Here is a 215048-nt window from a genome sequence, read left to right on the forward strand (position 1 = left end):
CATCAGGCTCATGTCTGGCCCTGGAATTTTCTGGAACATTCAGAGTCTCTTGGCCCTAAGTGAAGGTCTCTTAACCTTCACTTAGTTATGAAGGTTAAAAATTCTCTCCCTCTGTCTGGATGTAGATCCAGGGGCACATGCTGGAGCGGAGTCCTTCTCTGAGGGCTGCTCGTCGGAGCAGAAGTCTACGGCTGCGACCGTTTTGTTTCTCGGCGGCGCGGGGGCCAGTCTGCCGCTGCCTTCCTGGGAAGCTAACATAAATGTTTATTGACAGCACAGTCATCGGGAAAATAAAGTTGCTGATTCATTGCCTTACCCCGAAACCCTTTGTTTTGCCCTCCTCTTCCTTCCTCTTTATAAGGAGACACTCTGAGAAAGAGCACATTTGGGGGACCCGCTTGGTGTGATGTTTTCGTGGTGGCCTATTCCTTCGTCTACCTGCAGATCACCCTTGCCGTGACAGCGGTGGGCTCAGCCTCCCTCCTTCAGCTGGACGAGCCCCGCTCTGGGGCTTCAGAGGAACAATGGAAGCCTTGGGGTCTCTGAAATTGGAAACCAGTGTCCCCATGGTGACAGTGGCCCTGTCCCTGATGCTCTTGGCCCTCCTGAAATGGTGAGTGCAGCCAGGCCTGGGACTGTGACACTGTCGGCAGTGGCAGCCCTGGATGGAGCCTTGCTGGTGCCAGGGTGGGGTATGTGGGCGTGTGTTTTTCTTCTTTTCCAATCTAGAGGGAGTTGAGTATTAACACAGCTTCGGAATTAAAAGCAAACAGCCAGGTTAATCTTTTGCTAAAATGCATGAGATTGAAGTGTCAGGAAAGGCTGGTGATTCAGTGACTGAGAACGCTACACATAATTAAGTTTGAAAGAGATGGAAAAAGAAACAAATTGGAAAGGCATTAGGTTTGGGTAGAAGTATTTCCTCATACCCCGTCATATCTTCTCACCTCGTTTTTCTAAAATCCTCTCCCTTTGTTGGATTTACAGCGAACTCAGCCTCTTGGTTCGTATTACATTAAAAACCACATGAGACGTAGGCGCTGCTTGGCAAACGTGGGCTACTTTGCCAGAAGTCCTTGACACGGATTTCTGTGGGTTTAAGGACAAAGTGGGAGACCTGATTTCCTAATTTTCTAATATTTGACAAAGGGGAACGGATTCTGATGAATGGAGTGCTTGCAGCTCCCATAAAGTTTGAGACCCTAAAAGAGCCTCAGATTTGAACTCCGAGTCGCTCCACTGTGGTTTAGTTAATTCAACAGCAGATTTTCCTAAGCCTGACTCTGTGGCGTCTATAGACCGGAGGCCTCACACTATGTTACGTCTGTGCGCATTCACCCTGCGGGTCAGAGTTATTAGAGTTGCCCACTCAATCAAAAGCACCTGGGTTTAGATGGCTCTGGTTTTTGAGGGCAAAGTGGGAAAAAATAATGCAGAACTAGAGTTGGAACGGGAATTTTAATTTATGTTTTCAGTGGTAATAAAGCCTCCTCTAGATTAATAACTGGGAAAGCACTTTGAAAAGCATCAAGCATTATGCAAATGTGAGGTATTATTCTTTTGGAATTTGCATAGCTGAAAGTGGAATTCACGTTTGATGTTCTATGATGATGAAATTACTCCTTGGAAATTGGCTCTGAAGCCCAGCCTCAGTCCCAGTACTGTTTTGCTTTTAACTGGTTTAATTATGTTTTGGACTTTTCTCAGTGTAGCTTACCTTGCCTTGAAACCAGGCACGTGCACAACCAGGAGCAAATGGTAGCCCCCTGCCCCCTAGCCCCAACAATCCATCTCAACGTGTTTCTCTGCTCAGTGAAGCCCAAAGCACAGTGTCAGACATGTAGATAGTGCTTAATAGATGTTGGCTGCTATAATTAACTACCATCCATGTAACCTAAAAGAAGAAGAAAATAAGTTTTTAGTGGTTAAGGTTTATTTTTAATTTCTTACTAATATGCATATTAATATTAATGTCATCAGTAGCTATGCTCTGCGGTTCTCAAAGTATATGCTTTCGTAGACTTTTGTTGCTGTCTTTATTGTGTCTTTGTCGTGTCTGAACCCCCAGCACAGTGCCTGACACAGCGTGGGCTCAATTACTGTTTGATGAACGAATGGGCAGCAACGTGGCGCCATTCAGCAAGGTGTTTGCCATCTATTCTGGGGACTTATTAATAACCTGGTTCAAAGATTAAGGCAGAGGCGTGGAGCAGAGCGGGTAAATAGGAAGTGAGAGCTGACTTCCACTTGCTATTGCAAAACTATGTATTGCCCCGTTGACGTGTGCCTGGCTGGGCGGGCGGCCCTGGTGCAAGGCCAGGGAGCAGGAGGTGGGGATCGGGAGCCCAGGCAGGGCAGAGGTTCTGGGGGTGAGCTCAGTGACTGCAGGGGGTGATGTGGGAGGGGAAGAGGCAGCGGGAGAGGGTGGCCGTGGCCGTGGCTCTGGTGCTTGTGGGTCCTCGGGTTCAAGACCCTCCTCTTCCAGGCGAGGTTCCAGGCAGCCTCGGGATCGAGGCGAGGCCTCCCTCCCGCTCCACTGTCCTGAGAGGACACATGCGGGGGAGAGAGGGCTGCCTTTCCTCCGGTGACAGGACACGCAGCAAGGAGAGCCAGAGGTGTGGAGATGCTCGGGGCCCTCTGGCCCCTGAGGAAACGTGTGGCGAGTGGGTGGTCTAAACACTGGGGCACATCCGTCCTTCAAGACTCACACCTGCTGTTGGGCCAGGAGCGCTGGCAGTGGGGAGCCTAACTCTGAGGAGGCGCAATCGTGGGGGACATCAAAGTTGCTTCTTGTCCCCTTGACCAGCCTGTGCGTGCTGCAGGAGCAAGGGCAAGGTTGCCTATGTTGTGACATTCCGGAAAATTCTGTCCATGGCACGGATGCTCTACTAGCCTTTGGTTGAAGGGGGTCGAGTTAAGAAGTCCTCACCCGCCAGCCCTGCACCGAGGCCTCTCCGTCTGGCTCCTACTCCTTCAGGGGCCCCACTGCCCCTCTGTCCCCACTTCCTGCGCTGGGTCGTACTGAACCGTCCGCAGTGCTGCGGATGGTCACCCTGCTGCCTGCATGTGGCCGCCGCCTCCCCCAGCGCCCAGCGCAGGGGCAAGTGTCTGTCTCTGTCTCTGTCTCTGCGGGCGCTGACAGGCCCTTCGCAGTGACGCTTTTCCTGCAGAACTCTCGCCCCGTCTTTTTTCTCCCAATGCCTGGCACACAGTTGGCATCTAATAAATGCTGGCTAATTCCATCCTCCAGTCTCTGCCTGGTGTTTTCTTCCTCTGGTCCTTCTCTCGGCCTTCCCAGTCCCACACAAACCGTAGTTCTCTCGCCCACATGCCTCGCCCCTTCCCGGAAAGCCTGTCGTGCTTTCGGGCTGTGCCAACTTGCCACCACTTTCTGAATTGTTGCAGAGGTCCCCCGCCCCCCCACCCCGGTTTCATGTCCCCTGGTAGAGCAGAGACCACGGCACCTACCTAATAAACACTTCTTAATTATTAAATGTATGCATGAATGTGGAAAGAAGATCAAAAAGTTAATTTCATTTAAAAAGAGACTCTTTTAAACTAGGAGTATATTTTGATAGTTTTCCCGAAACTGCACTTGACACCATTTTCCAAGGATGACGATCAGGTTGACGGGTCTGTGGCGGAGCAGCGTGCACCGGGCTTCAGGGGCAGGGCTGTCCCCCGGGGCGGGAGACGGAGCCAGGCGTGGACTGTGCTGGCTAGAAGTACATGGAGCACGTGCCAAGGCGATTAACACGCAAGATAAAACATCTTAAAAACTCATTTTCCTATATGAAATGGTTTGAAATTCTTACTTCTGGAAGAGATCTGACGTACACGAAATAAGTTGTACCAGCGGAATGTTGCTTGAGGCGACCTTAAGTACTCGCGTATTTAATCTTTCAAGCGACACCTGAGAACCGGCAGAGCTGACTGCGGGGAGGAGACAGTTTCCTCCTTCTTTAAGAAAGAGTGTAAGGAAATAGCCCAAACACTAATAGTGGGTTTCTTTCTGACGTGGGGTTACGGGTGATTTTTGTTTTTTCTTCAATTTTTAGTCTTTCTGCATTTTCATATGTCTTTAGTGATTGTGAATACTTAGCCAAAAAAAGAGACATTTTACTAAAAAGAATGGGAAATTGCTCCTTTCTAGCAGTGAAGAGGAAAGCAGTTTGGGGCTCAGGCATGGAGGTCTCAGGACCGTAGTGGAGGCGGATGCGGGGGGCGTGGAGTGACAGGGCGCCCCTTGGCTGCGGACGGGCGTGGTGAGGACGGGGCTGGGGGGGGAGCAGGTGCACGTGTGGACGCGGCGGAGGCTGCACCGTCTTGGGCAGGAGGAAGCGCTTTTCCTGTCGAGCTGCATTTAAGGCTCGGCACCAAGACCCAGGGGTCTGAATCGATTCCACGTTGGAAACAGGAATTCGGAGTTAGCAGTGTGCTAAGTCTCCTTTCAACAGCGGTTTCAATGAAAATGTGATTGGTGATTATTGAGACTTAAGACTATCACGGATTGTTGAGATTTGAGTCCACCAGCATACCTAGAAGTTTCGTTCTCAGGGAGCTTGCTTTAAAGGTGGGGAAGAACTGGATTCTAGTTGTAGACCCACATCTACTCCCAGACCATATCTATTTATCTATTGTTTTTGTTTTTTGTTTTCTTGAGATGAGGTCTTGCTGTGTTGCCCAGGCTGGTCTCGAACATCTGGGCTCAAGTGATCCTCTTGCTCCCGCCTCCCAAGCAGCTGGAACTACAGGCGCATACCACTGTGCCTGGCTCCAGACCATATTTATTTATTTATTTTTTATTTTTTTATTTTTATTTTTTGAGATAGAGTCTCGCTTTGTTGCCCAGGCTAGAGTGAGTGCCGTGGCATCAGCCTAGCTCACAGCAACCTCAGACTCCTGGGCTCAAGCAATCCTACTGCCTCAGCCTCCCGAGTAGCTGGGACTACAGGCATGCGCCACCATGCCCGGCTAGTTTTTTCTATATATATATTAATTGGTCAATTAATTTCTATTTATAGTAGAGACGGGGTCTCACTCTTGCTCAGGCTGGTTTTGAACTCCTGACCTCGAGCAATCTGCCCGCCTCGGCCTCCCAGAGTGACCAGACCATATTTAAAAGGAAGCGTTGGGATGGAATATGGGGGCCAAGATGGGAGACTTCGAGCTTGTCAGAGCGAGAAGCCATTTAGTCAGGCTCGGGAAAAGGCCTCCAGGCTCCATGATGAGGGTATTGCAGAAAGAAGATCAATGTGCCCACCATTTCCCAAGTATGTTCCTAAAAGTGTTTGGGAAATTAAGTGTAAGTGGGGCCCCTCTTGGAGATTTATAGCATATTAGGAGCCTAGAAGGGTTCTTCGGTAAAGAAACCTGTTTCACTTTCTTTTCCCCAGTGTCTCTCAAGCGCATTTGACACAGTCCCACTGTGCATGGCTGTAGAGGGAAGGGCAACCAAGACCCGCTGGAAGAGTCCCCTGGAGAGGGTGGTCGGGCAGGGCACAGCCTGGTGGACGTGGAGGGGTTGCTAAGCAGAGAAACAAAACGTCCCAATCACCCCTTGGCAACTCCGAGGTTGCAGGGCTTGATGTCTGGCTTACTGCAGGGCAGAGGAGGTATGGGGTCTAGAGGACAAAAGTAGGGCCAATGTGTAGGGCTGGCTCCAGTTCAACATCGGAGAAAATGAATAACCACAGCTGTCCGGCCAGGTGGCAGGGATGCTGCCTTGGGCGGTTATGAGTGTCCCTCACTATCCATCAGTGATGTTACAAAAGCACTTGCCGTGTGGCGTGGGCAGTTGGCAGTTGGCACTTGAGTGCCTTTGAGGTCTGGACTTGACGATGTCTATGTTTGCTGATGCTCCCACAGGGGCAGGTCTGTGCTGACCGACTGGGTCTCGCTCTGTCACCCAGGCTGGAGTGCAGTGGTGTCATCATAGCTCACAGCAACCTCAAACTCCTGGACTCAAGTGGATCCTCCTGCCTCAGCCTCCTGGGTAGCTGTGACTATAGGCATATGCCCAACTAATTGGGGGTATTTACCAACTATTGGGCGCCCAACTAATTACCCCCAACTAATCTTTGTTAGTTTTTGCAGAGATGGGTCTCACTATTGCCCATGCTACTCCTGGCCTCAAATGATCCTCCCACATGGGAGTAGAGGTGTGAACCACCATACCCAGACTTTTTTTTTTTAAAGACAAGGTCTCACTCTGTCACCCAGGCTGGATGGCTGCAGTGGCCCAATCGTGCCACTCCTCCTTTTGCTGGGCCACCCAACCGTCCTTGGTGGCAGCTCCTAGGGACGAGAGGGTGTCTGAGGAGCCTGGAAATACTCGCAGGAAGAAGCTTCTAGGGGCCTCGTTGTAGCTTCGCGCATGACTAGTTTCTCCCCTTCCAGCCCCAGCTCTGTGGCCTTTCTGGGCCGCCAGCTGGTCAGACTTGACTTTGGGAAGCAAGACCTGGGCTGGGTCTTGAAATGCAGGGCAGAATTGATCTGGCGGAGGAGAGGAGGGAGAAAATTTCTGAAACATCAAAGGCAACACTGAGAGTTTGCAACATTTGGTGGAACAAAACATGAAAAGTGTGGATAATGGACACAGTTTAGAAATACATTTTAGAGGCCGTGGATCATTTCCAGTGCCCCCGAGCATCCAGAGGAGGATGCACGCTATTTCCCTTTCTTTGATTTTTGTATTTTTGTCTAGGATATGATGGGTACTTCGATTTAATAACTCAGTGATGAGCTTGGAGATAAAAATTGAGGCTGCTTATGAAAACTAGGTCTGCGCTTCCTCGAGGACCATTTCCACGGAATATTATTTTTTTTGTTTTCTCTCTTTTAAATAGTTATACACAATCTCCCTATCCTTCTCCTCACTTTATTGATTTTCCAGAACGAGAGTACGAGGTGTGACTGTAAAGTAACGTGACTGATTATTTCAGCATACACACCAGAACTTATACAGCCAAATGAATTTTATGACCTTCAAAGGCATTTTCCTGATAGGCTGCACCCTTATTGCAGATACGCTGCTATCAGAAAACACATTCTTAGCACTTTTCTGCGGGAATGGCGCCCAGTGCCTAGATGCAGCCTTTCGTGAGCCCCCTCAAGGCAACAAATCTTTGTGGAGGATAGATTAATTTTTTAAAAAACAGCCCCAATTTTGCCAAATAGGTGATTAAACTGGGTAATATTATTTGCAATCCGAAACAAAATGTGATTATAAAACAATAAGACTTGCAGTTGTTGTGATTCCCTCAGGAGGTGTATGAGCCAGTTCTGGAAGCCTGGGCATTGTGTGCAAGGGCCATGCTCTTTGGGCATAGCAGTTGGTTTTGGTTTTTGTTTTATTAAAGAAAACAATAGCAATCATCTTAATACTTATCGTCATATCTTCTCTTATCTAGTAAGGAATTCAGGCTTCTAGTAGCTTCTATTTTTTTGGGCAGAATGAAAGAAGATTCTCCTCTATTGTCTAAACAAAGCAAACCATCAGATTTATGTTTGTGCAGGATGGAGCTGCTTGCATGCACGCTCGGCGCCACTTTTCCTGGGAGGAAGTGGCTCTCTCAGAAATAAAGCTACTGAATAAGCCCTACCCCTGCCCCTAAATGCCGTAATAACAACAAACCTAGTAGGCTGTCATTTGCCATTGAAGGTAAGTGCCCCATCTTTAGGAACCCCAGTAGCCTAATAGGGACTTGTTTCTGTTTGCAGGAATAATGTGCATCTGGACATGGGGACAGGACTTTGGGGAGAAAGGGACAGGGGGCATATGATAACAGTGTTGTTGCTTGGTGTTTCAATTATTAAGAGCCACTTTCTTCATGGTTTTCCAGACACAGGTGATGCAGCACAGCTTCCCGGTGGGTGGGGTAGGGAGGCAGCGTCAACCGATCGGGGACTTTGCCTGGAGCCCTGGGCTTTCTCCGTTGTCCTCAGCCCCAGCCCTCAGCGCAGAATCTGGGGCTGGGCCCCACTGTGGGGCTGTCCCAAACCTCCCACTTGTCCTTGAAAAGGTATATTTCTTAGGTTTTGCCTCAGCAGACAGTTAGTTGTTCGGCACAGTCCCAGTAAGAGGGCAGCCTTTTTTTCTCCCATGAAAGTATCTAGAAAAATGGTGTCAGAGATGGTCTGAAAACCAGGCCTTATAGATAGTGGCTTCCCCCAAAGCCCTGTTTCTATGCACTGCACACAGTTTCTGTGCACTGCACAGAAGAGCTGGGAAGAGCCAGTGCCGCGCACCAAAACCAGCAACTGCCTCCAATTCTGATAGGAAAGGTGCCCTGATCCTCCCACGCGCCCCCCTCCTGCCTGCACACGACATGAATGTTCCCTCCACGCCATGCAGCACAGTCCCTGCTGCCTGAATGTCCTCTCTGTTTAACTAAATCCTACCCATCCTGCAAAATCCTGCCCAAATGTCACTGTTCCGTGAAGGTCCCCTCAACCTGGCCAGCCTTCCATGAGCTCTGCCTCCCTGGGGCTCTCTTCCTGTCTCTGTGGTTATCTTGGCACTTACTACAGTATTTTGCTGCTTATGCATGTGTCTTGTTTTCCTGACCTGACTATGAGCTCCTGAGGGCAGGGCCTGAATCCTAAGCCAGTGAGTGCCTTATACATAGTAGCTGCTCAATAAATGTTAATGGTCATGAGTGTGCCTTTGGTAATTGAGATAGCAGCAATGTTTCTAAATGATCACTGTCATGATGTGTGTGTGTGTGTTTGCACGCAGGAGAGGGTAGTATGAGTCTCCTTCCGACTTGCTCACTAGTGGTACCGTTTTCTTGGGACCTGGCAGAATGTCTTGCACGTGGCTTATTGCAAGAGTAAATAAATTACTTCTTAGTTCATGCACCCATCAAATGTGGAAGATTTTCTAGGCTATGTTCTGGTTCCTGCTCATTGATGTGCTGTGGATAACAATCCCATGAATTCAGACGGATCAAGTAATTGTCACACTTTAGAAATTGGAAGCAAGACTGCAGAAGAAGGGGATGGGATGGAATGTAGGACCCAGCCCTTTAGAAGATGTGGAGTATTGGGGATGCACAGAGCACTTGGGGGATGAGGGGGTGTCCTGACACCAGTGTGGGGGAGTAGGAAGTGTCTAACCCCCGCAGAGTGGCATCAGAGAACAGACACTTCCTCCTGCACTGTTCTATCGAGCACAAATCCCCACAGTTTAAAGCAATGGTATCTAAACCCTTCCCCAGCACCTACTGTTTGTGTTATTTTCCCCAGAGGCCCCATGTTCTCTTGTCCCAACAACAATGTATATTTAAGTGATGATTGATTGATTTTCCTGTTTTAATTATTCAAAGACAGGCTGATTGGGAAGCTCTGCCAATGAGAGAGGCTGATCAATGAGATAAGCATTAGTGTATCAAGTTATAATTCTACTCCAAAGCAAAGAAACTTGACATTTTAGTTAACCTGCACCACCACCTTATTGTCAATAAACACACAATTTACATTAGGCTCTTCAAAACATTGAAAATATCTCATGGACTCTCTCCCTACCTGCACAAATCAATAGGCACCTGGGGACCTCCGGTACAAAGCATTGAGAAGGGAGTGTAGTCGGTTATACATGTAGGGGTTTTTAACTCTCTCTGTTCACAAAGAGCAACCAAAATTGGCAGCAGCATCTCGTGACTCAGGGGCTGCCGAGGAGGTCATTGGGAAGTTCTCAGGAGAGAACTTACAGTTAGGGGCAGACACGCTATTCCCCTGGGTGACCTTGGGCGGGTCACATACAGCTTGCTTTCCACCTAGCCATGCGGGCCAGCTCTCTGGGAATCTCTTTTCTCGCCTCACGCCCTGACAGTCGACCAATCTCTGACAGTCTGGCGGGGCTTGTCTCTCAGGTGTTCCCTGAATTGTCCCTCCCTCTCTCTCTCTGCGCTGCTCCTGCTGCAGTTGAGGACTTCCAAGCACCTGGGCTGCAAGTAGCCTCCCCACTGGTCTCGCTGCCTCCTGTCTCGTGCTCTTCAAATTCGTCCTGCAACTGCAGCCGGAGTGACCCACCAGATGCTCGCTGCTCCAATGGACAAACCCCCTCCCTGCTGCTCCCCCCGGAAGGAGTCTTCCTGCCCTGGCTCCCGAGGTGCTCCCCGACCTGGTCCCGTCCCCTCTGCGGGTTCAGCTCCCCTGGCCTGCCAGGCTCTCCACCACCCGTTTCCTGCCCCCATTCAGGTGAGAACTTCTCTAGGAGACTTTTCTGTGTGCCCTGGGACCTTGCCCCATTGCACCTGGCATCTTCTATCCCTCTTGCCACTTACCTGGCTCCCTAAGAGCAGCCCTGGCTCTGACTCAGCCTGAATCCTAGCCTTGTGCCTGGGGCACTCAGTACACTTCCATCGGGTGATGGGCACTCCATTAGTTGTCGAACCAAATTGAATTAAAAGAGATTGTCTATAGGATTCTGTGTGGCGTGCGCTTGGCATGTATAGACACCCAGGACACGACAGTTGTTCTTTGCTGCTAAGAGCATTATCACGGAGAATTTCCATCCCTTCCTGGCTGCAACCAGCTTCCACCTCCACTTATTAAGTGACAAAATTTCATTGAATTGAACTCGGGATCTTAATTAAAGATGTTGTCTCTATACTTCAGGCTAGACTGGGCTGCGGGTTGAAGTTCATCTCTGCGCTATTTATGAGGGAAAGGATTGCTGCACAAAAAATTAGAGTGCAAAGGTGACAGCTCAACCCATTTAGGGAAATAAGCCACTGTCCAGCACGTCAGGCAGCTCACCGTTTCATCAGCGCTGCCCTTAGAGACCCACTAGGAACACTCCGCTCCTGGCCACCTTGCCGTGCTTTCGGTAATGGCCCAGAGCTTGTGCTGTGGAATCAGATCTGGATTCAAACTCTGGCTGGCCTTGTGACCTTATGCAACCTATGTCAGGTGTCCATGTCTCAGTTTCCCGGCGGGTAAAAGAGGGGTGACAATAGCACCTGCCTCGCAGCGTGGCGGGAGGGTGACTGAGAAGGGACAGGGCGCAGGCACCGTCCGTGCTCAACAGATGTCAGCTCTCAGTGCCGTCCGACACCTGCAGGCCTAGACGCAACAGTGACCGTGCAGGTGCTGGGCAGAGGAAGCTCGGTGTTTTTTATTTCCTTATTAAACATCATGCGATTGCTCCCAAGACCCCCTGGACTGCTGTGGAGTAAGAATGAGGAGAGACGTTCTTCAAACAAGGGTCTCGTTGGGAATGATCCTGGGCTTGTCCCACTAGGCAGCTTTTGACCCCGAACCGCTCAGATGTGAGGTTTTAAAAATGCCTATTGGATTTAGCCACTAAGGAGCCTTAGGGGATGCCGGAGATGGTCACTGATGGCGTGGTGGGGACAGACAGCAGAATGCAGCAGGTTTAGACGTGACGGGGAAGGAAGGCAGTTGAGAGGACTGTGGGTTTTTCTTTCCCGAGGGTCAGAGGTGTTGCCTGCTCTCTGAGCCTCTCCACTTTTTGGTAAAGTGGGGATGGCCCCCCTTTTCCTGTCTCCTTGAAAGAGAGGGTGAGCGCTTTGTGAACGGTAAACCTTGCACCAGCATACGTTGGTATTAGGCTATTGATGGCAACTGTTTACCTCTTAGTTGTAGGTGTTTAAAAATTAAAGAAAATCTATTTCTTGAAAAGTGCTCTATAAATCAGGCTTTAAACTCAATTTGCTTTCCAGAAATTTTTCAAATTTTCCTATGACAGAATTTACGTTCATTCCCCCCGATTGGAACAGTAAGAGCACGATCCTGTTTTTCACTTGGTCTTCCTTTAGTTGCTTGACACTTGCCTTGCCCTTGGGCTTGAGAACTTGAAGTGTAAATGATGCATAGCGACTCAGTAAATAAATCCTGCTAAGCTTTGCTCTACTCCCTCTCACAGACCAGATATTCTGTTTCTTGCTCACTCTAGTCCAAGCCCTTACCCTCGTCATCTTTAGTGAGCTCACTGGAAACGTTTCTTTGCAGTTTCGATTCTCTCCCATTATAAAACAAGCAAGACAGTCAACCAACCAGCCAACCAACGAACCAATTAAGTCACCAACCTCCTCTCCTTTGACTTTGCATTCTGCCCCAGCCACCACTCCCCCATCCTTCCCTTCCCAGCCAAGTGGCTTGAAAGAGAACCCCACTTTCTCATCTCCCATTTGCCCTCAGCCCTGCGATGGGCTTCTGCCCCGTTCTCCACTGACACAACTCTCCCCAAGGCTCCCAGCAAGCCCCTAGTTCCTAAACCGAACGAACGGTTTCCAATTCCTCTCTTACTTGGTGCTTTGCAATATCTGACTCTGTTAATGTTTTGTATATGTCATGGCCCTCAGTTGTGTAGGTGTGGAAAAAAGATTAAGTGTCATTGATTACAATCCAATGGCCCCATTTTACAGATGCAGATATAAAGGTCTGGAGAAGTCAAATGAATTGGCCTGTATTAGTCAGATCTTGCTGCAATAAGGCTGTGTAACAAACCACCCCGGATTCATTGACAAACAACGATGTATATTTTTCTCATGGTGGTCTGCAGGTTCAGGCTGAGGGCGGAGTTCAGATCTGCTCCACATGTTTGTAATGGGGCCCAGGCTGAAGGGGAAGTTGGGGGAAGCTCTACTCCTGACAGATCACGGGAATATAAGAAATGCAAGAAGAAACAGCAATGTCTCTTGAGGGCTGTGCCTGCAAATGGCTTAAGGCCACTTCTGCCCACGATCCATTGGCTAAGTAAGCCCCATGCCCAAGCCTAATGCTAACGGGGTGGGGAAGAAGACTCCATGCACTGCAGTGGGAGGCACTGCAAAGTCACGTGGCAAAGGGCACTGATGTAGAATTTTGGTACAGGTCTGGCATGAAGAATCAGGAGCAATGATTCAATCTACCACACACTTGAAGATCACACATCTGGATTCTGATCTTTGGCAAAGCACAAGGGGGCCATGAGCAACAGGATAAAATAAAACCATAACAAAAAATAAAAACAAACAAATGAACAAAGAATGTAAAGCTGATGGACATTTGGATTTTTTTCCCCAAGAGACAGGGTCTTTCTCTGTTGCCCCAGCTGGAGTTCAGTGGCATGATCCTGGCTCACTGCGGCCTTGGACTCCTGGGCTCAAGCGATCCTGCCACAGCCTCTCAAGCAGCTGACATCACAGGCACAAGCTACCACCCTCGGCTAGCATTTGGATTTTTATTATAAATGAAAACACTGATGGAGAATTCGCCAGCCAAGGCACTGACATGGCAGGTCACAGCGGGACATGGCAGGTCACAGCGGGGCTTGGCTGTGGAGTGCTGACCCAGCACCGAGAGTGCTGAAGCAGAGTCCGGAGCTTAGTGTAGAGGCTCAGGTTGGACCTGGACTGAGCCTGGGCACAAATCTAGGCAAACAGGGGTTAGGGCCTGGCTGATGATGCAGCCAGAGCACAGTTTAGGAAGAGCAAATAATTGATTCAGGGGATGGGATGGAGAAGGGTCGTAAGATTTCAACTCCAGCCTGGAAAAGCAGGACTTGGGAAGGCATGTCTGACGTCCAGAACACCAAAGGAAACCTGACTGCAGAAAGCACCAAGTGTTCTCTGTGCCCTGAAATACAGCAACCAGGGGACACCCCTGCAGATTGTGAGCTGTATTGCTCGGGACAAATTCATTGTTCTGCACTGGGCAGTAAATTTACAGATGTTGTTATCCAAGAAAGGGCTATGCTGAAAACATAAATAGCTCCAGAATGGTTTTAAATATTCTCATGGGTGCTAGAGCCCTTCTGGGTTAGTAAGTGAAAAAATGTTTATCTCTTGCCCTTCCGGAAGCCACTCCTTGGGCTGGCCAGTGGCTGTCAGAAGCAGGGGTGTGGCCCAGCACCACGGGGCCTATTGCACGTGGTGAATTTAACTTGGGCTTTCAGAGATGAAAGGAACTCTTGTCTCACGTCCGCGCCTCTCCTTGTCGTTCTCGCTCACGCTCCTCTAGGAAGTTGCTGAGGACGCTGAGCAGGGAGGTGCTCCTGCAATCTGCTGTCAGCCGCGGAGCTTCACTTCCTTTTCTTCCCGTAAAAAGGATGTGCCGACTGAAAGGACTAAAACATAGATTCGTACAATAACAATAAACAGCAAAAACAAAACAGAAAAAGCACAACATTCAGAGTGAGCCAGGGGAAAAAATGTTTTTTTGAATTAGTATCTTCTTTTATTAGGGTCGGTTTCTTTCCGTCTCACGTGCTCTGTGTCCCTGGGGTGGTGAGGGGGACCCCTTTCCACTGACACACGCATGCAGATTGTTTCCTTTGGGTCTTTCTCAGGGGCGGCTGCCGGGTCTCAGGGTCTTCGCGCTGGGTTGCGTGGTGTCCTCCCCAAATCCGTGCCCACCGGAACCTCGGAATGGGACCTTATGTGGAAGCAGGGTCTTTGCAGATGTAATCAAGTGAAGATGAGGGTGGGCCAGATGGATTAGGTGGTTGCTAATCCGAGGACTGGTGTCCTTACGCAAAGAGGGAAGGTCGGACACAGAGATGCAGGGAGGGAAGACGGCATGACGGTGCAGTCAGACGGGAGAGCACCGAGTGACAATGGAGGCAGAGCCCAGCGATGCGTCTGCAAGCCAGCAACGGCCCGAGGCTGGCATGAGCGAGGAGGGGTCCTCCCTTAGCATCCTCAGCGTCCTCAGAGGGAGCATGTCCCTGCCGGCACCTTTATTTCAGACTTCTGCCCCCTAGAATTGGGAGAGAATGAGTTTCTGTTGTGGGCGTTTGTTAGAGGAGCCCTAGGAGGCGAGTCCAGTTTCTTTGCCCTCTTTGTTCTTGCTGGGTCAGGACAGAGGAGGCTGAGGCCCCTGTGGCCAGTCTGTATGTCTCAGTTTCCCCATCTGTATAATGGATAGAACAAGGATGCTGGTGGACATCGCAGGGCATGGTGTTTATCGTATGCTTTGCAATTCTGTTTTATGGGTCAGCAAAATGCCTGACCCTCAGCAAGTGCTTAGGAAATGTTAGCTACTATTAACCATAACATTTTCTGAAGTCTTTAAATACAATTTTTATCCATTCCAGCTTGAAGTTTTCCTGATTTTCCTTTCCCAGTGAAAGCAAATTTTATCCTACTTACTCTCCCAGAGATGTACAAATGGCATCGGGGACAGTGCCTGACACAGAGTGGCACTAACTCCATCTTTATGGGATGAAGAATGGGAGAACTATGTGTTGTTTCAGTATGTCATGAAAGGAGGAAATAACTTACGGATGTCACAAGCCTTAGTAAACCAGGTTGGAAAATCCAAGGTGAAACTTTGGAAGAAGGATGTGATTCCATGAAATTTGTTCACACTGGGGCATAGGTAATCACCCTCCAAGACGGCCCCAAACGCTCCCTGCCCTGGTGTGCCCACCCTGCCTTGTTCCCTCTCCCGCTGTACCAGGGGCAGTTGGTGTGACCAGCAGAATACAGCAGAGGTGACGGGCATCACTTCCAAGATCAGGTTGTTAGCAACTGAGGCTTCCATCCTGGGCTCCCACGCTCTCTGCATTGCTGCCTGGGGGGGGGGTCAGCTGCCAGCTGAGCAGCCCTTTGGAGACGCCCACGTGGCAGAGCCTGCCCACAGTGACATGAGCAAGCGTGGAAGCGGTTCTCCAACTTGACTGTAACTTTCTGGAAGACCCTGAGCCAAAACCACCCAGCTAATCTGGCCCCAGATTCCTGACCCCCAGAAACCGTGATATGATAAATGTTTGTGGTTTTAAGTCACTTAGGTTTGGGGGTGATTTGTTACACAGCAGTGGGCCATTAATACAGCTGAAGAGCCAGGACTAGGACGAGGGACTGTAATAACAGGTTACAAGGTGCAGGGCAGGCAAGGGGCCAAACTCAGCAGGGTGGGTCCTGGGGAGGGGGCAGAAGAAGGGTTCTGTGGGTCCGAGCCTGTGGCTCTGGTCTGGAGCCCCGAGGGGTGAGAGCAGGAATCACCTGCATGGCTGAGTACTGAGCACCCAGCCTCGGTGACCTCAGACTGGAGCTACGGCCTTTTTTTAAAATTTAATTTAATTTTTATTTTTTGAGACAGTCTTGCTTTGTTGCCCAGGCTAGAGTGAGTGCCGTGGCGTCAGCCTAGCTCACAGCAACCTCAAACTCCTGGGCTCAAGCGATCCTCCTGCCTCAGCCTCCCGAGTAGCTGGGACTACAGGCATGCGCCACCATGCCTGGCTAATTATATATATATATATTAGTTGGCCAATGAATTTCTTTCTATTTATAGTAGAGACAGGGTCTCACTCTTGCTCAGGCTGGTTTTGAACTCCTGACCTCGAGCAATCCGCCCGCCTCGGCCTCCCAGAGTGCTAGGATTACAGGCGTGAGCCACCGCGCCTGGCCAGAGCTATGGCCTTTTGACCTTGTTTTATACAATTTCCAGTCGGACCCACATTTGATCATCGTAGCTAAGAGATGATCAAAGACAAATGGGTAAACTTGCTAAGAATTAAGTCAAGGCAAATATCTGGATTACAAACATGATGTCATGGGATTATAAATACTGTTTGAAACACAATATTCTTTTGTTACTTTGAGTTGCCCGAGCTCTTCAGCTGCCTGTCAAGCTGGGAGTCAGAATTGGGTTTCCCAGGCCTTTCCCAGGCTGTTGGGCAGGTCACAGTGCAATAGAAAGACAGAAATATTGGCTGGGTTTATGAAGACATAACTTCAAATCCAATTGGCAACTATTCTTTGAATACCTACTCAGCCAGATACAAAAGGACTTAGAATCATTTCATGCATTTGCTACAAGAACCCAGCGCCCCGTGCACCAGCCTTGGCTACTCAGAGATATCTAAATTCAATTGGCCAAAGAAACCCTCTACTCTGCCCCGGCCAGATCTTCACATTTATCTGACCTTATTTGGAGTCTTGGATCCCTGCTGACTTAGTGGCTAATCTGATCAATTGATTTGAACCCTGGGGATAATGGAGTCCTGTAAATGCCATCTGCCTCTTCACAGGGCCCTTAGAATCCTTAACCCATAGAGGTGAATAAAATGGGGGCTTTCCACGTCCCTGTCTTACAGTCAGGTTGGATTCCAGCCAGTTTGCTGCTCTGCAAACGCAAAATGAAAGACAATAGGGAGTGAAGAGCAGGGTCTCTAGAGGCAGCGCTCCCGAGTTCAAGTCTCAGCTCTGCTACTTACTAGCTGTGTGACGCTGGGCCAGTTACTTAACCTCTCTGCGTCTTAGTTTTCCCATCCACAACATGAAGATGATAATAACAGCACATCCCTCACGGAGCATGGGGAGGAATAAATGAGTTCATCTGTGGGAAGCACTGAGAATAGCTCGTGGCCCACGGGAAACATTCTGTAACTGTTCCCTTTCGTTACACAGGACACAGAGGCAGGAGCAGCCAGGGCTGCCCCCTCTGGGCTCTAATTCAATTGTGTGTTGGGGTTCACCCGAGGCAGATGCCCCTCTTTCACAAAAATGTCTCAAGGGTTCTTTAAGGGCTTCATAAAAACAAAGGATTAACTGCAGATGACTAAGCCCACACGATGGAAACAGAATCAGGTCCAGTAAATAATGAGCTTGGGCAGGATTATGTCCCTACAAACAGCGCCCTGTGCTGTCCCGCTGGAAGCCCTGCTTGGCAGGGGAGTGAGGGACGCTCCGAGTGGCCGAGGAAAGCATGTCTGTGTGCCCGGGGCAGTCCGAGTGGGCTCTTAGAGGGGGCAGCCCTTGAGCAAGAGCTGAAGAGTGACCAGGACTGTCAGGGGGAGAAAGAGGGTGGAGACACCAAAGCGAGGAGAGCGGGCTGGGACCTGGTGAGGGAAGCAGGGACCTGGGGTGCGACATTTAAGGGAGCCCTTGTTCTTGGGGTTGTGTAGGAGCAGGGCTGGCACTTGCACAGTCCCAAGAGTGAGGGGTTCCTTAAATCTTGTGTCCTACATGCCTCACTTGCCTCACCTGAGTCCTGGCCCGGGAGAAGAGTCTGGACAAAAGCCCCAAGAGTGAAGCAATGTGGCATAACTAGGAACATGCAGGTCACGCAAGATTGCCAGAGCCTAAATCAGGGCAGAGACCACTTACAGCATGGCTGGGAATCATGTTGGGGCCAGATCATCAAAGGTCCCATGTGCCAAATAAAGGAGGTTAGTGCTTGGTCTGAAAGTGACAAGGAGCCAGTAAAGAATTCTGAACAGGGCACAACATGGTCAGATTTGCACACTAGCAAGATTCTTCTGGCACTAGTTGAGGGGCTGAGTGGCAGATGAGGGGAGACACTGGAGGCTGGGAGGTCCATTCAGGACTCCATTGAAGGGTCCATGCCCAAGGGACAGACAATGATGGCCTGGAATGGGGCCGTGTCAGTCAGGGGCAAGGGCGAAGAACTCACTCAAGAGAAGTTTGAGAGGCAGAACTGATGGTACTTGGTGATTGATTGCATGATGATTAAAGGAAAAAGCCAAAGATGGCACTGAGGTTTCTAATTGGTGACCGATTTAGAAGCCATGGGGTTACTAGACAAGATAAGAAGTACTCGGAAGGCAGTTAGCTATCTCGGCTGCCCCAAGTCCATGGGAAAGCCTGGTTGCCACATGTGTTTTCACAGGATAAGCTCTCTGAGGCTGGGTGTATCTTATTCAGACATCCTTTGTGTGGTGTCCACACTCCGTAAGTGTCGCTGAGCTGAATTAAGCAGCTGTCACCCCTCCCCATTCTGCTCATTAGCTCCTAAGTGGCCTTGGGGTGCTGCTACGATATGAAGTTTTGTCCCCTCCAAAACTCATGTTGAAATTTCATCCCCAATGTGGCTGTGTTGAGAGTTGGGGCCTTTAAGAGATGACGAGGTCCTGAGGGCTCTGTCCCTCTGTCCTGGGGAATGGCCTCTGCAGAGAGTCCCCGCCCGCAAGAAGGCACTTACCAGATGTCGCCCCTCGACCTTGGGCAACTCAGCCTCCGTAACAGAAAGAAATTCCTTTCCTTCATAATTTACCCAGTTTCAGGCATTCTGTCATAAGCAACCGAAAAAGAACTAGGACAGGTGTCAATGTCCTTGTAAAGATGGCTGTGCAGCCAGGCTCAGACCAGCGCAGCAACGTGGTCAACCTTCCCCCCGTGGACACGCAGGACCCGGCCGGCCTCCGGCGTGGCCAGACGGTCTTGCACTGCGGCCTGCGGTGTGACTGGGTGCCAGGCAGGGGGCACGGGCTGGCCTGTGGCTCTGGGAGGTGGAGGTAGGGGTGAGGAGAAAGGCAAGAGGGGGCTTGAGCTGCCTAGTGACGGGGGCTTCATGAGGACAATTTGGCATCAGAAAGCCAGCTGGGGAGAGGCTGGAGGGTGGCAGCTTCTGAGCTGCTTCCCAGAAAGGCTAACTCAGTAGTGCTGGGGGCAACGCAGGGTGCCCAGAAGACAATCGGGAACAGGGGAAGTGCTAAGGCCACAGGGTGGCATTTGGCGCTATACCCTGGGACTAAGGTCCTCTGACCCAGGCAACAACATGCTGACCTTGTGGTCAACTAAAGCCCCCAGATCCTTTTCTATAAACTGTAGTGAAGCCAGGTCTTGCCCTGCCTGAACTTGAAAAGGCTGGAAAATACCTGCTCTGCTTTGCATTTCTCCCCATTTTCATAAAAATGAAGCAAGTAAAAAAGGGAGTCTGAGCTCTTTGAAGCATTAATTAAAGGCACCACAGTTTCCTTATTTAACTGAGAGTTGCTACCTCATCTGGGATTATTAGCAAAGCAAGAGAGCCTTTGTTGTGCTTGATAAAGTGGTTAATTCAGACTCCAGGTGAATTTTGGCTTTCTCAACATCGTTTGATGTGCTAAGATCCCCCAGTGAGGACAACACCATCAATTACTTAAACAAACCATTACCCCGAGAGCACAGTTATCAGCGAGGCCCAGTCTGCCAACTGGCAGGCAGAGAAACAAATGAACTCGGGGTTGTGGCTTCAACCTCTACTTGTTCTACCAGCTGAGGCACAGGAGTCCTTTCAAATGTTTTGTGGCAATGCTCCTGATGAGCTGGGGTGACAGTTATTTTTCCACCTCTACAGAATGCAGCCGGGGTGACTTGTGTCACCAAGAACCTGCCAGTGACTGTTGACGTGGCACTCTCGTGGGCAGGCCACAGAACTCAGCGTTGGGGGAACATGAGTTCATGGTAGCAAACGTCCTCCTTCAGGGCCAAATGCCTCAGCTCCAGGAGCAAGCAGCATGAGGCGGAGGCTGTTCTGTGGTCCCGTGGGGCACTCCATCTGGGCTCACTGTCCCCTGACACAGAAGGAGCTCAAGGCCAGATACCAGAGGCAGCGTTTGATATTTGAAAATATACAAACATACAAGCTTACCTTTAAATATATTTTTATTTAGACATATCATTAAGCCATTACTCTTTTTTTTTCCTCTCCACACTAGGGGAAGGTTTTATGCTGTGTGTATATATGCCATTGGCTTTTCTGCTGGAAGATGGAGGGACTCAGTCTAGTTGAATTCAAATAGCCAATACTTAAAGCAGACAAAACCACCACCGAAGTATTTCATACGTGTCAGCCACTCCAGTGATCTTATGACATAATTCCATTGCTTTGTTCCATTTTTACGATAGAAACCTAGGTTGCATGTGCATTCGTATTGTGAGACCACTGTTTGCTGTGCTGTCATCATTCTTCTCCTTTCTTTCTTGCTGGGACAGAAGGGCAAGACACTCTCCACGGATACTGGGAGAGGCTGGGCTGGATTTTCTTGGAGCGAGATGGGCATTTGACAGCACAGCTGAGATAGTGGAGCACACTCCATTTTAAGGCAGTTTCTGTGCAGCGCTTCCTCCCACATGTGAACCCCCAATGCCCTCTCTTCCCTGTGGCCCCCAGGTAAGCCATCCCTTTCTTCGCCATGGTGTGGCTCTTGTTTATTGTGACACCCTGTTTTCAGTTTAATGATTTTCTGGGGATTGGTCCTTCTTGGAGGGCCCTGGTTTTCTTTGTTTGTCTTTATTTTTAACTAGCTTTGGGTGGAAATAATAAGCATGGCGACCAGTTAGCACCTTTTTTAGGCTCAATAAATATCCAAGAGTTAGACAGAAGAGTGGTCAAAATACGAAGCATATATTAATATTTCACGAGCCTCTGGCAGGTGATGCTTCCCGGCTGCAAGGGTCATAACGTAAATGCTTAATTAACTGTTTGTCGTTAGCCCAGGGATGTCTGTATGGTCCATGAGGCTGTAAGTTCAGTGCTGTGGAGTGGGGGCGTGTCAGTCGTGGTCCCTGCAGCATCCGGGCACCCAGCACCGCGCTTGGCGTGTAGGAGACGTGCAGTGAACACCTGCCCACCCAGTGATCCTCTTCATTTACGTTATGCTGCTTAACATTAGCCTCAAAAGTGATAAAGGACTTATTTCTAGGATGCTTCCCCTTCCAGAAGGTAAACTACTGTCACAGTTGGGGATAAATCCAATGTCAAATGCCGACCAGCTCTCTTTAGTGCTAAGAAACGAAATAAAGGACAGTAAGACTCATTTGTTCTAATTCTCCACTTGTACTCTGAGAAAGGACTGGGATTTCCTTCCTCACTCTCTGGCCATGGTATTAAACAGTCAGCTGAGCCAGAGCAACCTAGACCAACCACATTTCAATGGTGGCCTTGCGTGGGTCACCCTGTGAGTCTTGTCTTCCCAGCAGTGGCCCTTGGACCGTGGATGATGGGTGAGATCATTTTGGGGGGGGGGGGTACACAGACTTAAAAATCTTTTGTTAGAAAGTGTTATTTTTACTATTAGCTTTTAATTTATGGACATGATACTACTGATTTTCACTTATGGTCGTGACATAAAGAGCGCTTTTAAAGGGAATACATTTCAGTTTACTTAAAAGAAATTGGGACATAAGTAATAATACAGGGGATTTGCCAACGAGGCAAAAATTCTACATGTGCTATACAAATAACTGAATTTAGAAGATTAAAGTCTCAATGCTGATTGACACTTACTGACTCAATTGACTTTTCTGCCTTGAAAAGTTAGGATAAAAGTTAACTCTGCACTACAATGACCATCAACTACATGACTTATTTTTTAAAATTGCAATATTTTCTTTGCAATACTTACCTCCTTGGCTGTTCAGGTGGCAGGGCTGCCCCGGCCTGCACTGCCCGCAGCAGGGGCCGAGTGCCCTGTGAGCGCCAGGCTGGCCTCCTCCCCGGCAGCGACACCGTCCAGTTCTGTCCACACAGGAAGCCCAAGCCAACTCACAGTGCCTGCCCTGGACACTGCTCCTTTCCAGGCACGCTCCAAAATAAAATCAGGATCTATGCGCAACAGAAGTTGATGCGGTAGCTGAATAATGGCCCGCAAAGATGCCCGCGTGCTAATCCCTGGAGCCCGTGAATGCCACTTCATAGGACAAAATCGAGTTAGAAGATGTGATTGATCTAAGGAACTTGAGAAAGGGAGAGCGTTCTGGATTATTTGGGTGGGCCCTAAATGTGATTGTGAGGGTCTTTATAAAAGAAACGCAGGAGCAGTGGGAGTGTGAAAAGATGACTGGAAGCAGAGGTTCGACCGTTGTGGCCATAAGCCAACGAGAAAAGGAATGGACACTACCCCGGGGCCTCCGGAAGGAAGCAACCCTGCCAACACCCTGACTCTAGACCAGTGAGACCGATTTTGAACTTCTGGCTTCCAGAACTGTAGAGACAACAAATTTGGGTTGTTTCAAACCACTAAGTTTGTGGGTATTTATTACAGCAGCAATAGGAAACTCATACTAGTGGGAAAGATGAGTTTACTTAAAAAAATACCTTCAACTTCTGGCCAGATTCACTATGCTGATCTTGTATGTAAGGCACACACTGTACATTTAAAACAATTCTGATGACAAAGGATTCCATTAACACGTTTCAAAATCCATTTGTTTTTGAATAGGCTTCATGTGGCTGAAGTGTCACACATAAGTTTAACATCTTACACTGGTGACACCTATCATTGTATCATTATCAACTCATGGACTCACCTATATTTGATGTGTTTTGATCCATTGCAATTATTACTTGATTGATCAAATTGTCCAGGTATCAATCTCACTGATCTAAAGTTAAGGTGTTGGCAGGGCTGGTTCCCTCTGGAGCCTCCAGGCGAGTGTCTGTTCCTTGCCTCCTGGGTTTCAGGCCGTGCCACTCCAGTCTCTGCTTCCGGTCATCACACTGCGAGGGGCAGTCATGTCCTAAACAATTGCATCGTCTACTGCGTCTCAGAGGTTTCTGGCTCAAGCAGTTGGTGGATTGTGGCTGCAACGATGACCTACAGGTGACTGAGGGGCAACCGATTTAGAGGGAAAATCGAAGTCAGATTTAGATATGTTAAGTTTAAAACGCCCAATAGACTTTCAAAGAGTGCGTGCGACCAATTTGGAAGTCAGATGATGACTGGAGCTCAGTGGAGAGAAGGGAGCTAGAGATAAAAATGTAGAATTATTGACTCATGGATGGCATTCACAGCGCTGGGACAGAGAGAAGGAAAGGAACCAGCAAAGACACACGGGAGTGGTCCCTTAGGTAGGAGGAGTGGTGATGTTATGGAAACAAAGAGAAGAGGGTGTTTGGGGAAGGAGGAAGCATTCATTTAAATCAAAATGCTACTGAGAGGTCAAGTAAAAAGGCTGGCAAGAAATCATGGTATTGACAAGGTCAAAATCACCGAGGATCTTGAACAAGGGCAGTCCCAGTGAAGCTGTGGGTGCGGAAGCTTAGTTGGAATGGGTGCAGAGGGGAGAGAACAAGTCTAGGTAATGCTTTCAAGGAATCTTATTGGGAAGGACAGAGGGCAAATAAAGCAATGGCTGGAATCAAAGGAGTTTGTTTTTTTCCTTTAAGATGGAAGACACTAGAATATATTTCTATACCGATAGGAATCATCCAGCAGAAAGGGGGAAATCAATGCACCAGAAAGAAAGAAATAACTGAGGCTAGTGAGAGGTGAACAAGGGACTGGCTTTAGATGGGTAAGGACTCCCTCCCCTCTCCCTGTCTCTCATCACGATCATCAGTTCATTACGATCTCTTATTATTATACCTGTGGTTTCTAAGCAACCTGCCTGTGTGCTCAGATATTCTCTGCATGTTCTCGGGTGGTGGCTTATCCTCAGTGTCCTGGCCTAGAGGGCAGGGAGGGACAGGTTAGTGGAGTGAGTGAATAGCCGGTCCGAAATGTGGCTGACCTGGCTTCAACTCTCACTCAATCACTCGGCGGCACTGTCGCCGTGGGCACACTGTTTAACCTCTTGAAGCTTTGATTTACTAATCAGTAATAGGAGAATAATATTCATTTCTACCTTCGTATGATTGTTGGAGGGTTCATACAAGGCAGTGTATAAAAAGCACTTAGCATAGTGCCTGGCATGTGGAAAACACTAGAAACTATTACAAATTACAATAATAGTAATGATTGTCATATGCCTGTATAAATGTATAATGAATTTTTTCTTGTGTTTTGACAAAGTTGGTGTCTGGCTAATGACTACAATGACTGTGTCTTCGGGGAAAAAACCTCACATCACCCAGATATTTATGTATGTATTCAGTGGTCCTCTATTTTTTTTTTTTTCTAAAGGAGTAAAGATTATAAGCAGTCCCTTTTTCTGGGCCTTTGGTGACAAATCATAATGACTGTTACTCATTAAATATTATGTATAAGATCTTGCAACCCCCAAATATCTGTCCTTCTGATGACATATTTATTAGCATCCTCAGTAGCATTTTGAGGTAAATGAATGCTTCCTCCTTCCCCAAACACCCTCTTCTCTTTGTTTCCAGAACATCACTCCTCCTACCTAAGTGACCACTCCCGTGTGTCTTGTTTGTATGCATATTGTGACACATTTATATTCAGAAGTTTCCTTATTAGGGCTGGGAGCGATGGCTCACGCCTATAATCCTAGCACTCTAGGAGGCAGAGGTGGGTGGATTGTTTGAGCTCAGGAGTTTGAGACCAGCCTGATCAAGAGCAAGACTCTGTCTCTACTAAAAAAATAGAAAGAAATTAGCTGGACAACTAAAAATATATAGAAAAAATTAGCCGGGCATGGTAGCACATGACTGTAGTCCCAGCTACTCGGGAGGCTGAGGCAGGAGGATTTCTTGAGCCCAGGAATCTGAGGTTGCTGTGAGCTAGGCTGATGCCATGACACTGTAGCCCGGGCAACAGAGCAAGACTCTGTCTCAAAAAAAAAAAAAAAAAAGAAGTTTCCTATTAGAATGTAACTATCAGGTGATGAAAATACTACATTTCAAATTGTGTGAGATACAGTTAAAGAAGTACTCAGAGGAAGATTTATAGCCTTAAATGCATTCATTAAAAATAAATGAGCTAAGTCATTAACTTAAGAAGCTGAAATAAAGCAACAAAGAACAAAGAGTAAAACTGAAGAAAACAGAAGGAAGACTGTAATCAACACATGAACATAAATTAATGAAACAGAGAACAGCAAAACATTAAAAATGATCAACAAAAGAAAAAGTTGGTGTTTTGAAAAGATTAATAAAATAGACAAATCTACAGCAGGACTAATCAAGAAAAACTTTTCCAAGCAAACTAGGAATAGAAGGAAATGTCCTTAACCCAATAAAGAATATTTATCAAAATGTACAGTAAAACCTCACACTTAATTTTAAAACATCAGATGTATTCCTGTAGAGTCAGGAATAGGAAAAGGATGCTCACTCTCACTGCTTCCTTTTGACATTGTATTAGAGCTCTCAGTCAATGTAATAAGAAAAGAAAATGAAAAGGGGGGCGAAAGGATTAGAAAGAAAGAGAACCAACTGACATTATTTGCATAAAATATAATTTTTAACACAGGAAACCAAAGAGATTCCATATGTAACCGGTAGAACTAATAAGAAAGTTTAGAAGGATCATTCATTACAAGGTTGGCATTAAGAAAAATGGTGCTCCTATACATGAGCAGTGCCCATAACAAATATGTGTAAATGGCAAAAGGATTCTCTTCTGTGCATAAAAGTGCGAAATGTTACTGCAGGACAGAGAGAATGGAATCAATGAAGAGATATAACACATTCATAGATGAGAAGAGTTAATGGTATCATAATGTTGATATGTTCTAAATTAAATTTATAATTAATGTAATTCCAAGAAAAATCCAATAGTATCTCTTCATCAAACTTGATTAATTCTAAAATTCATATGAGAAAGTAAGATATAAAAACATACTTTAGAGTTATGATGATTAAAATAGTGAGGCATTGGCAAAATCTAGACAAATGGGTGGGATTAGACCCAAGCACCTCTGCTAGCTACTAAGGTGTGTGACAGGTGTGATTATAGACCAGCAGGGAAGTGGGTGGCCCAAGCACACTGCCTCTTTGCCAACCCCTTAGAGGGATGTACCTGGCTGCAGGGCAGGCTAATTTGTCAGGGTCCCACTGAGACACCTATTCTGATGAGCCACCTCTCATTGCAGAATGGCTCCACATACCCTCTGATCATTGATCTGGCTTCTCCAGTACCTGCAAAGGAGATGCTCTGAGTAGGAGATGTCAGATTCTTATTCCTGGGAAAAAAATACCCACCATTATAAATTAGTAAATGAACGTTCTCGTTTGCAGGTTGTATCTTAGGAGATTGCCTAGCTACCACTGACACATGAGTAAGTGGGCACCAGGAGGTTTCCAGGCCCGAGGGCAAGCTGAGCGCGGGGTCTGAGGGCACGGAGAGGGCTGATGGTGAGCACGAGGGCGCCCAGACAGACACACGGTGCTAAAAGGGAAAGTGAGAAGCTGCCACATGTAGTAAACTCTGTATTTCACTATTTGCTCCAAGAAATACCTGGCTTGAGGCACGACTGGAGCAACCTCTGTCTTACGCTTTCTCTTGTAGGGGTGTGGGGGGGAATGGGGCAGGGATGGAGAAGGGAATGGAATTTAAAGCCAACTAACGAGGTTGCAGTTTGTTATTTTCTAAGTGAATGAAAACTGCTAGAATTCATCACCGATCTTCCTCTTCATGTTCAAATGTGTGCGTAAGTCAGCTCGCAGCTGCCTGTCAGTGCTTGCTCATTTTCCAACTAATTGTTTAATCAGTTGGTGTAGCACAACTCTGCCTGCCACCTAGATAAACCGGGGTGGGAATGAGAGGGAGAGAGAAAGAAAAAAGAAAGGAAGGAAGGAAGGACATAATTTCTAAATTGGGAAATATTTCTGAAATTGGAGAAGAAAGGATGACAAAAAGTGTTCTCTCTCTCTAGTAAGGAAAGAAAGGCAGACATCAAGATGCACTGATACCAAAGTAGGAAAAATATTTATTAGGGTATTTGGTGAAATGGATATACTGCCAGTGGGACTCGCTGGGACAAATTTTCTGGAAGGCAATTTGGCATTGTGTACCAATGTTTAAAACCACTGACTCGTGGATTTCAGGTCTAGAAAATCAGCACAAAGTTCTGGAAAACACTGATGCACAGAAATGTTTATTGTAGTAGCATAACTTAAATTTGTTAAAAAATTGAATATACTCCCAAATATTTGATAATATGAATAGTTTAGTAAATTGTGATGTGATAAGAGGAATATTATACAGCCATAAAATAATATTCATAGATAATAACATGGAGATATTTTCCTTATGTTAAATGAAAAAAGTAAAAATATGGAGAAATAGAAAAACAGAGAATGTGATCTCAAACATATAAAAAATACAAAAACATATAAAAAATACACAGAGGAGCTGGGCGTGGTGGCTCACACCTGTAATCCCAGCACTCTGGGAGGCTGAGGCAGGAGGATTACTTGAGGCCAGGAATTGCTTGAGCCTGAGCAAAAGTGAGACCCCATCTCTACTAAAAAAAAAAAAAATAGAAAAATTAGCCAGGTGTGGTGGCACATGCCTGTAGTCTCAGCTACTTGGGAGGCTCAGGCAGGAGGATCACTTGAGCCCAGGAGTTTGAGGTTGCTGTGAGTTATGATGACACCATTTTCTCTGATTTTTTTTTTTTAAAGTCTCCCTCTGTTGCCTGCGCTAGAAAAAAAGCTATAGAGAATTACAGTAGAAGAAAAGAGAATAGGCTTTCTCCCTCACAGTTCTAGCCTTTTAGCCCAAATTTCTGCTAAGCACTTCAAGATGTGTCTTCAGCAAACCTCATGTTCTGTTCCCGTTTCTTAACAAAACCTTTTGAAAAAGCAACAATTTAAGGCCTTGTTTCGAAGAAAGCTTCCAGCATGGCCACGACTTTTTATGAAATCGCTGGCAAAGCTGATGAGAGCCACGTGTGTTGAAAGCATGCAGTAACCATGACAAAAGACTTCTCTTCTCCAAAAAGCAGGACAGGTGGGTTACCTGGCACCCCTGGGCTTCACCTGTTCTTAGAGCATCACATTTTTTATCCAGGAGAAGTAAAGGAATCTTTTACCATTTCAAAGACATTAGCAGCCTCTGGAAATTTCCAAAAGCAGCTCACCAAGTAGGAGTTCTTTGACAGTGACAGTGAGGACGGAGGAATGAGCCATGGAGCTGGCTGCTATGCTACGCAGAGAGGGGCAGCCTGGAGGGCGGGCTATCATTTGACTATTTTCTTCTTTAGCTCCAAATCTCAATCTGTTTGACCATCTCTTTAACACATACTTCATCAAAATATCCCCCAAATGATCGTGATTTCTTCTTTGGCTAAACAATGGGCTAAACACCCATGTTGACTCCACCAAGAAAGGGCATTTGTCTTGAGGAAAATGAAATACTGGGAACTTTCTGGCCTTTAAAAATTGAACCTTATTTTGAAAATGATCCGTATGGTCCAATTTACTTTGAGAATGGACAGTGGAAGTTGTCCCACCGGCACTGCAGGATTCGTGTCCTGTAGCATGTAATGACTGCTTTACTTGTGAAAATAAAACTGAAGGACGCTATCTGAAACCATATATCCTTTCCGTTGGCATTTTCCAACTTGAGTATCCTTAATGTAAACAATGACAGATGTCCATAATCATAATTGTGGGATACATTTGCATTAATTCCCGTCAAAGGAAAGCTGTTCTAAATATCACAACATGGTGATTATGTGATGATTGCATATTAATATTACCTGCCTGACGCAGCCGCAGCGCAGGCCACCTGCACTTTTTTGGATGGCACAGGATTTAATGACACAATTGGACATAAAAGAGACATTTCTTTCACCATGACCATTTTTAAAGTAACAGGATTATTTAAAAAATTGAAACAATCTTTTCAGTGACTCTCTAATAGTCATAGGCATCCCTGAGGTATCACTTTCCTAGATCTGCCATATCAAAGAACCACAAACTGGGTGACTTAAGACACCAGAGGTTCATTGTCTCAGAGTTCTAGAAGTCAGAGGCCTACAGCTGAGGCGTGAGTGGACCACGCTCCCTCTGAAACCCGTGGGGGAGAGTCCTGCCTTGCCAATTCCAGCTTCTAGAGCCTTGCAGATGGTCTCGGACTTACCCTGGCTTGCAGCCACGTCACTCCAATCGCTGCCTTCACAGCCACTGGGCACCCTCCCCACGTGCCTCTGTCGTCTTATGAGGACACCTGTCATATCGAGTCAGGGGTCCACTCTACTTTGGTGTGACCTCATCTTAACTAACTACATTTGCAATGATCCTATTTCCAAATGTGGTCACATTCTGAAGTCCTGGAAATTAAGCCTTCAACTTCTCTTTTTTTGGGTGGCACAATTCAATCCATTATGCATGGGGGTCCGTGGGTTTTGGGTTAAGAGTCAATGGAGGCAGTCGGAGGGCGGCCTGGGGACGCTGGGACCAGAGAACGTGAAACAAGGGTGCAGAGAAGGTTGTGCGAGGGAGAAAAACGGAACCCACTTTGCAATTTTGCCCATACAGCTAGCGGTGGTGACCTCTCCCTGAAGACTTGGGCACAGTGACTCTAGTTACTGACGGCAATATCTGGCCAGTTTCTAGCTGAAGATGCTCAAGTTCTCTACTTGAGTCCAGGTGGCAAAGTGAAGTTTGTGGCGTGTCCAGGACACTCTCTGCTGGTGCCATATGCTTGAAAATGTCTGAATTTTGTGCAGAAACACACGAGCAGTATTTTCATAAGTGGAGTTACATAATTAGGGCATGGACTTGCATAATAATTAGCATGCGTAATTAGGCACAGACTTCTTGTCCTTTAGACAATCAAGACATCTAATTACAAAATTAAGATGCAATTACGTGGTCCAAGATCTACATATTTCTTTCTGCCCATTAGAGATTACATTTAGAAAATAATTCACAGAAACTGATGATGAAAGGAACACAGACACCCGATTCAAGGATGTTAAAGAAAGTGTTCAGTGGGCTGGTGGGTCTTTTTGGGTCTTTCCCCTTAGGTGTAAGGGGAATTATTTAAAACATCACAGTCTACTTGAAAGAATAAGTTTTGTAAACTGCTCTGTCAACCTTTGGGACACCCACTAATGAAGAGGAACGTTGGCATGACTAATCTGTGGCATTCACACACGGCTCTTGAGTGTGGTTGGTAATTACACTTGAATGTGGATGTAAATGCGATGTTCTGGGAATTCACGAAAACCTAATGATGCATCCACACGGTGGAAATCTTGGGAGAGCTGTGGGGAGAACCTACCTTCCTTTTCTTGCTTCTCCCTTGGGATCATTTTAAAAATAGACCCATTGCTCAGAATAATGCAAACCAGTAGTTAAATTGTGCTGTCTTTTCCCTGAATATCTGAGTATTTGCTACAATGTTCTTATTTTGAGTGCTTCTTATTGGACTTCAGGTGGGAAAGGGAATGGTTAAAGAATATAGCAAAACTCCATCTTTCTAATAAGCGAGTGCCTCTCACAGCAATGTTTTCCTGAGTTACCCTATTCCTAGGAAGCCAGATTGCAGTGACAGTCTCTGTGTTTTTCCTTGCCCCCAAATTGTGATCTGGCTGATCTCTGCGTGTTGCTAAACACCCAGTTTGACTCATTCATTTTTTTAAACTAACTGAACTTTTGACCTAATTGGCTGCTCATTGGGGATCAGAGCCATATGTCCGGGTTTTCCTAAGCCAGTTCTGACTTTAACTATGTTATCCCTCTGTTCCCATAAACTGCCGAAATACCCTAGTAATTCCACTGTTTTGACAGCCACACTGCACTTCGCAGACTGCCGGCTTTCTCCTGGAAAGTGGCATAGAAACCTGTCCGACCACGCTTCCTGATTTCTGGTTAAGAAAATATGCTTCCCGTATGGTTGCAGGCCGAGAAAACAAAGACTTACAGGCAGTAGGTGATAGGGTCTCCTCTACAGGGTGTGTTTCCTCCATCTCTGTGTTTTTATATTTCTCTACTTAAGCCATGGAATGTGACGAGGGACAAATTATGTGTGTGTTTGGGGGCGGGTCAGTGTTGACCAAGAAAATACACAGATTTGCACAGGGAGCAAACTGTCAGTTTTTGCCTTGCCTTCTGAGCAATGGCTCATGATCGATTTAGAGGCAAAGGAAGTGAACTGGAGAGAGATGCATTTTTGAAAACGATTTTTAACAGGAACTCTAGGCGGGGGAGGGGCAGTTAGGTGACACCATCCGTAAGGCATCTCCCGGACTCTGGGGTTTCAGGGTCCTTGATCTCTAGCCTGTCACTCGATCACGAGGCATTCGCTGAACTCCCATGCTAGTCACTCAGCTCTAGGCCTCTCTGCATTTTCAGTGCTCAGATGTGTTAACTGCAAACTGTCATTCTGCTTTTACTTCCAGAGAACTCAATAATTCAGATTCCTAGGAGCCAAAAGCAAGAACGCAGACGTTCATTTCTCCATTTATAAAATTTACTTTCCCCCCAGGTACTCCACGTCGGCATTCTCAAGACTGGAGAAGTTGGGCATCAGACATCCCAAGCCTTCTCCTTTTATTGGAAACCTGACCTTTTTCCGCCAGGTAAGGGCTACCTTCCCACCGACTTCCGCCATCAAATGTGCAGAGCCCGGTACAGGCTTCTTCGAGAAGCATTGCTCTCGTCCGGGTCGCCCACACCTCGGCTGGGTCTTCCTCTGCTTGCAGGCGTTCTTACGTGATGAGAGATTCCTGTCGTCCATTCACTCACCCATTCACCCGGACTGTCTCAATGTGCTCAGCCCTAGAATGCGGAAGAAGTAGAAGTTCCCGGTGCCCGCAAGTGCGCCATCCAATAACGGGCTACAAACCAGACGACACGTACCCTAGCGCTACATTGGGTGGCATAGGGGGAAACTGTGGTCCTACTTCCGAGGAGAGGGTGACCTGGCAGGGCTGGATGCACCCTGGGGACCTTCCGGAAGACGGGGGTCCTGCAGAAGCCACAGACAGTCTGGGAGCTGCGGGAATGTGGGTGTGTGCGAGCAACGTGGCCAGGTTACTCACTGGCTGCAAAGGCGAGTGAAGAACTATGCGTGTGCTAGCATTTTTGAGTAGAACAGGGACACTGACATGGAAGATTACTCTGCAAGGGAGAAGAATCTACATTCGGGCCGTAGAATCCAGCTGTGGCTGAAGTCTAGGTGTCAACTCTAGGGCTCGGCCCAGAGTTGGGCGATGAGAGTGAAGAGAGACGGATGTTGGAAGCAAAATTAAGAATTCTTGGGACTGATCAGGTGTTGAGAATTCAAGGCAAAATGCATCAAATGTGAGTCTAAGTCTGAGCTGGGGTAACAGGAAGAATGGCCATGGGTTAACCGAAATGAAAGTTCCAGGGAGAAGGCGTATTTTATTTTAAGTACGTTGCCTTTGGTTTGCCGGAGTGTCATGCCGGTGGGAACGGTCAGCGGGCATTTGTAGGGACAGACCCAGGACTCTGTCTTCTCAGGTTATTTTTTTCTCATGTGGGTTTTCTCTGAAAGCCCTTGGTTTCTTTTGCGAACTCATGGGGACTCTGCCAGAGACCCCCTGTCAAGAGCTGACAGATGCTGCATGTGGAAAGCCACTAAGCCAGACAAAGGCAGGAAGGACTAAATTTGGGCTAATCTTGATAATATTTCTTCGCCATCTCTTTAGGATTTCCCCCATCCCTGCCTCCGGAAAGGCCGGTGCTTGCACGAGATAGACAATGTCGCTGGCTATTTCTGCCCGTTTTCTTCCCTTCTCAATTCTTTTGCACTCTTTTCTATCCCCTTCTCTGTCCGTCACCTCTCCCCACTACTTGCTGTGCTGTCTCTCTCGTCCTAGCGTTTTTAAATGGGGTGGGCCGTGCACAACTTTTCAGCCCACACACGACTATTAATATCTCACTGAGGCTTCCTGTGAGACCCTTGAAACAAGTGTGAAGAAATTTGAAAGTGTCAAGACGGAACAACAAACCAGATAGGAAATTTAAAGAAAATATATTTATTTCACACATTTCTGGGGGGAAACGATCAGTGGTGTTTGGTTGAGTAATTAAGTTGGTACTAACGTTTTGAGGAAAACGGCGTAACTGTCACTGTGAGGAGAGCACAGGGCTCCTGCCTCCGGACGGTTTCCACATTTGTTCCTTTTCAGCTCATCATCCTGCATGTACACACCCTGCCAAGTCCTTCCTAGAACGTGGTAATTTCAGCGACTATTTTTGTATCCATATATGCTTTCCTTGGTATATGGCAAGCTTACACTGCGACGTTCAGTCGATCTAATGAGAATGGGACGTGGACATCCACCTCTTCTAACCCCCAGCTCCTCGCCCTCACTGCACCCCTCACGGATCTGCCCGCACGCCCCATTCTCACAACACAAATCTAGCATTTTCCACACCCCACCTCCATCCTGACTCATGCCTGTGTATTTCCAGGTATACTCCATTCCCACCGTGTAATTAATCTAGCATCTTCCAACCCTCTGCCCACATGATCCCACATGTACACCGGCACACACACTCCCTTCCCCCTGTACAACTCTGTCCCTACAGCACATGGGTCTAGCATTTTCCAACCCTCTACCCCTCCTTCTCCCACATGTATCTCTAGGTATACGCCTTTCCTGTTATAAAATGTGTCCTCTATAAATTTACTCTAAGGTTCTTATGTTTCAAATATATTGATTTTTTTTTTTTTGAGACAGGATCTTGCTCTGTCACCCAGGCTAGAGTACAGCGAGCAGTGCAATCATAACTCACTGCAGCCTCAAACTCCTGGGCTCAAGTAATCCTCCTGCTGCAGCTTCCCAAGTAGCTGGGACTCCAGGCATGCGCCACCACGCTTGGCTAATTTTTGTATTTTTTGTAGAGTCCAGGATCTCACTCTTGCTCCGGCTGGTCTCGAACTCCTGAGCTCAAGCGATCCTCCCACCTTGGCCTCCCAGAGTTCAAGCATTACAGGCGTGGGCCACTGTGCCCAGCCAAAAATATATTGACTTTAATTAAAATTTAACTTGACAGATCATAATAATTCAGAACTCGTGATAATTTGAAATAGAGTCAGTGGAAGTTTATACATATAGTGGCAGTGAAAAGGGGCATGGCCAAGTAATAATAATAAAATAAACCAAATCTCAGAGGGAAATGTCATAGTTGAGAAGGCAAACGTTTCCAAATATTTTAGCAGGGATTATACACAAATAATTGAGGTACCCGTGACCTTCTGTCCATTAAAGCAGAGCTGCCTGGGACTTTTACTTGGCAATAGTTTTCAAAAAGCCATTTGTTTATTCCAATACTCCAAAGTACTTGAAAGCAATATAACTTCAATTCTTTTTTTTTTTTATTGTTTATGTAATTGTGTTCTTGCTCTTCCAGATTTTTTTTCTAAATAAGTTTGAATAATGGAAGTTTTGCTTAATCTTCCTCTTACCCCAGTGCTGTGTGTCCCGCAGGGTTTCTGGGAGAGCCAGCTGGAGCTGCGCAGGCTGTATGGACCGGTGTGTGGGTAAGAAGCGGCTCGAGTTTTCTCTAACTACATGCTGTGTTTCGTTCTCTGTATGCTGAACTGATGTGGAAGTAGCGATAAGAATAGGGCTGTCGTGTGTGTTCCTATGTTTTGAGGCCCACAAAGAGGGTGCTGTGCAGTCCAGACGAGGCAGAGAAGACTCTGGGCTGCCCTGGGGGCCGCCAGGCCGCCCTGTTAGAGCGCCCTCTTGAGCCGGTGCCATTATCACCTCCGACCACTGTGCCCACGCTGTGCCACCACGGGGCAGGGTGGCCCTCCATGCCTCACAGCGCAAACAGCCTTGCCCGATCTTTGCCCGTGAACTTATCTCAACTGCGCTTGGCCCCGTGTGCTCCTACCCCGTGGGAAAAGCTGCCAGTGGTGCGACCACGGAATTCTTCAGCCAGTCCAGTCCCCTTCTGCAAGGGAAAGGAAGTGCTAGGAATAATTACCCCAGGACGGTGTATACCGAGCCTGTCCCGGATGTGTTGGGACACATGGTCACCCTGGTTCTCAGCCATGGGAAGTAATGCAGCCCTTCCCTTTGCTTTTCCTGGATTTTCCCTCTTTATGCTTCAGGGTGTGCTCCTCTGATTCTAAAATCCCAGAGTCTGCTGAACAGACCCGCGTCCAGATACTCACTCTGCTCAACGCGCAACAGGCCTGAACTGTGCTGATTCTCCACGAGTCTTTCCCCACCGGAGTCCTCATCGTTTTAGCCTGTTTTCATACAACTGCTTCTCGGGGAGATGTTTTTGGTAGCTTTTTCTTGATCCCCAGGCAGTGGTAACTTTTTTAGGTGCATTGAAGTTCTCTTGTGTTGCTAATGCCCATGCTAATGGACTTGGGTGGTTTGCAAGCCATTCTGTCTGAAGAATTCCTGATGTCTGTTCTCCCAGGGCCCATCTTTGAAAGGGATTGGCTTGTTCTCTTTGTGGCCTATGGCTTTGGCCAGGCTCTTCTACCTATGTTTTGGTTTTGCTATGTGGCCCTAAGAAAGTAATAAACTAAGGTGTTGTGCTAGACGCTCTCTGTATTAGTTTGTCATCGCTGCATGACAAACTACCCTGAAACTCAGGGACATAAAGAGCAATTTATTATTGAGGAGGGAGGGGCTTACCTGGGGCACCTGGACCCCACATCTCTTGTTCTCCTTGGAAGAGCAGGCTCACCTGGCACATTCTTCCCGTGGTAAAGGCAAAGGCTCAAGAGAGCAAGCCCAACGGTGCAAGAACATTTCAAATTTCTGCTGCATCATCTCAGCTCACACCCTATTAATCAAACCAGGTTGCATGACCAAATCTGAAACCAGGGCAGGAGGTACACTGTGGCCCCCGTGAGGCCCAGGCAAGTCACTTGGGCAAGCCTGACACGATGGAGCAGGGAGGCGTACTCCGCTGATGGACAGCGGGGGTGGCAGAGCATATGCTTAAATAATAAGCAACTCTGCCTCACTCTCTAAGATCTCTTTCAACTTGGCTTTCACTTACTTTTTACTTTTTTTTTTTTTTTTCAGTGCATAGCTTGCTTTAAGCATGATAGGCACTCAATGAAGGCTCAAGGGATTGAATTGTTTACCTTTCTCTTACTCTCATGCTGTTCTATTGCTTTTTTAAAGTTCCCATCCCAGCTCTCTCTTTCCAGTGGTCTCATTCTGCGGCTGACTTGGCACTGAGCTTGGAGACCATGTCCCGGGTTTCTGAGACACAGCACTGACTCAGAATGATGGTGGCTTCACCGGAGTCAGAAAAAGTCCTGCCCGAGTTTGAATTCTAGGAATTACTTCCCTTGAGTACTTCTTGGACGGATTTCCAGAGTAGAACCCTTGGGTGTTTTAAAATAATTTTAAAATGTCAGATGAGTTTAAAGGGCACTGTATTAACTGGTGTGTGTGTGTGTGTGTGTGTGTGTGTGTGTGAGAGAGAGAGAGAGAGAGAGAGACAGAAAGAGAGAGAGAGAGAGAGAGAGAGAGAGGTGGAGAGAATTGGTTTCCTTGACAACAGGATGTCCAATCAACTTTCCCCCCCAACTTTAACTAAGTTAATGCAATTTATCCTTTTCATTTCAAGAAAAGCTAAATCATAGAGAATGATTTCAAATGAGGTTGAAGAGATCAGAATTGCACTATCATCTTCACTCTTTGTTCCTACTCCTGGTGAAAAGGAAAAAAAGAAAAGTGATGGCATAATTTCTTCATACAAAGCTATCAACTTTTTCTCCTTTAGAAAAAAAAAAAAGATGAGCATAAAGTGCTGCCTTCTTTTCAAATGTGTCCACCCCTAGCTTTAGAGGCAGTAGGGTGGCGGAATACCAATGAAAGGGCCAAACTAGTCTAAATCTAAGGTCCTTTCTAACTCTAAATGTTATCTTTTACTGCTTACATTTTAGCAAAATAGTTTCACCATTTGCGAATGTCAAAGATGTACTCTGGTCCACGCACAACAAAGACTCTCAGGAAATGATTTGGTTTAAATTATTAATACATTAATTTTTAGATGACTTTCGCTATTAGGAAAAATAATCGATCCCAGCTTGGTCCTCCTAAAAATTGAAATAATAGATTGAGTCATCGTTTGACTAATGAAACATGCTGTTGATGCTGTACAGAGATGCATCAGGCCCCTGCATGGCTGCACGGAATGAGAGCAGGGAGGGTCCCCTTGCTGCTGTAGACCCGAAAACCAAACGTGATGACTACGCTTTTTATCTGGTTGTCATCTAGCAAATCAGTCAGGGTTCAGGGCCTGAAACTGGGAATTAGCTCCCTCCTCTTTCCCTCTCCCACTCATTGCTGCGGGGAACAGAGTGCTAGAGAAGGTTTCTGTCAAGAGGAGTTGACAACATCAATGTTTATTATCACCACTGTCACCATGTCACCACTGCCACCACCACCACCACCATCAATGAGAACCAAATGTCTTCACCAAGTGTCTAATTAGGTAGGCTGTTTTGCCAGGCTCTGTGGAAATCAAAGACTACACACGCTGTCTCTGCCTTCTTTGAACTTGAATGAGAAGCAGGTGGGCTGGCGTGGACACCTGTGCGGCTTTTATTCGCGGTCCTTGATAAAAGCTCTTCTGAATTCTGCAGCAGCACCGCTGGCCACACCACACGAAGAAAGCAAGGCTTCGTGGCTTTGGATAACCTTCATCAATTAATGACTACTCGTTATCTCCTTCCGTCTGAGAATGAGCCCCAAGATGGATTTATATTCCTTCCCCAACCCTACAAGAACAGTATCAACATAATCATCATACATTGGTGATTGAATATTAAAACAGAATAGAGATTATGCCCCCTCTGACTTGTAATTGACTTTGTAATCCAGTAGATGACAAGCCTTTATGACGCTATTACTATTAATTATAAATACTTGCACAGCGTCCTAAGTTCAGCTCATTAGAAACTCCTAAAGGACCCCTTTCAAAGCTCCCTTTATCTCGTTTGTCTTTTAAGTGCTTGCTCTGTAGTTCTGCTTTTGTTTAGCCTCATCTCCATTTCTTCCTGCCCTGACATCATTTTAGCTTTGATCTTTAGTATAAACTTAGCTCCCACTTGTTGAACTTAACTTTCGTGCTTCCCGGCCCCCATCACGTGGGCCACTCCGTTTTGGTAAGTGACATCTGCATCCCTGAGTCTCTTCATGAAGTCATCTTTGTTGCATAATCTCATATACTCCCATTAGAACACTAAGTTGTAAGTAGGTAAACATAAACATTGCACAAAAGAGGGTAACTGCTCCCACCCGTGACCCCTAGCCACTCTGTTACCAATTTCTTTATACTCAGATGGATGAAATGTGATATACACTGTTCTTTACCTTGCTCTGTTCAGGAATGGCATTTTGGGAATTGTCCCATTTGAATACATGCATTCTTGTTAAATGATACTCTATTTTTTTTTTGAAACAGAGTCTCACTCTGTTGCCCAGGCTAGAGTAAGTGCCGTGGCATCAGCCTAGCTCACAGCAACCTCAAACTCCTGGGCTCAAGCAATCCTCCTGCCTCAGCCTCCCAAGAAGCTGGGACTACAGGCATGCGCCACCATGCCCGGCTAATTTTTTCTATATATATTAGTTGGCCAATTAATTTCTTTCTATTTATAGTAGAGACAGGCTCTTGCTCTTGCTCAGGCTGGTTTTGAACTTCTGACCTAGAGCAATCCGCCCACCTCGGCCTCCCAGAGAGCTAGGATTATAGGCATAAGCCACCTCATTCAGCCAGATATTCTATTTTGTAAGGATTTCTTGGATGGATGTTATCCTAATTTTTAAAACAAGCTCTTGTTGGATGAACATCTTCTATATTTATAAACAATCCTGTAGCAAATATTGTTATATATACATCATTGCTCTCTTGTGTAAATATGCACAATAAATTCCTAGAAATGGAATTATTAGGACAAAGATTGTCTAGGTTTTTTTTAATAATTATTACTAAATTGCTCTCTCTAAGGATTATATTTATGATATGTTAATTATTAATATATTATATTAATCTACACCCCCATAAAGAAGCATATGAGAGTACCTTGTTCCCTTACATGCTTGCCATTAAGATGTGTGGTCACAATTTTAAATCTTTGCCATTTGGTGGTATTTGGCTGTAGTTTTAATTTCATTTTTCTAATTATGAACAAGTTTGAGCATCTTTTCATATGTTTAATTTTTTTGTCATTTTCATATGTTTAAAATCCATTGTATTTTGTTTTCTGAGGACTCCTTTGCCACTTTTTTATTGGGTTATTGATCAAAAGATGTTCAAACTTGCTCTTTGTAGAAGAGCAATTTGTAGAGGCAATTTGCAATTTGTAGAAGCTCTTTCTATATTAAAGAAAGTAGGCTGGGCACAGTGGCTCACACCTGTAATCCTAGCACTCTGGGAGGCAGAGGTGGGAGGATTATTTGAGGACAGGAGTTTGAGAACAGGCTGAGCAAGAGTGAGAGCCCGTCTGTACTAGAAAATAGAAAAATTAGCCAGACATAGTGGCCTATAGTCCCAGCTTTTCGGGAGGCTGGGGCTGGAGAATCACTTGAGCCCAGGAGTTTGAAGTTGCAGCAAGCTATGATGATGCCACTGTACTCTAGCCTGGGCAACAGAGCAAGATTCTATCTCAAAACAATACAAATTAAAATTAAGTAGCTATTTATATTTAATATATGTTGCAAATATTTTCTCCTTTTTATCACTTGTCTTTGTTTATTATGCATTTTTTCCAATCAGAAAATATTTGTTTTTGTGTTGTTGAATTTAATTGATTTTAAATTTCTACATTTTGTATCTTACCCAGAAAAGCTTTTTCCACCAAGGATTTTTTTTTTAAAGTTCCATTTTTCTAGTGTTTGTAATTTCATTTTGAAAATTGAGGATATTTGATATATTAGGAGTTTATTGGAAGGTAAAGATGGAGGTGGAGATCCACCTTTATTTTCCTAGGTGGTTGTGTTCCATCTGGAAATCCATCCTTTTCCAACTGATTGGAAATGTCACTTTGATCACTTATTCATTCCTGAATGTATTTCTGACTTTTCTCTTCCACTGCACTGCCTCATCTCAGGCCAGTGCCCCTCTGAATACTCTCATCTGGACAGCATGTGAGTGCAGCTTCTCTATCTAGCAGCAGTAGGCTGTTCTAAGAACTGTCCTTGCAAGTGTCAGAACCCGAAGCATCTGTCTCCTGGGGAATCTTCAGTCCTTGTACTGAACAAATCAGTTTAGCAAACAAATAAGCCTTTGGTATAAGGGGGCCTGGCACTCAGCTTCAAAGTTCACACCACAGGAGGGGGAGGTGTCTCATATGCCTCCAACTTGGAAGTTTTTAGCACCGTTTTTTATTTAATTAGCTAGCACGCATGAACTAATAGCACCTTGTCACCAGGCAGCCAGGAAGTTGAGAACTTTGGGATACATATGGAAAAGCATGTGGCATCAGCAATGAAAATAATAAGGTCGTTTCAACACTTTTTAAAGCTCAGATTCCACAGCCCCATCCATCAGGAGAGTTTGTGTTCCGGAAGTGACTGAGGTGTGAAAACTTTTCGTGGACGAGCTCTTAACCGTGATGTTTGTGTGCTGTTTAGATGGGACTGAAGAACAGCATAGGCATGGTTTACTGAATACAGGTGGGTGGCTGCATCACCAGCTGTGGGAGATTTCCTGGCCTACTGCCATGGACCGAGAGAACCACGGGAATTGAAGGGCTTTGACTGACTCAACCTTTGGACCACTGCTGTGTCACACGATGATTCTTTTTTTTTTTTTTTTTTTTTTTTTTGAGACAGAGTCTCGCTTTGTTGCCTAGGCTAGAGTGAGTGCCGTGGCGTCAGCCTAGCTCACAGCAACCTCAAACTCCTGGGCTCAAGCAATCCTTCTGCCTCAGCCTCCCAAGTGGCTGGGACTACAGGCATGCGCCACCATGCCCGGCTAATTTTTTCTATATATATTAGTTGGCCAATTAATTTCTTTCTATTTATAGTAGAGACGGGGTCTCGCTCTTGCTCAGGCTGGTTTCGAACTCCTGACCTCGAGCAATCCGCCCGCCTCGGCCTCCCAGAGAGCTAGGATTACAGGCGTGAGCCACCGCGCCCGGCCTCACACGATGATTCTTTGACTTAGAACACGTGAGACATCTGAATACACTGGGCTTAAAAATGTGGCTGAGGATGGGGAGAGGTGGAAACCATTCCTGATTTGTTCAAGAAAAGACAAGTATTTGCACTCAGACTGGACCGCTGACATCTGGAGATGGCACTCATTTTTAAGTGGGACTGTGCTTGGCAGCTGTGCTCGTGGATGTGGAAGAATGGTGGAAATGAAGCCATCGTTGCGGAAGAGCTTTCCAGACGCTGATGTTCAGGAGTCGGCTCTAAGTTCCCGCTCCTGATACACAATGCAAGCCTCAGAGTGAGGCTCGTTTACCAAGTGTTTGACCTAAAACTATGGCCCAGTTTTAAGAGGAATTGATGAAAATGAAAATACACTATGATCATTGAGAACATACGGTATCCTTGAAACAGTGGAATTAAGCACCGAAATCGTGAATTATCCTAACATCTCTGCCTGGGAGGCCAAACTGTGGCAATATTTAGGCCCCCAGCTTGGTAAAATTTCTCTTTTTTAAAAGTATTGAAAATAAGACTGAGTATCGCCAGTTTCAAGTAATGGAGTCTGGAATCTTTTTTTTTTTTTTTTTTTTTTTTTTTTTAATATTTAGAGAGGTTTATTCCCAGCCAGTATGAGTGACCGTGGCCTGGAAGACACAATCTCAAGAGTTCCTGAGAAAATGCACCTGAGGCAGTCAGGTTACAGCTCAGTTTTATACATTTCAGAGAGACAGGAATTGCAGGTAAAATCATAAATCACAAATGTATCCATGCGAGGTATACCTTGGTGGAACCAAAATTAATGTGAGACCTGATGGTCTGTAGACCATAATTATCGAGGATCATTCGGTGAGTTACATATCAATATTCTCACTGGTCAAAACAGATTAATCACTAACACTAAGCCTGTAAGAGCATATTTTTAAATGAGTGGAGTTTATTGAACTGTTATTGCGTTTTAGGGAGGACATCATTCTGTAAAAGTGTATGCCCTGACATTAATAGGCTGTTTTAGGAGGCCTTTGAGAACAGGAAGAAAGTTGTTAGTAGGACGACTGTCACCAGTCCAGGTGCTTTGCCCGATAGGTAGAATTATCAAAGGGACAATTGTCCTCAGATAAATAAGCAAGTTGGCCCAAAAGAGATAGAGACATTCTATTCAAGCCTCACTTTTCTTGAATGAACTTGTAATAGATTCTTCGCCCTTACCTGCCACTGTCATGAGCTACCGTTATACCCAATGGAGTCTTGCTACAAAGCTTCCCTCCCTCCTTATGATTTAAGACCACTTTGTATCCCAGTCTTGATCCAAACATGCTTTTGAAGTTTACCTAATTTTCTGGACTTCTGGCCTCTTCTTTCAGTCCATTTATTTTACACCACTTCATTTCCCCCCATCCTCTTTGTGTAACAATGTATAGGTTTGATAGTTGCTGCATATTGTAATGACTATCCCTGTCCAAATCTTTGTGACCCACACTCATAAAGACTGAGAGCCCTATATCAATTCCCTCTTCTTTGGGTAGAAACATCCAACAGAGAATGATAGCTTACAATAGAAATCTGGGGTTAAAATCCCATCTCTGACTTACTATCTACCACGTGTTATCTTAATGGATTTTAGGACCATCACTCCCCACTTTGAACCTCAGTTTTCTTAGATATAAAATTAGGAACTTGGATCCATGACTTTGACACTTTAATTATGAGCCTCAGTACATAATGTGCTCCCCATATTGTGATCTATTACACACATATACACTTGAAGTAAAAGTTTTACCAAATAATCCTGTATTTTCTATATATGAATCACTTTGAACTATTATCTTCTATTCTATTTGTGAAAAATAAAACAAATACAAGTCAGCCATGACCCATTAAATTGATTTTATAACCACCAGTGAGTCAAGATCGGCAATTTGAAAAGCGAAGGGCCAGATGATATCTGAAGTCTTTTCCAGTTATATACTAGTTGATCACAAAGCCTGTCAGTCTACATTAGAAAATTGTTATAATATAAGCCCCTGTGTTTTCCCCTCTGTGGTTTAAGATTCCGAGAAACCTCTGACAAAGTCAGTAAGAGCCCACCGTTGGCAGCGCAGCAGGGTTCAAGCTGAAGCACCTTCCTCTTGAGACGAAGCTTCTGTGCCTGTCGGTGGTCCCAGGGTGGGCGCCTCCTGCCCCGTAGCACCTTCCTTCTTATTCTTTAAAATCACAAATTCAACTATTTTGAAATTATTTCTCAGACTTAGCCCAGAATCTTTCAAGCTTACAAACTTACAAAAATGTATTAATTGACCATTTAAAACTCTCTGCAAGACTTTGCATTGGGTGTAAATTTCTCAGTAATTCGGGTGGATAACCTACATCGGACAGGCACGGCCAGCTGATTACTTACTGCCAGGGGCATGGGGCAGCAGGGGGAATGGCCTAGAAACTGGGAGCAGCCCCCTCACGGGAGGTGGGCCAGGTGTGGGAAACTGCCCAGGCTGCTGTGCTGACAGCTCGTCCCAGCGCATGGGTAAAGGGTAAGAAGGTGGCAGCTCCCCGTCCTAGCAAACACTGGCCACAGTGGACAGTCCCAGAGAAAGCTGCCCACAGAGGGGGTGTCAGCTGGTCCATAGTCTGGCGACCAGTAAACAGCCATCAAGGAGCCTGCAGTGGGCCCAACTTGTGGGTGGTTCAGGACCCTGAGGGGCACCTGGGCCCTGAGAGAGGAGCACATGCAGGGCAGGGAGGAACCCCGGGATGAGTCAGGTATAGACACTTGGCTCTAAGACTCAGAGTGTGATGTGAGGCCCAGGTTTCAGAAACCAGACCCAATCCCCAATATCAGGTGGGGAGAAAAGGTCTGTCCCGGCTGGAACAGATCCAGGCTGAGGAAGCCGTCCCCAGCAGCCAGGCCGCAGGTTGTTCCAGCTCCCAGGCCCGGGGCTGGGAAGATGCAGGTGGGAGATGGAGCACCTGGCTGGGAAGAACAGAGGAACGCAGAGGCTGGGCGCAGCCACAGATTTTCAGTTTTGCATTCCTTGACGTTCATATCCCAAGTCCGCTGCTGAGAACAGTATTATCAGGCTCAGGGTAAAAGGGAACTCATTCTTCCTCAGTGACGATCAAATATGGCATCAATAACTCCTTCATTCCTCAAATGACAGCTCTGCACAGATGTGTTCCCAAACAATAGAATGTCTCAAATTAAAGTTGCATAAAAGCTTTCTTTCTAGCTAATATTTTCATATAATAAATTCCATATTTAATTGAATTGTACCTGCACCAAATCCAAGTTGTTCAACCCAAAATGCATAATAGAGTTATGTAACACAGTCATGAATCATCGTGACATTTGTCAAGACATCCTCCCGTCTGGTGGTAGGTCCAGATAACACAGGCTTTATACATATATCTTTTGTCAAGAACTCCTTTGCATAGACAGTCTCAAAAGTTGCACACATTTACCCAGTTCTTGTGGCTGTTAACTCTAATTAATTGAGAATGCAAACAGCATTTCTACTCTATCCAAAAAGAAGAATGGCAAGCCATCTCTGATGACATAATTTTTTAAAAAAATCATTACTAAATTCAAAGAACCAATGAATTCTCAATTCACATAGAGCTCAAAGCTCCTCTTTGACCATTATTTTATGAGCAAAGAAACTTTTTCCAAACAAGTTCTCAGAAACGTCTGATGATTAAAAAAAAAATCAGTTCTAAATCTTGTGACCCACACAGGGCAAAAAGATAAAGGCATCTAAATGTCTGAAACCAAATTAACTGCAGATATTAGTGTAAACTTTTAAACAAAACAAGTCATACACCACCACACACACATTTGAAATTCTACTAAATTTTAAGTAATCAAAGTTCATCTTGAAACTGGAACATATTTTCCTTTCTTCCTCAGGACTCTTAAATCTTTTAAAGTTTGGGTTGTTTACTATGCGTTCCTATTACCGCTGATTGGCCGTATGTGTGTAACATTTCTGAGGCTATGCACACGAAGTAATTCCCTAGCAAGGCACCACCAAGTTTTATGATGCTGACATGCCTGGGGCACATAATGTAAACTTCACTACTAAAATAAGTTCTTTGATTATTCTTTGTGTCTCAAGGTCATGCTCCTAACAACTTCTCCCCCATTTCACCCTCAAGCTGCAAGAATCTTACAACCCACCATTTGAAGTTTTTCCACCCTGGGTAAGGCTTGCAGTTTATCGGCCTGTTTATAAAGGTCTCTCTGACACATTCTCCAGCCTCCTCACATTAACCACTAAGGAGGTACTGCTAGCGGATGATACTTCTTTTTTTTTTGCTTCTGCTTAAAGAGGAACCTACTAACCTTTGCCCTGAACCTATGGCTAGTGAATGGCGTGCCATCGTAAGTTGGGTGGACGTGGAGATTGTGGTCTTCTGTGTTGCAACGCACACTTGCGCCTCTTGCTACCACTTGATACGACAGGGGAAGTGGGCACGCAGGTAGCAGGTACCGAATCGAGACTGCGGCTCTGCACAGCGGGACCGCTACAGGAAGGAAATGCAGGTCCTCCCTGGGTTGCATCCACCTCCATCTTTTCCACTGCTGATGTGGTGCCTGGTGCATATTAACCCTTTGCACTCGCTTGCTTTTTTGCTCGATTCCTTTATTCTACTCGGGATTTAATTTTTTATATGCCCCAGATTTTACAAAGCACGGCAGTGGAATAAAAAACTGGAGTTTCTTTTCATACAAACTTATTTATTTGGATTTTTTTAATATTTCAAATTATTGATACATTCAAAGAGTAATTTTAATCTCTATAATTTTTGCTAACCGTGTTGAGTCACACTTGACATCCAAGTGCAAAGGGTTAACCAGCCAAGAGGCGGCTGTTGAATGGCTCTTCCATTTTTCATTGAAGGTGGTTTGTAACTCTTTGAGTTCTCTTCCCTGTCTCACTGCCAGACCACAGCTTGTAACCGATGAGCAACGTGGCTACCAGATTCTTCTGAAAGCCTTCAGCCTAAATATTCTTAGCTGCTTCCCCAAAGTCTTAGACCTCCCTGCTAGAGTTTGGGTTTTTCAGACCATCCCATGAGCAAGAAGCCTCAGTTCTTTGTCCTCCTCAGCTTGGGAGCCCACAAGGATACTCCGTCTCCAACCTGGAATGACACTTAGCATCCTGAGTCCACCCTCCTCCCAATCCATACCTGTTAATGAGCACCAGGGCTTCAGGGACCAAGAACCTTCGACTGACACTCATAGATGAAAGGTTTCATCTGAGTAGGTGGAAGGGGTGTTTGTGCTTCTGCAACATGGCCAGCAGGAGAACTCTATGATGCCTGGCTGGGGGATTGATGGTCTCCTGCTTCCTGGTCAGATCCAAGCACTGGGGATAGCATGGAGGACATTTTTCCTTATTGTGGTAAAATACACATAACATAAAACATACTATCATTGTATAGTTCAGTGGCATTAAGTACATTCATATTGTTACACAACTGTCATTACCATTCACATCTAGAACTTTTTTTCAGCTCAGCAAGCTGAAACTCTGCCCACATTAAACACTAACTCCCCATTCCCCCTCCCCACAGCCCTGGCAACCCCTGTGCTACTTTCTGTCTTTATGATTTTACTACTCTAGGTATCTCGTATCAGTGGAATCATACAGTATTTGTCCTTTTGTGACTGGCCTGTTTCACTTAGCATTATATCCTCGATTAATCTATGTTGCAGCATGTGTTAGAATTTCCTTCTTTTTAAGGGTGAGTGATATTCCATTGTATGTATATTCTACCTTTTGTTTATCTCTTCACCTGTAGATGAACACATGCGTTGTTTCCACTCTTTAACCATTGTGAATAATGCTGCTGTGAGTATGGAAGTGCAAATGCCTCTTCGAGACCCTGTGTTCCATTCTTCTGGGCATACACGCAGAAGTGGGACTGCTGTGCCCAGCAGTTGGTGATTCTGTGGTGATTCTGTTTTTCATTGTTTGAGGAACTATTTTCCACCAGGATCATACCATCTCACGTTAGGAGGACCCGTCACAGCAAGCTTCGTTGTTCCCTTTTGACCATGATTAGGTGGCTACTGCCTCTTGTTTTCAAGCCTTCAGAGTGAACTCCGATGAACTTTACACTTCTTCTTGTGCTCTGGAACCCAACTGGTCCATGCGGACCACACATTTCCGATTGGAATGTGAGACCCCGGTGACCTTGCCTCCAACTTCCTGTTGGCTAAGCCAGTGAGCACATTTTTTTTTTTTTACCAAACTAGTCCCATTATCAACAAATGCTTGCACTGCACCATAAATCCAGTTTGCTTTAATAAATTCCCAGTAGTTCCCATCCGGAAGTCCCTCTCTTATCTCAGCCTTCTCTGCCAAACCTTTCACAATTTATGTGTCTGCTTTTCGATTCTGCTTTCAGCCCCCTCCAAGTTTCCTCTTTCCCACCAGCTCACTGCGGCCGCCTTTGCGTTTCACATAAATTTTATCTTCTCTGCCTGGGACTCTCGCTGACTTCTGCTTTCTTCTTCACTGAGTCCACACTTGTCCTTCTCCTCTCCCTGGGACCAGCCCTTCAGCCTCTGGGCTTCCTATCTCAAGTCATTTGTCAGAATCATGTCCCTGCGATTTGTGGCTCGTTCATTCTATTTCTCTGGGTTTGTTTCACATGGTCTTTCTGCTGTTTCAGAGAGCACGTGTTCCTGCTTTGGGACCGTTTGTGACATGTTGAATTCCCCTCTTGTACCCCAGTTTCTGTACTGAGTGTGCTCATGGGGAAACATTAACTAGCTCTGTATCTACCCCAGAATGGAGAGATGGCAGGTGGCCTGTGGCCCGTAGGCAGGGGAGGGAGTTTAGAGGCTTTGGCTGAGCTAGAAAGAGGGAGAGGAGAGGTTGAGGGTGTGCTGAGAGAATGTGTTGTTTGGGGTGTTAATAGAGAGGACAACCTTTCTGTGGCGAGAGATGAGATAGATCTCAGAACTTGTGCTAAGGAGGCAGGTTATTTGAAGAAAGTTGTGCAGATGCACAGAGTAGGGAAGGGCAAGTTGAGGGAGGCAGGGAGAAGATGCAATTTAAGAAAACAACAACAAATAAACAAAAGCCATTCAATTATCTCAGGTGAGAGAGAACAGTGGTTTGGATCATCATAAATGGAAGGAAAAGAGGGAGAATTTTATGTAGAAAATGTTCCACAGGAAAAAAGCAGCAGGATCGAGGAAGTCATGGATTTAAGGAATAAGAGATGAGTCTGCATCAGTTGTTGTGCTGGCTTAGAATTCCGGGACAAAATGGAGCTTCCACCATGAGGAGGGAGCTGAACACGGCAAAGGGGGAGGTAGTTTTGGCTGGAGCGTGTCTTAGTCTGTTTGGGCTGTTACAATGGGCACCACAGGCTCAGGGGCTCACAGACGACAGGGATGTATTTCTCACAGTTCTGGGGACTGAGATGTCCAGGGTCAAGGCAGCGGCAGGTGTGGCGTCTGCGGAGGGCCTGCCTGCTGGTTCCCAGATGGTGGACGAGGGGAAGGGGCGCCCTGGGGCCTCTTTTCTAAGGGCCCCAATCCCACTCAAGAGGACTCCACTCTCGTGACTTAATCACCTCCCAAAGGCCCCACCTTCTAGTACTGTCACCTTTGCGTTTAGGATTTCAAGACATGAATTTTGGGAGGAAACAAGCATTCAGGCCATAGCAGAGCTGCTGGTGAGACACTGGGTCGCAGGGACTCAGGAGTGACACACTCTAAGGACCAGGAAGCTGCGTTAGGAAGGAGAGGGAGGAACGCGGGTGCGGTGTGTGTGGACCCGGAATTGCTGCCTCCCGTCCTTCAACCGTCTACCGTGTCTCCTACAGCGCGTCCTTGGCACCGTTGCCACTAACAACAGTAGCTGCCACATGGGAAAGAAAAGGGGCGCGTTCCCTGCTTAGCCCAACACTGGAAACGCTGGGTCTGTCGAAGGAACGCAGGTCTCTTTGGTGTAGGATCTCTCAGAACCTTTCATGTAACGATGTGCTTGGAAAATCTCCAAGTGGGAAATTCGGTATGCAGTGTTTATTTGACCACAGGACTTATTTTTTTTTTCCAGAATATCTCTAGGGACTAGAATATGGAGAACAGGCTTTGAGAGAAAACACTGACCTTATAAACAGCAGTATTTTACTCCTAAAGAATTCCACATAAAAAACCACCCGTGATAGGAATAGTTTAGTTCACCACTGTGAATTATCAGCATTACAACCAGTAATTACTAATTACCTCCATTTCAAGTCGATTCTTGGGGAGGGGGTTGCTTTTATTCCGTGGTGCTGTGGAGAGGCAGGAAGACCGTGGTGCGTGTTTTGCTTGTGTGTTTATCCCTTTTATTCCTGCACTTTCTCTCATGCCCTCTGTCCCCGAGAGTCAACCATTCCGTTATGCTTTATGTGTGTGCGTTTATACATCCTTGCAAACTGCGTGTTATCATTTTGTGGGTATTATCTTTAGCTTATGCCAGTGGTAATGTCATAGAGCTCATTTGGATTTTTAGGGTTTTTTCTTTTTTTTTAATTCCTTTTTTTTCCTGATTTCTGCAACTTTTAGTTGTCTCGTTTAGCACCATGCTTTCAAGATCTGCCACATGGCTGTATTCCCGTTGAATCTGTCGCTTCTCACTACTGCCCCGCACTCCACAGCTGCCTGCACCTGCCTCACCTGTCCCCTGTCCCCGTGGCCTCCAGCAAATAATCCTGCAGTGGACATGCTTGTATGGGCCCTTGATGGGCCTGGGGCAGAACTCCATGGGCTGTGTATCTCGCTTTATGACTGTAAGAGATAGCTATCTTTGCTCCCTGGGGCCATGCACAGATCAAATGTTAATAATCTGCAAGAGATTTCCAGCAGTCCATGTGGGTCACGTCCTTCCAATATAGTATCTCATGTGACCATCCCAACAACACTGTGAGTTTGGCTGACCACATTAGCCCCAATCTATGCAGAAACACCAGTGACTAAGACGAGAAGGGCACACGGTTCGTAGGAGGTGTGAGCAGGTGGTGCTGGTGCTCCTTGTGAATCCAAAGCTTTTTCCATTCCACTCTTTTCCATTCCATTCCATTTCTTCTTGTTGCCCCTTGAACACTCCAAACCCTCCTGCCATAGGACGTTTACCCTAAAGATAGTAATAGGATTGTTTGTTTAGTCACCCGCTTTCCTGGTAGAATGCAAACCCCGTGAGGACAGGAACTTTGTCTCTTGTTCATGCTGATATTCCCAGCGCCTAGAACAGTGCCTGACACTAACAGGTGCCCAGTAAATATGTATCAAATGACCAAAAGAATAGCTTTTCAGTATATGTTTTTCATGACAAATTTGTCCCCAAGGAAATGTCAAATAGAAAGGCCTTGTTATTTTGCTGATTGGTATATTACTATTATTATTTTGGGGGACAAATGAAAGGAATTAGGGGAAGTATTTTACAATCAAGGCTTGGGGGAGGGTGGGTTATCGTCTTTCCCCATCTGTGACTTATGCTTCATCAATCCAGTAGTTGACTCATGGCAGTACAGCATTCAATTACACCATGGGTGGCCATCTTGGGGTTCCAAGGATAAACAGAAAAGGCAAGGGGCGTGCTCTCCTGGCGCTCCCGCTGGGCTCCATGCACACAAGTCATTAATTGGGTTCTTACTGGGCTACTGCTGCATGTCCCACCCACAGGGGCTGCCCCCTCCCACAGCCTAACTCTTGGGGGCCAGCTAAGGGTCCCAGAAACAGCACTGGATTAGGACCATACCTGGGTTCTGGCCCTAGCTTGGCTGTCCCTAGCCATGGCATGAGTTACTGGACAATTTTCCTCACCTCTGAATGGTACTCGTGCCCCTGCCTACCCTAGGTCTGATGTGAGACTCAAAGGAACGCTCAGAGCTATCCAGGGAGAACCGTCCAAGACTCAGGGATCCTAACTGTGATTCCTCTGCTCTTTGGGCCTGGGTCCCAGCGGCTTCCTTGCAGCCAGCCAGCGTCTCCGGAAGACCACTGACTCCAGGAGCCCCGTCCCTGGCCAGCTCGGGGGAAGCTTCTCGAACTCCTGTACACAGGTCCTCTCGCCTTCACCTACCCGGGGATCCCTGCCCTGTTGCCTCCTCCTGGGGCCCCTCCTGGGTACCAGGCAGCTCTTGAGAGATGGTGCATGCCCTCCAGCCATCGCCCCTCTTTGGGCCTCATTTTCCTAGCTATGAATGAGGGGGTTGGGCTAGAATGATCATCTTGAAGCTGCCTTCCATCTCTGAAGTGTGATCATCTGAGCTTTACTTTTTTTTTTTTTTTTGCTTCATTCTTGTTTCTCTCCCACTGTGTCTGAAATTCTTTTGCCATTAAATTTCCCTTTCTTCAGAGGCACACATCTGGGCATTCTAACACCTAGCCCAGGACAGCGCATCCTTCCCTGGCCTCACTGTCTTTCCAGAACTGACATTAGCTTCTGCCAAGCTGCTATGTTCCTCCTCTGAGTCTGCACGTCGTTTGGGGAGAGGTGATTCTGCCATATACTCTCACACATGTATTCTATGTGATAAGACACACACACACACACAGAGCTCCCCGCAATAACCTAGAATATACATTTCTGGGCATAACGTGTGGGCAAAAATATTCAGGGACAGCCAAATGACTATTTTAATGTTTCTCTGTCCCTGCGGGGCCATCCAACTATTTATTTAGTAGCTTGATGCTGTTTGCATCAACAACTTTGCTTTATAGGCTGTTCTTCATGTTTATGATTCTTACTGTGAAAAAAATTGCTTGCCTAACATCTGTTCCGAATTTGTTTTTTCTTTATTTTTATTTATCTGTTCCCTATTGAATTACGTTTGCGCCAAGGACAGTAACTTGAATTGGAATCTTCAGCGTCCTTCAGGATTCCTACACACTTCAATACGTCTCTTAATTACTCCTTTTTTATTGTTATGAGACACAGATACACCCGCTCACACAGGCGGGCTGGTTTGTAGCTTACCTCTGCCCTTCCCCCTCTGGGGAATAAGTTTTATTAACTGAATAAATTAAATGGGAGGGTACATTCAATAGAGTAGGGAGGTTTAATGTTATAGGTTTGATTCAGATATTTTTCCCCTTGCTGCCCAATTCTCTCCAGGATGAGAAGGGCCACTTTATTTTACAGAGGAAGAAGCTGAGGGCCATGGGAGACGCTGTCTTCCTGCCCACTTCCAGAAAACACAGAGAATAGCTACTCCAGGGCCAGTGAACTTTCGAGAGGCAGAGCATTGCTTGACACTTTTTCTCCTGGCTGCCAGGCCTGGGGACATTCCTTGGCAGCAGGAGGCCTCCTGGAGGTACCTTGCCACCATCCATACACCCAGCCATTGGGCAGACACAGTCCTTCTAAGAGCAAGCATGTCGCGTGTTTTCCACGGGTGTGGCTGGGGTGGGGCAGTCAGCAAAGTGTGCAGAGGATGGGGTGGGGGCAGGGATGGCAGGGAAAGTTGTAGCAGGGACTCCTCTTTCTTGTGGGACCCCCTCGTGGAGGTTCCCTGGCCTCTTCCAGGCTGGCTTATGTGACCTGAATTCTCATTAACCCCCTGCTCTTACTACTTAGAAACCAACCTAGGGTTTCTAAGCATCACCCAAGCATCTTCCCAACCATAGGCAAGAAGGTCCCTAAAGAAGGATGGTGAGACCCGCTTTTTTTAGCTAATACTTGAGAAATCTACCAGTTGTAGAGATAGTGACCCAGTAACTCAAGGGATTGGCCCAAAGTCACCAAGCTGTCACTCTACATATATAATGCTCTTTCCACCATCAGTTCTCTGTTCACTTTGGGAGGGATGTCCCCCGCCCCCCTCATGACTTTCCCACACTCTTTGGGGGTTTGTGTCCTTGTCTTCTAATGGCACAAAGAGAGGGGACGGTTTTCCCCACATCTGGAAGCCCTCACTGCTGCATCCGCTCTGGACATTGTCCACTCTACAGATATTTCATCTTTGCGACGTGTACAGCGTTGATCTGACGGCAGTGGGAGAGACCGCCCAGCCCCTCCAAAAAAGTACCATTCATGGCTCTTTTCCCAAAGAGAGTTGGCGCCTAATTTAGAAAAAGAAACACAGACGTGGGCCAAGTGGCACAGGAATGCCAGATAGTAAGGGGCTGAATTCTACAGGAGTAGAACGGGGTGTTGGAGAATGAATACGGGGGAGGGGAGGGGAGGGGCAGAACATACCACCCAGTAAGAACAGTTGGAGAAAAGACCTTGAGGCGGGAACCGTTGGGGGAAGGGAAATTGGCAGCTAGAGAGGGGGACAAAGGGAATTGTCCATCACCATCCTGCGATGGAAAGCCTTGGTCTCCAGGCTGAAGACATTCTCTGTTGTCCCTTTTGCTAGTGGCCTTTGAGCTGGTTAAAAGCCATGTCTTGCAGGTTGGCTTCTAGAAGGTGACACTGCGATGGGCTTTGGGGTGCAAGATGTTTACTAGGGACTCGTGCCTGTGAAGGGAAGGAGGAGGCAGCCGTCAGAGTCACCCCAGCAGGACAAAATGGCCAGTCCTCCACGCCCCCGCCCAGCTCAGCCACCCTGAAGGAGCCCCAGTCTCAGCAGCTGGGCAGCAGGTTCTTCCACTGGGCAATGTATCTGTATGTCGCCACATCGTGGACACTTTGGTTCATGTGAAATCTTTGGCAGAATGGTTGGGTGGCAGTGGGAGGTGAGTCCCTGCAGGGGCTTCTGTGCCCAGCCAGACCTGAGGCTGGCCGGGTGCCACGAGGTGGGCGCACGCTGACAGAGCTGGCAAGTGGCCCCTCCACGGTGATGGACGAGGACTAGCAAGAGCGGCCCTGGATTTCAGAGAATGACCAGGGACTGGGTGGCTCTTGGAATGCAGGATAAATGTGAGTAAAGAGAAAAAAGGTTCAGACTTTCCGAGTGTGGCTCTCCTGCACAGGGAGACTCAACACCAGTCTTGCATTGGCTCCTGGGGACCAGGCACTCTGCCGGCCCCTCCGGGACACAGGGACAAGTAAGACAGCGCCTTGTCCTCAGAGAGCTCGCAGGGCAGCAAGGAGCCTGTTAGTAAATGAGCCGGGTGTGATGCAGGTCAGCAGAGGAAGCCACCAAGTGCCACAAGAACTGCAAGGAGTGAAGGGTCCAAGAAGGCGTCACAGGAAAGGAGACTATGGACCCGAATGTCTGAAAGCAGTGTTTGAACTAACAAGAGGGAGACTTCAGAAGGAAAATGTGTGCAAAGGGAAAGGACGGGGGAAAATACTGCAAACTTGGGGAACCATAAAAAACCTTTTCATAGCACGAGTCTGTGGCTCCCAAACTGTGTGCCGAGACACCCCATGGAGCCACGGTGGAAGCCCCCCTCGTAGGGGCCCCCTGGCATACGGTGGTTTAAATATTCACAGGAAACACAGAGACATCTGTCAGTCACTAAGATTACCGCTTTCAATTCATGTGGATTGTTTTTCAGATGTCCACTAAGTTGTTAGAACATGAATACTTATTAAGTTGCTCGGCTTTGATTTTAAAATGAGACTGTTAAGTTCTTCTTTTGGCCTAGGGAGTGCTATGAAAAAATTACTGAGTCACTAAGGACACCGTGGACTGAAAGTTTGGAAACCTTGGTGTAAGAGGAATGGGGCAGAGGGAGAAGTTATTAGCTCCGGAAGGACCCTCAGTTACAAGTCTGGGAGCTTGGACTTCCTTCAGTCATGGATGCCATTAGAACTTTGCAGGGAGGGGAATGCACGGTCAGCTTCTGTTTTACAAAGGTCCATTGGCTTTGGTGGGGGGTTAATTGGGGACAGAGAGCCACCGGGAACTACTCAATGGTCCAGGCAAGACAGACAGGGCCTGACCCAGCCAGCATCAGAGGTTGGAACCGGAATACAGCACACACTGTTAACATTATGGAATTCCTACTGCATGCCTAAAATGGCAGTAAACACTAGACATCAACAGTAAATAAGACAAGGCCCCTGGGTTTAAACCACCTGCAATCAAGTGGAAAGACAGTCAAAAAAAAATTACAATTAGCAGAGAATCACTAGGAGTTGACCAGGCAAGGAAAGGGGAGCACTGTTCCAGGCAAGGCAGGGGGAACAGCATGCGCAAAGGCGTGGGAGTGAGAGAGCGTGGAGGGTTTCAGTCCATACGGGCTGATCATCAGGACTGGCTCTTGGGGTGGTGGGAAACAGGGAGGCATGAGGCCAAGGAGCAGGGCGGGGACCAGGCTGTGAAGGACATCATGTGCCATGTGCTGAAGATGTCCCAAGGGCTTGGCAAACCATTGAAGGGTTTTCAACAAGGAGTGGCAAAATCAGATTTGCATTTTACATTTCCTAGGTGGATAAACCAAGTTGGGACCCACATGTAGACAAGCAGCAGGCCAGAAAGACAACCTGAATGATGGAGACATAAGGCCCTGCATGGGAGGTGCAAAGTCTGGGCAGGAAGGGAGGGACCGGGGATTCTCCTGGCATGAAGAGGGTGGGAGAAAGCAAGTGAACAGGTCCCAGGGAGGGAGAGGTCTGAGAAAGGGCTGATTCCGTCCACCCATCTCCGCAGGGCTCTGGGAATTTAGGGTCGAGCCCCAGGCATGGGGACCTGGGGTTTCTAGGTGATGGAGGCCTCTGCTCAGAGTGACAGATAGGAACCAGGAGAAAGCAACTGTGGACCCCAAGGCCTGGGACTGTGTCACTGGCTCCTGAAGAAAAGTCTCCCTGGTAGCTTGAGCCTGCTCTGCCACTCAGCTAACTGGAGCCCCTAGCATGAGTGACAGGTGGGATAGCTGCCCCAAAGGGCAAGATGCCCATGAGCCAAGCAGGGACAGGCGCTTTCTCCACAGCACCGTGTGGCTGCCCAGCCCCAGAGGAGTCCCTGGAAGTCAAGTGCTCAGGTATCCGCAGCACGGGCTTCTCTTTAACTCCCTCTGAACTTTCTGGAAGTTCTGAGTCTCAGCACTCACAGCTGTGGTCTGCAGTCATGTGTGCCGCCTCCACTCTGAGCTTCCTGGGGCCCCGTGTCTACCTTCCATGCCAAAGCCTAGACTGAGGGCAGGACAGCAGCCACCCTGGTAGCATCCTCAACCTGCTGGGAAATGCAACTGTCGCTGAGGCAGGTGTTTCTCCAGTGCCTGATATTTAGCAGATATCATAGGAGTTGAAAACTCCCATCTCTTCTTATAGCAAGCATGAAAGCCTATGGTTCCCAAACTGTGTGCTGGGACACCCCTAAGTGCCACCGTGAACTTATAGGACCATGCGAGCTCTACCCAGAAATCAGAAGTCTCCAGATGTGTGTTTCTAGACCTTTTGCTGATGTGGGGGACGTTAAGGCTCCTGTCAGGACCCTCCTCGTCCTCAGTCAGCTTCTTTGTCCCTTACAAAGTGGCACCAGCAGGGTGTGGCCACCTGCTGGGGCGTGCAGAGGCCCTTCCTGACCAATATTTGCATAAAACTTTACTGTTGACAAACTATTCTCATTTGACCCTCCATAACAGCTTCCTTTAACAAAGAAACAGGCTCAAAAAGGTTGTGGTTTGCTCAAGGTGACGCAGCTGTGAAATCACAGGACAAGGCCTTGGACCCGAGTCCCCATGACCCCGCAGCTGCAGCCTCAACACTGCCGACCTCCACCCTGCCTCCCACAGTCCCGGTGCGGCCCACCCTGCGACAAGACCCCTCCCCTTTCTTTTTCTCATATGGAAGTCACACACACTCATTGTAAAACACCGAATGTTAAAGAAACAAGTTACATGAAAAGTAAAAGTGCCCCACAATTTCCTGCTCTAAGTATATGCACAGTTAGCAAGACCCAGCCTGGTGCCTGACACAGAGTACGGGCTCAATAAATGCATCTTGAATGGTTCATATAGTTAATAGCAAGAGCGACTATTATTGATTAGCAGAACTATACATACCATTGCACAATGTCTTTCTTTCTTTTGGACACCTTTCCATGTCTGTGTCTATAGGTGACCTCCCACCCCACCCCATGAACAGTCTTTATAGCTCAGTCAGCCCGACAGGGGTAGGCCTTCTGGGATAGGGCCAGGCAGCCCCCTGGCTAACACCAACAGTTTTTACTACTCTGTGAACTATTTTGGTTGAACTGACTGGTCAGTTAAAAAAAAAAAAGAAAGAAAGAAAGAAAGAAAACCACTCATTAAATAAGTCAAACAAGTGCTATTTTTGTCTATACAAGATTAAATATTCTCTTCCACCAGGTGCTTTGGAGTTGAATAAGCAAATTCTTATGCGTGTAAATAAATATAAATAAATAACTAGTTAAGAATTTTTTGCCCCAGAAGGAGTCTATATACAAGTTTGGATTAGAGGAAGGCAAGACCTTACTTCCTTAATTGGGCTTGGGGTTTTCTGGTCCATTGAGCAAGAATCTGCTCTAAATCTCCACCTTTAAAGCTATAGTCTGCACAGCTGGGAGCCTGTTTTCTCCGGCACACCTTCTCAGCACTGGAGCTCTTCCACAGCCAGGGCCAGCCTGGGAGGAGAGCAGCTACTCAAGTATTTTGGCAGCAAGCTCAGTGGCCAGGGACCTGGCCTGGGGCAGCCCAGCCTAGGTTCAAGTCCCTGTCTTGCATAAATTGTTTAACCTCTCTAAGTCTGCTTCTTAGTCTGAAAAGTAGGAATAATAACTACCCCCTCCATCTTCTATGAGGATGAAATGAGATAATACAGGTAATACACTTAGAATGAGGCTGGGCTGGTAGTGAGCACTCACTAAATGCTAACAGTTGTTAGCTCAGAGGTTCTGAGGAGAGTCTACAACCAGTGTAAATATTGCACGGATCAGTTGCACTGGTGTAGGATGTTTCTTCCCACCCTATAGAGAGTAGAACTAAAATTCAAAAACCCCATAATTTAATGGCCTTTCGAACTCATAGGGATTATAGGATTTAAAGCTATAGCAAACTGCAGAGATTACCTAATTTTCACTCCCACATTTCAGTGGTGGCCCAGAGAGTTTCAGGAGTGCATGCCTGCAATGGTTTCCTGCCTGAGTGGCAGAGCTGAGTGACCCTAGGTCCTGCCTGCTGACCACCAGCACATATTCCTTTCCAGGACCCCACACCAACTCGGGAAACAGGAGGACATGGCTGTGCATTTGTACCGATGTGCGACACTGAGACCAAACCCTTTTAGGGAAGTGAGCTTTGAGAGGCAGAATGGTATGAAGTATTCACAAGGCTGAGATGAAAAAGGTCACCATACTAGTTAGGACATCTCAACTTCAAATGATAGAAACCCAACTTGAACTAACCTTAGTATAAACCAACTGCCGTAAGCCAGGAGGACCCAACGAAGGATCCTGCAGGAGGCAGAACCTTGGACTCAACTTTGGACGTCCTAGGCAGTCTCTCTATCTGAAATCTCTGCTGGTCTCTCTTAGCCCCCTCTGCAGACAGGCTCCCTCCACGTGGTAGAAAATGGCCACCAACAGCCCTGGATTGTATGTTCCCCGTTTAGCAGCTCCAGGAGAACATCAGGGCTTTCCCCCCCAGCACGCATGTATGATAGAAATCCCAGTGAAGGATTCTGACTGGCCCTGCTTGGGTCACGCGTCCACCTCTTGGACTAGTCGCCGTTGTCAAGGAGATGACAAATTGGGATTGGCTGTGCCTGGAGGTAGAGCCCATTCGCAGGACCAGAGGGGCGGAGTTCTACCAGTGACAGCACCTTCAGAACTACAGGGACTCAGGGCGGAGGGCTCCCCAAGGAGTGGTGGGCAGATGAAAACAGGCGCCCTAAAGAATGGCTGTGAGTGCTTAAGACACACACCCGTACAGTTGTATCTATTCGAAATCTTTCCAGGAGCTCCTCAAACTACAGATGAGCATTTTTATAAATATAAATTCACAAGATTATACAATTTACATGTAAAATGGGACCAGTTTTCTCACGAGGTTCATAAACAAGCTCTGAAGCAATTCTAAAGGAATTGTTGCAAAATTGTTTTTAGTATTAGCAATATTACTGGAAGAAAGCAGAAAGACTCCCAAGGTGACTACTTGGAAGGACAACTTTCATTTGCATGTAGAAGTATTACTTTAAAAAAAAATCCAGATTGTATGTAAAATTATTTTGATAATAACTACATCAATACAAATATATTACCAAAATATGTGTGTGCCCCACAGTGTAATTGCTTTCCATTTAGATCTAAGAATTTAGGGAAATGAGAATGGGTCTGAATTTTGGCTAAATCTAGAGCAGGTTTTTAATTTGGGGTTTGTGTGTCCCCAATATGGTTATTGTCAATCGCATCAGGATCCCCTGGGAGCTTCTTAAAATAAGAGGTGACTGGGTCCCACCCCAGAGAGTCTGGCCTGGTAGGTCTGGGTGGGGCCAGGCACTATTATATTTTCTGAATATTCCACAATTGGTTTTGACTAGACCCTGAGACTGAAAACCAGGACAGCGGTTCTCAGAGTGTGGGAGTGGTCGTCTTGCAACAGAATCCAAGAGCCTGCTGAAATGCAGATTACTGGGCCCCACCAGCCCTGGTAGATCAGTCTTGGTAGGGAGCAAGGATTTAATAAGTTCCCAGGTGACTTTTTAAAAATTTTTTTTCTTTGAAATAATTATAGATTCACAATAAGTTATACAAAAAAGGTACAGGGAGGTCCTGTGTCCCCTTTACCCAGCTTCTCCTAGTGGTAACCTCATGCATAACTATAGTACATTACAAAAACCAGGAGGTTGGCACTGGTGCAATGCATAGAGCTTATCAGCTTTTATCCAGATGTATATGCAAGTGTGTATATGTGTTTGTGTGTATAGAATTCTATGCAGTTTTATCACCTGTGTAAATTCGTGTACCCACCACCACAGCCAAGATACAGGACTGTTCCATCCCCACGAGGCTGTCTAGTGCTATCCCTTTATAGCCACACCCACCCATCACCACCCCCATCCCTAACCCCTGGCAACTACTAATCTGTTCTCTATTGAAATAAATCTCTATGAATTTATTTCAAGAATGTTATATAGACAGAAGTGTGCAGTAGATAACCTTTTGAGATTTTTTTCACTCACATAATTCCCTTGAGATCTATCCAAGTTATTGCATACATCAATAGTTTGTTCTTTTTAATTCGCTGCATAGTATTCCGTTGTATGATGTACTACAGTTTGCTTAACCAGCCATCCATTGAAGAATATTTGAATTGTTTTCAGTTTTTGCCTATTACAAATAAAACTGCTATAAATATTCATATACATGTTTTGTGTAAACCTGAGTTTTCATGTCTCTGGGATAGAGGTTTCAGAGTACAATTGCTGGGTGATATAGTAAGTACATTTAGTTTTTAAAATTTTTTTTATTTTAGCATATTATGGGGGTACAAGTGTTAAGGTTACATATATTGCCTATGCCCCCCTCCCCCCTCGAGTAAGAGCTTCAAGCGTGTCCATCCCCCAAACATTGCATATCTTACTCGTTGTGGTTGTATATACCCATCCCCTCCTTCCCCCTCCCACCCTCCCGACACCCGATAAATGTTACTCCTATATGTCCTCTTAGGTGTTGATCCGTTAATACCAATTTGCTGGTGAGTACATGTGGTGCTGGTTTTTCCAGATACTTCACTTAGTAGAATGGGTTCCAGCTGTATCCAGGAATATACAAGAGGTGCTATATCACCATTGTTTCTTAAAGCTGAGTAGTATTCCATGGTATACATAGACCACATTTTGTTAATCTATTCTTGGATTGATGGGCACTTATGTTGTTTCCACAGCTTTGCAATTGTGAATTGTGCTGCTATAAACATTCGAGTGCAGGTGTCTTTTTCATAAAGTGACTTTTGATCTTTTGGGTAGATGCCCAGTAGTGGAATTGCTGGATCAAATAGTAGATCTACTTGTATCACTTTGAGGTATCTCCAAATTGCTTTCCACAGAGGTTGAACTAGTTTGCAGTCCCACCAGCAGTGTAGGAGTGTTCCTCTCTCTCCGCATCCACGCCAGCATTTGTTGTTTGGAGACTTTTTGATAAAGGTCATTCTCACTGGAGTTTAGTGATATCTCATTGTGGTTTTGATTTGCATTTCCCTGATGATTAGAGATGTTGAAGATTTTTTCATATGTTTGTTGGCCATTCTTCTGTCTTCTTTTGAGAAGTTTCTGTTCATGTCCTTTGCCCATTTTTTGATAGGGTTGTTTCATTTTTTCTTGCTGATTTTCCTGAGTTCTAAATAGATTCTAGTTATCAGCCCTTTATCAGATGTGTAGCTTGCAAAAATTTTCTCCCATTCTGTGGGTTGTCTGTTTGCTCTCTTGACAGTTTCTTTGGCTGTGCAGAAGCTTTTGAATTTGATCAGGTCCCATTTGTTTATTTTTATTGCTGTTGTGATTGCCTTTGGGGTCTTCTTCATAAATTCTTTGTCTAGGCCAATGTCTAGAAGAGTATTTCCAACATTTTCCTCTAGAATTCTAATAGTTTCACACCTAAGGTTCAAGTCTGTTACCCAGCGTGAGTTGATTTTTGTGAGAGGTGAAAGATGTGGGTCTTGTTTCAGTCTTCTACATGTGGCTATCCAGTTTTCACAGCATCATTTATTGAATAAGGATTCTTTTTCCCAGTGTATGTTTTTGTCTGCTTTGTCAAAGATTAATTGGCTGTATGAGGATGGTTTTATATCTGGGTTCTCTGTTCTGTTCCACTGGTCAATGTCCCTGTTCTTGTGCCAGTAAAAAGCTGTTTTAGTGACTATAGCCTTGTAGTATAGTTTGAAGTCTGGGAAAATTGATACCTCCTAATTTGTTTTTATTGCCTAGGATTGATTTTGCTATACGGGGTCTTCTCTGGTTCCATGTGAAGCATAAAATTATTTTTTCTATATCTGTGAAAAATGATGATGGTATTTTGATAGGGATTGCATTGACTCTGTAGGTCACTTTGGGTAGTATAGACATTTTAATAATGTTGATTCTGCTGACCCATGAGCATGGTATATTCTTCCATCTGTTTACGTCCTCTGCTATTTCCTTCTTCAGTGTTTCATAGTTCCCCTGTAGAGGTCTTTTACCTCCTTAGTTAAATATATGCCAAGGTACTTTATTTTCTTTGTTGCTATTTTGAAGGGAATTGAGTCTTTGATTTGGTTCTCACCTGTACTGTTGTTGGCGTATATGAATGCCTCTGATTTCTGTGTATTGATTTTGTATCCTGAGACTTTACCAAATTCATTTATCAATTCAAGGAGTCTCATGGTTGAATCCTTGGGGTTTTCTAGGTATAATATCATGTCATCAGCAAAGAGTGGGAGTTTGATCTCTTCTGCTCCCATTTGGACGCCCTTAATTCCGCTCTCTTGTCTGATTGCTGTAGTGAGGACTTCTAGCACTATGTTGAACAGAAGTGGAGATAGTGGGCAGCCTTGTCTTGTTCCAGTTCTAAGTGAGAATGCTTTCAATTTTTCCCCATTCAGTATGATATTGGCTGTGGGTTTGTCATATATGGCTTGTATCATTTTTAGGTAAGCCTCGTCTATGCCTATTTTGTTGAGTGTTCTTATCATAAAAGGGTGTTGAATTTTGTGAAATGCTTTCTCTGCATCTATTGAGAGGATCATATGGTCTTTGTTTTTGTTTCTGTTTATATGGTGAATTACATTTATAGATTTGCATATGTTGAACCATCCCTGCATCCCTGGGATGAAGCTCACTTGGTTGTGATAAATTCATTTCTTGAGAAGCACCTGGATTCAATTGGCTAGGATTTTGTTGAGGATTTTTGCATCTATATTCATAAGGGATATTGGTCTGTAGTTTTCTTTTATTGTTGCATCCTTTCCTGGTTTCGGTATCAGGGTTATGTTTGCTTCATAAAATGTGTTGGGGAGTATTCCATCCTTCTCGACTAAAGATCAAAGCCAAGATACCACAATGGCTCAAGAGAGAAAACAAAGCAACAAAGTTCAACCCAACATAATGAAAAGAAATAGTTTCTCCCACTGATAGATGGGAGTTATTGAGATAACTCCCACCTATCAGTTATCTCAATAAATGTGAATGGCTTGAACTCCCCACTCAAGAGACATAGGATGGCCGAATGGATAAAAAAAAAAAAAACACAAGCCAAGTATCTGCTGCCTTTAGGAAATACATCTAACCTGCAAGGATGCATATAGACTAAAGACAAAGGGGTGGAGAACAATATTTCAAGCAAATAGAAGGCAAAAGAAAGCTGGCGTGGTGGTGCCAATTACAGATAACTTGGTTTTTAAATCAACATAAGTAATAAAAGACAAAGAAGGTCACTATATAATGGTGAAGGGTACACTTCAACAAGAAGACATAACAATTCTAAATATATATGTACCCAACCTTGATGCACCCATATTCATAAATCAAACTCTACTGGATCTAAACAAATGGATAAACAACAACACCATAATAGTTGGAGACTTTAACACCCCACTGACAGCACAGGACAGATCCTCCAAACAGAAAATCAACAAAGAAATAATGGACTTAAACAGAACCCTAGAACAAATGGGCCTAACATTTACAGGACATTCTACCCCAAAACCACTGAATATACATTCTTCTCATCAGCCCATGGGTCATTCTCTAAGATTGACCATATCCTAGGAAACAAAGCATATCTCAAACAATTTTAAAAAATAGAAATTATACCATGTATCTTTTCAGACCATAATGGAATAAATGTAGAAATCAATCCTAACAGAAGTTCTCATTTCTACACAAAGCCATGGAAACTAAACAACCTTCTGCTGAATGATCACTTCATAAACGAAGAAATCAAGATGGAAATCAAAAGGTTCTTTGAACTAAATGACAAAGGTGACACAAGTTACCAAAACCTGTGGGACACAGCTAAAGCAGTCCTGAGAGGAAAGTTTATTTCCATAAATGCCTATATCCAAAAGTCGAAAAGATCACAGATAGACAACCTAATGAATCATCTCAAAGAGCTGGAAAAAGAACAGACCAACCCCCAACCCAGCAGAAGAAGTGAAATCATTAAGATCAAATCAGAACAAAACAAAAGTGACAACAGGGAAACTATACAGAAGATTAATAAAACAAAAAGTTGGTTCTTTGAAAAAATAAACAAAATTGACACACCATTGGCTAGACTAATGAAAAGCAGAAAAAAAAATCTCTCATAAGCTCCATCAGGAACAATAAAGGGGAAATACAACTGATGCCACGGAGATACAAGATATAATTTATGAAAACTACAAAAACCTCTATGCACACAAACTGGAAAATGTGGAGGAAATGGACAATTTCTTAGAAACACACAGCCTCCCTAGGCTCAACCAGGAAGAAATAGAATTCCTGAACAGACCAATATCAGTACTGAAATTGAAACAACAATAAAAAACCTTCCTAAAAAGTACATTTAGTTTTATGAGAAATTGCCAAAATATTTTCTAAACTCACTGTATCATTTTACATTGACACCGATAACTTATGAATAATCCACTTTCTCCCCATGTGTATCAGCATTTGATGTTATCACTATTTTTGTTTTATTTTAGCCATTCTGATAGATGTGTAGTGTTATCTCATTATGGTTTTAATTTGCATTTTCCCAATGGCTAATGATGTTAAACATCTTTTCTTATGTTTACTTGGTATCTGTATATCCTCTTTAGCAAAACGTCTGTTCGTGTCTTTTGCCCATTTTCTAGTCAGATTGTTTTCTAACTGTTGAGTTCTGAGAGTTCTTCAAATATTCTAGACACATGTTCTTTGTCAGGTATGTGGTTTGCAAATATTGTCTCCCATCCTGTAGCTTGTCATCTTCTTAACAGGGTCTTGTAAGAGCAAAATTTTTTTATTTTGATGAAGTCCAATTTATTGACTTTTATCTTTCATGGATTATGTTTTGGTGTCAAATCTTAGAACTCTTTGCTTAGCTCTAAATTTCAAAGATTTTCTTCCATTTTTTTTCTAAAAATTTTAATTTTATATTTTACATTTAAGTCTGTGGTCCATTTCGCATTAATTTTTATATAAGGTAAGAGATTCATATTTTTGCCTATGTACGTCCTGTTGCTCCAGCACCATTTGTTGAAAAGACTATCCTTCCTCCATTGAATTGATTTTGTATCTTTATCAAAATTACCAGCTGAGTACATGTGTGTGGGTCTATTTCTGGTTTCTCTATTTTGTCCCATTGGTTGATGTGTCTATCCCTCTACCAATATCACACAGTCTTGACTACTCTAGCCAAGTCTTGGGATCTGGTAGACTGATTCCTCCCATTTCATTCTACTTTTTCAAAATTGATTTAGTTATTCTAAGTCCTTTGCCTTTCCATATAAGTTTTAGAATAAATTTGTCTATGCTTATGAGTATTTTTGCTGGGATGTTGATTGGAATTGCATTAACCTTATAGGCCAGTTTTGAGAGAATTGGTATCTTTACAGTATGGAGTCTTCTGATCCATTAACATGTTATGTCCCCCGATTTACTTAGGTCTTTTTTGATTTCTTTCATCAGCATTGTAAATGGTATTGTGTTTTCATTTTGGTTTCCACATGTTCATTGTTAGTACATAGAAATGCTATTGATAGTTTTGTATGTTGATCTTTTTTTATTAAGTGACTTTAAGATTCATGTATATTGATCTTAAATACTGAAACCTTGCTGAACTCACTTCCAGAATTATTTTATTCCTTATGTTTATATATATTATTATATATTCCTTATATTCCTTTTAGATTTTTTTCCCTAGTGTTTTCTCTGTGGATGATTATGTCATCTCAAATAGGGGCAATTTTATTTGTCCTTTATTTATTTATCCTTTCCAATTTATATGTTTCTTATTTATTTTTCTTGCCTTATTGCACTGGCTAGAACTTCCTGTACTATGTCAAACAAATGTAGTGAGAGTGAACATCCTTACTTTGCTCCCCACCTTAGGGAAAAGCATTCAGTCTTTCACCATTAAGTATGATGTTAGTTGTAAGTTTTTTGTAGATATTCTTTATTGAGTTGAGAAGCATCCCTGCTATTTCTGAGAGTTTTCATCATGAACAAGTGCTGAATTTTGTCAAATTCTTTCTTTTCATCAACTTATATGACACATAAGTTTTCTTTTTTAGGCAGTTAATATGGTGGATTACATCGATTAATTTAAAAATATTAAACCAGCCTTGTATACCTAGAATAAATACCACTTGGATATTCCATGTAATTCTTCTTATATACTGCTAGATTTGATTTGTTGAATATTTTTGTTTCTAAGTTCATGAGGGATACTTGTCTATAATTTTCTTTTCTTGTACTGTCTTTGTCTGATATTGGTGTCAGGGTAATACTGTCCTCATAAATTGAGTTAAGATGTGTTCCTTCCTCTTTTATTTTGGAAGAGATTGTAAAATTATTGTTAATTCTTCTTTAAATGTTTGATAGAATTCTTCATTGAATCTATCTAGGTCTGGAGATGTCTTTTTCAGAAAATTTTAAAACATAAATTCAATTTTTTAATGGTTATAGGATTATTCAGATTGTTTAATTCATCTTCGTTGAGTTTTAGTAGTTTGTGGTTTTCATGAAATTGGTCCATTTCCTCCTAGTTGTCAAATGTATTAGTCTAGAGTTGTTTATAGTAGTCCCTTATCCTTTTAAAGGCTGGATCGTCTTAGTGACATCCTGTTTTGTCCCTGATATTGATGATTTGTGTCTTCTCTCTTTTTATCTTTGTTAGTTTTGCTACAGGTTTATTAATTCAATTGATTTTTTCAAAGAATCAGTTTTTTGTTTTATTAATCTTTCTATTTTTTTCTGTTTTCAATTTCATTGATTTCTGTGCTCATCTTTATTATGTTCTTCCTTCTGCTTAAGATTTTTGATCTTCTTTTTCTAGTTCCTTGAGGTAGGAACATAGATTATTTAGTTAAAATATTCTTTTCCAGGGTAGCATTTAGTGCTATAAATTTTTCTTTCAGCACTACTTTAGCGTAACCACAAATTTTGATGTTATCTAATTTTCACATTATATTTAATTATAATATAATCATGTATTTATTCTCTTTTGGACTCTCTGTTTCTTGTTTCACTTTTCTTGCCTTCTTGTGGGTTACTTGAACATTTTTTAGAATTCCATTTTGGCTTATTAAAATTTTGTTATATATTTGTATATTTTTCTTAGTGTTACATAAATGTACATATGTAATTTATCACAGTTTACATGTATGGATGCCTCACCATTTCGAGTGTTGTATGGAAATTTTGTTTCCATTTTAGTCCCTTTACCCTCCTAACTTTTTAAAAATATAATTTTCCTAAGTATTTTCTGTACATACATTGATTACCACATTATATGGTGTTATAATTTTTGCTTCAACCATCAAGTATGACTTAAGAGATTCATAAGAATGATAGTCTACTATTTTTACACATTCCATTGTTCTTCTTTGCTTTCTAAAGTTCCAAACTTTCTTCTGTTATCATTTCCCTTCTGTTTAGAGAACTTCCTTTAGCCATTCTTCAAGGGTAAGTCTGCTAGTGACAAAAGCTCTTAGTTTTCCTTCAACTGAGAATGCCATTATTTCCACTTTTCTCCTGAAGGATGATTTTCACCAAATTAACAACTTGTGATAGACAATTCTTTCCCTTCAGCCCTTGAAAAACATGCCACTTTCTTCTGGCTTCCGTGGTTTCTGATAAGAAATTCACAGTCTTTGAATTGGTAATCCCTATAGGTAATACATCATTTCTCTCTGGCTGGTTTCAAGAACTTTTCTTTCTTTTTTAGTTTTCAGAAATTTAATTATAATGTGTCTTGGCATGGATTTCTTTGAGTTTATCATATTTGAGTTTCATCCAGCTTCTTGAGTCTGTAGGTATATGTCAAAATATATGGTATATTTTGCCAAATTGGATAAATTTTCAGCTGTTATTTCTTCAAACCAAGGTCACTTTTAAGCACGTTTTATGTTTGAGAAATATTGCTCTGGAGTAGGGTTCAAAGGCCCAAGAACTTCTCAAATTGTATACAAATGCTGTGAGTGTTTTAGTTTTCTTCGGAGAGTGTCCACAGCTTTCACTAGATTCTCAAAAGACTCCATGACACTTGCCATAAATGTTATAAAAGCTTAGTTTTGTGGCCTTATTGGATTATTTTTGCTTTTATTGGTTGAAACCATTAAAAAAAAAAAAAACCTAGTTGGTATGCCTTTCTTTCCTTGTACCACATCTGCTGAATTTCTGTGTCCCAAAGATTTCTCCAACAGTTTTGGAAAATACGATCACTGACATGAAAATTTTCTAAGCATCTAATACGTGCCAGACAAATGGATTTTTTTTTTCATTTTTCCCCTAGTCAGTGAGAAAGAGAGGAGTTTTTACATTACCATTATTTTGGAGTTATGAAAAGTTCTGAGTAACTAAGAACGCTGGGGTACACTTGGCTGCCTTTGCATGTGACATTCCCCTTTAAAATCTGTTCCTTACCGCTCTGAGCTGGATACATGGGCAATCACATCACATTCCTGAAAGTGTAATTTCACACACTAAAAACACGTCCTTGGGCAGTGGTCCCCTTGCCATCACTCTGGCTTCCTTTGCACGGTTGGTGGCTGGACGCCAGGCAGGCTTGTCCTTGGCCAGTTGCTCGAGCTGATCCCTCTTTCCAACACACCCTCACCTCCTCTGTCACCCACCTTCCTGGACGAACTCCTGCTCATCTTTCAGAACTGTTTGGGAAGTGCCACCTTTGGGAATTCTTCACTCTCTTCAAGTGCTGAGCTGGGTGTGCCTTCAATGTCACTCATACCTGCCAGCACATCACACTGTACACTGATTATCTAACTGTCCCTCCCATCAGATGGGGAGACCCTTGAAGGCTGTGACTGGGACTTGATTGCTTTTGTGTCCCCAGTACTTTCATAAATATAATAAAACATGTACATACGCATCGCCTCCCGTTAGTGTTCACTGCCACCAGCTGAGTGCCCATCATTAACATCCTAAGTATCTGCTGAGCTCCTTTATATACAGGTGTGGCAATCAGATAGCCAGCCTTCCCCAGCAGACTTAATCTTCCCACATTCTCACAAGCATCTGTTTATTCACTCATTTTAGACATTTTTTGAGAATCAGTTTAAAGATTATTGGTCTTCTCTTGCTAGAATGCCTATTTCCCCATTTTTAGAAATTACAGACAACACAGAGCCCTGTCAGTTTTCTTCTTTGTCTTAATACTGGATCTGATGAACCCCTTTATTATTGTGTTTACATTTAGAGATCTGTCATTCCTACCAGGCTATAAGCTCCTTGGGGCAGGGACCCTGTCTTACTCAGCCCAGAGTCTCCAGGGACTGGTACACGGTGGCATTCCACGAATGCTGGCGGAAAGCACTTGGTGTTAGATCTTCACAACTATATGGTTGCTCATGATTGGAACATGCATATCCTCATCTTCTCCGTCTTTACTTCCTATTTATCCTTTATCCATCATTATAAGCTGTGAATTCTTTTTAGGAAAGGAGAAATGGGTAAATGCAACACATTTTAAAGTAATTTTTTTTGTTCCTCCCAGGTACTATCTTGGACGGCGGATGTTTATTGTTATTTCTGAGCCAGACATGATCAAGCAGGTGTTGGTTGAGAACTTCAGTAACTTCACCAACAGAATGGTATGTAGTTTTCTTTCTGTATGTGGGTGGACGGGGAATCATCCTAAGAGGCAAGCCCTGCGTGACAGATTGAATAGGGAGGCAGTCAGGCCTCGTAGTGGGTTTAAGTCAGCTCCACTGCAAATTGAGCTCTCCAGTGAGCTCTAGTTTTCAAAAGAGATGTACAGGACTGGTATAAAAGAGAGGCATTTGCATTCAAGAAATGCTTCAAGAAAGCCAAGGCTCCAGAGAAGTTGAGGCTAATAAAAATGCTAAAACCAAGAGGGTTTTCTAAAGCTGTGTTCAAAGTTAGAGGAGTCCAGAGGGCACAGGCCAAGTGACTGCAGGAGACTGAGCAAGGTTAATACATGTCAGCGGGAAAGCAAAAATTTGAGGCTCTTGTGTTACGTCCTTCCCAGAGGGTACAAAAGCATTAAGTCTGGAAAGGGAAGACAGGCACCATTAGAGGGAAATGTGTCCCCCAGTAGGAGGAGCCTTTAAGGGGGCTCCAACCTACAAAGGATTTACATGCCCTGTTGTTTTTGGCAAGTACATGTCTTACGCTTATCGTTGATGAGAAATCCCAAAGAATGGGAGAGGTGACAGAAAATAGCAGAGTGTTGCCCGTGTTTTCCATTAAACCTTCAGGACTGAGTGCAGAGTTCCCCTGACGCGATTTAAGGGCCCCTGTGATGCAGACCCGTTGCACGTGCTGCAGCCTGTCTCACTGCTCCCCAGGACAAGTGGTCACCCCGGCTGGTCCTCCGCTCTCTGTCCCACCTGCTCTGAGAGGCCTGCCCTGTACCCTCCTTCACAATGACGTGCCCCTGGGATTGGGGGCAGCACAATCGTGGGTCTTGTGTGTATCACAGTGTGAGCTTGAGCACATTGCTCAACTTCCTTAAGCTTCTTCTTCCTCCCCTAGAAGGGAGTTATGCTGTACCTTCGTGGGCTGTTGTAAGCTAAATGGGACCACGTGGATAAGCCCCAGGCCAGACATCAGTGCTTTTAACAAGAAAACTCTCTGTTCCTGCACCTGTCCGAACCCTAGCTATTGATTCTCAAGGCTCACCTCAATTTCCTCCTCCTCCATGAAGCCTTCCTTACCATCACCCACATTTGCTTTCCTGTTCTCTGAACTTTGACAGCACTTATGTGCATCACTCCTTTCCACAACTGTCCCTGTGGTGGCTTCTACTATGTACAGGAAAGGAAGATACGGCTTTCACCCTAACTTGGTGATGAGTTCTTTAAGGCCAGGAACTGTATCTTGTACTTCTTTTTTTAATATCCCATGGTGCAAAGATGTAATGACTATTCAGCATCCGATATATTCTTGTTCAAACTGAATTGAGTGTCCATCACCTTGACGTTCTTCCCAGAAGAATGAGGTATTTATTACCTGAGCCCGGAGACTCATCGATGCCATGCACAAACGCGTAGGAAGACCCATCGAGGATGAGATCGCCAGGAATCCCCAGCGTGTGTAGGTTTCCATCCGGGAATGTGCCCACTCATCTCCAGCTTTGTTTATGGTCCGTAGGCCAATTCCATATTCATGGTAAAACAACCCTAGTGACTCAATTTTTAAAAAACAGTCATTAGAGTGGGATTTTCTCCCAGGTTTTTGAAAGTCAAATTAAATTGGGTTCTGTGGTTCCCTCTTATCCATATGCTTATTTATCTGCTCAAAGAACTCAAGGAGATTAGTGAGACGTGATTTCTCCTAACTGACACCACCCGCCTTTCCCCTAATCGGCCGTGTTTACTTAAGCGTTCAGAGTCGGCTTTATTATACATTCGCTCAGTAAACATTAAACGCTTACTCCATGCAAACGTCTCCCAAACGGTCCCTGCTGATGCAGAAAACACCTCGGCATATTAGTCTGATAAATTAAGTGAAAAGGAACTTAAATAACACATGGTTTCCTCTTCCAGCAGCGAGAGCCCCCCTCCGTCCTCACCCCCGGGTGGGGTGCCGTGAGCTGTGCCCCGGGCCGGCCTGGGGGAGGCCCTGCCGGAGGTGCTGGGCTCAGCTCTGGAATCAGATGTGAACTGTATGCATCTCGTGAGGGGGCCACAGAGCATGCTGCCTGGGGCGGGGGACACTCCAGGGACCTCCGTGACATGCATAAGCATCGAGCAAATAACTTGAACCCAAAAAACATTGAAATATTCGTTTTCGAATGCAGAACACTAGGCGCTCTCCCACGAGTCTGTGCGATGCCCTGCCCCGTCCCGCCCATTTTCCGAAGGGACCTGCGTCGTCTGTATCAGTGTGTGCGGCGCTCCTGGCAGTGCCCAGAGCTGCTCAACCACAGTTTGCCGTTGAACCCAAATCAGTCTTCTCAGCCTTTGTGTACACTTAGTTGTCCCCGCACCTGGGGACTTGGATATTTCTATGTACGCATTTTCAATGAGCTCGTCTTTGCTATCAGGTACTGTCCTCAGCGAAGTCGTGGGAGCAGCTCTTTTCTTAAATATCCGTGGGAACTGGAGCTAGGGCCACGAGACTCAGCAGGAATGGCCGTTACCACTGGTGGAACTTCTTCTTTTGGCCTATCAGGGCCTGGGGCTGTGGGAGCTGTGCGAAGGCGACAAGAGGGAGGCTTGTCTTTGGCCCACGGGAGGTTGGTCTGGTGGGACGGGGGCTTGGAGCAGAAGTGTGGAGTCACAGACACACGTTCTGGTCCGAAAATGGCAGTGTGGAGAGTGAGTCAGGCTGCACATGTGATCGTTCTAGGTTCCGTGGCTTGGAAGTGGAACGGAGGAGGGAGGTGATGGCAGTTGCGTGTGTGTTAGAGGGTGCCCTCAGGTCCTCATGAGCAACACAGAGGCCACCTCCCCAGGCACAGTTCAAGCCACGCCACTGACACACGAGAGTCACATCTGAAGCCATGTGATGGACTTGGTGAGTGGTTTTATTCAGAACCATAGAAACCCAGGGGCGTGGCCGCCCCAGGTGCAGCTTCTCAAAGAAAGGGCTGCTTCATCCGCTCCCCACGTGGCCGTCAGAATCGTAGGCTGAGTCACTGTGAAACCACCGACTCCTGGCACTGGCAAAGACGACTAACGTGGAGAGGCAAATAAGTCACTGGAAACCTCAGTATCCCCGCATCTGCAGCAGCACGCCATGCCGGGGAAGAGCAGGGGTGTGTCGGCTCATCACAGAGCTAGTCAGCAAAGAAAGCTCAATGGATCTCAGGTGGATCAGACCCACTGAGCTGGGGCCGCAGGACCTGCCTGGTGGCATCCTCCAAGGGGTGAGGGTCTCGGCGGGCTTGCCATGAAACTGCCCCCTTGAACTTGTCCCTACACCTGCAACTGGTACCTGTCCACTGACAGCTTTTGAAAGCCTGTTTATCTAGAGTTCCTCACCCCTTTCTCTTAAATAAAACACTGAGTAAATGAAGATGTTCAGATGTTCAAACGTGTGCAGCAAGATTTAAGGTGTAGAGTGGTTGGCACACATGGCCTGGTGAAGCTTGCATTGCTTCAAACCTTGCAAACCCATTTATATTTTTTTATTTTAGTGTATTATGGGGGTACAAGTGTTCAGGTTACTTATATTGCCATGGCCCCCTCCCCTCCTCGAGTAAGAGCTTCAAGCATGTCCATCCCCCAAACGTTGCACATCTTACTCGTTGTAGTTGCAAATCCATTTTTAGCTGTGCGTTTCTTGAGAAGGGTCCACTTAAACTGCAGGTCCACAGCTCTGAGGCGGAAGTTCTGCTGCAAGCCCAGACTGCAAAGAGTAGCGAAACCAGAAACACGGATGTGCAACCTCATTTGCCTGCCCACCTATTTTGAGGCTCTTATCTTTGTTTTATGTGACACATTTTGCTGTGTACAGGAAACCCTCCAGCCTGAGCTGGAACCTTCTCATCCCAGGATGAGTTGCCCATTGGCAGTCCCGGCTGACAGCCACAATGGGACACCTGTCCCCTCTCACTCACTTTCCTAATGTCTGGACATGGCTAGTCCTGGAAAAGACAGATCCGTGGAATTGCACTCAATCTGCAAAACACACTTAGCTTCTAGTTTCCAACATGGTAGCGAAGTATAAACTCCAACATCTTTAATGATACGGAGTGCCTTGTGAAGCCTTGGGACTATAGGAGAGTTCTTAGCATTTTGTGTTAAGTGGTATTGATTCTGAATGCTCAGGTATTTTTCTCTCAGCCTTGCAGAACTTTTTCTTTTTTAATTTCAAAATCTTGTTGGAAATGCTTTCCTATTTTTGTGTCTTAGTAGACTCTTGGCTCGGCAGGAAGCCATCTTTCTATATTTTAAAAAGAAACAAGTCAAATCTTGTTCTGATATTTAGGCCTTCTCACCCTAATTTTTGTGGTAGCAGCAGTAGAAATAAGTGTGTAAACCAGAGGATTCATATCTAGAATTGGGGGATGAGAATTGTAAATAAGCCACAGAAGCAAATTCCGGTCTCTCAACAGCTGTGTTCCTGAACGTTCTATGGCAGTTAAGTCACTGTGCTGGGGGGGAGTGGGGAGGTCCTGGCCCACACTCTCCTTCTCTGCCCCAATCTCCTTCTAATAACGCATCCTTTTTCCCATTTCCCTCTCTTCTAAGCCATAGCCCAGCAGTATGGCGAAAGGTGTGTGGTGTACATTTAAAGGAATAAATCCGATTCCAGATTTGCTCCCTCGAGTTAGCTATGTGACTTGCAGCCAGGCCTTTACCCTGCCCGAGCCTCAGTTTCCTCCTGTGTAGAATACGAGTGTCAGACTGGCCGATCCCTAGCGTCTATCTGGCTCCCAGTTTGTGTGGCCATCGGTGCCAGCAGGTGAACCTTAGAGTCCCCCCAGCTCCTCACAGAGCCATTTTGAGCTTCAGAGACTGGGGACACGCTCCCTCTTAGGGTCCCTCAGGGAAATTTCTTCTCCCTGCCAAGAGTGGCAGGGGCAATATCAGGGACATACATGTCCCTCTCTAACACTTCTTCTGGCCGGAAGCTCCACGGAGATCTGTCGAAGAGTTTCCTGAGAAGGTTTAACAAGCCCCGAGACCGCCTTCCGCCTCAGGAAGGGCCCTCGCTGCCGGGGCAGGAGCTAACAGGAGCACAGTTCCCAGCACATGGTTCCAGGAACTCTCTCGGGGAGGGCCGCCATAACCCATACCAGGCCTTTGTCCAAATTAGAAGAGTCCTCCTTCCACCGCTGGTGCCGACTTGACAGATGGAGCCCAAGCTTGCTTTTAGCAGCCACATGTCCCTTGCGCCGACCCCCTTGAGCTGTGCACACACCTTACGACCTTACTCGGAGGCTGCTCTCTCAGGCCAGCGGCCATCTAAAGCAGAGAGAGAGGAGGTTATGGAATCTTTATGCCCATCTGCTACTGGCAGAATGAACGAAAAGTTGTCCAGTGTAATAATAAAAGAAAACCTTTACCATTTTAATTTTTTAGAACTTTTTCATGTTTATATTTTAATTTATATTTTATTTTTAGTAAAGGGAACCCCTTTACTATTTCAAAGCACCAAAATATAAGCCCTGTACTTGCTTCAAATCTTTCTTCAGCCCAGTAGGAATAGTCATATATTGAAAATAGCTTCAAGTATAGAAGTTGGGGTCCGTTTCACGTCTCCAGGACAGGAAGAGACAGGTTGTACAGGGAGCGTGCTCGTCTGTGCAAGGCTGTGTGAGAATTTAGAAACAACATTTGTATAGGGGAGCGCCGCCTTTTTGTGATCACGGCCTACTTTCCAGTGTTAGTGTTCCGCAGCCTACCTGGCGCACTTACTAGACGAGTTGGCCACACTCGCGGCCCAACCTCGAAGTAGAACAAGATCTCCTGGAGCCTTTAAAAGCACCTCTCTCTGTCTACCTGGCGCCCTCAGCTCCCTGTGGCTGTTGGAGGACTGTCGGTGGCTGTCACCGCATCATAGAGATCATCTAGATTTTGAGTCTCTGTTCTTGCATGTTCTAGAACACAAGGAAAATTTTCTTGTCTATAACCTTCATATTCTATTATGCCTCTAAGTCCTTTCTCCTAATAGTACGCACACTCAGGTATAGCAGAAATGCATTGCGTGCATTTTGTGACACTCTGGGAGAAGTTGGTGGCCCTTAGGTGTCTCTGCCAGGCCAACTGAGAATCCGAGGTGCAGCCCACGATAAACACTCACTGAACGGTCGCTTTCTTCCCGCGACCACAGAATGCCGAGGCGTTGGTTTTCTTCAATAACCTGCCCCTCGGGACTATGTGATTCCTCAAAGTTTAAAGTCTCTGCTGAGCTGACCTAATGGGAAGTTAGACTCTATTTTAAGAGAGCTTAATTGAGAAGCTGAACATGTTCAATGTCAAAGCAATCTTGGCAGTTGAGCCAGGGGGCCACGGCTAAGCTACTGCTGCTTATCAGGGTAGTTTCCTCATTGCTGGAGGATGAGCCAAGAGTTGATGAAATGTTGTGAAAAGCACTGCGTTAGTTGTGAGATCAACAAGTGTTGGTCATAAGCCACCCCTCTCTACCCTCCGTGCTTTGTCTCGATGGTTCCAGTGCGAGCACAGCCCCAGCACAGAGTGGGGGATCCCGGAGTGTTCCCAACTTGATCGGAGACAGACACGGTCAGAGCCGAACTTGCAAAGCACTAAGCGTAAAATGCAGCAAACCCAGCTCAAGGCCTTGGCCGCCGCAGTGAAGTCACGTGTGTCCGAGGCGTTGCTCGGTCCGTGTTGCAGAGAGCAGCCACCGGCTCCTGCCGTGGGGCGCAGGGAGGGCGGGAGACTGTATACTCCACGGGTTCAGTGTGGAGTCTCGTGCGCATCTCTCTGCGCAAGGCCTGGCTGTCTGGCGCAGAGCAAGCAAAGACGGGCCCCTCTGCTGTGATTTCCACCCCCTCCCACTGCCAGCGCCAACGCCCGCCGTCAGCAGAGCGACAAACTCCAACCACACGGCTCTCCCTTACCCAACCTCGCCCCTCTGCAGTGACTTCTACTCACTCAGGGCTCCTGTCCCTTCCTGCTCCTTTTAGAAGGTGGGAACCAAGGAGTCTGTGGGCTCCAAAATGGAGCCACCCCTTGATGGAGGAGACAGGATGGCAAAATGTTACCCCGTGACATCCTAATGACAGTCCATGTTCAATATAAAGGACGTCAGTCACCTGGCCTCAGAGGAGACTTGCAAGGGATGCCAATGAAGTTAGGGTGATCATCCAAAGTCAGGGAGACACACGTGAACCAGTGAGAGAGAAACTGCAGTCCGCTGACAGCATGTCAGGTAGTGTGGTCTCCGAGGGGCGGATGACCTCCACCTTCCAGATCATCAGTCACATGCAGAGGATGGAGAATCCGAATCAAAACTTGTCACGGGCTGCCTGAGCAGAGACGACACCCTGACAGCCCTTAACATCCCTCTGAAAATGTCCATGTCTGAAAACCCTCATTTAGATAATGAGATTTAACTTCCTCACACATGGCAGGAGGACACTCCTTCCTGAGACCAGGCACTGCTTCTAATAGTACAGCACGACACTGCTCCTGGCAATGAAACCCCAACACAACCCAGCAGGCTTGGGTCAATTAAGGTTCCCGGATCTTTTTCATGTGAATTATTGCAGGTCAGGTTTCTTCTATTCCCATGCTCTAAGCAACTAATTTTTAATCTAAATATGAAGCCTTATAGTTACATCTGTTGATTTTCATCTTGTTGGTGTTCATCCAGCATTCAAGTCTGTTAAAATTAAATGTTAATTGTTTTTTAGTGTTTTTTTAAATTGAGATAACTTCCATATACAAATCTTCAGTGTAAAGCTCAATGCTTTATTGTACTTGTATGTGCCCACGTGACTGTCAGTGTCAAAGTACAGAACAGTGCCAGCACTCCAGAGGGCTCCCTCATGCCTCTTCTCACTCAACCTATCTCTGCCAACTGGAGGAAACCACTGAGACTCTGACATCTATTGGCATAGATTCACTTTTGCTGCTTTTGAGCTTTATGGAAATGGGAACATAGAGTTTGCTTCCTTTTGTTCTGGCTGCTTCTGCTCAATATAATGTCTGTGACACTCATCCATGTCATGTATTAAGATGAATGTGCCTCATCTCTTTTTATTGCTGTATAGTACTCCAACGTATAAAATACCCCAATTTATTTCTCTTTGATGGACATTTAGGTTGTTTCAAGCTTTTTAGTATTATGGATTCAGTTGGTATGAATGTATCAACAGAGTGCCCTCCGGGGCATGTATCAAGGAGCGGAATTGCTAGTCACAAAGGTAGGTGTATGTTTGGCTTTTGTACATAGTGCTCAGTAGTTTTCCGGAGTGATTGAGCTGATTTACGCCAGTACTGAGGAGTATAAATTAATATAAAGTCCTAGTTATTGCATATCTTAGCCAATACTTCATCTTGTCATTGTTTATAATTGTAGCTACTCTGGTGGCTGGGTTATAGTGATATTTCATTGTGATTTTAATTTGCATTTATCTGATGAGTGATGATGTTGAGCACCTTTTCATATGCTGATTGGCCACTTGGATCTCATTCTTTGTGATGTACCATTAAATCTTTGCCCATTTTTTTTTAAAGGTGTTTGACTTTTTCAGATTGGGTTACTGTCATTCTTTATATGTTGCGTTGTGAGGCTTTTGTCAGATAAATTGTGAATATCCTCTCCCAGTTTGTGGTTTGATTGCTCACTTTGTCAATGATGTCCTTTGATAATGAAGTACAATTTATCAAAACCTTCTACGGTATTGCTTTTGGTATTTTGTTTAAGAAATCTTACGTTACATCCAATGTCACAAAGATATTCTTCTAGAAGTTTTATTGTTTTACCTTTCACTATTGGGACTATGATCCATCTCCAATTAACTTTGACCCATTGAAAAATGAAATAACTTCCAAATGGGTTAAGGTTCATTTTTTTCTATGTTGATATCCAATTGCCAATTGCCCAGTGCCATTGTTGAAAAGACCACTCATTCCCCACTGAACTGAATAGCATCTCTGTTATAAATCAGGAGATCGTATGTGTGAATCTATTTCCAGACTCTGTTCTGTTTCATTGGTGTATTTCTTTATCCTTGCAACAGTATTGCACTGTCTTAAATATTATAGCTTTATAATCAATCCTGAAAGAAGGTAGTATCAATTCTCCTTGTTATTCTAGTTCCTTTGATTCCATATATATTTTGGTAAGAATTGACTTGTCAATTTTTAAAAGGTTGACATCATAATACTATTGAGTATTCCAAACCATGAATGTGGGAATCTCTATTTATTTAGGTCTTCTTTAATTTACCTTAGCAATATCTTGTAGTCTCAGGGTAGAAGTCTTGTACATCCTTTGTTAAATGTAGCCCTAAGTATTTGACAGTTTTACTGTTAATGTAAATTGTATTTTTAAAATTTCATTTTCTAGTTGTTTGTTGCCCATATGAAGGAATAATTTTTATTATTTTAAACTTATATTCAACAATCTTACTAAGCTCAATATTAATCCTAATAGTTTGTTTATGGATATTTCTTGAATTTCCTGTTATACAATGATGCTATTTACAAATAAATACAGTTTTACTTCTTCCATTCCAATTTTTACGTATTTTTTTTCTTGCATGCTCTCTATTGTCAAATAGAAGTGTGAGAGTAGACATACTCATCTTTTTTCCAGTCTCAGAAAGTGTTAAATAGTTAGCTATTTTTGTATGATGTTAGCTGAAGATGTAATTGTAAATGTCCTTTATCAGGTTGAGGAAGTTCCCTTACATTTATAGTCCACTGAGAGTTGTTATCATGAATGGGTGTCAAATTTTATCAAATATTTTCTTCTGCATCTGTTGAGATTATGTATGTTTTTCTTTTTTGTTCTGTTAATACATCAAGTTACACTGATTTTTCAAAGGTTGTGTAATTCTTGATGAATTATTCTTTTACTATATCCCTGGATTATATTAGTTAATATTTTGTTTAGGGCATTTGCATCTATGTTCATGAGAGATATTAACCTATAATTTTTCTTTCATGTAAGTCTTCATCCGGTTTTGGAATCAGTTTACACTGCTTGCAAGATGGTCCAAATTAATGTTAGATTGTGATTCTGGGACTATTAATCTTCACAGCTGTGATTTCTGCAAATCAGTAGTTCACTACGAAAATAACAAATAAAATGTTCAGTTGGACTTGTAAGTGTAGAAGCCTATGGTTCTCCACTTGATTCCAGATTAATAAAGTTTTATTTATCTTTGACTGTTCCACCAGCCATGAAACCACCAAACAGAATTATTTACCAACCCATTATTTTTCCTCTTTCTCCATAAGAAATGTCCTTGGAAATCATTAAATTTTTTGTTTCCCACATCTATACATCTGTCTCTCTATGAAAAAAAAAAAAAAGAAACAAGAATGAGGTTACTTTGGCATTACTTGTTAGCGAACTTGCACTGACCTCTAAAATCACTTTTTTAAAAGTCTTTTTCAAATGGGAGTAAGATATTATTTGTATGGGGCCACTGCGGTGAGGTCCAGTCAACAGGGCTTCCTGCAGGAGACGTCTCTAAGCTGTGGCCCAGCAGGTGAACAGAAGTTAGCAGGCAACAGAGAAAGGGGTCTGGACTGGGACCTAGAGTTTCAGGTAAAGAGAAAAACGGCTCAAGAAGGACCAGACCTTAGGGAGAAGATGGCCTGGTCGAGGTACTAACAGAGTAAGACGACATAATCGCAACACTCTGTGCCAGGGAATGTTCTAAATGCTCTAAATGTACTAACTCAATCGTTACGGTTGCTCAGTCCAAAACTCTGGGAGTCATCCTTGACTCCTTCCTGTCTTTCTCTCTCCCACCTCTTAAGCAATCTGTCAGAAAATCCTGTTGACTCTTCCTTCAAAATCATCCCAGATCTGATGGTTTCTTGCCATATCTGCGGCCCCCAGCACGGCCTGAGCCCCCATCCTGTCTCTCTCTCCTGGTCATTCCACTTCCTCCTAATGGCTCTCTGCCTCATCCTGGCCCCTCACAGGCTATACTTAGCACTGAGGCGGAGTGTTCTGCAAAACAGAAGTCAGCTCAAGACACGCCTCTGTGCAAAAAACTCTTATGTCTTCCTGTGTCACATGGAGTAAAAAATCATCCCAAGGCCCTGGAGGCCCTCAGCACACAGGTCCCGGCTCTCTGACCTCCCTGGATCCATCCACTGCAGCCACCCGGCCTCCATTAGGCTCAGACCTCTCGTAGGCTTTGCTCAGACCTCCCTGCTCTGGGAGGCCAGTGCAGACTGACCCATTTGAGACTGCACCTCGCCACCCCCCACTGTACCGTACAAAGTATTATGTCCACTGCCTGCCTTCTCCCGCTAGCACGTAAGCTCTGTGAGTACAGGAGCTTTGTTTGGTTCACAGATGTATCCTAAGCACTTAAATCAGGGCCTTGCACATAGCAGGCACTCAGTAAACATGTGCTAAGTGAATGAAGCCTCACTATCACCCTAAGAGGTCAGTGGCATTATATTATCCCCATTTTACAAATGGAAAAATGGTAGACAGCCAAGATTCGGGCCCAAGGGTCTGGCTCTTAGCACTGCATTATCCTGCCCAAGCTCAGGGTAGAAAATACAGCCGGAGCTTCTAGAAAACCTCTCTCCCTGTGTCTTCAGACTACTGCAAGGGTTTGGGAAGTTAAAGAATTCCTTCAGGCTTTGTGTGGTGTTGAGAAGGGGATGGGAAATTGGCCAGAGCATGCTGGGCCTTATAAATCAAGTTAGGGAGTTTGCACCAGGACAGGGCTAGATTTTTGCTTTAGAAAAATCCCGCTGACTGCAGGGTGGAGGACGGATGGGTGTGACAGGCTGGAAGGCAGGGAAATCAGTCAGGGGCTGAGATAATGGTGACCTCAGCCAGGGTGGTGGCTGCAGGGATGGGAGAGTTGGCAGATCAAAGAAAGATTTAATAGTTGTGACTGACAGGATTTTAGCTGAGAGAGAGGACAACTCCCAGGTCTGGGGTTTGGGTTAGAATAGGTTTTGTGAACTTTTTCCACTAAGACCTACAGTAAGAAACACATTTCACATTTTGACACAGAACACACACACACACACACACACAACACACACACAGCCCTATCCTGAGCAAGTTCAACAATGAAATACTTACCCTGACTTTGACTCCTCTATATTTTCTAGCTTGTTCTATTCCTTATTTCTCTTTCTTTTCTTTTTTAAAATGCTGGTTGCCACTCACTCCAGTGATTTTGCGACTGGTTATGGCAGGTAGTTTGGGAACCCCTGGCCCAAGAGTGACAGCAGTCGCCTTTCCTGAGACTTGCAGGGACGTGTGGCTGGGCTGACAGACGGGAGTCTGGAAAGCTCTGCTTCCTGGGCCTCCTTCCCGAGACCCAGAATCGCCGTCTTGCCTAACACAGCCCTGCCCCCGTCAAACCTAAGTCTGGTTCCTCATTCCTCTGGGGGACCCTTTGCTCTGTTCCGGCCATCACTCAGTAAATCTGACCCACGAACACATGGAGACAAGGCTTGGGGTGCGGGGGCTGTTTAATGGGCTCAGAGTTTTAGATTTTCAAGGCAAAAGCATCCTGTGGATGAATGATGGTGATGGTAGCACAGCAGTGTGAATGTACGTAATACTACTAAACCGTGCACTTAAAAATGGTCAAGATGGTCAATTTTATGTTATGTGTTTTGCCACAATTCTCAAAAATTATATGTAGACAAACTAATAGAAAAAAATGGCTGGGGTAGTCCTCTGGAAATGAAGTCTCAGGGCTGGAAAAGTTCTTGAAGGTCATTTAGACCAAACCCCTCTGGACACTCAAGCTCCCTGTATAGTATTTGCAAGAGGTGGTGTGCAGTCTCCAGCGAAGAAGAGCTCATTGCCCAAGGCAAGAAGTTTTATCTTTGAATAATTCTGACTTTTGACTGTTGGGATAGTTCCCCTTTAGTGGAGCTGGAATTTTCCCCATAGCTTCTACTGTCAAACCCAATTCCACCCCTCAGAGTCACAAAAACAACTTGAATTCCCTCTCCTGTATAATATGCATTCAATAAATATTTATTGGGCACATGCTTAAGTACCACTATCTGATCTCCCAAATACTCTCCTTTGCAGTTAAAAATTCCATAATCTGACAACTATTTCGTATATGACATGATTTAATGTCCCTTCACCCTCTGACTGCTCTTTTGAAATGACCAATTTGCTGCTCTCCTTCTTATCGTACGACATCTAGAAATGAAAACATTACTCTAACCAATGCCCCCTAACTTTTCCATCAAAAAACGGAGGATCCTAATGGAACTTCTAGGCCAAGGGGAGCACAGTGTCATGGCCGATTGGCGAGGGAGATGGCTGAGGGCCGCGCTGACATACTGCACGGCGGCTAGATTTGTCCTTCAGGTGTGAGATAAAAAATGGTGTGGACTGAATCCTTAGGTCTTAATGACAGATACAAAAACCCATCACTCTTGACTCTTATCTCTGATTTATTCTGTCTCACCCGAGCCACATAAACCATCACCCCACTTTCGTTGGAGTGAGATGCTTTATTACATGTAGCGTAGTGTAGGCCTGTGTTCCGCCACTATATAAATATACATAATGTATGATTCCTCCTTTGACTCTGGAACCCAAACAAATGGATGATGTTCCAAAAATTCCATAAAACCATAATTCTGCTTAGTGGCCATGGCACTCCTAAAGAATTTCATTCTAAATATAGAGAGGTATTCCTCTGCAGAAAAATATCCCAGCAACTTGGTCCTAATATATAATTAAATCCCTTCTAGATACTTTGCAGTTATATTTTATGGCTTATTTTGAGTGTTCATATTTTATCAGAAAATTATAATTTTCCTCTAAATAGGAGTTTTTACAAGGCTTTTGAATTATGATGGCTGGCTTCATGTTTCAACTATAATTAAAACAGTGAAAAGAAACAGCATTGCTGTGCAGTGCACGTGGTTCTGAAGAGCGCTTGGTTCCCCAGCCCCCTGTCTGTCACACCCTGCAAGCCCCAGGCTGGGAGGCCACCCTGACCAACAGTGGGGGCCCCATTTGGGACCACTTGGTGGCATAGCTGGTTTTAGAAAGGGATAGGATGGCCTGGGAAGGAGGGATGAGGAGACCAAACACTCCTTTGCCTATTTCCAGGCCCAGCTTCAATGGCCCCTTCTCAGAGAGGCCTCCCGCCCATGTCCCCCACGTCCCCACCGTCCTCCCATGTCCTTCTGCTTTTCCCTTCATGACATTCACTTCCTCCTGCACTGCAGTCATTCATGTGGGGGCAAACTCTGCTCCCCCAGACTGCCAACTCCATGAGGCTCAAAGCAAAGTCCTTTTTATTCAACACTGCAGAGACAACTTCTTGAACCTTGTGTTAGTTTTCTAGGGCTTCTGTAACAAAGTGCCACAGACTGGGGGGCTTAAACAACATAAATCTATTGTCTTACAATTCTGGAGGCCCAAAGTCTGAGCGCAGGGTGTCAGCAGGTTTGGTTTCTCCTGAGGCCTCTCCCGTTAGCTTGCGGACGGCCACCTTCCCCTGTGTCTGCACACGGCCCCCCTTGGTGTGTGTCTGTCCTAATCTCTTCTAATGAGGACACCAGACGTGTGGATTAGGGCCCACCCTGATGACTTTATTTTACCTTAATTACCCTTTAAAGGCCCTGTCTCCAAATGCAGTCGTCCTTGGTATGGGGATGGGGGGTAGGGGGGAGGGGGGCATTGGTTCCAGGACCTCCTGTGGATACCAAAATCCAAGGATGCCCAAGTCCCTGGTTTAAAATTTGTTTGCATATAACCTGTGCGTGTCCTCCCATACACTTTAAATCACCTCTAGGTTATCTATAATACTAACACAAAGCCTACACATCACTTCCTTCTCGTGGATTCAATGTAGTATTTGGCACAGGCCACATTCAAGTTTTGCTTTTTGGAACTTTGTGGAATTTCTTATCTTAATAATTTTTGACCCACGATTGGGGGTGAATCCATAGATGCAGAACTCACTGGTACAGGGGCCAACTGTGCAGTTGTGTCAGGACTCAAACACATGAAGTTTGCGGGGGGGCGGGGGGGGGCATGATTTGGCCAGGGCACACGTATTAGGCATTCAACAAATCCTTGCCCATTGAGAAAGAAATGAATGAATGACAGATAACACACAGAAACATCATGACAGGCATGCTTTTAGAAGCAACGCTGGGACACGCTTCTGAAGAACTCTCCTTTGTCCTTCCCCCTTCTCTCCCACCCCCACACTAAGGACCCAGACACACGAATCTGTCAACCTAACCAATCCAGCCACACAAAACTCCCTGCCACAAAGTTCAGACATGGAACCCAGTCCCAGGAAAGCCAAGCCCGCCTCCAGGAAGCCTGCTTGCCGTCCTCAGGGAGCCCTTGCTCCGTGGGGGCTGCGGAGCACACGGAACTCCCGCATCCTCTCCGTGAGGATGACCATGTCACACCGGGTCGAACTGAGCCACCAGAGCTACCGTCTGCTCCCTCGGGGCCTTGGACACAAATCTTTAGATCACTGTCCGTGAGCCTTCGTGCTCTACTGCATCCTTGCAAGAGAAATTTAGTTTGCTGGGCCTGGATGGATTTTAATCCACCATGAACCTGTATTGCCACCAAGATGGCTCTGACTCCCTGTGTCCTAACCCTCTGCTCCTCACTTCCCATCAGGCCTCAGGTTTGGAGTTCGAGCCAGTAGCCAACAGCATTCTGTTTCTACGTGACAAAAGGTGGGAAGAGATCAGAGGTGTCCTGACCGCTGCATTCAGTCCTGAAAAGCTGAACGAGGTAAGACACAGGACACACAGACTGACTTCCCTTAAGGAGCATCTTTCTTCTCTCTGCACTGTGACAGCTCGCTCATGTTGCATCGCATGCCCAGGTGGCACATCAAAGTGCTGTGCCCGCTGGGGCCTTCGGCCCTGTCTATCATGCAGAAAGCACAGGACAGTGTATTGCACTGTATCTTCTGTTTCTCCAGCACCCAGCTGCCATAAATCAATTGTGAGTCAACATTACACATGGGGTCCAGCTATGTCCAGAGACACTGTTGGAGGAACTTGGGGGCCCACAGGGGAAAACTGCAACAGTGCAAGCCTCATATGCTTTCATGGATAACGGGTCACCTGGGGAGCTTGTTAAAATGTGGATTCTGATCCAGTAGGTGCAGGTGGATCTGACAGTCTGCATCCCTAACGTCCTCCCAGGTAATGACATTGTTTCTGAACGGTGAACCACGCTTTATGTAGCAAGGAGCTAGAGAACAGCTTGAAACATGGGTGAGCATTGAACCAAGTCTTAAATAAGGAAGTGGTGGCCTTGAATTATTGGGGAGGAGCAGGGGAGATACCCTAGCAGAACCCTAGGTGGACAGGCATGCCCAGGTTAACCTTGAGGCCAAGTCCAAGGGAAGGGCTGGCTCCACAAGATGCTGCCGGCTCTCTGAGGCCCTGGGCTGTCTCCTTTCCCTACCCAATGGCCTGCCTTCCCAACCAGCCGTGCATGTAACACCTGGTGCTTGCACTTCCTCCTGGCCAATCTCTTGCTCATCCATCCTGACTGCTGGGTTTTGTGTCTGAGCCTGGCAGCCCCCTTGGTTGCTGGGCCAGCCTTGCTGCTTACTGTTCTGGATTCTGCAACAACTCAGAAGTGTGAACTTGAGTCCTTCTGTTGTCAAGTGGTTAAGGGGTTTCCTCTGTTGGAGTCCCAGGTACACAGGCAACTCCAGAGCAAGTGGCCTTCCAAAGCTTGGCCAGAGAGCCCTGGGCCTCAGACACTCACCAGGTCTGGCTGTTCCAGAACACCTGTCTTCAGTTCAATAAATGACAGCTCCTTTTAGCTTTAGCTCAAGATGCTGACACATTTGGTCATGATTGAATTCCTATAAATCTTTTGAAGTTCTCCTGAAGAGGAGAGGGTTCCACACCTCATAACATCCAATTAAACTCAGGCAGAAGCTAGTGATCCTGCCCGTTTTCAGTGTGGCTTTGGTTTGCGTTTCCATAGGTAGCCTTCGGGATTTGGGGGCAGAGCGTGTGGCCGTTAATGACACCAGCTCACAGGCAACACAGCTGTGTGTATCAGGCACCCCTTGAAGGGCTTCCTGTTTATATTAACACACTTCACCTTCACCACATTCCTGTGACATAAATACTATTATCATCATCATCATCCCCATTTTACAGAGGAGGAAACTGAGGCACAGAGAGATTAAGCAGTGTGCTCCAAGCCACACAGTAGTAAGACGCAAGCCAAGCCTAGAATCCGGCTCTTGACTACTGGCCACACCGCGGATGCTTCTCTCACCCACTGTTTCCATACGGTGCCCTGAGGCCCCCAGGATTGTCCCCTGGGCTGTCTGAGGGAGAAGGGAGGAAGTGGAGCAGATGGGGCCTCTGCGGAAAGCTCTAGAGTGTCAGAAGCAACATGTCTCTGTTTTCTGCCCAAGTCTGGAACCAAGTGAGGTATGAAAACAGGTTTTAGCTTGTACCCCCCATAATACGTTTAAAGAAAAAAAGAAGAAAAAAGAAAACAGGTTTTAGGGAGACAAAACACAATTTTCCCCTTCCTTACTAGTAAAGCGGTTTGAGAAATAGAGCCCCTTATCTGGTCACGTGGGCTTCTGAATGCTTCCCCCAGAATGGGGCAGCCGCAGCCTCCGCCCGCAGGAGGGTGACAGACGCCGTCGGGGCAGGCCCTCGGCCCACACATGCTCAGTTCCTTCTTCCCAGGCTCTCGCCATACCGGAGACTCCAGAACTCGAGGCCGACCCAAGTGGGACCCAGGCGCAGCCGTCCTCCGCCAGAGGTGCCCACGGGGTCACCTGGGGGACTTTGAAAACGACTGCTGCCTGGGTCCCTCACCTAGAAATTCTGATTAAATTGGTTTGGTTTGGGGTGCAGCCTGGGTTCGAGGACTTTTTTCAAGCTTCCCAGGTGGTTGTAATGTAAAACCAGCGCTGCGAACCACCACTAGCAGACGGTCCCCGCAAGGAAACACGGAGCAGGTAGCCCTGCTCGCGCTTCACTGTGCGATCCATTGAGGTTCCACGAGAGAATTTGTTTGAAGGAAGGGCCCGCTGCTTTCAAAAGCTGTACACCGCTGTCCTATGCCACCTAGACAGGCTGCATGGAGTGTCTGCCTTTGTCACATCCAGACGCTAAAAGGTAGAGTTAGCTGAGATGAGACGGGGGAGGGAGGTGAGGCAGGTGAGCCTATGGCTGCCGTCACTGGCTCCAACACACTGTGTGTCTTTATTCGTTGAGTAAGCAATGACTTCCAGAGCATTACAGATATAGGAAGAACCTCACCGTGTGAAAAAGAAACTGATAAATGGGATAAGGACAAAAAAAGAAAGGAAGAAAAGTCAAGGAAAACAAGTTCTAGCAGTCTTGAGCTATGGTTCTTTGATAAAAAAAAAAGGACTCTTATCAGGGTCTAGATTTCTTTAGCACTTTACAAGGGATACCAGAAAGTGATGCAGTGTCATTTCCCAGCCAAATCTAGTGGTCCGGGGTGCCAATCTTCAAAGCCCTCTGGTCCACAAATCAAATCCTCATTACCTGAATCAGTTGCAGAAAATAGAGTTCCTCCAGGATGTTCACTGCACCAAGATGCTGAGAGAGAGAGAGAGGAGAGAGAGATTCTAGACAGAAATTCCATAACTATTGCTTCTGTTGGATCCCCAGATTTCACATACCCTACCAATAAACTCAAAAGTTAGTTCATTGATGGGATGCCAAATGGTTAATTTTTTTTTAAAAGTTCATTGAAAGTCACTTTTCTACTCTGCACAGTGCAATTTAGTTTCTTGGGTTTCCATCTGGAAGGACCCCCTTCCAGGGGACAGGGTAGTCGGCCTTTTCCCCAGCCCTGGAGAGTTTAGACCTGGGAGCTGAGGTTTCCTGGGAGGGGTCCGAGGACATCCACCAGGCAGAAGTGGGCTGTGCAGACCTGGAACACAGGTGAGAAGAGCAGGAAAGATGGTCATTGGATGCACAACATGGTCGCCCAGGGAGTGTGTGTAGCATAAGTGTAAATACTGTTCTGGGGAGAATCTTATCTAAGGGCAACACAGAGGAGAAACCTACAAAAAGGGTCAGGAAGAACAGCCTGAAATGGACATAGGAGAATGTGGAAGGGGAAAGTATTTCAAAGAGGAAGGAACAGCCAAAGGTGTCAAATGCTGCTTAATAAAAAGAGACAGTAGGACAGAAAAGTACATGGCACAGATTGTATTCTGAAAAGTGAGACCAATGCACACGTGTTCCATGCTCCGTAGATCACGATCCTTGTGACTTTCTCCCACCCACCGAATCCACGGCACCTGCTGCTTCCGAAGGTGCATCAAAGGAGGGTGGCTGCCATCCAGAACGAGGAAGTTCTTGCTCAGTTTTGCACTGTGCGTCGGGTTTCCTGAGCCATGCTGAGATGATGGGTTTGGAGGCCAAGCTTTGTGAGGAGAGAAAAGAGTTTTTCATATTCCACATTCAGCTTCCCTTTGTGTATGAAGAACAGGGGTTTGAGGCTCTGAGCATGGAGGTTTCTCTAAGCCTTGGTGTGGACAGGACACAGGATATGGCAAGGGGGTGGCTTCTAGTCCAGGGAAGATGGGTAGAGGGGACAAAAAGAGAAGTGCAGGCTGTCCCACAGGCATGGCCTGACTTCCTTCTTCCCCACGTCCTCCTGGTTTCTGGATGCTTCCTTGGACTTTAATCTCCCAGCCACTTTGTTCTCTAGGCCACTGTTTCTCAAACCTGTGGGACCAGGGGCTGCATCAGAATCATCCTTGTCAAAAATACATAATTCCAGCCACCCAAGACCTGCAGAATCAGAAATCTTAAGTGTGACTGAGAATCTGTGTGTTTTACAAGGTCCTTGGAATGGTTCTGCTAAGAGCTGGCATGGAAAGCCCTGGTGTTTCGAGTATCCCTCTTTGTTCCTCTCTGACCAGCTCAGCCTGGCTGCCCCCCAGGCTGGTGGGACCTGGCCCCAGAACTCCCTGCCCTCTTCCCTGCTTGACTTTTCTCTGTGGCACCAGCTCCAGCTAACGCTCCGTTTAGTTTACTCGGATCGTGTTTACCGTACATCTCAGTCTGCTAGATGCATGCTTCAGGAGGACAAAGGGTTTTTCTTTGTCTTTGTCTTTTTTTTTTACTGTAATGTTAACTGCACACACTAGGTCCACAACAGGCACTTAGTGGTGATTGATGAACGGATGGATGAAGAAGCAAAAACCCAAGAAGCCTTCCTCCTCTGCTCCCTGAGGATGTATGATAAGACTAAGATTTTTTTTAAAAAGTAAAAAGGAAATAATTTTATCAAGAAAAAATTAAGAGGATGTGGCAAATTGTTGGCTTTTTCTTTAAAGAGTCACAGAAGTCACAAAGACACAAAGAGGAAAATGAGACACACAGAGATGGGAGATAGCTCAGAAACTCTGAACCACAGCTCCTCAGCTGTGGGCCCAAGTCAGTTTTCCCAGAAATATTAATAGCTTTGAAATATCAACATCTCCGGTTCTTGCTGAATTTGTAAGTAGCTTTTGGACTTTTGTTATCAAACATCAGGGTTTATTCTTGAAATAAACGTTTTGTTTTCCTTTGAAATTCTGAGGCTTTTTCTTTTAGAACCTTGGCAGCCTAAGTCTCCTTGCTCCCTGTGTCTTTAAGTGCCATTAATATTCAAAAGCTCTGGATGGCACTGTCTTTATTTATGTGGATATTAGGCTGCCTCGGTCAACAATGCTTGGAAATTACTTTAAAATCAGCATTATATCATAAATCCATATTTTTATTTAAAATAAAATTGGTTTTGGCTCAAGTCTTACCAGGGATAATATATAGAGACAGAGAACCAGTGAAAATGGGATTGATGCATCCCTGGTTCGGGAAGCACAGGCCATCGGAATCAGAGCTGGTGACAGACAAGTCATTGGGATTTATATTAAAGGGTCCTGAGCATTGCTGGGAAAACAATTGCTTTTTATTCTGAGGGAAAACTTTGCCTGATTAACTTGCTAGCCTTTCCACCGCCCCTCCCCCCCAGAGGATTAATGTCTTTAAAAGGGCAACCAGTAGATTTATTTAGATTTTTATAGCCTTTTGTTAGATTCTTTAGACTATTAATGAGTAACCCTGGGATCGTGTAAAACTTTACTATGGATCAGGAAGTAAATAGGTTTCATATCAGGAAACAAAACTGGGATGAAATTAGTAGTTCTCTGAGGGAAAAATATAAATAATGTGGTCCCCTGGGGACCCAGGTTAGCACTAGATTTATTTTTAAATTTCATAACTCATCTGAAAGAGGGAGAACGCAGTGAAATCTATATATTTGTATATTCCTCTAAGCTCTTCTGATTTGAAAAATATTAAATCAATAGGAATAACTTTCTGAGATCCTTCTAAGATTGTGTAAGTCAGCACAAAAGTGTCAGATAACCTTCAGTGTAAGCAAGAATAAAAGAATACATTTAGGAGAAAATCATCTAAACTGTGCTTATATGATGATAAACCTCAAGCTATGAACTACTACCAAGGAAAAGGATTTAAAACCATTGAGGACCGAAAAGGCCCTGTGGTCAAATAATTTGGTGAAATATTGCAAACCCTCTTCTTCGAGATTCACCATGTACCTTGGCATTTTAGAGTCTTAGGAAAGACCTGCAGTAAATAAATCTGTTTAACTTTGTTTATTCTGGGCTCAGAGAAGTTTTCAAAAGGTGAAAACAGGGGTAGTTAACTTCATAGGCGGCTACTGTGAGCAATGGGGTTCTTGGGCACGGTGCCTCTGCAGGTAGCTTCCACGGGGACCTCTGGTTTTGAGTGCCCCCGCTCCAAATTGGATGGTCCATGTGCCCAACCCAATATGGCACCTCGTATGTGCTCAGTCCTCGAAGCCCAATATAAAACAATGGCGGGCATTTCCTCATTCTCCCAGACAACTCAGAGCTGACGGTGACCCACTGAGCAGATAGAAGAGACCAGGCGACTTAATGGAAGAGAGCCTGAGGATGTACGTGTCACTCAAGAGTAAATGAGCCAATCGTGTCACTGTGCTCGGGAAGCCAATCAACAAAATCCGACGGGGGAGGCTGGTATCTTGCACAGCGCTGAGAATCCAGCTCCCTGCCTAATGTTTCACTTTTCATCCAGATGTTTCCTGTCAGGAAGGCATAGTCAATAATGTATGAATCTTAAAGGCAGAGGCAGATGTGGTTATGATTCCCCGCGGGCCTCTCCTCTCCTTGGAGAAGGCCTGTTACTCAAGAACGACTACAATTTTTAAAAACCTACGTTGCTACAGCCAGCTTATGAGTGAACGCATAGCTCCGACCATTTCGGTGCAAAAGTCTGTGCAGAATTACAGTCATGATCACAGTTGAGTTTGGCCTTTAAATTTTCCCTGGAAGCTGAGCAGACGATCACGTACGGGGACTAAAGCAGAACACGGTTTCCCCACAGCATTAGAGCAAGTAGCTTTCTCGAGGCCGTGTCAGCTTCCAGCAGTCTATTTTTAATATTTGCTTTTATTTCTTAATCCTACGGAACAATAAAAATGAAAGTCATTATAACCCAGCGTGGCTGTGGTAATAAATACTTCAGAGTCCAGAAATACATTGTCCCTGCCTGACCAGTTGCCCATTCTCCAGAATGTCTGAGTATTTATCTAGCAGCAAGAGACCATTATCTTACAACACAGTTGTATTCCGCTGACACCTAATCTCCTAATTAAAATCAGTATAATGATGGACTGTTTAAATTCTGGTTAAAATGTTCCTTTTCCATTTGCATTTAAAAGCAAACACACTCCTCATCATGGGTACCCCATCCTGGGTTATAATTTGGTTTTCCTTTGCCAGAATTATAATGTCACTCTGACTTGCCGCTGGTTAAATCTATAAGAGCATCTAAATGTGCCTCGCAGCTTGGCTGTTGCTTGGCAACCCCAGCAGACACCTCCTCATTCGGGTGAGTTCTAATTGGTCACAACTCTTGACAGGAGCCACTGACTTATTAGAAATGACACTTGATTATTCACCTAGATGGCTAGCACTGATACCTATCAGCAGGAAATTTTGCATAGAAATGAGTCCTGGATGTTTTTAATATCAGGCTGGCTTTTAGCAATGGTGGCGTGGAAGAAGGAGGTGATAAGTTTCATTAGCAGGAATTAGTTTTTCATTTGTTAGTCACCAGTTTAGAACACTTTAAGGTATTAATTTTTCCATTTTTTAAAAAACCAGCAATATCTTTAAAAACCTTCCCCCCACCTCTATTAGCGCCCCCTTATTTATTCAGAAAATTCCCCTTTCACATCAGTTCCAAGACAACGTTGCTACAGGTCTACCGAGCACGAAATAGGATGAAATGTTAAATTCGTAAAGGTTAACAAATATTTATTAGTTCTTGTTTTTAAAGGGTTTATAATGTAGAAGGGCAGCAAGGTCCACGTATTACTGCAATATTGCCAAGTAGCAGAAGACGGCGACAGAGCTCATGTCCTGGCTTGAGCATCAGAAAGCACTTTGGGGGTAGGGGACAGGCGGTAGCGCTGGAACTGAGCCCCGAAGATGCCGCTGAGTTTCGACAGGGAGAAGGTGCGTTGCAGGTGGAAGGAGCGGCGGGAACAAAGGCATCTGGACGGAAAAGCACAGGGTGCGTTCGGGGAACAGGGGAGTACAAATTGGCTGGAACACAGAGTACATGCAGGGGATTAGTGAGAGAGCAAGCTGGAAAAGTAGGTTGAGGGACGTGGAGTTCACCGCTCGGTGCCGGGGGAGTGTTTCCCGCGTACTTCACCGGAGCACAAGGAGCTATTTAATGCTGGAAAGCGGGGGAGCGACCTGCTCAGAGCTCTACCTCAGGAAAAAGGTTCCCTTTCGGCTGTTTAGCCTCCAAGATGCCAGACATTCCCCAGCCCCATGGAGCAGATCTGAGGGGAACTGCAAATCGTACCCCTGGAGTCTCCCCTCTGCAGTAGCCCCAAGGTGGGACATGCCCCCAGGGGCCAGTTTTGACATCAGTGTGGCAGTCTCTACTCTGTCGCTTTTCCCTGAGTCTGTCTTCCTGCGTGGACAAATGACTCCCCCAGGCTGCCACCATCCGTGTGTGGGGACTGTCTGGGGTCAGACGGGTAAGATAATGCAAAAACGTTGCCTCTGGCCAGGCGCGGTGGCTCACGCCTGTAATCCTAGCACTCCGGGAGGCCGAGGCGGGAGGATTGCTAGAGGTCAGGAGTTCGAAACCAGCCTGAGCAAGAGCAAGACCCTGTCTCTACTATAAATAGAAAGAAACTAATTGGCCAACTGATATATATATAAAAAATTAGCCAGGCATAGTGGTGCATGCCTATAGTCCCAGCTACTCGGGAGGCTGAGGCAGGAGGATCGCTCGAGCCCAGGAGTTTGAGGTGGCTGTGAGCTAGGCTGATGCCATGGCACTCACTCTAGCCTGGACAACAAAGCGAGACTCTGTCTCAAAAAAAACATTGCCTCTGAGTAGGCAGTAGGTTTCCCCAGCATTCCGCATAGTCCAGGCTTCCGGGAACTCCAGAGGCTTAAAAATGGTGGGCTTTTTTTCTTCTTCTTCTCAAGTTCATGACATCAGATCTGCAGAGAGTGAAATTATAACCCAGAAGCGAGGAGTAAATGAAACGTGGACCCTCATGTCGGTTGGGAGAGCAACAGCCACGAGTCGGACGGTCTGGAGCGCTAATTGGCACTTTCACCAAACTAGCTGAGCACAAAAATGACCAGATTCTGCCCTTTAGGTCTTCACGTAATTCTGAAGTCAACGCATCAGAGAGACGGCAGGAGGCTTTCTTAGGAGTGGGAGGTGCTGCAGCGAGTAGACGGGCCCAAGGATCTGGCATGTTTCTGCCCCCAACGAGGAATTGGGCTGCTCTTTCCATGGGCCCAAGCAAAGGGCTCAATCTGATGCTTAGTGACCTGCTTGGAATCCTAGAAGGCCAGTGGAGAGGGACGTTACAGCTCATTACAGTCAGCCCCTCGCCTGGGGTTGAGGACGGCGAGCAGAGAGATTCAATTGCCAAAATGCCATGACCGAAGTAAGACATAGGATCAGCGCAGGTCTCGTTCTCTCATTCAGAGCTGGCTTTCAGCAAACTGTGCTGTATTCATGCTAAGACAGAGGGCACGTCTCAATCTGTGCGTGTTTCTTGGGTTCTTTCTATGCCAAGGCTCTCAAGGAACATTCAGTGAACGAGTCATCACACAGATGTTTCTAGAGAGCCAGCTGGATGAAGTGCACCGTGCTCATTCCTAATATATTATAACAAATACCCAAAACTCCAGTAATGCATGGCGACATACAAGAGTTACCACAAAAGAATGGCATTGAGAGTATATTAGTTATTGCTGTGTAACAAGATTACCCCAGGGGTGGTGGCTCACACCTGGAATCCTAGCACTCTGGGAGACCAAGGCAGGAGGATCACTTAAGGCTGGGAGTTCAAGACCAACCTGAGCAACATAGTGAGACCCTGTCTTTACAAAAAATAAAAAATTTAAAAATTAGCTGGGTATGGTGGCATGTCCCTTGTAGTTCTAGCTACTTGGGAGGCTAGGGTAGGAGCCCAGGACCATGCCACTGCACTCTAGCATGGTTGACAGAGTGAGATCGTATCTAAAAAAAAAAAAAAAAATTACCCCTAAAGCTTAACAGCTTAAAACAAACCTTGGTTAGCTCATTGTTTCTGTGGGTTGGGAATCCTGGCATGGCTTAGCTGGATGCCCTGGCTGAGGGTCTCTTGGAGGTAGAGTCAAACTGCTGGCCTGGTTTGTGGTCTCATCTGAAGGCTTGACTAGGGAAAGATCTGCTTCAAAGCTTACTGGCAGGATTCATTAATGGGCTTTGGAAGATAAGATAAAATGCTTGTACTACGCCCTTCAGTCAGTGGGGATGTCCAAAGGGCTTCACCAAAGCATCACTCAGATTACAAATATTTTTAGAAGGCCAATCTGGTCACTGAGCACAGGATGGGTAGGAAAGTAAAAAGACAGGAGGCTAGGAATCTCTTTAAAAAAATTTTTTTTTTTAGTACACCTACGTGTCAGGGATTGTCAAAGTACTAAGGTTACAAAGATGCTTAAGTTGTGGTCTTTGTTCTTGAGAAGCAGGGTGATGGCCACATTGCAGATGGCAGGTGGCAAAGTGGGGACTAGAGAGTGACTGGGGAGATAAAGATGAAGGGACAGATCCAGGAAAGGAAGTGAGGTTGACGTGGTGAGTCAAGAACAGGTGGCTCCAGTGGGGGCTGTCTGTAAAGAGCAAGAGGAAAGGGGATGATTCCAGATGTCCAAACCCATCTGGGAGGATGGGAACCTGCCATCAGACAACTACCATGTTTGGACAACTCAGGTGTTTTACATATTTTGTTTCTAATCCTTGTCACAGCCCTTCATGGGAAGTATTGTTATTCCCATTTTGCAGATGAGGAAATAGACTCAGTGAGGTCACGCAACTTGCCCCCAAGATCACACAGCTCTCCAGTGCCAGGGAGAGGAAACCGTGTCTTCCAGCGTTTCCCTCCTTGGGGCAAGGGTCCTTTAGCCAGGTCAGAATCTTTCACTCGGGGAAGGATCTCAGTGGTGAAATTCTGGGGATCACCTAAAAGGAGAGGAGAAGAAAGGCTTTGAGCAGGGGACTTTCTCAGCCCTTCTTGGTCATTACTCCATAAGTGGTCTCCTTTCACCACTTGCAAGACCCTCCCATGTTTTGGAACTCACTCTCTTGCCCTCTGTCTACACCTTGACTCAGAATTCCTCAGACACGCTTGGTAGAGAATCCTTTCTTTTAAAACTGGGCACCTAAATTATATAATAACATTAATATTGTGTTTGCTTATAAGTGTGATATATGTGCATTATGAAAATTTGGAATAAAATGAAAATAAAAATCACTCATTAGCCCATGAATAAGATGAAATGTAACAACCCAACGAGAATCTCTGATTAAGATCCGAGTGATAACAGCACCGCGTGTTCATCTGTGCCTGTGCGTGTGCACACGCCGCACTTGGCTGCTTGTCCGGAAATCTAGAAGAGCTGCAGGGTTTGTGGATCGTATAAAGATTATGCAGGCCCGTCAAAAAGAGCTTTTGTTTGTATGCAACTCGTGTGAAAGTAAATGTGCCATAGCTGCCGTGTATGATGCAAGGAAGAAAACCTGAAATGATGGCCACCGGCCAACATACAGAGCATGCCCCACTGTCTTGCATTTTCTCTGCATTGCTTTTTAAAACATTTTTCATATTAGTATGCCCCATCTCATATCACATTAACCCAAATAAAAATGTCATTATCCATTCAGTTGGATGGACAGCAGGCAGAGTATAGCAGAAAATTATAGTTACATCAGCCGGCAACAAAGCATGCTGGCTGGAAGCATGTAGCAGCAGTGAGGCCAGGCCCTTTGCACTCTCCAGGCCTGTGTTTGAATTCGGTGTGACAGGACCCCTCTTTACGCAGGGGCATGGCTCTGGAGAGTGGCATGTAAATCAGATTTTGTTCCATCTCTTTTGTTATGTTAAGGAAGCTTCAATCTTGATAGCTAAAGAGACTTCCTTTCAAACAGTATATGTATTTTTTACCATGTTACTATTCCTCTGAAATAAATCTAAAAGACATTTCAGTGTATGGAATTTTACTAAAATAGGGTTCACTTGTACCACTAAACTTATTAAAATAATTAAAGGACCATAGCCAGTGAAGCCAGTCATAGAAATGTGGCTTAAGATTGGCACAGTGGCTCACTCCTATGATCCCAGCATTTTGAGAGGCCAACGCAGGAGAAGTGTTTGAGGCCAGGAGTTCAAGACCAACTTGAGCACCATAGCAAGACCCCTTCTCTACAAAAAAATTTTTAAAAATTAGCTGGGCATGGTGGTACATGACTTCCAGGTTACAGTGAGCTAGGATTGTGCTGCTGCCCTCCAGCCTGAGTGACAGAGCAAGAACCTATCTCAAAAAAAAAAAAAAAATAGAAACATGGCTTAGACTGTGCTGAGCTCTCCAAACATTAACACAGTCTGAGACTTCTTGGGAGTCATGGCCCAGAGGCCATTTTAAATGACCCATGTATATGTACTTTTGTGCTGGTGGATTATTAAGTTGGTGGTTGGTGAGAATTTAGAAAAGCGACTCTTCCTTAGCCATGAAGAGTCGACGCAGGGTTAGTAAGAACAAACCAGGATAGTCATACTCGTTTCTCTTCTGAGCAAACTTCAGGGCAGGCAGATGAGGTAAATCCCCTTTCTGTTTCAGCAAATCACTGGACCAGGTCTTCCCCAGCTGACCGATGGGTAAGACGGTGGCTGGCTGCGTATTTACCGAGGTTTGGCACAGCTGGCTGAAGAGCCGGAAACAGTGACGAACGAGTCCGTGGCTACCTAAAATCGCCACTTAGCGGAGGGCCGCAGGGCTGTGCACGTGATCCCGCTACACAGGGAGGAGCTGAATGAAGACTTAGAAGGCACACTTACCCACGGTCAGGTGGAGCAAAGAGGGCGTAGTCAATGTTACAGTGCCGGGATTTGCAAGCCGCCAGCGCTCTGAGCCCTTGTGGCTTGGTGAGCAGCGAATCCCTCTTCCCAAGATTGCACTCCCTCCATGGCCCCGCCAGCAAGCCAGGGTCCAGATGTTGGGTGCGTCCTGCTCTCTGAACGTTCTGCTCCTTGAGCTGTTGTTTGGCTGTGTATAGGTGCTGCCCAGGCCACCGTCCCTGCCTTGGGGACCTCATCCAGGCGCCAGCCTCCGTGGAGCCAAAGCAGCTCTGAGCTCGGACCGTGGCTCACTCACTCTCCACCTGCAAGAACTCTCCATCCTTTTGTTTCTCGGGACCAACTCCTGCAGGGAGGGTTCCCACCAGGGCCCCCGGTGTCACAATTCTTTCCTTCTACCTCAGAGTACATGGGGCTGGCTTGGATGAGGCTGTGGAGGGGAGGCGTTCAACAAAGCCATGTTGTTGGCCGCAGCAGCACCCTGGTTGTCCCACTCTAACCACCAGGGTATTCCAGAGAAGTTAAGAGATTGTTCTGCTCAGAACACGTGGCAGGACAACTTTTCACAGAATAAAATGCAATGTAAATCTTAAAGCCTTTCTAATCAATGGACCCTAAAGGTCAAAATATCAATTGCACATGGTGACTCATGGAAAAAGACCTTGTGGTTTTCATTGACCTGAACCTCAATATTTGTCTGTGTGATGTGTCTTCTAAAAAATAGGCAACCGTGGCTTTGTGATCGATGCACAGGGTACAGATGGTGGGAAGTGATCTGCCTACCATTTATGGGTTCACACCTAAAATACTGTGTTCCACTTATGGGGCCACGTTTTGGGAGTGACCTTGGTAAAGAGGAGAGCAATAAGACTGGAGAGGTGTGTGCAAACCATGTGGTAGGAGGAGTAATTGAAGGGATGGGGAATGGCTGTCCAGGACAGGGTCAGGAGCAGACAGATCTTTGCTGTGTGAGCGTGGGGCACGCTGTCACGTGGGAGAGGACGGAAATGAAACCAGCCAAAGGCTGTTTGAAGAAGTCAGATTTTGCTTCAATACAATGGCATACCTTCTGACAAGTAAATTGACATTTTATAACTTTTCCCAATGTCTCAAGACCTTAAAAGCAAAGAGTGGGTATTACGTAGTAAAATCTGTTCATTCAACAAATAATTACTATGTGCAAGGCACCGTTCTAGGTGCGGGGGACACAAAAATGAACGGACAAAATTCTCCCCTGCCCTCAAGAATTTAATATTCTGGTGTCAAAATAGTAACATCTAGACGTAGGTGACATTTCATAATATGTTTTCCATAAGAAATGCTCAGAACGATCTGTCACAGCAGGTGGCTTTAGCTAGGAAGCTATCCGCGTACATGCACTGGTGAACGTGAGTCCCCTTGACATTTCCAGCTTGGCCTTTCAAGCATACAGGAGAGAATACAACGTCACGTGGGTGCCCATGAGGCTCCGCAAAGAATCCCACCCGCCCAAGGGAGCCTGTTGAGGTCACAGTGGTGCAGCCAGCACTGAGACCTTGATTCGCTGCAGCTGAGTGGTAGCTGCACGAATATGCATGACACCATTCTCTCTAGCTCTCTGTGTAGGTTAGGAGTTTTCCATAACAAAAACATTTTTTTTTTTTTTTTTTTTTTGAGACAGAGTCTCGCTTGTTGCCCAGGCTAGAGTGAGTGCCGTGGCGTCAGCCTAGCTCACAGCAACCTCAAACTCCTGGGCTCAAGCAATCCTGCTGCCTCAGCCTCCCGAGTAGCTGGGACTACAGGCATGCGCCACCATGCCCGGCTAATAAAAACATTTTAATATTAAAAAAATAAATGCAATAATTGCCCTGTGTGGGCATAGGAGGCCTCTTGAAGTCAAGGGTTCCATTATACTTGAAGGCTTAAGCAGCTTAAGCATAAATGAATAACCATCCATCAGAAATCCTCTAAAAATAATTTCTGTATTAAATAAGAAGTTGAAATGGATGACCTTAGGTTCCTTTAAGAGTCTATATTCTAGTGGGAGATCTAAAATGTAATTGGAACAAACAAGCATGGACTTGGATTGATTCCAGAGATAGTACATATGGATCGGGTTCTATTTACTCTCTACTGCTAACCAAATGTCATGAAATTGAGCACTGATTCTCAGTTTTGTCTAAGCATTTAATGATCATTTTCACAATTATTTCGCCAGATTTACTTTAAATCTTTTTTTTCTTTTTTGCTTCCAAAAATAAAAAAAAAGATTGCTTAAGTTAAAATAGATGCTGACAGCTATTGTATTTTACGAATATTTGTGAATTTTAGATCTTCCTCTTGAATCTTAGCTGTGTGAAAAGTGCCTTCAAAACAATGTCCATTTCCCCAGTAAGCCATGCATACACCCTGTGCTCCCTGCATGGTGCCCTAATTACACCTTTGTTGTCCGTTATCAGTTGACTCCCCTCATCAGCCAAGCCTGCGACCTTCTCCTGGCTCATTTAAAATGCTGTGCAGAATCCGGGGCCGCGTTCGATGTCCAGAGGTAAGGAGGTTGCATGCCCAATGAGAAATCGCAGTTCTGAATTGCTGCTTCTTGTAACGGTGCATAATTGCTGGATAATTACCTTGGGACTAGCAAACTGCGGAAGTGCTAGGCGCTCATAAAGGCATGGATGAACTGACTCATAAGGAGAAATGAAACCCACTTCAAATATGCAATGAATGTGAACACAGCCCAGGGATGTATGGTCTGGGGGGCGCGGGGGGAAGCCCGGACCTTCACAGGCTCAGGCAAGGGCAGGGAGGAGCCTGGGAAAAAGTCCAGGCACCTTCGCGTCAAGACAGATCGTGGAGCATCTCAGCCTAGACGCCGTGACTTGGGTGGACACCAAATCTAAATTATCTGGCTTTTCTCCTAGAAATCTTTAGTTGTTTTACGCCAAATCATGGCTTACCGCAGATTAGGCATACAGTGAGGATGTGGAATCAGCCAGAAGCCAAGTCATTATCATCGCTAATAAAATAACATAATCGTCGCCAACATTTATATTGTACCATATTGTTTACAAAGCCTTCTCATCCACATTCTCTTTGGTTATAGGATGCAAGAGTTGGCTAAAGATTAGGTGGCCCTGTCAGCTATAAAAGCAAAGTAAATAACTCCTAAAAAAACCCTTAAATCTTCAACCACTGGGGTCAGATAAAATCACATGCAATAGTCTCCTTCTTGTTTTTACTATTGCAGGGAAAAGTGTAACCAATTGTAGCAAGGTTTTCAATAAAAGCAGTCAAAATTTTAAAAGTCATCTAGAAATGTCATTTATTCCTTCACAATAAGTTAGTGCTTATATAACTTAAGCAGAAGAGGAACTAAGTATGTGCCTACATCAAGGAATAAAAATAGACTCTTTAATTATAAATGGATATTAATAACCCAGTTGTTAACCTTTTTAAAATGAACTTAATCTGACTACTCCTATAAGATAACAAAAAAAGAATAATTCCCATTTAAAATGGCCTTTAGGGGGACAGGTTTCCTGTAGCCTAAGAGGTTAAATTTTCTGAAGCTACTGCCAGACACTTTCCCTTCCGTTTGTTTCTGAAGTGCACGGCATGTTTTCTCTAATAATATACATATGTTCACGAGGCCCATCCCAAAGTTTGTCTTCTATTTATTTAAGTGTGAAGAGCCCTTATTTTTTGTTTGTTGCTTTAAAGAAAGCTGTAAAATCATTAGGAAGAAGAGGGGGACAAAGTTAATAAAACTAGATAATGAGGTTGTTAATTCATCAATGACAATTTGATGTAAATCAATGAATCATTAGATCCTGGCCCGAGACGGGCAGAGCTTTGGGGGGGAAGCGCGCATTCACTGGGTCACCAATGTGCCCTTCCACACGGGGAGGAGACTGCAAAGTGTCTTTCTCAGTGTTTTTGACTGTGTTCTGGTCCATTGCAGCGGCCTGAAGCCTGAGGGTTGAGTGAGTGGTGTCCTCCACCTCCCCTCCCCTGGTTTTGTTTAGATAAGCTAGCTGCTGGCTTCCTGTCTCCTCCTGCATTCTGCTGTTCTCTCAGAGGGCCTCATCCCGGGGGGCCCTGTCCCTCCACCTCGCGGCAGATCCACGGTGGTGTGACGAGCTGTCTGGCCAGCGCTTCCGCGGGGCTGGGGGTGCAGGTGCAGCACCTTCCTCAGGACGGGGCTCTCTGGAAAGGCCAGTGCCAGAGTCCTTTCTAATCCCAACGTTCCCATCTCCGCAGGTGCTACTGCTGTTACGCCACAGACGTGGTTGCCAGTGTCGCCTTCGGCACCGAGGTGGACTCCCGGACGGCTCCGGAGCACCCCTTTGTGAGCCACTGCAGGCGTTTCTTCCAGTTCCGCATCCCCAAGGCGCTCTTGGTTTTGATCTGTAAGTGCAGCTCCAGCCGGGGGTGCCACATCTGGACGAGGGCAAATTGGGTGGACCCCGTGGCACCTGGGGCAGCTCTCTGCTACTAGGAAAGGGCGCCTGGGGTGTCTCTGAGAGTCCCCTGCAGGGGCTTTGTTCTCCTGGAGCCACCAAGCTCCTGCAGTCGCTAGCCTAGGACCACTTACTACCAATGCAGGAGCCCCGGCTCGCTCACCACTGCCACAGTGAGAACAGCAGCGACACTCAGTGCTAAGCGCTCTGTGTGCATCGCTTCACTTAGTCCTGGTATTCCCCCTATGAGAAAGATATTCCTGTCCCCATTTTTCAGATGAGAAAACTGAGACCTTGAAAGGCAGGGCCAAAACTGGAGCCCAAAACTTTTCATTTTCTAGGACATTTTTCTCCCTGCCAGCAAAATCTTCTTCCTTCACTTGAAGCCCAATGCATAGTACGCTAGAGACCACATGCCGTGGGAGACCAGCAGGGCCTCTAATGTACGGAGACGAGCCCACTGGTTTTATTAAGCCTCCTGATTTTACTTTTATTGTAGAAGTGAGTTTTTGCCCTCTGGCCAATTCCAGTATCTTCTTCCTTTTATGAACACATTGAAGTGTTGCTATTATTGATTACTGCCATAATTTCTGACCATTCTGCTGGGCCGGTAAATGGTGTTCACTCCTCAGTCAGTTCATCCCCATTTCTGAGCCAATTTCAGGGGGAGCCCTTGTCACCTCCATCAGCTCCACCCTGAAGCTGCAGGTGGGGTTGCTGTGGGGGTCCAGGATCTTCCCTTGCCCCTCACAGCCCCCTTCCAAGTGGCTGCTCTGGCTGCTCCTTGGTGCCCTATTCTCCCACCCTCTGCTGAGCCTCCTCCCTGCTGTGTCATGTTGGTTCCGGCTCCTGCTCTGGAAAACAGGCCGGGCATTCTGACAGCCTGTGTGTCTGGAACTTTCTCTCCAGCCCAGCTCCCATGCAGAGCCTGGCACACAGTAGGCCCACCGTGGAAACAGTGAGACTGAGCTGAGCCTCGCTCCCCTACACACAGCCCAGCCCTGGGTCAGAGCCTCTGCCCAGGACAGATTAAGCGTCCCTGACCCGGCAGCCCCAGCCTGGCGCCTGGCAGCAAGGGCCCAACTGCCTGTGGCCCTCCAAGGCGGGCACCACGGATGGGGCCAGCATCCTCATCAGCAGCGACAGCAGCCGCTCTCAGCCACAGTTCAGGGGGCCTCTCGGGGGACAAATATCCAGAGGGAAAACATGCAAATGACCAAAAGTTTAAAAAGTAAATCAGCTTCTACCACTTGCTAAGATTTGAATCAGCCTGTAATCTGTTCTCTCTTGGTGAAATTCCAAGCAAGACCTTGGGCCCTCCCGTCTCGGACCCGAAACATTAATTTATGAGATTGACCTCTCGAGGGCCAGATGGAAGTGAGGACTCAATTAACCGTCCAGATGTTTGTTGAGTGCTTACTATGTGCCGGCGCGGCCCAGAGCTGGAGGAAGCCGCCGTGCCGCGGGGATGGCGCGCTCCGACATGACTCGGGTTCCAGGCGGCGCTTCCTGGTAACAGGCGTCTGTCTAATGGGCCCAGTTTATTACCGCCCCCTCTCAATGCCACTTTTGTTTTTCTCTTTCAAGTATCATTTCCATCCGTAATGGTCCCGCTGGCCCGGATTTTACCCAATAAGAACCGAGACGAACTGAATGGCTTTTTTAACAAACTCATTAGGAATGTGATTGCCTTGCGGGACCAGCAAGCCGCGGAAGAGGTAACGTATTTTAATAGGACTCCGCCTTGAAATAGAATGGGACCTCATTTTGCACCCCTGCCTCTTTTCGTCCTCTTCCCTCCCAACGCCACGGCGGGTCACACCACGCCGTCCTTTAGCAATCCACCGCTCAGCAGCGCTTTTCAGGGGCAGGAAGAAGAACAGAGAAAGGTTGAGGGTGGTCACACAAGAAAGAGCAGGTGGGACAGCAGCGGGGAGAGGCCCAGAGCAATTTGTCCATCCTCTGACACGGACGAGTAGAATTAAAGCTGTCCCCAAACTGTCCCTGTAGTGTAAGCATCCCCTCGAATGCAGGTTATAGCAGCCCAAAAGAATTTTCTAGATGAATGTGCCCACTTGTAATTTTTATGAGCATGTCCTTTATATCGCAAAACAGCAAGATGGAGTTTCACAGCATGAATGGCATAAATATTAGAGAGGGCACTGTCACTCTGTTCAGGCACTGTCACTCCCTCCCGCATCCCCTCTCTGCGCAGAGGGTGTCGCTGCAGAAGTCGAGCTGGGGGCCCCTCTGGTCTCCTTCGCAGGCTTCACTGGAGACCCATCATTTGCTTTCCTCCTTACAGACTTGCACTGCGCTTGGCACCAAGTAGGAATCTAGTAAATGTTTGTTGATTGAACTTGGCTATAAATAGAAGGAGGCGTTTTCAGTGTGATGAAAGATAATTTCAATCCTGCAAACGCTCGTGCATGTGTAAGGGCCTGGTTGCATTAGAGTTTCTGAAAAGGAACAATGGCCCAAATGGCTTTTCCTTAACTGGCTTGTGCAAGATGGAACTTTAATAGGGATTTCTGCGTTGGGTAGCTCAGAGGAATTCATGAGGTCCGATTGCTAAGGCAGTTGGCCTAGAATGAAATCAGGGTCAATGAGGGGCTTGATACACCGAGAAGCCTGGGACAGCAACCTCATCCCGCCCGGCCTCACGCTGCGCACGTGCAGGATCTGGAGGGCGTGGGAAGGAATAGACAAGCTCACGGCACCTTGGCCCACACCACTGTGACCTCAACTTGAATGCCCTTGGAGGAGGAGGGAGATTCGGCCGCTGGCACCCTTGGCCTGGCTCTGAGGCCTGAAAGTACAGAATATTCTTATCCAGGCTCCTGCTTCTCAGCAGAGTGAGGATGGAGCCTGGGGGAGCAAGGATGAAGAAGGAGCCATTTTCAAACCTGTACATTACTATAATACAAATGGCTATCCTTTGAGAGCTTTGTCACACACACACACACACACACACACACACACGCACGCACACGCACACAGACACACACACCCCCAGCCTGGCTATGGAATCAGGCTGAAATTTTTAAAACCGTTGCACCGAATGACTTACTAAGAGGTGAGAGGTTATTAAAGATCCAATTACTGGGATTGCCTAGAGCTTTTCCTTTTATAAACTCTAGTGCTATTTGTTTCAAACAATGAGTTGATCTGAGAAAAACCTCCCTACCACAAATCCAGGACTGCCTGTGTCAAGACAGAGCTATACGGTTACTAAGAAAACTTGCTTTAAAGCCATCTACACTCTGTATACATTCCATCAAGCAGATGTGTGTTTGCGCAGTGAAAATGCAGCACAGATGTTAAAAGGTAAATATTTTTCTAAGCTCTAGCCGATGGGTGGATTAGACACCTACATCTATCAGGGCGCGTATTTTGCTTGGATATAACCATAAACCAGCACTGTTTCAGCCCTAAATGGGCAGTGTTCAGATAGCCTCCACGACGCAGCGTGAATAAAAGATACCCGTCTACACTAATGTTCCTCTCTAACGGCAGGGCGGGCCCTAGAGAGTGGCTTTTTCCTCTGGCCTCTGAAGCTGGAGGTCAAGACAGATTTCTACAAGACTCTAGCGGCCCGTTAGCAGCTTGTCTGAGCCGGGGTAAGAGGAAAGGATGCCAGCCACAGTTCTGCCCCTGGAAAAATGCACAGTGGATGTGGCTGTGCTCTCCCTCCCATCATTTCCCCTCCCCCGGCCCCACAAAGCCACAGCCAGGCCTCAGGGGCAGCTGTATGGCACCCCGAGGAGTTTCAGATGGGTGGACTGAGAGGTCTGGGGGTGATCTGGGGTCCCGAGCCGGTGTCCAGGAGTTGAGGAAGCAGAGGGTGCTCACTCCCCCCAGTGGCATCTTGCCCTGCCCCTGTACTGTCCCCAGGGAGCAGGGCTAGCAGGGGGACCACACTGGCCACCCAGATGCTGAGCAAGCAGCAGGAGGGAAGCTGGAGAAAGCCAGCCTTGGAGGGTGCTGCTTGGAAACCAGAATGATCCAGGGTGGCTGAGGCGGCCATCTATCCCCGACCCTTTGCCATTCTCAGCCGTCAAAACCCGAATAGGCTGGTGGGAGGCTGAGGGCCTGCCTCCTCAGCCTCAAGGTTTGCGCCGCCCACAGTCTTCACCTTCAGCACTGCTGGGATCTCAGCAGATTCCTTCCAAGGTCACAAAGCTGGGAAGCAGTAGAGCAGCAAAGGTCTCATGATCCAAGGTCTCTGCTCTAAATAGCATGCAGTGGTAGTCAAACCCAACACATGCTTCTTTAAAATGCACTTGTTGCATCGTGTTTTCATTGGTGGAATTATGGATTACATACTTAACACATGCTCAGTGTAATGCTAGTCACAGCATAGGGGTTGAGAGTGGGGTCCTGCCCTAGAGATGCTTAAAATCTTATAGAGGAGAGGCCAGGCGCGGTGGCTCACGCCTGTAATCCTAGCTCTCTGGGAGGCCGAGGCGGGTGCATCATTTGACCTCAAGAGTTCGAAACCAACCTGAGCAAGAACGAGACCCCATCTCTACTATAAAAAGAAAGAAATTAATTGGCCAACTAATATATATAGAAAAAAATTAGCAGGGCATGGTGGCGCATGCCTGTAGTCCCAGCTACTTGGGAGGCTGAGGCAGGAGGATCACTTGAGCCCAGGAGTTTGAGGTTGCTGTGAGCTAGGCTGACACCACGGCACCCTAGCCTGGGCAACAAAGCGAGACTCTGTCTCAAAAAAAAAAAAAAATTTATAGAGGAGAAAACACAACCACACATGAAACAACGACAATCTTAAGAGATGGAATTCGGGGCTAATGTGTGTGGCATAGATTATTAATGCAAAAGAAATTCAGAAGCCAATGAAATGAGAAGATGCAACTAGTAAAGTACTTTGAAATTAAAATAGTTTTCTGTTGGTGGTTCTGATCCTCTCCTTCTGCCATTTTAGTCCCATAAACTTCAGAAAAGAGCAACATATTGGTTGTCATTCATCACATTAAAGAGCATTTCAAAGAAAGGGTGTGCCAGGAATACACTTTGTTAACACTAAAGTGATACAGAAATGCTTCTATTGTTATAATTAGTGGTGGTAAAAATGTAAAGAACATGCAAATTACTGATTTAAAAAAGGAAGGGGAAATGGTGAGGAAGCTCTAGGCACTCACATGGGCAGGGGATTACTGAGGGAAAAAGAGTGAACTGACAGGAAGAGACTAGGCTTGGGGACACAGAAGCCACTGTCTGCCGACTTTGAAGACAAGCTCCACCAAAGCCGGTTTCCTCCCCACGCCCCAGTTCCGTTAACTTTCTACCTCGTGAGGAGCACTTGCAGCTGCCCATGTTAACACTACCGTGTGCGTAAGCAGACCGTGGAGGCCTTGCCTTTGTCAGGTTTCAGTGTGAAAATGTGAGTCCTTGACGCGCTCATGGCCGAAGAATGACCAGTCGCACCATAGTAAGGCAAGCAGGAAATTGAGGTCTACTGAGGAGAGGAAGATAGGATTCTAGGGCAAGAGCAGGATATAGGTTTACAGAGTGTGAAACATATACCACAGACGACGAGGGGACCCATCGTCGCAGCAAAGGGGCAGGGAAAGGAAAGGCAAAAAGGGCCTGGATATGGTCTGTGGCTTGTTGTACAGTGCCTGGATTGGGACCTCCCTCGTGGTTCAGAGGTCACCATGAAACCACTTTGATTGGACAGTTGGGAGTCATGTGACCTGAGCCTTACTGCGCATGCAGGTGGTTCTAGGTCGATTTCCAGACCCTGTGGTACCCGTGCTGCTTGGCCCGTGGGCTAGAGAGGCCTCTGCATTCTTTTCAGCTGGCGTGCTAAGTTCTGGTTGCCTGATTCATAGGGTGTTCCCTCCTCCCCCAGGTCTGGCAGTCACTTGGGAGACGATTAGGGTCAGGCAGGACCAAGATGGGGGCCTGGAGCCCACCCTCGTCCTACTTCCCGGGTGGGGCAATTGCACCAAAGCAACAGCACCCACTTTCGCCCCTGGGAGACCCGGAATCCCTCATATCTACTTAACACTTTGATGTTTTAATTGTTTTATTGTTGGAAACCCAACCAACCAACCGGCAATACAAACCTGTATAAAGTAAAAAATAAAGGCCTCCTACCCCTGTTTTCCCACCTGCTCCAGCTCACTATGAACTGTTGGGTACGGATGTTGCTAAATATGTTCTATGCATGGACAGATATACATCTTCATACATACATTGCACATTACTGTTTTCACGGAAAGACAGCCCACTGTGCCTACTGCTCCGTGACTTGCTTTTCTTGACTTAACAAAGTGGCTCAACGACAAAACCAGCCCAGACGGCACGGCCTCATCCTTCCTAACGGCAGCTCTCCCCACTGCTGTGCACCGCACTCGAGTGTCTCTGCTGAGGGACCCCCCGGGGGTGTCCAGGCTCTCACCACCCACAACAAGGATCCTTGTTCCTGTTGAGCTCTTGGAAAACCTACACCCACATATCCTCTTCGTTTGTTCTCCAAGGAGCCTCACTTCTGCGACCGCAAGGCCAAAATATGCATTCTCTTCTTTTGTCCCCCAGAGGCGGAGAGACTTCCTCCAAATGGTCCTGGATGCCCGACAGTCTTCGAGCCTCGTGGGCGTGGAGGACTTTGACATCGTCCGAGAAGTCCTCTCCTCTACCCAGTGCAGGGCGGGGCCTTCCCGGCCGCGCCAGCCCAGAGCCCTGTCCAAGCCTTTGAGCGTGGAGGAGATCGTGGGCCAGGCCTTCATATTCCTCATCGCTGGCTACGAGATGGTCACCAACACGCTCTCTTTTGCCACTTACCTACTGGCCACCAACCCTGACTGCCAAGAGAAGCTTCTGAGAGAAGTGGACCTTTTTAAGGAGAAACATGTGAGTACAAGTTGGGCCCCGTTGCCCACGCGACAGCCACAGGGCAATTGACTTTGTGTTTGTAGAAGTGAAACTTATTTTGATAACTTGCTAAAGTCACGTCCTAAGTCTCTAAGATGAAATGGGAATGTTCCCCATATTCTCCATCTTTCTGGGTTAGCAAGTAAAAGGAAGTGTCGAGAACAACAGAAGGAAAAGAGGCAAATTGTGCACATACCTTCTCTGTCTGGGCCAGCCCACGAGGCCAGGCCTGGCTTGTGGCGGGGCTGCAAAGTCCCAGGACAGGGTCAGGGTGCAAGAGCCGGGGCTGGGGAGGAGGCGGGCTGCCCGGTCCTCTGTCAGTGGAGCTGCCACACTGAGGGAGGCATGTGTGGGCCCCCAAATGCAACCAGCTGGAAGGCAGGAGAGGACACAAGACAGGCGAAGCTGGCACAGGGACAGAGACTGGCGAGCTTATGGGGAGGTCCTCAAACGCAGCACGGTGAGTCGGGCCGGTCAGCGCCGAGTGCAGATTCCAGGTGTTCCTTGTAGACGCGGCGCCTCTGGCTGCGCTTGCTGCAAACTTAACAAGGGGGAGACTCTCTCACCTCATTTTTCTCTGGATGCCTGTGTGCGTATTGCTTTGACTTACGAGTTGTTAAAGAGATTTATTTTAAAAATCTGTGCTTTAAAAGGAAGACCACTATAATGGAATCCTCCGTTCTGATATAATTATTATTGCAGTCAAAATTTTAGAAGGTGGTCTGTTCTGTTATTAGAGCCATTAGAACATTCTTTCATACAGTGAGGGAAAGCCACTTCTCAGAAAATTCCACTTCTTTATCCTACTGGGGAAGTAGAGGCAAGGTTAGTCTTCTCCACTGCAGTTTTGAAATCTTTGAAAACTGTGTTCACTGTTACTCATTTCCTCAACTTTGGGCTCTACATGAGTTCATAGTCAACTTCAAGTTCTGTGTTGTTATGACAACTGCCAACCCGGGGCTCCCCAGCCCACTGCTTATACAATTGATTTTTTGAGCAAGAGTTTATATTTATCTTTATTACTGTTCAAGTCAGTCAAAATAATTTTGAATCTTGATTCTGCCATCTGTTATATTAGCAATTCCTCCAGCTTTGTGTCATCTGAGACTTACTAAGCATGTCTCCTATTTCATCCAAGTCATTGATTAAAATGTTGAACAGGACAGGGCTTCCCTTAAGATTGACATTGATCCATTAATCAATATTCTTTGGGCATGGAGTCTCACAAGCCATGAATCCAAATAACCCTTCCACCCATCTTATTCTGTTTTATCTGTCGTTGTTTATTTATTTGTTTTTAAATTGGGGAGGTGATTGGGGTGTCACTTTACTGCAAGAGAAGGAAGGGGAGCTGGAAGGCACATCTATTAGGATGCATTTAGTTACAGGTAACAGAAACCCAACCCAAACTGATGTAAGCTAAAACAAAATAAATAACAAACAAAGAAAAATCTCTTAAATTTGTATTTATGAGTACACATAATTGAGTACACATAATCAGCTCAGGACTAGATGTGGCTTCAGGCAAATCTTTATCCAGGCCTCAAAGATGTGCACAAGTCCCAGGCTCTCTCTCCAGCTCTTGGCCATGCCTTCTTATACTGGCCCCTTTCTCAGGCACGCTGACCCCTCGAAGCCCCAGGAAGCCTGCCAAGTGTGTCCGGGACTACATGCTTCCTTGCTCATAACATGGAGAAGAGAGGGTCGGTGGCTTAAAACCCTCAGCAAGAGTCATGAGGGTCACTCTGACCAGAATGCTGAGGTCACTGCCCATTCTGGAACCAACTATGGCGGCCATGGCAGCGGGGGCACTAATGGGCTTACTCCAATCCAATCCCAAACCCAGGGTCAGTCAAACTCATGTGACTGAGAACTTGCGAGGGTGTCCTCCCAAAGGACGGTTAGGGTGCTGTCCCAGGAGGGCATTAGAGGGAAGTTCAGCCCCCTGGTCTCAAATACACCAGAAGGCAGGTCAAATGAAGGACTTGGAAGCATGCAATGAGTGCCACGCTCCAAGAGGCGGAAATCAAGATCCTCACTTTCAGGGAATTTAATTGCCAATTGAGACAATAAGTTAGGCCTGGGAAACAATAGCTCCCTTCCAAACAAAACCCTCCAGGGAAATGGAAGACAGTAAATAACCAAGCCTAGAATGTGTGGTGTCATTTAGAGAGCTCCCAGGCGCTAGAAGTCTGTCCCACCAGCTACAACCCATAGTCATGCCTGACTGTTAACCTGCCAGGAGGACACAGTGTTTCCATTCGAAGGTCCTCATGCACAAACCCCTCACCTCTGCGTGGCCTTAGGTGGCCGTGACCTCAAGGAGGGTGATGCTGCCCCTCCAAACCCTGGCCTCCTTCAACCCCCCAGCCTAGGACTGGGGCTTCTTCCCCAGCCGGCCACCTCCCGTGGGGCTGTGCAGGATGTCACAGGCACCGAGACCCTGTGGGCAAACAAACAGATCATAGCAGATAAAGTTTTTCAAACTTTAGTGCATATGAAACTATCTGGGAAGATTGTTTAGAATATATATTCTAAATAATATGGAATTCCAGGGCCCTGTCCCCAGGAGTTATGATTCCCTAAGTCCGGGCCTGGGCACAAGAGCCACATTTCTAGTGAACAGTCCCAGGGACTCTGATGCCCGTGGTCCCTGGTTCCACCCTGAGAAGAGAGCCTTAGACTCTCAGGGCCCAGACCCCTCTTCCAAGAAAACACAAGGTCCAAAGCCCTGCCCCAGCCATGCAAGCCCCCAAGGCCATTTTCTTTCTGTAGGTAATAGTTGGGACAGTCTCTGAGAAATGGGAATACCTAGAAGTTGTCTTTTTAAAAAAATACATGGAGCCCCAGCCGGTTAAGCCCACCGTGCCCCTTTCCTCTCGGGCCCAACGTGCAACGGCTGCACACGGCAGCCCCCTCGGTAGTGTGCGCAGCCTGTCGCTTCGTGGGCTGCTGTAAGGGAGCCTGCAGGCAGCCCTTTCCAACGCACGCTCATGTCTCCGGCCTTGCGCTGTCCGTGCTGGGGGAAAAAAATGCAATAAATAAATAAATAAATTGGGTAGTCACGATTGCATTGCTGCTTCACACGGGGTACCCGCTCAGTGGCTATTGTATGTTTTCTCTTTTTTTCTTTTCTCTCTTTCCTTCTCCTTTCATTTCATTTTCTTTTTTCTTTCTTTCTTTTTCTTTTTTTGTGTTTTTTTTACTATAATCAGAGCTCTGTTAATATGGGCCATCTGTCAGGACATGGAAATGCAGATTAGATGTTCACACATTAGATATTTTCCTAAAAATATTCCTGAAAATTTGCATGTAAAGTATGACTTGTTATCATTTTCCTGCTGGTTTCCATTCAACAAATATTTCTCGAGTGCCAGTTAATGCCAGACTCCGGGGCTCTGTAGACCCTACGCACAAGGATGCTCTGGTCTAGCTGTTCCGTGACACCCCGCAGAGCGTCCCGTGCCTCATTAGACGCCTTCCCTCGTATTTGTCAAGGAGACCGCTGCATTCTTGTTCTAGAGTTTCTTCTCCCGGAGCCATTTCCCTTTACGGCAGTGCCCTGTGGGGCTGCTGAGAGCTGGTCCCTCCCCCAGGAGGAGTGGCTGCGTGCGCTCTATGTGACAGTGCTCTATGTGAGGACTCTGCTGTGGACGGTGCTGGACATCTCAGCCCAGGTGGGCTCCGGGAGCTTACTGACCCCTAGCTCCAAACCACAGTGGGCAGGACTGCCTTCCCGTGTGGCCTCATGCAGGGGCTCCAGCTTGTCGCTGGGACCCAGGCTGTTCTCTGTCCCTGTCTCTCCGCTCCAGTGGCTCCGGGCACCCTCCATTCCCAGGCAGGATCTCCCCGAGTGGTCTCATGACAGCTGTGTTACTAGTGCTCCAACAGTCTGAACTCAGTGAGGTACAAATAGGAAACAGTCGGGTGTTTTCTCCAATTATGGCTCTCCTTTCCCTTCTCTTGGTGGTACCCAGACAGATCTCAAAGGTTTGCTTTTAAGCATTAAAAAGTCCAGACCAGTCTGATATGATCAGGATGGAAACCTCAGTCTCAGATACAATCCAACACTCTCCTGTCCTCATAGCTCGGGCTGGCGAGTGGCCTGAGGAAGCCACCTGGGGAGGGGTGGTCTGTTCCTCCACTCTCCGCCCCTCCTCCTGCGAGGCCCCCTTCTCCTCCAGGGACTGGGGCCTGCAAACAGATCCCCAAATCCCTCCTTCCTGGGGCTGCTCTCGGCGCCTTTCCCAAGGTGGCCCTGGATGTGGAGCAGACACAGGAGATAATCAGAGGGCTGTTGGGACTTCTCTGCTCCACGATTTCCTGATGGGGACATGTCCCCTGATGGGGACAGCTCTGGCCACCAGCTCCTGCCCACGCCTGCTTGGTGGGGAATCAGCTGTCTGGAGCAGGTTACTGGCAAGGTGGCTCAAGCTTTGATGTCTTCCGCGGTGTCCATGGCGAACACACATCTTGGCCACACCAGGGGTGACTGTGCCCTCGGCCCTGCCATCTCTCTCCAGTTACTTTTCCTTTGCTCAAATAGGCAAAGAGGGCAAATTGGCAATTCTGCTGTGTAAGCAGACGACCAAGCAGCATGAAACTTGAGCAGCCGCCCCCATTGCTATGAGTGGTCCTTTTGGGGACCCCCTTCCTTGGATGGGGATGGGGTAGCTTGGGAAACACTTCCCTAAGCCAATGACTCCTTGCTCTGACAAGTTTTCCTTAAATCTCTCCAATGTCCATGCAAGCTGAGGTTGTGGGTAGTGGAGAGCAAGTTCAAGTCCAGCATGAAGAAGCAAGAGTCTCTTTCCTGGAAGTCTCAGCAAAAGTCCCACTGTATCTTAGTGACAGCACCCATCCCTCAACCACTCACTGGGCTCCAGGAAATATGATGCACTGGCTGGCTTAGACCTGGGTCTCTTGCTCCATCCTGGAGTTGTCGTTTTGGGGGTGCCTCACATGAGCCACTCAGACCTTGAATGGGGGAGAAGGGAGATCTCCAAATCCCTATTACTGAAAGTGGGGTACATGGCTTCTGGGTAGCCAGAAAACAATTGTGCCCCCATGTACGTAGAGTTCGTGGTGCTTAGACTAGAAGCTCATACTTTACAATTTCTTGTTATGTGATTGTGCTCACCTTCCCTCTGAACCTTTACAAACCAGCTTTCCAAAATCAAAGGTGTATGTCTGACAGTGCCTAGAACTGTCTCATAAATGGTGTGACCACTTCAGACCAAGTGTCCTGTGACTTCCGCAGGGCCTGTCTACCCAGGTCAGCAGGTCCTTATTGCAGATCCTACCATGCAAGGAGTGTAAATGTCAGGCCTGAAGGTCAGTGATTCAGATGCTCTGCTTTCCACAGAATGAAACTTCTGGCACATGGAAAAATGCTGGCCATCATCTCTGCACACATTTTACAGCCCACACGTTCTGCCTGGCAACAGCTCATCTCCACCTACCTGCTGTCGCCCAAGTGGTCTTGACTGTCCATGTCCTTTCGGGTTATAGATTTTGGTTCAGTTTCTAGAACAGTTACAATCTGCTTTATAGTTCATGTCTCCAGGGCTGCTTTCTAGCCATATGAGTTTTCTTCCGAATCATCTTGCTTGGGAATTTTGTCTGGCCTTCCCTCCTCCTGTCCCACCATGAAAATTCAGTTTAAAACCTTCTTTCTCCAGTCTCCCAATCTCTTAGAGAACTCTCTCTTGTCTCCACATTACCCTACTCAAATTGAGGAGGAGGTGCATGCATTAAATTCAACAGCAGAGGAGCAGGGAACACTTGGTACCATTGGCAATACTCATCCAATTGAAAAAACACACCAATAATTTAATAAGGCCTTTGTCATGTGGATGCTTCATTGTGCCTGCCAATATATAATTTTGAAAAGGATGAGAGGGGAAAAAAAACAACTTCTTTTCATATAAATTGTTTTTGCTATAGCTTTAGTACTTTATGTTGAAATTATTGACTTTTGATCTGGCTAAACCATTCTCTTTTCTTCTCTTTGGTGCCAGACTGTGCCAGCCAAAATTTATGACCTATTTTCCTTCTGCTTAATTTTTGTTATAAATCTACTGTGCAGACCCAGTTGTAAATTTATCACAAACTGGATTGGATTGATATACAGCCTCTCTTTAGGATAATTTGAACACAGCTATGCTTAGAAGGAAGGCCAAATTCTTAAAACTTCTCTTGAAGAGCTGCTTTGTAACCATTATAAATATCTAATTAAAATACAACTTACTCTTTCTTTCTCTCTTAAGGATAAAAGAACATTCTGTGCTGGTTATTGCAGCTGATTAGCTCATGCTGCTAATGTGTGCAAGGTTGGGGATTTGTTCTTGAAACAGCCAGAGGATCTCAAAAGGAAAAAAGCATATTCTGCGGTACAAAAAAAAAATAGCCATTTTACCCCCAACCAGCTATTTCATAAATACATGTCCTTTGTCACAGGGGGAGGGTTGGGTGAAAAAAATGTGAATAGCTTAACACAAAGTCATCCTCACTATGGGAAAAAATGTCTCCCAGTTTGGATCCCACCCAGGGTCAGTCTTTGCACAGGAAGAAGGGCTCGGTTGACTTCGAGATCTAATGACAAACTGGAAATGGGCTTTTCCACACTGGGAAGGTTCCTCCCCTTGGCCCAGGTCTGCTGGGGTCCTGCTGTCCTGCGTTTAGCAAGGGCCATGCAGGGTTTAGTGGTTCTTCTAGATCCTTCCCTGGCCTGCAGATCCCATAACAGGGCAAGACAGCACAAAGGAACAAGGTACAAAGAAAGAGGTAGGAACAAGGAACAACTTCCAGCCCTAACATTGAACTATTAATATAAAACAAAGAACCAGCAGTATGAGGGTGGTGGCACCAGGCTGCAGCGTCAGCCACCCGCTGGAGCGTCTCAAAATGTAACGTGCATAGGAATCACCCAGGGAACTTGTTACACCTGCAGGTTCCACGCTGCAGGTCTTGGGTGGGGCACAGGGGTCTGCATTTCTAACAAGGTCCCAGGTGATGCCAGTGTTACCCGTCCATGGCCCAGGTTCTAAACCCTAAATACTGCATCTGTCTCAGGTGAGATGTATGGAGCAAGCATTTATTCCTAATGATAGCTAAAGTACTGATGTTCTGGAGTGATTTACCTTTTGTTAACAAATCTCAATGGTTTCAAGATTATTCCAATAATAGTGACGCCACTCTATTGAGTGGGGGACACAGTGGTGCAGGAATTACCCAATCCTAATACACGTTCGAGGTGCTTTTATCCTTCTAAATTAATCCTAAAATCGTGTTGCTTCCTTAAATAATTTTCTCCATGGTGGGAAGCTATGGGGAGCTTTTCAGTTATTTAAAGTCATCTTCAAAGAAGAGGAAGACGGCAAGCAGAGCTTCTCTCCAAACACGTGGAGAGAAGAGAGAGAGACCACCACATCCAATGGGACCCACCAGGCCGGCTCCCCTGGGCAGGGAGCCCCACTGGCCCTGGAGCTTCCGTAAGGAGCCCCTGGTGTGCACAGCAGCTCCGGGTGCCATGTGACAGGCCATGCCAGTGATGTGGCCAAAGGGGATTTGCCCTCATGCCATTTCTCTGGTGACCTAGAACAGGATCTACTATTTTCACACTAAGGAGTAGGAATCGAAGTGGAAGGACCTTGAAAATGTATCCAACTTGCCCACCCCCTGGCCTTCTTTCTGGAAGCACCTGACCCAGGGAAGTAGCAGCCCAGCCACAAATACCAAGGCAGGGCAGTCTTCCCAGCCTGCGGAGAGGGGCTCTCTGGCCGTGTCCCTGGAACGACATCTTGACGTTAGGGTTTGTGGCTGCTGCTGCCAAAGCACCAGCTCCAGAAGGAGGGCAGGACATTAGGCGGGCACTTGTGCACCCCACCAGTGGACAGCTCAGGAGTCCCCAAAGCAGGGTGGCCGATGGATCTGGATCAGGTGACAATGCCTGGGTTTTAACTACCCATATGATTATGATATACACAGAATGGTCTTAGTGAACTGGGTCGTCTGCCTGTTCTCTTCCTGGGGACACCTGCGGGAAGGTGGCCATCTGGGCTGCGAGTGATGGCAAGACCTCCCTCTGCTGCCTCCCAGAGCTCCAGGCTCTTCCACGGCCCTAGAGACACCCAAAGCCCACGCCCACTGTGACCCCTGGGGAAACTGCTCCCAGGAGCCCCAGCAATGGCAGCCACATCCCAGACCTCGTGCCATCTGGGAGCTTAGGGACCCATGCAACTCTCCCTGCCTCTCCCCTCTTCCCTCGGCCTCCACCCTGCCCCATCTCTCTGTCTTCTGTCCTCTCTCCTCCCTGCAGTGTTCCCGGCACTATTTAGTCTTCCCCTCTCTCTTGTTCTGGCTCTATTCCCCAGATCCAGAGAGGCCCAGAATCTTCCCTGCCCCGCTTCCTGCCCCAGTGCCCACTTGGGAGCGCCCAGCCATCCCAGAAGCCTGCCAGCCCGCGTGCGTGCAGCAGGGGTGGAGGGGGAGGCAGGCTGAAGAGCAGGAAGGACTTGCAAGTGTTTTTTCCTGGGCTGCCTAGCTTAATCAAGTGTGGCATCTCAGCACTTTGAATTTTTAGCAATTAATACTCCAAGTCCCCCCTCCCCCAAGTCCCTGCAGAGCAGAGGGAGGGGGACCTGCAAAGAGCTGTCCCTCCTGGGAGTGGGCCACACCAATCAGCGTACATGTGGTGCCTTTCATGTAGCAAATCAGAGTATTTCATATTCAATAGCTGGGCCTCCAGAGGGGCTAAGCTTTGCTAAGCAAATAAGCTGGTGGGGTCGGTTCACATCAATCCAGAAAAGCAAGAATTAAAAATAAACTTGGGAAAGTTGACTCCACAGGTGAAGTTGAGCGTTCTGTGGGTGCACTTGGCACTGAGCTAGAGTCACAATTAAATGGCTCGTTTATTTAACTATTGCTCACACCATGGGCTCTTAAAACATCAAAAAAATGGGTTTTATTCCCAACAATTAGCTTTTGAAGTAAAAGAATAAGCACACACTCTTTCTTTCTTTCTCACTCCCTTCCCCAAGCTGGAGTGCAGTGGCACAATCATAGCTCACTGCAACCTTGAACTCCTGGCCTCAAGCAATCCCACTTCGGCCTCCCAAAGTGCTGGGATTACAGGTGTGAGTCAGTGTGCCTAGCCCCTACTTTTTTTTTAATTTTCATGGGACTTTATTGACCAAAGCCACTATAATGACAGTGAGGTAGGAGCTTCAAAAAAACCTTCCCATCAGCCCATCACTAGGCTTAAAACTTCACCATTGGAAGGGCCTTCCTCTATCCATTATTAACATGCCACTGCTCTTGGGAGGGGATAGCATCGAGTAGGATGTAAGCCCCACAGAGCAGGGACCCGTTGAGCACGCTGGTAGATCTCGGGGCCTAGAACAGTGCCTGGCGCGTGAGAAATGGGTGTTGGGGGGGTGAGGATGGATGTTGGTTCTCCCTTCTTTTCTAACTGGAGACCAACTGAGCGCAGGTTGAGGTGGGCAAAGGCAGGGAGACGTGCTGCGTAAGCATCCGGGTCGCTGCATCCTGGGCACCAGGGGGCTGCTGGAGTCAGGGCAGAAGCCCCTGCCCAGGGACATGGGGGCAGGTTGAAGGCCACACTACAACCCCACAATGGTAGGGCACTGCACAGGCCCATGAGCTGATGCCCAGAACATCATGCCAAGGGAAGGAGGCAACCCAGGCCCTTCGGTACCAAGGGGACCTTAGGGGCCACCCAGGACAGATGTCTGAAAGAAGATCACGTGGCTAAGCTTGAATGCTTCCAGGAACGAGGAACCTCCTACCTACCATCCCGACTCTGCTAACGTCACCTCCTAGCCTCTGTCTCACACCCCTTCCAGCTCATGGCATTTGAGTGTCCCCTGGCAGCCAGCACATTACTAGCTCTGCCTGGGGGCCACCTCCATGCTCACCCATAGCCAGTCTCTGAACACCTCAGCGCTGGGAGAGGGAGGAAAATTGGGGAATCAGTAGAGAATAAGGGACCTTTCCAAAATGTTTGCTGTGGCCCAGACACAATCAATTCAGCCTGTTTTCTGGAAAGCCTGTTTTGCCCCAGGACTGTGGGCAGCATTATGTTTTGTTTCATGGGTTTTTTCTTTTTTAGATCATGTTTTAGAACCGAATATGGCATCTGTGAAAATATCAACTACAAAAGCCTGTTAGTCCAAACATATAAATATTCCAGATCAGAAGGGATGTTTGACTCCCCTATGAATTGCAATGTGGAAGGTTTGTAAAGTTAAGCATTTAGAAATCTGTCTTTAAAATTTAAATATTTAGATTGGGTCTCTAGGACACAAAAGGCAATGCCTGTTTCTCACTTGCTTAATTTGATTTTTTTTTCCCCTTCCTTTTGGTAGCGCGAGTTGTTTTTCAAAGCCTCATTCCTTGAATGTTCCCTATAGGAGGAATGTAATTAAACTCCACTGGCCTCCCCCCGCTGGGACCAGACTGGGGCCAGAGCCGTAGGGAGCACAAAGCAGATACCTGCAAAGGGGGCCGTATTATAAAGATGAGAAGAGAATCAACTACCCTCTGATATGAACAGGAAGCTTCAGAAAGCCACCCAGGCTCTTTCTGCAATGGGCTTCGTCTCCAACACGTTTTCGTTAGTAATTTAAGGCTGGAAGGGAGAGGCTAAGCCCCTCACCTCCTTAGCGATAGGTCAGAGCTTCAACTTGGGGGGGATCTGGTTCCGGTGGCTGAGAAGGAGGGGGTTCCCGGTGTTGACCGGGGCGGTGGGGGAGGGCAGGAGAAGGTTCTTCTTCAAAAAGCCAAACTTCTTCATGAAAATGGCATAGCTGCGTATCGTGGCCTCCATCAGTCCCTGTGTTTGAGGTCCCACTCCGTAAAGGCGATTCTCGCCCCTCCTCCGGGGCAAGCTCTCTGGGACACCCAGCGGGTACCGGGGCGAGGAAGCTCGGCCGAGAGGGGGCGCCCAGCCACACTCGGACCACACCCTGCCTCCTCTCTGACCACGGGGCACTGCGCCCAAGCGGCAAGGCTGGAGCGAGCCCGGGAGGGACCCTGGGACCTGGGTGCTCGTTCCACCCGGGGCCAGGAGAGCACCCTGGGCCTGAGCTGGCGCTCACTGGCAGTGTGGCATGGATCACTGACATCATCTCTTTGTTCCTTAGCTTTTCTGTCTGGAAAGAGGGGATCGTGTCATTATGGAGCTAATAAGGTTGTCAAAGAGATTGAGACATGTACACTATTTGGAACAGGGCTGGCGTTGCATACGTGTAGCTACTACCATCTCCCTCTCTATGCCTCAGTTTCCTTATCTGTAAAAGGAAAGCATTGGACTAGACCTCTGCGGGCAGTGGTGATGATGATGATGATGATGATGATGATGATGATGATGATGAAAGTTGAATGTTTATTTACGGACCCTGAACTAAGTTCGTTACATACAAAAGCCAGCTTGATCCTTCCGAGACCTTATAAAGCAGGAGCCGTCACCACCCCTATTTCGCTGGCGGGGAAGGAGAGGTTGTATTAGTCAGGGACCCCCCAGAGAAAGGGAACCAATAGGGGAGAGAGAGAGAGAGGGAGAGAAATTTGTTTTAAGGAATTGGCCCATGTGTTTGTGGGGACTGGCAAGTCTGAAATCTGTAGGGCAGGTTGGTGGTTTGGAAACTCAGGCAGGAGTTGATGTGAAGTCTTGAGGCAGAACCATTTCTTCTCCAGGAAACCTTTTAAGGCCTCCAACTGAGTGCATGAGGCTCACCATCTTATCAAGGGTCATCTCCCTTCCTGAAATCAGCTGCTTGTAGGTGTCAACCAAATCTGCAGGCCTGCATTCACAGCAAGGCTGAGATTAGTGTTTGAGTAAATAACTGGATACTACAGCCTACCCACAGTGACACAAAGACTAACCAACACGGAGGCGCTGACAAGGTAATTAGCTTGAGAAGACAAAGCAGTAGCTAGGCAGGGCCTGGCGTGGATGGGCACCCACATCTCTGACTCCTGAGTCTGTGTTTCTAATATTCCATGATTTCATGGTTCTGAAGCTGATCCTCAGCGCTGTGGTTTCCCTGCCTGGCCAGCTGGCTCCAGCATATCTTTTAAACGGGGCCTCAGGGCCACCTCTGGGCGGGGGGCTTGCGGCTGTGTCTGCACCGCACCTTCATGACATTGAGAAGCGCCGGGCATCTGGCGGCGGGAGCAGCCCCGCCCTCGCCACAGTGCACACCCTCTTTGGGCACCTAGGCTGGCCCTGGGGGTCAGTGTCATCCTGGCTCTTGGACCGAGGAGGATACGTTTCCCTGGAAGGTCCTAGGTTTGCTGTGTCTTTTTCGCAGTCCATCCTCTGAGGATACGAATTCCCTTTCTGCATGGCCCACACGGCACAGGACAAACAGCTTTGCACGGCAGCCCCTCCCCTGATGCCCCTGCGTCCCTGGACGCTCAACCCTTTAGGGCAAGAACCTTCCCGAACAGAAACCTCACGCCCCAGGGCTGCCTGGTGCCGCAGCAGACACCCTTCTTGGTGCTTTTTCTCACTTTCTTTTCTTTTCTTTTTTTTTTTTTATTTTAAGAAGAGATAGGGTGTTTGCTCTGTCATCCAGCTGGAGTGCAGTGGTGCAAACCTCCAACTTAGGGCTCAAGCGATCCTCCCGCCTCAGCCTCCTGAGTAGCTAGGACTATAGGCCACAATGCTCAGCTAATTTTTCTTATTTTTTGTAGAAACAGTATCACTATGTTGTCTAAGCTGGTCTCAAACTCCTGGCCTCAAGTGATCCACCTGCCTGAACACCCCAAAGTGCTGGGATTACAGGCATGAGCCACTGCACCTGGCCTGTTCTCACTGTCATTTGTGAATGCTCCTTGTAGAAGCTTCTTCAGTCACTCCAGGCTTCTTCTTTGGGTTCTATCCCTTTGAATGTTTTACTAGTTTCGTTTCCTTGTAGCTCATTTTTGCTGTGTTCATTGTTAAGGGACATTAAGTGTGCATCTGAGACATGTGTCTTGCAGCCTAATTGCTCTCAGGCCCCTGCCCTCTGCTGGTCACGGGTGCTGCCCGCGCAGAGAGCAGTCACTCTCCTCCCGCTCCCGGCTCTCTGTCGGAGGCCAGGCTTGACGCTCTCGCCAGACAGCCCTGCCCGCTGCTCAGTGCACGTTCATCTCAGCTGAGAAACGTCCTTGGGGAACGGCTGGGAGCCGGAGAACAGCCCTGCGCCCTGAGACTGTGGCAGTGCTCCCTGCCCCCCACCCAGAAGGAGATAGGACCTCCTGCCCTCACCAAGTCCCCTTCTTGCTTTGAATGGAGAATCAACTCAGGGTGATGATGGAGACCCCAGCCTAGCCCTAGGCAGAATCAGACCAGACAATGGGGGACTCTAGAGTAGTGTCACACTCCTTGTCTACCTTCTCCTGCCCATGCCTGGTCTCACCAAGGGCCACATGCAAATCAAAGCCCAAGTGCAGCCTCGGGTATTTCCATGTGTTCAAGAACTTCTAAAAAGTTCATGTTAGATGCTTGGGACCCACTCCTGGAGATGCTGATTTAGTTGGTCTGGAGCGAGGCCTGGGCTGCTTAAAAGCCCCCAGGGGAGTCTGAGAGACAGCCAGGGAGAAGATGCGTTGCCATGGTCCAATGAGGTGTGGATGCAAATCTAACTTTAATAATGACCTTGGACTGCATTGTCAATGGCAGGACTGACTGTCAGTATGCTGCCTAATTACTTGAGCTGCTCTCTGCTTTTTAGAAAAGCCAAATTATCAGGAAGTAGTAGGGTTTTCTGTGATCATTCTACGGTCGGATCCAGCCCATCCACACAGCCAAAAACCATAAACAAAAACAAATCCCTGGCAAGACCCATGAGATGATTGCTCCAGTAACATTCAGCTGATGAGCCTGTCTGAAAGCATCTCATAGAATTATACCAAACCCAAACCCAAACCCAAGAGGTCGTCTGATCTGTACCCCAACTCTAGGAGTGTGAGGGGCTACTTCCTCTTACAGACAAGGCAGCTGAAGCCTGGGGGGTTCCATCACAGACCCCTGCCTTCTCTCAGAATCAGGACAAAGAGTTTCTGGCTGGCAGGAAGGAGTCTCTCTCTCTCTCTCCCTCTCTCTCTCTCTGTCCCTCTCTGTCTCTCTCTGTCTCTCTCTCTGTCCCTGCCTCTCTCTCTCCTTTCACCTTCCTCTGAAACTCTCATTTGATGATTCCCCAGCCTGGCTGCAAATTAGAAATTTGTAGACCTGAAAGATGCTAATGATGGTTATCACCACTACCACCATAGTAACAGTAAACATTTATGGAGCACTATAATTATTCATAATAATTTTTATGTGTTAAATAAATCTGACCCAGCTCTATAAAGAAATAGGCCCTGCTAACCGAGAATGTTGGGTAAATTAAAAGTCCCCTAGAAGTGTCTCATGGAAATATCCCGCATTCCACAACACACGTGCCATTCGGTGGGTTTGTTTCTGGGCTTGGCTCACTGTGGGTCACTTGGCGATTTCAGGGGCTGTCGTCCGTCTTCTCAGTGGCCACGTGTGATTCTCTGGTGTCCGTGCTGGCTGTGTTCAGGCGACAGGGACATCTTGTTTCCAACTTGTTTTCATCAGGCAGTGATTCCTCTGGGATAAAGCATTCAATATCGAGTAATATTGATAATGATGAAGATAGAAAGAAGAAGAATTACCATTCATTGAACACACCCTCTGTGCTCAGTGCCGGGCCAGGCAATTTTAATAACCAATTCTATATTATCCTCCATTTTAAAGATTAAAATGGGATTGAAACTCACAGAGTAAGTGACTAGCTCAAAGTAGAGGAAGAGGCTATGTTTGAATCCAGATCTGCTAGCTCTAAAGTTCCTTGGTGTTATCTCGGGAACGACCACCAGGTCTGTGGCGGATTGTTCTATGAGAGCAGGTGTATGTCCCAAGCGGAATGGCACACAGTCAGGTGCATTGTAACCACTGTTAGCCAGGTCTCTGTCAGGGTGTCGGGAAGTCCCCAAACTCATTTTTCCTCCTCCCTGGGGGTCCACTCCCTGTCTGCTGTCACCAAGTCCCTAAGGACAGTAGCAGAATCAATGGCATGTTTTACTTGGATCTTTGACTTTAAACGACTAAGAAATCTAAGGACGTCAAGATGGTCCATCTTTGCCATGAAAAACCCCCAAAATTTACTTCAATAACCAACAAACAGATCAAACAATGTAAAAATCAATAGCAAAAGAAAGAAAAAAACCCTAAGCCAAGAACTATACTGTTTCTATTTGCTTAACATTTGACAAATTTACATTTTCCTTGTCTGCCCTTGTGTGCCTTAAAATAAAATTGTATCGCTATTTCCATGTAACATTGGGGTTTTTTTTACCATGTAATATCCACCCTATCAGGAATTCCTTTATTCATTCTGTCCCTTGGGTTTCAGACAGACAGTTTCTTCCCCTCGGGAATAATTCATGTGTCAAACCTGTCAATTTTCACCATTCCTAGTAGCACTTTTCTGCCTGTCCCTCAAAATTTAGCTTAAAGCCCACTTAATAAGGCTTGTGGGTGTCCCTCTCGGGCTCATGAGATTTCTGGTGGTATAGGCTATAATTTAGCAAAACAAATCCTGCCTGTTGCTGGCATCTAAACGACATCCTGTTAAATTTCCATTCTTGCTTTTCTAAACTTACGGCCTACAGCTGAAAGAAGGGGAGAAACATCACCCGTGCCTCCGAATGTTATTTCCTGTATAAAATTTCAAAGCCTTTGGAGACGCAAGGCAGGTTTCTTCCGATCAGTTCATTTCCATGGGAATCCGCCAAAGTGGGACGTGGTCCATGGTTAATCCGCCCCTGCTGCTGCTTCGTCTGGGTTGCACATTTCCGGAAACCGGCACCTCCCTGTCATCCACATCTGGTCATCAGCGGCCGCTCTCTCCTCAGCTGAGACAACCAGTGACCAGGGAAGACACAGGTTTCCCCGCTCAGAATTTATCTTCCTTAGTCGTTTTCAGAAAGGTGGGAGCCGGCAATCTTAGAAGGGCCTTCATGTCCCCTCCCGTCCCTCTCAGAGACGGATGACACGCTGCTGCTGTTGTCCCCCAGGCAAGCCCAACTGTTGGTGCCACGAGCACGGGGTCCTCTTTGTCCTCACATCCACGTAGCAGGTGCTCAGTGTTAGTTGAATGAATGAAAGTTAAAGTCGAAAGAAACTGAGAGATCATGTCATCTAAAGCCCTTTTATTTTGTACATGAGGAAATGGGGGCAAAAGACATTGGGACTCTGCCCAAGACCAACCTGGGTTTGGGTTGGTTTCCTGACTCCCCGGCCCACGCTCGTGTCTCTGTGTGTCTTAGGACCCTGTCATACCCTCTAATCGTGCCCCTTCCCCTTTTTGCAGCAGGGAGAGTCGGCATTGCAGTGGGGAGCAAGCCCAGAGCCGCCCCTGCCACACCAGCCGGACGCCCTCCTGGGCATCTCGATTTTCTGTTCTAGATGAGCAAATTGTCCATCTTACCTGAACAGGCCTCACCTGCCCCCTCTGTCATGTCTGCAAACGGCCTGTTTCCAAGCCTGGCCTGGCGTTCTTCAAACGGTCCTTTGTGGCCCCCTGGCTTCCCGTCCCCTGCTGAGCTTCACTCTCTGTACCAGCCTGGGGGACGTCAGCAAGATTTTACCCTCCACCCATCCATATAGCACAGACATGGGCATGTCTTCCACAAGCAGTATGCTCCAATTAAAAAAAAAAAAACCAGGCCGGGCGCGGTGGCTCATGTCAGTAATCCTAGCACTCTGGGAGGCCGAGGCGGGCGGATTATTCAAGGTCAGGAGTTCAAAGCCAGCCTGAGTGAGACCCCGTCTCTACTATAAAAAAAAATAGAAAGGAATTAATTGGCCAACTAATATATATAGAAAAAATTAGCCGGGCATGGTGGCGCATGCCTGTAGTCCCAGCTTCTTGGGAGGCTGAGGCAGGAGGATCGTTTGAGCCCAGGAGATTGAGGTTGCTGTGAGCGAGGCTGACGCCACAGTGCTCACTCTAGCCTGGGCAACAAAGCAAGACTCTGTCTCAAAACAAACAAACAAACAAACAAACAAATTATAGAAGCTGAAATAAAAATCCTGGTGGTCTATCAGGAGCCTTCAAGAGGCTGACAGTCATCAGTAAAGAGACTAAGCAAACCAGCCTGAAGCTAGGCCGACAGCACAGCCACCCGTGCCCCAGTGTGGAACTAGCCCACGGAGGACATTGGCAGTGCTGTAGGGAGGGAAAGCAGCAATGGCTGTTTTCCCTCTGTGTGTGATCGCCAAGAAACAGGACAACACAGAGGTTCAAAGTCAAACTGTTTCCCTGTCGCCTGTCCAGTCAAGCTCGCCTTCACACTGCGGGGCTTGCGGGCAGAGACAGCCGAGCTCCAGCTGACGGGCAGGGATACGCTCTCTGTTAGTCCCACGCCAGGCTGTGCTTCTCCTGAAAGGCATTAAAATGGAGAGAAAGCAGCCACTGGCCACTCACTGGGATTGTTCTCAAGGATTCCAAACAGACCATAAGTAATTCGATGAGTTGCTCACAATGCACCCGGCTCTGTGGGTTTGCGGCTGCAGCATTCAGGCGAGCCAAAGGTAATCAGTGCCACCAACATGCAGAGCAAAACTCTTATCAGAAGATGTCATTTTTTTTTTCTAAATGCCATATATACAATTTTTATTGGAGCGTGATGACAGATAGTGAATAATTTAACATAAATTTACATAATACAATACAGCTGTTAATTTATGATCATATTAAAACACAAAGTTTTGTAGTTGGAGGCATTTAAAAGTCTTAATCTTCTGAAACTTTCCCTCCTGTTTGCTGTTTGTTTACTACCTACTTAGGGCTGCCAGATAAAATACAGGCGTCTGGTTAAATTTGAATTTCAGATAAACAATGACTAATTTTTTGGTATAACTCATGCAATATTTGGGACATACTTACACTAAAAGATTAATCATTGTATATCTGGGTATACCCATCTAACTGGGTGCTTACATTTTGATTTGACAAATGGGACAGCTCTATACTTAACTTCACAAGCAGCTTAATTGACCCTTTGACGGCAGGGCAGGGGGGCGTCTTCTATAGGGAGTGGCACCGACCACTGGGACGTCGCGTCTTTATGCTGTGAGGGAGGCTGGCTTTCCCAGGAACACTTCCATTCTTGCTCATCTGTCACCAAACTGGGACCAAAACTGAGGTCCCCCAACTCCCAAGCCTGTGTTTTTGGTTTCCTTCCACCACTCTTTCTGTTATCTGTTTTCCTGGTCTCCAAGTGACAATACGCATTCTGGGATCCACATTTATTTGTTTTATTTTACATAATTATATTGCTTGTATACCCTTTTCTTAATTCACATTTTTCTCAAATTTCCAAGCTTTATATCATTTCTGATCTGAACTGATTTTGCCATTGCTTATGGCAACCCCGTCACTTAGATCAACGTTTAAACTAATTCCTCTCGGTCTGCACCCTCTGACCCTTAGCAACCTACTGCCTGCCTCACCCCTGCCCCTCACCTCACCCCTGCCCCTCACCTCGCCCCTGCCCCTCACTACTTTGGTGCCTCAGGAGATCTCAGTCGTGAATCTTCCATGTGTGCTTAGTGACAAAGAAAAACATAGTAATACAACTATGACTTGTTACCATTTGTTCTCCCTAATCTATAAAGTAGGTAAGGTATCTAATATAAATATTCCCTCTGAGAGTTGAGAAAACAGAGGCTCAGAGAGATTAAGCATTTTTCTCAGGGTCACACAGCAAATACGGAACTCCAGTCCTCTTGCTCTGTCTACATCTGGCCCCAGGCCACAGGGGCCGCTGAACTGAGACAACCCAGGAAAGCTCTGTGTATGTTGTATATTTTTCTCACGTAATCAGTCCAGATTTCCAAACCACATACAGAACTTTCTGGAATCTTATCGTCTTTCAGTGTACTATCCTCTGGATCCTCCCCATGGGCCACTCACTCCACACACATTTTCTATTCCAGTTGTGATAGACAAATTCCAACTGTGCCTGGAGCCCTGTGCCCAAGTTCATCCCGCCACAGTTCATCCCGGCGTGCAGAATCCCAACTCAGGGGCTCCTGTTAATATCTTTATCAATTCAGTAGTTGAGCGATTTACACAGAGAAGTGGGTTTGGTGCTCTCCTTCCATCCTGGGTAAGGCACGTTCTACTCGGTCTCTCTTGGCCTCAGCAGCTGCCACCGGAGCTGCCAGTGGAGAAGAGGGTTCTCTCGGCCCCACCAGGACTGCAGCATGGAGGGGCAGGCGACCACTCCTCGGGGAGGGGCCGGCCGACCTCATTCACAACGAGGCTAGAAAACTGCATCTTGCCGTGCCATGAGCTGTCCCATCGACTGCATCTCCCCCACCTGGGATGAGGGGGCTGATGGCAAAGAGACAGGCCCTGGGGCCCAGCTACCTGCCACAAAGCCAGGCTGGCCCCTTCCCCAGCGGGTGACCCTGGGCCCCTGTGGGCCCTGGACGCTGGACCCTGCGGACCCTCCCGAGGCCCCATCAATAAGAGGGGATTAATGAGCGTATCTGCTCGTTAGGTTGGGGGCCGGTTAAATGGGGAAACATATGTGAGATACTTAGCACAGGCCGGCACCTACTCATTATTTTCTATTTTGCTGCTATTGACTTTCTTTTTTTTTTTTTTTTTTTTCTCTGGGAACAAGTAGGGAATGCTATTGACTTTCAAATCTTCCTACTAGACCATTTTACAGAGCCATCTCAGACACGTTAGCCACGTGTCCCTTGCACACGTCACTCCATGCCCTGCCGCGGTGTCTCTGCTCCACCACCTCCCAGGCCCCCGCCAGCAGGGTCCCTTCCCTGCCACTCCTGGGTCGCTCCCTCCTTTTGAGCACAGAAGTTTGTCTACCCTTCTGCCCCTCCAACCAAACTCGCTTTTTTTGCCATCCCATTTCCCCAGTACGCTATTTCTCCTGGGGACCAGTAAGATCATGATCAAATTATCAGGATCTGAGCACCTGGGAGGATTTCTGAGCTCCAGAGACTGTCACAGGATCCCAGCAACCAAGGCCCGAATGCCCTCCCCAGGCTTCTGCTGCCCGTCCTGCCGACAAAGGGCTCCCCCTTCCCAAGGCTGGGCCTTCCAGTTCACTGGCGGGACCAGACCAACGTCCTCCCTTTAATTCATTGGCCTGTGGCTTCCACCCATGGCTTCAAACTCTGGGCCACATAGAACTATAACCTTTTAAAAAGTTGAGGACTCTACCCCTCTGGCTTCCGCAACTTTTCCTGTGTGGCAGGGTTTTCCAGTCCCCTGCCCATCCACGTCCCCCTCCTGTGTGACTGTCTGCGTCCCCCTAGAGGGTGACATAGCCCGAGTGGCAGCAGACCGGGAGTGGGCTGGCCGTGTAGAGTACCGTATGCCAGCTGCTTCCAAAGGCCAGGGTGGCCTCATTAATAACCCAGAGTTGTCATCCCTGAATTTATCTACATTTATCTCAATTATTGTAACCCTGTAGAGTGATAAGCCCTAAGTGTTTAAAATACACTGGATGAAAAGGATTTTCCTTTTATTTGTTCCAAAAATTTAACTTTTTCAAGTATTCTGGTGTTTTGCAATTTCCACCAATTTCCTATTTTACCCTCCTCAAATCTTTCCTTCGAAACACTTGGCACATGTGAGTTTCCACTTATTCATGGGACGACCCTGTCTCCCTGCAGGGAGGGGCCTGCCCTAGCATCCCCAGTGCCCGTCATGGACCTGGGCATCACAGGGACCCTGAGGGACGAGTGGAGGGGCTGCTCTTACAGACGATGAGCCCACTTCCTCTTGCCCAGCCCCACACTCTTCCCTGTCCTGTGCCGGATAATTGGGGGTCCTAGAACTGAGGTCCCAGTTGAACAGGACCCAGGATGCTGTTCCCAGTGTGGCTTCGTGGCAGCCCTCGTGTCCAGGTGTGGCGTGAGATGCTAAGTGGGCATTTTGTGAGCATCTTCTAGGAGAAACTGAATCAAAGAGTTGGTTGGGCCTCCCAGGGCAGTGGTCCATCTAAACGGACTGGCCAGAGGGGAGGAACCCACTAGAACAGACATGGCCACAGACGGTCTGTGATAGCAGAGGTTGTGAGTGTTCACTGAGTTCTCTCTGTGCACCCAACAGTACTCTAAACGCTGTCCGTGAACCCTTTTTTTTTTTTTTTTTGCTGACAACAACTTGAGGGAGTAAGACAAGTGTTAGCCCATTTTCCTGGGTGAGAAACTGAGGCTGCCCGAGTTAAGCTGACCAAGGCCACATTGCTGGCAAGTGGTGAAACACAAGTTTAAACTTGGGCAGCCTGACTCCCACATTCTTTGACGTTTGGCTCCCACCGAGAAAGTCTGACATGGAGAGCAGGAGGCAGGCAGGCCCCGGGAGAATTCCTCGGGCTGTCTGTAAGAGCAGGACTCAGTTTCCTGTCCCAGAAGCCATGAGCTTAGGCAACGGCCTGAAAGCTTATCTCCACGAGTCAACACTCAGATAGGTTCTCCCGGGGTTTCTGATCCTTGGCCCTATCCTCGAGCAACCTTGATGCCTGGGGCTCCCCACGGCCCCCGGTGCTGTCGGCCTGGGCACTCGGGCACTCACAAGCCCCCTGTTGACTCTGAGGTGCCACCGAGGTTGGGAACACCTGGGGCTCAAAACGCAAGAGGAAGCCGCTCTCGCCCGCCACCCCCCACCAGAGCCCAGGGGCCCCGGGGGATCCAGGAGCTGGGGCCTCATTTCTACCCTCCCCACCAAGGCTGGAGTTCCAAACCCACTCGTGGGCTGGGTCCCGCCAGAGCCCGTGCGCTCTGGGTGGCACTGGCCGGCATGTCAGCCAGCCCAGAGCAGAGAATGGCCTTTTGGGTTGAGTGTGTTTCACTCTTGTCAACTCCCCCGGCCACCATTCTCGCGGGTGCTCAGGACGCCCAGCCGCACCCTGACTCCCAGCCTGGCTCGCCAGCCGTCAGCTGTCAGGGCCCTGAGCCTGAAACACTCGCCTAATTACAAAACACACGTTTGATTATAATGGAATCCTCCCACCAAGACTGCTCATCAGAAAGAAAGGCAATTCACTGGGATATTAACAGCTTTCTAAAATTAGTTCCAGACATCTCTGCCTTAAACCTGTATGAGTGTTGCCCTATTTTTAATTGACTTCTTAAAAAACCCCACTGGGACACCGAGTCATCTGGGGGCCTGAAGATCACGGCAGGTGAACAGGCCACCCTTGCCGTGGTCTAAAAGACTTCATGGGCCACGGGGACCTCCCAGGCCTAGGAGGGCAGAGGCACTGCCACAAGGAAGTGGTGTTTTCCCGTCAGGCAAAAGATCAGTTCTATAGAATTCAACTCTCAAACTGGAACCCCAGCCCCACCTCCCATTGGTATAAGTTTGGGAAAGAATGTCTTTGCTTAGCTCATCGGGAAAGAATCGCAGCATCCCGCGGGTTGGGCCAAAGTCAGTGTACAACAAAATAAGCCACAGAGGCCTGTCCCAGCAGGATGCCAGGGGACAGGGCTCAGAAAGAGGCAGCCCACATGCTGAGAGCAGCTGCAGAGGTTTCGTTTGGCTTTTTAAATTTGAATGAATTGCCAAAATTTAAAAATCAGGGGCATTTCACAAAAATCTAGATTCCAGCTTTTCTAGAAGGCAATAGAAGCTCAGGCCGCCCTGAGCCCATCTCCACCGGCAGCCACCAGCCAAGCACGGCCTGCACTTACCCTGAGAGCATTCACCCCCATGCCAAGGCCCAGGCGCGGTGGCCCCGTGCCTGCCCCGCCCCGAGGTTTCTGGGTTCCGCATCCGTCTAAGCCACACGGTGAAGCTCTTTGCCTCACGTCCCTCTGTTCACCCTGACTCCAACAGCCCGGGCTCCCTGCTTCTGCGTCTGGACTGGTGCCTGCTCCTGCCACACAACTGGGGCTGGTCCTCTTCCCTCCTCCCTGTGGGTGTCTCCCTCCGGCCACCACGCTGCTTCGGGATGGGGACTGCTGCGTGCCTCAGCTGCTGGCCGCCTCATGCTTGGGCTGGCCCTCACACAGGCAGCACCGACTCCCAGGACATGTCTGGCGCTTACTTGTCCATGAGGCACAAAGCGTGCACCCCCAGGGTCCCACCACACCCACCGTCCAACCCCAGCCCCCAGCCCACCAGCTAGAAAACCTGGGGTCCAGGCCAGAGGGCAAAAGGTGCAGTCAAGGGAACGGAACAGGCATTCCAAGTGGCGGGGTTCCAAGAACAGTGTTCTTGCCCAGGGTGGCAGAAGGTGGGCACTTGGTGGGGAGTCCCTGCTGGTCTGTGCCTGGGTAGGGCAGTCCCCAAAGCCGGCCCAAGGGAGTGCTCTCAGCGATCTCTGAGAAGGGAGATGCACTCTGGGGGCTAGTGAACCTCTAGAAGATCCCAGAGGTGTCCTCTTCCTGCTCTGGTGTAGGCCCATTTCCTCCTGCCCTGCCCTCGGCAGACGTGAGAACAGCCGGGCACGGTGCTGCTTTCAGGGAACTTTCCAGATAGACTCGTGAGTCTGGCCAAGACCCCGAGGGGTTGCCCCGGCTGGCCCTCGGACAGTCTCTGGGCAATCGCTCTTTGTCTAGGCGGAGCCAGCACCACCTGGGGGCAGAGAGCGAAGGGGCAGAGAGCAACACCACAGAGACACTGGGGTGGGGGAGTCTCCTCGTCCCAGGCCCAGGGCCAGAGAGCATGGCAGCTGCCCAGGGAGGCCGCAGGTCCAAGGTTGGGGAAGATGACACCGTATCTGACCACGCCCAAGCAAGGGCTGTGGAATTCTCATGGGCTTCCTTTCCTTCCTGAGCTGTCTCACCCTTCAGCCGTCTTGGATGAGACTGGTCCTCGCAGGGCAGCCTGCGGCGGTCACTTTGCCAGGTACAGAGGAGGCCCCGTGAGGTCCCTGCAAGGCTTCTCGCAGTTGGGCTGCGTTTAGGAACACTCAAGACACCAGTCCCTCCTCTCTGCCCTCCCAGCTCCTTCCCGTTCCTGAATTCTCTGGTCCCAGGCGGGGCCCACCAGTGTGTCCCTAGCTTGGTTGATGTCCTGCCGAGTGAAGGCCCTGATCGTTCCCTGGGCCACTCACCTGCCGTGGTCACACAGCATGACCTGAGCACGTCCTTGCCTGTCCTGCCCGATAAGGAAGAGAAAGTGATTCCTGTCTCGTTCATCTTTGCTTGTCATTGTCATGGCCTTTAGGATTGGCCAGAACTGGTTTCCATCCACTGAATGTGATGAGCTCTCTTCTCAAACTCCACCATCTCGGCCCACGGGCCTTACTCGCAACCCCCTCTGAGCCTCAGTTTTCTCCTCTGCAACAAAACGTCAGTGAAATGGTGCAAGGGGACTCATCCTGTGCCTGCCCCACATGACACGGCTGGTAGATACGCAATATAGTGGAACTTTCCCTTCTTGTAAATGTCATCCCGCTCTCCACCCCTTCCCCAGGCCAGGTCCCCAACTGGCACCCACATCCCCCGCCCCTCACTCAGGGCTGTGGCTCCCAGGGGCCACCCAGAGACCACCTGCAAGGGTGAGCACAGGCAGCAGCTGGTGTCCCAGCACAGCACTCCCCTCTCCTAAACCACACGGGTCCTGTAGTTATGAGCAGCAGACAACAGCTCCCTAGCATCTTGGTGGAAGTGGCACTCTTGAGAGTATGGCGTTTGAAGCTCTTGCTCTGGCAGGGCCACACCCGGCACCCAGCCTCCCAGACCTGACTCCTGCCCGGGGCACTGGACCCTCCTGTCCTTTGGGGAGCCCGGCCTCCTGCTGGGAGGTCATCCCGCCCCTCTGACCCTGACCCTGGGACCTCCTGTCCTGGACCCCTCGGGGCTGCTCTGGTGGCTTCTCTGCCCCACCCCCCAGGCACTGCACTTCCCTCCCTTCCTCCCCCCACCTGCTCTGCCAGGGATGTGGCTGTGGACTTGACCTCTACCCCTGGCTGCCTGGACCTATGATCCTGCAAAAATCCTGGCCCCGCCCACAGGGTCTCCCTGGTGTTTCAGAGTCACCTCTGACCCCTGGAGGGACCCCAGCCTGCCCCCACCTTCAGTGAAGCCCCTCTGAGAAGCCTCTCTCCTGGGCAGGGGGCCACACGGCCCATCACAGGGAGCAGCAGAGAGGAAGACAAAAGAAATGAGCGATTCCTTACATCCACGGCCAAAACGAATTGCCGTAATTAACACGTGCCACTGCCACGATCTATGGGCTGCGACGGGCTGCAGCGGCGGAGGGGCAGAACCCACAGAGCGCGCGCTCCAATAAAACAGCAATAAATGGCGCGCTGTGATGGAACTCGTTTCAATTTTGTTCCAAAACCTTGTTTAAGTGCTTTTATTGTTTCTGTGTGAAAGAACACAAATACTTTCTGAAAATTGCTTCGGTATCAGCCTCACCTTCTCTGGGAAGTCCATCCGATCCCCCATCCCCAGCGGTCAGGTCCGTGCCCCCCCCCCAGGCCCTCAAGACGCCCCCTCCATGTTGCCACGGTCCCCACTGGAGAGTCCTCTGGGCCTCTCCGCCCCCAGGGGCTGGGCCGGGCCCATCCCCACCCAGCTCTGAGCCAGCGGGGTGCACAGCAGGCGCCAGCTGACCACGGCCCGATGGGAAGATTATCACGGTCGTGGGAGAGGCCACTGTAAACATCAAGGGAGTCACAGAGGCGGCTAAGGGCACCTTGCAGGATAGATGAAATTCTCAATAGAAAGAATCAGTGTTGATTTTGGAAAAAAAAAAATCGATCAATCAATAAAATACAAGCATAAAGGCATAGGAACATATAAACAGAGAATCTTTCTCCATGGGTGGTAGGGAGTGGTGACTGGCCCTCATGTGGCCAGAGTCACCTTTTGATATTTTGTCCCACGTTTGAAGAATGGCCCCATAGCAGAGATAAGAAAACCAAAACCAGCAAATGTTAGGCCCAGAGTCAGGCCTGGGTCAAAGACCCCAAGAGCTTGTCCAGATGAGAGGCTGCCGGTCGAGGGGACATGCCCTGTGTGACATGCTTGCTGGACACCTTGGGGCCGTACAGGCCCAGCTTGCAAGTAGATGGGGCAGAGAGGGATGGGGGACAGGGTTAGCTGGGAGCACTCAGCCCCCAGCCCAGGCACCAGAGGGGGAGGGGAGACCCTTCCCACCATGGGAGATGGAATGTGGGTCTCCCCTGCACAGCCTCCCCAGCTGGGACCCTCTGGCTGGAGGGGAAGGAGAGGACACAGTGACCTCCCTCTCCCCTGACGCCCAGCCCGGGGAGGCGAGCCCTCCCCTGCTCTCGTGATATGCTAGGGGGTGGGGCCCTGCAGGCCAGCGGGCAGCCCCCTTAGCCCGTGGCCCAGCCCACACCAGCAGGCCAGGTGAGGCTGGGATTCCCTTGACAGCTACTCTGAGCAACCCGGCAAACTCCAGCTCTGCAGAGGATAAGACATTGGCCATCAAGACTCTGAGGCACGTGCTGTCTTCGACCTAGTATGTGCCCTCCCACTCCCAAATTTAATCAAGATAAAAGAAAGCGCTTCCTTCCCAAGATCTCATTCCTATTTATCCAAACCTACTCCTCCAGCTCCCAGGAGAAGAGAGGGCCACGCTTGTGGTCGAGGCCCACACGATGGGGTAGTGCACGCCAGCCACTTCTCCGGGGCCTTTTCTTACTTAGTTTTGCCACCATAGAGGCCATTCTTGGCAAGAAGTTCTTTTCACTGAAAGCCACCAGCTGCAGAAAGAGGAAAGGGCTGAAACAGCACCCGGTGGAAGTGGTGTGTCCCAGGTGGCCCTGGAGACAGGCCTGGTTGCAATCCCAGCTCCCCCTCCATTTCCTCCGGTGCAAGGTGAGAAGCCCGCAGGAAGCTCCGGGCTCCCTGCACAGGGGCGTGATTAGCTGTGAGCAAGCCCAGAGGGTTCACAAGGAGCGGCGCAAAGTACAGAGGTCACTAAAGGCATCTCTCTGAGAGTCAAAAGGCAACAGAGGCCAGGTGTTGTGGTTCACACCTGCCATCTCAGCACTTTGGGAGGCCGAAGTGGGAGGATCACTTGAGGTCAGGGGTTCAAGGCTAGCCTGGCAACATAGTGAGACACTCCCCACCTCCCCACCTCCATCTCTACAAAAAAAAAAAAACAATTTTTTTTAATCAGCTGGGAACAATGGTATGAGCACCTGAAGTCCCAGCTGCTCGGCGGGAGGCTGAGACGTGAAGATCGCTTGAACCCAGGAGGTCGTGGCTGCAGTGAGCTATGATTGCATCGCTGTACCACAGCCTGGGCAACAGAGCCAGAGCTTGTCTCCAGAATTAAAAAAACAAACAAAAAAACCCCCCAAAAAACCCTACCTTCACCTCCTAACTAGGGCTGGATATATTTTAAAGCATAGCTGATTTAATGGAATTTTTTATTTACAACAAAAAGTAACAAGTGAAGATTTCTGTGTGGGCGGAAGTCAGGGCAAGTCACTTCATCCTCTGGGCTGTGGCTTCTCATCCACACTGTGGGAGGGGTGAACTCCCCTGGCCGCCGAGTCTCCTCTGCTCCACTCTTCCCTTGCATCTCTTCCAACCTTAGCATAAACAGTACTGCCACCCTAGAGTTGCCAGACTTAGCAAATAAAAATATAGGACATCCAGGAAAATTGAATGTCACATACATAATGATTTTTTTTTTTTAGTGTACGTCCCATGCAATATTTGGTTAAAACAAACCAAAGTATTAATATTTATAGTTTGTCTTAGTTAGTTCATGTTGCTGTAACAAAATACCATAGCCTGGGTGGTTTAAACAACAGACATTTATTTCTCACGGTTCTAGAGGCTGGGAAGTCCAAGACCAAGGTACTGGCAGATTCGGGTCCTGGTGAGGGGCTGCTTCCCAGGTTGCAGATGGCCACCTTCTCTCTGGACTCACATGGCCCTCTTGGGGCTCTGAAAGAGAGAGAGAGAGAGAGAGAGAGAGAGAGAGAGAGAGAGAGAGAGAGAGAGAGAGAGATCTTGTGTCTCTGCTTCTTTTTGTAAGGGCACTAATCGCATCCTGAGGGCCCCACCGTCGTGACTCCATCTAACCCTAATAACCTCCAAAGGCCCCATCACCAAATACCAGACATTGGGGGAGGAGGACACCAACATTCAGTCCATGGCATAGTGTATCTAAAATTCAAATCTAGTGGAGCGTCCAGTATTTTATTTGGCAAGCCTATACCACCTGATTGTAGGCAAAGCCCCTAAGGCTGGGGAAATCAAAGCACCCACCCATGAATACAGGGGATTAGGAAATGCAAAAGCACACACCCAAGTTCATGTCCTGCTGATCCTGTGGTCTGCTGCCTTGGGCTAGAAGGGACCCACTTTTCCCATAAATCCTCATCTTCCTGGAGATTTCATAAGGTGACCCAAGAAACATGCTCCACAATTTCTTATAAATTGAACACTAAAAATACCATCTGGCTATGGTATACCTAGATTTCTTATCCTGCTTTTTGTGGTTAAGCCCTTCCATCTCCAGTGCAATGTGGGCAGAGGGGACAGCTCTGGACCAGTGTCCTGAGGCCTGAGGTCTAATGCTGCCTCTGCCCTTCCTTTGCTGTGCAGCTTGGGCAAATCACCTCACCTCTCTGGGCTGTTCCCTCATCCATACAGTGGGAAGGTTGAACTCCTGTAACCTCCACGTCTCCTTTGCTCATTTCTTTTTTACTGTCCCTGACCAACCTCCTGGTACCAGCTGAGAGCATTGGGCTGACTCTCTTTTTCCCTAAGCTGGCCAAGCAAACGGACCTCACTTCTCGGCAGTCGTTAAAATCAGACACCACTTAGGCCTCTGGGCACCATCCTTGGGCAAAGGAGGCTTGTTTTTCCTTAGCGCTGGCCTAGCCCTCCCCACTTACATCCTGAGCTGTGAAAACGGACCGAGCAGGCAAGAGGGAATTTAAGATGAGCTGAAAAAAAAAAAAAATCCTGCTACAATAAATCACATCACGGTGGAGATCTCTTTCTACCCAGAAAATTCTGAGCCCAGACAATGGCTCATTTATTTCAAACAATATTCAACACAACAGAAATCCAGGTCAACAAAAGGATTTCTACCAGATTCTCAGAGTTGGTTGCAAAGGGATTTAACCCACGTAGAAAAGAGAGCTGTTCAATTACAGATGCCTGGGCGGGGGTGGGGGGGACCTGATTAGCGAATCCCGAGGTGGTCTGCTGGAAACTGCTCCCTCCCTGGGGGCCGTCCCACCTACTGACTGTGTGAGACAGAGCACGGTCCTGCCTGGGGAGGACGTTTGGGTAAATATCTGGGTAGAGACGGCTGCTACTGAGAGGCTGAGCAGAGCGGCAGCAGTGCAAATGGCCCCGTTCTCCCAGGCCCTCGGATGATACATTTTTATAAACATCCAGGCAGGCAGGCTCTAAAGACTCCTGGGCTTTACAAACACATTTCGTATTCCACGGTCAGCCGGGACCAGGCTCCGGGCATAGGCGGGAAAGAGGAGGCAGGAAACAGGAGGGGCGGGAGGGGTCTGGACCGGCTTTCTAAATTTAGCATGCAGTTGCTTTTAGGCCAAGTGGATAGAAAATAAATTCCAGTGCTTAAAGCTCTTATCTTTGTTTACCATTTCCCCAAACAGTTAGTGACCTGCACTCTCTGCAACCGAGTTATCAGCGAGATACGGGCAGACACAAGGGTGGGAAACGCCGGGGAGAGGGCAAGTGGTCGCTCTCCGCCTTCACGTGACATTTACTTGGCCCAGCAGGGTGACCGGGATCTGCTAAGGTCATCGGCCGTTGCTGGGCGGATGGGGGCACGGTGGTGACGCACGAGACCAACCCAGGGGTGGAAGGCACCTCGGGGTCACTCAGGGCAACCTCCTACTGGTGAGGGGTCTGGCAGTATCCTACAGCGGCCTTCGCAGATGTTCTGTGGCCACTTCTGAACGTCTCTGGGCATGGCCTTGCCTGTCCCACTATCTAGTTGAAGTCATTTGAAAACCCTTCTCTATGTTGAGTCACAAGCTTTGCCTCCGGGACTGATGCCATCGGGCTTTGTCCCACCCTTAGCATCTGCACGACGTTTTCCTGGGTCACACACTTGCCCTGCAGACGCATGATGAAGCTCTGTTCTCCAAATTCTCCCAGCGCACCTGGTAGCTGTGGTCTGTCCGGCTCCCTGCACGGCCTCCTGCCCCATCCCCTCTCCCCCTGCACACCCTTTAACCCCACTGGTGGGGCTTTGGCCTCCCCCTCCCCCAGTTGATGACTGCAATGGCCTTTCCTAGTCCTCAATCTCCCAGGCCCTGTCCAGGAGAGCTGAGATGTTGTCCACGGTCCCTTTCTTTCCAGCTGCCCCACCACCTTCCCCTGGGCAGTACCTAAGGTGCAGACCTTGGCTCTGTGCTTTTCTTTCTTACCCCCGTCCCAGAGACTCGTCCCCTCTGTGCAGCTGAGCTGGGCCCCATCCCCCCACTTCCAGGCCAAGCCACTGCCTGTCTCCCTCGGGGCCTCCAACACGACCTGCAAATGCCCAGCTCCTTCCTCTGGATGATGCAGCCCCTGCGCCCCATGGGTCCTGTTTCCATCTTTCTCTCAGCCACCCAGGAATAAAACCTGGGAATCGTTTTCATCTCTCTCCGTTCCTGACCTCTTGTAGCCCCAGACTCACCTTCCCTGCTGAGGCTTCCTTTATAGCACTGCGCTGATGTCCGGGCTGCACGGCATACCCCCTTGGAGAGCTTTGAGAACAATACCAATTCCTGCGCCCAACGGGGACCAGTGAAATCTGAGTGCTTTGGGGTGGGGCGCCAGGACCACAGGGAACAGCCAAGATGGAGAATCGCTGTTTATATGGCTTCCCTCTTTCAGCCCCTTTCCCCGTTCTGAGACCTGACATAGTAATCGGAGCTCATTCCTTGTGCCGGGACTATTGCAATAACCTCCTGTCTTATTGACCCAATTCCCAACTCTTTCTGCTCCAGCCATCCTACAAGCCATTGTCAGACCACACAATACCATCGTCAGTGCGTTACCTCTGCTCATCAGAAACCCTCAGTGGCTCCCTATTACCATAATAATAACTCTTTGAGTGAACAAATAAATGGTTTCCCGCATGCAGAATAAGCTCTGTGTGGTGTGGGGCTGTATCTTCTCCCTCCTTCCCTCCCCACACCCACACTCTGCTAAGCAGAGTAAATAGAGGGGACGGGATCTGTGGAGTGAACGAAACACTTCCTCTGCAAATTCAACTCGGTCCTCTCTCCCCAGCGCAGAGGAAGGGGGCTAGGTGATTTAACTATCGTTTACACAGGGGTTTATTTCTCTCAACATCATACACAATCAGCTGTGAATGTTCCATGCTAATGGAGAGAACAGAACCCTAAATATTACAAAACAGCTGATAATTCCAAGACTAGAATCTGGTTGATGTTGGAATGCATTTTTGCTTATGAGTGCTTGTGTCTGTTAATTGGGACAATTTTTTTAAATTAGGTAATTAGATGTGTCTTATTTGTTCCTAATCCCCCCCCTCTGCTGCACACAGGCGAAAGGAATAAATAACTCAGCTCCCAAAATAATAAATAATACCCTAATTCTTTCTCTCAACCCTCTCCTGGAACAGAGATAATGGTTCGATTTCAGAATATTGGCCGGGGAGGGAGAGAGAGTGGGAGGAAGCCACGATTAGAAGGAACTAGATGTCAACAAGCTGCTTCTCGACTGATTCACTGTTAAAATTTTAGGCAGCGTGAACAACCAATTTGTCAAACAGTTCGCAATATCTACTAAAGCTGAACATACACATCCCTCATGGCCCAGCAATTCCACTCCGAGATATATACCCCGCAGAAACCGGTACCCGCGCTCACCGAAAGCCATAAAAAAGAATGCTCATAACAGCTTTATTCATAATGGCCCCCAAACCGGGAACAACTCAGATGTCCATCGACAATTGAAAAGACGAATAAATCTTGGTAGCGTCCCCCCACACAGCAAGGACGCACGAGCTGAAGCCACACGACACGCTGGATCTCGCAGACGCAACGTTGAGCAAAAGGCGGCGGGCACGACAGCCCACGTGTAAGTATTCCATGTATATGAAGTTCAAGAAGAAAAGGGAAAAGTAATCTCTTCTGTTGGAAGTCAGGACAGTGGTGACTCTGGAGGGTCTGTGACTGATGCGGGCATGGAGGTGCCCCGGACGCTGGAATGTTCTGTCTTGATCTGGACGCTGGTCCTACAGGGAGCTTACTTGGTGGAAATTCTTTGAGCTCTACGTTTTTGTTTGTGTTCTATCTTCCTGTGAGCACACAATTCTTCCACAAGTTGTGCAAGAGGAAGGGAAGGCCTACTGGGGAGGCCTGGAATGACAGTAAAGACTTGGAATTTGATGATCTGGACTCAGTTCCGACTCTGCCATGTGACCTTTTGGACAAGCCACTTAACCTCTCCGAATTTCTGTTTATTTCATCTACAAAACAGACAACAAAAGCTTCCCTGCCCACCTTCCCTGCTGTTGTGAGAACCAAATGGTCCAACGGATGTAAAAATCCTCTGGTAAGGCCGGGCGCAGTGGCTCACGCCTGTAATCCTAGCACTCTGGGAGGCCGAGGCGGGAGGATCGCTCAAGCTCAGGAGTTAGACCCCGTCTCTACTAAAAATAGAAAGAAATTAGCCAGACAACTAAAATATATAGAAAAAGTTAGCCGGGCATGGTGGCGCATGCCTGTAGTCCCAGCCTCTCGGGAGGCTGAGGCAGGAGGCTCACTTGAGCCCAGGAGTATGAGGTTGCTATGAGTGAGGCTGAGGCCATGGCACTCTAGCCAGGGCAAGAGAGTGCGACTCTGTCTCAAAAAAAAAAAAAAAAAAATCCTCTGGTAAAGCAATAAAGTACTTCTCAAGGCCAGGTACTGTTACAATGACAGATCTCTGAGGACAGGAGTTCCTGCAGGCCAGCGCTCCTGAGAACGCCCAGCCTGCGCCCTCTGCAGAGGGGACTGGCGCCCCTTGGGGGTGAACATGTGACCACAGCCTGGTCCACCTGCTTCCATCACATCCCTCACCTGACCCCTTAATGGCCTGGGCCTGAGGGTACAGGGCACCTGGAATGTTCTAGGTGTGTGTGCGGGAGGAAGTAGATATAAACAGACGCGATGCATGCTCTCAATCTTTCTAAGGTATGGACGCACTTCTACAACTAAATCTGCCAAATTCTTTAAACCAGCACGTAGAACTTTCTGAGCTGGCGGAAAGATTTCTCGCCATCCCCTCCTGTCACGGAAGCTTCCACTGCGTCTCGCTCCAAGCCCGAACCCACTTACCGGACCCCTCGGAACTCAGACAACAGGTCTGTGGAATCTCAGCAATGAAATGTCAGAGCTGAGAGGACCCCAGGGCCCCAAGTCAGAGAACTGGCCGGTGGGGAAGGCAGGACCCCCCTCGGGCCTCGCCGAAGTAGTAACTCGCTCATCTTGGAAACTGGATGCAAGGGGAGGGGTTTTGCTGCTAGGTTTATGGTCAAAAGGGCAAAGCTAAGGTTGCAGTATTTTCCACGGTTCAGTTTCATATTCTAGTCTTCTGTTCCCTGGAGAATCAGAGCGAATGGAAATCTTTATTCTTCATGTGGCTGCATTGCCCCCAACTGTCCCTTTGCTTAAGGGACTTGCAGCTCCTTGCTTCTAGAGAGCAAGGGCTGGCATCATTTGGCCCACTTGGTATAGCACCAAGTCTGGTGATGAATACTGTTGGATGCTGCTGTTGCAACTGCTTTGGAGAAACAACACTGAAGCCACCCACTACTATGTCCTTTCTCAAAATAGGAAAATGCTAATTTGTCTATTAGGTCTCTGAATCTCCAGGAAAAAATCTTTATGAAAGCAATGACATTTTTATTTTATTTTTCTCATTTATAGTCCAGATCATATCTGCACACATATTCAGCATGTGCTCTGTGTGTAGGTGTGTGAGTGACTCTGTGTGTGTGTGTGTGTGTGTGTGTCTAGCTTTCAGAGAAAATAATACACAAAAATATAAATAGAAAAGCAAGATTAATAGGAGAGGGCGGTATTATCTCCTACTTGAAATGATTTATCAATAGATTTTCCATAGAGTTCCCTAACCACCAGGTTTATCTATTGTATTGGGTTTTTTTTTTGTTTTTTTTTTGAGACAGAGTCTCACTTTGTTGCCCAGGCTAGAGTGAGTGCAGTGGCATCAGCCTAGCTCACAGCAACCTCAATCTCCTGGGCTCAAGCGATCCTGCTGCCTCAGGCCTCCCAAGTAGCTGGGACCACAGGCATGCACCACCATGCTCGGCTAATTTTTTCTATATATATTTTTAGTCGGTCAATTAATTTCTTTCTATTTTTAGTAGAGATGGGGTCTCGCTCAGGCTGGTTTCGAACTCCCGACCTTAAGCAATCCACCCGCCTCGGCCTCCCAGAGTGCTAGGATTACAGGCGTGAGCTACCACGCCCGGCCTTATCTATTGTATTTAAATACTGGTTTGCAGATCTTAAACTATATGATAGAAAGACTAAAAGACCAAGAACCTTGAAAATAGAAGTTGCTGCCCATTGAAAATCAATAGATAATGAAAAAATTCTCCCTGAAAATTGAGAGACTCTGGTTTGGGAATGGAAACCATGAGACAAAGATTCCACTTATTTTTTCAATTTCTGTTTTTCCCAATATTTCGTTTTCAATCTTCTAAGAGCACAGTTATTTATTTTATTTTAAAAGTCCCAGCTGAAATTAATTCTATAGGATTTCTTTCTTCCTTAACACATCCTTACAGAGTAGTTTAAGCCGGAGAATAGAGGGCCTCATGTGGACATGACCTCCCTGTCCCTGAGTGTGTTCAAACAGAAGTGTTACCGGCTTGTTGGCATGTACGGTCTCCAAAGACTTTCACCTTTGTCACCTTATTCACCTTACCTGCAAGATGGGTGGGACAACATCATAATCCCAATTTACAGACCAGGTGACCTGTAGATGTTGTCTTGGTGACTGGCCACAGCTGAAGGCAATGGACCTAGAACTGGTCCCTGCCCTTCCCCCGGCGGGCAGGACCTCGGGACTCCCAAGGGCAAGGCCAAGGTCAGGGTGAGAGGCTGCAGGGGCCTCCCCGTTGAGTGTGAGGCAGGATAGGTTGGTTTTAAGGTTCTTTCCAACTCTACTTCTGAGTGATTTGGCCTTTCCAACAGGAATCAGAGAGAACCCCTGGGGATCACTCTTTAATGTTGTCTTTCGGAAATGTAGAAACCTCAAGTGCTTCCTGGCTTGATGTAAGGGCTATTCAGCTCAGCCCCCGAGTTTTCCTGGCACTCCGGGCCAAGCAGACGCGCTGTGGCCCTTCCAGATGTTAGTAACACAGGTGCCTGCAGGTGCTGGCACAGGCCGAGGAGTGCCAAGGGCTTTGGTCTGGCCGGGCAAGGCCACAAATCCAGCCCAGAGTTCCCACCCTCCTCCCCAACTGGTTGTGTGGATGCTGCTTCTATTTTAAACCTTTGGGGTGAGCTGGCCAGACTTTTTTTCCCAGGAAAAGTGCTTTCTTGACTAAGCTTGACTTCTTCTTCCTTCTTCACTCAAATCAATTCCATCTTCTTCCCCCAAACAAAATTTTATTTGTTAATGTCTTCTACATGCCAAAGCCCTGGAAGTGGGAGGGGGGCTTTCCACCCCCTTGTCTGCTAAATACCACAGTCCCAGGGCCAGCTCCAGTGGCCCCTCTCCCACGCAGTCAGCCGGACAGAACTATTCTGAATTCTTTAAACACATCAGAATCCTTGCATAGGCCACTCCATATGCCAGTGTTACTTAAATTTCGATCTAGTATTTTGATTTCCTATTATGGAAAACTGTAACATACACATTTTGGCCGGGCGCGCTGGCTCACGCCTGTAATCCTAGCACTCTGGGAGGCCGAGGCAGGCAGATTGCTCGAGGTCAGGAGTTCGAAACCACCCTGAGCAAGAGCAAGACCCCGTCTCTACTATAAATAGAAAGAAATTAATTGGCCAACTAATATATATAGAAAAAATTAGCCTGGCATGGTGGCACATGCCTGTAGTCCCAGCTATTCGGGAGGCTGAGGCAGCAGGACTGCTTGAGCCCAGGAGTTTGAGGTTGCTGTGAGCTAGGCTGACGCCACGGCACTCACTCTAGCCTGGGCAACAAAGCGAGACTCTGTCTCAAAAATAATAATAATAACATACACATTTCAAAAGAGTAGTTGTGTGCAACCTTATGTAGTTACCCATCAACCAGCTTGACTTAAGGATCAATGTGTGCCAACTGCGGTTTCATTTTTGTCCCCACCCTTCCCCCACTTTTGACTTTTTTTTGAAAATCCCAGACATCATATCATGTCATCTGTAAATATTTCAGTACACATCCCTGAAAGATAAGAACGCCGTTCTAAAACATGACACCGTACCATCATCACACTAAAACCAAAATGAACCATAATTCCTTAAGAGCATCAAATATCCAGTTGGGTTCAAAGTTTCCTGAGTGATCCATAATATTTTTTTAAGAGACAGAGTCTCACTCTGTCACCCAGGCTGGAGTGCAGTGACATCATCATAGCTCACTGCAGCCTCGAACTTCTGGCCTCAAGCAATCCTCCCACCTCAGCCTCCCAAAAGTACTGAGATTACAGACGTGAGCCATTTCGCCCAGCCCATAGTTTTTGTTTGTTTGTTTGTTTGTTTGTTTTTTGGTTTTTTCTTTTAATTGGTTTGTTTGAAGCAGCATCCAAAGAAGCCCACCCACTCTTCACGGCCTTCTTCTTACTCATCATAAAGATCTCACTTTAGAGCCTGCTTCCTCCTGACAGCTTCCCTAATCCCAGATGTCTGGGATGTGCTTCCATCCCACCCTCATCCACCTGTTTGTATCCCGGCAGACTAGAAGCTCCGAGAGGCTGTGCCGGATCCGTGTGTTCTGGAGTCTCTGCCTCCTGGGCCCGGCACAGTGGCTGGTCAGGAGCACTCACCACCTCTCTTCCCTGAACAAGTGGGTGGATGATCTTCCAGCCAGAGCCGGTCTTGCATGCCCCCTAAGCCTGCCCCATCTCACTTCACACCTCGGTACAGTGATTTGCTTGGGAATCAGAACCCCCGGCCAGCAGAGCGGCACCGGATTTGGGTCCAGGCGCCTGACTCCCGCAGGTGTTCCCGGGGGGCCCGCGCTGGGTGAATGAGGACACTTAGAACAAGCTCTGTGTGTGAGGCTCTGGGCGCACAGTCCTTCTTCTCATCCCTGTGGTGAGGAAAGGACGCACTGAACCCGGAGGGCCCTTCCGGGGAGCGCGAGTCCTCATTTGCCGCGTGCGTGCTGCCCTCTGCTGGCAGCGTTCGCTCAGGCCGCCTTTGTCCCCGACGTTCCCGAAAGAACCGCGGGTCCCAGTGGGACGGGACGGAGTGTCGTCGCCTCTCTGGGCTAGACCAAGAGGTGGGGGCGTGACTCCCTCCGCGTGGAGAAGCGCCGGGGCGGGTCTCAGACAGACGGACAGACGGACCCAGTGGTTCCCACACCCTGGCCGCGCACTCGGACAGCGAGGGGGCTTGAAAAGGAGAACCGGTGCCCGGCCCCACCCCAGGCCAGCCCTCCACCCCCCGGGGTGGGGCCCAAGCATCCGTGTATATTAAAAATATATAAAGACCCAGCTGGTTCCAACGTGCGGCTACATGGGCAAGATGATCTTCACACGTGCACCTTGAGCTAAAAGCTTAGAGGCACAGTGAAAAAGCCCATTCCAAGAAAGAATAAATGAAAGGTTTGAGTTTACAATACAGAAATCCCCTTAGCCAGCCTTAAGAGTTTTCTTTCTTTGACAAACCCTGACAGCTGATGGCCCATGCAATTTTATTTGGGGAACCAACACCATTTATCTGTCGGCAATGCTGCTCCCAGATCTGGTTTCCTGTTCCTCCGGGGGATGTAGTTCTCTATTTTGGTGCACTGCACCGCTGATTCTATTTTTGGTTTTTGTTTGTTTGTTTATTTTCACATATATTTCCTGCAGCTCCTTTGGTTGCAGATAACGGAATTCAGAATGTCACTAACTTGGGCCACAAGTGAGAACTTGCTGGAAGGGGACTGAGATGCCACCCACAGGGCCGCTTGCCAGCAGCAGATGGCACATGGGAACTGGACCTCCAGGGGCACCAGGAAATGGTCGCTCTCTGCCCTTGGCCTCTGCTTCTCTCCGCATGTCTGATTCGTTTCTTCTTTCTCGAGGCCAACTGGTGTTTCCTGCTCTTTAATCCACGAGGCAAAACATGGCCGCCAAGGAGTCTTGACTCACCTGTGTGCAACTCCCACCAGGTGGAGAAAAGCTTTTCCTTTGCCCCAGATCCAAATCTCCAGACTGTCCCCTTGGGCCAGTCAAGTGTGACCGCAGGCCGGAACAGGTGATTGGCGAGGCCCAGTTGGAGATGAAAACGTGCAGCCCCTTATTTGAAGGCAGGGAAAGTGCAGGAAACGGCGCATATAAAGCTTCTTTCTTCTCTTCTTCCACTTGTCACAGTGGGTTTCATTTTCCATTTAATGACATTCGAAGTAAAGAAAAATCTAAATTTTAAATTATTACCATACATTTGACCATTCATCTTTATATCACACAATGCCAGCTTTAAATGTAAATTTCTGAACTTTTAACTCACATGCACAATCACTGCATTTACACAATTTTTAATCTTGTGACTTGCTGGCCAAACCCAAATGAAACTCATGATAATTGAAAGGAGGAAGTGAGGGGGTTCCCAGGCTCCCCTAAGGGGCTTGCCTTCCCGCCTGGACATTCTGGGTGGGCTGGGGCAGTCTAGACCCTCACAGGCACCCAAGGGCCCCGCCAGCCACCAGACCCAAGCACTGAGACCCAGCCGGGGTCAGGGTCTAGGGAAATTGGTCCAGGCATCTCCCCTGCCCACCCCCCCACGCCACTCCACAGCAGACTGCGACCTCTAACAATCTTCAGACCGCTGCACTATGACACCCAGTGCCTGGACCAGGGGTGGGTGTGTCCCCACCATGACACAGCCTCCAGCCAGTCCCACAACAGACACTGTGTACTGCCATCATGGGGCAGGGATGGCCGCCACCTTGCCCACCTGGAGATGCTGCGGGATGCATGTGTCCCATCCCGGCTCTGTCTGTGCTTGTGCCCAGGACCCAGCCAGGGGAGGGGAGCAAAAGTGGTCATAGGACGGGGGGGGGGGGGTGGAGGCCAGGCTGTGTGAGGGCTCCAGGGAGCGGGCAGCTCCAGCACAGGTGGGGCCATGCAGGAGCACGGCCCCAAGCCCTTGGCACATGCTCCCTTGTCCCTTCAGACTCTGCTTCCAAAGCACAGATGCAAAGATAAAGTTATTAAGGTCTCAAGACAGCAACCACAGAGAAAACCCCCAGGCACAGGGCCCTCCTCATGGCCCATATGCTCGTCCAGCCGCCTGGTGCCCTGCCATTGGGGCGGGAAGCGTGTGGTCAAGTGATAACCTTCTGAAGGAACAATTCCCAGAGATGCAGATGGGAGGACTTTGGAGAAACCAACCAGTCGTTGTTATTTTTTATTGCAAAGTGGAAATAACTCCCTGGCTCTCCACATTCATAACCACACACAGACCTGGGGTTACACTACACATATTTTCTGCAACTTGACTTAGGGACATCACTAAATGGCTGTGTCATATTGAATGGCTATACTGTAACAGACTAGCTAAAATATTGACCTCGGACTTCAAGACTCCATGTGTCCTGGCCCCAGCCCTGTCACCCCGACCCTTCCCTTCTGGTCTGCTCTGTTCTTCTAAGAAGTTCCCAGGGGACACTGCTGCCACTGTGGTGGCTCACTTTGAGAACACTGGCTTGGATCCCAGACAGGGTGGCCATGTGGCAGCTCCAGGGCTGGGAAGGGCACCCCCTGCAGGTAGGGCAAGGCCCTGAGGAACCCACCCTTGGAAAGCTGGCTGTGGCGGCAGAATGGACTTGGCCTGGAGGGCCGCCTCCTGCTGCTCTGGGGAGCGGAGGGGACAGAGGAAAGCGATTTCCCAAGTCAGGGGACTCCTGCTGGATTAGCCTCACCCTAATGAAGAAAGTGAGGCTGTCTCTTTCCAACCAGAAAACTCAGCCCACCTCTGCAGGAAACCGGCAGGGCAGCAATGAGCACCCCACCACCCCACCCTGCTGGCAACGCACTGACAAATAAGCCCCTCCTCAGGCGTGGAGGGAGAGTGGACAAGTGACAGAGTGTCACTCCGGGGGAGTCACCAGGGAGGGGAAGATTCCCCAACTCAGGGAGCTGGAGCTGTGTTCTCCACACCTGCACGCCCTGGAATCTAATCCATACTTTCTGCCTTTCTCTAATCTTATGTGTGTGAAATGGAATCTCATTGTTGTAATTGGCATTTTTCTCCTGGCAACTTGGATTTCTTTTGTGTTTTGCCTATTTGAATCCTTTCATTATTTTTCTAGTGAGTTGTCTTTTCTTACTGATTTATGCTATTTGGTATTTTTGTTACTGATAATATTTTATAGATGTGGCAAAGTTTTTATTTGCTATTTCTCTTTTAACCGTGTGATGTTAGCCGGGCATGGTGGCGCATGCCTGTAGTTCCAGCTACTCGGGAGGTCGAGGCAGGAGGATCGCTTGAGCCCAGGAGTTGGAGGCTGCAGTGAGCTGTGATGACGCCACTGCACTCTGGCCTGGGCGACTGAGCGAGACCCTATCTCAAAAAAAAAAAAAAATCTGCACGATGTACCAATTACTACCCACGTGGCAGCCTCTCAGAGCCTGTTTTCGCATCTAAGAGATGGGGGACAGCTGCCACGCTGGCTTGCTGGAGGATCAGACGAGGTACTATCTGCGCAGTAATTAGTTGGCCAAATTGTCAGCTCCCAGTAAATGCTAGCAGCTGAGGCTGCCGCTGCAGTTCCATGACCAAACTTCTCTGTGTGACCCTCGAAGACCGCAGGTCCCAGGCCACACCTGCTGGTCTTCAATAAGGGATAGCACCGTGAAGTGGAAGCACAGCAGAACGCGTAGAGGGCTAATCAGATGCTGCTCAGGTTTCTATTTCTCATTCCGTCGGGTTTTCACTTAACTGTTTGCCAGAGTTGGAGCAGGACTCTGAAGTTCACAGAAAAGACAAGATGCTACGAGACTCCAGCTGACCCTACCTTCTTCCTTTGTCACGGCCTCCCTAGGTGGCCCCTGAGTACCGCAGCATCCAGGAAGGCCTGCCCTACCTGGACATGGTGATCGCGGAGACTCTGAGGATGTACCCGCCGGCTTTCAGGTACTCCGCAGCCCCGCCCTTGCGCCCCAGGCGCTCGCTGGGCCTCCCTCCGTTACCGCCTGCATCAGCACGTGCTCCCGGGAGGCAGGCCTGAGTCCTTTGCTTCCTTTGCATCCCTTGGAGCACCTCGAATGTGTGGCCCTTTCCTATAGGTTAGTGACCTTCTCAAAGCATCCCTGGCCTGTTCTTAGCATGGCCTTCCTCTCCAACCCAAGCCCATCCTTGGCCTCCTACCCTTTGGTGGCTTTTGCCCTTCACCCCACCTGTCCATGAATGTATTCATTCATTCATTCAGCAACTATTTATTGAGCATCTACTTTGTGCCAAGCTCTGTAAATCAGCTGTGTACAAAAGAGATAGAAGTCCCTGCCCTGAAGTTGACATTACAGTCAGGGTCCGTCTGAGGTCTCCCTGCTGTCCAGCACCCCCACCCGTCACGTCCTGGAGCTCCAATACATCTGCCTGGGGCACGCCTCCCCGGGTCCTCCCTGCCCTCCTCCCTGGCACTTTGAGCTGTCGCTCTAGTTCATATTATATTCCTGGACCCATTTCCACCACTCCATGACGTTTCACTAAGGTGCTGCCGGTCACACCAACTTGGAAGCACCTTGAGAGTAGGAATCAAGTCTTGTGCTTCAAACTCCCCCAAACAAGGCTGCCCGTGGAGAAGGGCATTTTAATTTCAGTCCTCAGACCTTTAGAGAGAGTGAAAAGTTGGCCAGATTTCAGGTTCTACAAATGGAAGCAGCACAAAACATTCCTATATATTATAAATTCCACTCAGCACTTCTATGAATTAATATACCACATAAACCATATGGAGATAACCTTTTACCATTTTTAAAGAGAAAATGTAGATGACTTGAGGGTATCTCAAAATGATATTTCAAACCAAAAACATTACAAATAGTGTGATTGTAGATATTGTCCAAATGTTCAAGTCCAGAAGCAAAGATAGAAAATTCCAGTGTTGTGAATCGAATTACATCATCCTCAAGCACCCAGGGTTTTGGTCTCTTGATGGGGGAGCAGGCCAGTAACTCGGGGACTTCCCGCACCCTCCCCTGAGGCCAGCATTAAAACCCAGTGCTTGTCTGGACGCGGTGGCTCACACCTGTAATCCCAGTGTTTTGAGAGGCCAAGGTGGGAAGCTGGCTTACACCCAGGAGTTCGAGACCAGCCTGGGCAGCATAGTAAGATTATAAAAATGTTAAAATTAGCCAGGTGCCATGCCTGCGATCCTAGCACTCTGGGAGGCCGAGGTGGGAGGATGGCTCAAGGTCAGGAGTTCAAGACCAGCCTGAGCAAGAGCGAGACGCCGTCTCTACCAAAAATAGAAATTAATTGGCCAACTAAAAATACATACAGAAAAAAAAAATTAGCCGAGCATGGTGGCGCATGCCTGTAGTCTCAGCTACTTGGGAGGCTGAGGCAGAAGGATTGCTTGAGCCCAGAAGTTTGAGGTTGCTGTGAGCTAGGCTGACACCATGGCACTCTAGCCCAGGCAACAGAGTGAGACTCTGTCTCAAAAAAAAAAAAAATTAGACAGGTGTAGTGGTAAATGTCTGTAATCCCACCTACTTGTGAGGCTAAGGCAGGAAGACCACTTGAACTCAGGAGTTCGAGGCTGCAGCGAGCTATGATCACACCACTGCACTCTAGCCTGGGTGACAAATGGAGACCCTGTCTCTAAAACAATCTTAAAGCCGGGTACACTCTGGGAGGCCAAGGCGGGAGGATCACCTGAGGTCAGGATTTCGAGACCAGCCTGAGCAAGAGCGAGACCCCATCTCTACTAAAAATAGAAGAATTAGCCGGGCATGGTGGCACATGCCTGCAGTCCTAGCTACTGGAGAGGCTGAGGCAGGAGGATCACTTGAGCCCAGGAGTTTGAGGTTGCTGTGAGCTAGGCTGACGCCACGGCACTCTAGCCTGGGTGATGGAGCAACACTCTGTCTCAAAAAAAAAAAAATCTTAAAAAATTTTTTAAAAGACCTACTGCTCCAGCCCCTCCCTGATTTCCTTGAGAGCCTTGAGCAAACGGTCATGATTTATACCCAGCTTTCTTCCATGGGACTGCGGGCAGCTGGTGTACATGTTCCAGCGAAGTTCAGAATAAAGCGCTCAGTGCTCACACAGAACAAAGGCTGGTTATAGGAAAGGAGCCTTTACTGGGCCCCAGAGATGGCTGAGCACTGGGGTCAGCCTGGGCTTGGTGGCTGAGGCTCCTGGCAGACGGGGACCCAGCTGAGCGGAACAGCTGTGTTCTCCGGGGGGAGGAAAGTATATAAACTGATCAAAGGTCACATTATTGCCTGGATCTAAACTCAGTCAAGAATTCATCACCTGAGACACAGAGTAGGTGACATGTTGAGTCACACAAAGTAGAAGGGCTCTTAAAAAACAGCGACAGGCTCTTCAGTGAGCGTGGTGGCGGATTCTCCTCCCGGCCCGTTAGAAACAGCAAAGTGTAAAAGGAAATTGGGGCGGGCATTGCTCTGGGGACACAGGTGCCGGTGATCTCAGGACAGAAATAGAGAACGTGGGTGGATAGGCCCAAATTCCGTCATAAAAGTGCACGCAGCGCCCCTGCCCACAGGACACCGAACAGGCCTGGGGGCGGGGGGTGGGGAGGGGGTGTGTGTCCAAATACAGTGTCGCCCTGGCTCTGTATGTGATCCTGACGGAGCCCCGCACTGCTCGGCGCCGCTCCGCCCCATGGGCTAAGTGGGGACACACTCCTGCCCCAGAGGCTGCGGAAGACCCAGCGCCCCCCGGACCACCTGCAGCGCAAGGTGTGCAGTGAGGAGCAGGAGGTGCTGGGCGACCCGCCGAGGCCCCCACGCCTGCTCCCAGGGCCCTGTGGTCACGCGGGCTCGGCCGGCGTCTCTTTGCAAACCGCAGCGACGACGAGAGGCAAGGAGTCCTGATTCTCACTCAGACGACAGGACAGTCCCCTTCAGCCCAGACAGAGGGGCTGAGAGTGAGGGCAGAGGAGTGAGCATTTTATTTATTTCATTATTTTCCCTCAGCAAAGCACGCCACCTTTCCCCAAGCACTGACACGACTTGACTTATCCATAAAAGCAGCGCAGAACGGCCCTTGTGGAAGACATAACCAGCCTCAAGTGTCACCGACGCGGCCCGGCTTCAGTGCCGCACAGCCGCAGATGGCGCCGGCCTCTGTGGGGCCGGGCCTGGCTGCACAGGGGGCCCAGCGACGCTGAGGAGGGAAGGCCCCAGCTCCCAGCTTCCGGGGATCCTGCATCCGAGTCTGAGCTGTCTCCAGCACAGATAACAAAGGAAGTGCCAGGGAACGGCCTTGCCTGACCCCTTGGGGCCTGGGGTGCGGACGTCACAGCCCCATCTGCCTGCCCGGCGACCGTCCGGTGTTGGCTGCCAGCTCCGAGCACGCAGTAGTCCCATTAGTCGCTTAGAGTCTGAATGGGTCCCACCGCCCTGGCCTGTCACTGTTCTGTCATGTCGTGACAGACAGGTGAAAGCATTCAGGAGCCTTGGGTTGCTCTTAATTTCCTTTATGAGCAAGAGCAGGGTAGAGCAATAGTTAGCATAATAATTGTATTTCTCTGAGATATTCAGAGAAGCCCAATGCTACAACTTGAAGTAAAAGCCAGCATAGAATTATTTTTAATTTCTATATTACCAAAATAACATATTTATACTTCAAAAGACAAAACAAAAAAACCTCTAAACATTCTAGCCTGGGTAACAGAGCAAAACCCTGTCTCAAAAAGAAATAAATGAATAATTTAAAAACCCCAAACAATACAGAATGATACAACGAGAAAGGGCCCCCACCCCCCTGCCATCCCCCAGCCCAGAGCCGTTCCCTGGAGGAGATAATGGTGCAAGCTCAGGCATCTTCCAGAATGTTATGTTCACATGCAGAAGATATATAGTCTACCCTTTAAAAATAAAACACAAATGAGATTATGCCGTTGGGTAAAATAAAAAATCTTGGTCAGACGTTTCCCCTCTCACAGAAGAGGCCGTCCGTAGTGATATGGACAGTGGGGAACAGATTTCCAAACCCAAATTTCCTCCAGGCAAAACGTTACCAGGACTTACCCAGAGCAGTCAAATTATAGAGACATTAAGTAGGATGGTGGTTTCCAGGACCTTAGAGGAGGGGACAGCTGGGAATTAGTGTTTAACAGGCACAGAATTTCAGCTGAGGAAGATGCAAGAGTTCTGGGAAAGGATGGTGGAGATGGCTGCACAACAGTGAATGTAATTAATGCCACAGAGCTGTGCGCTTAAAACGGTAAATGTTACGTTACATATATTTTACCTCAATAAACTAAGAAACAAATCAATCAATCAATCCAGCCTCACCAGGACCATTCTGGCATTAAAACATTCCAGAATTATTAGAGCTGCTGTCCTGGTCACACGCCCTCACGTCCTGTGTTGAAGATGTCACACTCAGAGGATCTTCTGTTGACTGCTGGCACTTGGGGGTGGCGCAGACCCGAGCAGGGGTGTGAGCCGTGTGTGGGGTGCACACACACCCAGTATTCCAGCCGTGCCGGGGACACAGGCCTTTTCCACACAGGGAAGGTATCTCAAGGCCGAGCCTGGGCATAGGCCATGAGTGACATCACCGCCCAGTGCTCATGTTGCTGGGGGTGGTGGTGTAGGAAGTGGCCTGAAGTCTGGCAGGTGAGTGGGGGGAGGGGAGGCAGGCTTTGTTTTCTTCCTGTGGGCTGGATCTGTAAGAAGCGCTGAATCCGAAAGAAAGTTCTCCACCTAACACTAGAGCAGTAGGTGGGGGTAGGGGGCAGTGCGAGGGGAGGGGAGGGCGATAAAGAGAAACTTTGTTGTCGCTTTGCCCTTGTCCCAAAGGGCTCTATCTCATCCTTTAAATTCCAAGTAAACTATGACCAGAACACTTGAGAGCTTGTGCTAAACACCAAAGTCCAACACCCTATACTTTCGTATCCCAAATCGAGGAAGAGAAGGGTTCTTCCGCTCCCACCTCTATTTTGTTCACAGAAGGTCGAGTGTAGTCTGGAGAGTGACAGCACACGTGCCCAGCAGAAACTCCACTGGGCGGTCAGGGCAGGGTGTGTGCAGGGTTTGGAGTCAGGGCTCCAGAGGTTTAAGGCAGACCGTTTGTGGCAAGGAATTGACTGAAATTGGGCAACATTCATGGCATAGCAGTTTAGGGATCAGTGAATCCAGGTAGGCAAGTTGAAGGGAGACTTGCCAGGTACAGCTGTTGCCTGGTAGGCAAAACCCTTTGCCTGAGCGAGCAATCCATTGTCCTGATAGGAAAGCTATTAGCCCAGATGAATTAGTTTGCATTAATTTCCTGAAGCAAACAGTGACACTATTTCCTGGTTTAGAGTCTTATCTTTCTGGGCAGGAATTTTCTGGAACAGACAGGAAGTCATATTGACACAGGTGGTCTCAATTTGCAGTTCCAAGTGTTGAATTACATGGCTACAGGTAGACTCGGTTCTCAGGGGAGACGGGTGGGCCACAGCCACCAAGGTGAAGCTTAAGAGAGTTGTGTTGGGTGTTCAAGTTGCAAGAACCAGAGACTCGTTCACATTTTCTTGAGCAATGGGCATTTGTTGTAAGAAATTGTGGGGAGATAAGGAAGCTAGAACTCTCCCAGGGACCAAGAGCGGCCACCACCAACAGGCCTCACCGTGGCTCCAAAGCCAGATCGGATTCAGCAGTCAGACTGGGGTGTGGTTTGTCAGCACTGGAGCCATGAACACTGGCCCTGGGGCCATCTGTGTGCAACTTGACCAGGCAAATGCCAAGGGAAGTAGCCAGATGGCTGGGCTGGACAGGGACATGGGAGAAGAGGGGGCGAGAGGGTGTGTGGGGCAATTTAAAGAAGCCTGACGGTGAATGGGAAGATAAGAAAGGTAGTAGCCAGTAAACAACCCTCCAAGAACCTTCCAGAAATAAGCCCCTCCAAGGCACTTTTGCACCTTGACACCAGGCGCAGGGAGGGGTGCGTTCTCACCAAGGGGCAAGCTGAGCCCAGGAACTGCAGGCTCCTGGAGCAGCGAGGGTCCTCGGCCACCGTCTGGGTCACCCTGGCAGGAGGGCTGGGCCCGTCCCCCAGCCTTGCTCCACACACCATGCCTGCGCAGCTGCAGACTCGGCCCTGCCTGCCCAGCACGCCCCAAGCTGTCCGCGGGGTCTTGCTCTGCATCCCCCTGTCGCCTGCAGGTTCACGCGGGAGGCGGCTCAGGACTGCGAGGTGTTGGGGCAGCGCATCCCTGCGGGCACCGTGCTGGAGATGGCCGTGGGCGCCCTGCACCGTGACCCTGAGCACTGGCCAAGCCCCGAGATCTTCAATCCTGAGAGGTGAGCGCTGCCCCCGCTCAATGGCCCCGGAGGGATGTGAGTGTGGGGTGGAGATTTATTAATAGCCGTTGGAGGCAGCGGCCAGGAGGTACAGTCCCCAAACAGTCAAAAGTCATGGCAATTCAGATAGCTGTTTGCAAGGTTTGATTTCCAAAGGAAATAATTGCACCATTTTTTAAAGCTCCAAACGGAATCCAGAGAGTTAGTGTCTCAGCAGCACTGCAGGAAAGAAACAAGGCAATTTCCAATGGCTGTCTTCTGTTCGTTCAAACCAAGACACAGGAGACGGGATTGTATTTGGTGTGTGCACTGGAAAGTAACAAAACATCATTTCCTTTTTTTAAACACTGTCAGCTGGCCAGGCATGGTGGCTCACACCTGTAATCCTAGCACTCTGGGAGGCCAAGGCAGGAGGATGGCTCAAGGTCAGGAGTTCGAAACCAGCCTGAGCATGAGCGAGACCTCATCTCCACTAAAAATAGAAAGAAATTAATTGGCCAACTAAAAATATATAGAAAAAATTAGCCTGGCATGATGGCGCATGCCTGTAGTCCCAGCTACTCGGAAGGCTGAGGCAGGAGGATTGCTTGAGCCCAGGAGTTTGAGGTTGCTGTGAGCTAGGCTGATGCCACGGCACTCTAGCCTGGGTGATGGAGCAACACTCTGTCTCAAAAAAAAAAATAAAAATAAAATAAAAATTGGCAGCTTTGCCAAAACAATAATATCAGCTGAATTTCTCCACAAATCTGAATTCCTGAGATCTGGTATAGACCCTCCTTTAACCTCCATGGATTTAGTTCATTGTCTAGTTTCATCTCTAGGCTTTGGAACCAGAAATGTGTGAGCAGGCATGCACACTCGGTCCTCACCAGCATGAATCGATGTCCCTCCCCTGTGTGGTCTGGCAGGGCAAGGGCTGCCAGGCGGCAGTTGCCTTTGCACCTTCAATGGCTCCAATTGAAGTTGGCCCAGCTACACAAGCTGGTCACTGGGAAAATACAGGCAGTGGGATCTAGAAAAACAACATTCCACCAGCCAGCAGCTCCTGGAAATATGGCAGCCCCAGGGCTCCCAGCACCTCAGTGAAGTCCAGAGGTAGTAAGAAGGGAGCTGGCTATTACGAAAGAGTGAGTGTCACCAGGCTTCACTGTCACAGAACACATGTGGCAGGCACATGCTGCTATTTGGTAGCAGACTCAGCAGTTCCGAGGAAGGGCACCCACCCCTCCAGATGCCACAGCTCCCAGTGTGCGTCGGGTGCTCAGGCCAGCAAAGCAATCGCGGGTAGGGGAGGCAGCGGCCAGTGTGTTTCAAGAGACGGGGGGCAAACTGGCAGGACATGGCCCCCAGGGAGGGCTGGTAGGTGCCAAGGTGCCTGGGACTCTGCTTAGGGTGGACCGGTGGCTGGGTCATCCTCTGGCCAAGGGGAGGTGCAGCCAGGAGCCAGGTGAGGGCTGTGATCGTCACGCCCTGGGCTTGGGTGTGCCCCTGGGGCTCTGTCGGACTGTGAACCTGGGTGTGGGTGAGCCTGTGGGCTCAATATCAACACACTGAATTCCTGAGGAGAGGCAGGGAGGGCACTGTTGACAGTCCAGGGGACTCTGAATTCAGCAGTGCCGCCAGGGCTGTGACTGCAACGCTACCCCTTCCTGGAGGAAGGTGTCAGTGAAGGGCTGGCTCAGCCAGTGCAGAGGGAAGGGAGCAGGTGTCCAGGGCCAGCCCTGACCACATGCACCTTCAGGTTCACGTCCGAGGCCCGGCGGCAGCGGAGGCCCTTCACGTACCTGCCCTTCGGGGCGGGCCCCCGGAGCTGCCTCGGGGTGCGGCTCGGGCTGCTGAAGGTCAAACTGACGCTGCTCCACGTCCTGTGCAAGTTCCGGTTCCAGGCCTGCGCTGAGACTCAGGTAAGGCCTGACACCCCGGGTGGGCTGGTCACCCCAGCTTCTTGCACTGCAGCTGGCCAGTTTGGGGTGGCATTGGGCTCCGCGGTGAGTTTGGGTGAGCTCTTTAACCTCACTTGGCCTCAGTTTCTTGATCCATAAAAGGAGAATGATAATAGTAACACCTTCCACCTCTTAATGTCACATGAGGATTAAACGAGCTCGCACAAGTGCTCAGGTAAGTGCCAGGCAGGGGACACGCCACGTGTCAGCTCATCTTTACTATTGCTCTCCGTGTGCGGAGCTGAGCCTCACGTTACCGCAGCTCTTCCTTCTGGGAAGAGCACTCAGACAACAGTGTTCACCGTAGTGAAGGGTGCCTGCCTTTGAAGGGTTTGGGGGTGCATGGGTTGTCCCACAGAAACCAGGGACACTCCCTCTGGCTCCTCCTCACCCCCTAAGGCCCTCTCTGCTTGGAGGGGGGATGGGGTGCTCCCAGCTGCCACAGCCTCACATCCCCCACCCAAGTGCAGACACTCTCAAGTCCCTATGACCACAGCCTGTCCCTGTCAGGGGATGATTTCATTAGCTGTGAAATCATTTTACACACAGCTCCAGGGGAAATCAGCTACTTGAGGAATTCTTTGGCTTTTCTTCGAAGCTCCCCGTCTGCTGTTGACTCTGCCTTTTATGTTGGGCAGAGAAAAGCTTTCAGGATGTCAGTGAGACCAGACCACAACGTGCATGAGCAGAAAACTGCTCCAATCCCCTCTCCCCAAAGGCCCTGGGAAAGAGGGGACTGCTCAGTTACTGGCCTGGCACTGGCGAGTGGGATGAGGAGGGACCAGCAGGGAAGGTTAGAATCACTGAACGTCAGGCTTGGGGGCTTTGCTCTCCCTGCCAGCTGTGGCCTTGGCCAACTTACTGGCCTTCTTGAACTTCCGTTCCTCACCTGCAGGGTGAGACACTACCACCTCTTACTAAGGCTCCTGGGGTGGATAAATGCAGGCCCAAACATACTCTTTGCCCGCACATTTCATTAACATGGGAAAGAGGGTGCCAATGTTATTCAGTGTGCTGGGGGGTGGGGACCGGGAGGGCAGCTTCATCGGCTTTTCTAGGAACTGTGGTCCAATTGGGGGGGTTCCTTGCTCAATGCCAGCCCAGCCATCCCTCAGTCCACAGCTAAATTTCCACAAACCTGCTTCAGGCTGGGTTCCGACGCAGTTTTCTTATAGATACGGTTAACTTTGACAAATATTTTAATTTCCTCTATTTTAGGTACCACTGCAGTTAGAATCCAAATCTGCCCTAGGTCCAAAAAACGGAGTCTATATCAAGATTGTGTCCCGCTGACTCAGAAGGCCCCCAGGGGAGGGGGAACATCTTGTGGCTATGACACAACTTGTAAGTCAAAGAGAACGCCTGATGTGGAAATTCAGATTTGGGGGGAAAAAATCACTGAAGTGATTAAAGAGTACATGCAAGTATAAAAGAAGTTATGTATGTTACATTTCCTAAATGCTTAATAAACGTTTGTTGCACTTACTTTTGACATTGCCAGTAGGGGCTGAACCACTAACTCTCTAAATAAAGGATTGCTGGTAAATAAGTAAAAATGTAGTTTTGACAAAACGACTAGGAACACTGAGTTTTAAGGGAAGTCCTGGCCTCAGGATGGAAGGAATCTACAATGCAGGGCACATGAGGACACTCAATAAGCCTGTCCTGATGGCACCAGTCCGTGGCTTTTTCAGTTTCTTATGCATTGTTGAGTCTTAGAGAATGACATTCATCTGAAGTTCAAACTCAGAAGTGGTTCCAAAGCTTTATTATATTTGATTTTCCAAGGTAGGGTAGTACCAAGTTTATGGTAAGTTTCAATAGCTGAAATTATATAGGGTGAAATGTACTTTTTCTCTTAAAGAACACTGTATCTTTTCTTAATTTTGATCAAGGAGAGATGAATTTGAGTAAAAGGAATTGTTGCAAGGCTCAGAAGTTCATTCAACAAAGCACTTGCAAACTGAATCTGGACCTGCCACCAGCAGCCGTGTAGCTGAGGCTGCTGGGCTTCTCACCTCCACGTGCCTTGCTTTCCCCTCCATGAAACAGGGGGGCTGACCTAGATCAAAGACCCCTTCCTCCTCCATTCCACATCTGAGCAACTCTAAGGGGCTGAATGTTACATAGAGAAAATCTCAGTAGGAATGTGTGAGCCCTTTATGCAACACCACATGCTGACATCCCACCTTCAGAAAATGTTGGCTGTTTTGGGAGAGTTGGCAGAACGGATTTCTAGTCACTGCTGTGGCTGCTGCCTTCCCTGTCTGGCCCTTCCCCATCCCCTTCAGCCCAGAGCACCCACCGCTTCCCCCACAGCTGCCCCTGCAGGACCCCCTCCTCTCTCTCTCCCAGAGGGAGGAGGGCAGCCTCACTCCCCACACTGTGCCAGGCTGGGAGCTACTATGTCCTGACCACCCATCCTTGGTCCAGGCCCATCACCCAGCCCTCTCCACACCCTCTCCACACCTGCTCTTCTCCATAACTTGGCCCTTCTGCGATGCCTGGCCCTGTGGCTTACTCCCTGCAGAAAACCCTTTGTTCCTGGGGACCTATCTGCCTCCCTGACTGCCCCACCTGTCCCCAATCCTGACCTCCCTGTGGCCACCACAGAGCCACAGTCTGCAGATGGGCCCACCTGAGCACTCAGGTCCCTGCTGGGAGCACAGTCCCAGCTCTTCTCACCTTCTCCGCCCAGGTGCTCACCACCTTCAGACTTATGGCAGAGACTTCCTAATGAGCTGCAGTCACTGGACCCCCAGCTTTTTGCCTGTCTGAACCCAGCAATCCCCACCTCTGTGTAAATCCCACCGTTCACACCTAACACCAGCCATCACAGGGTGGGAAATGGTGGGGAACTGCAATGCCTGGATCCCAACTGGGTCCTCACAAATACTTCTAGTCAATTGCCTACACACACCTGTCCTGGACCCTCCACCTCTTTGCACCAAACATCTTGAGAGTTATAGTTACTTTGACTCCTTCCCCTCACAATGCCCTCCCTCCCTCTCCTGAGCCCACAGGAACAGCTCCCACCCCACCCCACCAGGCAACCTGGCCACATGGATCCCATCCCTCTCTAGCACCGCCCATCCAAGTAGCTGCTCTTCCTGTTTGCTCAGTGGTCACTGAATCCAATGGCCTCTGCAGTCTTCATAGTTCAGTGGACTCTTCTGGGGCATTTGATCACCTCCCACCTGGTTTTCTGGTCACTCTTCCCATCCATGCCCCCCAAATGAACTCTTCCTACATTCCCTGACTCCTCAGCTCCCAACAGCCAGATGGTTAAAAGCACAGGGTCAGTTAACCTACAGTTAAGCCTTTAATAGGCACATATCTGATCTAATGCTTCTCTCTGACACTCCCTAGCCCCCACAACTATGCTGCAGCAAGACCAATGGCTTAATCAAAAGCAATGAATGAGGCCAAGCAGGGTGGCTCAGGCATGTAATCCCAGCACTTTGGGAGGCCAAGGTAGGAGGATGGCTTGAGGCCAAGAGTTTGAGACCAACCTGGGCAACATAAGGAGACCCCACTGCCACAAAAAATACAAAAATTAGGTGGACATGGTGGTGTGTGCCTGCAGTCCCAGCTACTGGGGAGGCTGAGGCAGGAGGACTGTTTGAGTCCTCTGTACTCCAGCCTGGGCAACAGAGCAAGACCCTGTCCCTAAAAAAAAAAAAAAAAGAAAGAAAAAGCAATGAATGAAATGGTAGGATTAGGATTAGTTAGGCTGTGGGGGAAATTTGAGGGGGTTCTGAAAATCATACCACATGCAACTATGAGGCTGGCTCTGCTGATGGGTAAGATTGTGCTGTTGCTTCTTCATTTTCCTGGTTATTTAACCCAGTACCTTCTGGCCTGATCGCACTTGCCTGTGCAATCAGAGATGGAAAAACTAGTTAGCAGCCTTGGATCTGAGAACTACAGGACAAACTAAAGTGGAGGCAGCAAGTCACCAGCAGACACAGCCCCCCAGGAAGGTGCGGGGAGAGGCAAGCAGGCACTGGTGGGTAGGGCAGCACACCGTGGACAACTGGACCTCACAGGCAGACATCCTGGTGATGCAGAGTCACCCTGCCAGGCCTCTGCCAGCTGGACCAGCACCAGCCAGTGCCCAGGAGGGAGGCACTCATAAACTGCTACGTTTAGGGGCACACACTACATACACCGTACTCTCCATGGGCACAACACACTTTTCTCAATGGTGAACCTGGGTTCTGTGGGACCTGAAACTTCTTGAGTTGGGAAAAAGAAAAATACAAATATGTAACTTCTGCAAATTTTATCAAAATGTATAACCATGTGACCATACTGTTAGAGCCCCTCCTATGGCCTTGGTAGGGGCCCCAGCAAGTAAGGGGCCCTGAACCTTCAACTTCATCAGCTTAGTGATAAATCCACACAAAGCCCTACCTAGGCCAGTGGCATCAGCTCTGTTATACCCCTGCTATGGTCTGAATGTTTATGCCCCCCAAAATTCATACGTTGAAACCCTTACCTCTAAGTGATGGCATTTAAAGATAGCACCTTTGAAAAGTGGCTGGATAACAAGGGCAGAGCCCTCATGGATGGGATTAGTGCCCTTAAAAAAGAGGCCTGAGAGAGACCCCTTCACCCCTTCCTCCATGTGAGGTTATTAAATGCGAAGACACTGTATCTATGAGGAAGCAGGATCTTGGACTTCCCAGCCTCCAGAACTTTAAGAAATAAACACCTGGTGTTTATAAGCCACCCAGTCTATGGTCTTTTGTTACAGCAGCCCAAACTAAGTCAATCCTTGATACTCGGAAATGCCTGGTACCCAGCAGCTACTCAATAAAACAGATGCTAAAGAATGAGCTTCAGTCTTCATTCACTTGAGATAAATATTCTTTTATTTCCATACTCTTTGTGACATTTGCGGCACAGGTATTCAATCTCATGGGGATGTTAAAACCCACACTAGGAGGGTTGTCCAGTGTGTTTAGGTCCTAAAGTTTAGGCTATGCGGCTATGGGCACTCACGGGCTAAGCCTGGGGGTCCTCAAGGGGAGCTACTCATCCACGTCACCTGTCAGGGTAGACGAGCATCCTCTGAGTGATGGGTGACCCCCACCAGGACCAGGGGAACCAGCAGGGACTCAATGGCAACACACAGTAGCCACCTGTTTCGACGATATGAGAAAGGCCAACCAGGAGGAGCAGCCAAAGAGCTGCCCGGATTGTGCCAGAGCAACAGAAAGAAGTAACTGTGCTGCCCTAAGCCCACCTGGGCTGTCCTCCCCCAATGGCTACTATGTCATCCTGACAAAAACTAAAACAGATGCCATGAGACCCTGAAAAATTGAGTCCTTGCAGAGATAAACTCTTAAAAATTAAAACGAATCCATAAAATTGTGTCTAGAAACTCTGTGCTTGGTGCCAATAAGCAGCAAAGTCAACAAAGAGAGTAAATAATAAAACTTTAACACATTATTAAAAAGCAAAAATGGACTCACCTAACAATCACTACTGGTTAGTCCACCAGCGAGCCCAAAAGTGACTTAAAAGTGAAAACCATTATCAGAGATTAAGAATGTAACTTCATTGAGAAGTCAACATTAAACAAACAGTTCATTAAAAGTTTTTTTGTAAAAGAAAAAAAAAAAAAAAAAAAAACCCAATCCCAAACAGCTATTTCAGGGAGGATCAGCATGGAAGGCCGCAGATCACCCTGGTGCACCCCTCACTGGCGGCTGCCAAACAAGGAGCCCAAGGCGAGCAGGACAGAGGGCCCAACCGAAGGCTTGGCAGAGGTGGTGTAGTGGATAAGGTACTCTGGGTAGACCTGGTGCTTCTCAAAGACCACAAAGATGGAGGGGTCGGACACGCTGTTCACGCAGCTGTCGTAGAAGACGTTGCTCTGGCCTTCCTTGGCAGGGGGGCGGACAAAGGAAGCGTTGCCCCTGACAAATTCGCCTACCAGTACCCGTGCCAAGAACATCATGTGGGACTGTGTGTCAGATTTGCTGTAGTGGTGGGAGTACGCAGCATCGCGGGCGAAGTAGCTCCCTGAAATGACACACACAGGCTCAGCTGGGCATCTGCCGCATGGTGTGTAGAGGGGGGTGGGGCCGCAGTAGAGAAGCAGTGGATGTCTGGGCAACACACACACACACATACATACACACACACACACACACACCGGTGACCTCTGCTCTTACTTCATCATAGCTCCCATCTCCCTCTGCCTCCCTTCTCCACCCTTCCTCACAAAGGAGTCACCAGAGAAAACTTTCAAGTTCCAAATCCATCACACAAAACCTAAAGGCTCCCGGTACACTGCTACTGAACCCCCTGAACCTCAGTTTCCTCAACCATAAAAACGGGGCGTTCCACTCAACCTCCGAGAGTTGGCAAGGAAAGTGAATGAGACACCACACGTGGAACCATCCCGTAGATACTGGCAGCCCAACATATAGAATCATGAGTCTCGTCAATGGGAACCTAAGTGGGAAGCTGCCACCCACACATTCAAGCTCACAAAGCTACCCCAGCTGTTGCCCACTTGACCCCAGGCTCTCACTGCATCAGCCTGAAACTGATGTGGAAGTGATGGAGCTGAAACCAGGACCTCAGGCTAACACACTTTCTAAACTTGGTAACCATACTGTGGTTATAGAAGAAGATGACATCCTTTTTCTTAAGCCATGTTAAAGGGTGAAGTGAGACAATATATGCTACCTACTTACAAATGGTTCAGAGAAAAAAGAGAATGAGTAGCAAAATATTAAAATGGATAAATCTAGATAAAATTCATATAACAGTTTTTTTTATAATATTCTTGCAACTTTCCTGTGAGTTTGAAATTATTTCCAAATAAAGTTTAAAGGTAACCAAGAAGAAAACACTGAGATACTCATGACAGCTAGAATACACGTGTATGTGAGTGTCTCGGAGGTTTCCTGGTTTCTATTCTACAGATATAGTGAAGATACAACCCAGGGACCTAATCATGGCAGAGAAGGCATCCTGCCTCCTCTCCCAGCTCCATTACCATTTTCCAGTGCCTCTGCTCCACAGGGAAGCAACACCCCAGCCCAGGCAGGGCCACCCTGCCCAGACCTAGAGCCAAGCTCCTGGCCACACACATGGAGCAGCCAGGGCGAGGGTGTAGCGGACAAGAATCCCCAGAGGGCCCAGCACCGCCGCTCACCAAGTCTGACCCTGCTCAGCAGTTCAGTAGGCTCCCATGTCCTCTACCAGTCTGCTTTAAATGGTTTCCCAGGGTGAGACAACATGGGATTCTGCCGGTGGAGGCCTAGCCTCGCCTTACCCTTGCCATAGGAAGTGCCATGAAGGCCACAGACCCGCCAGTCGAAGTTCTGCTGGCAGATGGCATCCACGAAGCTGGCACTGGTGCCATGGAACAGCTGCCTCTCGTCCACCACCTTCCCTCCATTTTGCTTCTGCATCTGCCCTTTTTGCCTAAAATCGCAGAACAGGTGTTGGGGGTAGAGGGCACCAGGCACCAAATACAGCAGACCCGACTTAAGAAAACACGTTTTGCCAAAGTTACAGAAGGTGCTGAGACCAGGGGATGTGGGTCATGGGCTGCCTGGGCCAGGCTCATAAGGCTCTAGCCATGGGCCAGAGAATGGGCAAAAGGTGGAGCATGGTACACAGGTAAAAACCCCGCCTCCACAGCTCTGGGCCTCCAGGAGCTCCATGGATTCCAAAAGCAGAGCAGCTATCGGAAAGCAGGAAAGCAGGCACAACTCATTCCCCCACCTTGCTCCTGCAAGGAGCAGAGCCTGGGAAGACAGTGAAGCATGGCAAGGCCGCTGGTCTGTGGGGCCATCCTCCTCCACTTTTCCGCTGTCCTAACTTCATCACTGTGCATACAGTGCAGATGACACCATACCCACCCCACATGGGGACAGGTAAGCAAGACTCAACCTGCCATGTTGACCTGCTGTGGGTCTCTCCCCACACAGATAAGTGCCTAGATGCCCCCAGGACCCACCAGTCCTCATGCACAAAACAGAGGCCCATGCTCTCCAGCCAATGGCCTATGTTCCCAGGCTGAGAGTGTAGGTGGGCTGTGCTGCCCCATCCGGTCAGTGTTCATAGAGGCAGAATGGGCAAGGAGAGTGCTGGTTCTGCCACAAGTCATGAATAGGAACAGGAGCTAACCTCTGGACAGCCTCAGTGCCCTCATCTCTACACTGGATGTGTGCCCCACAGCCCTGAGGATAAGCAGGTGAAGGAGCAAAGACACACAGTGCCTGGTACTCAGCAAGCAGCCCTGGGTAAGAATGGCTGCTGCTCTGACTCTTCTTGGTTAAGCAGCTAGCGGCATAAGGGGACAGAGCCACCAGCACAGCAACAGTGAGCCCCCACGCACCACTGGTAGACCTCCCAGAGGGCCAGGTTCTGGACTCGCTCAATCTTCTGAACAAAGTAGAAAGGCAGCGTGCGGTTAAAGAGGTTCCAGACCTTCCGATACTCTTCTGAAGAAGAACTGAGGGTGATCTTCTGTAAGGGGAAAATGTTTTTAATATGTTATTGTCAAAGTGCAGAATACAGATCAATCCCTTCTCAAGGCTGTTTGTAAATTCTAGAACTGCAGAAGGACAAAAACCCAGAAAGTGATGACCATATTTCCCTCTCCTCTGATATGTGGTCTCTCGAGGCACAAGAGACAGTAAGTCCTCACTTAACATCATCAAGAGGTTCTCGGAAACTTCAACTTTAAGCAAAACAACCTACTGCATGCTACAGGAACTTAACTCTTGTTTACATCAATTAGCATATGGTAAAATTTGTTTCTTTATACAGTATTTCCTTTTGCTTAAAGTCAGTTTCCAAGAAACTGATGACGATGTTAAGCGTGGACTCACTACATTTGCAAACTGTAGTCACTTTCCTCTTGATTGCTGTAAAATCAGTGCTAAAGACAGACACATGATGCTTAAACCAGGTGTCTTGGGTGTCCTCAGGATGTCCTTGCTCTACTTTTGTGTCCCAGAAAGGCCAAAGACACAAGTTAGACTACAGGATCATGCAGTTAGTGTCAACAAATGTGTCTGAATTTCTCTAGCCCTTAGCACATCCTGCCTGCACTCTTAGTGTCTGTGCTTTGAACAAGCTCAATGAGATAAGTCCTCCCAGCACAGACATTGTCATGTTGTAAAAGTCTGTCTGCATACTGCTTGGCAGGAGGCCAGCTGTCAGACGTCAGTCCAGGTGTCCTACACAGATGGGCGGTGTCAGACTAGAGCTCCCTCCCCTGGTTTCTCTTTCTTTTCTTGCTTAATAAAACTGATATTTATCTGCTAAGCCCAGCTTATAAGCTCCTTATTTCTGCCATTTCTAGCCAATTTCACAGCTCATCTTCCTTCCTTCCACAAGACATCTTCTCCTGCAGAGCCGCCGCCATCTCCTGGGTGGTTACCTTAATTTAAAACCCCCAAGACCTAAAACAACCACAAAAACCCACATCTACCACTGCCCTCCTGCTCCCCAAACCCCAGCCTTACAGCTTCTTCAGTGTAAACAGCGCGATCTGCTCAAACATCCACCTCTACAGAACACCTTTTCCTTCTAGCCCCAGGCAACATGAGTCCCCTACCTTAAAGCCAGGGTCTGGCAGGGCTGAGGGGTCCCAATAGTCTGGGATGCTCTTTGGGCCTTGAAACTTGACATTGCTACAAAATGTGAACAAAAACACAAAGACGTTTTATTCATAGATATAGCAAATCCACCATACGCAGCCAATATCACCAGTCTTGAGTCTCAGCATATCATATTTTATAAGCCAGCAGAAGGTAAGGAAGCATATAAACACAATATTCACCATGTGAGAGCACTAGCTTTGCCAACATGGCCAAACTTCAAATAATTACTCATGAGAGATTAATTTCTCACCTGTGTCCCAACTACTACAAAGAAGGGATAGAGCACATGATTAAAGCAACACACACAGGGCCAACAAATCTTTATCCACGATTTTGAAATCCTAAGAGCTCTAAAGATATTTTTTAAAAAGCCTCAATAAGGTATAACTGACATAAAAACATTTTTTAAAAATTTAAAATTGATATCAAAATTCATTTGGCAGTAGAAATTTTACTTGAATTGGTAAGAGGCTACTTATGGTCAAATTTACCCTTCTTCAAGTGTCTATACATATTCTTTACCGCAGAGATATGAATGTGCTAAAATACAGTGTGTCATGTAATGCAGGCACCACATTACCTTTCTAAAAATAAAAATAAATAGAAGGAATTCTAAAAGACATATGGCTCAAAGGGTTTAGGAACAAGAACTGTGAAACTATAATTCCAAATCATTTCTAGTAAGTTTCAGAATGCACTGTTCTTCCTAAATAGATCTACCTTCTGTTTCTGCTGGCATGAGACATGTACCTTCATCCTAAGCCTCAAAGAACTCCCACAGATAACTTTCCCACAGTTTAAAAATAACTAAGCAAGGTCCCACCAGCAAGAATCAGCCAGAAACAGATCCAATAAGACGTAAGATGCTGAAATTATCAGATTAAAAAACAACAATTATTCTTCCAATGTTTAAAGAATTATTTCTTTTAACATCTTTTAACATGTTGTCTTTTATAAGACAAACTTTTTAAACACATGTTTAAACACAGTTTTTAAACACATGCAAAGAACAGGAAACTATAAAAAGACCTGGAAGATCTGAAAAAGAACCAAACAGAATATCTAGAAACGAAAAGTACAATCCTTGACAGTAAAAGTTCAATAGAAAAGCTTAATAGTAGATGAGACCACCTGAACAGAGAATTAATGGGATGAAAGATATGTGAAATGAAATTATCCAGAATGTGGCCCAAACCAATAAGGAGATGGAAACTATGGGAAGGAAGTTGAGACGTGGAGTGCAGAGTGAGTAGGGCTCACCAGAATCTGACCAGAACCTAAGTGAAACTCCAGGAGGAGAGGAGAGAGAACAGAGCAGAGGCAATTTTCTAAGAGAACTGATAAGACATACAACCCACACTTTTAGGAAGCCCAAAGAATCTCAAGCAGAATAAATAAAAACACATACCTACACACACCATAGTAAGAGTATATAACTCCAAGATAAAGAGAAGCTCTTCAAAATAGCCAGAAGAAAACAGATTGATCATCGTCAAAGAAGTGCCAGTTAGACCAATAGCTGATTTCTCAAAAACAACAATGGAAACCAGAAGATAGTGGCAAATAACAAACCAATAGGAGATATTTGCAATTTATGTAACATACCAAGGGCTAATCTCTCTAATAGATAAAAGGCTCTTCTTGATATTTAAGAAAAATACTAAAGTTGATAGAAATGTAGACAAAAAAAAAAAAAGAGTCCACAGAGAAAGGGAAATAGTCCTTACATGTTAGAAAAAATATTCAGCCTTACTCACAAGAGAAAGCAAACTAAAGTACATCGATGAACTTTTTCCCACCTCTGAGAACGGCAAAAGCCCAAGAGCTGAGTAACTCACTCTGTCGGCAATGCAAAGGGAAACGGGCATCTCACGCCATCCAGGTGGGAGTACGTGATGATTCAAGCCCATGAAAAGGAAGTTGGCTTACCTCCTAGGACTCTGACCTGATGATCTACCTCCAAAATTTGAAACAGCACATACACCAAATGGTTCATTGTGGTATTACATCTTGTAATAACAAAAGACTAAAAACATAAACATCTATCAAAAGGGGATAGATTAAATAAACTATACGACATACACATGACAGAGAACCATGAAAGCAGAAACAGACTGAGGAAGACGTCAATGAATTGAAACAGAGTGATTATCATGACTTGTTTTTAAGCAAAAAAAAAAAAAAAGTACACATTATATTAACATGTTACCTTTTGTGCAAAAACAGAAGGGAAGGAAATATCTTTATGTGTATATATGTATATTCATTTGCTTATTTTTGCAAAGAAAAACCCAAAAATAATGCAAATGGTTACCCACAGTGGGAATAAGGTAATGATAACAGGGAAAAAGAGAGAATGAGAATGCCTTTTTATACAGTTCTGACTTTTAATTATGTAAATGTTTTACACATAGTCAAAAATAAATTTTAATTAAAAAAGGAAAAAGTAAGACATATTCCCAGGAAGTTACTTTGCTAGACTTGACTCACAAGGCACTGTTTCTTATACTGATAATACTTTTCCTCTAGCTTATACCAAACTCTCTCTTTTTCTTTTGTTTTTTTGAGACAGAGTCTCACTTTGTTGCCCAGGCTAGAGTGAGTGCCGTGATGTCAGCCTAGCTCACAGCAACCTCAAACTCCCAGGCTCAAGCAATCCTGCTGCCTCAGCCTCCAGAGTAGCTGGGACTACAGGCATGCGCCACCATGCCCTGCTAATTTTTCCTATATATATTAGTTGGCCAATTAATTTCTTTCTATTTATAGTAGAGACAGAGTCTCACTCTTGCTCAGGTTGGCTTCGACTCCTGACCTCGAGCAATCCTCCCGCCTCGGCCTCCCAGAGTGCTAGGATTACAGGCGTGAGCCACCACGCCCGGTCCCAAACTCTCTTTTAAATAACCTCTCTGTATTTTACAAACACAACCATTGAAGTCCACCTTTGAAATCTTAACAGAACTGTTGGTTCTACATAAAACAGAAATGAGCCAGACTTCTCAGGGTCATGGAAGGTATACCCAGCTAATGGCAACACTGGCTAAAGTCCCAGCATTGGCTATGGCAAACCCAAAACTGTAATGGGCACTGTGGTCCCTATCCACCACACAGGCCACCTTCTCCCATTATGTGGCCATGTGGTTTAGAGAACCGACCCCACCCCATGGCTCCAATCCCATCACATTTGCCCAATCCTGAAACAACACTATAGGTTCAGATACTGTCTGATCAATGCAAAACCCAAGAATTTGCCCCATCAGCTATAGGAGGTCTCTTTCCTCCTGTATGTTTACAGGGCTAAGGGCTAACCTAATGGCTCCTGGAAGCCATCTTGTAACATAAGGAAACACATCCTGAGGATAAGGCTGGCCCATTAGTGACTGCAATACCAGTTTTTGGAATTTTGGTATTTCATGATATTCAAGTACTGAAATGCATGGATTTTCATTCGTGTAATTCCATCACTATTTGAACATTTAAAAAAATTCAGATATTTGACTCAATTGTTCCACTGAAAAGACAAACTGATGAGCTGTCTTGAAGTCTAGATTTGCTTGCAGATCAGAACAGGCAGCCTTATAATTATGTATTACAAACCCACAAGGATAACTCTTACTCTGGTCCAACTATCAGAATGTGATAGACAGTGCTGGAGCACTTAGTTGCACAAGCCAATGAATGCCCTTGAGTGCTGGCTGTGGCAGGTCTTCCATTACCTGCAGCAAGGCATACCCTAGCTGATAACATACACTAATTCTCAAGTCCCCCAAATACAACCTACCAGGTTTGCATGGTCTTCACATCCTGGGGAGACACATATTTGGGTCTACGGCAAACCTTCCTAGTTGTGCCATAGACCAGATTTTTCTGAATGAAGGCTGAAAAAAACATAACCAATGAAAAAAACATACATATGTACATATACACAAACGATGGCAATATTTTATAAACACAAATTAAATGGGTTTGAAAGCTAAGCCAAATGTGTACAGCTCAGAATCGGTTTGTTAAAAGTAAGGCAGTTTACACATTTCAAATATTTATAAAGAAAATAGGTATCCTAAGGAAACTGTGTTTAATGAATAGAGGAATGATTAGTAATTGACGTATCAATTATACATGAGTGCTTTTAAATTGTTCCTTCCAATCTTGTTTAAACTATTATTTTGCTTAGCAATTTTTCCCAGCTTAGATATAAAAAAGCTTCAGCCCAGCCTGAAACCAAATTACTATTATACATCTTGAGTTAGTGGGATTTAAGTGTTAATAATTTTACTCTTATGACTTTTTTTGAGTTTCATTAAACTGACTCCATGGTGGTATTTATCCTCCTTTCTAAACTCACACTATCTTTAATAAACAAAATTCTTGCTTCCCAATTCTCAAGAACCTCATATTCATCCTGAAGATTGGGGATCTGGGCCGGCATATTTGTCATAGCCTTACCCACCAGGAAAATCCTATAAAGTCTTTTTTTTTTTTTTTAAGCGATGGGGTCTCACTATGTTGCCCAGGTCGGCTTCAAACTCCTCGACTCAAGTGATCCTCCTGCCTCAGCCACCTGAGTTGCTGGGACTACAGGTACACACCACCTTGCCCAGCTAATGTTAGTTCATTTAAAAAACATTTTAATATTAAAATTTGTAGATGTCTGGAATTTACTTTATTGTACTTGAGCATAAACTGTGTGATAACCTGAGTGTATATCCCTTATGCTGCAGCCCAAGTGGTCACCATTCCTGGGGGGGGGGGGTCCACCCATATTCATCTGGAGCCCACAATCCAGATGAAGCAACCATGATCCCTTTTGTTACACAGCACTCACCCTGGCCACTGAGGCTTTGCTCATTAGCATACTTAAATGGATTTTATTGGCTTATTGACTACCTGTGATGACTCTTAAACAGCTTTCACTGATGAAATTAAAAGTTATTCAAGATATATGGACCAGCTAAATATGTGCCGGATACATTCTCTACCCTTCCATGGACAGAGTAAAGGGAGACCTTTTCCTTACTGACTCTTACAGAGGATACACTAGAAACTACATCCCTAAATGAACCCTGACTTTGGGGGATTCCACCCATCTGATGCCAGCTAACAGAATGCCAGAACTCTGTCTCTGGAATCTTGGCATTTGCCTTGTGTGAATCTTTTGTGACAAGAGTCCCTAAAAGGACTGAGCCCCTAAAGGAGCTGAGTCTTCCATGAACCTACAGAACAAGTCATCTGGGCTGCTGTGTGTGTGTGTGTGTGTGTGTGTATGTGTGTGTGTGTAATTGCTTCCTAATAAATAGTTAATAAATGTGTGTTGCAGAGCTTGGTCTGAGGCTTGCTTTCATTGTACCTAGTAGTCAGGTTGTAAGGGGAGAAGCTGGCTCATCTCAAACTTCTTCTGTGGCTAATGTTATCTACCAGAAACAAAAAACAAAAAAGAACTGTGCCCACCCAAATGATCTTAGGCCAGCCTGCAGTGAACATACTCTTTTTCAAATGGCATGTGTGAGTTCTTCCCCATCCTCATTCTGAGATTCTGTTATGTCCCTGGAGGTATGGCCTACGTTGAGAATGATAAAGGTGGCATTTGACATTTGTTTTGGTGTATTTGTTTTGATATTTTCCAGATATTTAAAATAAATATTTCAAACTATTGTCAATAGCAGTCAGATGAGCTTTAGCTGTGCAGCCCTGATCTCTAGCGCCTTTCTTTGATTACTGCTCTTGCTCTCACTGTGCACTGGTGTGCATGTCTACCTTAAGCAAAACCACAAGTGCCGCAAAACCACAAGCAAAAGCAATTGGCCAAAAGCAGGCAGCCAAGGTGGTTTTAGGATAATCCACCGGAGACACTTTGTGGCTATCCACATAGAATAAAGGTCCACAAGAATAAAGAAAACCAAAAACTGTGTTTGAAGGAAGACCCACTTATTCCCTTATAAACATTCTAAACATTCAGAAGGACCCAAAGTTTAAAATGTGAGATACAGGCAAAATTAAACTGAACAAAGCTGGACTGATATTCATGTGGAAATGGCTTAAGAGAAACTACAGCGAAACTAAAACTTAAAATTCTCACAAATCAGTCACCGAAAGAACTGGCCACAGGGCATGTGGCCTACTTCTGTCTATTAAGGCAACTGGGATGAAGAATCAATCACTTTAGCCCCAGTTTCAGGACACCACAAGTACATGAAAATCTGCTTCCCAGGGTCTTTAATTACAGTATGTTCTACCAACGTTTCACCTGTCTGGTGCCAAAGGTGCCTACAGAAAAATGACAACAGACTGCCACACCAGGAGTGACAAGGCAGACACTGCACAAGAGAACCATTCGGACACTTGTCCAGGCCTGGGGTTAGTTCTCACAGTGAGACAATCATACTGCACATGTGCTGACTCTGCTGGTCCCTCTGCACTTGGGGCTCCTATACCCTCCTGGGCTCCTTGTTCCTCACACCCCCACTGCAGCTTCTCCTCCACCCCACAGTGCCAGTATCGCCTGTTTACAGGTCTGCCTCCCCTTCCAGATGGACATGCCTCCCCTTCCCTTCCTCAGTGCAAGCCTACAGCTCCTCCAGGGCCAATGTGGAAGGGCAGAGCCAACCCAGGGCTGGGCTCTGCTGGGCGAGGGCAGTGGGTCAGGGGATACCTTTGAAGTCTAACTCGTAGTTGTGCTTCCCAGCCTGGAACTTCAGGGTGGCTGCCTGGGCATCAGACCCTGGTGCGCAGTATGCCAGGTAGGCCTTCTCTACGTCACTACTGTTGACGGTGGTCACAGGGTGTGTTGTGCCCTGCAAGAGGAAAGCCAGATACTTCATGAAGGCAAGAACCTATGGTGATGAGCAAAGACTTTAGTGGTGTCCACACCCCATTTCAGACATGCTCTATGGACAGTCCTGTCATGGAGGAGAGAGACAGGGAGCAGGTGTTGCAGAAGAGGGAGGCACAGGACAGAATCAACATGACTCTCTCCTGAAAGCTGCCCTAGCAAATAGAAGACAATAAATACGAGTCCTGCTGAGTAGGATAACAGGGATGGGAGCAAGGCAGGGAGAACATTTGAGTTATTCAGAATGGATGACACAGCAGCCATTCAAATGGCAGTGGAACAGCAACAGTGAGTTCTCCACACTGCTTAGCCAATAGCCTGAGCAATGCTACCTCTGCTCTGAGGTCTACTCATGTTGTCACCACCCTTTAATCAGAGTTCAGTCCTCCTCCTTGTGGTTTACTTTTTCTGGCCTCCTAGAGAACTCTTCTACTTTTTTAATTATCCATTTCAATCTCTCATCCTCTCCACAGTTACCTACAGGATATCTAATAGATAGAGTTGGACTGAGTTTGAATTCTAGCTCCCAAACGTATTGTCTCTGTAACATTGGCAAGTTATTTTAACCTCTATGAGCCTTATCTCAAGTGTGTAACAGGAAAAATAACGGTACTTGGGCCATATTCATCCATTATTCCATCCTCACAGGGTTGGAAAAATAATTAAAATACGGCATGCAGAGCACTTAGCACAGTGCCTAGAACAAAACACATTCAATAAATGTTACTATTATCATTTTTATTATACTTGACATTGGCCTCATAACCAAAATTAAAGTTATGAAACCCATAACTAATTCCCTCTGTCCCTGTAAATTTTCCACTCTCCCTACTGCTACCATCCTAGTTCTCTTAGGTCACAAGTTCTAGGTGTTATGGACAGAGCAGTAAGTCAAACAGGATCTGCTCATGCTGCTGAACAACTCAGTCCAGCAATGAAGGAAGAAGACAAAAGCAAGTAGACATTTCAGAGTATCACACTCAAGGTCCCACACAGGTCTTCACAGAGTGCTCTAAAAGCTCTGAAGAAAGTCTGGCGCGGTGGCTCACGCCTGTAATCCTAACACTCTGGGAGGCCGAGGCGGGTGGATTGCTCAAGGTCAGGAGTTCGAAACCAGCCTGAGCAAGAGTGAGACCCCGTCTCTACTATAAATAGAAAGAAATTAATTGGCCAACTAATACATACAGAAAAAATTAGCTGGGCATGGTGGCGCACGCCTGTAGTCCCAGCTACTTGAGAGGCTGAGGCAGCAGGATCCCTTGAGCCCAGGAGTTTGAGATTGCTGTGAGCTAGGCTGCCGCCATGGCACTCACTCTAGCCTGGGCAACAAAGTGAGACTCTTTCTCAAAAAAAATAAATAAATAAAATAAAAAATAAAATAAAAGCTATGAAGAGTTACTAAGAATGACCAAGGAACAGTGGAACCCAGCAAAGGTTTCCTGGAGGAAAAAGACATGCAGGCCTTGGCCTGAGACCAAGGGACAAGAATGAATTGGCCCCACAAGGGGAAGCTGGAATAAGTATGCAGTTTTCAAAGTAGCCTCCTAATTTATGGTCTTATAGTGATGCCTAAGTTTCTCCGTCTAAATTCTATCTTCCTTCAAAACTAAACCATTAGCTTGGGGGGGGGGGCAGCATAAAAATCCCTTCCAGACAGCAAGGGGAAAGGAAAGAAAACAATCCCTTCCCTTTGGGCCTGAAGAAATGAAGCCAAGAGTCTAGAGGAACAGAGGAGGAGAAGATACCAGTCAGACACAGGAATCCTGCCCCTGTCCGTAGCCTAAAGTCAAAATTCCTTAAGACGTGTTGTCACAGGAGAGGGAAGATGCATGTGGCTGAACAGAAAGCAAAAGCATAGGGTTTTTTGCCCCCAACAGGATTGAAAGAAGAAACCAAAAATGGCAGACGCATTATGTGTTAAGCTGAAGAAGGGCTGAGTTTAGCACCTTGGGGCACAGGTAAGGTGAAGAAGGAATCACATGTTACCACACATCCTGTGGCAAAACCAACAAGTATCTGATTTTTACATGAAATTTTGGTGTGCAGCCTAAGCTCAGACAGAAAAAAACCTAGCTTTTCTATGAATCAAGAGAAAATTGTCTTGAAGTGGCAATTAACAGGAAACTAAGAAAGACATTCAAATATGCAGCTACACCAGAAATGTGTGGGAATGGGAGGAATGGACAGATCATCCTAGAAGGCTGCCCAGCTATTGGTACAGAATGAGAATGAGAACGTGCAGCCAAAAGTCATGAGTCCACACACGAGTCACTATACTCCCCCAGCACATGGGCACATCAATAATATCCACATATAGTTCATCCCCAGAGATCCTCAAACTGCTCTCAACATGTTTCTGCACTATAACAGAGGAGGAAGAGCACAAAAGAGAAAAGAGGAAGCCCCAAGTAGGTTGTTTGGAGGAGAAAGGGCCTGCCCCCCAGAGTTGACAATGCAGTTTGAGAAGCCAATCATGGAACCTTACTTCTGCATGGGTTGCCCCAGGACCCCATGTCATCCCACTCGGCAACCAGGGCTTGCCCCTGGCTTCCCTCAGAAGCCAGACACCAGACAGACCCCCAAACAAAACATAAGCGACGGCTGCATTTGTTATGTGCCTCATGGCTGCCATGTGTCCCTCCACCTTGTCACCAGGGAAGCCAATTCATGCAGTATGATTAGCCAGTCATCCTCTCCCCTCCTCCATGTCAGGCCATAACCTCTTTCCCTCAGACTCCTGACCAAACCCAGAGCAGCTGTCCAAATGAGGCCCCCAAGGCAGGTAAAACAAAATCCCAGGATGGGGAGGGAGACAGGAAGAAAAGGCAGGCAGGGTGGAGCAGGCGAGGAAAGGCTGGTGCTGGGAAGAAGTGAGGAGGTGAGGGAGAGGGTGAAGGATGAGGGTAGGAGTTGGGGAGGCCACCACTGAGAGTGACCATCTCCATTGACCTACGTGGTCAGCAATACCTTCCTCCTTCCACTGGCTAATGTCTATTTCCCAAGGACCCACTATGCATCATTCTTCCAGGCACAAGGGCATACATCAGGGGCAAAAGGGACAAAACTCCCTGCCATCACGGAGCGTACATTAGATGGCTAGAGAACAAGGGAATTCTAAGTGCAGGTAAGAACAAGAAACTAAAGCTCCAATTTAACCTCTTACAACCCAGAAGTGTACAAATATCTATCAGACCTCAGTTTGCATTTTAGGGGGGGGGCTATATAAATGGCACCCTCCCTATACTTGTACTTCTACAAGTGACCAAGGGACTCCCTTTAATTTGTCCCATCCATGAATACCTGCAAATAATTAACAGAAGCAGTTATTATATTTGATCTGGATTCCAACTCAATATCTAATATAAATCAATTTTCTTATCTTTGCCTACCTTTCACAAAGCTGCAGAAATGGCAGAAAGCCAATCTGAAAAGCTTTTACTGTTATGCCATAGCTATACAAACACACAGGCACTAGCTCTGGAGTTACCTGGTCAATAAGTCAGAGAACCATCTTTCTACCCCACTTAACAAAACCAATGAAGCAGTTGATCTCACTATAATTTTTTGTCATTCAACTCTCATAAGCCAACAGATATCTAACTGATCAAACAAATGAACTCCAAGTTATCTAGCGTTGCCATAATTCCTCCAAAGCAAGTGAGTCATACAGGGATCTTGGGATCTTTGGCTCCATCAAGGGCACCCCCAGTTTACGATCCTTGTGCTCCTGTGTGGAATGGCTCCTCCACTATGGATCCTTTTGTAAGGACAAAACACTTACCCTCTTCCCATCACACTTACTGGTCTTCCATATTCCTGCCAAGAACCAAACTCATCGGCCCAGTACCAAACCCAGTCAGTGGTGAAAAGGAAGTGTGGGGGTTTGGTGACGGAAGAGGCCGTGGAGAGGCGGCGAGCCCGGGCAGCACCAAACGTCATGGAGACAAAGTTCAGACATTTTTCATATTGAAAAAAGTGAAAACTACTGGCCAACTCGGTGAACAGGATACTGCAAAAGAAAATGAGAAGTAGATTAAAAATTCCATCAGCCAAACAAACACAGGTCCCTCAGCTTCCACCCAAGAGAACACGTGGCTGGTAGATATAACTATTAAATGTGACATGCATATTTTAAAACATGTTTTCAGAGGAGGAGGAAAATGCTGTTTAAGATCAGTTCTGCTGTGTAAAAATAATAAAATCAGGGTAATATGGACGACTATCATGAAAATTCCACTCACTGCAAAAAGCAGAAAATGCTGGTTGAAATATTCTTTTTTAAAATGAATTGCTGGGCTGACAAAAAAGAGAAATCCTTAGAAGCCAAAAATAATAATAGTTAACATATACTGTTCATTGTGTGAGCCAGACCCTATATTAAGTATTGTATATGTATTAGAAGATTAAGTCTTCACAACCCTATGAAGATGAACCTATCATCTCTACTTCATAGATGGGAAAACAGAAGCCCAGGAAGGTTAAGAAACCTGTCCAAGGTCAAAGAGTTAGTATATAGTAGAGCTGGGATTTCAAGTAAGTAGTTTAGCTGCGCAGCCTGACACTTAGCCACCAGGATATGTCCCTTACTAAATACGGTACTGCCTAAAGATCAAAGAGGAAGGTATAAAAACTGGTATATAAATGAGGACTAAAGCCAGTGGCTGTCCAAGAGCAGTGTCAGTGAGCAATGACAAAGAGCCTAGTTTTTAGCAGAAAAGGGAAAACAGGAAACAAATGTAGGGTCTGAGTAAGGTAGGAAGTTAAAGCTCAAAAAAGATACTTCTGCATAAAACCAGGACCCTGAAAGATCACACACCCTTAGTAAAGGGGAGGAGGCGGTTGAGAGGGAACCTGCCTTGCAGTGGCAGTCAGAAAGAAAATTTGCCTGCATTAATGTTGGCTCTGGATAGAAGAGGAAAAAATTCCCGAGAACTCGTAAACCACTCAAGCCTCGCAAAAGTTATAGGTTGATCACATTTTCTGTGTGCAAATAAACTTCCTCCTAAGGTAGCAATTCCCTGAGAAGCAAATGCAAATCCTGTCTGGAGGAATTCACCTTCAACTTAGGTATCAAAAGAATTTCTACAGATAAAGTTTCATCAAATATGACCTCAAAATCAAATGACAAAAATCAAACAAATGACATGTTTAAACAAATACATAATGAGCAAAAGTTGGCAAAAATAAATAAAATCAGACCACCAAAGGCTACACGCATTAGCATACTCAGATGCAAATATGTACGAAGTATTTTTTAAAATTGAATTGAGTATCAAAAGTATCAGTAAGGATCAAGACCAGGTAAATTTGAAGAAAAAAATAGAACTTTTAGAAGTAAATATTATATAACAATTGAAATTTTAAAATCACAGTAGGGACACACTGCATCTCAGACAAGGCTGAACTAGTGAACTGGAAGCCTAAGGGGAAGAAATTCCCCTGAATACAGCAGACAGAGAGAAAGAGAATGAAAGAGAAGTCAGGAGACATAAAAGATAAAGTGAAAAGATCTCAACATATGTCTGATCAGAATTCTAGAGAAGTAATATTGATACTTGAAGAGATCATGGCTAAAGATCTGAGAAAGCACAACAAATTATAAGTAAAATAAATAAAATAAATCCATACACAGATCTTAATGAAACTGTATAATACCAAAGAATGACAAGATATTAAAAATAGCCAGAAAGAAAAAATAGAAACCTACTGCACTGGGTTGAATTATGTCCCCCAAAAGATATGCTGAAGTCCTAACCCCGGTACCTGTGAATGTGATCTTATTTAGAAATAGGGTCTTAGCAGATGTAATCAAGTTAAGATGAGGTCATGCTAGATTAGGGTGGGGCCTAATCCAATGACTGGAGTCCTTTTAAGAGGAGGGAAATTTGGACAGAGACACATAGGAGAAAACACTATGTGACAATGGGGGCAGAAATTGGAGTGACACGTATACAAGCCTAGGAACAGCAAGGATTGCCAAAAACCACCAGAGCTAGGAGGAGGCAAGGAAAGACCCTCCCCTAGAGCCCTCAGACAGAGCATGACCCTGCTGACACCTTAACTGTGGACTTCTATCCTCCAGATCTATGAGACAATAGATATCTGTTGTTTAAGACACCAAGTTCTCAGTAATTTGTTATGGCAGCTCTAAAAAACTAATATCCCTACATCTAGACTGACAGCTAACTTCTAAATAGAAGTAATAGAATCTAGAAAACAATGGAATAATCTTAGAAGAGTTGAGAGAAAATACCTAAAACTATCTTTCAAGAATGAGGAGGAAGTACTCTTTCAAACAAAAAAAATTTACTGCCAGACTCTCACTAAAGCAACTTCCAGTAAATGAATTTAAAGAAGGAAAATGACCCACAAGGAGAAGTGTGAGCAAAGGAATGGTGAGCAAAAAACAAAATGGTAATTGTGTTAGTTTAAACAAATATGACTGCATAAAACAACACTAATTTCTAACTTCTGGGATTAAAACAAATAATAGCAGCACCATTATAAAGCACATCTTACATGCTTGCAGTGTTCTGGGTGTTTTATGTACATTAACTCATTTAATTCCAAAATAACCCAATGATGTAGGAACTATTATATCTACCTAGCATACAGTAAAACTGAGACAGTGTGAAGTTAAATAATCTGTCCAAATTTATACAAGCAGTAAAGAAGTTTGAATGAAACTAGTCTGAATCCAAGTGTTCAAGATTCTCTTATTGTTTGAGAGAATGATAAAGCACATTGATTAGCTTAAGTTGTTAAGCTGACGTTTGTTAAAATAAAGTGCCTGCTTAGATTTCTGGAATAATCACTAAAAAAATAGAAATTCAGTATATAACTTCCAAACTAGTAGATTAGGGGGGAAAAAACCAAATAAGGGAGAAAAAAAGTAAGATCAAAAAAAGAAAAGAAATATAGATAAAGTGGGTCACACAGTGAAAATAAAAACTAAGATGGACAATGGAAATAAGTTCAACTCCATGTTTACCGGCCATTTGTGCTTCCTCTGCAGGGAAATGTCTGTACTTGTAGTTTGCTCATTTTGGCGGTGAGGGATTTGCGTGAAAGACAACAGACACAATACAGACCACATGGTCCATTTATATGAAGTTTGAGAACCAGCAAAACTCATCTACAGCAACAGAAGTCAGAGCAGTAGTGACCTCTAGGGGTGGAGACTCACTAGCAGGGGACATGAGGAGACTTTCTGGGGTGATGCAAATGATCTATCTTAATCAGAATGTTGGCTACCCAAGTATATGTATTTGTCAAAACTCACTGAACTGTACACTTATTATCTGAGTGCTTCACCATGTGTAAATTTTGTCTCAATTTAGGGGTGGTATGTGAATCGTTTAATCCTTGTAAGGGGAATAAAGTTGTTTCACATACTTTGCCAATAGCAATTTGCACATAACTGCACTCTAAGTGAAAATTTATTTTCTACACTCAAAAAGTAGGCTCAAATTCTCTTCCTGGAAACATATTTTAGCAAGTTCAATCCAAGATATGACAACTATTTGAAAATAAGGCTATCTGGAACTTCTCTATTTACTCTGAATTGACTAAGTAAAAACACTGGGATACACTCAGAAAAGAGTTATAGGTTAAAGGTTAAACAATAAATAGCAGTTTAGCTGTATGACTTTACAGACCAAAGGCTAAAATATCACAAATGATCAACTATCACTTTTCTACAACAATAAGTATATATGTACATGATTAATCCCAGCAGCAAATGGTTGGAAATTTACTTGGTGTTGGTAACCATCTTTTCCTTTTCCTCATAGCTCGTCCCTGAAAGAAGAGGAAGGTGGGAGAACACAGCCACCAAACTGCTGGTATGAACACTAACTTCCAGTTTCCAGTCCAGAGCTTGCGCCTCCAGACTCAGCTGCTGTGTGTATGTATGTGTGCATGAAGGTCATCAAAACTAAACACTGCTGTTTAAACATCCTACTCTGCACACAAAAGCCCTGGCAAAAAGCAGAGACAAGTGATATGCTTCCTACCTCTCTTTCCTGGGATTGCTATATGCCTCTTCAATAAGCTCCATTTTGTCCAAATCCTTCCATTTGCCTTCATCCAAGAATTGCCATCGATACGGCAAATGGAAATGAACTCTATTGCACTTCTCTAAAATAAAAACATAAGAAGACAGACAGCTTTGCAATATACAGCATGGCTTAGCCCTGCGGTTGTCACTGGGTGTCGTGCTGCCCACTGACTTGGGAACATTCTGGAAATTTGTGGGAGTCTTTGTTTTTTTTGTGCAGTCATACCTGAGCATTTAGATATTGAAATACTATGTATTTTATTATATACATTGCTATGGTTTGAACGTCCTTTCCGAAACTCATGTTGAAACTTAATCCCCAATGTGGCAATACTGAGCAATGAGGAGGTTACTGGGTTATAAGGATTAATCCATGCATGGATTAATGGATTAACTGGTTATCACAGGAGTGGGACTAGTGGCTTTATAAGAGGAAGAGAGACCTAAACTAGTATACCAGCCCCCTCACCGTGTGATGCCCACAAAAACCTCGGGACTCTACAGAGTCCCCATGAACAAGAGGGCTCTCAGCAGATGTGGCCCCTCAACTTTGGACTTCTCAGCCACTACAACTGCAAAAATAAATTCATTTTCTTTACAATTTTTTTTTTTTTTGAGTCAGAGTCTCACTTTCTTTCCCAGGCTAGAGTGAGTGCCGTGGCATCAGCCTAGCTCACAGCAACCTCAAACTCCTGGGCTCAAGCAATCCTCCTGCCTCAGCCTCCCAAGTAGCTGGGACTACAGGCATGCACCACCATGCCCGGCCAATTTTTTCTATGTATTTTAGTTGGTCGATTAATTTCTTTCTATTTATAGTAGAGACTGGGTCTCGCTCTTGCTCAGGCTGGTTTTGAACTCCTGACCTCGAGCAATCCTCCTGCCTCGGCCTCCCAGAGTGCTAGGATTACAGGCATGAGCCACCGCGCCCGGCCCATTTTCTTTACAAATTATCTAGTTTTAGGTATTCTGCTGTAAGCAACAGAAAACAAACTGAGACATACATTTTTCTTTTGTCTCATTTAACAGGACCTTACATTGATTTTTTAAAATATGTATGTTGGTGGGTTATATCTATGAATTTCACTTTATAACAGTAAAGAAGCTGATCATAAGAAGGTAAAAGGCACCATCCCTGCAGTAGACAATCTGACTGCTCAATGTAGCTCTATATGTGGCAAGCGGATGGTCAGAGATCACACTTAAGATGGACCCAGATTCATCTCTACCAGAAATGCATTCCAACCCCAACACAATCAACCAAAGGTGCAGCAACATAGTTCTGGCCCAGCTGGATCTCTTCTGGCTGCCAACTTACTCACCCCATCCTTGACATGCCCCCATCCCCCTGGAGGTCTTCATATACACTGCTGTGCCACCGCTGACACGCACACAATGACCCAGACCTATGGCTTCTAGCCAGCTGTTCCCCTATACCTTCCCCATATTCCTCCTGGGCAGCCAGGTCCTCACTTTCCTCATCACTCCAAGCACTTGCTGCCTGCCTCACCTTTGCTTATGCTGGCTACCACCTGGAATGCCACCCACACCCTCCTCTACCTTTCAATAGCATTTGTGAGGTTCTGCTACATACAGAGGAACTATACAGAGGAATGTTGGGAGAGGACAGGGAAAAAGGAGACAAAAACAGTAGGAAGCCCTTTGCACTCTGACATGCAGCTACCTCCAAGATATATGCTATTAGGTAGAAAGATAAAGACCAAGGTTAAGAATGCCCCTATTTGAGTCAATATAGAAAAAAAAAAAAAAAGACTAGAGATATATTGATTAAGTACACATAAATACACATATTATTTCTTGCTGAAGGGAACTGGATGGCTGGCACAAAGTTATGAGGAAAGACTTCTGTCACTTTGGCATGTTTTGAATTTTGAATCACAAGATTATATTTTACAAAAAATCAACCATCTAGTTCACTGAAAAAAGGAACAAAACTGTGCTAACTGTGCCTACAGAAGAATGAAACCAAATGGACACATGCACTTGTACATGGATAAAGTCTTCACAAGAGGATACTCAAGGAACGTATAATCGTGACGATCTCTTGGAGGAGATATGGGTGCTAGGGAAAACAGGTGTGAAGTAGACATTTCTTACTGTCCTTTGTACATTTTCCATGCATATTTCAAAAAAATAATAAAGCTTGGCTAATTTGAGACTTGAAAAAAAGTGAAAGTCTCTAAAATCATACGCACTCTTTCAAGCGCAACTCAATACCACTTCTCTCCCAGACTCTACAAAAGGGCACCATGGTGGAGGGAGTGCCATGAAGGAGGGTGGGGAGGCTGCCCAAGCTTGTAAAAGACCAGGCCTGGGGCCAGGAAGACAGGACAGATGAGAGCCAGGCTGAGAAGGCTCAGGGAACAAGATGATCATATCTAAGTGAGGAAATCTCCTCTAAGTTCCAACAAGGCTGTACATAGCCACACTGAGACTTAAGATCTCCTGTTGTCAAGTTTGAACATGAACAGCTCAGCAGGCCAAGGAACCTCTTGGACTCTCAACCAGGTGTGTGTACAACAGATAATGAGGGCTGGGCCAGTATAGAGAAGACAACAGCTGTGGTCCAAGGTCACAACTAATAAGAGTTCCTGTTCCCTCCCTGAAGGAAAATGATCAAGGATGAAAGCAGAAAAGGCCATCCCAGGACATCCCAGTATTGAGGATGCTGCATCTATAAACCCTGGGCACAGGTAAAGGCATAGGCACGGCCTAAAGAAAGGCTCTCCCAGCAAGAAGGAATCCCCTGGGGAAGGTGCACCCCCCCGGCCCCATGGCCCTCAAGACTGATGCTTCCTCAGGCAGGATACAGGAGCCAGGGGAAGGCACTGTGGTCAAACAGCAGGCCTGAGGCTTTGATTCTTAGAAGTCACACCATCATTCATAGCTGGAAGGCACTCAGGAAAGGAGGCACTATGCAGGCCATTGCAGCCACAGTATCTGGCCAGAGCTAAGTCCCAAGCACAGTGGAAGAGACATGAGGCCCATCCTCTGTGCTCATCTTCCCTGGTCTTCCTGTCCCCTTTCTCAATATCCTTTTTCTCCTTCTAATGTTCCTTACCTCAATATGGCATTCCAGAGTCTAGGCTTTCTAGAAGGTGAGTCAAAGAAATCAAATCAATTTGGCAGGCAAAGCACCACATCCAACTCCCCATTTCTCCCTACATTCCTTGAAATGACACACTAAAGAGAAGAATAAATTCACAAGCACTGGAAAACAATAAAAAACACCATCAAAAGACCAGAATTATTCAAGAATTCCTAAAACTATGAAATAGAATCAAACAATATAAAAGAGGAAAAATGCAGGCAAAATCACAGAAGTAGAAAAGATCTGGGGGTGTCACAGATTCAGACTCAGATGAAATGAGGAACAGGAAAGATAGCGAGGCCAACCACAATGAGAACAGGACCCAGTGACACAGGCACCCCCTTCGCTCTGACTTGCTTATGTGGAGCAACCTTTTTTTTTTTTACTTTTTTTTTTTTAAATTATTTTCTTTTACAATTACATCTTTCTTTCTTTTTTTATTTACCCACCAGCAGAATCTCAGTAACAATGGAGCAACCTTGCTACATGCTTTTCCCCTGAACTTGTAAGTGTGGATATAAGGGCTGGAGAGAGACAAAAGCAGGTAACACAGCTGCCAACACACCCACCCCAGTCCTAGGTTACACACCAGGCAGGGCATACTGCCTCTTCCAATCATCACTGAAACACAGGCCTGGAATCACAATCAGTCTCCTGGAATTAACCAAACAGGCACATGGGATTCTCAAGCACCAACCTGACAGACAACCAAGAACCCAAAAGATGAGGGAAAATAATGCAAAGAGAGGCAGCAAATTCACACAGAAGCAGCAATGCCTCAGGAAGGAACAATCGGAGTTATGAGAACAAGCATGAACAGCTAGACCTAAACCTAAAAGCTAAACCTACAAAACTTCTAGTAAAAAACCACAGGAGAAAACATTCTGTGGGCTTAGAATAGGCAAACATTTTTAGGCTACAAAAAACACAAATCACAAAAGAAAAAATATTAAACTGGGCATCAATATTGAAACATTTCTTCTTCAAAAGACACCATAAAGAAAATGAACATGAAAGAGACTGGGAGAATGTATTTTGAATATAAATAATATACAAAATTCTTACAACTCAGTAACAAGAGCTAAAAAAACCAAATAAAAATGGGAAAAATGGTCACAAAAGACCAATATCATATGATGCCATTTATAGGAAATATCCATGCCAAAGCGACAGAACCTAAATCTGCCCTTGCCAGGAGCCGGTGGGGGAGGAAGAATGGGGAATGACTGCTAATGGGCATGGAGTTACTTTGGCATTGATGAAAATATTCTCATATTGACTGTGATGGCTGCACAACTCTGTGCTAATACACATATGAGGGGACTTCATAAGTTTGTGGAAAAATGGAATTAAAAGATAAAAATTAAAAATGTAAACTTTATTTCTCAACATAAGCTCTGTAAAATTCAAGACACTTTTTTAAGTGATGATACCACCTGTTCAGTCCATCCCTAAAGAACTGATGATCCTGGGAATTTAACCTTGTGTCAATGCAATCTTTTTTACATTATGAACTGAACAAAAATGAGTGCCCTTTGAAGATTTTTTTTAAGATTAGGAATCAAAAAGAAATCAGAAGGAACCAGATCAGGACTGCATGGTAGATACCTAATGATTTCCTAAGGAAACTCTTACAAAATTACCCTTATTTGATGAGAGGAATGAAGATCACTGTCATGGTGAAGGACTCTCTATTGAAGCTTTCCTGGGCATTTTTATGCTAAAACTTTGACCAACTTCCTCAAAACACTTTGGCCCTCCATACAACAAGCAAAATGCCTTAAGCATCCCACAAAATTGTTCCCACAACCTTAGCTTTTGACTGGTTCGCTTTTGGTTTGACTGGACCACTCCCATCTCACAGTAACGACTGCTTTGATTGTGCTTTGTCTCTAGGATCATACTGGTAAAGCCAAGTTTCATCTCCTATTATAATTCTTCAAAGAAATACTTCAAGATCTTGATGGCACTTGTTTAAAATTTTCATTCAAACTCTGCTCTTATCTGCAGCTGATCTGGGTGCAATGGTTTTGGCACCCATAAAGTGGCACCCACTGAGTGAGAAGTTAATTTTTCAGTCAGAATTGTGTAAGTTGAACAATTGAGATGTCTACAATGTTGGCTGGTTGTGCTGTTAATCTTAAATTAGGGTATGAACAAGATTAATTTTTTCTCAAAAATTGATATGGATGGCCTACCACTGTGGACTTCATCTTCAACATCATCTCATCCTTTTATAAAACAAATTACTCATTTGTAAACTTCTGATTTTCAGGAGGCACTGCCTCCATAAACTTTTTGTAAAGCATCAATGATTTCACCATTCTTCCACCCAAGCTTCACTATAAATTTGATGTTTATTTTTGCTTCAATGTCAGAATTCCTGTTGCTCTGATAGAAGCTCTTTTCAAACTGATGTATTATCCTTCTTAGTGCCGCAAACTCTATCATGTTCAGACATATTATAATAAGTTAGGATGAGCTTATTTTGGTGCAAAAAATTTTTGAACTCCATGCAAAGTTTTTTCATAATACGCATTTTCCACGAACTTTCTGAAGACCCCTCATGTGTGTAGGTTATATAAAAAATGGGCATAAAATGTGAACACATACTTCACAGAAAATATATACATGCCTAATAAACACATGAAAATAAATGTTAACATCATTAATCATCAGAGAAATGCAAATTAAAACCACAATGAGACAACACTATTCCCTTATTAGAATGGCTAAAATTTGAAAGATGATACTAAATGTTCGGAAGGATGTAGAGCAACTGGAACTCTCATACATTACTGGTGGGAATGTAAAATATTATATCCATTTTGGAAGACAATTTGGCAGTTTCCAATAACCTCAAGCATATATCACATTAACTGAATAACTCCACATCTAGGTCTTTACCCAAGAGAAATGGAAACATATTGACATGAAAACCAGTGCATGAATATTTAAAGAAGTTTTATTTGTAAAAGCCAAAAACTGGAAACAACCCAAATGTTCATCATCATATGAATGGGTAGACAAATTGCAGTCAATCCATGCAATGGAATACTCAGCAATAAAAAGGAACAAACTATTGATATGCCAATCATGAATCTCAAAAACATGCTGAGAAAAGCCACGCACAGAAGAATACATACTGTATGATTCCATGTATGAGGAAATTCTAGAAAAGACAAACCTAATCTACAGTGACAAAAAGTCACTGTAGATCAGGGATTTCCTAGCACTGACAAATTAGTGGGGGAGGATTAACTATAAAGAGAGATAAAGGAACTTTTGTGGAGGGAGGGAACTGTACTGTATTTTGATTGTAGCGATGGTGACATGGGCATGTACACTCATAAAAACTCAGAATTATACATCTTAAATGGGTGCATTTTATCATGTGTAAATTATACCTAATAACATTGATTTTAAATATATATAACACACACATTCTTTGACCTAGCAGTCCATTTCCAGGAATCTATCTATGGAAATCTCATACATATGCACTTGGATGCTCAATGGAACATCACTATAATCAAATACTACATAGTAGTTTTAAAAATGATGTGGATTTATACATCTTGGCATGGAAAAAAATCTCCAAGACACATTGTTAAATAAAAGATGCAGGCTGAATACACATTGTCACATGTTCCTATCTGTTTAAAAATATGCAAAACAAATATCACAACCACACAGCAAGTGTTTACTTTTGGGAAAGGATAAAGAAGGACTTCATGCTTTACTCTGTATTATTGGACTCTTTTACAAAGTAAGAGTATTCATGAATTCCTTGAGTAATGTTTAAGGACTGAAAGTTTTGGTGGTGGTTTTTTAAGGGGAGTCATCGAATTTGAGAACGAATCTTTCTCCAGTCAAAGCCCAGGATAGCATTTAAGAAGAAAACAAAGGTTTAGTGAAAATATATACACACAAGAATTGCTACTTCTGATAAAAGAGGGACTATGGAGTTCACCAGACCAATACAGAAGAAACCCACATCTTAAATAATTACTTATCCTGCAAGAACACAAGTGTTTCCTCCTCTGTGAGGTCTTTCCCAGTTTCGAAAGCATTTCTAAGCCTATTATCACCTTATCTTTGTTCCCACTAGATCTGTTCCATACAGGTCTGTGACTACATGCTCAGCTAACCAAGGGTCAACACTTGACACCCATTTGTTACATGAACCAGACAGGTATGTTCCCCAAAATGACCCACAGTTTGATTTTTAGAAATTCAAAGAATTGCTACTATCCTCAACTCCTCAGCAAAGTAGCTTCAGAACTGGTTTGACCAAAGTGCCAGGCCCTGATCCTCTCTGGGTGGGGGTTGGGGGTGACCTCAGAGCAGAGCTCTAGGAACAACAAGCAGTTACCCTTCCCACAGTGGGATGAAGGGGCCTCCTCCAACTTACCTTGAAAACTGCAACTTTTCCGGATATGATACAAGCAGATCTGATCACTCTCCTCCTGGCTAAGAGTATTTGGGGACATAGAACCTGAACTGTTTTTTCTTTCTGCAAAGAAACAACAGAGATGTGTCAGCTTCTGATATGGGGATTAGAGTAGTTCAAGGTACAAAGGAGAGTAAAGAGGATTCATTCCTCTCTCAGCATGAGACAAAAGTAGGCAAAGCAAGCTCACAAAGCCCTATTGTGTTAGGGGTGAAGGTGTTCCCACACAGGTGGGCTTTCCAGTTTTTAGGGATGAGCTAGGAGCCCCAGGCCACATGGCTGCTTGCCAAATCCAGGATGCCATGGAGGGGCTATTTTCTCAACTTTGGCTGTCCACGCAATTCAATAGGAAACTGATTTAAAAATACAAGTGCCCAACACCACCTCAGACTGACTGAATATCAACCTCCAGGATGGAGCCTGGGACACTTTTTTTAATAAGGGGAAAGCCACTGTCCTACATACTGAGGCAGCTTAGGATTCTTAAGGTGGTGATGACCCCAAAGGGCAAACAGAGGGCTACTTTTCATAAACTAGGCTTATATAGAGCAAATATTTGTTAATGAACTATCAGAATTGTGTACTGGCCAGGTGCAGTGACTCACACCTATAATCCCAGCATTTTGGAAGGCCAAGGTGGGAGGATCGCTTGAGACCAGAAGTTCAAGACCCCATCTCTATAAACAAATTTTTCAAAATTAGCCTGGCAGGTGGTAAAGACCTTTAGTCCTAGCTACTCAGGAGGCTGATGTGGGAGGATTGCTTGAGCCCAGGAGTTTGAGGATGCATTGAGCTATGATGGTTTCATTGCACTCCAGCCTGGTAGGCAAGAGAGCAAGACCCTGTCTCTAAGAAAAGAAAAAAAAAAAAAAAAAGGAAGAAAGAAAGAAAAAGAATTGGGTACAAACACCAAGAAGAGGAGGACAATAAATCAAAAGTCTACATCTCAAAATAAAATCTCCTTAATTACTTTTAGGGTAATCATAAGGATGCCAACATAAAATGGGCATGTAAGTGCCAAGTTTTCCTCTCTTGTTTGAGACAGAGTCTCACTCTGCTGCCTGGGCTAGAGTGCCATGGCATCATCCTAGCTCACAGCAACCTCAAACTCCCAGGCTCAAGAGAATCTCCTGCCTCAGCCTCCCAAGTAGCTGGGACTACCGTACCACCACGCCCAGCGAATTTCTTTTTCTATTTCTAGTACCAATGGGGTCTCACTTTTGCTCAGGCAGGTCTCAAACTCCTGACTTCAAACGATCTGCCCACCTCAGCCTCCCAGTGTGCTAGGATTACAGGCATGAGCCAGGCTGGCCCAAGTTTCCCTTTAGAGTAACATTCTAATAAGTCTTTTACCTGTGACATCTGTCGCTATCCACCTATCCCCAATGAGCACATAAAACTCATTCATAATCTCTCCCCATTGAGTGTCCCTGTCATTCTGTTATTCATCTTCCCTTTTCTTTGTATAAGTCCCTGAGATACTTCACACACCGGGCCTCAAAACCCAGGCCTGTGGAACTCTGAAGGCTGTCTCCCTCTCCACCTGAGAGCAGGTGACTGCACTTTGGACCTGACATCACTGAACAGTGGATCATCCCCTCAGTTTCTAATAAAGCCATAAACCAACTGACACTCTTAAAGATCTATTTAAACAAAACCTGTCTACTTCTAGGCTTCCTACAGTTGAAAGAAATTAACAAAAAATAATTGAGAATGTAAAGAAAAAACATGGTGAGAACCATGGTATGGTGAGAACAATCTTTAAATATAAAAGCCAGGTAAGATTACAGTGGTGAGTTTGTTTGTAGGTAGTCCCAGCACACACCTGTCATTTTAGGAAGCTATTAAAATCATAGTTCCCACTACAGCTAAATGACCAGGTTTGATTCTGCACTCTGAGGGGCCACGATAGCCAGCCAAGGGCCTTGTGAAATCCAAAGGACATCGGTGTATCATAATCTCCCTGAGAGACCACGTTATTTATCTGCCAGACAACAGATACTCAAGAAATGCCTATTAAATAGAAATCTCTGCTCAAAATTCCCCCATTTGCCTGTCACTAAGCCTGACATCCCTTAAAAAAAAGTAAGATTCCTAGCACATTCATTCAACAAATATCTGAGTGTCCACTGTGGGCCAGGCACTGTCTAGGTGCTGGAGATGAGCAGAGAACAAAAGCAGACAAAATTTACAATGACTCAAAACATTCCATTTATTCATGTCAAGAAGATGTGTAAACTTAAGATATATTTCTTTCACTCATTTTTTAAAATCAAAACAGAATAAAATAAAAACGATGCCCCTAGAGTTTGTGCGGCATGGCATTGCTAACTTCGGGGTGCCTCATGCAAAGGCAACCTCTCTGAGGGTGATGGGGCAACTGCACAGGGGGATGGGCCAAGTCACTCATTTCAGTGCTGATCAGGCCCATCTGGAATTCAATCACCATCAACACCAATTCCCATTTGTCTAGAACAGTTTGTTTGATCAGGTCTGTGATTTCAACTTATTCTCAAACTCCCCTAGGCCCTAAGCTAGGAAAGGATCACCAACTCTGTGATCCTCTGTGCTTGCAAAAGCAGCACAGCTGTTGCCCAAAGTCACACATTCTATTTACTGGCCAAATGGGATCCAGAAACCCCCAGCCCAAAGCATACCTCATTTTCCATCAGCCTTACCAGAAGTCCCCTGTGGACCTGGAGAAGGAGGAGGGGGCACTCTGCTGGGGGTGGAGCTCTTATTCTTGATGTCATGTGCATTTCTATAAATGGAAGGCAGCCTGCTCACCAAGTCTGAGCTCATGCCCAACTTCTCCAATTTTTCTAGATTCTCTGAATTAGAGAAATCATGGGATCTCTTACAGCTAGTTCCAAACTTGCATTCCCCCTGTAAAAAATACTGGCAGATATGGAGTTTGATACATTGCTTTTGAAAGGAACAAGAGCCGTGGGGTCCATCTCCTTTGTTGTAATGTTGGCAGATCTGTTGACAGAGAAGAAAAAAAGACATCAGTTCAGGAAGGTCTCACATGGTACCACCTCCCCACTGATTAGAAGAGGCCCTCATAGCCAAAGCTGTGATTCTTTCATCCACATGGAACAAAGCTATGAGATCATCCCTCACTCTAGATGATGGCTGCTAACACATGCCCTTGGCTAAAATGGGAACTGGGTAGAAAGTAGATTGCTCAGAACACAACCCTCCATTGGGAGAATCCAAAGCACTTCAAAGTGACCAGATCTGCTCCCTTCATATGAGACAGTGTTTTAACGTGAATCGAATGGCACAGATTGCTATAATATACCTACAGTCTTTCCCCATGGACTCACCAGCTCTCCCCTTCCAAGGACCCAGTTACTCCCAACTCTCTTTTCTACAATTCAGAGTCAAAGAGGTTCTGAGGGGTTAAGGTATCTTGGAGAAGACCAAATACCACCTTTCATTTCCCAAGGGAGCACAAGGAGGCTCAAAGAAGTTACACAGCCAGTCCCAGTCACACAGCTCTCTATACCATCTGGCATATACAATGTTTGTTGAACTGCATTGTTGGCAAAGCTGGGACATGAACTTCAATCAATGGCTCTTCTTTCTACACTCCAAATTCCTGGAGGTGGGAACAAGGCCAGAGACCACCAGGGGCTCACCCACTCAATTCACAAGCATTACACTTCCCAAGATGCAGGAATGCCCCAGAGGGCTGCAGAACCCAGACTTTCCCTGGCACTTACTTCTGGCAAAAGCCAGGGGTCATTCTGAAACAAGAGCTGGCACAGCTCACTATAGTTGAGGTGGTCAACGCCATGAGTTCTTAGCACACTCAGGTTGTGATCAGTCGTCAAGCTGTGACTATTTCTACAGTTCTTCCTAAAAAGAAGCAGAGCTGGTGTTATGGGCTGAATTGTGTCTCCCCAAAATTCCTATGTTGGAGTCCTAACTCCCAAAACCTCAGGATGTGACTATATTTAGAGATATGGTCTTTAAAGAGATAAATTAAAATGAAGTCATTAGGGTAGGCCCCAATCCAACATGACTGCTGTCCTTAGAAGAAGAGATTAGGACACAGATACTTACAGAGGAAAGATCATGTAAGTACATAGAAAGAAGGTAGGTGGACATCTATAAGGCAAGGAGAGAGGCCTCAGGAAAAAACAAGCCTGCCAACACCTTGGACTTCTAGCCTCCAGAACTATGAGACAATCGGTTTCCGTTATTTAAGCCATCCAGTCTTTGGTACCATGTTATGGTAGCCCTGGCAAACTTAATAGCTGATAAAAATCAGTCTTCGTGACAATTTTTAAGGAACACTTCCTGATATTGTTTACAAGCACCAGAGAAAAACCAGCATGTCTATGCAACAACAGAAAAATGTAATGCTTATTTACCAAGGAGGAGATGGGGTCTTGCAAGGTCTAGGGCCCAGGACAGCACCTCTCAGCAGGCATTTGATGAGAACGACAAGGCCATCATCCAAAAAGGAGTTATGGCATAGGTTAGCAAATATTTAACCATGTGCTAAATAAACAAGCATGGTGTCTTATGGTTGGTTATAGGGGCATACATACACATACACACCCCCCACCCCGCCCTCTTTTCTGCTCCCTTCCTCTATTCTTTCAATCCACGAGCATCTGGTAAGCAACAACTATGAGCCAGGCACTGGCACCATGCCCTGCTGACCCAAAGACAAACCTTCAAATGACTACTTGGGTCACAAGAACCCGGAAACGTCAGGCAAATACCATTTGCTTGACTCAGACACCATCATATCTCATATACCATGGTTATAATATGCATATCAAGAGAACACCAAACCCCTGATCCTCCCTTAGACCTGCGCCTCCCACAGTCTCCCCATCTTAGTAAAAGGCAACTTCCCTCTTCTACTGCACAGAGCAAAAACCTTGAAGCCCTTCCTTGACTGCTCTTTCTCTCATCTAGTGGAGGTGACATAGAGATGACGCTAACATGGAGTCAAAAATGCAAGGTCAGCTCTTGTCAGAACAGATAGGAAAGGCACCTGAACCAGTCTGGGCTGGGGAAAGAAATGGGGAAGAAATCAGGGGAGGGTGCTGGAAAGTATAATGCCTGGGCCAAATACTTAAAGGGTGTGGAGGAACCAGGCAAGGAGAGAAAGGAATAACATTCTAGGCAGAGGGGCAAATAATCTGGTGCTGCCAGAGCCAAATATATATAACTAATAATTATAAAGATGATGATTGATGATGACAATGACAACATTTATTGAGCATTTGCCATGTACAAGGGATTGCCTAAATGTTTTATGAGTTAATTTATTCAGACTTCAACGAACCTGTGAAGTGAGTAATATCATCCCCATTTTGCAGATGACAACACTGAGGCTCAAATGTAAAGTCATTTGCCCAAGGTCCTCAGATAGCAAGAAGCAGAGAGCCTAGGTTGAAACAAGGTGGGTTGGCTCAGGACTATGCTCTGACCATCGTGCTCACTGCCTCCTGAGCACAGGACTGGGAGTCAGGGACCCCGAACTCCTCACCAGCTCTGCTGCAAGACTGATTACCTAGTTCTAAAAGAACCAACCCTATGGTTCAAGAGACAAGTAGAGTCACAGGGGAAGCACAGAAAGTGCGGCCAACCATACCCACTCCCTCAGGTGAGTCAGAGAAGGAAGGTTCAAGAAACTCACCTGTGTAAAGCACAAGGAAAAGAGAAAAATGAAGAATGAAGAAGAAAACTCAAGAGTCATCTAAGCCAGGAAATATCAGATGTCCAGAGTTCACAGACAAGTAAAATCTGATCCCAAATTTTGGAAACTAGCATTAATAGGACTGTCCTCTTTATTTTACCAAATACAGACATTAAAAAGATCCACTAGTTATCTCCATCATTGGGTCAATCCAGCCACCACTTATTTACCATGTGCCTTCTTCCTTGTTCTCCCCTGAAATACCTCATGCCTGAGGGGCTGATTTCCCCAGAGTTCTATCCTCACTCTCTTTTCAGGCCTCTCAGACTCCACCTGAGAACTGATCCACTCCTGGAGCTATGGCCAGGGCATACACCACCCAACATTTCCCAGACCAGCACCCTAGGGCACCAGCCTTCCTCCTGAGCATCACACCTGGAAAGCTGCTTCCTGGGCATGCTTCACAATGAAAATCCTCTCCTGCTCCCTCAGTAAACAACACTCAGGCCATAGTAGGCGCCAAAACCCAAGAGTCATCACCTCTCTCCTATCTTCCCACCACACTGTCTCCAATGCCCTAACTCTCCTAAATTTCTCACACATAGCTCTTGGAAATTTCTAATCTAGATATTTCTGAATAGCTGCTTCCTAGAGACTACATTTCCCAGTCCCCTCACATCTAGGTAGGGTCATGAGACAGATTCTGGTCAATGGAATGTAGGTGGAAGGATGTCCACCACTTCTAGACTTGGCCCCTAGAAACCTTGCATGCAATCCATTACTGTCCATCTTTTCCTCCTGCCCCGTGGAATTTGATACCTACAACAATGGCCTCAAAAGCCATGAGCTGAGGAGAGCAGAACATGGGTCAGTCAGCCTGGATCCCGGAATCACTGCAGGGATTAGGCCCCTACCCCATGCTCCCTGTTGGACCTGACAAGTGCAAGAAATAATGTCTACTAACAGTACAAAAGAAAGAAAAAAGGAGGGGGGGGCGGAGAAAGGAGGAAAGAAAAGAGGTGGGGAGATAAGGAAAGAACTAATTCTCCTAGGAAACTAACTGGAATAGCATCTGAGCGTTCCTCATGACATCCTCCTCTAAACCAGCATCCACACCACTACCTAAGATCTCCTCCTAAGATGCAAACCTGATGGTTGCTCTCTCCTGCCCTTTGCAGGGCTCCATCACCTTCAGGGTGAGGTCCAGACTCTTCAGCATAAACCTCAGCAATCCCTACCACAAACCTCACTGACCACCTGCTACGCGCAGACCATGGGTGCTAAGCGCTGGGGAGACAGCCAGCCAGGGCCCACACAGCTGGGGCCCTGTCCTCAGGGAGGGGACATTCTGTTGGGAGATGGAAGGAAAATAAAGAGCTCCGTGTGGCGCGTGAGGAAGAATAAGAGGAGAAAAAGCGCTTTTGAAGTCGAGGCGTGAAGGATTAATGAGCAAACAAACCAAGAAGGGCATTCCAGAGAGGCCACCACAGAAGCAAAAGCTGGCGGTGTTCCAAGAACAGAGGGCACCGGCAGGGGCTGTGAATGGAGGGAGGGCTCGGACCAGCGCCCTAAGGTCCGTGTGGGTGACGGCAGGGAGCCTGCATTTTCTGTCTTGTGGGCAGGTAAGTAACGTTGAGTGAGGTTGAAAAGATCCCTTCGGGCTGCTGGGCAGAGAAAGCCCTCACTGTCTGGCCTTCAAAGCTAACTCGGGAGACCCGCAGGGTCGTGGAGCTCCCAGGCCACCGCCTCCCGCTCCCCCAATATTGCCACAGCCAGCGTGTGCCACCCGGTACCCGCGTTTGTCTATGGCTCTGTCTCCTCAGACTGCCCTCAGGAATCTAGCTAGAAAACACCATTTGCATCCAAGTCCCTGGTACAGCGCTAGGTACTCAGTAGGTGCTCAATAAGTGTTCGCTGAAGTAAATGAAGGGGATGAGGCCAGGGAAGGGCACTTAATGTCTTCTCAGACTTTAATAAGGGTCCCAAACGGGCCGGAGGGGGGTTAGGCCCGGGTCCCCAGCACGCCGCCCCGCCGCCCCTCCGCCCCCGCCCCCCGCCCGGCCTGGCGCGGCGCCTTACCCGGCCCTCAGGAATTTGCAGGCTCCGTAGATCATGAACTTGCAGAGGTGCAGCTGCGCGCAGAGCCCCACACAGCCTGGCTTGGGGCCCTGGTGCGCGCGGCACAGGCGCAGCGACGAGGCGGCCAGCACCAAGCGCTCGGGGGCCGCCGCCGCGCCGCCCGCGTCCGCCCGCCGCACCACCACGAAGCGCCCGCGCTCCCGCAGCAGCCGCTCCAGCGCGTCGGGGCCCATGTCCGCCCACAAGCGACGCCGCAGCTCCGGCACCTCCAAGGCGCCCCCGGCCGCGCACAGCACCTGGGTCACCTCGCCGACTACGGTGGCCTGGGCCATGGCCAGGCGGCAGGGGCGCGCTGCCGAGGCCTGCGCCCGTCGAACCGCGGGCTGGCGCGACGCCGGGGGCGGCGGACACGGGCCGGCGCTCTGCTCCCGCGGGGTGGAGACGCCGGCGGGAAACGAAACCGAAAGCGACCCGGGCCGGGAAAAACAGAACCTGTGCGGCCTCGCCACGCCCACGGCCGCAGCTGAACCGCCGGCGCCTCCCGCCTCAGGGGCCCCAGCTGCGCGGCCGCCGGGGGCTCGGGCGCTCTGGAGGACGCTGCGGGTCGCGGCTGTGGCGGCGCCGCGGGGGCTCCTCCGTAGGCCCAGAAAGGGCTTCCCTGGGCGTCTGAGGGGGTTGGGGCCGCTTCCTTCGGGGCAGCGTCTTCAGCCGGAGGGCGGCGGCGGAGACGGACGGAGCTCCCTCGGTCACGTCGGGGCAGCCCGAGCTTTCAAAGTAGCGCCCTCCGCCAGAGCCCAGACGGAGCGGGCCGGCCCGTTGGCGGGGCAGGCTGGGACGCCGCCCGTTAAAGGGCTCACACGCCGCCGGGGCTTCAGGGAAGCCTCACAGAAACCTGGGCAGCGGATGTGGCTCCCACCCCTCGGAACATACTGGGGGGGAAAAAAAAAAAACGATCGTTCCAAATTGCTCGTCGTGCTTAAATGTTACTTCAGCTTCAGTGCATGTCCTGAATTCCTTAAACGTAAAAGCGTATGCCCTTTTAAAAAGCAAATCCGTTTCTCTCAGCCCCTCCCTAAATAAAGATTGAACAAATATTTTTAAAGACCCTCAGAGCAAAGGACTCCCTCGTTGATGATGGAAATGTGAATTGGTAGACCCCTTTGGGAAAGTAACCCGGAAATAGCTATGAAAGATTTAAACCGCGTATGACCTTTGACCCAGCAATCTTTCTTCTGAGAATATTCCAGAAATAAAAGGAACAGTAAATAAGTTACGTAGAGATGTATTATGGGTGGGGGTACGGTTTATGCAGATTATTATATGGCTTTAACAAGCACGCATTAAATCGGCGTGTTGACCTACAAGGACAGCCACGATGTGGTGTTAAGTGAAAAAAGAGCGCTAATTTTTTCACACACAAAAAAAAGAGAACCTTATTTGTGGGGGTGAGGGGCAGGATATTTTTTGATGAGCATGGGGAAAGATGAGGAAGGACACACACCACACTGGTGGAAGGGAGCGGGACGTAGGAGGTACCAGGGAAGTGGAAACGGGAAGATGAGGAGAGGAAAGATGGGGGACGAGGGGGAGGGAATACTTATGGTATAACATTAACTTAAAATGAATTAAAATTCTAACTACAAAACTATTACTACAAAAATGTGAGAAATTACTAAGTATATGGATGAAGACTAGATAGTAACATGGGCAAGTGAAAATGAATTCATTTAATTAGGAAATGGGACAAGGGATTGTTCTCCTGGATTTTAATTGTGATTTTAATTGATTGTGTAAAATATTAATTTTGAATTTAAAATTTTGATTTTTAATTTCAGTTGTGGTTCTTTTGCAATAAAATAACATTTCTTAAAAAGAAAGGATGATGCCAGTGAAAATGGTGGATTAAGGACCCCAGAAAGTTTGCCCTTCTGTATAAGCAGTAAAAACTGGCAGAAATTATCAAAATCAACTTTTTCAGAGCTCTGGAATTAACCAAAGGCTTGCATCAACCCATCTTAACATTTAGTCAAGAAAAACAGCTGAATCTCAGTGAGAACAGCAATCTTTGTGGCATTTTATTTACCCTAATCCTATCTCCCTCTCTCCAGCTCCATGGCAGCCCACATTCCCAACGTACCAGAGGGAGCAGACAGGACTGTAGGTCTTTCAAAGCCTCATTCCCAAAGAAAAATCATTATTTGATCTATCTAGTGATTCCCTGGAGGACCCCTGAAAAGGTTTCTCTTTATTCAATCTCATTGGAATTAGCCCAGTCCTAAAGGTTTCTACTTTTTAGGAAGGATAGGGTGGGAGGGATGTTTGTCAATGTTTTAACTTCATGATTGGCTGAGGCAATGATTAACAGTTGAGGCAAACAATAGAATAACGAAAAATCACAAAAGGAAAAGCTAAAGAATGAGATGTCCACTCACCATTAGTTAACACTAAGTCTCTGTGTGAGCAGGCAGTAAAAGCTATGCAGAGTTGCAAGTTGCCTAATGAATGTTGAAGGCATGCCCTAAAATGTAAACAGAGCTCCTCAGCAAAGATGAGGAGACATATTGGTTCCAGGTGTTTAAGGAAATCTCCATCCAATTGTTGGCTGACCACTAAGCTAATCAAGTAGAGACTTCAATAGTCACACACAAGGAAGATACAACCTTTACAAAATTAGTTCAAAAAAGTCACTAAACAGCAACTATTACAATAAGCAGCAACAACAAACCCTGAGGAGGGGAAGAATCTGACTTTGAGAGTTGTCACATTGTTTGAAATGTCCAATTTTCAACCAAAAATTATGAGATGTATAAAGAAAGCAAATAAGACCAATCAATAAAAACTGTTCCTGAGAAAGCCCAGATGTTGGATTTTGTAGACAAAGACTTTAAATCAGCTATTTTAGATATGTTCAAAGAGCTAAAAAAAAAAAAAAGTCGCTAAAAAATTAAAGGGAAGGCTGGGCGCAGTGGCTCATGCCTGTAATCCTAGCTCTCTGGGAGGCCGAGGCGGGCAGATTGCTCAAGGTCAGGAGTTCGAAACCAGCCTGAGCAAGAGCGAGACCCCTGTCTCTACTATAAATAGAAAGAAATTAATTGGCCAACTAAAATATATAGAAAAAATTGGCCAGGCATGGTGGTTGGTGCATACCTGTAGTCCCAGCTACTCGGGAGGCTGAGGCAGCAGGATTACTTGAGCCCAGGAGTTTGAGGTTGCTGTGAGCTAGGCTGATGCCACGGCACTCACTCTAGCCTGGGCAACAAAGCAAGACTCTGTCTCAAAAATATAAAAATAAAAAATAAATTAAATGTGAATAGATTAAACTCTCCAATTTAAAAATAGAGATGAGGCCAGGCGAGGTGGCTCACGCCTGTAATCCTAGCTCTCTGGGAGGCCGAGGCGGGTGGATTGCTCAAGGTCAGGAGTTCGAAACCAGCCTGAGCAAGAGCGAGACCCCGTCTCTACTATAAATAGAAAGAAATTAATTGGCCAACTAATATATATAGAAAAAATTAGCCGGGCTTGGTGGTGCATGCCTGTAGTCCCAGATACTCGGGAGGCTGAGGCAGCAGGATCGCTTGAGCCCAGGAGTTTGAGGTTGCTGTGAGCTAGGCTGCCGCCATGGCACTCACTCTAGCCTGGGCAACAAAGCGAGACTCTGTCTCAAAATAAATAAATAAATAAAATAAAAATAAAAATGGAGATGAGCATAATGGACCAAAACAAAAAATATGACCCACATATATGCTGCACACAATAGACACATTTTAGATTCAAAGACATAAATACATTCAAAGTAAAAGGATGGAAAAAATATGCCATAAACTTGGTAACCCAGAGAGAGTTAAAATGGCTATACTAATATCAGACAAAATAGATTAAAGACAAAAATTCTTACTAGAGATAAAGAAGGACATTTCATAATATTCAAAGAGCGAATATTCCAAAATATATAATAATTATAAACATACATACGCTAACAGCAGAGTTTCAAAATACATGAAGCAAAAACAGAACTAAAGGAAGAAATAGACAATTTAACAATAGTGAAGGCTTTAATACCCTACTTTCAATAACAGGTAAAACAACTAAACAAAAGGTCAGAAAGGAAATAGAAGGGCAATACTATAAACCAAATAGAGCTGAAAGACATTTATAGAACACTTCAACAACAGCAGAATAAACATTCTTCTCAAGTGTACATAAAAAATTCTCCAGGTTATAACAAATGTTATGCCATAAAACAAGTCTCAAGACTTGTTTTGTAAAACAAATTATGTGAAGTATGTTCTCTGACCATACTAGAATAAAATTAGAAATCAATAACGAGGAAATTTGGGAAATGCACAAATATGTGGAAGTCAAACAACAGACTTCTAAATAACTAAGTCAAAGAAGAAATCACAAGGAAAATTAGAAAATACATTGAAATAGGCAAAAATGAAAACAAACTTATGAGATGTAGTGAAAGAAGTGTTTAGAGGGAAATTTACTGCTGAATGCCTATGTTAACAAAGAAGAAAGATCTCAAATCCATAACCTAACATTCCACCACAGAAACTAGAAAAAGAAGAGCAAACTAAGCCCAGAAGGAAGGAAATAATAAAGATCAGAGTACAAATAAATACAATAGAGAATAGAAAAAGAATACAAAGGATCAATAAACCAAAAGCTGATTCTTTAACGAGATTAAAAAAAAAATCAACAAATCTTTACCTAGACTTACCAAGAAAAAATATAATGGAAGACTAAGATTACTCTAATATCAGGAATAAAAGAGGGGTCATTACTACTGACTTACAGAAATAAAAAGGATTATAAGATGTAATAATCACATTTTCTAGAGTCTATATTTGATGATTTGACATGTTGAGGCCTTGCTGACACTGAAGGGACTGCCCCGGCTAGTGCTAGCTAATTCCTAGAGGTAGCTACAACTCACCTGTGACTGTTCCTTTCGCACGCAAACAGCCACTCCAAAGTCCATACTCTCAACCACCTCCTTATTGGGTTCTCACAGGGCTCACACTCTAGGTCAGTATTCCCCTTCCTAATCATCCCAGGCACAGGAACCTGATAACTAAGAACAGCCACTATACCCAAGAGTCTGCTGAAATGATTAAAACTAAACTATCCTAAGTTAGTTTACCTGGGCTCCTTCATTCCTTACCACAGAAATCACAGTAAAGGCTTCTGTCCATGTTTTTCCTCACTCCCTCTGCCTCCTGACCCACACTGGTGCCTCCCTGTGTGCCCCTGTATGGTATGCTGTGCCTCCTGCTTCTAGAAATCTATGAGTATAAAAACTTTTCCTCATTATTTAGTATTTTATCCTGAGCTTCTTTATAGTATGGTGTGTGGCTTCCAAAAGAACAAGCCCCATGATCCAAGTATTTATCAAGATTCTCCATTTTTTGGAAAGTGGCCAGGCGAGGTGGCTCAGGCTTGTAATCCTAGCACTCTGGAAGGCCGAGGCGAGCAGATGGCTCAAGGTCAGGAGTCTGAAACCAGCCTGAGCAAGAGTGAGACCCCTTCTCTACTAAAAAGAAAAAAATAGAAAGAAATTCATTAGCCAACTAAAAATATATATAGAAAAAAAAAATTAGCCAGGCATGGTGGCACATACCTGTAGTCCCAGCTACTTGGGAGGCTGAGGCAGGAGGGTCGCTTCAGTACAGGAGTTTGAGGTTGCTGTGAGCTAGGCTGACGCCATAACACTCTAGCCTGGGCAAGAGAGTGAGACTCTGTCTCAAAAAATAAAATAAATGGAAAGAAATACTATGATCATAAAACAGAAGACTCAGTAATTTAAGGAGAACAAAGTTGGAAGATTCACACTATCTGATACCAAGACTTACTATAAAGCCATAATAATCAAGATTGAGTGATGTTGGCATGAAAATGTAAATAAATGGAATAGACTACAGAGTACAGAGACAGACTCACCTATATACGGTCAATTGATTTTTGACCAAGGTGCCACTGTAATTCAATGGAGAAAGAAGAGTCTACACAGCAGACAGTGCTGGGATGATTGGACATCCATAAGCAAAAGCATGAACCTTGACCTTTACCTCATACCATGTACAAAAATTAACTCAAAATGAATCATAGACTAAAATGTGAGCTAAAACTTCTAGAAGAAAAAATTCTTTTGATCTTGAGTTAGGACACAAAAAGCACAAAACAGGAAAAAAGTGATAAAGTAGACTTCATCACAGACACAACACACATATACACACAAAAAATTAAAAAAATTAAAAAAATATTCTCCATTTTTCCTACTAGCTCTTGACTCTGTCTTCAGATTGATCCCTTTTTTCATACAAGAAATGGCTCATATTGGCAGTTGAGGAAAGTTTCACCCCTGCATCTGCATGCCCTAACATTCCCAATTAAAGCAAATCCTGGGTACCTTTTTAAAACACAGGCTATGAAGGCTTTTAAGATTGAAAAATAGTATTTAGTTTAGAGGATACCTATAAAGCATACAAGTGGAATTGCTCAGCAGACAGTTGGATCTGTGAGTCTGGTATTTATATTTTAATAGAAGAGTTCAATACTAGAGTTGTGAACATAGAGATGCTATATAAATCCACTGGACTAGATGGGATCACCCTAGAACAGAGTAGAAATTGAGAAGAGAAGAATTCCAAAGACCTGCCCCTCTGATAAGGAAGGAGACTGATAGAGCCAAGAAGACTGAAAAAGAAAATTCACTGGGGTAGGAGGAAAAGCAGGAAAATATGGAGTCATGAAAGCCAAATATTTAAATATTTCAGGAAGGGATGATCAGCTACATTGAGTGCTACCAAGAGACTGAGAGAAAGAGCGCAGAAAAATGTTTTATATGTTGCTGCACAACCACCACCCCAAAATTTAGTGGCTAAAAATAGCAATTATTTATTTTTCATGATTCTATCAGTTGACTAGGCTCAGTGGGGTGGTTCTTCTGTTCCCTATGGGATAACTAAAGTCACTCTTGTGGCCGTATTCAGCTAGGGGCTCAGCTGCAGTCAGAATATCCAAGATGGCCTCTCATCCTACAGAGGCACTCTCTATGTGGCTCTCATTATTTAGTATTTTATCCTGAGCTTCTTTATAGTATGGTGTGTGGCTTCCAAGAGAACAAGCCCCATGGTGCAAGTATTTATCAAGATTCTCCATTTTTCATACTAGCTCTTGACTCTGTCCTCAGATTGATCCTTTTTTCCCTACAAGAAATGGCTCATATTGGCAGTTGAGTAGCTTTCTCATCCTGCTTCCTACCCATAGAAAATTGGGAGACAAGGAAACTATTCTGAAACTATTTCTATTCGTTCTTTTCCAAACTGGTACAATTTTGTAGGTTCTCTGTGTACCAAACTATAATCCACTTTATTAGACAAAATCCACCCCCCAACCCCCTTTGAGACAGGTCCCTCTCTATTTTCATCTGCATGTCAGGGTACTGTGGGAAAATGACCTTAAGACACCTAGAAGTCCTTTTGCTTAAGGGTCTATAAAATACCACCTTAAATCTTTCTGATGTCTTAAAGGGTGTAATACTTGCACCTTTCATTTGATCTTGAATGTGAGGCCACATTTTACTGGCATGCCCTAGATTTGCTCTTTCCCTTGAGGTCACTTCTTACTTTCTTTGCCAACCAAAGAGGCTGGAATAAAAAAACAGTTTTATTTTCTAACCTAGCAAGTCCTGGGTTGGGGATATTTCTTCTAAATTCTACTTAAAACTGAACAATTCTCTCTGTAAATCATCTCTTTCTTGCAATACCTTATTATGTGCTGCCAAAAGAAGCCAATTTTCTCTTTCTGCTTTCTGTCTAGAAATCTGTTAGCCAGATCCACAAGTTTCTTAGCAACATTTTCTATCTTCCAAGTTAATGAATGTGACAGTGTCTATAACAAAGGTCTCCTTTCTCCAGCTTGCAATAAAAAATTCCTCACTGCAATTCTAGTCTTCACTGGCGGTCTTCTGACTACCCTTTAGGCTTTTGCCTCCAACCCAGCCCTAAAACCAGTGCCACGTGTTGTAGGTTTTTGTTATATCACCTCCCCAGCTCCAGATGCTAACTTCTGTTTCAGTTAGTAGGAAATTTTGCAGCAAAGGAAAGCAGGAGAAGGTAGAGGGAATAACTGACCAGAGGGGATGTGCAGTCAAGGATTTGTTTGTTTACCTTTTGTTTTAAGATGCATAGTTTTATTCTGATGGAAATGTATAGTTTTATTCTGATGGAAATGATCCAGTGCAGAGATTGCTGATGTCAGCTCAGTGGGTAACTGTAGTAACAAAGAGGGAGTACAATGCCCATAAATTGGGTGATACATGGTTGGTGGGAACAAGGACACTTTTTTTTATAACAGAAGTAAAACAGAAAGGAGGGATATAGCAGGAGTGAGTGGGCTTGTATCTAGCCTTGTGGGAAGAGGAGGGAGGGCCTTTAAATTTGGTTAAATAGTGTCACCCCAAAATTCATGTTCAGCCAGAATCTATAAAGATGACCTTATTTGTACATAGAACAATTCAACTCAATTGTACATAGAGTCTTTGCAGATATAATCAAGTTAAGGTAAGGACATCCTGTATTAGGGTGGACCCTAATCCAATGAAGGTGTCTTATAAGAAAAGGCAAATTTGGACATAGAGTACCTAGACATATAGGAAGAAAGCTATGTGACAACAGAGGCATGTTAGGGACCGACCTTCCACAGCCCCACCGGTCAGAAAAGCAGAGACATCGAGGATGTAATCACACAAGAGGAGGTTTATTTTCTGGCTAGCCAGGGTCCAAGCCCCAGAGTGCCAATGCAGTGGCCACTCTTGCAGGCAAGGACCCCGACCGGAACTACGGCATGCCTTTTATCCCCATGGTGCACAAGCTGCGCACAAGCTGATCACCGTGGATCATGCGTTGACCTTTAAAATGATTGGTTGCCCACTATTGTCTTTTGAAATAATTGGCGGGTTGGTTGCCCTCTATTGCCTGATGGGCCAGTCGCCCGTGCTTCAATGACCTCATCCCATAATTCCCCATACAGCGGTGTAGCAAGCAAGCAATGACCAGAAGCAAAGGTTTGCGGTTAGCTCATTGCCCCTTCCAAGTAAATTCCTGACAATTGGAAAAATTCCTCTGCCCTTCCTCTGTCCTACAAATTCCTCTGCCCTTCCTCTGCCCTACAAGGCAGACATTGGAATGACTGCATTCTAAGTCAAGAAATGCTAATGATTGACAGCAGTCATCAGAAGCTGGAAGAGACAAGGAAGGATTCTTCCCTGGCACCTTCGGAGGAAGTATGGTCCTGCTGGCACCTTGACTTTGGACTTCTAGCCTCCAGAACTGTGAGAGAATAAACTTCTGTTGTTTCAAGTCCAGTTTGTGTTAATTGTTTACAGCAGCCTTAGATAACTAATTTGGCCTTCTCTTTTCTCAGTGGAATGTGAAGGAAGATGAGCAGAGGAAGATGGGGCAGTAGAGGGCGCTGGGGGAGGAGAAGATATGCTCCATTTGTCCCAGAGATTGGAGTACCAAGTTTACCAGGAAAACATAGGATTGCCAGGCGATGTTAAGTTCCATTTAAGTTTAAGGATCATGAATTTAATGTTAAACCAATAAGCTAATTATGTGATGGCTTTTTTCCAGCAGAGGTCAGTTGCTTCTGAGTTGCAAAGAAGTTGGGTTCAACTTGCATTGGGGCTTTGGCTTTTGGGCTCAATGGAGGGAGATCAAGGCATGTTTTGAGGGCTTTTTCAAAGGAGCAATTGTTTTAACAGATTATGGAACCAATTTGGGCACAAAAGGAAAGAGAAGGTGAAAGTAGCGTTAGAGATAGTGTGAAAGTTCAGGGATTGGAAATCTGAATTAGATCAAAAAATTGTTGCAGTGATGAAGAAAAGCTGGGAAAGAGAAATAAATACATGAGACATAATAAATAAGTATGCAATAAAGACAGGCGATAAACAAAGAAATTACACAAATAACAATGAAAACATATAAAGTAAAAGAGCTAAGAGGACAAAAGATGGTGATCACAGAATGGTTATTTGAAATGTAGTAGGGGCTTGCTTATGAGGAAAATAAATCCTTATTTAAGGAGTGAAACTGTTATTTCAAAAATTTCCTGTGCCGTTTATAGAAAGACAGCAGTCATCTTGGGGCAGACCTCATTTATTCTGGGAAGAATCAGTGGGTGACCCCTATTTACTACGGATTATGTACATTATGTATAATTAATGTGTATTATGCTCTTCCAATCTCTGAGACGACTAGATCGTATCTTCTCCTCCTTCCCTTGTCCACACTTTAGTCTCGGCCTTAGCTGGTCATCTTCCTTCACATCTCACTGAGAAAACATTAATACAAGGCTGAGTTAATTTTCTAGGACTGCCATAGTAAATGTGGGAGTCCATTGTCTGAACAACCATATAACAAGACCTTGTTATTTTGTGGCTTGACCATGGCTGCCCTCCCATTGCCTTGCATTTTACAGGGCTGGTCTCTGGGGAGGTAGGGAGATCAGTTTTAACAGGGGCTAAGGAACCTCCTGGAGTGAAAAGATAAGAGTGTCTCCCTTCTGTTTCAGTCCTGGTTCCATAGAAACAGACTTTGAGATGTTGATTCTTACGTGAGTTATTTATTAAGGAAGTGCTCCCAGGAGAGACTAGTAAAAGAGCAGGAGAAGACAGAAAATGGGGAGAAAGCAAGCAAAGTCCCAGCCTCAGCCTGAACACACAGCGGAGCTCTGGAATGTACGGTGGACTCCTGTTATTTATCGTAGCTGTGTTCTATAAAGTGGGTGTGGACACTGAATTAGTGAAACTGATCCACTGCTCCTAGGGGAAAGACAGGTTCCTTCAAGTCTCTGGTCTCATTTTTGTCAGCTGTTCAATACACAACCTTGTTTTATATGTGTCTCTGTTTGCAGACACCTTCTTTAATAGATATCATTGACTCATTAACATTAAAGTCATGGATGACAGCGCTGTAACCCATGCCTGAACGAAGTTTACCTAACTCGTTTATTTTCTCCATGAGGCACATCATCGCCTTCTCAGACTTAGCAACACTACGCAGCACTTCAGCACCACTCTTCGTGGCCACTTCAAACAGCAAAATCAACAAACAGCACAACAATGCAAAAAATGCAGCACTAAATAGGCCTCAAAAAGGACACTTGTTTATGAGAGCTGAAACAAGAATGCAAGAGAGTTATCTCGTTCAACCTCAGCTGTGGTTCTATACTCAATTTTTTTTTTTCATTGCTCTGGGCATGTGCAAAAATGACAGTGAAGACATCATGCATATTGATTTTGGGGTTACAAATAAATTGTAGTGCTTAGGTGAATTTGCAAATACAGAACCTGTGAGTAATGGGGATCAACTGTAACTGCTCCTGCGAGTTTGTCCCTCCTCTACGCTATCATACCCCTGTGCCAGTCATCCAGCCAGCACTGGCGAAGGCCTGCAGGGCAGTGCTCATAGGAGCAGGAGTAAAGTCCCAGGCCCTTCTGGCTCTCTGCACCTGCATCCGGACAAAGTGGCTCCAATAGCCCAAGGGCAGCAGAGAGAAAGGGCCCCAAAGACAGAAGCAAGGCCAGGGAATGGGGTGTTCCTGGAAAAGGTTTATTTTCCCTTGGACTGGGAGGAATCATCATGCCTAGTGGACAAGTTAAACATTTTCTCACAATTCCTTTCAGCTACCCAGACCCTGTGGTAGTGTGTGGCGACCCAGGGAGCCAACCGGAAGCAGCTGTCTGGGGGTGACTCAGCGGGGCGTGAGGCAATCATCCCTGCCCCAGACAAGCCACAGCCCCAGGAGCTTCAGGGGAAGGAAGCTGACACTGTAGTGACAAATACTGTAAGTACTGGTACCCTTGTCCCCGTCCTCATGGTTATTCTGATGAAATTAAGAAGAGATTAACAGACTTGGGGAACAAGGAGAATCACAGTAATCACACCTATATGTATTGCACACGAGTAAATGCTTTACGTGGATCAGCTCATCTACTTTTTATAACAACTGTATTTAGTAGAGATTACTATTATACCCATATCAGAGCTGATAAAATACTCAATTGAGAGAAATTAAGTAACTTGCTAGGGTGACCCAGCCATTAGGTTGCTCAACTCCTCTGGCCTCCAAAGTCCAGGCTTTTAAGCCTCTCAAGAATAGAGAAATTACACAGTGAAATTACAGGTTCACCCTCCTCCTTGCTGCTGGCTGGAAGGTGCAAGCTGTCATCTTGGACAGCTTTGTGGAAGCCACGTGCCAACGATCTGGGCCCTTGACAACTTCTCGAAGTAGTCTCTAGAATGCCCTAGAATGCCCATCTCCAGCCTTCTGTTTTGTTTAAAACATTGGTGTTTTGGGTTTTCTCCCCCTTGCAGCTGAATCTACCTCTGAGAGATGCACCACGTTAAGGATTTTGGTCTTGATTCTAAGAGCTCCCATAGCAGCGGAAGCAAAGCAGTGGTTGGTGACAGCCTCGGTGGACGGAGGCATATTAGGATGAATCCACAGGCCCTTGTGAATCACTGGTTGCAGTAGGGAGAGGGAAGAATTGAGAACATCATCCAGGATACTGGAGATTATTGAGGCCATTCACTGAGAAGCTCATTTGGGACAGAAGGTGGGGATTTGGACTTTGAGGTGGAAGTGCAAGGTGTCTCCATTCATGTGGGGGTGAGGAAGTGAGACTGGAACTCACCCTGCTTTCTGCCAGGCTTCTGTACCCGACCAGGAATCTCGACAGCCCAGACTCTTCTGATCACCCCATCCACCCCTGGGGCCACCTGTGTGGTTTGTCTTCCAGGGCCAGCCCTGCTGAATCCCTGAGCAATTCCTTCCCCAAACCTCACAGTGCCCAGAAGTTAAAGCAGAGCAACCGCAACCATGAGGGGTCCTGCTTCAGACGCTCTCAAACGCTGCTCTGGGGCATCCTTAGGTGGAGAAAAATCCTTTCATAATTAGGTACCACTTAATCTGTTTTATACATTAGCCATTATTTTATATTTTCAAAGTGAGGCACACCTATATACACACCAAAGTTTGCAAAGCAATTAAAATAAAATTTTAAGTTTTAGGTTCTAAGTGTGGGGTGTATGTGTGTGTGTGTATATATATATATATTAATATTTAATCCAGTCCATTCACACAGTTTATCTCATTAAAGGAAAATCTTTTTATTGTAAAGAAATTTGAAGCATCCATTCTTTGTAACACTATATTGGTGTGTTACCACAGTTCTTAGTAGACGACAGAAACAGAACCTTAAAATTGTAAAGGGTTCTTTTCCCATTGTTCTGCATTTCTCTTTTGCCCTCTTCCACCCACCTCCCATCCCATGGCATTGCCAGAGGGAGAGGGGGCACCGAGGGGGAGAGAGGCAGAGGGAGAGATCAAGGTGTGGAATATCCATGTTTGTTCGCATGTTTATTCAATGTTATTTTCAGTGAGATTTGTACTAAACTGTGGGAGGTGCTGATGATAGAATACCACAGAATCCTAGTCCTAAAGCCAGGCTGGTAGGAAAGACAGATGAAACATGGGAAAGTGAACATTGGAGTGGGAAGTATAGGAACAGAAGCACAAAGTGGAGAGGTGGGGGAGGAGGGGGCGCTGCAGAGCCAGGCTCCCCTGGGTTTACTGTGTCCCACCCAATAGCCCTGAGCAAGCCCATCCTGCTAGGCCACCAGTGCAGCACACCAGGAGCGGGAGGGCGACCTCTCACGGGCTGTGAAGAGGTGTGATGGGGTATTAGCTAACACATACCCATGGTAGAACACATTTGTCTTTTTTAATTATGAAAAAACAAAAACCTCAAGTGTCAAAGTCCCCAAATCTCAGTGATCTCCTCCTACCCTATTCCCATCGCCGCCCCCCCCCCCCCAGGATAACCAGTCACTGTTAACAACCTGGCATGCATTGTTCTGGAAACTTACATAGGTCTCAAGTTCCCCAGCCCACATCCCAGGATCTCTGCACATTCCTAGGGCTTATGTTTGGGCTCTGGCTTTGTTCTCTGATAGGATTCTGTAACCTTAAAGAGTTGCCTCCCTTTCTCTCTCGTGTATGCCCTGCCTTTAGCCTAATCTTGTTCACACTTGGGGCAGTAACTTGGACAAGTACATTACTTGGCAAGTGGTCAAACTTAGATGGCATTCTATTTAGCATCAGACTTAGAATCAGAGGAGTTTGTTCTGGCAGCTAACAGTGTCTCCTTGTGCCAGGTGCTGGCCTAAGTGCTCCGTATGTTTCCATTTATTTGATCCCTCAACAACCTAGTGAGGTAGGTAAGCACGGTTACATAACTTGCCCAAGACTAGTTAGTCAATGGCAGACCCAGGATTTAGCCCATTTAACTCTGGCTTCAGTCTGTGCTCTTAGCCCTTGTACAGTATGGAGTCTAACAGGCTAGAATGAAGACTCTCTCAAGATCAAAAACAGTTAACCACAAATGCCAAGTTCTGCTTGCCCTCCCCTCACCCTCAATGTGCAGCAGAGAATGAGGAAAGAGGACTCGAACAGTAACTTGTATGCAAGACCTAAGAGGTTCAGGATAACTCCAAGTACAATGTCAGAGCACAGTTCCTGGCCTCAGACTCCACAGACGTGGATGAACTTGGCCCAACCACACCCTGCCTCCCTCCCCTGGCAGAAGCAGGTTTAGTGCCTTGGGGGATGTGGAAGGGGTGCAGAGAAGAGAACAAGGCTGGACTGGTCCAAAAGGATTTGCAAAGATTGGGGGATGGATGGGAAACAGAAATTGGAGGTCTTAGCAAGTGGGTCAGTGGAGTCAAGTGGTGTGTCCCATGTGACAGGTGAGAAGTCGGTGGTGTGATATACAGCGTGAAAGATTCCTCCAGGGCACCCAGAAATGGCAGTAGGATAGCTTCTAGAATAAGAGCATAGGAAAGGGTATTCAAATACTATTTCTGTTATTGCAAATCTTTTGTCCCATGTTATGTTTGCCTTAAAAAACCAAAACCAAAACAAGGAATTTACATAAATTACTTTCCACTTGTAGAGCCTCAATTTTTTTTTTTTTTCTTTCCCCACTCTGGCATAGAAGGACCATGAATTTACACCAGGCCATGGTGGCTCCCACCTGTAATCCCAGCTACTCAGAAGGCTGAGCAGAAGGATCTCCTGAGGCCAGGAGGTTGAGACCAACCAGGGCAACATCACAACTCCCTGTCTCTTAAAACAAATTTTAAAAATAAAAAAGGAATATGAATTTACAAAATTTCAGAACTAGCACTTAAAAAGTGTAGAAGTGTTTTGGGGACAGAGGCTGGGAGGAACCTGGATAAGGAAAGGGGAGAATGGGGATCCCAGAAGTGGATGAACATGAGGATGTGGATGGTAGTGTTTTTGCAAGGCTCTTGGAGGTGGTGCCTCAGTATCAGAGATGGCGGGCAAAGCAGAACTTTTTTCTCTCCTTCCTTATCTTGGCCAATCCACCAACTGAGCAGAGGAGCAGAAGATTGCTGCAGAATACAGCTTCCATGTGGGAGGGTAGGAGAGGAGGGACACCCCAGCCCTGGCGAGGCAGCAAGGGAGGCTGCTGTGCTGGCCCATCGAGGCCACAGCCAGGTGGAGGGGGAGCCCTGGGCATGGCCTCTACTCGCACACCAGTTCTGAGGCTTTGGGAATCCATATTTGGTTCATGTATTAATATTGTAATGGCACTTCTCAAATGTCACTTATTTACAGCCCATGTTCTTCGCGAGGAGGTGGTGAGTT

The 215048-nt window shown here is 46.6% G+C and overlaps 2 protein-coding genes and 1 non-coding gene across 3 annotated transcripts; 2 read left to right on the forward strand and 1 right to left on the reverse strand.

Moving 5' to 3' along the window:
* Positions 1–330: 330 nt before the first annotated feature.
* On the forward strand, positions 331–160958 carry TBXAS1 (thromboxane A synthase 1). Its single transcript, XM_012767996.3, has 13 exons — positions 331–613; positions 31802–31895; positions 34776–34828; positions 69957–70053; positions 85685–85801; positions 100975–101063; positions 102779–102927; positions 104566–104696; positions 109543–109857; positions 151091–151182; positions 157395–157532; positions 159274–159436; positions 160694–160958. Exons 1-13 carry the CDS (start codon positions 525–527, stop codon positions 160766–160768), a joined length of 1602 nt encoding a protein of 533 aa, XP_012623450.2. The 5' UTR covers positions 331–524; the 3' UTR covers positions 160769–160958.
* On the forward strand, positions 112723–112854 carry LOC142873194 (small nucleolar RNA SNORA70). Its single transcript, XR_012921237.1, has one exon. It is a non-coding gene; the product is annotated as a small nucleolar RNA SNORA70 (small nucleolar RNA).
* A 3371-nt stretch (positions 160959–164329) lies between the features above and the next one.
* On the reverse strand, positions 164330–200478 carry PARP12 (poly(ADP-ribose) polymerase family member 12). Its single transcript, XM_012767997.3, has 12 exons — positions 199308–200478; positions 195292–195427; positions 194242–194545; positions 191525–191626; positions 183958–184081; positions 179744–179951; positions 175763–175904; positions 172895–172991; positions 169071–169146; positions 167844–167974; positions 166773–166924; positions 164330–165508 (listed from the first exon to the last, which is right to left on the reverse strand). Exons 1-12 carry the CDS (start codon positions 199637–199639, stop codon positions 165183–165185), a joined length of 2130 nt encoding a protein of 709 aa, XP_012623451.1. The 5' UTR covers positions 199640–200478; the 3' UTR covers positions 164330–165182.
* Positions 200479–215048: the final 14570 nt, after the last annotated feature.

This window comes from Microcebus murinus, chromosome 9, assembly GCF_040939455.1.
Source record: "Microcebus murinus isolate Inina chromosome 9, M.murinus_Inina_mat1.0, whole genome shotgun sequence".
NCBI lineage: Eukaryota > Metazoa > Chordata > Mammalia > Primates > Cheirogaleidae > Microcebus > Microcebus murinus.

Bases quoted from the DNA above. Each gene is read 5' to 3' on its own strand.
- TBXAS1 (XM_012767996.3), top strand. From the start codon at position 525: ATGGAAGCCTTGGGGTCTCTGAAATTGGAAACCAGTGTCCCCATGGTG. The intron at 85,802-100,974 runs GTAAGACACAGG...GTCCGTTATCAG, and splicing joins GTCCTGAAAAGCTGAACGAG to TTGACTCCCCTCATCAGCCA. The intron at 101,064-102,778 runs GTAAGGAGGTTG...CCATCTCCGCAG, and splicing joins GCCGCGTTCGATGTCCAGAG to GTGCTACTGCTGTTACGCCA.
- PARP12 (XM_012767997.3), bottom strand. From the start codon at position 199,639: ATGGCCCAGGCCACCGTAGTCGGCGAGGTGACCCAGGTGCTGTGCGCG. The intron at 194,546-195,291 runs GTAAGTGCCAGG...CTCTGTCAACAG, and splicing joins ACCCCTGGCTTTTGCCAGAA to ATCTGCCAACATTACAACAA. The intron at 175,905-179,743 runs GTAAGTGTGATG...TTCCTCTTGCAG, and splicing joins GGCAGGAATATGGAAGACCA to GGCACAACACACCCTGTGAC.